This window comes from Mobula hypostoma, chromosome 1 (genome assembly GCF_963921235.1).
Source record: "Mobula hypostoma chromosome 1, sMobHyp1.1, whole genome shotgun sequence".
Taxonomy (NCBI): domain Eukaryota; kingdom Metazoa; phylum Chordata; class Chondrichthyes; order Myliobatiformes; family Myliobatidae; genus Mobula; species Mobula hypostoma.
This window is the reverse complement of record NC_086097.1, coordinates 96,603,049-96,891,406: the sequence shown is the minus strand read 5'-3', so window position 1 is coordinate 96,891,406 and position 288,358 is coordinate 96,603,049. Positions and strand designations below refer to the sequence as shown.

At 42.2% G+C, this 288,358-nt stretch overlaps 5 protein-coding genes and 1 pseudogene across 11 annotated transcripts; 3 read left to right on the top strand and 3 right to left on the bottom strand.

Annotated features, from left to right (window-relative positions):
* The first annotated feature begins 23,166 nt into the window (after positions 1–23,166).
* On the top strand, positions 23,167–44,959 carry LOC134336369 (uncharacterized). 2 transcript variants are annotated; one of them, XM_063030642.1, is made up of 9 exons: positions 23,167–23,256; positions 25,445–25,563; positions 27,998–28,117; positions 30,549–30,668; positions 33,103–33,222; positions 34,684–34,788; positions 36,443–36,562; positions 43,062–43,327; positions 44,774–44,959. In XM_063030642.1, the coding sequence occupies exons 2-9, from the start codon at positions 25,445–25,447 to the stop codon at positions 44,809–44,811; spliced, it is 1,008 nt and encodes a 335-aa protein (XP_062886712.1). In that variant the 5' UTR covers positions 23,167–23,256; the 3' UTR covers positions 44,812–44,959. The 2 variants fall into 2 exon arrangements, with proteins under 2 accessions (XP_062886712.1, XP_062886623.1); XM_063030553.1 differs by having other exon boundaries at positions 23,186–23,363.
* A 25,192-nt stretch (positions 44,960–70,151) lies between these two features.
* Positions 70,152–120,124, bottom strand: zfyve19 (zinc finger, FYVE domain containing 19). Its single transcript, XM_063053197.1, has 11 exons — positions 119,910–120,124; positions 112,290–112,411; positions 105,237–105,290; positions 102,342–102,505; positions 99,741–99,886; positions 98,700–98,808; positions 92,583–92,786; positions 81,287–81,369; positions 80,109–80,201; positions 79,469–79,611; positions 70,152–72,682 (listed from the first exon to the last, which is right to left on the bottom strand). The coding sequence occupies exons 1-11, from the start codon at positions 119,961–119,963 to the stop codon at positions 72,610–72,612; spliced, it is 1,245 nt and encodes a 414-aa protein (XP_062909267.1). The 5' UTR covers positions 119,964–120,124; the 3' UTR covers positions 70,152–72,609.
* On the top strand, positions 106,791–108,254 carry LOC134349213 (sin3 histone deacetylase corepressor complex component SDS3-like; annotated as a pseudogene).
* Positions 120,125–120,367: 243 nt separating the features above from the next.
* Positions 120,368–251,163, top strand: dnajc17 (DnaJ (Hsp40) homolog, subfamily C, member 17). Of its 2 annotated transcripts, XM_063053119.1 has the most exons (11): positions 120,372–120,542; positions 156,654–156,723; positions 169,672–169,730; positions 174,221–174,308; positions 176,521–176,597; positions 182,759–182,855; positions 184,609–184,658; positions 185,578–185,655; positions 187,743–187,823; positions 189,809–189,955; positions 251,028–251,163. In XM_063053119.1, exons 1-11 carry the CDS (start codon positions 120,468–120,470, stop codon positions 251,133–251,135), a joined length of 930 nt encoding a protein of 309 aa, XP_062909189.1. In that variant the 5' UTR covers positions 120,372–120,467; the 3' UTR covers positions 251,136–251,163. The 2 variants fall into 2 exon arrangements, with proteins under 2 accessions (XP_062909195.1, XP_062909189.1); XM_063053125.1 differs by lacking the exon at positions 187,743–187,823 and having other exon boundaries at positions 120,368–120,542.
* On the bottom strand, positions 201,101–228,925 carry LOC134349183 (cdc42 effector protein 2-like). Of its 5 annotated transcripts, XM_063053161.1 has the most exons (3): positions 228,520–228,538; positions 224,803–224,956; positions 201,101–209,489 (listed from the first exon to the last, which is right to left on the bottom strand). In XM_063053161.1, the coding sequence occupies exon 3, from the start codon at positions 209,389–209,391 to the stop codon at positions 208,792–208,794; it is 600 nt and encodes a 199-aa protein (XP_062909231.1). In that variant the 5' UTR covers positions 209,392–209,489; positions 224,803–224,956; positions 228,520–228,538; the 3' UTR covers positions 201,101–208,791. The 5 variants fall into 5 exon arrangements, with proteins under 5 accessions (XP_062909231.1, XP_062909213.1, XP_062909240.1 ...); XM_063053143.1 differs by lacking the exon at positions 224,803–224,956 and having other exon boundaries at positions 228,520–228,925; XM_063053170.1 differs by lacking the exon at positions 228,520–228,538 and having other exon boundaries at positions 224,803–225,008.
* A 2,766-nt stretch (positions 251,164–253,929) lies between the features above and the next one.
* Positions 253,930–280,763, bottom strand: gchfr (GTP cyclohydrolase I feedback regulator). Its single transcript, XM_063053183.1, has 3 exons — positions 280,421–280,763; positions 264,316–264,410; positions 253,930–254,066 (listed from the first exon to the last, which is right to left on the bottom strand). Exons 1-3 carry the CDS (start codon positions 280,454–280,456, stop codon positions 253,931–253,933), a joined length of 267 nt encoding a protein of 88 aa, XP_062909253.1. The 5' UTR covers positions 280,457–280,763; the 3' UTR covers position 253,930.
* Positions 280,764–288,358: the final 7,595 nt, after the last annotated feature.

Genomic DNA, 288,358 nt, shown 5'->3' with positions numbered 1-288,358 from the left:
TGATTAAGAAAGCCTCTAAACATAAACCAGGAAATTATAGGCCAGTGAGTCTGACATTAGTTGTGGGAAAGTTATTGGAAAGTATTCTCAGGGACCGGATATAGAAATATTTGGATAAACATGAACTGATTTAGCATAGTCTGCATGGCTTTGCGCGTGTTTGTTTGTGTCTAACCAACCTTATTGAGCTTTTCGAGGAAGTTACCAGGAAAGTGGATGAAGAAAGGGCGGTGGATGTTGTCTACATGAACGTTAGCAAGGCATTTGACAAGGTCCCACATGGAAGGTTGATCAAGAAGGTTCAGTCATTTGGCATTGAAGATGAGGTAGTAAATTGGATTAGACCTTGGCTTTGTGGGAGAAGCCAGAGAGGGGGTAGGAGGTGATTGCTTCTCTGACTGGAGGCCTATGAATAATAGTGTGCAGCAGGAATCGGTGCTGGGTCCGTTGTTGTTTGTCATCTACATCACTGATTGGATAATAATGTGCTCAACTGGATCAGCAAATTTATAGATGATACCAGGATTGGGGGTGTAGTGGACAGCGAGGAAGGCTATAATCTCCTGGAGAGAGATTTGCATCACCTGGAAAAATGGGCTGAAAAATGGCAGATGGAATTTAATGCAGAGAAGTGAGAGCTGTTACACTGCTAAATCACATCCATCAGACAAGGTCATGTTCTGAGACTCCTATATTACCATCCTCACTTTCAATTTCTTCAGTTAACATGATGGTCATTCTGATCCTGTCCTGAGGAAACTATGGACTCTCCAGTTGCATCACCCTCTACCTGGTGGCCATGGTAATGGCAGATCTGATTGTTATTTTCACTAACATGATACAATACACGGTTATTCCCTTTAATTTCCCAGGAATTTTCATGGACACCAGTCCTGCAATGTCTCTCACCCTCGTCCTACTTTCTGCAGCCACTGATATCTGTATCTGGTTCACTGTCACCTTCACCATTGATCGATTTGTTGCAATCTGTTGTCAGAAGGTGAGAACAAGATATTGCACTGTGGAAATAGCAAAAGTGGTTTGAACTTCTTGCAGATGAAGTCATCAGGAACAATCTGACATCCTACGGGAGGAACATTCCATTATACTGCCCTGCATCCCCGGTGCTCAAACTGTGCAATAAAATAGAAAGAAAAGAATTAACAGAAAAAGATCTACCTGCTGACATTGCCTCTTCTTGCTAAAGCTTCTATGAGAAAAAGCCTGAATTCTCCACTCTAACACTGACCCACTCACACAATGGCCACTCCCAAAATATCCACTCCATTTCAACCTAACTTAGTTTCATTGGTCCTTGCCAAGAACCAAATTATGCACAATTCTACATCTCCTCCAAATCTGTGGTGCACAGAATGGGAAGCATTAATTTTATATTTTTCTCTCAGACTTGCTGAGTATTTAAATTTTCCATTGTTTTATCAGAAAAAATAGTTGTGTTAACTCTTGTATTGGGTAGCATTGTCAAAAAGCATCTACATATAGTTATCATTTAATATTACATGGAAAGGGCGTAACAGAGGAACATATTCAAGAAAGACAAGCAATTGTCTTGGCGTATCATTAATATTGAAAAGTATTTTCCATGAATATCTTGTCTTGAGATTCTATATACTGTAACTAATGACAAATGATTCTATGGTGAATTCTATTTATATTTTCTGTGCAGCTTTGTTCTATGAAGCATAACTAGTATTAATAATGATGTAACTGAATAATCCCAAGGGAATTTTATTCTAAAATAAATGTACAGCTCCTCTGGTTGTGTCCTGTAATCAGACGGAGCCTTCCTTCTGTCACCGGTGGAATTACCTTCTACAGAAAATGCGTGAGGCAACAATACTCCATCAGCTAGAAGACATTTACTACCTGTTCTCGCGGCTGTGGGAATTCCTGGTAAGCCAACCTATTGTAGCCAAATACATTTTGTTGTATGTTTGGAAAATAAATCTTCAGCTCTTGAGCTGTCATCCTGTACAGGGGCATGTAACTCATTGTTGTGTTCTCTCAGCAGTGGCATGTTTTCACTCTACCCCTGAAAAATCCCCTCTGCTATTATTCCCTCTGCTTGCCCCCTTTAGAATTGCCCACCCTGTTTCAACCCTTCTCCTACCTTCCATAAAAAAGGCTATTCATAAATCTGCTGCCAGTGTTCAACCTCCAACCACTCCACTCCTATGATCACCAACTCATTGGCTCCCTGCGATGTTTTTCACCGGTTATATATGTCCGTACATTTATTTGTTCAGATAAAATCTCATCCGGTCTTTGAGACACACCACCCAGTAATCCCTCAGTTTAATTCTAGCCTAATGTAGGGACAATTTACAATGACCAGTTAACCTACCAGTCAGTACGTCTTTGAACAGTGGGAGGAAAGGGGAGAACCCGGAGGAAACTCACACAGTCACGGGGAGATTGCAGATTATCGGCAGCAGCGGGAATTGAACCCTGGTTACTGGATCTGTAAAACATTGTGTTAACCACCATGCTACCCTGTCACCCAGAATCTAATCATTCTTCACCATCATAACCCCCCAGATCCAACCCCACAATCCACCCAGTTATCTCCATGAAGCTAAACCAGAAAATGCTGGAAATATTCGGCAGGTCAGGCAGCGATCGTGAAGCAGGAATAGTAATACATGGTGATGATCATCCACCAAAAAAGGGGATAAATTAGAAACAAATGTGTTTTAAATTGTTCAGGAAGGAGAGAAAGGCAGAGAAAGGGCAAAGAAGAGCTCTGTGTGCTCATGTTGAAATAGCGTCAGGAATCAAAGGCAGAAAGTCCAGAGTGGGATAGAGAACGACAGGGTCATGGGACTGAAATGTTAACTGTGTGTCTGTTTGTACAGAAGTTACCTGAGTGGCTCAGTGTTTCCAATAACCTTTGCTTTTATTACAAGAGACATGTATGCTTGTCTGAATTTCAGGATTGAGTGGTGACACAAGGGTTGGGAGTATTACTGAAATCTGTGGGAAACACTGGTGAAAAACAGTGGGTTTGCCTGTGGAAGATGCCAGTGGAAGGAGATGAAGAAGAGATGAAATGACCAACTGAAGAAAATGCTTGGAATGAGAGATCGGGGTTAGAAAATAGGAGACTAGAGAGGCAGATCTGTTGAAATTGAAGCAACAGACACAAAATGCTGAAGGAACTCAGCAATTCGGGCAGTATCTATGTAAAAGAGTTAACAGTTGACGTTTCAAGCTGAGATCCTTCTTCAGGACTGGAGAAAAGGGTGAGAGGTCAGACTAAAAAGGTGGAGGGACGGGAGGAAGAACCACAAGGTGAAACAGGGAGTGGGGAGAGAGGGGTAGTACAGAGCTGGGAAGAGATACAGGGCTGGAGAAGGGAGAATCTTATTGCAGAGGACAGAAGGCCATGGAAGAAAGAATTGGTGAGGAACAGCAGAGGGAGCTGATAGGCATGTAAGGAGATAAGGTGACAGTGTGAAATGGGAATGGGGAATGGGGAATGGTGAATGGTGAATGAGGAATGGGGAATGGGGAATGGGGAATGGGGAACGGGGAATGGTGAATGGTGAATGGGGAATGGGGAATGGTGAATTAGGAATGGGGAATGGGGAATGGGGAATGGTGAATTAGGAATGGGGAATGGGGAATGGGGAATGATGAAGGTTTGGGGGAGAGTTGTGGCATAATTGGAAGTTTGAGTAATCAGTGTTCATGCCATCAAATTGGAAGCTATCAAGACGGAATATTAGTTGTTGTTCCTCCAACCAGAGTGTGGCCTCATCGTGGCAATAAAGAAGGCTATGGACTGACATGTTGGAATGGGAACGGGAATTGGAATTAAGATTGTTAACCACCAGGAAATCTTGCTTGTTATGAATGGAGCGAAGGTGCTCAACAAAGTAATCGCCCAGTTTACGTCAGGTCTCAGCAATGTACAGGAGGCCGCATCGGGAGCACCAGATACAGTAGACAAACCCAATGGACTTGCAGGTGAGGTGTTGCTTCACCTGGAAGGACTGTTTGGGGCCCTAAATGAAGGTGAGGGGGGAGGAAAGGTGGTAGAATTTATGGAAAATGACCCATTGAATGTGGTAGTGGAGGAAGGGAAATACAGGGTATGGTTACACTTAGACCGGGTGGCAGAGAGGGCGGGGTGCAATGTACGTAGTGGGTGAGGAGAGAAGCCTGTCGTCTTGGGAGAGGGCACACAATCGTGGAGGATGGGTGAAAATATCATAAAAACACTCGTGTGGGAGGTATCATCACCAGAACAGATACAAAAGAGACAACGGAGTAACTGGGAGGATGGAATGGAGCCTTTACAGGAAGCAGGCTGAGTGAGATATCGTTAAGGTAGCTCTAGGAGTCTACTGGACTGTAATGAGTATTGGTCTTTCCCCTGAGATGGAGAAAAGGAATGGTTAGGGATGCACCAAGTACAAGTGTGAGCAAGCTGGAAGTTGTCAGAAAATGAGATGGAACATAAACTTCCAGAGTGTGAGGTAATGTGACTCTGCAGAGTAGAGTCCTTCCCATTGATGCCCATTGACCTCAGGTCTACCACAGAACCTCAATATTACACTCAGTAAGATCAGGCCCGTCATCCATACTTCCCTTTGGAATGCAGAATATGTTTGGAACAAGGTCGGGAATGAGTGATCCAGGAGAAATCGAAAAAAAGTCAGAATCAGAATCAGAAACAGGTTTAATAACACCAGCACATGTCGTGAAATGTGTTCACTTTGTGGCAGCAGTACAATGCAATAATATATATATGTGAAATAGTTCAATACAATAAGTAGTGCAAAAAAATAGAGAATGCTTTGAGGAAGTGTTCACGGGTTCAGTTTCGATTCAGAAATTGGATGGCAGAGGAGAAGAAACTGTTCCTGAATCATTGAGAGTGTATCTTCAGGCTCCTGTCCCTCCTTGCTAATGGTAGTTATTGTTTCAGTTAACTTGATGGCCATTCTGATCCTGTCCCAAGGAAAGTGCGGACTCTCCCAGTGCATCACCTTCTACCTGGCGGCCATGGCGACAGCGGATCTGATGATTGTTTTCACCGATGTGTTACTGTACACGGTTATTCCCTTTCATTTTCCGGGAACTTACATGGACACCACTCCTGCAATGTCTCTCACCCTCGTCCTGCTCTCTGCAGCCACTGATATCTCTGTCTGGTTCACCGTCACCTTCACCTTTGATCGATTTGTTGCAATCTGTTGTCAGAAGCTGAGAACAAGATATTGCACTGTGAAAATGGCAACAGTGGTTTTAACAACAGTGAGCGTGATATTCAGCCTGAAGAGCATCCCTTGGTATTTCATATACGAACCAGAGTATATTGTTGACAATGTATCTTGGGGTGGGGTCGTGCCATCCACCTATTACACTGAAACCACCTGGCTGACTGTCTCTCTGTCATTTTAACCCTTTTTGTTCCATTCATCCTGATTCTACTACTCAACGCTCTGACAGTCAGACACATTATAGTGACGGGCAGAGTTCGGAGGAGGCTACAGCAATGCAGTGGTAATGAAGATCACATTGACCCAGAGATGGAGAAACGGAGGAAATCCATTGTTTTACTCTTCACCATAACGGGCAGCTTTATACTCCTATGGATGACAAACATTGGATTTTTTTTCTACTGGTGGATTGCTGGAGTTAATGATTTCACTGATGTCCACAACCCAAACTACATCACTGAACAAACTGGTTACATGCTGCAGCTTCTGAACTCCTGCACCAACACCTGTATTTATGTGATGACCCAGACAAAGTTCAGGGAGCAGCTGAAGAACATGCTCATGCGTCCATTCTCAGCACTTGCTGTATGGTTTAAATGAAGCCCTGATTGTACATGGGAGCCATCTTATCCCCTGTCTTCATTTGGCACCTCACTCTCTCCCACTCTGTGTGAATCCATATCCCAGCTCCATTCCCTTTTCCATCTTAACCTGGTAGGTCTCCAGCAACTTTAATGCTACAGGAGACCAACTCTTAGGGGAGCAATCCCATTAAATCCATTCCCCACTCTTTTTTCCTGTAACACTGTAACTGTCTCATCTCTACATATGCCTATCAACTCCCCCTTTGATTCATTCTTCCAGTAACAAGCAGCAGCCAGTTTATCAACCCACACGTCTTTGGGACGTAGAGGAGGGGTGGGTGGTGGGAGTGTGGTAAATTAGTGCACCTGGTGCAACCGGGCAACGTCCACTCTGTAGCACCGGTGACCAGGGTCCCTGCAGCTCTGTTTATGGTGCCACTGGGCAGCCTTGCCATTTCTTACCACTAATAATTGTCTCTTCATCACAGGAGTCCAATTCCTCCATTCACATCCTCAATTTACAACAGGGATTTGGGGAAAAATTCATCCAGGGTGTATTAAGTACCAGAAGTCTCAGCACAGTTCACGTTCTAAAACTGACACAAGCATCTGTTCTGAAGGTTGTTGATGCAACAATACCTGAAGGAACACTCACAACATGTTGGAGGAACTCAGCAGGTCAGGCAGCATCCGTGGAAAAGATTGGTCGACATTTCGAGCTGGAACCCTTCGTCGGGATGTACACTATTTTAGATATTTACAAATTAGGAATTTTTTACGTACTTTGCTTTCAAATTATCCCTCCGCTTATCCATCTAATATAATAGATACCCTCTTCCAGGTTAAACCACTCCAAAAAGGATTAATACCTACAATTTATAAATGGTTTTGTCATGGTCCAGTCCGTGAAGTCTGCTTTCTGGTTCACGGTCCAGTCCATCGACCCTTGCTCCAGGTTTTCCTGTCTACCCTGTTTCTGTTCCTGTTGAGTACTAATTGAGGCAGCTGATTCTCTTTGGGACCGGCTGCATAAATACCTCCAGAGACCAGGGCATGGCTGCTGGATTATTCTTGTCCTTACTCCTTGTATCCGTTCCCCTGCCTTCTGTTTCCTCGCCTGAAGCCCTGCCTTGTCTTGCCGGTAACTCTCGCCTCGCCTGAAGTTCTTGTCTCGCCTTGCATTGCCTGAAGCCTTGCCTTGTCTTGCTGGTAACTCTCGCCTCGTCTCGCCTGAAGTCTTGTCTTGGAGCCACCCTGTACCTAGCTCCCTTCCTGTCCCTTGTTTCTGTCAAGTAAGCCAGGCCAGATTGCCATTACCCTGCAGTGAGTCCTGTCCCTTCCTGTCCCTTCCCTCCGTCGGGTAAGCCAGGCCAGATTGCTGTTACCCTGTGGTGGGTTCTGTCCCTTCCTGTCCCTTGCCTCTGTTGGGTGGAGATCTGCGCCCTGCCCAGGAGGAGCTTCAGGTCTCAAGTCTCAAGCTTCGCCTCTGGTCTTGGGCCTTGCCGCAAGTCTCAAGACTCCAGCCTCATCCTGCCTGCCAGCTAAGTCATGTCCTTGCCTAGTTCTGGGGTCCGAGCCAGGGGCAAGACCCAGGTTCTGGGTCCTTGTCCAGTCTCTGGCTCGGAGTCTAAGCCCTGGCTCCTAGCTCTCTTGTCCTGTCCAGTTCCGAGTTCCTGGTTTTTGTGTCCATGTACTAGCCCTCACCCTGTACACTAGTCTCGTCCCTAGTACTTCAGTGTCTGTGTCTTGCACTTGGGTCCGTTCCCAGCCACCCCCTTATGACAGGTTATTGAATTTATGAATGATATCTAATGATAAAATTAAAGCTGCCTGGGAATTGGAATTTCAAGAGTTACTTTCAGATAGTCAATGGAGTAAAGTTTTTCATCTGGTAAATACTTCATCTATTTGTGCCCGTCATTCCTTTATACAGTTCAGGGTAGTGCATGGGGCACATATGTCAAAGGATAAATTAGCCTGTATTTTTCCCAATATTAATCCTATTTGTGATAGATGTAATACTCAGATGGCCACTTTAACTCACATGTTTTGGTCTTGCATAAAGTTGGAGAACTTTTGGAAAGATGTTTTTAAAATCTTATCAAAAGTGCTGGATCTGGATTTTCAACCAAATTTATTTACAGTTATTTTTGGTATTATTCCATTGGAAGCAGGATATACTCCTGCTTCCACTCAGTGGATGATAGCCTTTTCAACCTTATTGGCTGGGAAAGGTATTTTACTTATACGGAAGGACCCTAACTCTCCTACCGCCTTTTATTGGCTTTCCTCTATCATGTCCTGTTTAAGTCTAGAGAAAATAAGAAGTCGACATTGGATACATCCTTTAAACTTGAAGAAATCTGGTGACCTTTTATTCAATATTTTCATATGATCTGATTTTTGTACTGATTCTCTTCCAGCTATTTTTTCAGAACCTTGGATTTGATCAGAGTGTCTCTCTTCTCTTGGTTTTTCTCTCAGGATGGCCTGCCCAGCCCTTTTTTTCTGTTTAGAATAGTGGTTTTTTTAACATAAAAATTTCTAATAGTCTTTCCTTTCTTCATAAATTGGTAAGAGGAGAATGAATTACATTCTTTTTTCTGTATTATACATTCTATATCAAATTCATACTTTGAAGATCAACACTATGTGTGATTCTGATATTGTTTATTTTACCTTCTGTATGTACTGTTATTGACATATATACCAGAGATATTCTCCTCCTGTTTGTATACACACTTTAAAAAAAATCAATAAAAAGATTGAAAAAGGAAAGAAAAATAGAATGAGAAGAAATATATCTAAACAAAAGATATACAAATCTTTGTCTTACTCCCCCACCACACACACACAATGCCACTTTCAGCAGGAATTGCTCCCTCCATGATTCCCATATCCATTCACCCCTTCCCACCAATCGCCCTCTCAGCACTGATCCCTGCAAGTGGCCAAAGTACTACACCTGCACCTTCACCTCCACCCTCATCTCCATTATGTGCCCCAAAGGGTCCTTCCAGGTGAGGCAACACTTCACCTAAGTATCTGCTGGGGTTGGCTGCTACATCTGGTGCTCTCAATGTGGCCTCCTCTGCATTGGTGAGACACATCGAAAACTGGGGGAGCACTTCGTTGAGCACCTCTGCTCCATCTGCCAAAAGCAGAACTTCCCGATGGCCCAACATTTTAATTCCCATTCCTATTCCTTTTCCGACATGTATGTCCTCTTGTGCCAAGATGAGGCCACCCTCAGAGTGGAAGAGCAACACCTTACATTCCCTCTGGGTAGCCTCCAACCTGATGGCATGAACATTGGTTTCTCTTTCCGCTAAATATGGTCACTGTAATTGGTGGAGCAATGACAATACATGGTTGGAAATATGCAGTTGCAGAATCTGACATCTAACTTCAAAACAACTTTTATATTACAAGCAGACACCAACAGTAGAGATACTTGTACAGAATTGAATGCTCACTAAACCAAAGTTTCTGATGGGTTTTATACCATCTATACCCATTTCCTTCTCTTGTCTCTACAACACGTGATCAGTGATATAAGGAGCAAGGTAATTGATTTTCAGCATCAAGCTCCAATGCCAAGTTCACCATATGAGACAAGTATTTCTGAAGGATATCACAATCAGAGTCAGACTTCTTGTCACTGACATAGGCTGTGAAATCTGTTGTTTTGTGGCAGGAGTCCAGTGCAATTCATAAAAAATTACTGTAAGTTAAAATAAGAAGTATAAAAAAACAAATTAATAATGCACAAAATAGGGTAAAATGGTGACATTGTCTTCATTGGTTCATGCACCTTTCAAAAATCTAATGGCAGAGGGGAAGACGCTATTCCTAAAACATTGAGCGTGCATCCTCAGGCTCCTGAGCCTCCTTCCTGATGGCAGAATTGCTGGTTCAGGGATGGCTGTTAAATGGGATAGAAGCATACAGCAATGTGTGACGAAAGTACACATAGACTAAGATGTTGACTGTCCTGTGCTATCACCAGTAGGATCAACAGTTGATCTGCCACCTGTCTTCAGGAGAGAGATAAGTAAGACAATGGAGCAGCATTTGGAAACGTTAATGAAGAGACGAGAGAGATTAATGGAAGGAGACACCAGTCTGGGTATTGTCAAGACTGGTTTGCTTTGAACCTGAACTGTTTGAAGTGATGGACAGGCAATACCCCAACAGGGGGATAAAAAGGGACGGGTTCGCTAAGGCAACAGACAACACACGAGACACCACTCACGACACCACGAGGTATCGAGACCCTGGAAGCGGTGAGCCCCCACAAGTCGGTGGAAGTTTTGGAGGGCTGGTCACGGGACCAGCCATAGACGCACAGGGTGGAAAGATTCGGTTGGCGGGAACCTGGTGTGTGTCCACCCTTGCCTGGGTGCCGGGTTCACCGCAGAGGAACGATCGTATCTGAAAACGGAGGGGTCACAGTCGGTGACCTCAGAAGACATTACAAAGGGCTTGCCGGAAAGCTAACTGCGAGAAATATCAAAGGTCTGTTGAATCCAATTTTGAATATCAGCATTCGCTCTCTCTCTCTCTCTTCAACGGCACAACAACGATTGCTGCGAACTGAACTAAACTGAACTCTGTCACTTGTGATTGAATATTTTACCCCTAGACTGCGATAGAGCTTGATTGATCCTATTATCCTAGTTCTGTGTACATGTGTGTTTATTCAGTGCTAACCTGTTGCATTTATATCCTTACTATTAGAGTACTGTGTTGCTTATTTCTTTAATAAAACTTTCTTAGTTCCAGTAATCCAGACTCCAACTGAGTGATCCATTTCTGCTGGCTAGGCAACCCAGTTACAGGGTACGTAACAAATGATCGTACATCACTGGGGCCAGCAATGTGCGGTTGGATTTGTCTGAACAAGTTCCAGCTACCCATTTCTGATTGATCGTGTGGCACCTTTTTGGTCTCCTTAACCGAAACGATCAGATTAACTGACAAACATTAATATTAGAGTTCCTTTAAGATACTTCAATGCAAGTAGGATTGTAGGAAAGGTGGATATGCTCAGGGCATGGATCAACATCTGGAACTGTAGCCATGAGTGAGACTTGTTTGCAGGAGGGGGAAGGACTTGCAGCTGAATATTCCGGGTTTTCCGTTGTTTTAGATGTACGAGAACAGAAGGGATTAAAGGAGGAGGGGTGGCGTAACTGGTGAGGGAAATTGTCACATCAGGACAGACTGGAGAACTCATCTAGAGAGATGTGATGGGTGAAACTGAGAAATAAGAAAGGTACGACCATGTTAATGGGGCTGCATTACAGACCATCCCAACAGACCCAGGGACTTGGAGGAACAAATTTTTGGACTGATCACAGACAGTTGCAAGAAACATAACCTTGTGATAGTAGGTGATTTTAACTTTCCACATATAGACTGTGTGATGAAATCCTAAGGTTTACCCATTGTGGTGCCTTTAAGAACCTTGCCTATGGAAAAGAGAAAGCTGTACAGCACAAACAGCTTGTTACGGGGGGGGGGGGGCGAAGACTGCTTACAGTTTGTTTGGGATTTCTGCAAGGACACTGCCAGCTTCTGAGTTCCTACAGAGAGAGAAGGGAGGAGCTAATTGATGGACAGCTGGTGTTCAACAAAACAGTATTTAAAACAGCATAGTTGCTTGTTTCACAGGACACGCAGACACACTAAGGTGTGGCGAAATTACCACTACACTTTCAGATGCCCACGAGTGTGGGACTGAGGATTGATTAAGAGAAATTGATCTGTGATTATTAGTGCATGAAAGAGTGACCCTGTGCAGTCTACCAGTGTGTCTAACCTTTGCCTGGGTTGGTAGACTATCGCTTGAAGACGGTGCTCTTAAGTTGGTCAAATTCGGCTAATTTGGAAGTTTCAGAGGACAATGGGAAGAATCAACAGCGTCAGCTTATGTGGACAACAAACCACCTCTTTCTCACCTCAATTCTACTCAACTCAATAACACGAACTGACTGACTTCGTTTACCTACCATCACTTATCACCTAAGCTTGAAGAAGTTCGGGTTTTTATATTTCCACAACTATATATGCATAAACTTTGCTAACCTGTTTGATTTATCTGGTTATATATTACTGTATTGCATAGTTACTAATAAAAATAGTGTTTGTAAACAGCAAAACCAGACTCCAGGTGTATTCCATTTCTGCTGGCTCCTTAACCCGTTACAGGGTACATAGCAACTGGGAATCCCATACTGTCAAAGGATTAGATGGGATAGAGTTTTTCAAGTTGGTTCAGAAAAGTTCCCTTAATCAGTATGTAGAAGTCCCAGAGAGAGTGTGTGATACTGGATCTGCTGTTAGGGAATGAGACAGGTCAGGTGACGGAAGTTTGTGTAGGGGAACACTTTGCAACCAGTGACCACAATGGTATTAATTTCAATGTAAATATACAAAAAGATAGGTCTGGTATGAGGGTTGATAAAGATCGATTTTGATGATATCAGAATTGATCTGGCAAGTGTGGATTGGGACAGGCTTTTTTCTGGCAAAGGTGTACTTGGTAAGTGGGAGCCTTCAAAACTGAAATTTTGAGAGCACAATGTGTGAATGTGCCTGTCAGAATAAAAGGTAAAGATAACAGGTGTAAAAGTGAGTGAAAATAAATGAAACTGCTTGGAATGCCTGTGTCTAGAATCCTTATTTTTATCAGGTATAATCCAGCAAAACACGCTAAAGGAAGGGATTGTTTTGATTAGCCAAGCTAGTGATTGTTTTACTGTTGGGGTGTGTAAATGGTGATCCCCAAGAACTGCAGAACAGGAGGACAAAGTGCATGAACAACAGGGGAAATTGGACCAGGGGCAGAACAAGGAGGAGTGACTTAACCGGACAAAGGGGCAAGGTTAGCGGGTGAATTAGCTTTGCCAACCTGTTCTGTCACAGATTACAACCATGAGTTAAGGGTGAAAGGTGAAAAGTTTAAAGGGAATATGAGGGGAATCTTCTTCACTCAGAGGGCTGTGAGAGTGTGGAATGAGCTGCCAGCACAAGAGGTGCATGTGAGCTCGATTCCAGCATCTAAGAGGAATACAGATGGGTACATGGATGGTAGGGGTATGAAGAGCTACCGTCCTGGTGCAGGTTGCAGGGACTGTTTCTGTGCTGTACTTCTCTATGACTCTGTGACTCTATTCAGTTACATGAGCCTGTCGCCAGCACGAAGAACTGGCCGGCCTCCAAGGACAACACAGCAAACAGCCCAAATGAATGTTGCAGTGAGTTAGCCATTAGTGAAATTGTTATTTGCAGAACCACTAATGTATTCCCTAAGGCCAGCTGGTGGCGCAACGACATCGGCGCCGGACCTGGGAGCGGAGGTTCCCGAGTTCGAAACTAGTCGGGTCCGCCCCCAAGTACGCTTTCCATCCGTGCCAGGTTGAGTGTTGAGATCGCAACTCGACCTCGTAAAACAAAAGGAAAATACTGTGAAAATGTCTGTGTGTGAGGAATGGCACACCACACAGTCTCTCCCTCTTGCTCCGCGCCTTGTAAAAAACACCAAAAAAAAAACTGATGTATTCCCTTTGGAAAATGCTGGACTGCCGGAAATCAGACACCCTGGCACAGAATCCAATGACTTCCAGCAACACACAGGGATGATGTATGATGTCTTTGATCAAAAACAAAACATTACTTTGACTTTATGCAGATATTCTCCTGAGACTGTTGTTTAAACAACCTGATCCCTCAATGTAGAGGTAGCTTTTCAAAGCTCCAAGTGAATTTATTATCAACCAGTACTTATACTGGATGTCACCATATACTATCCTGAGATTCATTTACTTGCAGGCATTAGCAGTAGAACAAAGACATCCAATAGAATCAGTGAAAACCTATGCACAAAGACCAACAAGCAACCTATGAGCAAAAGAATATAAACTACACAAATACAAAAAAAGTAAATAAACAGGTAAATAATACCGAAAACATGAGTTGTAGAGTCCATGAGTTGTTGAGTTCAGATATCTGTTTAGTGTTGAGATGAGTTGTAGCACAGGTACACATTGGCAAGTATGATGTTGTGGGCATCACAGTTGTGCTTGTAAGATCACATCTGAGAGCTTAACATCCAAAGACATGCAAAGTCCTGAGAGGACAGGCAAATGGACAGAGTGGGTGGGTGGCTTTGTTGGAAAAAAAATTACATCAAATCCTTGGAAAAAATTGACATACAGTAGGATCAGAATCCTTATGGGTATATTTAGAAACTGCAAGGGTAAAAAGAACTCGTTGGGTGTAATATTCAGGACCTGTAACAGTAGATAGGGTGTGGGGTACCAATTACAATGGGAAATAGTAAGGGCATGTAAAAAGGCAATTTTGCAATGATCATGGGGGACCAAGTCAGTGCCTTTGTGGAGAGCCATTGCTGCTCTGCCGTCATCCCTGCCAGTGTTCTTTTCCAAACAATTCTAGCCAACTCTTCTCTCATGCCTCTGTAATTCCCTTCACTCCACTGTAATGCCGATATATCTGACTTTAGTTTTTCCTTCTCAAATTTTGGGGTCAATTCGATCATATTATGATCACTTTTCCCTAAGGGTTTCTTTACCTTAAGCTCTCTAATCAATTCCGATTCATTACACAACACCCAATCCAGAAAAGCTGATCCCCTAGTGGGTTCAACCATGGGCTGCTTTAAGAAGCTATCTCATAGGCATTCTAAAAAAATCCTCCTCTTAGAATCCCACACCAACCTAATTTTCCCAATCTATCTGCGTATTGAAATCCCTATGACTATTTTCATTTTTCATCTCCCATTTTATTTTGTAGACCACATCCTTACTTGTTCGTCCTTCGTAGTCGAAGATGACCATGGCTTCAAAGTCAAATGGGAGATTGGTGGCTGTGGGTCCGGAAGTGACTGATGAGGCCAATCCGGGCCCTGAAGGCTCGCCCACATATGGGACACAAGTGGGTGGGTGCTGTCGTGGCAGTGGATGCAGCTCGGGCCTTGCGCACAGCACGCTTTCGTTGCGCCTCGATGATGCGCCTGACTTCAGCTGCATGGGCTCCTGTGGTGATCTCGCTGCGCCAAGCTGGACGGTCGAGGGCAAGCGTCTCCCACGTGTTGATGTCGACACCCAGGCCTTTGAGGGACGCTTTAAGGCAGTCTTTGTAACGTTTCTTCTGCCCCCCGACTGAGCGCTTGCCCTGACACAGTTCTCCGTACAGCAGCTGCTTAGGCAATCGGCTGTCTGGCATTCTGACCACATGTCCAGCCCACCTGGCTTGGGCTTTCAGCAGGAGGGTGTAGACGCTGCACAGCCCAGCTCGTTCCAGGATTTCCGTGTCGGGGACTTTGTCCTGCCACCTGATGTGGAGGAGTCTGCGGAGACAGCTCAGGTGAAAGTGGTTGAGCTGTTTGGCGTGTCTGCTGTAGACAGTCCCCGTCTCACTGGCGTAAAGGAGGGTGGTAGGGACCACTGCACAGTGGACCTTCAGCTTGGTGGTAAGGCTGAGTCCTCTCCGCTCCCAGACATTCTCACGGAGTCTCCCAAAGGCGGCGCTGGCTTTGGCAATCCTGTTGTTGACCTCAGCGGCTATGTTCACTGCGTGAGAGAGTATGCTGCCCAGGTAGGTGAAGTTGTCGGCTGCCTGGAGGTTCTGGCCCTTCACCGTGATGCGCGGCTCCTGGTATGGCTTTCCTGGGGCAGGCTGGTACATAACTTCGGTCTTTTTGCTGCTGATAGTGAGTCCGAAGTTGTCGCAGGCTTTTGAGAAGCAGTCCATTTCACGCTGCATCTCCTGCTCTGTGCTGGCGTTGAGTGCGCAGTCATCAGCAAACAAGAAGTCTCTGATGACAGTCTCTCGCACCTTTGTAACTGCCTGCAGGCGCCTAAGGTTGAACAACCTGCCGTCAGTCCTGTATCTGACGTGGATTCCTTCTTCGTAGTTACGGAAGGCATCTGTCAGCATGGCAGAGAATACCATACTGAACAGAGTCGGGGCAAGAACGCAGCCTTGTCTGACGCCATTTGTCACTGGGAAGGCCTTCGACTTGTCGCCGTCATCCAGAACTTTCACCATCATACCGTCGTGGAACTGCCGGACGATTGTGATGAACTTGCTGGGGCAGCCAAACTTCTCCATGATCTTCCACAAACCTTCTCTGCTGACCGTATCGAAAGCCTTGGTTAGATCGACAAAGGTCACGAAGAGGTCGCTGTGTTGCTCCTGGCATTTTTCCTGGAGTTGGCGCGCAGCAAAAATCATGTCCGCGGTCCCACGTTCAGCATGGAAGCCACACTGGCTTTCTGGGAGCAGACCTTGCTCAAGATGTTGGAGAAGGCGGTTGAGCAGGACGCGGGCCAGAATCTTCCCCGCAATGGACAAGAGGGAGATGTCTCGGTGGTTGTCGCAAGACTGGCGGTTGTCTTTCCTCTTGTAGATGTGGACTATGCTGGCATCTTTCAGCTGTTGCGGGACCTGTCCCTTTTTCCACATGGACTGGAAGAGTACAGTCAGCTTTTGCATCATGACAGGGCCTCCTGCTTTGTATACCTCAGCAGGGATTGCATCGGGTCCTGGCGCTTTGCCACAGGAGAGTTGCTTCACTGCCTTCCTGACTTCATCTACTGTGGGGAGGGTGTCGAGGTTCTTGTTGATCTCTACCTGGGGCAGGCGGACAATGGCCTCGTCGTTGATGTCGGCAGGGCGGTTAAGGACGTTGTTAAAGTGCTCAGCCCACCGATCCAGAATCTGCTTCTTCTCTGCCAGCAGCTGCGTCTCATCTGCGTTGAGGAGGGGTGAGGAGCCGGAGGACTGGGGTCCGTATACAGCCTTAAGCGCATCGTAGAAGCGCTTTATGTCGTGGCTGTCTGCATAGCCCTGGATTTCATCGGCCTTCTTGCTGAACCAGCTGTCCGGCATCTCGCAAAGTTTTTTCTGCACCTTTCTTCTTGCGTTGGTAAAGGCATCTTTCTTGGCTAGCGACGTGGGGTCGTTCTGATGCGGTCTGTAATATTGATGTTTCTCCGTTAGTAGTGCCTGTATTTCTTCATCATTCTCATCGAACCAGTCTTGGTTTCTTCGGGTTGCTGGTCCGAGATGTTCGAGGGCGGTAGTGTAGACAGCGTCTCTGAAGGCCGCCCACTATTCCTCAACGCTGGTCCCGTCATCCTGTGGTGTGTCTGGCAGTCTGCCTTCAAGGTCATTGACGAATCCTTCTGCAACCCTGCTGCTTTTCAGCTTGGAGACAGTCAACCTCTTTGCAGTCTTCTGCCCTTGGGGTCTTCTCATGGGCAGAATGCGAAGCCTGAACTTGGACACAATGAGGCGGTGTTCAGTCCAGCAGTCGGCACCACACATGGCTCTCGTCACTCTGACATCCATCCTGTCCCTCTTCCTGGTGATGATGTAGTCAATCAGATGCCAGTGCTTCGAGCGTGGGTGCATCCATGACGTCTTCTTATGGGTGGGTAGGCGGAACAGGGTGTTGGTGATGACAAGGTCGTGTGTGGTACATGTCTTGAGGAGCAGAAGGCCGTTGTTGTTACACTTGCCAGTACCGTGTCTTCCAATGATCCCTTCCCAGGTTTGGTAGTCTGTCCCTACTCTGGCATTGAAGTCCCCGAGAACGATAAGCTTCTCTGACTGTGGGATTGCTGAGATGAGGGCGTCGAGTTCTTCATAGAAGATGACGTTTCTTTAACGTCATCTGGGTTGGTCATGGTGGGAGCGTAGGCACTAATCAGCGTAGCACTCTTCTTGTTTGCAAGTGGGAGCTGAAGTGTCATCAGGCGGTCGTTGATGCTCTCTGGGTGCTTGGTGAGTTTACGGGCGAGGTTAGAATTGATGGCAAATCCCACGCCTGCTTCTCGTCGTTCAGCGCTGCTGCGACCGCTCCAGAAGAACGTGTATCCACCACTACGTTCTGTCAGCTGGCCCTTGTCTGCTGGGAGCGTTTCGCTGAGAGCTGCTATGTCCACGTTGCAGCGAGCTAGCTCTCTTGCAACCAGTGCAGTTCTTCTCTCTGGTCTGTCTGCCTTGATGTTATCTCGCAGAGTTCTCACGTTCCATTTGCCAAGGTTGAGCACCATCACTTTCTTCTTCACTGTTGTAGGTCGACCGCTATGAGGGATCCCCACCAGCCGCGGTAAACTGGCCAGGGTGAGGTGAAGCAGACTATGTTTGAGGCACCTTTTCCAGCCCCTTCCTCCATGGAGGTGAGCACAGCGATCCTAAAGAGGGCTGCTCAGACACCCAGGGGGCTGCCAAACTCAACTGCTGCTTCAGTCCAGTAGAGAGCGACCCTATGCCCTGGGCCGCCTGTGTGCAGGTTTGTGACTACAGCTTCCAGTGTATCCGTACCTGTTGCTTCGCCACTCCCCCATCGCCACAGGACTTTAGGTTCCGCGTTGAGTTTGAAGTCATGACTTGCGCTTGACTTGGATTGAAGTGAGGGAGAGTTGCGCAGGTTGTCAGCCTCACTCTCTCTCCTATCTGGACCCAGTGGCAAGACATAGTCGAGACGGCTGGAGATAGGTCAGGATGCAGTGGATGGCCAGCAGTGTTCTGTGTGTCTCACTGTGCCCTCTTAGCGCTCCACGACACATTGCTGAGAATCGCCTTTCTGCCCGTTGAACCAGTGATGGTTTCTTCCGCGCAGTCCGCCGAATCCAGGCTTCACACGCTAGGTAGACAAGCCCTGAGTGTTGTGGGTCTACGGCAGTTCTTGCGGCGTGCTCGCAAGCCTCCCTACCCATTGTTGGGCATCCTCATCCGCCTTCGCAGCCGTTGGGAGATTCACCTTGGTTACTGGCCTATGGAAGTGGGCTCGCAGCTCGCCGCCGCGCCAGCCGCGACGAGCGGCAGGAGCGGCATCCTTACTACTGTTTGGGGGTCTGTATACAGCTCCCATCGAGGTCTTTTTACCCTTGCATTCCATAGGTCTATCCACAAGAATTCAACACCTACAGTATGTCACCTCTTTCTGATGATTTACTTTCATTTTTTTTACCAACAGAGCAATGCCATCCCCTCTGCCTTCCTGCCTGTTCCTTTGATACAAAATGTATCCTTGGACATTAAGGTCCCAGCTACAATCTTTTTTCAGCCATGATTCAGTGATGCCTACGACATTATGCATGCCAATCTGTAACTGTGCTACAAGTTCATCTACTTTATTCCGTATACTGCGTGCATTCAAATATAACCCCTTCAGTCCTGTATTCACCTGTTTCGATTTTATCCACATTTTACTTTGCAACTCATTCTGTTGATTGTAATTTTGCTCTATCATCAGCCTCCCCTCTCTATGCATTGCTCTGTTTGTACACCAGCTACCTCATCTTCAGCACTACCACTCCGGTTCCCATTAAACCTCCTGAACAACTCTAGGCAACCTGCCCCCAAGGATATTGGACCCTTCTGATTAAGGTGTAGACCATCCCTTTTGTACAGGTCATACCTTCCTCAGAAGAGATCCCAATGATCAATAGATCTACACCCCTGCCCCCTGCACCGGTTCCTCGGCAATGCATTTGTCTACCAAATCGTCCTATTCCTACCCTCACTGACACATGGCACAGGCAACCATCAAAGGATTACTACCCTGGAGGACCTGTTTCTCAGCATTCTACCTAACTCCCTAAACTCTCTCTTCAAGACTTCCTCACTTTGTCTACCTGTGTCATTGGTGCCAATATGTACCAAGACTTCTGGCTGTTCACTCTCATCATTGAGAATGCCGTTGACATGATCCAAGACATCCCTGATCCTGGCACCAGGGAGGCAACATACCATCCCGCTGCTCTACTCACTTTACACTTATGACTGTGGCTAAGAAACAACTCCAATGTCACATTCAAGTTTGCTGACAACATCACTGTCGTTAGCCGAATCAAAGTTGGTGATGAATCAGCATGTAGGAGGGAGATTGCAAATCATGCTGAGAGATGCCCAAATAACAACCACTCGCTCAATGTCACAAACACCAAGCACCTTATTATTGACTGCAGGAGAACGAATGAGAGGATCGGAGATGGAGAGTGTCAACAACTTTAAGTTCCTTGGTGTTATGATTTCAGAGGAACTGTCCTGGGCCATACATGGAAGTTCAATTATGAAGAAAGTACAACAGCACCTTTACTTCCTTAGGAGTTTGTAAAGATTCAGCAAGAAATCTAAAACTTTGACAAAATTCTATAGCTGTGTGATGGTGAATATGTTGACTGGATGCATCACAGCCTGGCATGGAAATACCAGTGCCATTAAACAGAAAATCCTACATGAGGTAGTGGATATGGCCCAGTTCATAATGGGTAAAGCCCTTCCCACCATTGAGCACATGTTCACAGAGCGCTGTTGCAGGAAAACTGCATCTATCACCAGGGATCCCCATCAGGCAGGTTATGATCTCTTCTTGATGCTGCCATCACGAAGAAGGATTCACACCACCAGGTTCGGAAACAATTATTACTCCTCCACCAGCAAGGTCTTGAACCTGAGGGAATAACTTCACTCAGCTTCACTCAGCTCCATTCACTGAAATGTTCCCACAACCTATGGATTCACTTTCAAGGTCCCTTCATCGCATGTTCTCGAAATTTATTTCATATTATTATTTTAAAAACGCAAACAACAGGAATTCTGCAGATGCTGGAAATTCAAGCAACACACATCAAAGTTGCTGGTGAACGCAGTTGGCCAGGCAGCATCTCTAGGAAGAGGTACAGTCAACGTTTCAGGCCAAGATCCTTCATCAGGACTAACTGAAGGAAGAGTTAGTAAGAGATTTGAAAGTGGGAGGGGGAGGGGGAGATCCAAAATGATAGGAGAAGACAGGAGGGGGAGGGATGGAGCCAAGAGCTGGACAGGTGATTGGCAAAGGGGATATGAGAGGATCATGGGACAGGAGGTTCGGGGAGAAAGACAAGGGGGGGGGACCCAGAGGATGGGCAATGGGTATAGTCTCACCCTGTCTCTTGCAAAAATACCATCCCCTTCTTGCAATTCCTCCGTCTCCGCCGCATCTGCTCTCAGGATGAGGCTTTTCATTCCAGGACGAGGGAGATGTCCTCCTTTTTTAAAGAAAGGGGCTTCCCTTCCTCCACTATCAACTCTGCTCTCCAACGCATCTCCCCAATTTCACATACATCTGCTCTCACTCCATCTTCCCGCCGCCCCACTAGGAATAGGGTTCCCCTGGTCCTCACCTACCACCCCACCAGCCTCTGGGTCCAACATATTATTCTCCGTAACTTCCGCCATCTCCAACGGGATCCCACCACTAAGCACACCTTTCCCTCCTCCCTCTCTTTGCTTTCTGCAGGGATCGCTCCCTACGCGACTCCCTTGTCCATTCGTCCCCCCATCCCTCCCCACTGATCTCCCTCCTGGCACTTATCCTTGTAAGCGGAACAAGTGCTACACATGCCCTTACACTTCCTCCCTTACCACCATTCAGGGCCCCAGACAGTCCTTCCAGGTGAGGCATCACTTCACCTGTGAGTCGACTGGGGTGATATACTGCGTCCGGTGCTCCCGATGTGGCCTTTTATATATTGGTGAGACCCGACGCAGACTGGGAGACCGCTTTGCTGAACATCTACGCTCTGTCCGCCAGAGAAAGCAGGATCTCCCAGTGGCCACACATTTTAATTCCACATCCCATTCCCATTCTGACATGTCTATCCACGGCCTCCTCTACTGTAAAGATGAAGCCACACTCAGGTTGGAGGAACAACACCTTATATTCCGTATGGGTAGCCTCCAACCTGATGGCATCAACATCGACTTCTCTAACTTCCGCTAGGCCCCACCTCCCCCTCGTACCCCATCTGTTACTCATTTTTATGCACACATTCTTTCTCTCACTCTCCTTTTTCTCCCTCTGTCCCTCTGAATATACCTCTTGCCCATCCTCTGGGTCACCCCCCCCCGTCTTTCTTCCCGGACCTCCTGTCCCATGATCCTCTCGTATCCCCTTCTGCCTATCACCTGTCCAGCTCTCGGCTCCATCCCTCCCCCTCCTGTCTTCTCCTATCATTTTGGATCTCCCCCTCCCCCTCCAGCTTTCAAATCCCTTACTCTCTCTTCCTTCAGTTAGTCCTGACGAAGGGTCTCGGCCTGAAACGTCGACTGCGCCTCTTCCTATAGATGCTGCTTGGCCTGCTGCGTTCACCAGCAACTTTGATGTATGTTACTTCACCTGTGAGTCGGCTGGGGTGATATACTGTGTCCGGTGCTCTCAATGTGGCCTTCTATATATTGGCGAGACCCGACGCAGACTGGGAGACTGCTTTGCTGAACACCTACGCTCTGTCCGCCAGAGAAAGCAGGATCTCCCAGTGGCCACACATTTTAATTCCACATCCCATTCCCATTCTGACATGTCTATCCACGGCCTCCTCTACTGTAAAGATGAAGCCACACTCAGGTTGGAGGAACAACACCTTATATTCCGTCTGGGTAGCCTCCAACCTGATGTCATGAACACTGACTTCTCTAACTTCCGCTAATGCCGCACCTCCCCCTCGTACCCCATCCATTATTTATTTTTATACACACATTCTTTCTCTCTCTCTTCTCCTTTTTCTCCCTCTGTCCCTCTGACTATACCCCTTGCCCATCCTCTTGGTTTCCCCCCCTGTCTTTCTTCCCAGACCTCTTGTCCCATGATCCTCTCATATCCCCTTTGCCAATCACCTGTCCAGCTCTTGGCTCCATCCCTCCCCCTCCTGTCTTCTCCTATCATTTTGCATCTCCCCCTCCCCCTCCCCCTCCAACTTTCAAATCTCTTACTAACTCTTCCTTCAGTTAGACCTGATGAAGGGTCTTGGTCTGAAACGTCGACTGTACCTCTTCCTAGAGATGCTGCCTGGCCTGCTGCGTTCACCAGCAACTTTGATGTGTGTTGCTAATATTATTATTTCTTTCTTTTAGTATTTGCAGTTTGTTGTCTTTTGAACACTGATGGAATGCCCAAGTTGGTGTGGTCTTTCATTGATTCTATTATGGTTATTATCCTATTACAGATTTATTGAGTATGCCTGGAAGAAAATTACTCTCAGGTTTGTATATGGTGACATATATGTACTTTTAATAGTACATTTACTTTTGAACATTTTTGAGGTTGTAGATCGTTCACTAACTGTTGGCTGGCAATTTTTTTAAAAATTCCATTCAAACTCAAAACTTCCTCAAAATATTATAAATGTGTCACTCCTCTCCATGTTTTCCCACTCTCCCATCATTTCACCCCTCAACTAGTTCCCCTCAATATTAAGAACAAGCAATTCGGAAAACGTAACACCCTGCGGCGTCAACGAGTCTATACGCATGCGCTACCTAACCGGATATAATTGCCAGCCACCGAAGCTGTTTTTCAGAAAACTAGTCTGCAACAAACATTAAATGAAGAATCATCAGAGGTAAATTCTAAAGTGTGTGCTGTGATTTGTAATCTGTACTTATTGAACAGATCATGAAGTTTTATTGGACTATATCAGCTTTGAAATATGAGATTTCATCAACTTCGGTGAGTGTGGACAATGGAGGAGGGTGGGGACGCAGTGATACACCACTCCATTAATTAAGATTTATCATTGACACTCTTGTTTAACTATGTGCCTCACAACAAGTGTAAAAGACTGTCCAATATCAGGATATTTCACGGTCCTCGGCAAGACAAGAAGCTACTAGCCCAACGACACCTTTCGCTATGTTTGAGAATAATATTAAATAGGGGTGGTAGTGTTGGTGTTCACAAATTAAAACAAAGTGAAGCGTTTTATGTTTAATGAAACCCGTAGTACATTTTATTGAACTCCAAAATCTGAACAGATAAACGTGCTAAAAATCCTTGCTTAACATGTCATTACATCACACTATCCTCTTGCAGCGAAACACTATGTTAGTGTTTCTGAATTATGTACATTTTTCCAAATTTCGTAACCCTACAGTAGAAGGAATAAATGAGAAAAGGCAATTTCCTGCTTTGTACGTAAACTATCTCAGGATAGCCTGTGTTTAACAAAATGGCTTGCGTTAAATTATGGTGTTTGCAGCGCCCTCCGCTACGTTATTTCAACCATAACAGGAGCATCGCTTTGAATTGTGGCGACCCACTTTCTAGCACCCACGCAAACAACAGGAATTCTGCAGATGCTGGAAATTCAAACAACACACATAAAAGTTGCTGGTGAACGCAGCAGGCCAGGCAGCATCTCTAGGAAGAGGTGCACCAGCAACTTTTATGTGTGTTTCTAGCACACACGAACCGGCGCACACCGGCAGAGAGGCCCGCCTCAAAAAGAGCGCCAGGCCATCTTCACCAGCAGGGGGAAAATCCCGCTCGCGGGAAGGGTCTGGGAATATGCATTCCCCACAGCAATCCCGCCCCAGGAAGGGCGGGAACGGGAAGGCTTAAAAGCAGGCCGCGAAGTTTGAATAAATCTCTTTATCGCAACTCCAACTCGCCGACTCCGTGTGGTTATTCTAGCGCTGTGTTTAGCACACCGCTACAGAATGCTATTCCCGTTACCACTTTTTCTACTAATCTGAATACTGAGGTATTGCAAACTTTGGCAGTTTGATAGATTTTTAAAATTTATGCAACACTTATGAATTGCTGGATGTTTTTGGTGCATGCATCCTAAAAAATAAATGTTATATGAATATTTAAAATAAACCAAATTATCCAAAGTTATAAAAGGAAAGAATTTTATATACCTTTAATATATTTGAATGAGCTCAAACAATAGAAAAACAAAATACTGCAGCATCTAACTCATCCTTCTGTTATTCTTGGTTCCTTTCTTAAGTATTTTCAGCAAATTTCACCAATTCCCATCAACTGAAGGCAGGTTAGTCACAAACATCTATGAAGTTAATGGACAGATTGCCAATTACGAGTCACTTTGTTCTGGATGATATTGCTGCTCCATCATCCCTGGGTCCTTAGAGTGTGTCTTTTCTGTTTGATTTCTGAGCTTTTACATCCTTCTACATTTAGTTAGACAATTGGACTAATGTGAAGAATTTTCTTAACTTAGAGGGAGGTGAACCTATGGAATTCTTTGCCACGCAGGGCTTTAGGTGGTCTTGCCAATAATATTCAGATCCTGTGAATGTAAAATAAAAAAGTATCCCTTGCTTTGACTCAGTTGGTGGGAATTCCAAAAACCTTATCATGATATTTAATTGAGTGAACTGATGAAATCACAAGGCATCACTGCTTTGGTTTTAGACCCCATTCAATACCCCACTCCACATTGTCACCTTCCCATCAACCAGCCTTTTGCAGAGCTTCACACTGCCCCTGTCCCCCGCCAATATCCGAATGATGCACCATCATCTAACTGGCAAGCAATGGCCATGTTCGTTATCACTGTTCATTCAGATGAGGATAACCAATTTAGTTTGAGTCAGTATTAGATCATTAGTATTTGAATTACGCTCCCCAGGTATCTCATTTTGAACAGCTTCATCCAATAAAGGTTTCTGCCCCTTCCAAACCAAATCCATGTCCAGGACCAAGACTGGACACTTAGTCCATCAACTTCTCTTTAAAACTGTTTTTGAATCACTGGTTCTTTATCATTCTTTTCACTTGAACAGATGTCTTCTTCAGATTTTACAAGTGGGGCAAATAATACATTGATTAAATCACTGGAGAATAAAGCATGCCTTATAAACATCGAATGTATGCGAATGATGCTGCATATACATGATCTAAGGTAAGGAATACGTGTAAAAGATTCTACACTGCATCTGCCACACACCAGGGCAGCAAAAATAAGGGAACAGTGCCTTCTGCACACACAAGGCTGATAGAAATGTGTTATTGTTCATTCATGTCACTGGATCCACACCCTGTAACTCGATTTATCTTTCCATCAACACTGTCCAATCGGCTGATCGATAGAATGAACTGTCTGGACGGCTTGCAAACAGAAGCATTTCAGTCCAACTTGCTACATGGGACAATAATAATCCAGTCAGTGTGGGAACTTATTCAGGACACAAATGGTTCTCTCCAGAGGGCAGTGATGCATCACCCAGGTGTGTGCCATTCAACAGGCTTTAACATTACTTTATTTTAAAATAACATTAAAGTTACAATCCTTGTGCCCATGGAATAACTTCCATTTATTTCCTGTCAACACACCCTTCATGACTTTGTAAGATTATTTGAAAGAATTGTTCAATCTTCTGCCCTTCATGGTGAAAATCCTGAGTTTCCATGGTTTATTGACTTCACTGACCCCTTAACCAAGTGTTCTTCAAAGTTTACATCCTTCCAAATTGCAATAACACACATGGGTGCTCCCAAGATTTCTGTATCTTAAGACACATTTATTAATTATTTATTTCTTTATTTTTTTTACCGTCTAAATCAAAATTCCAATGAATCTGTTCAGTTGCAAGAATTGATAGACATTCTTTCTTTCTGGGGAATTGTTCTTTAAATATCAACCATCAAACTGCAATGGAAGGTACAGTCATCTTATCTGCTCGTTTTTTAAAAACAATGAAACTGATGATTGAAAGGCTTGAGTGAATAAAAAGCGTAACTTTCACGTTGCAAGTCATTGGGAAATAAAGATGCACTCAGCAATTTGGGTGTCACTATAGACCAGTAATTAGAATCAAACAAACATTTTAAAACATCTACAGATGCTGGAAATCTGAATCAAACATACAGGTGCAGCGGGATGTAAAGGATACAAATGCTTGTTCTCATCTGAAAGAGATAGGAACAAGGACATCTTGCTACAATTATTCAGTGTATTGTCAGACCTATATCTGAGCACTGGGTGCAGCTATGGTCTCCTTCTCTAAGAAGGGACATACAGATTGAGTCCTACACCCTTCAAACCAAACTGATGCTGGACTGGAACAAATGCCCCAAGGACGCCCTGTAATGTATAAATAAATGCCTAACACATAGGCTTGCCAGCTCATTCTGCACATCCAGCATAAATGCCTTTCACTGTGAATGAGTATCAATAGAAGAGATTGCCTGGTCAGTTTCCAAAGCAAATCACTTCAGTGGCGTTCTGCTGTGAACCAGCAAGCTGCAGATGTGTCTTCAGTAAATTAATTCAGTCCTCTGTATATATTTTGCGTTTTGGTTTGAAACGTCAATTCCATAAGAGCAGATTTCTATTTCATTTCTCAAATGTTGCCAACACAGAAAAGTTTTGCTAATTTACATTGCTAATACAGCGACGCTGTAAGGCTATTCTGCAGAGTAATGGCACCAGTTTCAAGACATGCAGGACTACGAGAATTCTCGGTCCACAGAATGCTACTCTTAAGAGTTTCAAGCTGTACTTGCCAAAGAATGAAGAGACAGAATTTTACGAATCAGATTCCTGGCAGGACTGTTGTAAGAGGAGAGTTTGGTCAGGTATATCTGTATTCACCAAAGTCTATGAGAACGAGGGTATTTTATGGAACTGTTGAGATAGGACTCAACAGACTGGTGCAAGAAAGATGCTTTCCTGAAAATGAGGGCACCAGGGTTTGTCTGGGTTAAGAAGTCACAGTCTTGAAATATTTAGTTAGACAATTGGACTGAGGTGATGAAATTTCTTCACTCAGAGGGAGGTGAACCTATGGAATACTTTGCCACACAGGGCTTTAGATGGTCTCTCCAGTGGTATTCAGATCCTGTGACTGTAAAATAAAAAAGTGTCCCTTGCTTTGACTCAGCTGGTGGGAATTCCAAAACTCACCTTATCATGAAATTTAATTGAGTGAACTGATGAAATCACAAGGCATGATTGTTTCGGTTTTAGACCCCATTGAATTCCCCACTCCACATTGCCACCTTCCCATCAACCAGCCTTTTGTAAAGCCTCACAGTGTCCCTGTCCACCACATTCTGAATAATGCATCATAATTTAACTGGCAAGTAATAGCCAGGTTCTTTAGTGCTGTTTATTCAGATGAGGATATCCAATTTATTCTGAGTCAGTATTAGATCATTAGTATTTAATTTACACTCCCCAGGTATCTCGTTTTGAACAGCTTCATCCAATAAAGGTTTCTGCCTCTTCCAAACAAAATCCATGTCCAAACCAACACTGGACACTTAGTCCATCAACTTCTCTTTAAAACAGTTGTTAAATCACTGGTTCTTTATCATTCTTTTCACTTGAACAGATGTTCTTCTTCAGATTTTACAAGTGGGGCAAATAATAGATTGATTAAATCACTGGAGAATAAAGCATGCCTTATAAACATCGAATGTATGCGAATGATGCTGCATATACATGATACAAGGTAAGGAAAACGTGTTAAAGATTCTACACTGCATCTACCACACACCAGGGCAGCAAAAATAAGGGAACAGTGCCTTCTGCACACACAAGGCTGATGGAAATGTGTTATTGTTCATTCATGTCACTGAATCCACACCCTGTAACTCGATTTATCTTTCCATCAACACTGTCCAATCGGCTGATCGATAGAATGAACTGTCTGGACGGCTTGCAAACAGAAGCATTTCAGTCCAACTTGCTACATGGGACAAGAATAATCCAATCAGTGTGGGAACTTATTCAGGACACAAATGGTTCTCTCCAGAGGGCAGTGATGCATCCCCCAGGTGTGTGCCATTCAATAGGCTTTAACATTACTTTATTTTAAAATAACATTAAAGTTACAATCCTTGTGCCCATGGAATAACTTCCATTTATTTCCTGTCAACACACCCTTCATGACTTTGTAAGATTATTTGAAAGAATTGTTCAATCTTCTGCCCTTCATAGTGAAAATCCTGAGTTTCCATGGTTTATTGACCTCACTGACCCCTTAACCAAGTGTTCTTCAAAGTTTACATCCTTCCAAATTGCAATAACACACATGGGTGCTCCCAAGATATCTGTATCTTAAGACACATTTATTAATTATTTATTTCTTTTTTTTCTTTACCGTCTAAATCAAAATTCCAATGAATCAGATCAATTGCAAGAATTGATAGACATTCTTTCTTTCTGGGGAATTGTTCTTTAAATATCAACCATCAAACTGCAATGGAAGGTACAGTCATCTTATCTGCTCGTTTTTTAAAAACAATGAAACTGATGATTGAAAGGCTTGAGTGAATAAAAAGCGTAACTTTCACGTTGTAAGACATTGGGAAATAAAGATGCACTCAGCAGTTTGGGTGTCACTATAGACCAGTAATAAGATCAAACAAACATTTTAAAACATCTACAGATGCTGGAAATCTGAATCAAACATACGGGATGTAAAGGATACAAATGATTGTTTGTTCTCATCTAAAAGAGATAGGAACAAGGACATCTTGCTACAATTATTCAGTGTATTGTCAGACCTATAGCTAAAGCACTGGGTGCAGCAATGGTCTCCTCTAAGAAAGGACATACAAATCGAGTCCTACACCCTTCAAACCAAACTGATGCTGGAGTGGAACAAATGCCCCAAGGACACCCTGTAATGTATAAATAAATGCCTAACACATAGGCTTGCCAGCTCATACTGCATATCCTGCACAGTTGCCTTTGACTGTGAATCAGTATCAATAGAAGAGATTGCCTGGTCAGTTTCCAAAGCAAATCACTTAAGTGGCCTTCTGCTGTGAACCAGCAAGCTGCAGATGTGTCCTCAGTAAATTAATTCAGTCCTCTGTATATATTTTGTGTTTTGTATTGAAACATCAGTTCCATAAAAGCAGGTTCCTAGTTCATTTCTCAAATGTTGCCAACACAGAGAAGTTTTGCTAATTTACATTGCTAATACAGCGACCCTGTAAGGCTGTTCTGCAGAGTAATGGCACCAGTTTCTAGACATGCAGGACTACGAGTATTCTCGGTCCACAGAATGCTGTTCTTAAGAGTTTCAAGCTGTACTTGCCAAAGAATGAAGAGACAAAGTTTTACAAATCAGATTCCTGCCAGGACAGTTGTAAGAGGAGAGTTTGGTCAAGTATATCTGTATTCACCAAAGTCTATGAGAACGAGGGTATTTTATGGAACTGTTGAGATAGGACTCAACAGACTGGTGCAAGAAAGATGCTTTCCTGAAAATGAGGGCACCAGGGTTTGTCTGGGTTAAGAAGTCACATTCTTGAAATACTTAGTTAGACAATTGGACTGAGGTGATGAAATTTCTTCACTCAGAGGGAGGTGAACCTATGGAATACTTTGCCGCACAGGACTCTAGATGGTCTTGCCAGTAGTATTCCGATCCAGTGAATGTAGAATAAAAAAAAATCTCTTGTTTTGACTCAGCTGGTGGAAATTTCAAAACTCACCTTGTCATGAAATTTAACTGAGTGAACTGATGAAATCACAAGGCATAACTTCTTTGGTTTTAGACCCCATTCAATACACCCCTCCACATTGCCACCTTCCCATCAACCAGCCTTTTGTAAAGCCTCACACTGTCCCTGTCCGCCACCTAGTTCTGAATGATGCACCATAGCTTTAACTGGCAAGCAATAGCCAGGTTCTTTAGTGCTGTTCATTCAGATGAGGATATCCAATTTATTCTGAGTCAGTATTAGATCATTAGTATTTGAATTACACTCCCCAGGTATCTCGTTTTGAACACCTTCATCCAATAAAGGTTTCTGCCCCTTCCAAACCAAATCCATGTCCAGGACCAAGACTGGACACTTAGTCCATCACCTTCTCTTTAAAACTGTTTTTGAATCACTGGTTCTTTATCATTCTTTTCACTTGAACAGATGTTCTTCTTCAGATTTTACAAGTGGGGCAAATAATACATTGATTAAATCACTGGAGAATAAAGCATGCCTTATAAACATCGAATGTATGCAAATGATGCTGCATATACATGATCTAAGGTAAGGAATACGTGTATAAGATTCTACACTGCATCTGCCACACACCAGGGCAGCAAAAATAAGGGAACAGTGCCTTCTGCACACACAAGGCTGATAGAAATGTGTTATTGTTCATTCATGTCACTGGATCCACACCCTGTAACTCGATTTATCTTTCCATCAACACTGTCCAATCGGCTGATGGATAGAATGAACTGTCTGGACGCCTTGCAAACAGAAGCATTTCAGTCCAACTTGCTACATGGGACAAGAATAATCCAGTCAGTGTGGGAACTTATTCAGGACACAAATGGTTCTCTCCAGAGGGCAGTGATGCATCACCCAGGTGTGTGCCATTCAACAGGCTTTAACATTACTTTATTTTAAAATAACATTAAAGTTACAATCCTTGTGCCCATGGAATAACTTCCATTTATTTCCTGTCAACACACCCTTCATGACGTTGTAAGGTTATTTGAAAGAAGTGTTCAATCTTCTGCCCTTCATAGTGAAAATCCTGAGTTTCCACGGTTTATTGACTTCACTGACCCCTTAACCAAGTGTTCTTCAAAGTTTACATCCTTCCAAATTGCAATAACACACATTGGTGCTCCCAAGATTTCTGTATCTTAAGACACATTTATTAATTATTTGTTTTCTTTATTTCTTTACCGTCTAAGTCAAAATTCCAATGAATCAGTTCAATTGCAAGAATTGATAGACATTCTTTTTTTGGGGGAATTGTTCTTTAAATATCAACCATCAAACTGCAATGGAAGGTACAGTCATCTTATCTGCTCGTTTTTTAAGAACAATGAAACTGATGATCGAAAGGCTTGAGTGAATAAAAAGCGTAACTTTCACGTTGAAAGTCATTGGGAAATAAAGATGCACTCAGCAGTTTGGGAGTCACTGTAGACCAGTAATAAGATCAAACAAACATTTTAAAAAATCTACAGATGCTGGAAATCTGAATCAAACATACAGGTGCAGCGGGATGTAAAGGATTCAAATGATTGGTTGTTCTCATCTAAAAGAGATAGGAACAAGGATATCTTGCTACAATTATTCAGTGTATTGTCAGACCTATATCTGAGCACTGGGTGCAGCTATGGTCTCCTTCTCTAAGAAGGGACATACAGATTGAGTCCTACACCCTTCAAACCAAACTGATGCTGGACTGGAACAAATGCCCCAAGGACGCCCTGTAATGTATAAATAAATGCCTAACACATAGGCTTGCCAGCTCATTCTGCACATCCAGCATAAATGCCTTTCACTGTGAATGAGTATCAATAGAAGAGATTGCCTGGTCAGTTTCCAAAGCAAATCACTTCAGTGGCGTTCTGCTGTGAACCAGCAAGCTGCAGATGTGTCTTCAGTAAATTAATTCAGTCCTCTGTATATATTTTGCGTTTTGGTTTGAAACATCAATTCCATAAGAGCAGATTTCTATTTCATTTCTCAAATGTTGCCAACACAGAGAAGTTTTGCTAATTTACATTGCTAATACAGCGACCCTGTAAGGCTGTTCTGCAGAGTAATGGCACTAGTTTCAAGACATGCAGGACTACGAGTATTCTTGGTCCACAGAATGCTACTCCTAAGAGTTTCAAGCTGTACTTGCCAAAGAATGAAGAGACAAAGTTTTGTGAATCAGATTCCTGCCAGGACAGTTGTAAGAGGAGAGTTTGGTCAGGTATATCTGTATTCACCAAAGTCTATGAGAACGAGGGTATTTTATGGAACTGTTGAGATAGGACTCGACAGACTGGTGCAAGAAAAATGCTTTCCTGAAAATGAGTGCACCAGGGTTTGTCTGGAAGAAGTCACAGTCTTGAAATATTTAGTTAGACAATTGGGATGAGGTGATGAAATTTCTTCACTCAGAGGGAAGTGAACCTATGGAATACTTCGCCACACAGGACTCCAGATGGTCTCACCAGTAGTATTCAGATCCTGTGAATGCAAAATAAAAAAGTATCTCTTGCTTTGACTCAGCTGGTGGGAATTCCAAAACTCACCTTGCCATGAAATTTAATTGAGTGAACTGATGAAATCACAAAGCATAACTGCTTTGGTTTTAGACCCCATTCAATACCCACCTCCACATTGCCACCTCCCCATCAACCAGCCTTTTGCAGAGCCTCACACTGTCCCTGTCCGCCACGTTCTGAATGATGCATCATAATTTAACTGGCAAGCAATGCCCAGGTTCTTTAATGCTGTTCATTCAGATGAGGATAACCAATTTAGTCTGAGTCAGTATTAGATCATTAGTGTTTGAATTACACTCCCCAGGTATCTCGTTTTGAACAGCTTCATCCAATAAAGGTTTCTGCCCCTTCCAAACCAAATCCATGTCTAGGACCAAGGCTGGACACTTAGTCCATCACCTTCTCTCTTAAACTGTTGTTAAATCACTGGTTCTTTAACACTCTTTTCACTTGAACAGATGTTCTCCTCCATATTTTACAAGTCGGGCACCTTACTCATTGAGTATATTACTGGAGGAGAAAGCATCCCTTATAAACATTGATGGTATACAAATGATGCTGCATATACATGATCTAAGGTAAGGAATACATGTGAAAGATTCTACACTGCATCTACCACACACCAGGGCCGCAAAAATAAGGGAACAGTGCCTCCTGCACACACCAGCCTGACGGAAACGTGTTGTTTTTCATTCATGTCACTAGATCTAAACCCTGTAACGCTATTTATCTCTCCATCTACACTGTCCAATCTGCTGATCGATAGAATGAACTGTCCGGACGGCTTGCAAAGAGAAGCATTTCACTCCTACTTGCTACATGTGACGATTATATTCCAGTCAGTGTGGGAACTTATTCAGGATACAAATGGTGCTCTGCAGAAGGCAGTGTCGCCATTCAGTAGTTATTCAACAATGACTAGAATATGCTATCCGACTATCCGAGCTCCATTACTCTGACTATTGAACTCCAGTATACCAAATACCTCCTTTACCACTCTGTTCAGCTGTGATGCCACTTTCAGAGAACAATGTAGTACGCTCTGAGATATCTGTTATGGCCACTCCCTGTTTGACCCACTGCCGTCCAGCAAAAGGTTCAGGACACTAAAAGCCAGAACAAATAGACTGAGGAACAGCTTCTATCCCGGAGCTGTGGCCTCCATCGCACCACTCCCACAGAACAATGACTGAAACTGTGAGCAGACACAAGCACTCAAATACTTGCACTAACGGCACTTTGTGCATTACTGTGATATTCTGGTGCTGCTGCAACTTATTTTCTGTTACTTATCTATTTAATACTGTTTTTCTATTACTGTCTTGTTTTTATCTACCGCTTTATTTAATTGCCTGAGAGGAAGCCAAACAGAGTTTCATTGTACCTATGTATAATGACAATAAAGACCATTCAATTCAATTCAATACCATTCTCCGGCGATCAGCCACAACCTGTGCATCTTCTGCCTTGGTTTAACTTACCAAAGTGCAGCATCTCACACTTACCCAACTTAGGATCCATCTACTGTTCCTTGGCCAACTATCCCAGTTGATCTCGATCCTGTTTAAGCTTAGGTAACCTTCTTCACTGTCCAGTGTATCACCAGATTTGGAGTCACCTGAAACTTACTAACCATGTATACAGTGACATCTTCTGCTCACCATCCTCCTTGAAAACAGGCTGCAAACGTTCAGAGTCCTCCTTAATTCTGGCACTTCAGAAGCAACACACCACCCTAGAGGCATTAAAATCACTTTATTTTAAAATAACGTTAAAGTTACAATCTTTGTGCCAATAGAATAACTTCCATTTATTTCCATTCAACACGCCCTTCATGACTTTGTAGGAAGTATTCACTCTTCTGCCCTTCATGGTGAAAATCCTGAGTTTCCACGGTCTATTGACTTCACTGACCCCTTATCCAAGTGTTCTTCAAAGTTTACATCCTTCCAAATTGCAGTAACACACATCGGTGCTCCCAAGATTTCTGTATCTTAAGACACATTTATTAATTATTTCTTTTCTTTATTTCTTTATAGTCTAATTCAAAATTCCAATGAACCAGTTCAATTGCAGGAATTGGTAGACATTCTTTTTTCTGGGGAATTGTTCTTTAAACACCAAGCATCAAACTGCAATGGAAGGTACAGTCATCTTATCTGCTAGTTTTTTTAAAAATAATGAAACTGACTTGGTTGAAAGGGTTGAGTAAATGAAAAGCTTAACTTTCACATTTCAAGAGATTGGGAAATAGGGAGTTTGGGTGTCGCTATAGTCCAGTCATTAAAATCAAACAAATTTTTAAAAAAATCTACAGATGCTGGAAATCTGAACCAATCATACGGGTGCAAATGATTGTTTGTTCTTATCTGAAAGGGACAGGAACAAGGATATCTTGCTACAACTATTCAGTGTATTGTCAGACATATATCTGAGCACGGGGTGCAGCAATGGTCTCCTTATTTAAGAAAGGACATACAGATTGGGTCCTACACCCTTCAAAGCAAACTGATACTGGACTGGAACAAATGCCCCAAGGACATCCTGTCACGTATAAGTAAATGCCTAACACCTAGGCTTGCCAGCCCATACTGCATATCCTGCACAGTGGCCTTTCACTCTGAATCAGCATCAATAGAAGAGATTGCCTGGTCTGTTTCCAAAGCAAATCACTTATGTGGCCTTCTGCTGTGAACCAGCAAGCTGCAGACGCTGTCCTCAATAAATTAATTCAGTCCTCTGTATATATTTCGCATTTTGATTTGAAACATCAGTTCCATGAGAGCAGGTTCTCATTTCTCAAATGTTGCCAACACAGAAAAGTTTTGCTAATTCACAATGCTAATACAGCGACCCTGTAAGACTGTTGTGCAGAGTAATAGCACCAGTACCAAAAAATGCAGGACTGCGAGAATTCTCGGTCCACAGAATGCTATTGTTAAGAGTTTCAACCTGTACTTGCCAAAGAGTGAAGAGACAAAGTTTTACCAATCAGATTCCTGGCAGGACAGTTGTAAGAGGAGAGTTTGGTCAGGTATATCTGTATTCACCAAAGTCTTGGAGAATGAGGGTATTTTATGGACCTTTTGAGATAGGACTCAACAGGCTGGTGCAAGAAAGATTCTTTCCTGAAAATGAGGGCACCGGGGTTTGTCTGGAATCAGAAGTCACAGTCTTGAAATATTTAGTTAGACAATTGGACTGAGGTGATGAAATTTCTTCACTCAGAGGGAGGTGAACCTATGGAATACTTTGCCACACAGGGCTTTAGATGGTCTCACCAGTGGTATTCAGATCCTGTGAATGCAAAATAAAAAAAGTATCTCTTGCTTTGACTCAGCTGGTGGGAATTCCAAAACTCACCTTATCATGAAATTTAATTGAGTGAACTGATGAAATCACAAGGCATGACTGTTTTGGTTTTAGACCCCATTGAATTCCCCACTCCACATTGCCACCTTCCCATCAACCAGCCTTTTGTAAAGCCTCACACTGTCCCTGTCCGCCACATTCTGAATAATGCATCATAATTTAACTGGCAAGCAATAGCCAGGTTCTTTAGTGCTGTTTATTCAGATGAGGATATCCAATTTATTCTGAGTCAGTATTAGATCATTAGTATTTAATTTACACTCCCCAGGTATCTCGTTTTGAACAGCTTCATCCAATAAAGGTTTCTGCCCCTTCCAAACCAAATCCATGTCCAGGACCAAGACTGGACACTTAGACCATCACCTTCTCTCTTAAACTGTTGTTAAATCACTGGTTCTTTATCTATTATTCTTTTCACTTGAACAGATGTTTGCCACCAAATTTTACAAGTGGGGCACCTAATACATTGATTATATCACTGGAGAATAAAGCACGCCTCATAAACATCGATGGTATACAAATGATGCTGCATATACATGATTTAAGGTAAGGAATACATGTAAAAGATTCTACACTGCTGCTACCATGCACCAGGGCAGCAAAAATAAGGGAACAGTGCCTTCTGCACACACTAGCCTGATGGAAATGTGTTATTGTTCATTCATGGCACTGGATCGAAACCCTGTAACTCTATTTATCTCTCCATCTACACTGTCCAACCTGCTAAATATTCTTGGCATTTTCAGATGTTGTTTCAGGAGTCAGATACTCAGCCCCTCATGCCTAATGTGTCACAGCTAATGAAATCTTACTTCAACTTCACTTTCATGCCTGACCCCCACAACATTCAACCCCTCAACTGGTCAAAAATCTATTTTGTTGTTGAATACAGCCAGCATCTCTACAGGTCTCAGGGTATTCCAGAGTTTCAGAAAGACAAAAAAAAAAAAAATGCTTGTCACATCATTTTTAAATTGGCAACTCTTTACCCAGATGTGCTTCTCTGTTGTAGATGCTCCAATGAGAGGAAACTTCTGGCTAGCCATTCTGTTAAGCCCCTCAAAACCTTCTGCTTCTCCCATTCTTCTGAACACCAATAAGTTCAATAAGACCATAAAACTATGTATATCAATATGTATACACACAGTATTTTATTTTATGTGACTGTATATTTGCTTGCTATTTTGACTGTGTTGCGTACGTTTTTCATCTTGGTCCCAGAGGAACGCTCTGATATTCGGTTGTATCCATGTATGGTTGACTGAGAATTAAACTTGAACTTGAAGGCCATACGACATAGGAGTAGAATTAGGCCACCCTGCCCATTGTGTCTGCTCTGCCATCCGATCATAGCTGTTCCATTACTCTTTTCAAACCCATTCTCCTGCCTTCCTGTAATCTTTGGCGCCCTGACATCGGCTTTAAATATACACAATGACTTCTCCTATACACAATTGATTTGTGGCAATGAGTTCCACAGATTCACTACCCTCAGATAAAGAAATTCCTCTCATCCCTGTTCTAAATGGGTGCCTTTCTATTCTGAGGTTGTGCCCTCTGGTCCTAGACTTACCTACTATTGGAAATGTCCACTCCACATATACTCTATCTAAGCCTTTCAATATTTGATAGGTTTCAATAAAATTCCTGATCATTCTTCTAAACTCCAGCAAGTACAGGCCCAGAGCCATCAAATGCCCCTCATACATTAATCCTTCCATTCCTAGAATCACTCTTATTAACATTCGATGGACCCTCTCCAATACCAGCATAGAGAGCCCAAAACTGCTCACAATACTCCGTGTGGTCTGGCCGGTGCTTTATAAAGCCTCAGCATCACATCCTTGCTTTTATATTCTAGTCCTCTCAAAATGAATGCTAACATTGCATTTGCCTTCCTTAGGCAATATGCAAGTTAATCTTTAGTGAGTCCTGCAGTCCTGCACAAGGACTCCCTTGTCCCTTTGCACCTCTGATTTTGAATTTTCTCCATCTTTAGAAAATTGTCTACCCTTTTATTTCTTCTCCCGAAGTACATGATCATACACTTCCCTGCAATAAATTCCACCTGCCACTTCTTTGCCCATTCTCCCAATCTGTCTGTCCTTCTACAGACTCTCTGCTTCCTCAACACTACCTGTCCCTCTACCCATCTGCAAATTGTCTGTAAACTTGGCCAAAAAGCCAACAATTCTGTCATCCAAATCGTTGAGATATAACATGAAAAGAAGCATTCCTAATATCGACTCCTGTGGAACAACACTAATCACCAGCAGGCGACCGGAGAAGGCCCCTTACATTCCCACTCACTGCCACCATCAGCCATCCAACCACAAACACAAGAAAACCTGCAGATGCTGCATATCCAAAGCAACACACACAGAATGCTGGAACAACTCAGCAGGCCAGGCAGCATCGATGGAAAGAGTGAACAATTAATGTTTCAGGCCAAGATCCTTCATCAGGACTGGAAAGGAAGAGGAGAAGTCAGAGAAAAATGGTGGGGGGAGGAGAAGTACAAGGTGGGAGGTGATAGGTGAAACTGGGGTGGGATAAGTGAAGTAAAGAGCTGGCAAGTTGATTGAGATAGTGCTGGAGAAACATAAAAACATAGAAAATCAGTGCAGGAGTAGGCCATTCAGCCCTTCGAGCCTGCACCGCCATTCAGTATGATCATGGCTGATCATCCAACTCAGAATCCTGTACCAGCCTTCCCTCCATACCCCCTGATCCCTTTAGCCACAAGGGCCATATCTAACTCCCTTTTAAACATAGCCAATGAACTGGCCTCAACTGTTTCCTGTGGCAGAGAATTCCACAGATTCACCACTCTTTGTGTGAAGAAGTTTTTCCTCATCTCAGTCCTAAAAGGCTTTCCCTTTGTCCTTAAACTGTGACCCCTTGTTCTGGACCTCCCCAACATTGGGAACAGTCTTCCTACATCTAGCCTGTCCAATCCCTTTAGAATTTTATACATTTCATTAAGATCCCCCCTCAATCTTCTAAATTCCAGAGAGTATAAATCTAGTCGATCCAGTTTTTCATCATATGCAAGTCCTGCCATCCAAGGAATCAATCTGGTGAACCTTCTTTCTACTCCCTCTATGGCAAGAATGTCTTTCCTCAGATTAGGGGACCAAAACTGCACACAATACTCCAGGTGTGGTCTCACCAAGGCCTTGTACAACTGCAGTAGTACCTCCCTGCTCCTGTACTCGAATCCTCTCGCTATAAATGCCAGCATACCATTCGCCTTTTTCACCACCTGCTGTACCTGCATGCCCACTTTCAATGACTGGTGTATAATGACACCCAGGTCTCGTTGCACCTCCCCTTTTCCTAATCGGCCACCATTCAGATAATAATCTGTTTTCCTATTTTTGCCACCAAAGTGGATAACTTCACATTTATCCACATTAAATTGCATCTGCCATGAATTTGCCCACTCGCCCAACCTATCCAAGTCACCCTGCATCCTCTTAGCATCCTCCTCACAGCTAACACTGCCACCCAGCTTCGTATCATCCGCAAACTTGGAGATGCTGTATTTAATTCCCTCATCCAAGTCATTAATATATATTGTAAACAACTGGGGTCCCAGCACTGAGCCTTGCGGTACCCCACTAGTCACCGCCTGCCATTCTGAAAAGGTCCCGTTTATTCCCACTCTTTGCTTCCTGTCTGCCAACCAATTCTCTATCCACATCAATACCATACCCCCAATACCATGTGCTTTAAGTTTGCACACTAATCTCCTGCGTGGGACCTTGTCAAAAGCCTTTTGAAAATCCAAATATACTACATCCACTGGTTCTCCCCTATCCACTCTGCTAGTTACATCCTCAAAAAATTCTATGAGATTCGTCAGACATGATTTTCCTTTCACAAATCATGCTGACTTTGTCCGATGATTTCACCGCTTTCCAAATGTGCTGTTATCACATCTTTGATAACTGACTCTAGCATTTTCCCCACCACTGATGTCAGACTTACCGGTCTATAATTCCCCGGTTTCTCTCTCCCTCCTTTTTTAAAAAGCAGGGTTACATTAGCCACGCTCCAATCCTCAGGAATTAATCCAGAATCTAAAGAGTTTTGAAAAATTATCACTAATGCATCCACTATTTCTTGGGCTGCTTCCTTAAGCACTCTGGGCTGCAGACCATCTGGCCCTGGGGATTTATCTGCCTTCAATCCCTTCAATTTACCTAACACCACTTCCCTACTAACATGTATTTCCCTCAGTTCCTCCATCTCACTGGACCCTCTGTCCCCTACTATTTCCAGAAGATTATTTATGTCCTCCTTAGTGAAGACAGAACCAAAGTAATTATTCAAGCAACACACATCAAAGTTGCTGGTGAACGCAGCAGGCCAAGCAGCATCTATAGGAAGAGGCGCAGTCGACGTTTCAGGCCGAGACGCGGCCTGAAACGTCGACTGCGCCTCTTCCTATAGATGCTGCTTGGCCTGCTGCGTTCACCAGCAACTTTGATGTGTGTTGCTTGAATTTCCAGCATCTGCAGAATTCCTGTTGTTTGCAAAGTAATTATTCAATTGGTCTGCCATGTCCTTGTTCCCCACGATCAATTCACCTGTTTCTGACTGTAAGGGACCTACATTTGTCCTAACCAATCTTTTTCTTTTCACATATCTATAAAAGCTTATACAGTCAGTTTTTATGTTCACTGCCAGCTTTCTCTCATAATCTTTTTTCCCTTTCCTAATTAAGCCCTTTGTCCTCCTCTGCTGGACTCTGAATTTCTCCCAGTCCTCAGGTGAGCCACTTTCTCTGGCTAATTTGTACGTTTCTTCTTTGGAGTTGATACTATCCCTAACTTCCCTTGACAGCCACGGGTGCACTACCTTTCCTGGTTTATTCTTTTGCCAAACTGGGATGAACAATTGTTGTAGTTCATCCATGCGATCTTTAAATGCTTGCCATTGCATATCCACCGTCAACCCTTTAAGTATCATTTGCCAGTCTATCTTAGCTAATTCACATCTCATACCTTCAAAGTTACTCTTCTTTAAGTTCAGAACCTTTGTTTCTGAATTAACTCCATCTTAATGAAGAATTCCACCATACTATGGTCACTCTTACCCAAGGGGCCTCTCACAACAAGATTGCTAACTAACCCTTCCTCATTGCTCAATTCCCAGTCCAGAATGGCCTGGTCTCTAGTTGGTTCCTCGACATGTTGGTTCAGAAAAGCATCCCGCATACATTCCAAGAAATCCTTTTCCTCAGCACCCTTACCAATTTGGTTCACCCAATCTATATGTAGATTGAAGTCACCCATTATAACTGCTGTTCCTTTATTGCATACATTTCTAATTTCCTGTTTAATGCCATCCCCAAACTCACTACTACTGTTAGGTGGCCTGTACACAACTCCCACCAGCGTTTTCTGCCCCTTAGTGTTATGCAGCTCTACCCATATCGATTCCACATCCTCCCGGCTAATGTCCTTCCTTTCTATTGTGTTAATCTCCTCTCTAACCGGCAATGCCACCCCACCTCCTTTTCTTTCATGTCTATCCCTCCTGAATATTGATTATCCCTGAATGTTGAGCTCACATCCTTGGTCACCCTGGAGCCATGTCTCTGTGATCCCAACTATATCATATTTATTAATAACTGCACATTCAATTCATCCACCTTGTTATGAATGCTCCTTGCATTGACACACAAAGAAGGGGGGAATCTGATAGGAGAGGACAGAAGACCATGGAATAAAAGGAAAGAGGAGGAGCTAAAAGAAGATGTGATGGGCAGATAAGGAGATAAGGTGAGAGAGGGAAATAGGAATGGGGAATGGTGAAGGAGAGGCGGTGGGGGGCAATTACCAGGAGTTCGAGAAATCAGTGTTTATGCCATCAGCTTGAAGGCTACCCAACTGGAATATAAGGTGTTGCTCCAGCAAATTGGCATGTGGCCTCATCACAGCAGTAACAGTAAATGTCAACAGTTTACAAAATGATGGTGGAACGCAGCAGGCCAGACAGCATCCAGAGGGAAAAACACAGTCGACGTCTCGGCCCGAAACATCGACTGTGTTTTTCCCTATGGATGCTGTCTGGCCTGCTGTGTTCCACCAGCATTTTGTGTGTGTTGCTTGAATTTTCAGCATCTGCAGATTTCCTCGTGTTTGAATGTTGACAGTTTACTCTTTTCCGTAGGTGCTGTCTCCTCGACTGCTGTAATGTCAATGCCCTTCTGAAAATCCAAGTAAACTGCATCCACTAACTTTCCTTTATCTATCCTGCTTGTTATTTCCTCAAATAGTTCCAACAGATTTGTCAGGGCAAGATTTCTCAGCCAACTTTAATCATAAGCCTCCAAAATCACATTCTTAATAATGAACACCAATATCCTCCCAACCACTGCAGTCAGGCTAACTGGCCTATAATTTCCTCTCTTCTGTCTCCCTCCCTTCTTAAAAAGTAGAGTGACACTTACAATTTTCCAGTCCTCCAGAACCATTCCAGAATTTAATGATTCCTGAAATATCATTACTAATACATCCACAATCGCTTCAGCTATCTTTTTCAGAAAAATGTGGTGTAGTCCATCTAGTCCAGGTGACTTATCTAACTTCAGACCATTCAGCTTTCCAAGAACCTTCTCCTTAGCAACAGCAACTGCACTCACATCTGCACCGACGCCCCCAAATTTCTGATGAAAATAGCGCAAAGATCCCAATACTCATACAGAAATCCTTTACAGTCCTAATTAAGGAAACCAGTTTTTAAGAAATGTGCATTTATGGATTTTAGCAAAGGATCTCCATGATTTGTTTTTGGAAGAACAGATTCAATCTGTTTTATGGACATGCTACAGGTTATATATTTTCACTGTGGAATCAGATGGAAGTTTCCAAAGAATAGATAAGATAAAGTAATGGTTTCTATCCTGTTCAGAATATGCTCACTCAATGAAGTATGTATTTGGTTTATTTTAGTTTATAATTCAGAATCTAGTAATACTGTTTGTCATTTTAGCACTTTGAACTGAACTTTGTATCTTTTATGTTTTTGACAGTTACGAGTTAGAGTCAGTTCTATTGGATTCCCAGGATCTCGGGCACATGACCCGTTTGGTGAATACTGGTGAAGATTTCCGTCTAGATGATGGAGGCAAAAGAATTCTGTTAGATCGCGTAATATCAGCTGCTCAACTGAAATATAATTCAATCCCCATGGTAGTCTACAGGCTGGTTCCATCAGTCGATACCATGCAGCAAAATAATTCACTATCAGTATGGGATGGGATTCAAGAGAACAGAAACAAAAATGATAAAAACCGCGGTAATAATAATGAAAATATTAAGGATAATAATACTAGTAATAATAATTAGATTATTGGTTCCGAGTGGAAATCTCATTTGGGTGGATGCTGCACGATGTGTCCCCTCTTTCATATCAGTACCCTGAAATAACAAACAGTACACAATATGCGATTAAACGATTAAGCTTTATAACTCTTACTTTGACTATGTGGTTAGTAGAGAAACAAAATAAAATAGAAAAAGGGTGCCAATCTTATTAAACAGTCTGTGCACAATTGTTGGAGCTCACTCAGCAAGATCTTCTTTCCACCATTCGATCTCCGAGTGTCGCCAACCTCCAGACTCCCACTCAGAGTCCACCCTGTCGGGCAGCGTACCACTCCTCTCCATACGCGTCTTCTCTCTTCATCCCTCTCGCGACTTCTGGCAAAAGCCCACAAAACCAATAGCTTCCAGAAAGGGCAACAGAATCCTGATTGGCTAACATGCATAATTATATCCCAGCCATAACCTAAACATTTCTGCTACAGAGAAACCATTATCACAATTAACATTACAGAGAAGCCATTACATTAGCCTTAGCAGTGAAACATTACAAAGAAGCCATTACATTTAAAAATAAATAGTATAATAATCATGAATAATTAATAATAATATACCAATGTGCAGGTTATGGAGAAGATGTGCCTGATTTTCCAAAACTGATGTTTGTTTAGTGACGTCCTCTCCACCACTAACTCAAGAGTCTAGGTTGGAGCCAAGGAAGGATGCAGCCTTTTTGATGAGTTTATTTAGTCTTTTTGCATCACCAGCACCAATGCTGCTCCCATAACAGGAAGACTGCACTCGCTACAACAGACTTGTAAAAGATCTCCAACATCCTGCCACACATATTGAGGGATTTCAGCTTTCTTAGAAGATAGAATCTGCTTATCCTCTGCTCGTAAACAGGCTTGGTGTTGGATTTCCAGTCAAGTCTGTTGTTGACAAGTATTTATACTCCTCCACCTCCATAACTTCTTCTCCCAGAATGTATACATTACAGGACTCATCATCACATTCCTCTTCCTCCTAAAATCAATCACCATCTCCCTGGTTTTGGCCACATTCAGGAGCCGGAGATTCCTCCCGCACCACTCCACAAACTTGTCCACCAGTCCTCCATACTCTGACTCGGGCCCATCTCTGATACACCCAACCACCACAGAGTCATCAGAGAACGTCTGCACGTGACAGGACTCAGATTTGTACTGAATGTCTGTGGTGTCCAGTGTGAACAGAAACAGAGACAAGACAGTCCCTTGTGGTGCTCCAGTGCCACTCATCACCATCTCAGACTGAAGACTGGGGTCTATTTGTCAGGTAGTCAGTAATCCAGAAGATAGTGGATTTGTCTATGCCCATCCTTTGCAGCTTCTTGCTCAGACCTATTTCCATCTTTAATATCTCTATTTTTCCCTTTCAGGGTTTGTTAGAAGAACCTGGCCTGGAGTTACACGCTGACTACAGTTCTTTGCAGGAATGGGACCCACTCTCGGGGTTCCACAATCGGCTGCTATTCGGCATGCTAAAGTCTCAGCCTAAGATTTCGGCACAGATTCAGAGGCCTATGTCTTTGCTATTGCTTTGCTCGCGCTTGAGTGCTGGTAGCGGGTGCATTTTAGTTTTGTCAGTGGGGGGGGAGGGGAGATTGTTGCTTGCTGCCACTTACACATGGGAGGGAGGGAGCTGGGGGGGACTTTGGGGTTTTAACATTTAACTGTCATTCATTCTTTGGGGCACTTCTCCGTTTTCGTGGATGGTTGCGAAGAAAAAGCATTTCAGGATGCACATTGTATACATCTTTCTGACATTAAATCTACCTTTGAACCTTTTGAAGAAGTGGCTGGGTTGTTTTGAAGGCACTAGAGAAATCAAAAAACATGATTTTCACAGTGCCACCAACATCATCCAGGTGTGAGTGAGCTCTTTGCAACAGGTAGATGATGGCATCATCCACTCCCACACAAGGTTAGTAGGCAAACTGTGGAAGGTCCAATGAAGATCTCACCCGTGATCCAGGGTCAGTCAGAACTGGCCTCTCCAGCACTTACATCAAATAAGATGTGAGGGCAATTGGTCTGTAGTCATTATGCTCAGATGGAGTCACCTTCTGATCTCAGGCTGGCAACGGTGACATAGTGGTCAACACAATGCTTTGTAGCACAGGTGACCTGGGCTCAGTTCCCACTGCTGCAAGAGGTAGGTTAAGGTACCGGCTGGTTCAGATTGCTGCTAGAAGCAGCAGAACCTGATGTTCAGTCAGAGAGTTAAGTGCTGGGTCAGACTGACAAGGTCAGGGTGTCGTGGTCCGAGGCAAGGTGGGGCCGGTTCAGGTCGCTGCTCCACACATTTACTCGGCTCTGTGCTGCACTATGGGACTCTCTTGCGGGCTTCAGCTCAGAAACACTTGTGGTTACTACTTGCATGATTGTTTTTCATTACACATTGGGTGTTCGACAAACTTGAAATTGTGATCACTTGAAAAAGATATTGTTCAATTGGGCTGCACAATTGATATTTTTCTTCTAGTTTAACATTGATATTGTTCTCCAAGATAAGATCTTAAGATATAGGAGCAGAATTAAGCCATTTGGCCCATCGACTGTGCCATTTCCTGCAGCTGGAACAGTTTGTGGTTGGGATGACTTGGGTCCCCAATGATCCTTCGGGCAACTTATACACTCCTGTCTTTGTAAATGTCCTGAATAGTGGGAAGTTCACATCTACAGATGCGCTGGGCTGTCCGCACCACTCTGCAGAGTCCTGCGATTGAGAGGAATACAGTTCCCAACCAGGCAGTGAGGCAGCCAGTCATTGTGCCCCTGTAGAAAGTCCTTAGGATTTGGGGACTCATTCCAAATTTCTTCAACCATCTGAGGCGAAAGAGGCGCTTTGCGAAAGCCACACTGTGACTCTGACAGCAGGCCCAGATCCAGATGAGTGACCAGACGATTTAGCAGGACTCTTGCAAGGGTTTTTCCTGTGATGGAGAGCAGCGAGATTCCTCGGTGGTGGTCGCATACTTGTCGATTGCCCTTCCTCTTGTAGAGGTGTACGATGGATGCATCTTTAAGTTCCTGAGGAATAGATCCTTGCTTCCAAAAAGACTGGAACAACTCGGTGAGCTTCTGTATAAGTACAGGACCACCGGCTTTGCAGATCTCTGCGGGTATGGCGTCTGCCCCTGGGGCTTTGCCACTGGATAGCTGGCTGACAGCTTTCGAGACTTCGGCTACTACCGGTGGGTCATCCATGGTACTGTTGATGTCAACCTGGGGAATCCTGTCTATCACCTCATCGTCAATAGATGATGGTCAGTTGAGAACGGTTTCAAAGAGTTCAGCCCATCTCTGCAGGATCGGAACCTTCTCTGTAATGAGAGTTGTACCATCTATACTCAGGAGGGGGGAGCTCCCGAGAGATTGAGGTCGATAGAGAGTGTTGAGGGCTTTATAGAATCGTTTCCGTCAGCGTATCCCTGTATTTCATCTGCCTTGGCACTCAGCCAGGCATCTTGCATCTTACACAGTTTATTCTGAACTATCCTGTGAGCACTGGTAAAGGCGTTTTTCTTGGCAGCTGATGATGTGTCATTCTGATGGGCATGATGAAGGCGGTGCTTTTCAACAAGTAGACCCTGTATCTCCTCATCATTCTCATCGAACCAGTCATGCTGCTTGTGGGTAGAGAGCCCTAGCATCTTTAGTGTAGATGAATGGACAGCATCCCTGAAGCGATCCCAGTCGTCCACAGCGCTGCCTGCAAGGTGTGGGTCAGAAAGCTTGGTTTCTAAATCTTCAACCAGTGCTGAAGCAATGCTGGGGTTCTTCAGCCTGGCCACATTAATCCTTTTCATTGCCTTGCTTCCTTGTGGTCGCCTCTTGGGTCTGATGTGGAGCTTCATTTTGGAGACAGCGAGCCTGTGATCCGTCCAGCAGTCAGCGCCACACATGGCCTTGGTCACTCTGACATCCTGCCTGTCTTTTCTCCTGACAATGACATAGTTGATAAGATGCCAATTCTTAGAGCGGGGGTGCATCCAGGAGGTCTTCCTACGGGTAGGCAAGCGGAAAGTTGTGTTGGTGATGAGCAGGTCGTGTGCTGCACAGGTCTTTAGTAAGAGTGGGCCGTTACTGTTACATTTGCCCACTCCATGACTCCCAACAACTCCCTGCCAGGCTGCAGAATCGCACCCTACTCATGCATTGAAGTTGCCGAGCAAGATCAGCTTGTCGGTGCTGCTCACTACTAATAGTAGAGCGTCTAGTTCTTCATTGAACCTGTCTTTTGTCTCGTCCGGGTTGGTCATTGTGGGGGCATAGGTGCTGATCAGGGTGGCTTGACTTCTGTTCTGTAGCAGAAGCTGTAGTGTCATGAGCCGGTCGTTCACACCCTCGGGGAGACTAGCAAGTTTCCGAACAAGGTGACTCCTGACAGCGAATCCAACTCCAGCATCACGACGCTCATTGCTGCCACAATCACTTCAGAAAAAAGTGTATCCACCTCCAGTTTCAGTCAGCTGACCTTCGTTGGCAAGACGAGTCTCACTCAGGGCTGCAATGTCAAGCTCTCTGGCAACTAAGGTGCATTTGTAGACAACAGATCAACACGCACACATTGACAACAGATCAATACACCTGTGTAAACAACAGTTTATTCACGGTGCTGAGGAGAGTCATTGCTCAAGAAGAAATAGATCCATACATTACAAGGGGATTTCAATCAGGTCTACCACCCAAGTAAAAAAGGCAGCAGCAGGTCACTACAGGAAAAAAAGAGTTTTATCTAGAGGGAAGGCAGCGTTTGGGACTGATTAGCAAGAGCAAATTAAAGCGCAGGGTGAGAACAGCAGCCATCGTCGCAGTGGACATTGTCTAAGTGGACAGAGTCAGAGTGGTGATCTTGAGGTTTTAGCTCTTCATGGCTTCAGTCAGACAAAACAAAAGAAAAGCTCGAGTTTTTTTTCCTTTCTTTACATCTGCTCAGCTATTGTATCAAAAGGGCAGGCAGGAAGGTAGGGGGTGGCATTGCTTTGTTAGTAAAAACATGAAATCAAATTATTAGAAAGAGGTGACACAGAGTCAGAAAGTGTTGAATCATTGTGGATAGTGCTGAGCAACTGCAAAGTTAAAGCGACCATGATAGGAGTTGTATACAGACCCCCAAACTGTAGTAAGGATGTGCTCTACAAGCTACAACAGGAAAGAAGAAATGCATGTCAAGAAGGCAATGTTACAATAGTCACAGGGATTTCAATATGCAGGTAGATTGGGAACATCAGGTTGGTGCTGGATTCCAGGAGGGGGAGTTTCTAGAGTGCCTATGAGATGGTTTTTCAGAGCAGCTCATGGTTGAGCCCACTAGTGGATCAGCTATTCTGGATTGGGTGTTGTGCTCTGAACCGGAATTCATTAGAAAGTTTAAGGTAATCATAATATGACAGAAATCTCTCTGAATTTTGAGATGGAGAAGCTAAAGTCAGATGTATCAGTATTATAGTAAAATAAAATGAATTACAGAGGCATGAGAGAGGAGCTGGCCTAAATTGAAAGCACTGACAGATGATGGCAGAGCAGCAATGTTTGGGATTTCTGGAAGCAATGCAGAAGGCACAGGATATATACATCCCAAAGAGAAAGAAGTATTCTAAAGGGAAGATGACACAACCGTGGCTGACAAGAGAAGTCAAAGCCAACATAAAAAAAAACAAGAGAGGGCATATAATAGAGCAAAAATTAGTGGGAATTTAGAGGATTGGAAAGCTTTTAAAAACCACCAGAAGGCAACTAAAAAAGTCATTAAGAAAGTAAAGGTGGAATACTAAAGTAAGCTAGCCAATAATATTAAATAGGATAGCAAAGTTTCTTCAGATACATAAAGTGTAAAAGAGAGGTGAGAGTGGATATCAGACCACTGGAACACAATGCAGGGGAATCATAATGGGAGACAATGAAATGGTGAACGATCTGACTAAGTATTTTGCATCAGTCTTCCACTGTGGAAGACACTAGTAGTATGATGGAAGGTCCAGGTGTCAGAGGTCATAAAGTGTGTGAAGGTTCCTGAGAAACTGAAAGGACTTGAGGTAGATCAGTCACCTGGACCAGATGGTGTGCACCCCAAAGTTCTGATAGAGGTGGCTGAAGAGATTGTAGAGGCATTATTAATGATCTTTCAAGGATCACTAGATTTTGAAATGGTCCCAGAAGACTTGAAAATTGCAAATGTCACTCCATTCTTCAAGAAAGGAGAGAGGCAGATGAAAGGAAATTATAGTCCAGTCAGTCTGACCTCAGTGGTTAGGAAGATGTTGGAGTCGATTGTTAAGGATGAGGTCTCGGGGTACTTGGAGGCCCATGATAAAATAGGCCATAGTCAGCAAGGTTTCCTCAAAGCCAAATCCTTCTTGACAAATATTTTGCAATTCTTTAAAGAAATAACAAGCTGGTTAGACAAACGAGAATTGGTTTATGTTGTGAACTTGGATTTTTAGAAGGCCTTTGACAAGGTGCCACGTATGAGGCTTCTTGACAAGCTATGAGCCCATGGAATTACAGGAAAGATTCTTGCATGGATAAGGCAGTGGCTGATTGGCAGGAGGCAAAGAGAGCGAATAAAGGGAGCCTTTTCTGTTTGGCTGCCAGTGACTTGTGGTGTTCAACAGGGGTCTGTGAAAGGACCACTTCTTTATAAGTTATTTGTCAATGATTTGGATGATAGAATTGATGGCTTTGTTGCAAAGTTTGCAGATGATATAAAGGGAGGTAGATTTGAGGAAGTAGAGGGGCTACAGAAAGACCTAGACAGATTAGGAGAATGGACAAAGAAGTGGCAGATGGAATACAGAGTCTGGAAGCGTATGTTCGTGCACTTTAGTTGTAGGAATGAAAGCGTTGGCTGTTTTCTAAGTGGAGAGAAAATACCAAAATCTGAGGCACAAAGAGACTTGGGAGTCCTTGTGCAGGATTCCTGAAAGGTTATTTTGCATGTTGAGTCTGTGGTAAGGAAGACAAATGCATTGTTAGCACTTATTTCAAGAAGACTAGAATATAAAAAGCAAGAACGTAATGTTGGGACTTTATAAAGCACTGGTAAGGCCTCACTTGGAGTATTGTGAGCAAGTTTGGGCCCCTTATCTTAGAAGCATTCACTAAAACTGGAGAGTTCAAAGGATGTTCATGAAAATAATTCCAGGTTTGAATGGTTTGTCATATGAAGAGCATTTGATGGCAGTGGGCCTGTATTCACTGGAATTCAAAAGGATGAGGTGTGACCTCATTGAAGCCCATGGAATGGTGAAAGGCCTTGATAGTGTGGATGTGGAGAGGATGTTTCCTATGATGGGAAGTCTAAGACCAGAGGACAGTCTCAGAATAGAGGGGCATCCTTTTGGAACAGAGATGAGGAGGAATTTCTTTTGCCAGAGACTGGTGAATCTGTGGAATTCTTTGTGGAGACCAAGTGTTAAGGCAGTTGTTGATTGATTCTTGATTGGTCAGGATATGAAGGGATACCGGGAGAAGGTAGGAGATTGGAGTCGAAAGGAAAACTGGATTATCAGTTGTGAAATGGTGGAGCAGGCTCAATGTGTCACATGGCCTTATTCTGCTCTTGTATTTTATGGTCTGAAATGAGTACCGATTTTGCTAGGTGCATTGGGTATAAAGACATACTGTTTGCTTTGAATCAAAGCCACTGTTGATCCTGCGCAGAATGCTTTAGGTTTCAGAAACAGAATCAAAATGAAGAGGAGTCCTTTTTGGCAAATGTGGCTGAATTGAAGAGATTGAGCATTATTAATTCGGTATTAGGCTTAATTATATGCTAAGATATCATTTAGTTTGTGGAATCTTAAAGGAAAGCAATCAAAAATGGCTCCTAACCAATGTTCCCTCTAATTTTTAGTAGTCAGTGTGCGCAAAAATCTTAGGTTGTGCAAATTTTTTTCCTGTGACAAAAGATGTGCGCACTGAATGCACACATGGGACAGTTTATGTAGGTTTACAAATAGTCTGATATAAAACTGCACAGAATAACAACAAAATAACATACATACTTAAGTCACACTCACACAAAATGCTGGTGAACATAGGAGGCTAGGCAGCATCTATAAGAAGAGGTACAGTCGACATTTTGGGCTGAGACCCTTCGTCAGGACTAACTGAAAGAAGAGATAGTAAGAGATTTGAAAGTGGGATGGGGAGGGGGAGGGGGAGGGGGAGATCCGAAATGATAGGAGAAGACAGGAGGGGGAGGGATGGAGCCAAGAGCTGGAAAGTTGATTGGCAAAGGGGATACAGAGCTGGAGAAGGGGGAGGATCATGGGACGGGAAGCCTAGGGAGAAAGAAAGTGGGAGGGGAGCCCAGAGGAAGATGGAGAGCAGGCAAGAAGTGATTGTGAGAAGGACAGAGAGAGAGAGAAAAAAAAGGGGGGGGGAATAATAAATAAATAAATAAATAAATAAGAAATGGGATAAGGGGAGGAGGGGCATTAGCAGAAGTTAGAGAAATCCATTTTCATGCCATCAGGTTGGAGATATTTAATTTTTATCATATTTAAGTCACTCAGTTATTTTTTTCTCTCTCCTGTCTTTGGCATCTACTCATTCTTTGTAAACTCTATCTCGACTCATAGAACTTCTATCCCATTGATAGCTTTTGATTCTCATTAACATGTCCGAATGGCATTCACCTAAATGGTTTCTCAGCTTGTTTTTGAGTTGATTCATTAAGCTAAAACCTCAATCGCAGTCCGCACTAGACGCAAGAAAGGTTCCCCCAATGTCCATCAACTGTGCAAGGTTGCAAAACTATTCATTTTGAAGTACAAATGCCACCATTTGAGCAAAGCTTGAAATCGGTTTGGATTTAATTTTTTCTTGCACGGAAAATTTGAAATCATGGAACTGTCTAACTATTACAATATTTTCAGCTAGAAAATCATGATATTTTAGACATAAGGCATAAACTTGTTTATTGCCAAATGTGAAGTCACAATCTGCAATTGCGGAGAAATCAAAAGCTGACCATTCTTGTACCTCAATTTTGATCTCCTCTGGGTTTGATCATTTTTGCTCTCGCCCATTTGCACTCAATTGTAACATGTTCTCCTATAATGGGTAATGCGTAATGATGGGTTCTGTTGCCTGAGCTTTTGCACACTATCCAAATGCGACTTACTTGCCAAATGATGCTTCAAAAAGTCAAACTTCCAAATATCAACCCATTTCTTTCCACTAGCAAATTCTCCAGCAACTTTCTCATCACGACAATACAAACAGATAACTCCAGTTTCTGAATCATACATAAATATTTCTCGTAGCTGAACATTCATGACCTCATGAGCTTCCAGTGTAACAGTTTCTACTATTTTGTTAAGCCATTCAACTTCAAACAAATTTGCAGTTCTTTTGCACTTCACGCCCTTTGCTTCTTTTGAATTTGACATAGTGAATCAATATTTTTTCCAATAAAAACTTAGTAAGCTATCGAAAGGATTTGAAACAGATCTTTGTAAACTTTATGATATGAACACTGTCTGCCAAACATGGCTGCCGCCGTGATACAGCTGTACAAACCGGAACAGGATAGGTGAGGTTACGTTCATTAGTGACATGCATTGTGGTATTTGAAAAACCGACAAACCAGTTAACAGAAATAGTTATGTAAAAGATTATTTTCAATAAGTATAATTATTAACTACCACATTATTTTAGGTAACTAACCTCTTGTGCGCACATTAATTTCCTTTGTGCGCTGGTTGAAAAATGTGTGTGTGTGCACGCGCACAGCTTAGAGGGAACTATGCTCCTAACTGAAGCACAACTTGCATTTAAGAGAGCAGTTGAAATTGATGTTTCAATGGAAACTACATAAAGAGATAAAATTGAGTTGCAGTCAAGAATAAAAGTGAGTGTGAACAAAATTGCAGTGTCTAAACAGAAACCTGCCTGGCTGAACAAACTGTGTTACCATTGTAGCAGGGGCTCACATACACCAAACCAATGCAGATTTAAAGCAAAACTTGCAAGGAATGCAACAAAATAGTTCATATACAAAGAGCACGTCAGGCAGACAAAAGTCAATGGTCTGCACAGGAAGAAGAAAAAGATAATAAGTCATAGAAACATAGAAAATCTACAACACAATACAGGCCCTTCAGCCCACAATGCTGTGCTGAACATGTACTTACTTTAGAAATTACCGAGGGTTACCCAGAAACCTCTATTTTTCTAAGCTCCATGTACCGATCCGGGAGTCTCTTAAAAGACCCTATTGTATCTGCCTCCACTACCGTCACCGGCAACCCATTCCACGCACTCACTACTCTGTGTAAAAAAAAACTTACCCCTCACATCTCATCTGTACCTACTTCCAAGCACCTTAAAACTGTGCCCTCTCATGTTAGCCATTTCAGTTCTGGGAAAAAGCCTCTGACTATCCACGTGGTCAATGCCTCTCACCATCATATACACCTCTAACAGGTTAGTTCTCGTCCTCCATCGCTCTCAGGAGAAAAGGCCGAGTTCACTCAACTTATTCTCATAAGGCATGCTCTCCAACCCAGACAACATCCTTGTAAATCTCATATTGTAGTTTCAAAACCAGCACTAATCTGCATGCTACTGATGAAAAAAAACTGGTAAGGATGCAGTGACACAGGACTGTGTGGCCTTGAGATTTACTGTTTGAAAATTAGTAATAGGCAAGCAATATCGCTTACACCAGAAGTGAACAGCAAGTTAATTAAAATTGGACACTGACTCACAAACAAGAGAAAATCTGCAGGTGCTGGAATCCAAGCAACACAGATCTTGTGTTCCTTGCACACAGGCTCAGCTGTTTTAGTCATTCCACAAAATAGTTTGAATGTCATTTCAAAGATACCAAACTGAAGTCTGAAGATATTCAATTAAAAACATACTGGAGAAAAGATATCTCCTGTGGGAATGACATTCATAACTATGAAATAAAACAGCCAGCAAGCCACATTGAGCTTGTACGTGGTAAAAACAGAAGGACCAACATTGTGGAGCATGATTGGCTGAGACAACTGCAACTTGATTGGAGATCCATTCAATATGTTCATGCCACATCCCCTACAATAAAGTCAACTGAAAGTGAATTAAGTAAGGTACTGGATGAAGCCACAATAGTCTCCATGCCAAGCACCATGAACTGTTGCCCAACAGAAGACAAATAGGCATTGGTGCCAACCTCTTTGTTTCTGTTTGGAAAGCAGACGGGACAAAGAAAGGACTATATTGCTCAGAGGAAGCACAAAAATGATGAAAGCTGTAGGTAACATATCTGAGAAAGCCTCTGATATGTCAACTAGGCAGTTACACATGAAATGTGGTTTGGTTTGCAGCTGGAAGAGAGTTCAAGGAGTCTCAGAAAAGTTGCAAGCAATTGAATTTTGTGAGTATAAAGAACAGAATTTACCCTGTGTGCATTAAGGTTATTGGATGAAGTTCAACTGGGAGACAAAAAGCTGCTTGTAAAAGTAGATGCAAAGACAAAAACCAGCTGGATGAATGGAATGCCAAAAAAAGGAGTCAATGTAGATACAAAAACAGAGGATTCATTCGATGATGTTGTGGATGAGGAAAGCAGCAGGAAAAATCAGATCATAAATGGAGCAATAGAAGCATTCATGAGAATACTCCAGTGAACTAAATGTATCTTCCCAAGATCAAGATGCACAAACTAGAAGAAGAAATAAAGGGGGGGGGGTATGAGATGGAGAGAAAGAATGTGAATGGGAAACAGAAAAGGAATGGGAGAAAGAAAAAAAAGGAGGATTGAAGTAGGTCCGGAGAGAGTAAGGGAGGAGAAAGGTGTCCAGAGCTATCAGAACCACTTCCTACAGTCTCAGAGTCAACTCCGACAACCTCCATGGAGGAGGCCCCAGAACCAGATTGTTTCACAGCCACAAGTCTCTCCTGCCAAGTAGAGTGACCCCCTTGTCAGGAAAGATGTTATCCCAGAAGAGTAAGAAATCTTCCACAGCAATTAAATTTATATACCTGAATGTGACAATTTAAAATTTGCTATGCTGTGGATGTCTGTATATAGCAGTTGCATAATAGTATACAGTGTTTATAATTGAGGTACATTCTCTATGGAGTTTGACTATATACCTAAGCAGGGGGGAGTGCTGTGCATTTAATATTTCAATAATATTTTAGTATTCTTATATATTGGATGATTAAGTGTTCTTGTTTGTTTAAATAATTCATAATGAGGTATATGTACAAATACGTGTATGCATACATCATCACGTTACCACGTGATTCGTGCAGTGCCTCGCTTAAATGAAACTCAAAGTTAAATATGCATTTTAGACTCCTGTGTCTTCCTTTGAATTAGCTTAATGGTTTACAGTTACAAAACATAACAGTTATGCTTGCTTGTATTTTCATAGTATGACTTCTGTAGATGCAATTGTTCAGAGATTTTTTCAGTGGTTACAGTTGCCTCTGTATCGTTCTGGAAGCTTCTTGGTTTTAGTGGCGGGTGTCACATTACTTGAATCAGGCTATTTTAATGGTTGATGTTATCATTGGGATTTCAATTGAATTTTCTGTTATCGGTAGTCTGGTATAAGATGACCAAATTAGTCGGCAAGACTTAACCTCATACTGGCTGACTGATTTGCTGAGCATCTGTGCTCTGTTCGCAGTGGCCATCCTCAGCTCCCAGATGCATTCTACCCCAGCCCTCCTTCCCATTCCCACACAACCCCAGTCTTCTCCACTGCCAGAGTGAGGCCAGCACAAGAAAAGCAACACCTCATATTCTGCCTCGGTAATCGACAGTCCATGAACTTTTCCCAGCTTGCACCTTCTGGGGTCCCCACCCCCTCTCTCTTTTCTGATCCATCTACCATCCTCCCCTTCTCTCCTGTGTTTCCTCCCCACCGTCTCCCCTTCTGATCAGATCCCTCTCTGGCCCCCCACCACCCATTTTCATCCCACTCCCCTCTCATTCCATACACCTTCCCCCCTCTCATTCTCCTGCCTCAAGTGATTCCATTTTGCCCTTCACCTCTTTGCTACTGATTCCCATTTTCACCTTCCTTACTTGTCAGGTTCCAATACAGACACTGCTGATCTCCTGGGACTTCCACGCACAATAATCTCCAGAGTTTACAGAGAACGGTGCATGAAACAAAAACATCCAGTGAGCTGCAGTTCTGGGCTGAAAATAGCCTGCTAACGAGAGAAGTCAGGGGAGAATGGCCAAACTGGTTCAAGCTGACAGGAAGGCGACAGTAACTCAATTAAAGGTGTGTAACAACAGTGGTGTGCAGAAGATACTTTGATAGAAAAAAATCAAACTGTTGTAGAAGGCATCAAATGGAATGATCATATGATGATCATGAGAGTCTTTAACCTTCATATATTTAACAGAAAATAAGATTGGTGAAGGTAACTGGATGAAGATTTTGTGGGACGGTTTTTGAGATAGATTTGTTGAATTGGAACCAAACGGAAAACAGATCTGGTATTGTGTAATGAGGCAGGATTAATTCAAAGGTTTCAAAAGGTACGTTTTATGTCAGAGAAATGTATACAATATACCAGCTGACATGCGTTTTCTTCGCTCTTAATGCTCTTTCAACTTTAAGGCGGCAGCACGGTGGCACAGTCAGTACAAATGCCTCCCGGCAGCTCCAGCGAGCTGGGTTTAATCCTGACCTTCAGTGCTGTCTGAATGAAGTCTGCACGTTCTCCTTGTGACCAAGTATGGCTCCTGTTGCCGTTGGAGGGTGGGAGGTTAACCAGCTGCTGTGCATTACCCTTCATGTGGAAATGAGTGTGGAATCTGGACAGTAATTGATGAGAATATGGTGTGGAAATGGGTACTTTACAGGAGACTCAGAAGGGGTGAAAAGGCCTGTTATTTTTTTCACTCTTTCTTTCTTTCCATACGAGGTAGCAGCAACCATGATATGATTGATTTTTACACCCAGTCTGAGGAACAGAAGAATAAGTCTAGTTGTTTAAATTTAAATGAATTACTATGAGTCATGAGGTATAAACTGGACAAAGTCGATTGACGTAACATTATGGGGTGTGTCAGTTGTAACATGATGGCAGTTGTCAAAAGGGATTTTTCGAATTCACAGAACAGAAAAGATTGAATGAGAGAAGAAAATTCCATTCTTGTGCCGTACAAGAATTAAAAACTAGTATCAGGCTTAATAAAAATGCACATTATTGCATGAACTGGATAGAATAGAAAGACTTAGGATTAGTATTAGTATGAAAGGAAAAGGGAGAGTTTGAGACTAAGCTAGCCAGAAATTCCAAAACAATATATATTTCTAAAAGTATTGTGAGTTTGGGAAATTAAAAAGTGGAGGGATGGAGAGGAGAGAGAATGGGCCAGTAAAACAGGCAGGAGTAAAGTAATATATGTGATGGGACACATAGTGTGAGTTTGAAGTGTGTATTTTAAGGCTAGAGGATTTTCAGGGTGAGTGTGACAAACTTGGAGCATGGATCAGTACATGGAACTATGATGTGGTGGCCATTACAGAGACTTGATTTAGAGAGGGACGAGAATTAATGCTTACTGTCCTAGGGTTTCAATGTTTTAGAAAAGATAGAGAAGGAGGTAAAGGGTGGGGGAGAGTTGCTTTACAGTCAAGAACAATATCACAGCTGCACTATGGAGAGCTCATCCACTGAGCCTACTGTGTATGGGCTGAACTCAAAAGCAGAAAGGGTGCAATTACTCTGATGGGATTGTACCACCCCACCCCTCAGTAGCCACAGGGACATTGAGCAACAGATATGCAGTCAGACTAAGGAAAGCCGTAAAAACAATAAGATTGTTGTCACACAGCGCTCCAAATTCCCGAATATATACTGTGACTTCTGAGTGCTAGAGATTTAGATGCGACAGAGTATGTTAGGTGCATCCAGCAGGGTTTCTCAAATCAACATGTAGATAGTTCACACAAGAGGAGGGGCTGTACTGGACCTGGAGTTGCATAATGAGCCTGGCCAGGTGACCAACCTTCCAGATGATGAGCAGTTAGGGAATAATGATCACAACTTCTCATGTTTTAAGATAACTGTAGACAAGTATGGACTTTGTGGGGCAAATTATGACAACATTAGACAGGAACTGGAGAGAGTCAATTGGGAACAACTGTTTTGGGGCAAGTCCACATCTGACATGTGGAGGTTATTTAAAGAGCCTGCAGAAGAGCTTAGGCATATTCAGAGAATGGGCAAAGTGGCAGATGGAATATAGTGTTGGGAAGTGTATGCTCATACACTTCAGCAGAAATAATAAAGGCATAGCCTGTTTTTGAAATGGGGAGAAAATTCAGAAATCAGAGATTCAAAGAAACTTGAGAGTCCTAGTGCAAGATCCGCAAAGGCTAACTTGCAGGTTGAGTCTTGGCAAGAAAAGCAAATGCAATGTTAGCATTCATTTTGAGAGGATTAGAAAACTAAAGCAAAGATGATCTTTGGCAAGATCAGGCTTGGGTGAGACAAGTATCTGGTAAGTTGCTTCTTCCTCTTTATTTGTCATTCCTCTTCTGTTAGGGCACAGTTCGTGCAGTGGGAATGGCACCAAGAGCTGTGTTTTGTCCTGTGTGTGAGACGTGGGAATTCTTGGAGACCCCAAGCCTTTCAGACAATCACATCTGCACCAGGTGCACTGAGCTGCAGTTCCTCAGAGAAAGTATTAAGGAATGGGAGCTGCAGCTCGATGACCTTCTGTCATGGTCCGGTCCGCGAAGTCTGCATTCTGGTTCATGGTCGGGTCCATCAATCCTTGTTCCAGGTTTTTCTGTTTTCTCTCTTGTTCTGTTGGGCGCTTTATTTGAGGCACCTGATTCTCATTTCGGTCTGGCACATGAATACCTCTGCAAACAGTTTGCTGGACCGTTCCCTTCCCTTCCCATTTCCACCTGCAACGCTCGCCTGAATCTTCCGCAGGCAACCTTCGCCTGAAGCCTCGCCTGCAACCTTCGCCTGTGTCCCTGCCTGTAATGCCGTCAGGTTCAACCACCAGAGCAAGACCGGGGCCTTGCTGTGTCAAGGTAAGGAACAGTCTGCCATTGTTTGGAATTGTCTCTGTGTCCTCGCCTTTGCTGGGTAGGTCCGGCTGTTTGCCGCTACCTTGAGTTGGGAACTATCTCTGTGTCCTCGCCTCTGTCGGGTAGGTCCGGCCATTTTCCACTACCCTGAGTGGAGAACTGTCTCTTCGTGTTCAGTGTACTGTGTATAGAAAGAACATCGGCCCTTGGTCCTGTTCCCAAGGAGGGAGTCCTGGCTCTGTGTGCTGTGTACAAGTCCCGGCCCTATGTCCTGCTCCCAAGGAGGGGTCCCGGCTCTGTGTTCCATGTTCTTGTCTCCCAAGCCCAAGGCTCCGAGGTTCCTGTCTCCCAAGACCAAGTCAAGTCTTTGTGTTTTCGTTCTGTCCATGTGTCTTGTTCAGCCCAAGAGTACCTCACCCAGCCCTGTGATAGAGTTCCCTCATCCTGTCTAGGAGTCTCACATCCAGTCCTGTAGCCACGTCTTGTTCTGGGCTAAACACAGACTCCGGTTCCGAGCCAAGACCCAGGTTTCGGGTCCTTGTCCAGGTTCTAGTTCTGGAGTCCTGTGTCCCTAGTCCAGGCTCCTTGTTCCTAGTTCCTTGTCTGGGTTCCGTGTTACTTGTCTATGACCTAGCCCAGGCCCTGCATCCTAGTATCATCCAGGTCCTGTGTCAATATCCAGCGTCCTTTCTTCCCCACTTCTCTTGCTTTCTTGACACAGAGTCCTGTTCCTAGTACTTCAGTGTCTGTGTCTTGCATTTGGGCCCACCATCAATGTGCCCCCCCCCATGACACCTTCAGCTCATACAGGAGAATGAGGATATGATGGAAATGAGTTACAAGGAGGTAGGAGACAGGGAAGTGAGTAACTGTCAGGAGAAGGAAGGGAAATGGCAGCCAGTACAGAGTACCCTGTGGCTACTCCTCTCAATAATAAGAATACCACTTTGGATACTGTAGGGGGGAGCAACCTACCAGGGCTGTGCCACAGGGACCAGATCTCTGGCACTGTGGCTCAGGTAAGAAGAGCGCTAAAGAGGACTACAGTGGTGATAGGAGATTCCATTGTTAGCGCAATACAGATGAGATTCTGTGGACGCGATGGAGACACTTGGATGATATGTTGCCTCTCAGGAGCCAGGGTCAGGGATGTCTCGGATCAAGTCCACGGCATTCTAAATGGGGAGGTTAACAGCCAGAAGTCTTGGTACATGTTGGCACCAATGACATAGATTGGAAGGATGTGGAGTTCCTGAAGAGAGATTTTAGAAAGATTTTAGGGAGATAGGTAGAAAGCTGAAAAGCAGGACCTCCAGAGCTGTAATCTCTGGATTGTTGCCTGTACTGTGCACCAGTGAGGGTAAGAACAGGATGATATGATAGATGAATAAGTGGCTGAGAAAATGGTGAAAGGGGCAGGACTTCAGATTTCAGGATCATTGGGATCTCTTCTAGCGAAGGTACGACCTATACAAAATAAATGGGTTACACCAATATCCTTGTGGGCAGGTTTGCTGGAGCTGTTCGGGAAGGTTTAAACTAATTTGGCAGGGGGATGGAAACTGGAGTGATAGGGCTAAGGATGGGGTAGTTGGTTTACAAATAGAATCAATGTGTAGTGAGACTGCCAACAAGGACAGGCTGATGATAGGGTAAAATTGTAGTCATTGGGATGAGTTGCAAAATCAAAAAAGGTGAATACAGGTGCTATATTTGATTGTGTGCAGTATACAGAATAAGGTAAATGAACTTGTAGCACAGTTACAGATTGGCAGGTATGACGTTGTGGGCATCACTGAATTGTGGCTGAAAGAAGATTATAGCTGGGAACTTAACATCCAGGAATTTACATTGTATCAAAAGGACAGGCAGGAAGGCAGGGGGCAGCATTGCTCTGTTAGTAAAAAATGAAATCAAATCATTAGAAGGGGTGAAATAGGATCGGAAGGTGTAGAATTGTGGTAGAGCTAAGGATCTGGAAGAATAAAAAGGCCCTGATGGGAGTTAATATACAGACCTCCAAACAGTGGTAAGGATGTGGCCTACAAATGACAACAGGAGATAGAAAATGCATGCCAAAAGGGCAATGTTACAATAGCCATGGGGGATTTCAATATGCAGGTAGACTGGGAACATCGGGTTGATGCTGGACCCCAAATGGGGGAATTTGTAGAGTACCTTCGGGATGGCTTTTTAGAGCAGCTCATGGTTGAGCCCACCGGGGGATTAGCTATTCTGGATTGGGTGTTGTGCAGTGAACTGGAATTGACTAGAGAGCTTAAGGTAAACGAGCATTTAAGGGCCAGTGATCATACTATGACAGAATTCACCCTGCAATTTGAGAAGGAGAAGCTGAAGTGAGATGCATCAAAGGAGTAAAAGGAATCACAGAGGCATGAGAGAGGAGCTGGCCAAATTTGATTAGAAGATAACACTAGCAGGGATGACAGCAGAGCAACAATGGCTGGAATTTCTGAGAGTGATACGGAAGATGCAGGATAGACACATCCCAAAAAAGAAGAGAAGTCAAAGCCAATGTAAAAGCAAGAGAGAAGGCATACAATAGAGCAAAAATTAGAGGGAAGTTAGAGGATTGGAATGTTTGTAAAACCCAACAGAAGACAATTTTAAAAAGTCATAAGGAAGGAAAAATTAAAGAGGATACAAAAAGGTTCTTCAGATATATAAAATGTAATAGAGAATAGATATCGGACTGCTGGAAAACGATGTGAGGGAGGTAGTAATGGTGGATGACATAAGTATTTTGCATCAGTTTTCACAGTGGAAGACACTGGTAGTGTGCCAAAGGTTCAGAAACATCAGGGGGCAGAACTGTATCAAGTTGCCATTACTAGGGAGAAGGTGTTTGGGAAACCCAGTGGTCTGAAGTTAGATAAGTCACCTGGACCGGGTAGTCTACAAGGCAGGGTTCTAAAAGAGGTGGTTAAAGAGATTGTGGAGTCATTATTAATGATTTTTCAAGAATCAATAGGTTCTGGCATGGTTCTGGGGGACTGAAAAATCGCAAATGTCACTCCACTCTTCAAGATGGGAGAGAGATAGAAAGAAGGAAATTATAAACCAGTTAGTCTGAACTCAGAGGTTGGGAAGATGTTGGAGTTGACTGTTAAGGATGTGGTTTGGGGTACATGGAGACATGATAAAATAGGCCAAACTCAACATGGTTTCATAGAACACAGAAGAGTACATCAACAGGAACAGGCCATTTGGCCCACAATGTTGTGCCAAACCAGCTAAAAATCCAATCAAGAACACCCAAACACTAAACCCTACCACCTACAGTATGTCCATACCCTTCCATCTTCCTTACATCCATGTGCCTATCCAAACATCTCTTAAAAGCCTCTAATGTATTTGCTTCTACCACCATACCAGGCAGCGCATTCCAGGCACTCACAACTCTGAGTAAAAGCCTTACCCCTCATACCCACTTGAACCCACCCCCTCTCACCTTCAATGTGTGCCCTCTGGTATTGGACTCTTCAGCTCTGGGAAACAGATACTCTCTCTCCACTCTATCAATGCCTACCATAATCTTACAAACCTCGATCAGATCTCCCCTCAGCCTCTGGTGCTCCAGAGAAAACAATGTAAGTTTATCCAGCCTCTCAGGAAAGCAGCGTCCTGGTAAACATCTTCTGCACCCTCTCCAATACCCCAACATCTTTCCTATAGTGGGGTGACCAGAACTGTACGCAATACTCCAGATGTGGCCTAACTAGACTTTCATAAAATTGCAACATAACCTCTTGACTTTTGAACTCAATACCTTGACTAATAAAAGCAAGCACTCCATAAGCCTTCTTAACCACCCTATCGACCTGTGTAGCTACTTTCAAAGAGCTATGAACTTGGATCCCAAGATCTCTCTGCTCAGCAACACTTAACGATGTTGCCCTGAACAGTGTACTGTCTCCTTGTATTTGCCCTGCCAAGGTGAAACACCTCACATTTATCTGGGTTAAACTCCACCTGCCATTTGTCTGCCCATATCTGCAACATTGTGGGCCAAGTGGCCTGTTCCTGCATGTTTCCATGAGGGAAAATCTTGCCTGACAAATCAGTTGGAGTTTCTTGAAGAAATAATAAGCAGGATTGACAAAGGAGAATCAGTGGATGTTGTGTACTTGGATTTTCAGAAGGCCTTTGACAAGGTGCCACAAGTGAGACTGCTTAGCAAGACAAGAGCCCATGGTGTCACTACACTCCCTTCCGCAATGCTTACAAAGTTCTCCTTTGCCCAGCTTTTGCAAAATCAGATCACTCTTCAATCCCGCTTTTGCTGACATACAGGCAGAAGCTGAAATAAAAGGCGGCCATAGTTAAAACCGTCCACTCCATGCTGCAGGACCGCCTCGATGACATCGACTGGAATGTCTTCCATGATCAGGATGTCTCGGATTTCATTTCTGGAAGTGCATCGACGATGTTGTCCCTCAGAAGTCAGTAAGTCAGTTTCCTGAACCAGAAACCCTGGATCAATAGTTACGTGCAAGCAGCACTTACCGCGTTTCACATAGCTTACACTGCCAACAATCAGCAGCTCAAGAATTGCAGCTACAATCTGTGCATAGCTATCAAGACTGCGAAACAACAATACAGGGACAAGATTAAGTCAAGATTCAAAATGAATAGCACACTATGTGCAGGTCTGTAAAGGGTGACGGGTATATAGTAATCGAAAATGAGTGTTATGCATCAGGATTGTAGAGAGTAGTAAATGATTTGCCAGACAATCCTGAAGACGCCACTGTCTGGCACTCACCTAGAGACATCTGTGCATCTCCAAATGAACTTCATGCAATTACCCACATGTATGGGTTATAATTATTTACTTATATGTTTTCTTGCTGGATAGAAGTTCATCCGGCTGGTAGAAATAATGCTATAACAGTCGCTAAACTCTTATTAGGAGAATTTATTCCTAGGTTTGGAATCCCTGAAAAGATCTTGAGTGTGATTCTGCACGCCACACATCGCTAAGGGATGATTGATTTTGCATAGCGGGTGTCAGGCTTCAAAAGAAACGAGCGTGGAGAGTCGAGACATTCTGCACGCCACACGTCGCTAGGAGGCGTTGGATTATACGTAATTAGATATTGGCAAGGGCAAATAAAACGTTAGGATTAAGCGGAGTGGTCATTGTGGGAGCAGCCATTGTGAGTGAATCAGTAATACTGGAGGGACTCAGCAGGCCAAGAACATCTATGGAAAGCATAAACAGTCAGTGTTTCTTGATTGGTGAAAGAAATAGAGGGCTGGAGAAGGGCAAGTCTAATAGGAGAGGGTAGAAGACGATGGAAGAAAGGGGAGGGGGGAGGAGCACCAGGGCCAGGTGATGGGCAGATAATAAGATAAATTGAGGAAAAAAAATGGGAATGGGGAATGGTGAAGGAGAGGTGTGGAGGCAATTACCGGATGTTCGAGAAATTGAAGTTCATATGCCCCAAGAGGGGGTTTAAATTAGAGTTGTAGGGGAATGGGAACCAGAGTGCTAGGACAGATGGTGGAGTGATTGTGGGGAGAGATGTTGTTAGCCTACATACAATGTCAGGATTTGAAATGTTGAGCATGGTGAGACTTTTGTCCTGAGTTATGCATATTTCAATGCAACGAGTATTTTAGGAAAGGCGGACAAGCTTAGGGCATTGATCAGCACATGGAATTATGTTGTAGTCTTTAGGGGCAGGACTGGCAATTCAATGTTCCGGTGTTCTGTTGTTTTAGACGTGATAATGTGGGAGAGATTAAAGATGGAGGGAGGGATGACATTACTAGTCAGGAAAAGATTTCATGGCGGTGCTCAGCCAGGTCAGACTGGAGAGCTCACCTACTGATTCTATATGGGTGGAACTGAGGAATAAGAAAGGGATGATAATATTAATGGAAATATATTACATACCACCCAATAGTCAGCGGTATTTAAAAGATCAAATTTGTAGAGACCGCAGACGGTTGCAAGAAACATAAACAAGAGAAAATCTGTAGATGCTGGAAATCCAAGCAACACACACAAAATGCTGGAGGAACTCAGCAACAGGGCGGCATCTATTGAAAAGAGTCCACACAGCATTTCGGGCTTCTGAGTTCCTGTCATGCTGAGATCCCCCAGCATTTTGTGTGCGTTGCCAGAAACATAAGGTTGTTTTTAAAAACTTTCCACATATTGACTGGAACTCCTATACCGTTAAAGGGCTGGATGGGATAGAGTTTGTCAATGTGTTCAGAAAAGTTTCCTTAATCAATATGTAACAGGTCCCCAATAGAGAGAGTGTTATACTAGAACCCCAGTTAGGGAATGAGACAGGGCAGGTGACAGACACGTGTGTAGGGGAACACTTTGCATCTATAGATCATAGCGCCATTAGTTCCAAGATAATTATGGAGAAGTATAGATCTGGTCCTCGCGTTGAGATTCAAAATCGGAGCAAGACCAATTTTGATGGCATCAGAAAGGATTGGAAAGTGAGAATTGGGACAAGTTTTTTTTCTGGCAAAGATGCATTTGGTAAGTGGGAGGCCTTCAAGAGGGAAATTTGAGAGTGCAGAGCTTGTATGTTCCTGTCAAGAATAAAAGGCAAGGATAACAGGTTTAGGGAACCTTGGTTCTTGAGACCCTAGTTAAGAAGAAGGAGGTGTTTAGCAGGTACAGGCAGGAAGGAACAAATGAGATACTTGAGCATTATAAGAAATACAAAGGAACACTCCTTCTTAGGAAGGAAATCAGGTGGACTAAAAGAAGGCACAAGGTTGCAAAAGTAAGGAAGGCAAAGGCAATGTTAGCATTCGTTTTGTTTAGACTAGAATATAAAAGCATGGTTGTAATGCTGAGGCTTTATAAGGCATTAGTCAGACAGCACTTGGAGTACTGAGAGCAGTTTTGACCTCTTATCTAAGAAAGGATGTGCAGGCACTGGAGGGAGTCCAGAGGAGGTTCACAAGAATGATCCCAGGAGTGTAAGGGTTAACATTTGAGGAGTGTTTGATGGCTCTGGGCCTGTACTGACTGGAGCTTGGAAGAATGGGGGCGGTGGGGGGGGGGGAGATCTTGAAACCTACCCAATCTTGAAAGGCCTAGAGAGAGTGGATGTGGAAAGGCTATTTCCTATAATGGGAGAGCCTAGGACCAGAGGGCTCACAGCCTCGGAATAGAGCGATGTCCACTCAGAACAGAGATGAGAAGTAATTTCTTTAGCCACAGGGTGGTGACTTTGTGGAATTCATGACGGATGTGGAGTCAAAGTCATTGAGTATATTTAACGCAGAGGTTGAAAGGTTCTTGATTATTCAGGGTATCAAAGGTTATGGTGAGAAGGCAGAAAAATAGGGTTGAGAGGGATAATAAATCAGCCACAATCACACTATCAGTCCAATTAATAGTAATTACATCAATGAAACTTTGAATTTGTCACAAGACTGGTAGGGAGAAGCCTGAGATAGCCCAACTATTAAATAGTCTTGAGAAAGTTTTTTTTAAATAATCAAATAACCTTTAATGCAAATGGAGGGCAATATAAAGTAGAATAGCATCTCTTGTATTTAAACAACATGCTCATATTTTCCCAAGGAAAATTCCTACATCATTATGCTAAACGATTATCAACCTCTTTAAAAAGTACACTTACCATTCCAAGACTGTGTTTTGTCAGTAAATCTCAGCTTATAATCCACTTGAGAAAAAGCAAAGATGGCGTGATTCTCCCAACTCAGTCATCAGGCACAGAAATAAGCAAATGGCTCTGTGTTACTCTCCAACGTATTTTCTCCATCAGTGCCCTTTGACAACTTTCACTAATCCCATCAGCCTTCAATTTTCTGTTTTCAGAATTCACCTTTGATTGTTGTACTTCAGATGTGATTTAAGTACAGCATCTTAATAGCTAGTACGCTGTAGTCTGGAAATGTATAACACAAACATGGCATGCCTTTTGTGAAACAAGCTTCTGCAATTGGTTCATTAAAATCTTGGGCAATAAGAAATTCCAACACTCCACCAGTCATCCCTCAGAATTGAGATCAGGGTAAGTTTCGACTTGTATGTTTTAATTCCTCAAAGTTCAATCATTCAAAAATGACAGTTTAAACATGCAGGCAAAAACCTGTTAAGGCAGAACTGTTTGAATAATTTGGCTTTGTCACATCTTGTTTTAATGCCTTCTCCTATTTTGTTACGATATGACACTTAGAACTTTTCCTTCATGAGAATCTGTTCATGTTTCAGATTTTGTACAATAATGTGCAATTATGCCAGAATAGGAATAACTTAAAATTAGTCTCTGCTTCCCAAGAAGGGTCATTTTATCTAGAAACCATAGAAAAAACTACAGCACAGAAACAGGCCTTTTGGCCCTTCTTGGCTGTGCCAAACCATTTTCCGCCTAGTCCCACTGACCTTAGAAACCATAGAAAGTTAGAGCATTGTTGCTCTATTGATTTTTCAATAGCTTTTTCCATAACATACCAACAGAGAGATGCTGTTCACAGGAAGATGACTAGGTGCTTTGTAAAGGAGATCACCTGTTTGCTTTTGTTTGCTTATTACATATTCATCCATCAAGTTACAACCTGACTGTCCTGGTTCACTGCAGGTCAGTGAGCAGCAATAGTTAAAAATAACTTGGGTTAACTACTTGTTTTGAGTAAAATTTTCAACTGGATCACCCAAACCAAAATTCAGACATTTGGTGGGGCAGGGGGAGAGGGAGGAGGGAAATCAATTTAATTAACTACCTTAAAAGTAGTTCCTCCTCCCAAAAACCATGCAGCTGTACCTCCCACAAAATTTGCAAACTAATGAAAAAATCAAAGATGTTGAAATAGTTGGTGTCATCATAAAATTTGTAGGCTCGTAAACAAGCTTAAACTGAATTACATCAAAAAATAAGCACCAGTTCTGGGAATGTGTGCCGAAATATTTGATTAGAGCTGTGATTAGCACTGATTATCACTGGAGATGATGCTGAAAGATTCACCAGCATGTTGTGCGTTTCACTTATGAAGTGAGACCGGGTCTGTTTTCTCAGGAGCAGTAGAGATTAGGGGTACATAATCTAGGTGTGAGGGAAAATATGAAAATATGAGGGATATAGATAGCATAGACTTGAGGAAACATTTTCCCATATTAGAGATAGATAAAACTAGACGGCATAGGTTTAGAGTGAAGGAAAAGAGATACATGGGGGGGGCGCATATGAGGGGGATCCTTTTTCACGCAGTGGGTTTGAGTATACTGGTATGCACTGCCTGAAAGAGTGGTGGAAGCAGGGTCAGTGATAACATTTTGTAAGTCTTTAGCTGAGCATGGCAGGGTAATGGACCAAGTGCTGGAAGATGGCAATAATATGGATGGATGCCCCTTAGTTGGCATTGGCCATATAACCGTATGATTCTATGAGCTGATTAGAAGGAAGAAAATTACTCCTCATAGTTCTTGACCTATCCCATGTTAGGAATTCATGGTAGGGCCATGTTCTAGACCAACGTAACTTGACTTTATGCATTGGAGTTGGAATAGGTCGTGTATGTAGACAGATCGGATTGGACTAGTACAGTACTTCAGAGCTTTGAAATGTTTTTTTCCATGACAGCAAGCCTGGGTACAGTCAGTATATCTTGTGTGTTTATGCAGTTGTGATTCTATGGCCAATAGCATCAGAGCAGTTGATATAGTATGTGGGAACATATCATAATGCCCCTGGCTCAGGCTTGGTTCGGGTTAACAGTGGTTGGATTCAGTTCTGGTTTTATACTTGAGCAGAATTTCTATTTCATAATTACATTCTGGACTCATAATCTGGAGGTAGTGGATGACAAACTGAGATATATGTCATTTTTAGGCAATCACTAAGAGCACCAGTAACTACCATGCATTTCAAAAACATACTGACATGTTCACTGAAATAAAGTATGCTAAACTCATTTCCACTGGACCACCAACTTCTTGCATCATCCTGCTTTGGTCCCAGGTAAAGCTAGTCCTGAGATGGCACCACAGTTGTTGCCCAAATCAAAGGTAGTGATGAATCACCATGTAGGAGGAAGATTGAAAGTGTGGTTGAATGGTGCCCAAACAACCTCCTCTCACTCAATGTCAGCAAAACAAAAAGCTGATAATTGACCATCGGAGGAAGCTGGAGGTCCACCAGTCCGTTCATATCAGAGGATGTGGCCTGGGACCAGCACTAAAGTGTCATCACAAAGGCGGCATGATAGTGCCTCTAATTTCTTAGAACTTTACATAGATTTGGCATGTTATCTTAAACTTGGACAAACTTTATAGATGCACAGTGGAAAGTATCCTAACTGGTTGCATCATGGCCTGTTATGGAAACACCAATGCCAAGGAACAGAAAAGTATACAAGCTACAGACACACTTTTCTGTTTTTTGAGAAGACCAGAAGGCCCAGAAGGTTCAGATGAGATGTTCCTGTGACTAGTTAAATGATGCATCTGAGGTACTAGTAGTGACTACATGTGGAGGAATCAGTTGCTCTTGTAAAATAGGTTGGACAGAACTTAATCAAATAACTCACTGGTAAGCAAACAAATCCTATAGTTTTATGCAACAGCATAACTCTAGACCATTCAACCATGAAATAGAAAACTCTAAAGGACAATGGAGAAAGTTGGTAGATGGGGGAAAGCACAGCATTTTTGTGCATGAGAGTTTCAAGTTAGAGAGACGCTTATTGCACAAAAATAGTGTGCTGGCAGAGAGGCTCGTCCCTTAAACTTCCAGTTTTAATGGCATTACCATTACCCTGACTCAGTGTAAATAACCCAGGAACATCACTGACTAGAAACTTACTAGGACTAATCACAAACTCTGTGAAAACAGGAGCAGGTCAAAGCCTTTCCGATAACTATAAGGCACAAAGCAGGTTGTGATGGGATACTCTCAATCCATCTGGATTGGTGCTGTTCCAACTACATTAAGCAAGTTTGAAAGCATCAAGGCCAACAACTCATTTCAGATATCCTGCCACCACTGCACAAGATGTACCATATACAATATGTACTGCTTTGGCAGTTCTATTAGAACCTCACAAACTCCCCACCACAGTCAAGAGGCATGAGAACACTATCTCTGCACATTCTCCTCCAAGTCTCACACCATCCTAACATGGAAGTGTATGACCCTTCTGCCGCTGTTGCTAGGGTCTAAATCCTGGAATCCCCTCAGCACTATGAAAGCATCTTCACCAGAAAGACTGTTGCAGTTCCAGATGACTCACCGCCACCTTCTCACAATAAGCAGTGGGTAATAAATATTGATCTTGACAGGGACAACCATGACTCTTAAAATAATTAATGAAAACATGGAGCAAAATTTCAAGACTAAATTATGTTTAGCAAAAGAAATAAATTGAATACAGCAGATGCCAAGACAGAAACAACATTCCATTATCATCTAATACTTAATAGAGAAGCTACATTTAATTTAGAAATGTCTTGAAATAGTAGTTAGGGGTGTTTTTCTTTAATATGTGGTTTTACTGGGAACATTCTTTACTCAACAGTATCACAAGTTTGCCATGAGCAGTGACAAAACATATCATGGGTTTGGACCTGAACAATCAGCATTCAAAGAACATCTCCAGTTTCACAAAATATTCAATGAGAGGACAGAAGTTCATCCAAGTGATAGGATCAAGACTGGGGTGATCACACTGCTGATTTTTGCCACAACTGCGGGAAGGAGACATCGCCTGGGACTCAAACACATCCTCACAAGCCAGGCATCAAGGAAATCGGAGAGGCATCTTCTTGCTTACCTTGATAGTTGGTGATGACATTGATGCTGACAGAAGCTGAGAACTGACGGACACAGAGATCCCTAGGATGCTGTGATGATTTAAAAAAAAGGATCATAGCTTCAGGAAAAAAACACCCTAATCACTTATCAATATCAGGATATTGTTACAGTTTGTTTGGAAATACATTATAATCTGTTTCAATGGATGATACAATTGAAATCCCTTTTTACTGGGTGTCTCTGGAAATGCGACTCGTTAGCCCCTCGTTAACAGCCACTGGACTCTGCGGTGAGAAACCCACCTTCCTTGGACTTCGTACGTCAAGGGTATATACGACTTTGGTCCCGCCAAATCCGTGAGGTTGAGATGTCTCACTCACCCAAATCCCGGATTGTGTGAATGTTGTGTAATTTACTGGCCTGGCAATTGCCCATCGGCAAGAAATAACAGATCATACACTGCATAGATTTATAAAGAAGCATATTTAAGAATGTTAACGTAAGCAACCAGCTATTAAAGGAAATTTTGAAAAAACACAAAAGGGGCCCATTGTATTTAAACAGTCATAAATGCATGGTGGAGCTGAAATCTTCCAGAAGCCATTGTTTTCAATGTACACAATGCATCTTCCGAATGTCACTCGAAATCCATGTCAAACAAACGGGCTCTCCCACAGGAGTATTGGTCCTTCCTGTTTGAAGCATTTGTCTGCACAAAGCACCTTGTGCAACATGAACAGATTCCTCAGCCATCCTCCCTCTTGTCTGCTCCCAACTCCCGCCAACAAAGACCTCAACCCACACCAGTGTCCCTCACAAAAACTTCTGCTCAGCGTTCTCTACAACATTCTCCCAATTCCACCATCCTGACTGGCTGACAGCACATTCCGAAGATGAACAGCAGAGCTCCTTATCTCAGCTCAAACCAAAACAGTCTGAAAGCAGAACAAACTGCTCCTACAGAACTGCTGAAATGAAATACCGACAGCATAGCAGTAAAAATCTTAACACAAGTGAGATAAATAATAATTCAGAATAAACATCCAATTAAATATGAAATTAGAGGAAATAATAATTTACATCCCATTTTATAGACTTTTTATTTCTGTGTTAGACAAATTCAAAGTTAACTTGTAGTGTTTGAAAATGCAACTTCTCTAATCCCTTAATATGCAAAGTTTTTAAAGCAGGTGCTCCCTGCGGTGGATAATGTAGTGACCACACCTTATAATGCATAGGAGCTGCTGTTACAACACTGAACAGCCTTGTAATAACAGAAAGTCTTTGCATGAATGAGAATCAATATAGCTTTTCCTATAGCACTTGTTAATTAGATAAGAGTTCTGTGGAATTGCTGATGTCATGACCAATTTCCTTAGTGTCAGATTGTGAAAGGCTGTGTGTGTGGATCCCTTATTATTTCTTCTTCATTGGTTGACTGTACTTGGATGTTCTGTGTTCTTTCCGCTCAAACTTGTCATGTCCTTCCCTATGGGGGCAAATTAAAGAAAGAATTCTTTAGACATTTATTGTTTTTAAAGCCGAGGCAAGATCGACAAAGGTGTGAAAACAATCTGTTTTAGATGATAGGGTGCCTTATACAGACGATTCCCTTTATTCGGACACACTGGAACCAGTAAATTTTGGCCCAATTAAGTGGCTGCCCCAATAAGCCAAAGTTTCATGGAAATAGTTAAAAGGTATAAAAAAGACAAACTACTGTTTAACTGAGTAACAAATAATGTATTTAAGTAAATCACAGAACAAATTTAGGCACTCCCAATACCACTACAGTACTACAAAATTCTGTATTATTTCCTAATAGTTATCAATGGAGGAATTCATCTGCCATGTTCTTTTGATTGACTGTAAATGAACAAAATCAGGACAGACACTGAGTACAGATAATGGACAATCCTTCAGACAATTGCAAATCTTTCTTTTCATTTTAACATTCAAAAAGACACCTTCAAATTCTTCACAAGTTGCTGAAGTAGTAGAATCTATTCATTTTTACTCGCAGCTGTTTCTGGCATTTCTAAATGTAAATGCTTGAACCGTATTGAGCAAACCAGTTCCTAATGGTCTTTCTGCTTATTTCTCACCAACTATCAGAGACAAAAATCACTGTTTTTTTTTAAAAACACAAACACACGCAACTGACACCAACTGATTGCTGTAAGCACGTGTAGTGTCTAACATCCACGCAAGTGCACACGACTGATGCTAGTTAGAAACTATTCGGCAATAGTCTCCTGGCCCAATTAAGTGGCATGTGGTCTCAAATAAACAGCTGCCCCGATTAACCAGTGGCCCAATTAACCGGAATCCTCTGTATTAACATACTAAAGACTACTCAAAATGCACAACCCAGTTATCTTTCAAAGTCTGTGGAGTATAGCACTTCAATTTCAATACAGCCGTTAAAATATGAGTGAAGTTGTAAAGAATGGGATGCAAATTACAACATGAAACCAGTCTGTTCAGCCTCCAAATGATGAGTAGTTCTCATCCTATATCCTTTTATGCCCCCTCTCTATCATCTACCCAACCTGTCTTAAGAAAGTAGCATCCTAATACTTGCTGCAACCTTACAATGCAATTGTTGTTCCTTTCTCTGCCTTGTGGCGCATCGGGCAGCAATCTTGCCATTTCTTTAGCATTTTTGTCTGCTTTTTATGAGGCCGAGTTACTAGCTCGATGCTCAACACAGCACAGATAGAGAGCATGCAAGGAGCCAGTCGGATTCAAACCCAGGACTACTCGCCTCAAATTCCAGTGCGGCTGCCATTACACCAGCAGCCGGCTCAATACAAAGCTATGGAGAACAGTTTTCTTCTTTCTACTCTAAATCTATTAATCTACAGCATTTGCCATTTCATTCTATACCCTTCATTAAATGACACCAGTTTGTTTTGATCCATTCTATTGTCTCTCTTGATAATTTGAATTCTTTTTACTAAATTTCCTGTACCATTTTTGTTCAGATGAAAACATGCCAACTTTGACATATATCACTGTTCCTTCATAAGCACTGTGTCTATATGCTGGAACTCCCGACTCAACATCAAATCAGGCTGTAAATTTGCATTGCTTTGTAGAAATCAGATTCTTTGCAAATTTGCTTTGCAAACTCCTAATGTCTGAACATAGTTAAAGAATGAAGTGCAGACCACACACAGTGCCTTCGAGTGAAAACTTTCTACTGTTGTCACCACAAAATGTTTATCTTCATAACCACACCTTTTGCCAGTAAATTTTAGCTATTATAATTTTGCATGGTCTTTTTTTGTTTTTTTTAAAACATACTTAAGGTCCAGATAAGCCCACAGTAAAACAAAATGTAGTTAGTAATTGCTTTAAAGCAATGAACAATTTGGACTATCACCTGGTGAATGCATTAAATGTATTAAACTATGAATTAGTAACAGCTCTGTATCTACAGAAGTAACTCTTAAACTCCCTTGAATAGATAAACAAAAACAATAAAAAGTCACAATTGCAAGGCAAATTTAATTATTCAAGTAACCTAAGCACAACATGATTCAAAATAGTCTTCATGTTAAGGGTAATTTTGGGTGAAATCGTGACAAAACGGTTATCACTCTATCACATAGTCAGTGACACCGAGATACATCTTGGAAAACAAGCATTTTGATCTCAGACCATGCCAACCATCAACCATGTACAGTATTTATACTAACTCCATATTAATCCTTTGTCATTTATTCTCTCCACTTTCTCATCAACTCTACCACTCAGCTGCACCGTAGGATCAGTTTATAGTTGCCAATTAAGCTACTAAACCCCCATACCTTGAGATGTGCGAGGAAACTGGCACTCCCTGGTAGAGATCCATGCAGTCACAGGAAGAATGTGCACACTCCCAAGAGTACAGCATCTAAAATCAGCAATGAACCTAGGTGTCTGGTACTGTGAGGCAGCTGCTCTAATAACTGTGTTGATGTACTACCCCATAATGTTGTTTTCACCATCTCTGGTATTCCTATGCTTTTAATATTCATTGGCCTGATCCCCAATTCACCGCTTGCACACAGTAATTAATGTTATGGGCTCAATTTCAGCTTTGAAGTTCTTAATAGCTTAAAATGTGATCAGGTTATTTCGTAGTTGCTCCATCAGAACTAACCATTCCATAATTAAGCCTCATCTGCAATTCTGAACTAAGCTCATTTTGAACTGATTAGAAATGGTTGATTCAGATGGTTCTATTTAATATCAGAGAATGTATACAGTACCATCATCATCAGGGGCTGTGCCCAGTTTAAGCTTTGGCTGCCATGGCTCACACACTCCTGTTTCAGGTCAAGTGGATCAATTCATTGGTATTCTTTTCCAGTTCTTTAGCTGCTGTCTCCATCATCATGTCTTTGTCTTCCTCTTGCTTTCTTCCCTTCAACCTTTCCCATAATTACCGTGCATTCTAACTCCTCTTTCCTAATTACATGTCCAATGAAGTTACATTGCCTTTTCATGATCTCATACATTATTTCTCTTTTTGTGCTTGCTCTGCTCATGACATCCTTGTTAGATATTTGTTTTGTCCATGATATTCTTTGCATCCTCCTCAAAAACCACATCTCTACTGCTTCAATTCGTTTCCTTTATTGTCCAACATTCTGATCCATATAACATAACTGGATAAACATAACATTTCAGTACTCTGAGGCGGGTTGTCATGCCTAGTTTAGTGTTGGTCAGTATACTCTTCATTCTCATAAAGGTATCTTTTGCCATCCCTATTCTTCTTTTGATGTCCATGTCGCACCTGCCATCTGATGTCACCCAGCTTCCTAAGTAGCAAAAGTTCTGTACCTATTTTGTCTTCCCTGTTTATTCTCAGCCTGCAAATAGGATTCTCTTCTTTTTTGGATATCACCATACATTCTTTTTGCAGTTGATAGCTAGACCCATTTTTGCACTTTCTTCAATAACTATATCAATTAAGTTTTGTAGTTCTTCCTCCATACTTGCAATTAACACAGTGTCATCCGCATGTCTGAAATTATTAATGTTTTCACCACCAACTTTGATTCCCAAGATGTCTATTATTTTTTGTAATATTGTTTCACTGTATACAATAAATAAATCAGTGGAGAAAACACACCCTTGTCTAACACCTCTCTTGATTTTCATAAACTGACTCACTTCTCCATCTATTCCTACAGCGGCAGTTTATTCCCAGTACAGATTTCTGATTAGGCGGAGGTCTTTCGAATCTAGATCTACAGTTTCCTGTAATATTTCAAATAACTTATTGTGCTTCACTTTATCAATTGTTTTATACAGCATACAACCTGAAATTCCTACTTTCCACAGACATCCACAAAACCCCAAACATCAGGCCCCCATAGCCCTCCTCCCCCCTCCCATGTACAAGCTGCAGCAGAAGCATTAAAATTGCATGATGGCTGGATACTCATTAAGCCAGTCACTCCAACCAAAAAACAATCCACTGAGAATAAGTTCTATACTTGCCCCACCCCATTCTAAGCCAACTTCTAAAGTTTTGGTAAATTTTGCTCTAAAATTCTGAGATCCAGTGTTTTCTGAAAAATCAGGCAAGTTACATCTTTGGCTTTTCCAGCAAGCGCTTGGAACATAGAAAACCCACAGCACAACACAGGCCCTTCGGCCCACAATGTTGTATCAAACATGTACTTACTTCAGAAATTACCTCGGGTTACCCATAGCCCTCTATTTTTCTAAGCTCCATGTAGCTGTCCAGGATTCTCTCAAAAGACCCTATTGTATCCGCCTCAACCACCATTGTCGCCGGCAGCCCATTCCACGCACTCACCACTCTCAGCGTAAAAACTTACCCCTGACATTTCCTCTGTACCTACTTCCAAGCACCTTAAAACTGTGACCTCTCATGTTAGCCATTTCAGCCCTGGGAAAAAGCCTCTGACTATTCACACGATCAATGTCTCTCATCATCTTATACACCTCTATCAGGTCACCTCTCATCCTCCTTCACTCCAAGGAGAAAGAGCCAAGTTCACTCAACCTATTCCCATAAGGCATGCTCCCCAATCCAGGCAACATCCTTGTAAATCTCCTCTGCACCCTTTCTATAGTTTCCACATCCTTCCTGCAGTGAGGTGACCAGAACTGAACACAGTACTCCAAGTGGAGTCTGACCAGGGTCTTTTATGTAACGATACCTCTCAGCTCTTGAACTCAATCCCACGACTGATAAAGGCCAATACACCGTATGCCTTCTTAACCACAGAGTCAACCTGCGTAACAGCTTTGAGTGTCCTATGGACCCGGACCCCAAGATCCCTCTGATTCTTCACACTGCCAAGAGCCTTACTGTTAATACTATATTCTGCCATATTTGACCTACCAAAATGAACGACCTCACACTTATCTGGGTTGAACTCCATCTGCCACTTCTCAGCCCAGTTTTGCATCCTATTAATGTCCCTGCTGTAACCTCTGACAGCCCTCCACACTATCCACAACACCCCTAACCTTTGTGTCATCAGCAAACTTACTAACTTATCCCTCCACTTCCTCATCCAGGTCATTTATAAAAATCATGGAGAAGGGATCCCTGAAGCACACCACTGGTCACTGATCTCCATGCAAAATATGACCTGTCTACAACCACACTTTGCCTTTTGTGTGCAAGCCAATTATGGATCCACAAAGCAATGTCCCCTTGGATCCCAGGCCTCCTTACTTTCTCAATAAGCTGTGCATGCAGTATCTTATCAAATGCCTTGCTGAAATCTATATACACTACATCTACAGCTCTACCTTCATCAATGTGTTTAGTCACGTCCTCAAAAACTTCAATCAGGCTCGTAAGGCACGATCTGCCTTTGACAAATCCATGGGATGGTAATAACTTGGAATGTTATTTTCTTAGAAAAATCAAAGAGCAGATTACAGCAGATTTCTTTTCTAAAACTGAGTTGGTTGTCATACTATATTTTCATGTAGGCAGCCTTAAATGATTAATTATTTTACTTTATTAATTCCATTGGATTATGACCCATATTAAGTAACTTCTAAAATCCTCCTGGTGAGTGATGAAATCTTGAAGGAGTTGTTGAGAATGTGGAGAGAGAGAAGAAAAAACAGGATTTTGCAGGATGAATGTTAAAGGTGGTTGATAGCATAGACTTGGTGGGCTAAGGACCTGTTTCCATGTTGTCTGGATCCATGACTCAATAATAATATCAATACGATGGAGTCTGGTTAATTGGGACATAGCAGACATACGTTTTGGCCCAATTAACAAGTCTGCTCCAATTAGCCGAAGATTCATGGAAATAGTTAAAAAGGCAAAAAAACGACAAACTACCATTTAACTGAGTACCAAACTATGTATATAAATGGAAAACAAAACAAATTAGACCACTACCAATACCACTACAGTACTATAAAACCGTATTAGTTCCTAATAGTTATCAAAAGGGGAAAATTTATCCAGCATACGCCGCTATACTCTTTGATTGACTGTAAATGAACAAAACCAGCACAGACACCGAGTGCAGACAATAAACTGCCTTCATACAATGTTTTTGATGATTGTATACACCAAAACTTAATTTTCATTGTAATATTAAAGATGATTGTCGATACATTCAAATTCTTCGTAGTTTCTAACTTGCTGAAGTAGTGAAATCATTTCATTTTCATTCCTGGCCATTTCTAGCATCTCCAAGCCTCAATGCTTGAAATTGCAGTGAGCGAAACAGTTTTGAATTGTCTTACCACTTATTTCTTGCCAACTATCAGTAAGAAACGTCACTGCTTTTTGAACACAAACACAGAGAAATGACACATTTAAAAACCGTTTGCATGCAAAAGCACACGACTGACACTAGTTAGAAACTGTTTGGAAGCAATTTCCTATCCCAATTAAGCAACATAGTGTCCCAAATAAATGAAAGAAATTTAGCTATTTTCTCAATTTTGTTTTTGTTCTTTAAGAGTTGTCCCAAATAAGTGGCAGTCTAGATTAACCGATGACCCAATTAACCAGAATCTACTGTATGTACATTGGTGTAAAGTATCATGCACAGATTATGAAAGTTGAATGACATGTTCATCTGTGGAAAGTTTAGGATCATTCCGACCCCTGAAAATTCTTAAACCTGTTAAAGCATGAACTATTTATTACCATAAAATATTCGCAGTTACAAAGAGTTTGAGTAAAAGTGCCGCAAATCATTTATTCTTCTGAGCTGCTTTCAGCAACTGGACCTCAAAGCATGCAGTTACCAGCTGCACTTACCTAAAGCATCTGTGACAGTAGAGGTCCCCATCACAGTCATGGCAACGGAGGACAGCATCATTATTGCAGATGGAACACCAAGGCAGCTCATCATCACTGTCTGGTGTCTCAGTCATAGCTGGACTGGGCGAAACATGTCGTTGCTGGAGATACAATTAGAAATTTGCTTTTAGTCAATAATTTGAAAAAAAAAAGTTAATAAAGTTGTACATTAAAACTACCCCCAAGAAAAGACGATCAAAAGCTTACAACGGGTTGCAAGCTGCACTTCCAAGGAAGAGAGGAGAAAGGTACAGGCACATTCCTTTTTGAAAGTATAATCTTCCTTCAATACCACCTTTACCTCAATGTGTCTTGAGTGTGTTTATAAACCAATAAACTTCTGATATAAATAAATAAGTATGCTCCTACAGAGTCAAGGCTCTCTTTTAAGGAATGAGACAGTTGTTGGATTAATTTGTCTCTAAAGAAAACGGCGAAAGAGTTGAGAAAGAAGATCAATAAGGGGAGATAGAGAATCAAATACTGTTGCAGTACATAATTAAAACTACAGCCAGGTGAGCATTGTGAATCCTGGCAACATCTAAATGCTTATTCGCCACACAAGATGTTTAGTTTGATTTCCAATTGCAGACAGTACCTTTCTCCCAACAGGAATTGGCTGCACTGTCTTAGGTTGCTCTACAGGAATGTTGTAGCCACTTCTTTGATCTAGGGCAATTTCTTCATTTACCTGCATGTATAGATAATGAAATGAGAATATATTTTACCACTGCTGACAGTTTACCAACATTTAGACTATTGTTCCTATCCTCATATTATTACATTTCTGAACTAGTTGTGATTTTGCTGTTCAAAGGTTTCAAGCAGAAACTGAGCAAGAGCAACTACAAATTTGCTGATGCTAATTTAATCCAAATCAGTACTGCATGAAAGGTGAGAGGCTTCAGGGAGGTTGGAGATGGGACACAGGCTTCTAAGGGATTAGGAAACGAGAGTGTTTTCAAAATTTATACCAATATATTTACACTTCTCCATCTCAATTCTAACAAAGCATAACTTAATTCATATAGCCCCTTAAGTCATTTGAAAAAACTGCACAAGTGTGGTTGGAACATCATCACCATTGTGAGTTAAGAAACATTTCATTTAAATCTGTAAACAGCAAAATCCCCCAAACAATTAACAAGGTAAGTGACCAGAAGATCTGCTTCTTTTTGGAATTGAATGAGGGACAAATGTTAACCACAGAGTCCAGAAGAACTTCTCTGTTCTTCCATTGTGCCATGGATGCCTTCGTGTCTGCAGGGCTCCAGTTTATTAACTTATCTGAATGAGACCACATGCTCTCTCATTTCTGAATTACATTATGTGTTCTCGTATTGGAGTAGGGTTTGAACCCTCACGAATCTGGGTGAGCATTACAAGAGGCAAGACTCTGAAATTACTACATGTTACAAATTGGCCTGTCAGTCATTCTTAAATGAAGCCCAAATGTGAACATCTCAACATCTGTCAGCACAAAACAAGGGTTGGTTTTCTTTCTCAGGTCTTAGCAACTTTTGTGATATTTTGAGAGATTTCTTCAGAAACAAATTATTTTGTGATGGGATATATCAGGAAATTACTCCCTTTATTTTCCAGGAGCTAATAGGAATTGAGAAGAATGGGTCATCAATGACGTAGATTAAAAAAAAGAGTAAAACAGAGGATTAAAAAATCAATTTTGCATTCCATGGTCCTCCAGTCTAATTACCTTGAATTTATATAAAAAATTATGCCTACCTTGTGTTTAAAAAAAAAAGCTAACAATCAAACCTGTTTCAAAATTCGCTGGGTCAACATTTCTTCATTTTCTTCATCACTTTCCACCCCAGTATATTTCCAGTCATCCACTGGTACTGCAAGCCCCAAAAATAGAAAGTTTATATTGCTTCAACGGTTCAACCTATTAGTTTCAGTCACTCTCAACAATAACCTCATGTAATTGCGAATATTCACATTGGTGGTAGTATAGCCACTAACCTTTTGGATCAGAATACAGGTCACCCATTTCAGGACTAACCAATTCTTGTGATACACACTTTATCATGGCTTCTGAGCAAGCAATTAAATCATTCTAATGTAACCCATTATAGTTGGAATTCACTCCTCACTATTCATATTCTACATAAAGGATATCTGGAACCCTGACATTGGCAAACTGTGCCACAGCTTCTGGAGGTAATACTATTGCTAATGCTGGAAGAGTCAGCGTTTATTAGATTAATTCATGGACAAGCTCAATTAGATCATTGCAAAGGATCTGATCTACTCTGGCAATTGCTTATGTCAAAAATTAACACTCCTAAAATCTGTAATTGTAGAGTCATACAACACAGAAACATACATTTTAGCCCACACCAATTATCAAGCGTAATTTTATGCTATTTACATACTAATCCCATTCTCTTCTCCCCATGTTCCCTGCAAACTTTGCCCCTCCCCACCAGATTCTATCTACATACATGAGGTAATTTACAGAATCCAATTAACATAACCTGCAAATCTTTGATTTCTTGAACTTCCAGTAATTGTCCCCTCATTCACCACTCCAGTTTCCCTCTCTCACCAAGTCTCCTTACCTGCCCATCACCTTCCCCTTTCCTTTCTTCCATAGCCTTCTGTCCTCTCCTATCAGATTCTCCCTTCTCCAGCCCTTTATCTCTGTCATCAATCGATTTCCCAGCTCTTCAGATTTTCTCATGTTTGCAAATTTTTAAGTTGTGGGAGGAAACCAGAGCAACTGGAGGAATCCTGCCCATTCACAGAGAAAATATAAAAACCGAATGTACAGAACAATACTGGGAGACATATCCACATCATCTTTCTTTCCCAAAGGAACTGCTGGTAAAGCAGTCAAGAAAATAGTACTGCCACACCAATAGACTGTCTCCCAGGAACAATGAAGAGTCTTTGCCTACTTTTAAGTAAAAGAGAAGGCTGGATTCTAATGCCCCGAATTTCAGCCATTTACTTCAGGCGGCTGAATGATAGTTAACTTTTCTACTGATAAGATACTAAATTGGAAATCTGAAATAAATAAAACCGAAAAGTCAAATAAAGAGAAGGTCAGTTTGTATCACGAAGATACCATTGAACAGAATTTTTTTAATCCAAGTAACTTTGGCCTGATCTCCCAGTAAAAGTGTTGGTTGGGAATAGACAATAGACAATAGGTGCAGGAGTAGGCCATTTGGCCCTTCGAGCCAGTACCACCATTCACTGTGATCATGGCTGATCATCCACAATCAGTACCCTGTTCCTGCCTTCTCCCCATGTCCCTTGACTCCACTATCCTTAAGAGCTCTATCTCTTTCTTGAAAGCATCCAGAGAGTTGGCCTCCACTGCCTTCTGAGGCACAGCATACCACAGATCCATAACTCTCTGGGTGAAAAAGTTTTTCCTCAACTCTGTTTTAAATGGCCTACCCCTTATTCTTAAACTGTGGCCTTTGGTTCTGGACTCCCCCAACATCGGGAACATGTTTCCTGCCTCTAGCGTGCCCAATCTCTTAATAATCTTATATGTTTCAATCAGATCCCCTCTCATCCTTCTAAATTCCAGTGTATACAAGCTCAGTCGCTCCAATCTTTCAACATATCCCGGGAATTAACTTTGTGAACCTACGCTGCACTCCCTCAATAGCAAGAATGTCCTTCCTCAAATTTGGAGACCAAAACTGCACACAATACTCCAGGTGTGGTCGCACCAGGGCCCTGTACAACTGCAGAAGGATTTGTTTTCTCCTATACTCAACTCCCCTTGTTATGAAGGTCAACATGCCATTAGCTTTCTTCACTGCCTGCTGTACCTGTCAACATGAATGGAGGTTGGCATATCACTTATTGAAATATGGGCAATAATACAGTGTCAGAAAGCCCAAGAGGGAGCCAGCGATGTCCTATTATTTCTATTAATCTTTCTGCAAGGAGAGGGAGGTTTATCCTCTCATGAAGATGACCCAAAATCAGAAGAAGATGGTGGTCATGGATTATCATACGAGGAATGTTGGATTGCTCTGGGTCTGTACTCACTGGATAGATCATATAAATCAAACATAGTTTGCCCCTGGTTCATCACAAACTGTAAATCAAGTTTGTGAACAATGTATGATATGCATTTTACAAAATCCAGGAAAACAGATAAAGGTGGAAGGATCTCAAACACCACCCCCTGATAAATCGTGTGTGCATTTACAGATGGATTTTACAGTATTACTTTCATGTGAAGGATATAAATGTTTATTGGTCATTATTGATGTTCTTTCCTTCCATGGTGAGTTGAAGTATTTCCTTGTAAAAAGAGTGATACAGTTACAGTAGCTAAATGTTTATCGAAGGAAATCATCCCAAGGTTTGGGATCCCTTGGAAATTGTCTAGCAACAACTGTACCCTCTTTACTGCGAAGGTAATAAAAGAAACAAGTAAGGCCTTACAGATTGACCACCATGTCCATTGTAGCTACTACCCTCATTGTACTCTACACGCTGAGTAGAAAGAATGAATGGAACAATTAAAAATAAGCTTCGTAAAATGTGTTAGCAATTGAAAGTTAATGGGCAAATAAGGTCTACCTGTTTCCTCAATACCACCTGCCCCTCCACCAATCTTCATATCATCAGCAAACTTGGCAACAAACCCATCTATTCCATCTTCTAAATCATTGATATACAGCATAAAAAGAAGTGGCCCTAACACCAATCCCTGCGGAACACATTTAGTCACTGGCAGCCAAACAGAAAAGGATCCTTTATTCCCACTCACTGCCTCCTACCAATCAGACAATGCTCTAACCATGCGAATAACTTTCCTGGGAAGCCATGGGCCCTTAATTTGGTAAGCAGCCTCATGTGTGGCACCTTGTCGAAGGCCTTCTGAAACTCCAAATATACAACATCCACTGCATCTCCTTTATTTACCCGACGTGTAATCTCCTCAAAAAATTCCAAAAGGGTTATCAGGCAAGGTTTTCCCTTAAGGAAATCATGCTGATTTTGTCTTATCATGTCCTGTGTCACCAAGTACTCCAACATCTTCCCAGCCTCTGAGGTCAGGCAAACAGGTCTACAATTTCCTTTCTGCTGCTTGCCTCGTTTCTTAAAGAGTGGAGTGACATTTGCAATTTTCCAGTCCTCTGGCTCCAATGATTTCTGAAAGATCATTAGTAATGCTTACACAATCTACCTCTTTCAGAATCCTAAGGTGAAGTTCATCTGGTCCGGGTGACTTATGTACCCTTAGGTCTTTCAGCTTTTTCAGCATCTTCTCCCTTGTAATAATAACAGCACTCACTTCTCTTCCCTCACACCCTTCAACATCTGGCACACAGCTAGTGTCTTCCACAGTGAAGACTGATGCAAAATACTCATTTAGTTTATCTGCCATCAAAGCTCAAACTGAGCATGGCACCTGATGATGATAATGATGATGCCATCTCCTTGGCCCTCATTATTATTTCTCAGGCCATATTTTCTAGCAGTCCTATACACACTCTGATCTCTTACATATTTGAAAAAGCTTTTACCATCTACTTTGATATTGTTTGCTAGCCTGTTTTCATATTTCATCTTTTTCTTCCTAATGATTCTAGTTGCTCTAAGGTTTTAAAAGCTTCCCAATCCTCGGCCTTCCCACTAGTTTTTGCTTTGTTGTATGGCCTCCCTTTTGCTTTTACATTAGCTTTGATTTCCCTTGTCAGCCACAGTTATACTATTTTGCCATTTTTGAGTATTACTTTGTTTTCGGAATACATCTATCCTGCACCTTCCTCATTTTCCCCAGAAACTCACACCATTGCTGTTGTGCTGTCAATCCTGTCAGTATCTCCTTCCAATTCACTTTAGCCAACTCCTCTCTCATACCACTATAATTTCCTTTACTCCACTGAAATACCACTACATTAGAAGCAACACACATAAAAATTGCTGGTGAACTCAGCAGGCCAGGCAGCATCTATAGGAAGAGGTACAGTCGACGTTTCAGGCCAAGACCCTTCGTCAGGACCAACTGAAAGAAGAGATAGTAAAAGATATCCTGCAGATTTCCTCGTGTTTGTGTGCACCTCTACATTAGACTTTACTTTCTTCCTATCAAATTTCAAGTTGAACTCAATCACATTGTGATCACTGTCTCCTAAGGGTTCTATTACCTTAAGCTCCCTAATCATCTCTGGTGCATTACATAACACCCATCCAGTATAGCTGATCCCCTAGTAGGCTCAATGACAAACTACTCTAAAAAGCCATGGTGTGGGCATTCATCAAACTCACTCTCTTGAGATCCATTTCCAACCTGGTTTTCCCAACCAACCTGCATGTTGAAATCTCCCATGACTATCATATCATTGCCCTTTTGATTCGCCCTTTACCATTTCCCGTTGTAATCTGTGGTTCACATCCCAGCTACTGTTGGGAGACCTGTATATAACTGCCATCAGGGTCCTTTTACCCATGCAGTTTCGAAACTAAACCCACAATGATTCAACATCTTCCAAACCTATGTCACATCTTTCTGCTGATTTGATGCCATTTTTTACCAGCAGGTCCACACCAACCCTCTGCCTTCCTTCCTATCCCTCCGATACAACGTGTAACCTTGGACATTCAGCTCCCAGCTACAACCATCCTTCAGCCACGATTCAGTGATGGCCACAACATCATACCTGACAATCTGTAAAGTGCAACAAGATCCTCCACCTTATTTCTTATACTCCATGCACTGAGATGTAACACTTTGAGCGCTGTATTTGCTACCCTTTTTGATTCTGCATCCCTAATGCACTGATAATCATCCTGCTGGTTGCAAATTTGTCCTATCATCTGCCTGCCCTTCCTGACGGTCTGACTGCATGCCATCTTTGCTTTTTAACCATCCATCCTATCCTGAGTCCCTTCACTCTGGTTCCCATCCCCCTGCCCATTTGATGTTTAAGCCCTCCCCAACAGCTCTAACAAACCTGCCCGAAGGAATATTGGTTCCCTCTCGAGTTCAGGTGTAACCCGAAACTTCTGAACAGGTCATACCTTCCCCAGAAGAGATTCCAATGATCCAAGACTCTGAAGCCCCGCCCCCTGCACTGGCTTCTCGGCCACACATTAAATTGGCAATCATCTTGTTTCTACCGTCACTGGTGTGTGTCACAGGCAACAATCCAGAAATTACTACTCTGGAAGCCCTATTTCTCAGCTTTCTACCTAGCTCTCGAAATTCTCCTTTCAGGACCTCTTTGTTTTTCTTTCCTATGTCATTGATACCAATATGTACCAAGACATCTGGCTACTTCCCCCCCCCCACCCCCACAAAATGTTGTGGACACGATCCGAGACGTCCCTGACCCTAGCACCTGGGACGCAATACACCATCCGGGTTTCCCATTTATGCACACAGAACCTCCTGTCTGTTCCCCTGGCTACCGACTCCCCTAGCTCTACCAGTCCCTTCTTCTCCCTTTTTCCCCTCTGTACCACAGACCAATGCTCAGTGCCAGTAACCCGATCTCCGTGGTATTCCCCTGGGAGGTCATCCCCCACAACAGTACCCAAAACTGTATACCTATTATTGAGGGGAATGGCCACAGGGGAGATCTGCGCTAACTGCTTATTCACATTTCCATTTCTCCTGACAGTCACCTAGTAGTCACCTCCTGCAATTCCAAGGTGACTACTTCCCTGTAACTCTGATCAATTATCTCCTCATTCTCTCGTGCAAACCAAACATCATGCAACTACTGCTCCAGATCCCTGACATGGTCTTCAAAGAGTTGCAGCCAGATGCACTTCACACAGATGTAGTTACCTGGGAGACTCTGGGTCTCCAAGGACTCCAACATCTGGCATGAAGAATACACGTTAACAAGAAACACAAGATAGCAGTCTTAATTCAAGAACATGAAGACCAACTGTATCCTTTTGGTATTACTCTCCCAAAGATTTAATTCTATATACTGATGGCTCACATGCGACAATTGGTTGTCACAACCTCACCACCCTCTGGTCTGCTGGCACAGAAGTCTATAACAGAGGTCAAGAGATTCTGGACGATTGACTTTCCAGGATACGGGATTGCAAGGTTATCCTGGGAACTAATTAATATGGCATTGGCTTTGGAGAAAATAACAAAGGAAACCACATGTGCCTTTGATCAAACCCAACAAGCATCTACCAAGTTGTCAGCACAACTGGTGGCTGTTCGTGCAGTAGCATTACAGAACAGAATGGCTTTGGATTTTATTCTGTCAGAAAAAGAGGCACCTGGGTTGCTGTACCTGGCGAATCAGAAAATATAAGTAGGTTGGCAAAATCACATCTGAGAAGCTTCCAAAGAGATGAAGAAAGTAAGGGATCAATATCACAATTATTACACTCAGATGGATGGTGGCAACTATTCTGTGTTATGGTATGACTATTGGTATTACAATAATGGCTCTGAGTTAATTGTCGTCTGTCCAAGTCAGTGAAAAGTTGCCCGATAACAGCCTTTGTAAAAGGAAGGCCCATGACATTCTCACAATTTTGAGGGCCTAGTACAAGAGTTTGTTAGGCTACTTTTTTGGCTCCTCCTACTTTCTCCACACTATATAGACAATAGACAATAGGTGCAGGAGTAGGCCATTCGGCCCTTCGAGCCAGCACCGCCATTCACTGTGATCATGGCTGATCATCCACAATCAGTATCCAGTTCCTGCCTTATCCCCATAACCTTTGATTCGGCTATCTTTAAGAGCACTATCCATCTCTTTCTTGAAAGCATCCAGAGACTTGGCCTCCACAGCCTTCTGGGGCAGAGCATTCCATACATCCACCACTCTCTGGGTGAAAAAGTTTTTCCTCAACTCCATTCTAAATGGCCTACCCCTTATTCTTAAAGTGTGGCCTCTGGTTCTGGAATCACCCATCAGCAGGAACATGCTTCCTGCCTCCAGCGTGTCCAATCCCTTAATAATCTTATATGTTTCAATAAGATCCCCTCTCAGCCTTCTAAATTCCAGAGTACACAAGCCCAGTTGCTCCAATCTTTCGACATATGACAGTCCCGCCATCCCGGGAATTGACCTTGTAACCTACGCTGCATTCCCTCAATAGCAAGAATGTCCTTCCTCAAATTTGGAGACCAAAACTGCACACAGTACTCCAGGTATGGTCTCACCAGGGCCCTGTACAGCTGCAGAAGGACCTCTTTGCTCTTATACTCAATTTCCCTTGTTATGAAGGCCAGCACGCCATTAGCTTTCTTCACTGTCTGCTGTACTTGCATGCTTGCTTTCAGTGACTGATGTACAAGAACACCTAGATCTCGTTGTACTTCCCCTTTTCCTAAATTGACTCCATTTAGATAATAATCTGCCTTCCTGTTCTTACCACCAAAGTGGATAATCTCACATTTATCCACATTAAACTCATCTGCCCACTCACCCAGCCTGTCCAAGTCAGCCTGCATTCTCATAACATCCTCCTCACATTTCACACTGCCACCCAGCTTTGTGTCATAGGCAAATTTGCTAATGTCACTTTTAATTCCCTCATCTAAATCATTAATATATATTGTAAACAGCTGCGGTCCCAGCACTGAACCCTGTGGTACCCCACTGGTCACCGCCTGCGATTCTGAAAGGGTCCCGTTAATCGCTACTCTTTGTTTTCTGTCAGCCAGCTAATTTTCAATCCATGTCAGTACTCTGCCCCCAATACCATGTGCCCTAATTTTGCCCACTAAATCTCCTATGTAGGACTTTATCAAAGGCTTTCTGAAAGTCTAGGTACACTACATCCACTGGCTCTCCCTTGTCCATTTTCATAGTTACATCCTCAAAAAATTCCAGAAGATTAGTCAGGCACGATTTCCCCTTCGTAAATCCATGCTGACTCGGACCAATCCTGTTACTGCTATCCAGATGTGTCGTAATTTCATCTTTTATAATTGACTCCAGCATCTTTCCCACCACCAACGTCAGGCTAATCGGTCTATAATTCCCTGTTTTCTCTCTTCCTCCCTTCTTGAAGAGAGGGACAACATTAGCCACCCTCCAATCCACAGGAACTGATCCTGAATCTATAGAACATTGGAAAATAATTACCAATGCGTCCACGATTTCTAAAGCCACCTCCTTAAGTACCCTGGGATGCAGACCATCAGGTCCCGGGGACTTATCAGCCTTCAGACCCAACACCATTTCCTGCCCAATATAAATTTCCTTCAATTCATCCATTACCCTAGGTCCTTTGGCCACTATTACATCTGGGAGATTGTTTGTGTCTTCCATAGTGAAGACAGATCCAAAGTACCCATTCAACTCGTCTGCCATTTCCTTGTTCCCCATAATAAATTCACCCGCTTCTGTCTTCAAGGGCCCAATTTTGGTCTCAACTACTTTTTTCCTTTTCACCTACCTAAAGAAGCTATTACTATCCTCCTTTATATTCTTAGCTAGTTAACCTTCGTACCTCATTTTTTCTCCACGTATTGCCTTTTTAGTTACCTTCTGTTGCTCTTTAAAAATTTCCCAATCCTCTGGCTTCCCACTCATCTTTGCTATGTTATACTTCTCTTTTATTTTTATACTGTCCATTACTTCCCTTGTCAGCCACGGCCTCCCCTTACTCCCCTTAGGATCTTTCTTCCTCTTTGGAATGAACTGATCCTGCACCTTCCGCATTATTCCCAGAAACACTTGCCAAAGGTGTGGATCAATAAAGTATGACTAAAGGTGTAGCCATGGGCACTCACAATGGCCCAGCTGTGCCTGCCTTTTCATCAGTGACATGGAATAATCTATTGTCCAAGCTTACACTGGTAACGCTCCTCTGCTATGTCGATGACTGCATTGCTGCTGCCTCCTGCACCACTGCTGAGCTCGACAATATCATCAACTTTGCCTCCACTTCCACCCTGCCCTCAAATTAAGTTGGCCCACCTCTGACATTTCTCAACTTCTCTGGATACAGACAATCCACTGGTGTCTTTTACAAACCTAACGACTCTCACAGTTATCTTGAATATACCTCCTCCCACCCAATCACTTGTAAAATACCACTCCCTTTTCTCAGTTCCTCTGTCACCACTCTTTCTGTTCTCAGGGTGAGGCTTTCCATTCCAGAAGATCAGAGATGTCCTCTTTTTCCAAAGAATAGCGTTTCCCTTCAACCACTGTCGATGCTGCACTCACCTACATCTCCACCATTTCACGCACGTCTGCCGTCACCCCTTCCTCCCACCGTCATAACAGGGATTGAGTTCTCCTTGTCCTTATTTACAACCTCATGAGCCTCCACATCCAGCATTTATTCTCCGTAACATCCGCTGTCTTCAAATGGATCTTACCATTAAAGACATCATTTCCTCTCCTCCCCTCTCTGTTTTCTGCAGGGATCGCTCTATGTGACTTCCTTATCCACTGTCCCTCCCCACTGATCTCCCTCCTGCACTTTCATCTTCACCCTCACCACCATTCAGGGCCCCAACCAGTCCTTCCAGGTGAAGCAACACTTCATCTGTGAGCCTGTCGGGGGTCATCTACTGTATCCATAGTGATCCATAGTGCGCATGCGCCGGTCGTGCATGCAGCCTGGTACAGCTGTTCCGATCTATTCTTGCTTTCTTCTTCTTATTTTTTAATTTACATTATTTTTTGTATTTTTTGTCTCATGGTAACACGTCGAAGCTGCACCCTCTCTAACATGCTGGTAGAGAGAGTTTTATTTGGGTTTTTTTTAGCGCTGGAAATGGTTACATCCCGACATGCGGGACAGAAGCAAGGTTGCATTGTGTATTCCAGAAACCAGCTAATGCCAGCTGGTTTAGTGAGCAGAGCGGCGGACACTCCTGCTGAAATCCGGAGGAAAACACACAGAGGATGCAGAGGGGGATGACAAAGTCGAGAAAAGAGGACTGGGTTGAGACAACAGAGACTTATGGAAAAGAGGAGTTTGGTGGGTAATATCGTTCCGGCTGACCGGAAGTGCACTGAGAGCGGTAAGCATAAAGGAGTTGGGTGCTTACTGATCTGGTTAACAACAGATGGTGCAATCCGGGGCATATTACGATCGAGGAACGTGTTTGCAGACTGGATATCGAACTTCTTACTGTTGGACTTCGGCCACATTCCACCGTGATACAACACTTAGCGGCACAGGAGGTCGTTCCCGCCTGTGGCCATCGAACATGCAGCTCCTCCCTTAGAGGGTCAGACACCCTGATCCAATAGACTGGTCCTGGACTTATTTTCCATCTGACATAGTTTGCATTTTGTTGTTTGATTGTTGGTAGTTTTTGTATTGTTATATTTATGCTGTATTCTTGGTTGGTGCGGCTGTAACGAAACCAAATTTCCCTCAGGATTAATAAAGTATATCTATCTATCTAGTGCACCTGGTGTGTCCTACTGTATATCAGGGGACCGCTTCATTGAGCACCTTTGTTCTATCTGCCACAAAATGCAAGATCTCCGGGTGGCCACCCATTTCAATTCAACTTCCTATTCCCATTCTGACATGTCTGTCCATAGCCACCTCTACTGCCATGATGAGGCCAAACTCAGGATGCAGAAGCCACACCTTCTATTCCGTCTGGGTAGCCTCCAACATGATGGCATGAACATTGATTTCTCTAACATTCAGGAATTTCTCCCTGCTCTTTCTTCTCTTTTACCATTTTCCATTCCAGTTACCCTCTCACCCACTTCTCATCTGTCCATCACCTCTCTGGTGTCCCTCCTCCTTCCCTTTCTTCCATGGTCCACTGTCCTCTCCTCTGAGATTCTTTCTTCTTCAGCCCTTTTCCAATTCCACCTATCCTCTCATTCTCAGCATCTTACCTCTTCCTCTCCCCCTCACTGGGTCTCACCTAACACCACCAGCTTGTACTCCTTCCCCTCCCCCTGCCATCTCATGCTGGTTTCTGCCCCCTTCCTTTCAAGTCCTATACTGGGCACACCATTGCCTTACGAACCTCAAGAGCGGGAAGACAGCATACAGCATTCAAGAAGGGCAATATCAAGGATTACCTATACCATGAGATTAAACTTTTAAAAAATTCTAAAAACACATAGTGAAACTTTCCAAAATCACCTGCACTCACCCGTATTTGGATCTTCTCCTTTGAGTGCGGCAAGTCTCCTAGTAATCTTTAAGAAATGTTCCTGATGCAAGTTGTCCTGTTTCAGTTCAGCTGTTGCTTGGTCCAGAAGATAATTCTTCTCCTCCTCAAGATTGATGTTTTTGTTGGAGGGACAGTAGAAATTCTGTGGATCGATTCCTTTATTCAGGTCATTCATTTCATTATCTGTGTCGAACACAAGACATCACCCTCTGTTAAGTAATATTGAGGACACAAGAGGTACTGCAGATGCAGGAAAACTAGGGCAATACACACAATATGCTGGAGTTGCTCAGCAGGTCAGGCAGCATACATGGATGGGAATAAACAGTTGATGTTTCGGGCCAAGACCCTTAATCAGGTCTAGGAATGAAGGGGGAAGAAGTCAGAATAAGAAGATGGGGGGAGAGGAGGAAGTAGTACAAGGTGGCAGGTGATAGGTAAAATTGCGACGGGGAAGGGGGTGAAATAAAGAGCTGGGAAGTTGATTGGTGAAAGAGATAAAGGACTGGAGAAAGGGGAATCTAATAGAGGAGGACAAAAGACCACAGAAGAAAGGAAGGGGGAGAAGCACTGGAGCCAGGTGAATGGCAGGGAAGGAGAGACAGTGTGAGAGGGAAACAACAATGGGGAATGGTGAAGGAGAGGAGGTGGGAGCAATTACCGGAAGTTCGAAAAATCAAAGTTCATGTCATCAGGTTGGAGGATACCCAGGTGGAATACAAGGTGGCGCTCCTCCAAGCGAGGTGTGGCCTCGTCATGGCAGTAGAATAGGCTGTGGACTGACATGTCAGAATGGGAATGAGAATTGAAATGGGTGGCCACCAGCTAATTCTGGTTTTTGTGGCGGATGAAGTGGAGCAGCTCGATGAAGCGGTCTCCCAACCTACGTTGGGTATCCACGATATACAGGAGGCCATATGAGTAGCACTGCCACTTACCCTCGCAAGCACAAGTACCACATCTGCCCCTCACTACTACTCAGGGCCCAAAACAGCCCTGCCAAGTGAGACAACACTTCCCAGCTCTTTGCTTTACTTCCTCCCCACTCCCAGTTTCACCTATCACCTGCCATATGTACTACTTCCTCCACTCCCCCACCTTCTTATTCTGACTTCTTCCTCCTTCCTTTCCAGTCCTGATGAAGTGCCTCGACCCAAAACATCGACTGTTCATTCCCATCCATTGATGGTGCCTGGCTTGCTGACCTCCCCCAACACACTGTGAATATTTAGAGGAGCTGGGGATAATTGTGGCCTTATAATTTGCTTATGAGAAACTATGCACATGCAACAGAGCCACAAATGGCATTCAGGATGCAGACAGATGTTTCTAATGAGAAGTACACAAGACCTAATGTTGTAAAGGGGCTTGTGCACGAAGACCAGTTACATAGACAATAACTAATTATCAAACAAATCTGTTCAATGTTTAAAGATGTTTTCAAAATCCACAATCCCAAATGCACCTTGATTTACCTTGAACGCCTGAATAAATCAAATCAAATGCATTATTCTTAAACACCCCTTAAAATCAGTTACAAAATCTTACAAGTTAACTGTAAAATTATCAATTTCAGCTACTGGACAAATGGGACATAGAAATCAACAGCACATTACAGGCCCTTCGGCCCACAATGCTGTACTGACCATGTAACCTACTCGAGAAACTATCTAGAATTTCCCTAGTACATAGCCCTCTATCTTTCTAAGCTCCATGTAAGAGGCTCTGAAAAGACCCGAATGTATCTGCTTCCACTACCACTGCCGGCAGTGAGTTCCACACACCCACCACTCTCTGTGTGAAAAAATCTCTCACATCCCCTCGGTACCTGTTTCCTAGCACCTTAAAACTGTGCCCCTGGCGTTAGCCATTTCAGCCCTGACAAAAGCCTCTGGCAATCCACACAATCAATGCCCCTCATCACCTTGTACACCTCTATCAGGTCACCTCTCATCCTCCTTAGCTCCAAGAAGAAAAGGCCAAGTTCACTCAACCTATTCTCACAAGGTACGCCCTCCAATCCAGGCAACATCCTTGTAAATCTCCTCTGCACTCTCTATAGTATCCACATCCTTCCTGTAGTGAGGTGACCAGAAATAAACACAGTACTCCAAGTGGGGTCTGACCAAATTCTTATATAGCTGTCACATTATCCCACAGCTCTTGAAATCAGTCCCACGGTTGATGAATGCCACACGCCATATGCATTCTTAACAATGCTGTCAACCTGCGCAGCAGCTTTTAGTGTCCAATAGACTTGGATCCCAAGATCTCACTGATCCTCCACACTGCCAAGAGTCTTACCATTAATATTATATTCTGTCTTCAAATTTGACCTACCAAAATGAATCATTTCACAATTATCTGGCACTTCTCAGCCCAGTTCTAAATCCTATCAATGTCCCACTGTAACCTCTGGCAACCCTCCAAACTATCCACAACACCCTCAACCTTTGTGTCATCAGCAAAATTACTAACCCACGCTTCTACTTCCTCATCCAGGTCATTTATAAAAATCACAAAGAGGAGGGGTCCCAGAACAGGGATCTTATTGAATTTTTTGATGAGGTTACTAAGAAAGTTGACGAGGGTAAAACGGTGGATGTTGTCTATATGGACTTCAGTAAGGCCTTTGACAAGGTTCCACACGGAAGGTTAGTTAGGAAGGTTCAATTGTTAGGCATTAATATGGAAGTAGTAAAATGGATTCAGCAGTGGCTAGATGGGAGACGCCAGAAAGTAGTGGTGGATAACTGTTTGTCAGGTTGGAGGATGGTGTGTAGCAGTGTGCCTCAGGGATCTGTACTGGGTCCAATGTTGTTTGTCATATATATTAATGATCTAGATGATGGGGTGGTAAATTGGATTACTAAGTATGCAGATGATACTAAGATAGGTGGCATTGTGGATGATGAAGTAGGTTTTCAAAGCTTGCAGAGAGATTTAGGCCAGTTAGAAGAGTGGGCTGAAAGATGGCAGATGGAGTTTAATGCTGAAAAATGTGAGGTGCTACATTTTGGTAGGACTAATCAAAATAGGACAGACATGGTAAATGCTAGGGCATTGAAGAATGCTGTAGAACGGAGGGATCTAGGAATAATGGTGCATAGTTCCCTGAAGGTGGAATCTCATGTGGATAGGGTGGTGAAGAAAGCTTTTGGTATGCTGGCCTTTATTAATCAGAGCACTGAGTATAGGAGTTGGGATGTAATGTTGAAATTGTAGAAGGCATTGGTGAGGCCAAATTTGGAGTATTGTGTACAGTTCTGGTCACCGAATTATAGGAAAGATGTCAATAAAATTGAGAGAGTCCAGAGGAGGTTACCTAAAATGTTGCCTGGGTTTCATCTCCTAAATTACAGAGAAAGGTTGAACAAGTTGGGTCTTTATTCTTTGGAGTGTAGAAGGTTGAGGGGGGACTTGATAGAGGTGTTTAAAATTATGAGGGGGATTGGTACAGTTGACGTGGATAGGCTTTTTCCACTGAGAATGGGGGAGATTCAAACAAGAGGATATGAGTTGAGAGTTAAAGGGCAAAAGTTTAGGGGTAACATGGGGGGGGGGAACTTCTTTACTCAGAGAGTGGTAGCTGTGTGGAATGAGCTTCCAGCAGAAGAGGTTGAGGCAGGTTCGATGTCATTTAAAGTTGAATTGGATAGATATATGGACAGGAAGGGAATGGAGGGTTATGGGCTGAGTGCAGGTCGGTGGGACTAGTTCAGCACAGACTAGAAGGGCCGAGATGGCCTGTTTCCGTGCTGTAATTGTTATATGTTATATGGTTATAACAGGTCCCTGCGGAACACCACTGGTTACCGACCTCCATGCAGAATACGAACCATCTACAACCACCCTTTGCCTTCTGTGGGCATGGCAATTCTGGATCCACAAAGAAAAATCTACTTGGATCCCATGCTTCCTTACTTTCTGAAGGAGCCTTGCATGAGGAACCTTAACAAAGGCCTTACTGAAATTCATATACACTATATCCGCTGCTCTACCTTCATCAATGTGTTTTGAATTCTTTGAGGAAGTAACCATCAGGCTCGTAAGGCATGACCTGTCCTTGACAAAGCCATGCCAACTATCCCTAATCAGAATATGTCTCTCCAAATTCTCATAAATCCTGCCTCTCAGGATCTTCTCCAACAACTTACCCACCATTGAAGTCAGACTCACTGATCTATAATTTCCTGGATTATCTCTACTCCCTTCCTTGAACAAGGAACAATATTTGCAACCCTCCAGTTCTTTGGTACTTCTTCCATCCCCATTGATGATGCAAAGATCATCGCCAGAGGCTCAGCAATCTCCTCCCTTGCTTCCTACAGTACCCTGGGGTACATCTCATCCGGTCCCAGTGATTTATCTAACTTAATGCTTTTCAAAAGCTCCAGCACATCCTCTTTTTTAATATGCTCAAGCATTTCAGTCCGCTGTAAGTCATCCCCGCAATTGCCAAGGTCTTTTTCCCCTGGTGAATACTGAAGCAAAGTATTCATTAAGTACCTCCTCCGACTCCATGCACACATTTCCACTATCACACCTGATTGGTCCTATTCTCACATGGCACATCCTCTTGCTCTTCACATACTTGTAGAATGCCTTGGGGCTTCTCTTAATCCTGCTCACCAAGGCCTTCTCATGGCCCCTTCTGGCTCTCCTAATTTCATTCTTAAGCTCCTCCCTAGCAACCTTTTTTGCAAGTTTTTCTTTTCTTCTTAACTAGATTTTCTACATCCTTTGCACACCATGGTTCTTTAACTCTACCATCCTTTCCCTGCCTCAGTGGAACATATCCATGCAGAACTCCATGCAAATATTCCCCGAACATTTGCCACATTTCTGCCGTGCCTTTCCCTGAGAACATCTGCTTCCAATTTATGCTCCCAAGTTCCTGCCTAATAGCACCACATTTCCCCCTACCCCAATTAAGTATTTTCCCAAATTGTCTGCTCCTATCCCTCTCCAGCGCTATGGTAAAGGAGATAGAGTTGTGATCACTACCTCCAAAATGCTCTCCCACTGAGAGATCTGACACCGGATCAGGTTCATTTCCCAATACCAGATCAAGTACAGTCTCTCCTCTAGTTGGCTTATCTACATATTGCGTCAGGAAACCTTCCCGAACACACCTAACAAACTCCACCCCATCTAAACCCCTTGCACTAAGGAGATGCCAATCAATATTAGCAAAGTTAAAATCTCCCATCACAACAACCCTTTTATTATTGCATTCTTCAGGCTTGCTCTGCAACAGCCAACCATGGAGATATTGAGCTGAATGTTCTGACAACGTCAATGCTAATGCCTGGAGCTACCGTGTTTCTGCCAGAAGTTCCAGATTCTGGCACTGGCATGGACCCCGCTGTTGTGCTGAATCACTGCACTCCTCAGAATCCAAAAAGAGAACACTAACTCCCACAGGCTTCTAACTCCCGGACTGAGGAGAGCGTACCATTATACGGCACATAAAGATTTGACGAATGTGGAGATTACTGTGAATTTTCAGCACAGAGACGGGTAATGAACGAGCCTCCTCCCAGTGTACTACACCTAACGGTATCAGCATTCTCTGCCTCTCATTTCATTTTTTTTTGAAGCACACCCAAGCAATTCATTTTAATGACTCATGTATAGAAGCATGCTCCACATTCCAGCCATGGCCTGACTAATGAAAAGTGTCTTCTGAATTCTTAACCAGTTATTCATGACAGTCACATTTTCACCAAAAAGTCAAATATAGTATCTCAGGGTACTTAATGTCCCCTAATGTGCAAATGTCCTGTTCAATTAAATACCAAACCGCAAAAAAAACCCCCAAAATGTTTTAAAGTTTCATTTCTGGCTTTGCTCACTTACTTCTGCCAAGGGGACACTTCGGAGAGCGTAAATGAATATATCAACAGGACATGCCCTAACATAGATAAAAAATAAAACAGTCGAGCTTCCTAACGGTGAAAGCTATTCAATGCCAGCCATTGAAAAAGTGAACACAAGTTAATATCAGATATGCTTTTTCCCCTTGTGGGGAAGAAGCAGCAGACAATCACAGTGAATCTTAGATATTTAATAAAAATAAAAATAACACCTTACTTGTAACACCAGAGCTATATTTCGCATCTATAGCTGCCTCTTCTGACATCTGTTCGAGAAGGTCACTGACTTGTTCTGTTTCTGTCCTGTTATCAGGAGCTGGGTGATTCTAAAATAAAAGGCCAGAGAATTCAACTGAACTTTCTTGAATGCAAGGGATTTTGCAGACAAATTCCTGATTAGTTGGGCTTTATTTTCATTGCTGGTTATTTGATAGGCCGAGGAAGGGTCATTTTAGGAAAAGCATTTAGTTGTATCAGCCATGATCTTACAGAATGGCAGAGCTGGCTCAATGGGCCAAATGGCCTACTCCTGCCACTATTTATGTATTTAATAACAAAAATATTAATTTGAATGACCAAGCACCCAAGAACACTGATCATTCAGCACAGTAAAGGAAAAATGCTGTTACGGTGGAAAGAGAGCAGAGGAGATTTATGAGCATGTTGCCAGGATTCGAGGGCTCAGCCACATGGGGCATCTTTTACTGGAATGGCCGAGCAGACTGATGGGCTGAATAGCTAATTCTGCTCCTATGTCTGATGGGCCGAATGGTTAATTCTGCTCCTAATGTCTGATGGGTTGGATGGCTAATTCTGCTGCCATGTCTGATGGAATCTTAGTTTGTGTGGACCTGTTGTGCCAAAGGGCCTATTTCTTTGCAGTACGACTCTAATACCAGGTGGTTGCAAAGTTAATTCCTAGACTGCACTAAATTCAGCTAATGTCAGTCAGCACAGCAGTGGGCAGGGCCAGGTTTGGTCCTTGTACACAATGAGTCAAGCATCAGTTTTAAATTTGGCCATTTAGTGAAGAACTGATGCACCAGCAAGAAATAATATTCTGTATTGTGCCAAATCCACATGTTGAGACACAGGCAGAAGTATATAAAAGTGCACAACATTGAGCCAAATCTATCATAAATTTCTAAGCTACTTTTCATATTTTTGCAGCAAATTGAAGGCTCTATGAATTTTTAGGTCACATGAAAGTGTGGTAAGTATACTTTCAGCATGGTACAAAGATGTTAGACATTCTTACAGGTTTAGGGATCTGTGATGGTGGGGTCTGGCCCTTTAACAGGGCTAGCCTGTCCTCCATTTCCCTGGTGGAGGGTATGGGTCGCTGAGGTTCCTTCTTCAATGCAGCTAGCCGACACTCAATCTCTTTCTGAGAGGCTACATATTCTGCAATATACAAAAACATATTGATACAATACAGTACAGAGGAAATGCCTCACTTTGATTAATCCAGATTATTCAATTAAAATTTGCAGATTTGTTTTTACATTTCTGCTGAGGATTGCGCCAAAAAAAAATCTACTTGGTCCAAGTTTTGCCTGTTTTTGCTTCTCTGTGTTGGTATTGTTGAATCTTGCACTAATTGATGTCAGGAAAAGAAAAAAAACTTTTTCTGGAGAGGATCAATATTAAGCTGTCCCAGCTTCAGAATATCAGAGATGAATCTTTCAACATTGAAATGGACTTCCATTCACACTTTTTGTCTTCATAAGTACTTCACTGTATTCAGATGAATAAAAGGTGATGCATCTTATACACGGATGAGGGAATAGATACTGTTTTAATTACAGAATAAAGATTAAAGATCAGTTTATGTCTCTCATGTGAATCCGAACATACAACGAAATGCGCCATTCTGCATCACAAGGAGTATTGTGCTGGGGCTACATTCCTTGTGCCAACATAGCATGCCCACAACTCACTAACCCTAACCACACATCTTTGGAATGTGGAGGAAACTAGAGCACTTGGAGAAAATCCACACAGCCATGAGAACGTGTAAATTCCTTACAGACCACTAGTATTGAACCCCTCTCAGTAACTACTAGTACTGTAAAGCAACTGCACTAACTGCTATGGTACTGTACATCAGAACCTTGGAATTATTGAACAATGGTTTGGAAGCTTCAGATTGGATTAAATGGTATACCCACAAATTGTACCTTTTGATTACAACTCCAGTTCTGAGTAAAATCATAGCTTAAGGAACACAAGAATAGAAAGAACATGTTGAGGTAATATCTGAAAAGGGTTAAAAACATTGGCTCACAACATCAACAGGATAAGAATACCTTGGTGCGAACATTTACAAACCCATTTATAACAAGGATCATTATATTGCTTGCAGGTATTAAACTAAAATCCTGTTGGCCAATGAAATTTCTACGAAGAGCAGACAAAACCTTTTGCTATTGTCACCCAAGTGAACACATTTTCCCTTCTTTTTATTGTTTGGTCAAAATCCTGGAACACTTTACCTCACTGCAGGATTTCTTTCATCACAGGGACAACTGTGGTTCAAGGTGACACCTTACGACTAACCTTAAGTGCAAACAGGGATGAACAACAAATGCTGCTGTTGCAAGTTGTCACAGATATTTGAGTTGAATTGTATTTCTTATATCCTTCACATACATGAGGAGTAAAAACCTTTACGTCTCTGTCAAATGTGCAATCATAGTAATTTATAATAATTTATAATAAATAGAACAATGTAACATAAAAATACACTCAAATCAGCACGAGTTCATCAGTCTGATGGCCTGGTGAAAGAAACTGTCCCGGAGCCTGCTGGTCCTGGCTCTTATGCTGCGGTACCGTTTCCTGGATGTTAGCTGCTGGAATAGATTGTGGTTGGGGTGACTCGGGTCCCCAATGATCCTTTGGGCCCTTTTCTCACACCTGTCTTTGTAAATGTCCTGACTCATTGGAAGTTCACAATTGCAGATGTGCAGGGCTGTCCGCACCACTCGCTGCAGAATCCTGCGATTAAGGGAGGTACAGTTCCCATACCAGGCAGTGATGCAGCCAATCAGGATGCTCTCAATTGTGTGCCCCTGTAGAAAGTTCTTAGGATTTGGGGGCCCATACCAAACTTTCTCAACTGTCTGAGGTGAAAGAAGTGCTGTTGTGCCTTTTTCACCATACAGCTGGTGTGTAAAGACCATGTGAGGTCCTCAGTGATGTGGATACTGAGGAACTTAAAACTGTATACCCTCTCAACCCCAGATCCATTGATGTCAATAGGGGCTAGCCCATCTCCATTCCTCCAGTATTCCACAACCAGTTTTTTTGTTTTTGCGACATTGAGGGAGAGGTTGCTTTCTTGATACCGCTGTGTCAGAGGGATGACTTCTTCCCTGTAGGTCACTTTGTTATTGTTTGAGATTAGGCCAATCAATATAGTGTCATCGGCAAATGTAATTAGCATATTAGAGCTGTGGGTGGCGACACAGTCATGGGTATACAGGAAGTAAAGAAGGGGGCTTAGTACACAGCCCTGAGGGGCTCCTGTGTTGACAGTCAGATGGGTGGAGGTGAGGCCGCCTATTCTTACCACCTGCCGGCAATCTGACAGGAAGTCTAGGATCCAGCTGCACAAGGCAGGCTCAAGGCCAAGGTCTCTGAGCTTCCTGTCGAGCCTGAAGGGAGTTACGGTGTTGAATGTTGAACTGTAGTGCACGAACAGCATTCTCACATAAGCAGCCTTCTTCTCCAGATTTGCAAGGACAGTATGTAGAGCAGTGGCTATTGCGTCGTCTGTCAATTGGTTGTGTCAGTAGGCAATAATTAACAATGTAGTTATTAACAATGTAATCCAGTAATTAACAATGGAACTAACTTGGTTTGGTTTCTTCCTTCAGCTTCTCCAGTCGTTCAGCAATGGCTTGATCCTCTTTTGAAAGATCCCAGTGCTTAAACTTCATGCCAATGCTGGGCGCCTGACACCCTGCTTTCTGGACTGCAGTTTGACCTTGTTGTTTGGCTTCCAAAGCAGCTACTCGCCTACAGACCAGAAGATAGTTTTATTGGACGGGGATTATTAGAGGAATTAGCTATTACAGCTGCTCATTTCTTTCATTCTGTAAAACTCTCATGTTACAAAGAGTCGGAATTAGAGAAAATTTTTTAGGTTGAATCATCTAAACCATGTTCTGTCATCTTAGAAAAACTGTTCACTGCAGTAGAACTCCATTAATCAAGCATGTGCAGAACTTCAGCAATGCTGGACTGGCAGATTCTCCAGATCACTGGATGTTGTTAATCAGCAACACACTTTTTTTTAAAAGAAAAGGGGTTACACAGCAGAAGTGATAAATGTTCCAGCAAACCTTGTATGTTTGAGGGGAGCATCAGAACTAGGGCCTCACAGCATCACTAGGGAGTCTGGGAACGGGGTGAGCGACATCTGTGGGAGGAAAGGAATTGTAGATATTTTGGGTCAAAACCCTGCATCAGCACGTGCAGATTGTTTGTTTCTCCAGATTTTAGCGTCTGCAGTCTCTTGTGTCTCCAAACTTCAAAGGGAATTGGATACGTACTAAAACAAAAAGTAAATTTGAAGGATTAATGGAAAATAGTGGGGGAGTGGTAAATCAAAGGGGCAAAACTAAATATTACTTAAGTTTGCATGCAGAGTCATCCACTCTTTAACAGATATTTTCATCCTTATCTAGCACATTACTGAGGTTCTACAATGTCACTGAAGGCACACCAAGGGAAAATCAGGTGCATTCCAACAGAAAAAAAAGAGAGGAAGTATTGATGACAAATTTAGACACTGTACAGCTGTCTTGATGTCACTTTCAGAGCTGAATGACAGCACCTATCCAGCCTCAGTGTTAAAAATACTAATGGGAAGAAGACCAAGATTAAAGTTGAACTGAGAGCACAAAAAGTTACGAGTTTGCAGATTTCATTGTGGAAGATTCAGGAAATTATAATTAGGAAAAGAAAGAAAAAATTGTAGTTGGACTCTGGCTGGCTCACTCTCACTTTTCCAATATTTCTCAATCACCCTTCAATTTCTCCGTTTTTAAGTAGGCGTCCAATTCCCTTACTTGCTTTTTTTTTGTATCCTTCAGGGGAAGTGAAGTGAACTGCGAGTAGAACCTCAAAAAGTAGTGTATCAAGCGAGCAGATGATGGTTTTAAGGGTATTTGCACAGAACACAGTACTTTTCAAAAGATCACTTTGGAAATGGACACATGGGAGTCCCTTCTGATGCTACAGAAAAACGGGCAAAAAATGTTTAAAAGTGACTCAGAAAATAACAGAAGATCAGTGATCATAATAATTGCTTAGATGTTTGAGGGGAATTTAAAATTATCTCACATGCCAAAAGAAACTGCTTGTGCTGCTGATTTCAACAAACTCTGCACTAGTACTCCCAGGTCCATCTGTTCCACATCACCAGGTCTATCTCGTTTACAGTCCAAAATGCATCTCCTCACACTTACTGAATTTGAAAGCCATTTTTCGTTCCACAGCCCATTTGTTAACTGACAAAGGTCTCTTTATCATTCTTTGGTTTACTATCAACAAGACCCTTTAATTTAGAATAACAGAATGTTGAAAGGACTAGATAGGGTGGACGTGGAGAGGATGTTTCCTATGGTGGGGGCATCCAGAACCAGAGGGCATAACCTCAAAATTGATGGGCAACCTTTTCGAACAGAGGTAAGGAGGAATTTTTTTTATTAGCCAGAAAGTAGTGAATCTGTGGAATGCTCCGCCACAGTCTGTAGTGGAGGTCAAGTCCGTGGGTATATTTAAGGCGGAAGTTGATAGTTTCCTGACCGTCAGGGCTTCAAAGGATATGACAAAAAGACAGGTGTATGGGGTTGAGTGGGATCCGGGATCAGCCATGATGAATAGCGGAGGAGAATCAATGGGCTGAACAGCCTAATTATGCCCCTATGTCTTATGGTCAAGGTCTGATTTCAATTTGTAAAGACATTTCTCATCCAGAAGTAAAAAATATAGCTGGTAAATGGTAGTACTGTGTTGAAAATGTACTAATCACTCAAAGTTCAATTATTCACATTAGTGAGCTTCCATACCTCATCATCTCCACTTGAACTTTAGCAAGGATATAGCTCAAAGGCAGTTAGGAGATGGTCACAGTGCCCATGTCCATGAAGCCATTCAGTCATACAACAAAAAAAGAGGACCTTAAGCCCACTACATCTGTTCTAACCACCAATCACTAATCTACACATACTCATTTACTCAAATCATATTTCATAGTGACACAAGGGAAAACATTTAGCCTACTGAATGTCAACCCTCAAAGCATTCCCATGATATTAATTTGTCTCTTTATTTCCCTGTAAACTATTCTCTGTCGTAGTTCATCAACTCCCCTAATTTATCTGCCACTCACCTACAATACAGGCGACCTACACCAGTTAATTAACCCACCAGCAAGTCATAGCAATGTCGGAGGAAACAAGAGCACCCAGGGACAACGAGGAACTCAGCACACACGGGCTAGAATTGAACCCAGTTGCTGGAACACTAACTACTGATCCAATGAGTCATTTATACTGAATGAAGATTAACTCGTCTACTTAATTTCCCACATCTTTGCTAGCTTTCCATCGATACCATTCTGATCTAGCTATCCGAATTTTAAAGCAATAAAGTAATCCAAAGAAGTTGCAGTTTTATATTACATCGGCACTCTCTAATGTATGTTATAAATACAATCCACCAATCTGGAAGCAACCCTTACTTTTTGTAGTTCTCTGGTGGAGACCATCTTGCAGTATTGTCCTGTTTTTTGTTGCTGTTAAAGAACAAAAAAATATTCATTAAAATAATTTTCTCTCCCTCTTGCTCCACATTCACATACTATACTGTTAGCCTTGATCTTTCTCCCAGTGCTAATTGTTTTTGCATCCTTAAGCAAATATGACACCTTTAAAAATGGCAATTATGGATGTACCGTATGGCCTACAGTGTAATAAGGGACTACTTTATGTTGTAGGGACACGTCGTTGCATGCACTATTAGGCGTGTATTGATCTGTACATGTGTGTGCTGAGTTCGGATTCAGCCAGTAAAGAACCATGAAACTTAGCTCCCACCTCCGGTGTTTTCACTAACAGCATTACTGTGTAACCTGGCCACATACACAACACATTGGTGACGAGGTTAATGAACCTACATCTTATCGGAACGCCGTCTATTAGTTGATAACAGCACTCGCAGAAAGAGAGCAAGGAATAAGCCAAGGAGCGAGAGAAGGAGGCAGAGCGAGGCTGCGAATCTAAAAGGAAGTGGGAGCACAGCCAGGGTCGGGAATGTCGGGAGACCAAGAGACACAGATAGAGCTGCAGCACGTCCAGGCAAGACCACAGCCGGCGCTGACCCCCAGGGCTGAGGGTCTGCCTGCCCCAAAAGCAAGATAAAAAGAAGCGACACACAGATCTAGATGGAGTGCACTCATGGTTCTAGCAAAAAGGATAGGCGAGTCAAAAAGAAAACAAGGGGAAAACGGGGCTAAATTAACATAACAAAGATTGTGATGATTAGAACCATTACAGCATTTGATAGTGGCATTGAAGACTGGGCAACTTACAGTGAGAGAGTGGAGTTACATTGTGATGCTAATGATGGTAATGATGAAAAGAAAGCCAGTGACTTACTCAGTGTTATGGGAGCAAAAACATACGGCCTGCTACGGAGCTTGTTAACCCCTGAAAAGCCAGCTGACAAAACGTTCAAGCAAATAGTAGACACTCTCCAACAGCATTTAAACCCCAAACCACTGATCATTGCTGTAAAATTTATATTTCACAATCGGAATCAGAGCAAAAATGAAAGTATTTCTTAATATTGTGCTGAATTGCACAAATTATCCGAACATTGTCAATTTGGAGCTGGTCTATCGGATGCATTGAGGGACAGGTTAGTGTGTGGCACGCACTGTGAAACCACACAGAAGAAGCTCCTGGGTGAAAAAGACCTTACATTCGAGAAGGTGCTGAACATTGTAATATCAACGGAAACAGCAGCATGGGGTGCCTCACAGATACAACAAAAATCTCTGGAATATGCTACGAATAAAATGTCACTGAGCAGAAATGAAGGAAAGAAATGTTACTGCTGTGGGAACATGTCACATGGTTTAAAGACAGAGAACGCAGAAACTGTGACAAGCAGGGCCACATTGGCAGAGTATGCAAAGCTAGTAAACAATGTTACCATTGTGGGACCATACCACATAACCCTGATGATTGTTGGTTTAAAGACAAAGAATGCAGAAACTGTGGCAAACAGGGCCACACTGGCAGAGTATGCAAAGCTAGTAAACAGCAGAAAAAGGACAAAATACAGAGAAACAAGAAACCCCAGAAAGGAAAACACAACAATGTACACAAAATGAAAGAAAGCAGTTCTGATGAAAACGACTCAGACGAAAGTGAATTGTCTTGTCTGCAACTTCACAGCATGAAAGAGACAGATGATCAAAGAGTAATATGGATAACTCCACAAGTGGCGGGCGTGAGACTGAAAACGGAGTTGGACACAGGCTCAGCTTTAACAGTGATCTCTGTACATGATTACAAATGACTGTTTTCTCACATACCTCTGAAACAAACTAAACTACTGCTAAAGACTTACACAGGATGGAAAGTGCGTCCCAAAGGCAAAATTAAAGTGACAGTGACCTACGGAGACAAAACACAGCAGCTGAACCTCTATGTACTGAACAATGGAGTACCACCATTGCTGGGACGTGAATGGCTCAGGAAAGTCCAGTTGGATTGGAAGACCATCAAGGCACTAGATGTGTCAACAAAGGAGGGCAGCTTGGCAGGGAAGATGTCCGCAGCTCTCCTCTCACCCATTGTCGACTATTACAACGACGAAGAGGAGCTAGACAGCGTCGACGATGAGGACGAACACAGTATCCGTGGCCGTGACTCGGATAAAGATACAGAGGATGCAAGGGAGACAGATATTGCCAATAAGCAGGATGATGAAGACTACCTGGAAGTAAAAGAACAGATGTACCAGGAGAAATTGACATCTCTCAAAAGACAGCTACAGCAGTTACAGGAAGGCACTTTGCAGGAGTATCAGAAAAGGATAAAGAAACTAGATCAACAATACAAGGAAAGAATATGAAATGCAGAGCTCTTTCTGCAACTGGAGACAGAACAAGTGGAAAAGAATTACATTAAAGAGAAGAAAGCAACAGTGCAGGAATCTGAAGATAAAAAGATTGAGTTAGAAGAAAAGAAAAAGGTGATTGAGAACGAGAGGCTAACAATGGAATTCACAGGAGGTTCTATGGAGGTAGGAAACTAAGGAGGAGACCTTATGACCCTGTTCCAATTACCGACAAAAGACGAAAATCTGTACCTGCGCAGTTAAATTACTTGTTAACAGATAAACAGATAATGGAAGATCTGCGAACCCTTAATAAGCTTAAATCTCCGAAAAGACCAGCATCTCCGTCTTCTCCTGAGCACCTTCCCAGCACTCCTGCTGAATCACCAGCCCAAAGATATGAAGCACGAATAGAAGATGGAAAGTTATATTACGATAAGAGATGGTATCATAAAGGTTAGGCTATCTATTTGGAATTCAAGGAGAATACAAAGATTGGCTATGTAATTAGCTCAGTTGGGGAACAAATGAGATATGGGTAAGGAAGACAAGTGATAGCACAAAGATGTGTATATATCTAGGACAGCTGCACAGAGCAGTCTTCATTATACGGAGGCGATCTGCTGCCTAGAACTCTTAGCAAGTTGGAGGCGCACAAATTTTTAACTCCCTATGCTCAGGGGTCAACTTTTCATGACTTTTATATGGAAATCTGTATTAAAACAAACAAGTTTATTGACAGACGTTACCCGGAGAGGCAGAGAAGACCCCCCCCCCAGACTTGAGTTAGAAATGGGTCTTAGACCAAAAATCAAAAAAGCTCATTATAATTTGATATTATCATGTTACTTTGTTATAATTTGACATTATGTTACTTTGTTATGATTTGATATTAAGTTACTAAGTAAAACAAATGGTAGGCATTTGTATGTTAAGGGTAGACATATTTGTTTAGCATAGTGACCCAGTTAAAAAAAAGTTGATATACTATTAAAATAAAAGGGGAGGAGTGTACCGTATGGCTTATAGTATTATAAGGGACTACTTTATGTTGTAGGGACCCGTTGCTGCATGCGCTATTAGGCACGTATTGAGCATGCACTATTAGGCACGTATTGATCTGTACGTGTGTGTGGCAAGTTGGATTCTGCCAGTAAAGAATCATGAAACTTAGCTCCCATCTCCTGTGTTTTTATTAATAGCATTGTTGTGTAACCAGGCCACATACACAACAATGGATATTTAACACACAAATGAAAAATGTGTGGTCATAGTAGAGATTATGAACTGTCTGGGCCATATCTAGGGTGGTGGTGGGGTAGTACCATATTTTTGATTCAATATTTGATTCAGTTATTGGTTCAAAGATTATAAATGTCATTATAGTAATCCACTTGTTGTCCCCTTTTCTGCCCAGCTCATCGTCACTTCAAATTGTTCACCAAGCTTTAGTAAACTTTAATTTTGATTAACCAACATCACATCGCCCATTCTCCATAAACATTATCCAAGTCTACTTTGAGTCTTAATAGACATCATTTCATTCATACAGCCCTCAATGACCTACATTTGCAATGGTTAAACAATGCTTTTTAAAATTCTAATTTTCGCATTCAAATTACTCCATAGCGTCGTCCCTTCCAACCTAATAATCCATCAAGATATCATCCATTGTAATTTCTTCCACAGCTTCCATTTTGATCGTTCCTCTTCTGGTGGTCTTGCCTTCAGCTGCTGAAGTCCTTCACTCCCGACTTTCCTTCCTCTGGACCCCACTTTTACACAAACCCATTTTAATACCCTAGAGGCTTGCCATCAAATTTTGCTTGGTAGTACTCCATGAAACACCTTCAGACAATAAGTTGCTATATAAAAAACATTTTTCTCCATTTATTTATTTATTTATTAACAGTGAGAAATAAACTACTAATAGCAGAAATCCTATGCAAGTGACCCCAATTATGTTGTAGTCAGTTGTTCTATGTTACATAGCTGCCTTGTAAAAAATGGTAATATAAAATATTTACATTATTTCAATTGTTCTTCCTATGTAACACCATAAGCTCTGCTTTTGTGACATTATGAATAAAAATAACGAGAAGAAATTGAGGAAGCTGGAGGAACTCAGCAAGTGAGGCAGCACCTGTGTAGGAAAGGGGGTGGTTGATAACTCAGGTTAAGACTTTGCATTGAGACTGAGAGTGTAAAGACATAGATAACTGGAATAAAGAGGTGAAGTAGGTGGGGGCAATGATAGGTGGAACCAGGTAAGGAGGCATTGATAGGCAGATGCAGTCAGGTAGAGGAGGGGTAAAAAACTGGGCAACTTTCTCCTGCACCACCTGGTTCCTTCTGCCTAAAACAACACTGGGTCCTCAATGCACTACTCCCACTGTTCCCATCTGAAAACCATCCCTCCCTTATCTACAAACCCCATTTCCAGAAAAGTTGGGATACTTTCCAAAATGCAATAAAAGCAAAAATCTGTGATATGTTAATTCACGTGAACCTTTATTTAACTGACAAAAGTATGAAAAAAAAGATTTTCAATAGTTTTACTGACTAACGTAATTGTATTTTGTAAACACACACAAATATAGAATTTGATGGCTGCAAAACACTCAACAAAAGTTGGGACAGAGTTAAAATAAGATTGAGAAGTGCACAGAATATTCAAGTAACACCGGTTTGGAAGACTCCACATTAAGCAGGCTAATTGGTAGCAGGTGAGATATCATGACTGGGTGTAAAAGTAGCGTCCATCAAAGGCTCAGTCTTTGCAAGCAAGGATGGGTCGTGGCTCATCCCTTTGTGCCAAAATTCGTGAGAGAATTGTTAGTCAGTTCAAAAGGAACAATTCTCAACGCAAGGTTGCAGAGAATTTAGGTCTTTCAACATCTACAGTACATAATATTGTGAAAAGATTCAGAGAATAAAGAGACATCTCAGTGCGTAAAGGGCAAGGTCAGAAACCACTGTTGAATGCGCGTGATCTTCGAGCTCTCAGGCGGCACTGCCTAAGAAACCGTCATGCTACTGTGACAATTATAGCCACCTGGGATCGGGAGTACTTCGGAAAACCATTGTCACTCAACACAGTCCGTCACTGCATCCAGAAATACAACTTGAAACTGTATTACGCAAGGAGGAAGCCATCCATCAACTCTATGCAGAATCGCCGGCGAGTTCTCTGGGCCCGAGCTCATCTCAGATGGACCGAAAGACTGTGGAACCGTGTGCTGTGGTCAGATGAGTCCACATTTCAGCTAGTTTTTGGAAAAAACGGGCGTCGAGTTCTCCGTGCCAAAGATAAAAATGACCATCCAGATTGTTATCAGCGAAAGGTGCAAAAGCCAGCATCTGTGATGGTATAGGGCTGCATCAGTGCCCACGGCATGGGTGAGTTGCATGTATGTGAAGGTACCATTGACTCTGAGGTGTATATTAGGATTTTAGAGAGACATATGTTGCCATCAAGGCGACGTCTCTTCCCGGGACGTCCATGCTTATTTCAGCTGGTCAATGCCAGACCACATTCTGCACAGGCTACAACAGCGTGGCTTTGTAGACACAGAGTGCGTGTGCTCGACTGGCCTGCTGCCAGTCCAGATCTATCTCCTATTGGAAATGTATGGCACATCATGAAGAGGTGAATCAGACAACGGAGACCACGGACTGTTGAGCAGCTGAAGTCTTTTATCAAGCATGAATGGACAAAATTTCCAATTGCAAATCTACTACAATTAGTATCCTCAGTTCCAAAGCGAATTACGAAGTGTTATTAAAAGGAAAGGTGATATAACACAATGGTAAACATGCCTCTGTCCCAAATTTTGTTGAGTGTTTTGCAGCCATCAAATCCTAAATTTGTGTATGTTTACAAAATACAATTAAGTTGGTCAGTAAAACTATTGAAAATCTTTTCTTTGTACTTTTGTCAGTTAAATAAAGGTTCACGTGAATTAACATATTACAGATTTTTGTTTTTATTGCATTTTGGAAAATATCCCAACTTTTCTGGAAATGGGGTTTGTAATTGTACTCATCACCTTCCTTTCTGTTCAGATTCCACAATCTACAGGTCTCTTATATCTACCGATCACCTCCCGGCCTCTGTCGCTAACTCCACCCCTCCCTTCTCCATCTGCCCATCACTTCCTCCTCACTCTGCTCCATCTGCCCCACTCCTCCCCATGCGCCTCTTCATATAGCACTAAACCGTTGCTGGAAAACAACTTTCACGACAAGCAAGTCAGTGATAATAAACTTGATTCTGATTCTCCCCGTTCACACCCTCAATGCTGATGCAAGGTCTCGACTGAGAAAGCTGATCATCCCTTTCCTCCAAAGATGTTGCCCAACCCGCTGGGTTCCTTGAGCGACTTGTTTGGTTTACTCCAGATTCCAGCATCTTCAGTCTCTCATGTCTCTGTTAAAACAGAATACGCAGGAAACATTCTGTAGTAATACAACATATATGAAAAGAGGAAGAGTTACCGTTACAGGTAGAAAACACCCAGACAAATGCTGCATGACCAGCTGAATGTTTCCAGCAAATTCTGTTTTTATTTGAGATTTCTAATATCTGCACTTTAATGATATTTATTATAAACAAGAGATAATTCACTAGTTTTCTGGATTATGCTACTTTCATATCATCAGTTACCTTGTAAGTGCTCCATGGCATTGCCTGCAGACCTTTTGCTGTGTATGCCCACCACAGGGGACAAAGGCACTGTAACTGAGGCAAGATGAACAATACGCATAGCCACAGTTCTTGCATGCAAGCTGCAAAAATTTTTGAAACAATCGTGAGTTAAAGAATGTCAATTAATTTACAACTATTAGATACTTCTCCTCCCCCACCCATTGAGAGTTGCACTCTGTAAAACTGATAAAAGCAGAACAAAACACATAATACACATCTAAGACAATGGTTAAGTATGACAGAATATCAAAACCCTGTTCTGGAGCCTGTTGGGAAATTAGACAAATGCAAATATTGGTTGTGTACTGCAAATTGATGTCTGAGATTGGGGTGATCTTGGTTGGGCTGTGTACTGGCCAAGGTTGAATGGTTTCCCATACATCATGCATGCTTCTTTCATTCTAGGGGAACCTTGTTGGTGACAGAACAAAATATTGTAATGAAGGAGACTGAGAAGGGGCGTTCAATGGCAGATTCTCACTTCACCTCAGTTTGCATGGGTCTATGATAGACCAGTTAACATAATTTCTTAGATGTTCATACCTTCATTTAGCAGATGTAGAAAGATGAGCGTTTTGAGGACAGCACAATTTGAAGAGGAGCTCTACAAATCCCTATTAATAGAAGAGCTAATGTTTTTGCGCAGCTGAAAACATGCCACGTATAGTGAATACTGCTGTCCTCCAATATGCTCTGTGTGGTGAAGATCACACCCATTGTATCTCTTGAATGACAAAATCCATATTATGACTCTGAGAAACTCAAGACACACGAGACTGCAGATGCTGCAATCCAGACCAATAAACAATCTACTGCAGAAACTCAACAGGTTAAGCAAACATCCGTGTGGAGATGAAAGAATTGTTGAAGTTCCAGGCTGAAACGAGACTGAGACTGAGAATGGAGAGAGAAGGGAAGTATAAAGGGAAAGTGGAGAGGTGAGATACAAAGACAAAGTGATTGGTGAGGAGGGATGAAAGATGATGGGAAGGTTGCACCAGGGAGAGCAGAGGAAAGGGGATGGAAAACACTGCCCATTCAAAGAAAGTAGTTGAAAAGTACCCTTGAGATGATTTTCCCTATAGCAGTACCGACAGACCCTTCTACATTTACTACAAATGGACATGGCTTCCTTCTTTAAAATTGTCATATTTCTGGTCAGTCATAAAGAGAGTCATAGAGCACACCACGTTCAGGTTGACCATCAAGCACCAATCTTAGCAATCTCATTTCAACTCACTTGGTCCATAGTCTCTGTGACTTGACCATCCAAGCAATTGTCTAGATACTTCTTAAAAGTTGTGAGATTGTCTCCACCACTCCAACCACTCTCTAGATGAAAAGCCCTTCTTTACATGTCCTCTAAACATCCTATCCATTACTTCAAACCAATGCCCTTTGCTATGAGCAAAGTTTCTCACTATTCACTTTATCCATGCCCCTCATTATTTTGTATACAGTATATCTAACAGATTTTCTCTCAGCCTCTCCTACTCTTAGGAAAGCAGACCTAGCCTCTGCAGTCCCTAATGTGTTTTGTTCTTCTCAGATGTCATAAATTCACACCAGCACTTCTCTGCTGTGTTCCAGTACTTCAGCGAGGATTTTGTCCATTCTAGAAGCTTTGTTGGTGACTTTTTCATCCGGTTGCCATGTTGGGGATAGCATAGAAAATCTCGTGCATAGTGGACTAAAGGATGTCAATCAGGGTAGGTGCATCAAAGAGGGAGTGCTGGTTGAGGAGGGTCCTGGATGTCCTCTTCCAGTAGCTGCTATCCCTGATGTGCCTTTTCTATGTCATTACCTCTTCTCAGGATGGTGCTTGGCCATAAATAGTCTTGACAGCACTGACAAATCAAAGTAGCTGGATCTCTTGTGCTCCTTTCACTTACAATCCATTGTTAGGGCCTCCAATTTTTTTTTTTGTTGGACCTTGTTGTCTCTAGCTGCCAGGAAAATCATTTTGCATTCATTTTTTTTTAAACTCCCAGTCAATCTCACAAAAAACTGTCTCAGTGTTTTCTGGTAGAGAAGTCATGAGTGTCTTCACAAATGTTAACTATAGTGGACTCCAGGGCATTCCAGACACTGGATTCTCTGTGGCTCCTGTTGATTAAAAGTCATTCGTGAGGCATTAACAAGCTAGAGATTTCTTTGCAGGGTCTTTTGAGCCCTTCGATATTGATTTTTCTGCAGTGTTTCATGTCGCAATCAATATTTTGAGGCCAATTTTACAGCTATGACTGGAGTCAGTAAGCAGCTAGCATTCCATCAGTGATCCAGGTGGCAATTTGTTCCCTAGTATATGCCTAATGCTTGGATCAAGGGAGATACCATGAGGCCTTATACTTTTCTCTATGACAAGACAGTATGTTGATTATGATTATCTTTTCCCCCAAACATTATTGTCAGATGAAGACTATTTTAGAGTCCGCTTTCCCCAAGTTTAAATCCATTTCAACTCTGAATTGATGCTGTCAAGAAGGATTACTTAATGGGTGGGTTAGTAAATTTGCAGATGAGACGAAGATTAGCAGTGGTGTGGATTATGTCGAAGACTGACAAAGAATACAATAGGAGATAGATCAGTTACAGATAAGGGAGGAGAAATGGCAGATGGAGTTTAATCTGGCCAAGTGTGAAGCGTTGCAGCTTGGTAGGTCAAATGTAAAAGAGACAGTACAGGACAAGATTCTTAATAGTATTGATGAGCAGAGGCATCTTGGGGTCCAGTTCATAGCTCCCTGAATGTGGCTACACAGGGTGATGGGGTGATTAAGAAGGCATATGGTATGAGTTGAGACATTGGGTTCAAAAGTCAGGAAGTTATGTTGCAGCTTTATAAAACTCTAGCTATGCCGCATCTGGAATATTGCATGGAGTTCTGGTTGCCCCATTATAGGAAGGATATCAAGGTGCTGGAGAGGATGTAGAAGTTTACCACGATGTTACCTGGATTAGCGGGCATGTGCTATAAATGAGAGGTTGGACAAACTTGGGTTGTTTTCTCTGGAGCGGCACTGGCTGAGTGAAGATCTGATGAAGGTTTATAAAATTATGAAAGGCATAGAGTAGACAGACGGTATCTTTTTCCCCAGGGTTGAAATGTCTAGTACTAGAGGGCATGTATTTAAAATGAGAGTGGGTAAATTCTAAGGAGACGAGAGGGACAAATTTTTTTTCTGTTATACACGGAGTGGTGGGTACCTGGACTGCGCTGCTGAGACAGTGCATTCAGCCCATCCATCATGGCCGATTTATTATCTTTCTCAACCCCATTCTCCTGCCTTTTCCCCTTAACCTTGCATGCCCTGACTAATCAAGAACCTATCAACCTCCACTTTAAATATACTCAATGACTTGGCCTCCACAGTCCCCTGTGGCAATGAATTCCACAGATTCACTCCTGTCGAGCAAAAGAAATTCCTCCTTATCTCTGTTCTAAATGGATGATCCTCTATTCTGAGGCGGTGCCCTTTGGTCCCAAGCTCACCCCACTATAGGAAACATCCTCCCCAAATCCACTCTATCCAGACCTTTCAATATTCAACAGTTTTCAATGAGATTCCCCCCACTTCATTTTTCTAAACTCCAGTGAGCATAAGCCAGAGCCATCAAATACTTCTCAGATGTTAACCCTTTCATACCTGGCATCATTTGTGTGAACGTCTTCTGGACTCTCTCCAATGCCAACACATCTTTTTCTTTTAGATAAGAGGCCCAAAACTGCTCACAATACTCTAAGTGCAGTCTGACCAATGCCTTATAAAGCCTCAGCATTAGATCCTTGTTTTTATATTCTAGTCCTCTTGAAATGAATGTTAACATTGCATTTGCTTTCCTTACCACCAACTCAACCTGCAAGTTAACCTTTCGGGAATTCTGTATGAGGATTCCCAAGTCCCTTTGCACCTCAGATTTTTGCATTTTCTCCCCATTTAGAAAATAGTCCACACCTCTATTCCTTCTACCAAAGTGCATGACCATGTACTTCCCTGCACTATATTCCATGTGACATTTCCTTGCCCATTCCCCCAATCTGTCTTAGTCATTCTGCAGATGTCCTACTTCCTCAACGTTACCTGTCCCTCCATCTATTTTCATACCTTCCACAAACTTGGCCACAAAGCCGTTAATTTGATCATCCGAATCATTAAACATATAACGTGAAAAATAAGTGGACATAATACCAACCCCTTCAGGCAACGAAGGCAGAAACATTACAGACCTTTAAAAGGTGTTTAGATAGGCACATATATGTCATAGAGTCAGAGAAGTACAGCACAGAAACAGGCCATTTGGCCCATCTAATCCATGCTGAAACTATTGAAATGGCCTACTCCCAGTGACCTGCACCAGGACCATAGCGCTCCATACCCCTACTATTCCACGTACCTATCCGAACTTCTCTTAAATATTGGAATTGAGCTCTCATCTACCACCTGTGCTGGCAGCTTATTTCACATTCTCATGACCCTCTGAGTGAAGAAGTTTCCCCTCACGTTCCCTTAAACCTTCCACCTTTCACCCTTAACCTATAACCTCTGGTTATAGTCCCACCCAACCTCAGTGGAAAAAGCCTGCTTGCATTTACCCTATCTATACCCTTCATCATTTTGTATACCTCTCATAAATCTCCTCTCAATCTTCTATGTTCCAAGGAATACAGTTCTAACCTATTAAATCTTTCCCTATAACTCAGGTCCTTCAGACCCATCAACATCCTTAAAAAATTTTCTCTGTACTCTTATAAACCTATTTACATCTTTTGTGTAGGTAGGTGACAAAAACTGCACACAATACTCCAAATTAGGCTTCACCAATGTCTTATACAACTTCAAAATAATATCCCATCACCTGTACTCAATACATCGATTTATGAAGGCCAATGTGCCAAAAGTTTTCTTTACGACCCCATCTACCTGTGACACCACTATCAATGAATTATGGACCTGTATTCCTAGATCCCTTTGTCCTAACACACTCCTCAGTGCCCTACTGTTCACTGTGCAAGACCTACCCTAGTTGGTCCTATCCAATTGCAATACATCAGACTTCTCTGCATTAAATTCCATCTGCCATTTTTCAGCCCATTTTTTTCCCAGCTGTTTCAGATCCTTCTGCAAGTCATGATACCCTTCATCACCATCTACCACACCTCTAATCTTGGTGTCATCTGCAAATTTGCTGATCCAGTTAACCACATTATCATCCAGGTCATTGATATAGATGACAAACAATAAACGACCCAGCACCAATCCCTGCGGCACACCATTAGTCACAGGCACCCAGTCGGAAAAGCAACTATCTACTACCACTCTCTGGCTTCTCCCACAAAGACAATGTCTAATCCAGTTTACTACCTCATCCTGAATGCCAAGCGACTGGACCTTCTTGATCAACCTCTCACGAGGGACCTTGCCAAATGCCTTGTTAAAGTCTATGTAGACAACATCCACTGCCTTGTCTTCATCCACTTTCCTGGTAACTTCCTCGAAAAACTTCCCAAGTTTGGTTAGACATGATCTACTATGCACAAAACCATGCTGACAATCCTTAATCAGTCCATGGCTATCCAAAGTTATATATCCGGTCCCTTAGAATTATTTCCAATATCTTTCCCACAACTGATGTCAGGCTCACCAGTCTATAATTTCCTGGATTATGCTTAAAGCCTTTTTTAAACAGCATAACAACATTAGCTATACTCCAATCTTCTGGTACCTCTCCTGTCACTAAGGGTGTTTTAAATATCTCTGCTAGGGCTCCAGCAATTTCTGCACTTGCCTCCCATAGGGTCCAAGGGAACACCTTGTCAGGCCCCGGGGATTTATCTACTTGATTTGCCTCAGGATTGCAAACACCTCCTCCTCTGTAATCTGTACAGGGTCCATGAAGTTGAAGCCACTTTGCCTCACTTCTATATTCTGTGTCCATCTCCTAGTAAATACAGATGCAAAAAATGTATTTAAGATCTTCCCCATCTGGTTTGGTTCCACAGATGCATTACCATTCTGATCTTCCAGAAGACCAATTTTGACCCTTGCAATCTTTTTGTTCTTAACATATCTGTAGAATCCCTTGGGATTCTCCTTCACCTTGTCTGCTAGAGTAACCTCATATCTTCTTTTAGCTTTCCTGATTTCTTACTTAAGGAGTACAGAAATGCAAGAGAATACTTAAGCACCTCATTTGTTCCTACCTTCCCTCCCCCCCCCACAACCAGGGCCTCAATCTCTCTTGAAAACCAAGAGTCCCTTGTTATCTTTACCTTTTATTCTTCTGGGACATACAAGCTCTGTACTCTCAAAACTTCACTTTTGAAGGCCTCCCACTTACCAAGTTACACCTCTGCCAGAAAGCAGACTGTCCCAATCCACACTTGCCAGATCATTTCTAATACGATCAAGTTCAAAATTGGACTTTCTCCAATTTAGAATCTCAATCTGTGGATCAGACCTATCATTTTGCATATTTACTTTGAAACTAATGGCATTGTGATCGCTAGATGCAAAGTGTTCCCCTGCATAAACTTCTGTCACCTGCCCTGTCTCGTCCCCTAATGGCAGATCCAGTATCACATAAGGACATAAGAAATAAGAGCAGGAGTAGGCCGTCCACCCCTCGAGCCTGCCCCGCCATTCAATAAGATCATGGCTGATCTGTCTGTAAACTCAGCTCCATCTACCTGCCTTTTCCCCATAACCCTTAAATTCTTTACTATGTAAAAATCTATCTAATTGTATCTTAAATATATTTAATGAAGACGCCTCAACTGCTTTCCTGGGCAGTGAATTCCACAGATTCACCACTCTCTGGGAAAAACAATTTCTCCTCATCTCCGTCCTAAATCTTCTCCCCGAATCTTGAGGCAATGTCCCCTAGTTCTAGTCTCACCTACCAATGGATACAACTTTCCTACTTTTATCTTATCCATCCCTTTCAAAATTTTGAATGTTTCTATAAGATCCCCTCTCATTCTTCTGAACTCCAGAGAGTATAGTCCCAGGCGACTCAATCTCTCCTCACAGATTAACCCCTTCATCCCTGGAATCAACCTTGTGAATCTCCTGTGCACTGCCTCCAAAGCCAGTATATCCTTCCTCAAGTATGGAGACCAGAACTGCACACAGTACTCCAGGTGTGGCCTCACCAGTACCCTGTACAGTTGTAGTATGACCTCCCTGCTCTTGAATTCAATCCCTCTAGCAATGAAGGCCAACATTCTCCTCTAACTGTTCTGGCACTCTGGTTCCCATCCCCCTGCAACTCTAGTTTAAACCCCACCATGCAGCATTAGTACGCATTCCCACTAGGAATCTGAGGGAATGGAAAGAAATGGGCTTTGTACAGACAGAAGAGATTAGTTTAATTAGCCAATCGATTATTAATTTAATTGGCTTGGCTCATCATTATGGGCTGAAGGGCCTGTTCCTGAGCTGTCGTTCTATGTTCTAAGGATGTGAAAGAGGGCACCATTAAGAAGATATTCACAGTTATCGGTAACCTGACATTGAAGTTTGATAATGAAGTTCAGGCAAACAGAAAGAGGCCTGGGATTTATTTGCTTGAATTTACCTCTTTTTTCAGCAGAGTGAATTTAGCTGCGCAGCCGAAGCAACGTCCAGTCATCTCCAATCAGTGGTGAAATACACGTCCTAAAATTGTAAAAGGAAAATAATCTGGTAAACTTTGGCTGAATTTCCATCCACAACAACCTTTCGTCAGCTTATTAACCTCCGTTCCTCATCTCCAGGGCCACCTGGAGACGTCGATTGACTGCTCGACACCTGAAGCACCCTGGGTGATGTAGTTCTCATCTCTCAGAGCGGGCGTTGTAAACGGAACAGAAATAATAATTAGACTACAAACTCTTTGGGACATCATCATCAATCGCCGGCGCTCTCTTGATTGTCGATTTGACGATAGTCCCAGCATGCATTCTGATGCCTGCTGGGAATTGTAGTCCATCTATAATGAGATGCGAAGAAAGATGCGGGGTTGCTGCATTTGGTACTACAATCCCAAGAGTCATCGCGGTTTTCTTTTTGCGGGTCGGGTTGAAAGATCAAGTGTCGTAGTCGGTTTACAATCTGGTGGTCGGAATTTGCGTTACTCCTTAGTAAAACCGGCGAAATGGCAGCCAAAGAAATCCTGCAGTTAGATCTGTATTCGCTTCTAGGTGTTGGGGAGGACGCTACAGACAAAGAGGTGAGCAAATACTGGTCGCGGGTTTAAAATCTTCGTCAGCTGTGTCAGTGGTCTCCTTCTTCGTGTGCCTTGCGCGTTACGCGCTTGGGTGATCATGGCTTTCCTCATCGAACGATCCCTCGCAGCGTCAATGATATCTCGCACACTTAGGTCTGTTAGTTCTTTCACAGTGTCCTTCTTCTTTGCCTTCCTCTTCCGTGTTTCCCAGGCATACGGCCTTGTAATGTTAGGTATTCTATTTCTCCCTTTCTCATGACATGACCCAGGAATTTAAGTTTCCTCTCATTTAATGTTCTCATTAAAGATCTTTTTGTATGTGCACGTTGGAGTACTGTCTCAATAGTTACCCTATCTCTGTATGATATTTTCAGCGTTCTTCTAAGAAACCGCATAGTTCTGGTGTTATAGTCCATGTTTCGGAAGCATACAGCAAGATTGCCCAGATGTAGCATTTTAGTAGTCTAAGCCTTGTTGTCATAGAAATGTGTCTGTTGGTAAAAATGGGTTTCATTTTTTGGAAGTTGGTTTTGACAATGGCAATTCTTTTTATTTCTACTGTATTTCTAGCATCTTGTGATGTGAAGCTACCAAGGTAATTAAAGCTGGTCGTTTGTTCAGTCTCTTGGTTACCGATGTACAATTGGTAGTTGGGAGTATCCTGCTGTTTTGATATTACCATACATTTGTTTTTTCTTACAGTTGATGGTTAGACCAAAATCTGCACTTGCTTGTACTACTTTGTCTAGGACGATTTGTAGGTCTTCTGCAGCACTTGCTATTAGGGTGGTATCGTCTGCATACCTTATATTGTTGATGTTAACACCTCCAATTTTTATCCCATCTAGGTCTTCTATTTCTCTGAGAATCATTTAACTAACTATCTAGTATACTACTAAAATTCTCATGCTCTGTTTGTCTGTGACCTCCAATTAGCCCAAACGGTGCATTATAGCGGCACTTTCTTTTTGACTAGATCAACTTAAAATGCGCTAACTTACAGAATCCATGCAAAGTTCAGGGTTATATATTTGTATAAAATTGCTCACTCGTCAATCAACAGGCCATGGTTTCCACAACCCGAGCCGATTCCACCTTTCATGGAAACCGCAACGCAACACCACGACGCATGGGCACGGCCAACCTCAGCAGCGCCTCATGATGCTCACAGCAGCGACTCCAACGGCAGCAAAAGGGCAGGGCTATCATGTCCATTTAGGAGAGCGCCAACCACATCATCAAGAAAAATCAGCATCCTGGAGGCTTTGGTGTTACTGCTTCCTACCTTCTATCAAGCATTAGGGTAAAAAAATTATGGACAGCCTAATTATGCCTTGTGGAAAGGGAAGGGGGACATTATGGTCAAGAGATGACGCCAAATGTTGTCGGGAAGCGGCAAGGAGAGGGAGAGAACAACAATCGGATGAGGCCAGGGCCGCACAACTCCAGAATCAAAGGGTCAGGATAAAAAAGATGAGAGAAGAAGAGACAGAGGAGGAGAGGCATGCACATCTCCAAAATGACAACAATAGGCACAGAAGGAGGAGAGAACAAGAATTGGATCAGGCCAGGACCGCATGACTCCAGGATCAGAGAGAAAGAACAAATGGTAGAAGAGATGAAGAGACAAAGGATGAAAGGGCTGCACGTCTCCAGAATGACAAAAACAGGCAGAGGAGGAGGAGAGAGGAAGGGACAGAGGAGAAAAGGAAAGATCAACTTGAGGATATGCAGCAAAGAGTACCCTATTGAATAATGAGCAAAGAGAAGTATATGAATATGTGTGTGACTGCTTGGAAAGGAATCTCTCTTCAATGATTTTCATTGATGTACCAGGAGGAGCGGGCAACACATTTATCAGCTTGATCCTCGCTAAAGTTAGGGGAGATGGAGGTGTTGCTATTGCTGTAGCACCATCAGGTGTTGCAGCAACATTGATGCCTGGTGGTAGGACAGCACATTCAAGATTCAAAATACCCCTCAAAGTCAATGAGGATGCCCTTTGTAACATCAATAAAATACTGCAAATTTACTCCAAAATGTGAAGCTTATTGTCTGGGATGAGTGCCCCATGATTAGGAGGAAGAGCTTCGAAGCCATGGACAGGGCTCTTCATGATGTATGCGGCAAGAATGAGGCCTTCGTGGGTATGTTAACCATTTGCTGTGGCGATTTCCGTCAGCTTCTAGCAGTTGTGAAACGAGGAAATGATGCTGATGTGGGGAACTCATGCATAAAAAATCCTACTTATGGAGAAGCTTCAAGTTTCAATTGAAGAGAAGCATGCAATTAAATGAGGGAGAAGGACAGTATTCTCAGTTATTGGATGTTGGAGAAGACAAGATTGAGAAAAATGAAAACGATGAAATCGAATTACCTGAAGATATGATTCTGCCAGCAAAAACTATGGAAGAACGCTTTGATTTCATCTACCTGACATTAGACAATCCTGCAGAACAGTTCTCAAGGAATTCTATCTTGGTTCCTCTCAATGAAATGATGCAAAAAATAAACTTCACATGCACTAGACGCTTCTCTGGAATCATGAAAGAATACTGTTCCTTCAATGCCATAGGTGAAGGAGCTAATGCCACTCATTTTCCTACAGAATTCCTTGATTCGGTCGAACCCTCTGGATTGCCACCACATAAACTGGAATTGAGGAGGGGATCTCCCATCATTTCAATGAGGAACTTGGATCCACCAAGGCTTTGCAATGGAACGCGAATGATGGTGGAAGAACTGCACGACAATCTCATTGTAGCAAAGATAAACATTGGTGCATTCAAAAATGACATTGTCATGATCCCAAGAATTGCTCTCAGTTTATCAGAAGGGGAAGATGTCCCTCTTCAGCGGAGCCAGTTCCCAATACAGTCATGCTTTGCTATGACTATACATAAGGTGCAAGGCCAAACCATGGAGAATGTGTTGATTTATTTGGAGAAACCGGTATTCCCACGTGGTCAGCTGTATATGGCGTTAAGCTGGGGAAAAAGAAATGAAAACGTTAGGGTATTCTTGAAGGGTGGCAGATCAACCAGAAATGTTGTCATCAAAAGTGTCCTTTGTTAAACGAGGAGGAGCTATATTTGTCTTGCTACGTGTCTTTCTTCTTTAATAAACTGAGTTTTTCTTCTTTAATTTCCAAAGCACATCACATCAGACCACACTACCTTTCTCTCAAAGGGTGCCCCAACAGGTCACCCGTTGTCTAGTAGATATTAAATAATTCCAGTGAGGCAACGCATCCCTGTCTAACTCCTCTTTGAATTTTAGTCCAACTGCTTATATTATCATCAATTTTTACCGCCGCCGTTTGGTTCCAATATAAATTTCGAAGCAGTTGTTGGTCCCTTCCGTCAATGTTTAGTTTAGCGAGAATTTGAAATAATTTTTCACGTTGCACTTTGTCGAATGCTTTAATGATATCAATAAAACATAAAAAGACATCATTTTGATATTCAATTGCCCTTTCTGAAAGCATTCGTAGTATGAAAATTGTGTTCCTAGTTCCTCTATCCTCAATAAACCCATATTGCAGTTTAGAAGTTTCTGGTCTTAATTTGTTTTTAATTCGACTCGGAACAATTCTCAACAAAATCTTTATTATGTGACTCATAAGACTGATTGTTCTATAATTTTCGCAGTCAATAGTTCCAGGAATTATTGGCAGTGTTATAAATACTGATTTGAAGAGATCGTAAGGCAATACACCAGACTCACGTTTAAGCTGGGACTTAAACTGCCTATTTAGTAGGAAGGAGGGCATCATGAGGCACTGGATCTCATAAACCAGAATGAACCTGTCATTTCACCTAAACTGTGTGTATGGCATTAGTTATGGGGCCATTTCAGTACAGTATTGAGCTGTTCCTTTAAAACAGTTATCGGGATATTTCACTCCGATGGTGGTGGGTGAGTTTATCAGGTTCAGTTTATTATCATTCAACCATACACGTGTATATGGCCAAACGAAACAAGGCGCACAACACTGTGTGTGTGTCTGTCTGTCTCACACACACCAAATAGAATAATGTCATGACAAATCAATAATCAAATAAAACTATGCACATTCGCAATCCCTGTAAAAGATCTTCACATTAGTAAAAGGCAAATAGTTGAAGCTACGGGCTGGGGAAGTCCAGTTTGATTTCAACCAAGGTTCTTAAAAGAAATGGCAGGTAAGATAGTTGGTGTGTTTGGTTTTAATTTAACAAACGTCTTTTGATTTCATGGACTCCTTTCAACCCACCTCCCTCCTACTTTTCACTTCTCATCCCTCTGACCTCCACATGTAGCACATCCTTTGTCATTTACTCCAGCTGCAACAAGATCCCACTACAAGCCCCATCTCCTCCGCTCCGCATCCCTTTTCACCTTCCTCAGGGACCACTTCCTGGTCCGTTAATTCCCCTTCTCCCCATTTTTGCTGGCAACTGCAAGAGGTCACACTTGTTCTTGTAATTTCTCCCTCATCACCATCCTGGGTCCTACACTGCCCTTCCAGGTGAGGCAAAGATTCATGTTTACTTCCTCCAACCTCATCTACTGCATTTGATATTCCTGGTGTGGCCTCATTTATATTATAAGACCAAGCACAGATCAGGTCACTAATTTGCAATACATCAGCGGTCTGTATACATTGGCAATCCTGAGCTCCCAGATACATGCCATTTCAAATTCCCTTCCCTTTTCCACATCCTTGACCTCCATTGCCATGGTGAGGCCCAATACAAACTAGAGCAACACCACCAAATATTCTGCCTGTGAAGTCTGCAACCTTATGATTAGAATGCTGTATTTTCCATTTCAGATGCTCCCTCCCTCCTGTGTATTTTCACCCTCTCTCAACTTCTAATCATCCCATTTTTTTGTCCCCTTCCCCTTCAACCCTTCCCTTTGGCCCCATCATTAATCATTTTCCTCCCTCTCCTGTTCCATCCACCAACAACCCTGAACTTCCCCAAATGGATTACTCGGCAAACAAGGTCTGTAGGAAAGAGGAGAAAGGGCTGTGATGATATTGGATGTGCTATCGACGAAGCTCTGAATTCAAATGAAGATCTATCGGATATAAATAGCTATGAATATCTTCACGAAAGGGAGGTTATACTGCAGCTCCCTACTCTTCAAAGGCTAGATCACTTTATACTCTGCGGTGAGTTTAGCTGCCTATACCCACTATATGAATGGTGCTGCCCGCTCCCCATCCCGACCAAGGAGGAGATATTTCCAGCTAACAAAGTAGTTTAAAACATGCTTTATTTATTTTTAGTGATACGGGTCTAAGTTTAGAAAAAAATCTTTAAAAATATTTAAAACTCACACAAGTTTTCTATCTTATAAAATAGTTCCATATTAGAAAGGATTTCTGAAACACAGTTATAATTCTTATAAGCTGGAAAAAGGTACTAACAATTTTCAGATGAACAAGTCATCTGTCACAGAAATCAAAAGCAGAGGAATGGATTCTAGTTCACCCCGTCTTTCTGTAACTCTTCTTATCGACCCTTGACCCTAACCAGCCTGACTGTTGTCTTTCATTTATACTGTTCTTTTGCCACTTGGGTAACCCCACGTCACAGTCAATGTTCAAGCACATCTTCAATCTTTCACTCCAGTCAGTGGGTCAGCACAGTGTTGTTCAATACTTGGCCAGGTACACCTTTGGGACCTAATTCCCGTAAGCGTTCACTCTCTTGAAGGATGCTCTGACATTGGCCTCCAAGACAGAGATCACAGGATTGCTAGATGTTATGGGGATTCTCCCAGGCGTTGTTATTCCCCTTTTCAAAGTATGCATAGAAGGTGCTGAGCTCATCCGGGAGTGAACCATCACTTCCATTTATGCTGATAGATTTTGCTGTATAGCAAGTGGTGACATGCAAACCCAGCCATCCATGTCATGTACCCAATTTGTGTCTTTAGCTTTACATGGAATTTCCTTTTTGCTCTCACGAAGGCCTTCCATAAGCCGTGCCTGGATGTCTTGTTAAATTCTGAATTGCTAGTCTTGAAATGCCCTGGAAATATCCCTCAGCAGAACATGAACCTCGCAGTTCATCCCGAGCTTTTGGTTTGGGAAGATTTGATATGTTCTTGAATGCACACTCTCATCCACACAGCTGCAGCAGATTCATCCAGATCTGAAGATGAACCCCTGAATGTGGTCTATACCACCAGTTTCAAGCAGTCCCGAAAACTGCTTCCTTTGACCATACCTCTGTGGAATATTACTGAGGCTATATTGCCCACTACGGGAGATGGCTTTAGAGTGACCACCGCCTGTAATGAACAAAATAGCCTCTGTATTGCTTCAGAGACTTGCTGCTCTTCAAACGATCCTGGTCCCGCGCGGCATGCTGCAATGGATGAGAGGTGTCCAAAGGGAAAAGCCCTAAGAGGTGTCTCAGTTACTTGTCCATTATCTAAGAAAGTTATTTATTTTTTTCCTGTAGATTTTTAATTTGTTACCATGACAGAGCATAGAACATAGAACAATACAGCACAATCTGGCCCATAATGCATGCATTACTAAATGACAATAAAAGAGGACGATGTGTCTTCTTAATCATAATGTTGTACCAACTGATATAAACTTAATCCACAATCAATCTCACTCCTACAAAACCCTAAACCTCTATTTTTCTTACACCAATGTGCCTAGCTAAAAATCTTTTTAATCTCCCTATTGTATCAACCTCAACCAACACCCCTGCAGTGCATTCCAGTACTGTCTGTATGAGAGAGGAGAACTCGCCTCTAATTTCTCCCCTAAATTTTGCTCCACTCACCTTAAATGTGCATCCTCCAGCATTGGCCATTGGTGCCCTGGAGAAAATGTGTTGTTTGTCCACTCTCTATATATACTTCTCGTATTATACACCGATGACTGGTCACTCATCCTCCTTTGTGCCAAAGGGAAATAGCCCTACCTTGCTCACCCCTTCCTCATAAGACATGTTCTCTAATTCTGGTAAATCTTTCCACCATCTCCAAAGCTTCCACATCCTTCCTATAATGAAGCAAACAAGTTTAACACAATATTCCAGGTGTGGTCTGACCAGAGATTTATAGAGCTGTAACATTATCTCATGGCTCTTGAACTCCATCTACAGACATCATTTGTCTTCTTATCCATTGAGGGATTTATGGACTTGGACCCTAAGACATCTCTGTTCCTCCACACTGCTAAGAATCATGCTATTAACCTAGTATTCCTACTTCAAGTTCAATCTTCCAAAGAGTATGTGGATCAGGCACTTCTCAGCCCAGCTCTGTACTCTGTCTACATCCTGTTGTAACTTATGACAACCTTTGCACTATCCACAATATTACCAACATTCATGTTATCTGCAAACTTACTAACCTACCCTTCCACTTTCTCATCTAAGAGTAGTTGTCCCAAAACAGATTCCCTTAAGGATACTACTGGTCACCAACCTCCAGGCAGAATATAGTTCATTTGTTATGACCCACTGCCTTCAGTGGGCAAGCCCATTTCAAATCCACAGATCCAAGTTTCCATGAATCCTGTGCCTCTTGATATTCTGAATGAGTCTATCATCGGACACATTGTCAAAGATTTCACTAAAATCCATACATGACATACCATACCAATCCTCATAGAGGGATCAGAAGTAGAGAGAGTGAGCAGCTTTAAGTTCCTGGGTGTCAAGATCTCTGAGGATCTAACCTGGTCCCAACACATTGATATAGTCATAACGAAGGCAAAATAGAGGCTATACTTTATTAGGAGTTTGAAGCAATTTTGCATTTCAACAAATACACTCAAAAACTTCTATAGTTGTATCATTGAGAGCATTCTGACAGGCTGCATCACTGTCTGGTATGGAGGGGCTACTCCACAGGACCGAAAGAAGCTGTAGAAGGTTGTAAATCTAGACAGCTCCATCTTGGGCACTAGCCTACAAAGCACCCAGGACATCTTTAGGGAGTGGTGTCTCAGAAAGGCAGCGTCCATTATTAAGGACCTCCAGCACCCAGGGCCTGCCCTTTTCTCACTGTTATCATCAGGTAGGAGGTACAGAAGCCTGAAGGCACACACTCAGCAATTCAGGAACAGCTTTTACCCCTGTCCCATCCGATTCCTGAATGGACTTTGGAGCTTTGGACGCTACCTCACTTTTTTTAATATACAGTATTTCTGTTTTTGCTCATTTTTTAATAATCTATTCAATATATGTAATTTACTTGTTTATTATTATGTCATTTATTATTACTTTTTTCTCTCTCTCTCTGCAAGATTATGTGTTGCATTGAACTGCTGCTGCTAAGTTTAACAAATCTCACATCACATGCCGGTGATAATAAACCTGATTCTGATTCTGACCTTTATCAATTTTTTTTCACCTACTTGAAAAATTCAACAGGCTCACAAGGCACGGCCTACACCTCAGAAAGCTCTGCTGACTATTGCTAATAAAACTATGCATTTCTAATTGTTCATAATTCTGTCCTTAAGAATCCGGTCCAATAGTTTGCCCACCACTGACATAAGACTCATTGGTCTGCAATTCCCAGGGTTATCTCTATTACCTTTCTTGAACAAAGGACAATATTTATCATTCTCCAATCCTCTGGTAGCATTCTTATGACCTGGGAGGACACAAAGATCATTATCAATGCCCAAGCAATCTCTTCCGTTGCTTCCTGTTTGGCCCCAGGGACTTACCTATCCAAATGTTCTTCGGAAGCTCCAACATTGCCTCTTTCATAACCTGAACTCCTCAAGCAATTAGTCTGCTGTATGCTGATGTCACATTCATCAATCTCCCTCTCCTTTGTGAACATTGAAGCAAGGTATTCATTCATTAAGGGCCTCCCCTACCTTTTCCTTCTCCAAGGCATGTTTTCTTCTTTACCCTGAGTGGTCCTCCCCTCACTCGTCATCCTCTTTTTCGTATATGTGTAGCATGCTTTGAATGTTTCCTTAATCCTACTCACCAAGGCCTTCTCACATCCCTTCTTAAGCTCCTTCCTGGGTACCTTATAACTTTTGAGACTATGTCTGCCTTTGCCTCCTCAACATGAAGTATGCTTCCTTCTTCTTGACTGAATGTTCCACTTCTTGTCAACCATGGTTCCTTCACAGTACCTTTCTTTTCCTGCCTTAATGGGGCAAACCTATCCAAAACCCCATGCAAGTGCACCCTAAACAACCTCCACATTTCTGCTATGCATTTCCATGAAAACACCTGTTCCCAATTTACAGTCCCAAGTTCCTCGGCCTAATACCATTGTAATTAGCTCTCCCCCAATTAAATACTTTGCTATGTCGTCTGCTTCTGTCCTTGTTCGCGGCTATGCTAAAGGTCAGGGAGCTATTATCACTATATCCAAAATGCTTACCCACTGAGAGGTCTGTCACCTGACTAGGTTCATTGCCTGATGCAGTATTGTTTCTCCACTAGTTGGCCTGTTCAAGAGTCCTGCTAACAAATTCTGACCATCTAAACCTCTTGCTCTAAGGAGGTGCCAATCAATATTTGGGAAACTGAAGTCGCTCATGACAACAACCCTGTTAATTTTTGCACCTTTCCAAAATGTGCCTACTTATCAGCTCCTCAATGCCCCAGTTGCTATTGGGGGTCTATAGAGTACTCCAAATAGAGCGATTGCTCCCTTCCTGGTTCTGACTCAGTAGGCAATCCCTCCATGAGTTCCTTACTGCAATTGTGATATTATCCTTGATTAGCAAAGCCACTCATCCCTCCCAAAGCTCTTCCCCTGTCTCATTTGAAACAGCTAAGCCCCAGGCCATCGAAGCATCCAACCCTGACCTTGTAGCAGTCTTTTCTTTGTAATGGACACAACTTTGTAATCCCATGTACTGATGCATACTCTCCTCCTTATTCTTAATACTTCCTGCATCAATGTAAAGACATTTCGACCCATCCAGCTGACTGCATTTATGCCCTATCTACTGCCTACCCTTCCTCACAGTCTCTCTCCACATTGCATCTACCTTTACACCAACTGCTCCATCATCGAGAACATAAACAGGCCTTCAGCTCACAATGTTGAGATAAACCCATTAAATTAGTAATCAAATGGCCAACTAAGTTAATCCCTCCTGCCTACATAATGCCCATATCCTTCCATTTCCCTAACATTCATCTGCACATCTAAACACCTCTTAAACATATAGGGAAGTAGTTACACCCAAGGTGCAGGACACTGATGTCAGATCTCTGTAATTTTCGATCCCTGGGTTCTTTTAGGAGTTCAAGGAATGAGCAAGAATCATTGATTTTTCATAATTGTTTACTTTAAGGTTTAAACACAGACACAGAGGTTTTGAAATTAAGTGAGGAGCTGAGAAGCAAATCAGAGGTTAAAGAGATACAATAGATTTGATGAAAAGAAGAAGATGGCACCTTTGGAAATATCCATCACCTTTATACACGAAATAACAGACAATTCTTCAGATAACAGAACCTAATCAAAAGTTTATATAATTATAACACGTGTATAATGTGCTAATACTTAGCCAATTAAAAATGAAAAGAGATATGTAACTGCTATTTCACCTTCTGCCAGTAAGTGGAGACGAACCATCACGTACTATGAAAAGTACATGAGTTTGTTAAAATTACAAATTATGGTTTCATTTTACTGGCATGATTAAAACTACAATTTTAATCTTGAATTTGTTCAACTAATATAGAAAGTATACATTAAAAAAAGCAACGGATTCCAACACAAGTAATTGGGTGACTGTTAGGAAGGGTAAAGGGGATAGGCACCCTGTGGCCATTCCCCTCAACAAAAGGTGTACCGCTTAGAAAACTGCGTGGGGGGGGGGTGGTGGACGACCCAGTAGAGGAAAGGCACAGTGGTCAGATCTCTGGCTCTGTGGTTCTGAAGGGGAGGGGGGAGAAGAGGAGTGCAGCAGTCAAGGGAATTCTGTGGACCTGAAAGAGACACCCTGATAGTATGTTGCCTCCCAGGTGCCAGGGTTAGGGATGCCTCAGATTGTCTCAGCTTATAGAGGGGGAGAATGAGATGCCAGAAAAAGTGGTACATAATTAATTCCAACGACATAGGAAAAGGGAGGAGGTCATGAAGAGAGAAAATACAGTAGGAAGTTGGGTAGAAAGCTGAAAAGCAGAACTTCCAGGGTGGTAATCTCTGGACTGCTGCCTGTGCCTCATGCCGGTGAAGATTAGAATACGATCATTTGGCAGATGAATGTGTGGCAGGGCAATGAGTGCAGGGGCAATGATCATTGGGATCTTTTCTGAAGAAGAGATGACCAGTGCGAAAAGGTCAGGTTACAACTGAACCTGAGGAGGACCAATATACCTATGGGCAGGTTTGCTAGAGTTGTTGGGGAAGGTTTAAACTAATATGGCAAGGGGATGGGGACCGGGCTGTTGGTGTACAAGCAGATGCAGTGTGTGGTGAGACTGAGGAAGGGCAGGAAGATGATAGGACAAAATTTCAGTCAGTGGGATGAGTTGAGGTGTAACATGGGGACAAAATTGAAATGGGTGATGAATACAGGACTGAAGGTGTTATATATGAATGCACAGAGTATACAAATAAAGCAGTTGATCTTATCGTGCAGTTAGAGATTGGTAAGTATGATGTGGACATCACTGAGCCATGGCTAAATGAGGATCATGGATGGGAGCTTAACATTCAAAGATACACATTGTATTGAAAGGACAGGCAGGTAGGCAGAGGAGGTGGAGTGGCTCTGTCAGTTTAAAAAATGAAATTAAATCTTTAAAAAGAGGTGACATAGATGTAGATCCTTCTGGGTAGAATTAAGACACCGCAAGGATAAAGAGATCCTGATAATAGTTATAGAGAGGCCTCTGAACAGTAGCCTGAACGTGGGTACAAATTACAACAGGAGGTAGAAAAGGCATGTAAAATGGGCAATGTAATGAGAAGCATGGAGGATTTTAATATGCAGCTAGATTGGGAAAATCAGGTTAGTGCTGGATCCCAAGAGATGGTATTTGTAGAATGCCTACGAGATGGCTTTTTAAAACAACTTGTGGTTGAGCCCACTAGGGGAAAGGCAATTCTCAATTGGGTATTATGTAATGAATCAGATTTGATTAGGGAGCTTAAAGTAAAGAAACCGCTAGGAGATAGTGGTCATAATATGATAGAATTCACCCCGCAGTTTGAGAGGAAGATAAAGTCAGATGTATCAGTATTACAGTGGAGTATAGGGAATTATGAAGCCGCCCAGTGGTGTAGTGATCTCTGCAGTGAACTTTGGGGGAAGTGGTCCCATGTTCAGATCGGGCAGGCTCTTCCATGCTTTTCAATTGTGCTGGGTTGAGTGTTGAGCTAGCAACTTGGCCTCGTAAAACAGGCAAACGCTAAAGAAACAGCGCCAGTGAGGTGTGGGAGGATCAAAAAATTAGGGAATTACTGAGGCATGGGAGAGGAGATGGCCAAAGTTGATTGCAAGGGACACTAGCATGGATGATAGCAGAGTAGCAATTGCTGGAGTTTCTGAGAGCAATTCGGAAGTGCAGGATAGATGTATCTTAGAGATGGAAGTATTTTAAAGGGAGAATGAGGTGACCGTAGCTGACAAGAGAAGCCAAAAACAATGTAAAAGCAAAAGAGAACAAAAATTAGTGGGAAGTTAGAGGATTGGGAAACTTTTATAAAGACAACTTTTATGAAGACAACTTAAAAAACCATAAGCAGAGTAAAGATTAAATATGAAGGTAGGCTAGCCGGTAGTATAAATGAGGATACCAAATGTTTTTTCAGATGCATAAAGTGTAAAAGAGAGGCAAGAGTAGATATTGAACTGCTGGAAAATGATACTCGAGAGACAGTAATGATGGAGGAACTTAAAATATTTTGCATTGGTCTTCAATGTGTCAGGGTCTAGCAATATGCTAGAAATTCGAGTGTCAGAAGGCAGTGTAATTGCAAATACTAAGGAGAAGGTGCTTGGGACACTGAGAGGTCCAGAAGTACATAAGTCACCTGGACCAGTTCAACCACACCCCAGGGTTCTGAAAGAGATTGTGGAGGCATTGGTAGTGATCTTTCAAGAATTAGTAGATTCTGGAATGGTTCCGGAGGACTGGAAAATTGCAAATGTCACTTCACTCTTGAAGAAGGGAGGGAAGCAGAAGAAAGAAAATTATAAGCCAGTTAGCCTGACATCAGAGGTTGAAAATATGTTGAAGTCTATTGTTAAGGATGAGGATTCAGGGTACTTGCAGGCAAATGATAAAGTAGGCCAAAGTCAGCATGGTGTCCTTAAGGTGAAATCTTGCCTGACAAATCTGTTGGAATTCTCTAAAGGAATAGCAAGGTAGACAGTCGGTGGCTGTTGTTTACTTAGATTTTCAGAAGGCTTTTGGGATGGTGGGGTGGAGATACGTCTCTACTAAAGGAGGTTTAAGGCACTCCTTCCCTCTGCTAACCTTCAGGTCACCCTTGGACAAAGTGTAGCACCTTCTTAGCCCCCTAGTCAGGAGCAGGTGGCAGGTGAGTGTATGAGCAGTAGGTGCATATCACAAGTCCTGGTTATGTGGCCACTGACACCAGGCAAGAGCATTAGTAATGGCTGGGCAATGTAAAGACACTGCCCAGACAAAAGCAATGGTAAACCGCTTCTGTCGAAAAACTTTGCCAAGAAGAATCATGGTCAAAGACCATGATCGCCCATGTCATACGACATAGCACATCATGGCGATGATGATTAACTTATAGCAAGTAATTATGAAAAGGAATGGAATGTTATTTATTGAAATGAGAATAAGAATTATTTTGCAACATTATGGGGTGCTGACCACTGCTGGAATGCAGCATACAATTTTGGTCTCCATGTTTAAGGAAGGATGTACTTGTACTGGAAGCAATACAGAAAAGTTTTACTGGTTAATTGCTAGAAAAGTGAGATTGGTCTTATTAAAACACAAGATTCTGAGAGGTTTTGAGAGGGTGGATGCTGAGAGAACACTTGCATAGATGTCTAGAACTTGGGGCAAAGGCTCAAAATAGGGCTGCTCAGTTCTGATGGAAGTGAAGAGGAATTTCTTCTCTGAGCACTGTAAATTTTTGGAATTCTCTATGCTAGAGACCTGTGGTTATTGATTACATTCAAGTTGAATGCTGGCAGACATTTGAGCTTCAAGAGGTTTGGGGAGAGAATAGGAAAACTGAATCAGAATCAGGTTTACTATCACCATCATATGTCATGAAATGTGTTAACTTTGTGCCAGCAGTACAATGCAGCATGTGATAATATAGAGAAAAAATGTGAATTACAGTGTGTGTGTGTGTGTGTGTGTGCGCTCACGCACGCGCGTCTGTTCTTCCTATAGAGCAAAAATATAGGAATTTTTTTTTAAATGAGGTAGTGTTCATGGGTTCAATGTCCATTCAGAAATTGGATGGCAAAGGGGAAGAAGTTTTTCCCAAATTGTTGAGTGTGTGCCTTCAGGTTTATGTACCTCCTTCCTGATGGTAACAGTGAGAAGATGGCACGTGCTGGGTGGTGCAGGTCCTTAATGATAGACACTGCCTTTCTGATGCACCCGCTCCTTGAATTTGACCTGGATACTACCATGATGCAGCTGATTAATTTTACAACTCTCTGTAGCTTACTTTTATCCTGTGCCGTTGCCCCCCACCATACCAGACAGTGATGCAGCCATGTAGATACTCTCCATGGTACATCTGTAGAAATCTGCGAGTGTTTTTGGTGACATACCAAATCTCCTCAATGCCAAAGAAAAGTCATAATCTTATTCAAAAGCAGCTCAGGTGCTGCTTGGCGAACTCCTGCTTCCAACGAATAACAGAAATGATGGTGATGTTGGCTTAAAGAATGAAGTAAAGGCCTGTGAATGACACAGGGGGCTGTGTAGAGGGGTGTAGCTATAAATGGGAAAAGATTAATGAAATTTGAAAGTACTAGGCTGATTATCTCAATTTGTTCAATTCAACACTGTGATCTTACAATGTTCCCAAGATTCTGAAAGCAATCTAGATTATTGTAGAACCATAAAAATACTTATGCCTACTGAAGAAATGAGAGAGAGAAGGCAGACTGACTATAGTCGGTTTAGCCTAATGTCTGTTATTAAGAAGTGCTGGAATACATTATTATGAAAATCATAGCAGGACATCTAGGAAATCATAATACAGTTGAGCAGATTTATGTGAAAATTGTGTTTGACAAATTTATCATATTCTTTTGCGATTTAACAAAAGAGGAGAATAAAGGAGAGCCGATAGATGTAGCGTATTTAGATTTTCAGAAGACATTTGTTAAGGCACTACATAAAGTTACTGTAGAAAGTGATATTGGGGGTTATATATCAACAGAAAATAGCACATTGGGATAAGTGGGCCATTTTCAGTTTGGCAAGCTGAAGTAAGTGGATTGCCTGTGGGATCCGTGCCACTGCCTCAACTAGGTGCAATCTGTGTCACTGAGGTAGAGGAAAGGATCAATGTTGTTGTAGCCAATGTGCAGAATGCTTCAAAACAAAAGGCAGGAGATACAAACTGTCACGTATGGGGTCTGCCAAAGGGATATACGTAGGTACATTAAGTGAGTGTTCAAAAAAAGTTGGGAATTAGGGAAAATAGAAAAGCAAAAGGCCATTGACATGGAGAGAGATTCCAGAATGAAACCATAATGTTATTATGTACAGCAAGTAATTCAGAAAACAAATGGAATATTAGGCTTGATTGCAAGAGGAATAGAGCCTAAAGCCACTGCAACTATAGAAGTATTGTTGAGAGCACACTTGGGAGTACTGGGTAAAGTTTTGATCTCCTCATTTAAGAAGTATATTTGTATTGGAGAGTTCAACTGATTGACTCCTGGGGTGAGGAGATTATTTTGAGAAGGAAAAGTGTCGTAGGTTGAAACTATCCTAAATTTTAAATGACTGAGAGCTAATCTTAATGAAACCTAAGACTGAGGAAGCTCAACAGGGTAGATGCTGAGAGGATGTTTTCCCTCCATGGGGAGTCGAGAGCATAGATTCAAAGTAAGGGGTTGACTCTTTCAGATGGAAATGAGGAGGAATTTTTCACAGGCTTGCAAATATTTGGATTTCTACCTCCCCCACAGAGCCGTTAAGCTGAATCATTGACTATATTTGAGGTTAAAACAGACAGGTCGTTGTTCTACAGGGGTTATGGGAAACTGCAGGAATGTGGAGTTGAGTTCAAGATCAGGTCAGCTAGAATTTAATGAACACCAGACAAGGGTTTGGGGAGCCATGTGGTCTGCACCTGATACTATTTCTTAAGTTCTTAATGTAGTCTAGGTGGTAAACACTGGCCTTGTCAGTGACATCCATCCAAGTTAAATCAACATATTTTGACAGGTTCAACTCTGGCAATTAAAATGCGGTAGCATTCTAATGTGTCAGAATGGGAATGGAGATAGGGAAAAAATTGTTGGCCACCAGGGATACAGCATTTTTGCAGATGGAACATAGGTGCTCGACAGTGGGGGGGGTCTCAGTCAATGTCGGGTGTCATCAATGTAGAGGAGGCCGTTTCAGGAGCACCCGATGCGGTAGACAACCCCAAAAGATTCACAGGTGAAGTGTTTTGCTCACTTGGAAGGACTGTTTGGGGCCCTGAATGGAGGTGAGAGAGGAGGCGAATGGGCAGATGTTCTGTCATGTCAGTCCATGCTGTCCTCTTTTGCCACAATGAGGCCACTCTCAGGTTGGAGGAGCAACACTTTATATGGTATGAGCATCGATTTCTCCAACTTCCAGTATTGTTTTCCCCTACCGCTTCCATCTTCAATTCCCCACTCTGGCCTCTTATACCGCTTCTCCTCACCTGCCTATCACCTCCCCATGGTGCCCCTCCTTCTTCCCTTTCTCCCATGGTCCACTCTCCTTTCCTTCTTCTGCAGCCTTCTACATTTTACACCTATCACCTCCCAGCTTCTTACTTTATCCCAGCTCCCTCGCCCACCAGGCTTCACCTATCACTAGCTTGTTCTCCTTTCCCTCTGTCCATCTTCTTATTCTGACATTTATTCCCTTCCTTCCCAGTCCTGAAGAAGATCTCAGCCCAAAGCATCAACTATTTGCTTATTTCCACGTATGCTGCCAGACCTGCAGAGTTCCTCAAGCATCTTGTGTGTGTTGCTCTGGATTTCCAGCATCTTCAGAATCTCTTGTGTTTATAGCTGATAACAGCTAAGTTCTAACTCTCTGCTGCTTATTCATACAATGCTGTTTGACAGAGATGTACTGTATATCTACCTGAAATGTTAAAGCTATCCTTTCTGCTTTCTGTCAATGGAAATTGCTGCTCTCCATTTAATCTATTAAAACCCTCAAGGTCGAAGCCCTTCTAAATAATATCATTAACTTCCTTCCTGCTAGTTTCTGCATAAGATCAAATTCCTCCATGACTCTTGCCTATACTTCTCTCTGCCTCTGTAAAGCAGCCAGCAGAATCAAAGACCCCACCCATACCACATGTGCTCTCTTCTGCCCTCTTTCATTGGGGAGAAGATAAAAGCCTCAAAGCACATACCACCAGGCTCAAGGACAGCTTCTACCCCACTGTTGTAGACTATCGAATAGTTCCCTAGTATGATAAGACCTTGCAATCTACCTCATTATGATCTTACACCTTATTGTTTACCTGCATTGCGCTTACTCTGTAGCTGTTCACCTTCTTCTGCATTCTGTTATTGTTTTACCTTCTACCTCTGTGTGCTGTGTAATGATATGATCTGTATGAACAGAATACAAGACGCGCTTTTTACTGTGACGATAATAAACGAACTTTTGCAAACCTTGTAGCACACTTCAGACTATCTTCTGCAACCATCCAAAATACTTAATAACCTTCCAAGAGTATTGTGCCTGGAATTCAAAGCAATATTCTCGTTGAAACCAGGAAATTGTAAAAATTTAGTATGCTTTGATACTCAGTGCCTTTATATAGAAAGCTTTGGATCCAGTATGTTTTTTTTTAAAGTGTCAGTTTGATTCCAGAGCGCCGCCGCTCTCAAAGTGGGGAAGAATTTCCCCTGATCCTTTCCAACTCCACATCTTAAAACCTATGCCCTCTTGATTTAGTCATTTTCATTATGGGGGAATGTTTCTATTAGTTTCTCCTTCTCTGACCCACAGTTATTTATTTATTTTTATTTATTGAGAGACAGCACCGAATAGGCCCTTCAAGCCACACTACCCCCAATTCCTCAGTTTAACTCTAGCCTAATCACAGGATAATTTACAATGACCAAATAGCCTACCAACAAATGGGTCTTTGGACTGTGGGAGGAAACCAGAGCACCCAGAGGAAACCCATGCAGTCACGGTGTACAATCTCCTTATAGGCAGTAGTGGGAATTGATCCTGGGTCACCTGTACTGTAAAGCATTGTACTACGCTACCATGCCCCCTATTGTTTTGGGTATTTTTGTTGGGTTCCTCTCATTCTTAAATTCTCAGGAAAAGAAACCTAATGTACAGAGATGAGGCAACATTTTGGGAATTGAGCCTGGGAAAGTGACTTGAGTGCAAATCCCTGGCTTCTCTTGATGGAATTACAGTCCCCAGCATACCTGGTCACTTCATACAATATTGCTTAACTCAATGAAAAACTATATGGCTTCTGTCTAAAACCTTGCTTCCCAACCCCCTTTGCCTACAACTGCAGTCCAACATGGGTTTTCTGCAGATTCTTATAAACCAATCTTGTGGTCAGAGTGTACAAAAACTCAGTTCTACAACCTCACCCAGGCATTTTTCATTCTGCTCCAGTCCAGATAATATCCCATCACATTTTTTTTTAAATAAAGATTAGCTTTGTTTTCACATGTACATTGAAGCATACAGTGAAATGTGTCATTTTGCATCAACAACTGACAAAATCTGAGGATTGTGCTGTGACCAAACTGCAAATTCCACTATGCTTCTGGTGCCAAAATAATATGCCCACGACTTACTAACCCAAACTCATAACGGAATGTGAGCATCACACACAGAATGCTGGAGGAACTCAGCAGGCCAGGCAGCATCTATGGAAAAGAGAATAGTCCACATTTTGGGCTGAGACCCTTCAGCAGAACTCCAACATCTGCAGATTTTCTCTTGTTTCTAGTGGAATATAGGTAGAAATCGGAGCATCTAGAGGAAACCCATGCAGTCACAGGGAGAATGTGCAAAGTCCTTACAGACGGCAGCGGGAGCCAAACCCGGTGGGTGATCGCTGGCAATGTAAAGCAAATTACACTAACTGCTATGCTAAAGTGCCACCCTCCTTTGATTCCTTTGGCTCTGCACAGATATCGTTGCAGACTCAAAATCATAAGAGTTGAAGCTAGTCAATCTATGCCCAACCCTCTTCATTGACGACTGTACAAAACTTCAGCCTGCTTTTCGATATTCGTTAACCCTTGCCTGGCTGGAAACATATGCAACCAACCTGTTTGCTTGGGAATACATAATAATCCCTTGTGCAAATGTGGAATAGTCCAGACAATATGGAAGTTATTGATATTTGCTCACTGATTCAGCCAGAATCATTTGCCACAGAAATGAGTCCAGCAGGCCATCACATCCATACCAAACATCGAGTAATCCCATTTACCAGCAAATGATTTGTGACCTCGTATGCCCTGGCTGATTTAAGATACCTTGGAAACAAGCACTCTGACACCATTTTGCCACGTCTGGACCAGGATCAATGCATATTCTAATACACATTCTGCAATGTACTGACTTCTCTAATCTTGTCACGGTATTTGGGTACATGCCTATACAAAACTAGCATTGTCAAAAGTCAATTATTGGCATGTCTTAGTGAAGCTGAGAGTTCAATTTATCTTCTGCAGACATAATACGCAATAGTCTACGTTTGTGTTGCATTTCTAATGAACAGTATAAATTTCAAGATTAAAACCAAAACCTTTAAGATTGTGGATTGCAAGTCGAAGGAAGGACAATCTTGCTGCTTTAAATCTGGTCACATTGAAAGCAGATAAGCTCCATATCCAGCAGGTGGCACTGTAACTCTACAACCCACTTTTCCTCTCAGCTACGTGGGCGGGAGGTTTCACTTAAATGCAAATTCATTCAAAGGTTGTAACAGGACTTCAGGAAATTCAAACATAGATTAACTTTCATTTATTATAAATTAATGGCACCAATGTTACAGCTCATCAAGATAACTGCACTCCTTTCTATAAAATAAAGTGAGTCAAGTGGCAAAGGTTCATTAGTTCTCATACACAACTTCCCTCCACCCCCCAAATCCTTCTATTTCACTTTTCCCAGGGGGCCAGTTTGTAAATGGGCTACTCATCTTGGTAATAAACAATGCTGATCAATGGATTGACCTTGTCCATTTTTTGACAACCTGTCGTTAAAGCCTTTGGTTTGGAAGAACAAATGTCTGCTGAGTTTTGACCAAGGTCTGCCTCCTGTGCTCTCTGTGCACACATTCTCACCTCCCCCAAATAACCTGGTATTTGGTAGAGAAGAAGCAAGCCCACGGCGTGCGTGAGCTTGACCTTGGAGTAGTTCGAGCAGTTTTCTATGAAGTTAAAGCCACTAAAATAAACTATTCTGTTGCACCAAACTGATTCTCCCTCTAACAGTATCCACAGCACATTCTTTTTCTGAAGAGGGGAATATTATATACGTAAAAAGCATCACTGAAGTACTTGTCCCTATTATGAATTATGGATCAAGGTCCACTTTTGTATTTCATTAGACACCATTACAGGTATGGGGAGTCTTGACATCTTGCTTTTAATAAGCCACGTTGGCTTGTGTTTTCCTGTAACATAATGTGACCCAGGGCTTTAACAACAGAATAAACTCCCTTGCGCCTTGAATCTGACATATTGTCTTTGGCTTATGTCTACTTAATTTTTATTAAGATCTGACTGAACATTAAATGATGCAGCACTTAGTTTAAATTATCATGCTGCACAATACTCAGTAGTAGTTTAATCAGATTCATCAATATAAGCTTACTCCTTGTAATATGAAAACAATGTGCATGACATCCTACCCCACTTTATTCAGTCATTTTGCTTGTTTTAAATGAGCATTCTGCCTTTTTATTTGCTTTTTTCCCCTTAATTATCTGCAACTTCTCCTGAAAAAGCCAAAATATTTATAGGCTTAACATTTGGCTTTAACTCCAACTGTTTAGAATTAGAAAGAGATCCAGAAGGTTTGAATAAAGTGGGTGTATGAGTGTTTTAATCAATTATGAAGGATATTAGGCAATTGCTGCTTAAATGCTCTTTGAGCAAACAACATCAAGGCTAATTAATTTCTATTTCCAATTCACTTCCTTAGTATCTAACGGTTAAAGCAATTCTTTCCAATTCCCTTTTTGGAAATTGTTTAAAAAAATGTTCTGAAATAACTTCACATTTGGTTGGTTAGGTTTAATGAAGTGCTGTACGGACAAGATCAAAAGCTTAGTTTTGTTACATGTGCTCATTTCACTCTATGTTTCAATGTACATGTGATAAATCTGAATCTGATCTCACACATACTGTTGCTCTGAGGTTTACAGAACACGGATGCAGCCTTTCTGCCCACCAAGTCTGTACTGACCATTAGCCACCCATTTGTACTAAGCAAAGAAAAAAAAACTGCTGGGAATCCCTGGATTGAGTAGCATCTGCAAGGGCTTCGTCGAGTGTCTTCACTCTGTCTGCTCCAGGAGAAAGGCTCTCCAAGTGGCCAGGCATTTCAATTTGACTTCCTATTCCCATATTAACATTTTTGTCCATGGCCTACTGTACTTCCACAATGAGGCCAAACATGGGTGAAATGAGCAACACCTCATATTCTGTTTAGGTAGCCTCAAATCTGATTACATGAGTATCAGTTTCTCTATCATTAGGTAATTTCCTCTCTTCCCCCTTCCCCTTCCTCTTTTTCTATTCCATATTCTGGTTACTTTCTCACCCCTACTCTTCTCATCACCTCCCTCCTGTTCCACCCCCTTCTTCCCTTTATTCCTTGGTCTAATGTCTGCTGTTAGATTCCTTCCTCTTCAGCCCTTTACTTCTTCCACCTATCACCTCCCAGCTTCTTAGATTATCTCCCGTCACTTAGACCACAAGAGTCAGTTCTGCCATTCAATCATGGGCTGATCCAATTCTTTCAGTAATGCCCACTCCCCTGCTTTCACCCCACACCCTTTGATGCCCTGGCTAATCAAGAACCTATCTATCTCTGCCTTAAATACACCCAATGACTTGCCCTCCACAGCTGCTCGTGGCAACAACTTCCACAGATTTATCACCCTTTGACTAAAGTAATTTCTCCGCATCTCAGTTCTAAAAGGACGTCCTCTCACATCACCTGCCAGCTTGTACTCTTACTTTCCCCCCCACCACCACCACCACCACCACCACCACCACCACCACCACCACCACCACCACCACCACCACCACTCCATCACCACCACCACCACTCCATCACCTTATTCTGGTTTCTTGGCCCCTTCCTTTCCAGATCTGATGCTAGGTCTTAGCTTAAAACGTTGACTGTTTATTCCTTCCATAGATACTGCCTGACCTGCTGAAGTTCCTCCAGCCATTTGTTTCTTTTAATGCTTTAGCATCCAGCATCTGCTGACTCTTGTGGCCCCCATGTACAGGAATCTTATACAGCTGTGTCCTAGAGTTTAAATTACCAGCAGTCAAGGTTGTTCTTTTAATATTAACACTTTTTCACCTTTTGTCCTTGCCCCATAAAATACATTCCCTTCCTCACATACTGCCTAGCCTCTTCTCTGCCTGTGCCTGATCTCCAGTCACCCCTGTCTTTAATGCTACCTTTGGGAGTTGTACAATAAATTTACTTCACTGAGGGAGCTCATTTGCTTCTTGAGGAAGCAGTAAACAATGCAGGCTCTATATCTCAGGCCAATTTGTAGCCAACTCTAAGTGATCTGCGATTGGAGTTCCAGATGTAGGTACTGTGTGCAGCCACGGTAATTGGTTTCATATGCCTGCACTTCAGTTAACCCAAGCAATCTGCCATGTGTGATGACAGCTGATTAGGTTTTTATTATCGGGTGAATTACAGCTTGATTTTGAGTATTTGTGCAACCTGCTCTTGTCACGTGTTAGAACCAAGTAGTTAAAGTCAATGCAAGTTTAGCCACCTCTGTCACGAAATATCAATTTTCCCAATGATTTTTTTACTTCCCTTTGACCTTTCATTTTTGATTGTGTAAATACCCACAATATCTTGTTCAAGTGGCTGTTCAACCTCAGCAAGACCAAAGAGATGATTATTGACTTAAGGAGAAGGAAACCGAGATCCATGAGCCAGTCTTCACTGGAGAGGATCAGAGATGGAGAGCATCAGCAACTTTAAATTCTTCGGCGTTGTCATTTCAGGGGATCTGCCCTGGGTCCAGCACATAACTACCGTTATGAAGAAGGCCAAGCAGCAGCTCTACTTCCTTGAACTTTGTGAAGATTCAGCATGTCATCCGAAACTTTGACAAACTCCTATAGATGTGTGGTGGAGGGTATGTTGAATTGGTTGCATCATGACCTGATATGAAAACACCAATGCCATGAATGCAAAATCCTACATAAAGTAGTGGATACTGCCCAGTCCATCACGAGTAAAGCTTTCCCTGCCATTGAGCACATCTGCATGGAACACTTTGGCAGGAAAGCAGCATCCATCAATAAGGAATCCCGCCATACAGGGCATGCTCTCTTCTCACTGCTGCCATCAGGAAGGAGGTACAGGAGCCTCAGGACCACACCACCAGCTTCAGGAACAGTTTTTACCCCTCAACCATCAGGCTCTTGAACCAGGGAGGATAACTTCACTCGCTCCATCACTGAACTGTTCCCACAACCTGTGGACTCTTTCAGGGACTTTTCATCTCATGTCATCGATAGTTATTGATTATTTATTTATTATTACGGTGCATTCAGGTTAATTGGGTCAGCCATTTATTCGAGACAACTCATAAAGAACAAAATCTAAATCAAGAAAGTAGGGATTCCCTTTGATTATTTTGGACACTATGCTGCCTAATTGGGGCAGGAGACTTCCTAACTGGTGTTAGTCATGTGCACTTGCGTGGCCGTTAGACACTACTCCATGCTTAATATGATCAGTTTTTAATTAGCATCAGTTGTGTATGTTTGTATTCAAAAAGCAGTGATTTTTGTCTCTGATTGTTGATGAAGAATAAGCAGTAAAACGATTTGAAACTGCTTCCTCACCACGGTTTCAAGTATTTAGGCTTGGAGATAACAGAAACAGCCGGGAGTGAAAATGAAATGATTTCATTACTTCAAGTTAGGAATTGCAAAGGTATTGACAATTATCTTGAATGCCACATTGAAACTAAAGATTTGGAGAATGCAGTCGCCAAAAGCATTGCATGAAGGCAGTCTGTTATCTGCTGTAGGTGTTGCACTGATTTTGTTCATTTACAGTCAATCAAAAGTATTCTAATTTGTTTTGCATGTCATTTAAATAAAATTTTACTCGGTTGTACAGTAGTTTCTTATCATTTTAACTATTTTCTTGAAATTTTGGCTAATTGGGGCAACTGCTTAAATTATTTTGTATCAGAGTTTGTTGACTTTTGCACATTGGTTGTTTGTCCATTCTGTTGGGCATGGTCTTTCATTGATTCTGTTGTGTTTCTTGGATTTACTCTGTATGCCCACAAGAAAATGAATCGCCGGGTTGTATATTGTGACATCTGTAAGTTTACTCTGAACTCTATTCTTCCAGTGTCAGATTAGCCTTGCACCATGTTGTATTGTGTTGCACTGTGTTGCACCATGTTGCACTGTGATCTGTTTGGATTTTATGTCTGTCCATAGACTTCTGTTTGCTCAGTGATTCCCAGATTACAGTCAACAAATTCTAGCTGAGAGTTCCACCATCTCAGTACCACAAAATCTTGATTGTTGAAATACATTTCATATTTTGGATGTTGTGACCCATAGACCATAGAGTCATAGAAATAGTTCCACAGTAATGCAGAGTATAAATTTTTACTGGGGTAAGTATGAAGAGTGAGGAGTCGACTTCACAGTCAGAATGCTCAGTCTGGCTATTATGGCCAGTGGGTAATGACAGATTAGGGGTGATTGATCTCAATATAATGATCACTGAACAAGATTGAGAAGCTAACAGTGATAGCTCATTCGGCTAGTGGGCTGGGTCAGAGATTGATTATGGTCAGTCTGATTATAATGGTTGGTGGGGAGGGTCAGAGATTGTTGACAATTGGTCTGATTGTAATGGTTAGAGGGCAGAGTAAGAGACTGTGATGGTCAGTCTGACGACAATGGCTGGTGGAAAGGGTCAGTGATTGATGGTCTGTCTACCGACAAAGGTTTGTGAAAATCCAGTCTGACTGATATTTATGGATAACAGTCAGTGGCGTGCAATGGTCATATGTTCTGTGGGCAAGGTCAACAAATAACTATTAACTGTTACACCCAGGGTGACAATGGCAAGGTCAGAAACAGGTGTTGTCTGTATCGGTTAGTGGGCAGGGTCTAAGACTGACGATGGTGAAAGTAACTGTCCTTTAACTTGTGTATTTTAAGATAACAGCAAATGCAAGATTTTGAGCTAGCTATCAACTCTGGATGAGATCACAATGACCATCCATTCCTTTGGAAACACATTTACAGAAGTGATGGCTCGTGGATCAAGTTTACTTGGGTTTGTGTCATTGGATTGGCCTGGAGCTGCTGGAAGTGTGGAGCACTGTGTCTGCAAGCCATTGGTATGGAAGAGAGTTACTATCACCCTTGTATATAAATTAGAAGAAATTTGCAATCATTTTTGTTGCTTTATTGTGATTAACAAATGCTGTAAAGACATTGTCCTTGAGTTGTCTCCTCTGGCACTGGTGATTTGACAAGAGCAGACCTGTGCAATACCTGGCAACTCATCTCTGATAACAGTTCCCTGTTCAGGGAACAGGGCAGGAGGAAGGGCATAGACTTGGACAAGAACACCTTTGATGCATGTCACACATGTTTGTAATTTAGGGAGCAAATCTTGAATTGCTCATCAGATCTGTCAGTAGGAGGCAAACTGAAAGCCTCCTGCTCAAGTCTTGGGGGAGAATATAAGCATAAAAGGGGTTGACACTCCCATTAGGTGCTGGTGCTCAAATCAAACCCTACATTAATATGAACAATGTCACCATCTTCTGCTTGGATCCACTGTTAGTTCACAGTTGGATAAGCATCTGTGACCAATTGCAACTACCCGAACTTAATTGCAAGAAAGCAATACCCAAATGCTAATACAGCTGGACCTTTCTCCACCCTCATGTCCCATTACTTGATACAGCTTGGGGATGTGGTTAGGAGGCACTGGCCAATGCACGAAGAACAGGGTTAAGCAGACACTGGTATGGGAGCACCAATCTCTGAACTGTGGAAAGGAACTGGTCATGATGTGCAAGATAATTTTGTGTTGCTATATACTGTATACTGCAGGAATGGTCCACCTGCAGTCACTTGCATTAGCTTCTATATTTTTCCTAGAACAGAGGAGGCTGTGTGAACGTAAATTTGCCGGATCAAATAACCACAGCACAAAAAGATCGTAACTTATCTTTTCACCAGTTTTCTTCTATCTCAGCCGGCGAGTGAACTTGGTCCCAACACCAGGGGAGAAGCGTTCTCATCCCTCCGGCGGTTCAACAAGTTCACTGCCTGACATCAGGATTGTTACAAGTTATAAGCCCACCGATACAGGTTGATACAAAAGAACAATCAGTTCGATAGACATCCCGGCTACTCAAATAGAGCAAAACTTAGGGTACGTCCACACTACGCCGGATAATTTTGAAAACGAAGCTTTTTCTCTTCGTTTTGCCCTCCCGACCACACTGAGCCGGTGTTTTCAGCCCCCGAAAACGGAGATTTTCGAAAACACTCTCCAGAGTGAATAAATCTGAAAACGCTTAATATCCGGCGTAGTGTGTACAGGGTAAACGGAGAGATTTTAAAACGTTGTCATGACAACACCACAACAACAATGCTTATTTCTGCTTCTGCTGGGTACTGCGCAAGCTGTTATAATGCACAGTCAGTGTGAACGGCGTGAGAGTTAAATTGTAAAGTGAGCTTTTTTGAGTATTTAAAAACGCTGTCATGACGTGCCGGAACAGATGTTCGTTGTTTTAACAACGAAGTGAAGAAGTGAATAAGTATACTCACTTTGCCCTGTTTTCTGTCCTTGCTTGTATGAAGGTGGTTTACCTATTTATGCAAGTACTTCTCTGACAATAGATGTGTAACAGCCTAATGTAACATTGTATGGAAATACAAGATAACACTGATGCAGACGTTTTATACATTTAACAAGGTGCTTTATTAATGCAACAGAGTTAGTCAGTTTTTCAATGTTCGTCGTCAGCTGGGTCATACTGTCCGTGAACTCCCTGTCGGTTGCCTCCATACGCTCCAGTATTTAAACGCAAACAACAGGAATTCTGCAGATGCTGGAAATTCAAGCAACATACATCAAAGTTGCTGGTGAACGCAGCAGGCCAAGCAGCATCTATAGGAAGAGGCGCAGTCGACGTTTCAGGCCGAGACCCTTCAGCTGATGCGAGGAGTTTTATCAATTTGGTGCAAGGCAAACTTGAGTATGCCTATAATTGTTTGTCTTCCACTGCAAGGATGTATTTCCTTTACAGTGGCTTCCTCTCCACTATAGTTGACAGAGCTTTTTTCTGCACCCTTGCTCTTACCTATCCTCTTTGCTAAAGAAATAATTGGATTTCCACGGCCTTTACACTAACATCCCACCCTCCCTGTTTATTGGATCATTCTTTGCAACTTCAGCCTCTTTGAACACGATTCTACCATCAGGTAATTTTCCCCACCCTTTTCCTCATTGAACTCTAAAGGAACCTTTCTCTTCACTTGATTATTCTTCTATCTGCTTTCTAGCCTACGTGTGATTTCAGGTCCTGCACCAACATGGCTGCAATTTGCTTTGTATGGTCCTACAAGGTCAGAGCCTGGATATACTTAGGATGATGGCAGCCCACTCAAGTGCTAACACCTGCTTACCTAAACTCTTCCCATTGACTGCAAGGCGCAAGAAAGAAACTCAGGTTCAACACCAAGACGAAATTACCAGTTGTGTATGGGATTGCTGTCTGAGATATCTAACACAGCAGCAGCAACAACAACAACAATGAAGAAGCGAGTGAAGCCAGGGCTGAGCCGAGGGTCAAAGCGTGCGGGTGCGAAGTGAAGTCGGAGCGAGGACGAGGCATGCTTGAGATGCAGTCGGACCAAGGTCAAGGCAGAACGAGGTTGAGGCATGTTCGAAAGATGGAGTTGGAGCATAGGAGAGGTAAATTGGGGGCCCATCCATCGAAGCCAAGAGCGAAGTTTGATCGATGTAAGCACCAGGCCGATTTGGAAAGGTCGGCCATGGGCCGAAATATGGCGGCAGGGTCTGGGCCCAGAGTATATCAATGTGACACGTTAAACACCGGGCCAGATGGATTGAAAAGGCACCGTATCGGAACCAGAAGTGACGGTCGGGCCGGTTCTGCTCACTGCTCCGCAACAGTTACTCTGCTCTGCTCTGCGCTAAGGCTGTGGGCCTCCTCTGGCTGCTCCAGGCTCAGTGACATTTACCCCCCTACGTGCTGAAGTGAAGCTCCAGGCTTTGTGCCTGAGGACTGACCTTCGTTCTAAACGCTATTTGCTTACTTTTATCATTTACACAATGTGCTTTATTTTCTCTCTCTGCACATTGGGTGTTTGCTGGTCTTTTTTTAATGGGTTCTTTTGGATTTCTTGTTTTGTAAGGAGACAAATCTCAGGATTGTATAATATAAAATAATATATATTGTTGATAATAAGTGTACTTTGAACTTCTGGTAGATTCTTTAGTGAAGCTGACTAGCAGGAGTTTTAGGAATAAAAACAAAATGATCCATAGGGATACCAATTACTTTTAAGTTCTTCAGGACTAACACAAGCCAATATCTGATATTTCATTGTTGTATGGTCAAAATCCTAGAACTGTCTGCTTAACAATATTGTGGAGCACTGACATCACATAAATTGGTTCAGGAAAGCCCACCATCATGTTATCAGAGTTATTAGAGATGGTCATCTTTACCAGTTCCCTTGCTGAAAAGACATTAATTAGGTAGTATTTTACTTTAGTACAATCCAGTAGTTCCACATCTTTCCCTCCCCCCTCTCTCTGCATTCTGCAGGGATCGCTCCCTACACAACTCCCTTGTCCATTCGTCCCCCCCATCCCTGCCCACTGAGCTCCCTCCTGGCACTTATCCATGTAAGCAGAACAAGTGCTACACATGCCCTTACACTTCCTCCTTTACCACCATTCAGGGCCCCAAACAGTCCTTCCAGGTGAGGCAACACTTCACCTGTGAGTCGACTGGGGTGATATACTGCGTCCGGTGCTCCGGATGTGGCCTTTTATATATTGGCGAGACCCGACGCAGACTGGGAGACCGCTTTGCTGAACATCTACGCTCTGTCCGCCAGAGAAAGCAGGATCTCCCAGTGGCCACATATTTTAATTCCACATCCCATTCCCATTCTGACATGTCTATCCACGGCCTCCTCTACTGTAAAGATGAAGCCACACTCAGGTTGGAGGAACAACACCTTATATTCCGTCTGGGTAGCCTCCAACCTGATGGCATGAACATCGACTTCTCTAACTTCCGCTAAGGCCCCACCTCCCCCTCGTACCCCATCTTTTTATGCACACATTCTTTCTCTCACTCTCCTTTTTCTCCCTCTGTCCCTCTGAATATACCTCTTGCCCATCCTCTGGGTCCCCCCCCCTTGTCTTTCTTCCTGGACCTCCTGTCCCATGATCCTCTCGTATCCCCTTTTGCCAATCACCTGTCCAGCTCTTGGCTCTATCCCTCCCCCTCCTGTCTTCTCCTATCATTTTGGATCTCCCCCTTCCCCTCCAACTTTCAAATCCCTTACTCACTCTTCCTTCAGTTAATCCTGACGAAGGGTCTCGGCCTGAAATGTCGACTGTACCTCTTCCTACAGATGCTGCTTGGCCTGCTGCGTTCACCAGCAACTTTGATGTGTGTTGCTTGAATTTCCAGCATCTGCAGAATTCCTGTTGTTTCCAGTAGTTTCATGGTCACTTTTACTGATATGGGCATCTAAAAGCTCAATCCGCCAGTGTTTGTTGCCAATGCAGGATATGTGCAAATATAAAAATTGATTTTCTCATTTCAATCCATCATTTGCAATAACACAGAATTAACCAGACATAAAATGCACTATATTATATTTCAGCATTCCAAGTATGCAGTATACTTTTCAAATAGCCTCTGTTATAACTCTCTGGCCAGGTGCCAGAGCTGTGCGTGTGAGCCTTAGTACAGGAAGTGTCTGAGTGGCATACTGCAGTGTTATGTGCTGCACCCTGTATTTCTGTATATTGTATCTGGGACATGAACTTATTATTCTCATAACAGGAGCACTAACACATTTAACCCTATCAATCCTTCGTTACACTCACTTGTCATATGCATGTCATATTTAGTCATCTGGTTTATTTAGGAGTTTCAGGTTAACTCTATGGGAAGGGGTAAACCTTTGCTCTTTTGTTGATAACACAGCTGATACTGCTGGATAGGTAAGAGGCAGGGTGCAAGTGTACTCTTTCCTCCTGGCTGTTTGAAGAGTGAAAACTCAAAATAATCTGCAGATGCTGTGATCAAAGCAACACTTTTAGTGCACTGGATGAACTCAGCAGGTCAGGCAGCATCAGTTAGAAACGATGAGTCGACGTTTCAGGCCAGAACCCTTCGTCAGGACTGAAGAATGAAAGATGGGGAAGGATTTGAAGAATGCTTGTAGCTTCAGTTGAAAGACCAGTAATTTGAAAGACAAAGGGGTGGGGGAGGGGAAGCATTGACGTCATAGCCCTGAAAACAGTGGGTGGTAGAAGAAGGAGGCGGAACCATGAGGGAGCTGGGGGAGGGGCAGAGTGAAATAGGGATAGAGGAAGGGAGGGGGAGGGAATTACCGGAAATTGGAGAATTCTATGTTCATACCAAGGGGCTGGAGATTACCTAGATGGTATATGAGGTGTTGCTCCTCCAACCTGAGTTTAGCCTCATCATGGCAATAGAGGAGGCCATGTATGGACATGTCTGAATGGGAATGGGAAGCAGAGTTGAAGTGGGTGGCTACCGGGAGATCCTGTCTATTGTGACGGATGGAGTGGAGGTGCTCGACGAAGTGGTCCCCCAATCTGTGTAGGGTTTCACCGATGTAGAGGAGGCCGCACCGGGAGCACCGGATGCAATAGATGACCCCAGCAGACTCACAAGTGAAGTGTTGCCTCACCTGGAAGGACTGTTTGGGGCCCTGAATGGTTGCAAGAGATGATGTGTAGGGACAGGTGTAGCACTTACGCTTACAGGGATAAGTGCCGGGTGGGAGATCAATGGGGATGGACGTGTGGATAAGGGAGTCACGGAGGGACCGATCCCTGCGGAAAGTGGAGAGTGGTGGAGAGGGAAAGATGTGCATAGTGGTGGGGTCCTGTTGGAGGTGGCGGAAGTTGCGGAGGATAAGGTGCTGGATCCGGAGGCTGGTGGGGTGGTTGGTAAGGACAAGGGGAACTCTGTCCCTGTTGTGGTTGAAGAGTGGAACCCAAGTCCCTACACACCCATACACTTCAACCTGGTTATTATTGGGACTTTGACTAGCTGATTTGACATGGATCCCACCTTGCGTTAGCTATTACAGACAAAGCGTGTGTATATCTACAGGTATGGAGAGGTACCTTGTTAACGTTTTAAATTCTACTGAGACCTGATGAAGGATCTTGGCCCGAAACATCAACTGTCAGGCCTGACCTGCTAAAGTCCTGAATTTTGTTCAGTGTGTGTTACTCTGGATTTCCAGCATCTGCAGAATCTCTTGTGTTTACATTCTGCTCTGTGTTTTGTAAGTTGGCATCATCTTGTCGTAAAATTGCTCAAGTGAGTTCTTCAAGCTGACACTTGGCTCCTATGAAATAACTTTCCGGTTTTAACTTTGTTGAGAAGATGGCTTGGCACTATTTCTGTAAGAATATTTATTGCCATTTTGAAATATGTGATTTAAGTGGACTGTAATGCTTTGCTCTTTGGCTTAAGTAATGAAGGGTTATTTTTCATTTAATTCAGTAGTTATTAAGACCCTACCTAAGGTTAATAAACTCCATCTGGAATTGCACTGTGTTTAGCACTGAATTGGCATTTTGAGTGGGGAAGACTCCAGTGATGACTACAGGAAAGAGAAGTTTAAAGATTAGCTTTATTTGTCACACACATCAAAACACAGCGAAAATGATGATTTTCATCAACAGCCAACAGAATCTGAGGTTATACTGGGGGCATCCCCCCATGCTTCCAGCACCAATGTAGCATGTCCACAACATGCTAACTGTTTGGCGTGTGGGATGGAAGTGGAGCACCCAGAGGAAACCCACACAGTCACAGAGAGAATAAACGAACTCCTAACAGACAGCGGTAGGAATTGAACCTCGATCATTGGAGTTACACTAGTCGCGACACTACTGTCCTTATGTCATTAATATGTCTAAGAAATAGTTATAAACAGTGGTTTTAAAAAATCACTTCATTATAATGTATGAAAAAGTAGGGAATCAAATAACTGGGGCTGTGGATAGGGCTTTAAACTAATAGTATGGGGGTGCTTTCAACATCTTGGAAAAGTATGGGTAAAGTAAAAGGGAAGGAGAGTGCAGAGAGGTCACTGAAGCCCCCAAAATACAGACAGAAAGTTTAGAAATGGTTAGAATTTAACTTCAGGCAACATGGAAGCAATTGAAAAGAAGGCTGGTGAATACAGGACAGAAGGTGTTGCATTTGAATGCATGTGGTATACAAAATAAGGTAGGTGATCTTGGAACACAGTTAAAAATTATTAGGTATGCAGTTGTGGCATTACAGAGTCTTGGTTGAAAGAATATTACAGCTGGGAGCTTAACATCCAAGGATAAATAGCATATTGAAAGGTCAGGCAGGGGGTCGGGGTGGCTCTGGTGGTAAAAGATAAAATCAAATCCTTGGAAGGGTGACGTAGGATCACAAGATGTAGAATACTTGAGGGTAGAGTTAAGAAACTACAAGGTAAAAAGATTACGATAGGAGTTATATACAGGCCTCCTGAAGGTAGCTGATATGCTGAAGGGAAAGCCTAGTTGTTGGCAATATTGTGTAACTTTTTGCCCAATTTATGGTTGACTTTGAATTGAATGGCATGAAGATTATTATTAATTTGAAGTTACTTTATCTGTTTGAAATCTCACTTGAGGCCTGTGCTCCATTAAATTTGTGTATATTTCATTAATGACAAAATTAACAGTTGCAAACTGAGTTTGAATAAAGTATTCAGAGACTGCTTGGTTTTTAAACATTTATATTTGGTGTATCAGCTGGCATAGTGTGTTACACCGACTGATATGGTGTCTTGATTAGACTGCAGTTGGAGTGGCATCTTTTCTTTGTGCCTTGAATTTATATGACTCAAAGTGGGGCTGAAGATTGTGGTCTGAAAAGAGATTTACAAGGGGGATACCAGTTAAAGGTTCTACTTGTCAGGAAGCTGACATGAGGTTCGTTTGCCCAGAAAAGTGAGGATGAAGAGTATATTGATAAAGGTCTTTTAAACTATAGACAAAGCTCACGTTTCCCCTTGAGCTAGAGAGCATTTAAGAATCGATCATAATTGTAGTGAAGAGTTGACACAGAGAACAATTAGAATTAGAAACTCACTACTGCAGCATCTGACCATAGAGGAATCTGATCCATTTAAGAGGAAACGTAAGTACATGAGGAATGAAGGTATTAAAGAATACAGTGATGGGGTGTCAGGTGGCATTATTGAACAAAGACCAGTGGAACTAAATGTTCTTCAATAAATTCTTTCTGTGTTCCCTTTCATAATATACAATCTTTTGGCCCATTTTCACTTTGTTTATTCACCAGGCCCATCATTCCCAAGACAAGATGGTAAGTGTGATCCAGGGCTGACAGACTTCCAGCAGTCTTGCCTTTAGGCCAATTAAGAGTCATGCAAGAACAGTTCATGGAGATTTATAATTCCAGCATTTTCCGTGTTAGTCTCAATCTTCAGATTCTCTCATTCCCGGCCTGCACCCCGATTGAAGAATGGCGTGAGAACATTTGAACTGCATCCCATGGTGTGCTTGAGACTAAGGCTTGTATTTTGATTTTGTTTCTTTTTCTAGCAGTGGTTGGCTAATGGCTGAGAATATGGAAACAACTGGATATTGAAAGCTATCCAGCCTCTCCAGTTCCTCTTTGGCCTTATTGTGAAACAGGATTATTTTCTTTCTCTATTCAAGAGTGAGGTATACAGGGACCAGCCAGTCCCATCTGCCACACGGCCTAGAGAGCAGTTCCTGTCCAGTTCAGAATGAGCAAGGATAATACACAAATAGGACTGGCCTCGTTATTGGATTGCTGTCATTTCCTTTTTAAAGTACGCATTTTAATTATTCGTGGAAAAGGACCAGTCACTCTTGACTTTCTGAAGGTCAGACCTCAAACTTCTCAGAGCAAAATTACTGTAAATGTTATTAAGTGGATTTAACTACTTACTAGCCAGGTTAGTACACACGGAGTTTAGGACGGAGATGAGGAGGAACTGCTTTTCCCAAAGAGTAGTGAATCTGTGGAATTCTCTGCCCAATGAAGCAGTGGAGGCTACCTTAGTAAATATATTTAAGACAAGGTTGGATAGGTTTTTGCATAGTACGGGAATTGAGGGTTATGGGGAAAAGGCAGAGAGGTGGAGATGAATCCACGGTCAGATCAGTTATGATCTTATTGAATGGCAGAGCAGGCTTGACGAGTCAGATGGCCGACTCCTGCTCCTAGTTCTTATGTTCTTATGTTACTGTATTTAAGATTCTATCTTGAACATGAATAAGCCCTATGATCTAGCCTCTGGGTCCGTGGAGCTAGAGTATGATGAATTCCTATGTATGGCAGTATGTTGTCAGCAATGAGTTCACTCCATTGCTTACTCAGTGTTTCCTGACTCAGTAGTGACAGTATAAAACATGTAACCAGATTCAATTTTTTTTTGCATTTTAGTGTGGAATCTTGCCATTGCCATAGTATTCATTTAATTGTCATTCAACCATACATGAATACCCATAAATACAGCCAAAAGTCAGCATTACTCTGGGGCCAAGGTACCGCAAAGCTCAGTACCATCAGTCACACACAGCATAAGGCACATATATGTGCTTGCTATCTTGTATGTGCTATATGATATCAGTAAGATACAGCCACACAAAAAAAGTATAGTCCAATTCCCTGAGTCCATGAAAGTTGCAGCAGTCTGCAATTGAACACAAATACAGTTGTCTTCTGCTGAGCAAATACTGGGGAGAGCACCACTTAAAGCTTGGACGCCATGCCACATGACCTCTGGTGGAACATACCAACTCCTCTTTCCTGGGCGGCTGTAAACAGGCAACACCACAGCTTGAGGTTTAGTCCTTGCTACAACTGAGGCCACGCAGCTCCCCCATCGTCCGCCAACAGATCAGTGAATCGGACTTGCAGCATTCCACATTAGCAGTGTCCAACAGGGTCTTGAAATTGAAACAATCACTTGCTGTTAGACTACACACTGCCTTCGTGCATCAACACCTCTGACGCATGTAGCAGCACAATCTGCTCCTTCAGCTTCTCCACCAATGAGCAACTCACTAATGGGTAGACCTGCAGTACCTTAATGTTCAGCAGGGTCTTGCAGTCATAACAAATACGTTTTTAAAAAAAAGACAGTAACACCCTTGGTTGACCCCATAGAAGCCTCTGTGATCGACGTGCTGCTATCTTACTGGAAGGTAAGTTTATTGCTTAAACTCTGTTGCTTTTTGATTTGGTTTTACTTTTGTTATTCACAACTCAACTTTGTTGTTTTGTTTAGCTGACACTTCCCAAGTTCATTGTTGTAAATTAACTCAGTTTGTAGATTTTGTTCCTGATTATTTTGTATTTTTCCCCATGTTTTCACAGATAAAGAAAGCATACAGACAAAAGGCTTTGAAGTGTCATCCTGACAAGAACCCAGATAACCCCAAAGCAGGTTAGTCAAGGAAGAAGTTTGGGTTGCAGCTTTTATTTTTATTATAAATGGTTAAAGATCATCCTTGTTCGCTTCTTGGAGCAGTTCAGATCAAAATTTGCACTAGAGATTAGATGCATGAGTAAACTTAAAATTGTAAGCAACACACATAAAAGTTGCTGGTGAACGCAGCAGGCCAGGCAGCATCACAAGGAAGAGGTGCAGTCGACGTTTCAGGCCGAGACCCTTCGTCAGGACTAACTGAAGGAAGAGTTAGTAAGAGATTTGAAAGTGGGAGAGGGAGGGGGAGATCTAAAATGATAGGAGAAGACAGGAGGGGGAGGGATGGAGCCAAGAGCTGGACAGGTGATTGGCAAAAGGGATAAGAGAGGATCATGGGGCAGGAGGTCTGGGGAGAAAGACGGGGGGGGGACCCAGAGGATGGGCAAGGGGTATATTCAGAGGGACAGAGGGAGAAAAAGGAGAGTGAGAGAAAGAATGTGTGTATAAAAATGAGTAACAGATGGGGTATGAGGGGGAGGTGGGGCATTAGTGGAAGTTAGAGAAGTCGATGTTCATGCCATCAGGTTGGAGGCTACCCAGACGGAATATAAGGTGTTGTTCCTCCAACCTGAGTGTGGCTTCATCTTTACAGTAGAGGAGGCCGTGGATAGACATGTCAGAATGGGAATGGGATGTGGAATTGAAATGTGTGGCCACTGGGAGATCCTGCTTTCTCTGGCGGACAGAGCGTAGATGTTCAGCAAAGCAGTCTCCCAGTCTGTGTCGCGTCTCGCCAATATATAAAAGGTTTGCCTTTTGCCTATCACCTGTCCAGCTCTTGGCTCCATCCCTCCCCCTCCTGTCTTCTCCTATCATTTTGGATCTCCCCCTCCCCCTCTAACTTTCAAATCCCTTACTCACTCTTCCTTCAGTTAGTCCTGACGAAGGGTCTCGGCCTGAAACGTCGACTGCACCTCTTCCTAGAGATGCTGCCTGGCCTGCTGCGTTCACCAGCAACTTTTATGTGTGTTGTTTGAATTTCCATCATCTGCTGAATTCCTGTTGTTTGCGTTAAAATTGTAATGTCAGGTCTGCTGTCACATGTGATTTCCACTGAGCTACTTCTGATGATTCTTGAGAAATTAGCAGATCAGATCAGAAGGAACAGGAAGGGACGAAGAGGGTTTGTTTTCTATGTTGAACATATGTTTAAAATAAAAGGAGTGAAACTGTTTCTTAAAACCTTTAAAAACTGAGTATTTGGGTAACTGGTTTATTATTGTGACATGTAGTGCAATACAGTGAAAAACTCTTACTTACAAGCTAATCAGGGAGATCATTCCACCATGAGTACATCTAGGTAGTCAAGTCAAGTTTATTGTCATTTAACTATATACATGTATATAATGTATATAACCATATAATGTACATTTGCAAGAATCAGTTTGTGAACACTCTGCAATTACTTGGTTTTCTGCATTAATTACACATAAAATATGGTCTGGTCTTCATCAAAATCACATTAATAGACAAACACAATCTGCCTAAACTAATAACACACAAACAATTGTACTACTTCTTGTCAATGCTGAGTACACTATTTAAACAATCACAGTCTAGGTTCAAAAAAGTATGTAAACCTCTGGGGTCATGCCTTCTACAAAAGCTATTTGGAATCAGGTGCTCATAGTCATAGTCATACTTTATTAATCCCGGGGGAAATTGGTTTTCGTTCCAATCAATGAGCTGAAGGAGGTGAAAATGAACCCAAGTGGTAACAACAAAAACCAGCAGAGATCTCTAGAACTTGCTGAAGTCCCTGTTCATGTGTCCACTATAACAAAAACACTGAACACGAATGGTGTTCATGAAAAGACAAGATAAGGTACCCCATGCAAGGCTTATTGAGAAAGTAAGAAGGCATGGGATCCAAGGGGACCTTGCTTTGTGGATCCAGAACTGGCTTGCCCACAGAGGGCAAAGAGTGGTTGTAGGCTGGTTGTATTCTGGATGGAGGTCGGTGACCAGTGGTGTGCCTCAGAGATCTGTTCTGGGACCCCTTCTCTTTGTGATTTTTACAAATGACCTGCATGAGGAAGTGGAGGGATGGGTTAGTAAGTTTGCTGATGACACAAAGGTTGGGGGTGTTGTGGATAGTGTGGAGGGTTGTCAGAGGTTACAGCGAGACATCGATAGGATGCAAAAATGGGCTGAGAAGTGGCAGATGAAGTTCAACCCAGATAAGTGTGAGGTGGTTCATTTTGGTAGGTCAAATATGATGGCAGAATATAGTATTAATGGTAAGACTCTTGGCAGTGTGGAGGATCAGAGGGACCTTGGGGTCTGAATCCATAGGACACTAAAAGCTGCTGCACAGGTTGTGTGGTTAAGAAGGCGTACGGTGTATTGGCCTTCATCAACCATGGGACTTAGTTCAAGAGCTGAGAGGTAATGTTACAGCTATATACGATCCTGGTCAGACCCCACTTGGAGTGCTGTGCTCAGTTCTGGTCGCCTCACTACAGGAAGGATGTGAAAACTATAGAAAGGGTGCAGAGGAGATTTACAAGGATGTTGCCTGGATTGGGGAGCATGCCTTATCAGAACAGGTTGAGTGAACTCGGCCTTTTCTCCTTGGAGTGACGGAGGATGAGAGGTGACCTGATAGAGGTGTACAAGATGATGAGAGGCATTGATCATGTGGATAGTCAGAGGCTTTTTCCCAGGGCTGAAATGACTAACACGAGGGGGCGCAGTTTTAAGATGCTTGGAAGTAGGTACAGAGGAGATGTCAGGGATAAGTTTTTTACACAGAGAGTGGTGAGCGTGGAATGGGCTGCTGGCGATGGTGGTGGAGACGGATACAATCGGGTCTTTTAAGAGACTCTGGATAAGTACATGGAGCTTAGAAAAATTGAGAGCTATCGATAATCGTAGGTAATTTCTAAAGTAAGTACATGTTCGGCACAGCATTGTGGGCCGAAGGGCCTGTATTATGCTGTAAGTTTTCTATGTTTCTAGAAAACAACACCGTCCAAAAAAACAAATAAGGCTGCACATTTCAAGTTTGCAAAAGACTAACTGTGTGTTCCACAATGCCTCTGGGACAATGATCTGTGGACAGATGGGACAAATATTGAACTCCTTGGCAGAACTGCACACCATTATATTGGGAGGAAAAAGGGCACTGCACACCAACACCAAAACCTCATGCCAACTGTGAAGCATGGGGGAAGGTACATTATGGTTTGGGGCTGGTTTGCTGCCTCAGGACCTGTACAGCTTGCAATCTTTGCAGGAACAATGAATTCAAAACTGTATCAAAACATTTTACAGGAGAATGTCAGGGTAGCAGTCTGTCACCTAAAGCTTAATAGAAGTTGGATGATGTACGAGACAATGATCCAAAACACGAGTAAATCAACAACAGAATGGTTTAAAAAGAAGAAAATTTGTGTTTTGGAACGGCTGAGGCAGAGTCCAAACCTTAACCCAATTGAGATGCTGTGGCATGACCTGAAGAGGGCTTTTCATGCAAGGTATCCCAGACATATTGATGAACTGAAACAGTTTTGTATGGAGGAATGGTCTCAATTTTCTCCTCACCATTGAGCAAGTCTGATCAACAGCTACAGGAAAGTTTGGTGGAGGTTATTACTGCAAAAGGAGGTTCTACCAATTATTAAATACAAGGGTTCACATACTTTTTCCATCCTAGACTGTGAATGATTAAACAATATGTTCAATAAAGACATGAAAAGTACAATTGTTTGTGTGTTATTGGTTTAGGCAGATTGTGTTTGTCTATTGTTGTGACTTAGATGAAGATCAGACCACATTTTATGAGTAACTAATATAGAAAACCAAGGTTCACAAACTTTTTCTTGCAACTGAATATAGAAATGAGGCAAATTTTCTCTGAGCCAGGGTTTAAAGCACATAACTTATAAAGGTAAGAATAAAATGTACAGATGAATCCCACATAAATAACAACCTAAAGTACATTAATATTGAATATTGTAAGGTAGGGAACAGATTAACCAGTGACACTTTGAATACGATTTGGGTGGGAATTCAGAAGCCTGATGGCCTGGGGGGAAGAAACTGTTTCTCATCCTGACCATTTTAGTTTTTGTGTATCATAGTCTCCTTCCTGATGGTAGATAGTCAAAGAGGATGCTGGATAGATGGGTGGGATCCTTCATAATACTAAGGGCCTTGCCTATACAACACCAAACTGAAGTTTATAAACAGCAGTCTGGCACATGTGACCCATTTTCTTGGTGGGACAGGACAGAGCGGAGGGCAGAGGCTATTGCATCATCAGTGGATTGATTTCCGTGATAAGCGAACTGCAAAGGGTCCGGTGTAGCCAGCAGAAAGGCTTTAATGTGCTCCATGACCAGCCGCTCAAAACATTTCAGAATGGTTCATCTAAATAGCATATAAGGGGGAAAACACAATGCAGAATATAGTGTAGCAGTTACAGAAAGTGCAGTGCCTGTAGGCCATGATAAAGAAGATTGAGAGAATAATCTTTATCAAATAAGAGGTCCATTCAGCAGCCTTATTGCAGTCAGGTTGAAGCTATCCTTGAGACTGATGGTACATGTTCTGAAAGCTTTTGTGTCTTCTACCTGATGAAAGGGGACAACAAGCAGAATGACTTGGGTGGGAGGGGTCCTTGATTCTGTCAGCTGCTCACCCAAAGCAACCGGAAATGTGTACAGCCTCACTGGAGAGGAGGCTGGTTTGCGTGATGGACTGGGCTGCATTCGCCTCAATTTCTTGTGTTCTTGGGCACAGCAGTTGCCATACCAAGTTGTGATGCATCTAGGTTTGGTGCATCTGTATTAAATGACAAACATGTAGAATCCTGTTCTGAAAAATGACTGGAATGATTACTATGGATCAAGATAAGATTTTTGATGCTGCAGATGAATCGATGCATTAAATATATCACCAAAAGATTACCATAACTCTAACTTAGAGTGCAATCCGTGACATTTTTCTATTCCTCACACCTGGGTGGATAAATGGGTATTTTTACAGTACATGTACAGGTAGGGAACAGAGCAGATAAAATTTAGCAGGTGTAGACATGCAAAAGGAATTTGGTAAGGTGTGGCTCAAAAGATTACTGCACAAAATAAGGGCTCTTGGAATGAAGTAACACTGGAATTGTTTTATTATTGTCACAGGTACTAAAATAGAGCGAAAAGCTTGCCTTGCATACTGCTCATACAGATCAAATCATTACACAGTGCATTACATAATGTATCTGAGTTTGCTGCTGAGAAAATGATAGGAAAAGTATGCTGCAAGGGTATACGTAGTTTCACGTTATGTGTCAATGATTTTGATGGCTTTGTGGCCAAGTTTGCAGATGATATAAAAATAGATGGAGGGGCAGGTAATGTTGAGGAAATGGGTACTCTGCAGAAGGACTTGGGTAAATTAGAATGGACAAGAAAGTGGCTGATGTAATACAGTGTACTCTCTCTGCATTCCGCAGAGATCGCTCCCTACACAATTCCGTTGTCCATTCGTCCCCCCCATCCCTCCCCACTGATCTCCCTCCTGGCACTTATCCGTGTAAGCGGAACAAGTGCTACACATGCCCTTACACTTCCTCCCTTACCACCATTCAGGGCCCCAAACAGTCCTTCCAGGTGAGGCAACACTTCACCTGTGAGTCGACTGGGGTGATAAACTGCGTCCGGTGCTCCCGATGTGGCCTTTTATATATTGGCGAGACCCGACGCAGACTGGGAGACCACCTTGCTGAACATCTACGCTCTGTCCGCCAGAGAAAGCAGGATCTCCCAGTGGCCACATATTTTAATTCCACATCCCATTCCCATTCTGACATGTCTATCCACGGCCTCCTCTACTGTAAAGATGAAGCCACACTCAGGTTGGAGGAACAACACCTTATATTCCGTCTGGGTAGCCTCCAACCTGATGGCATGAACATCGACTTCTCTAACTTCCACTAATGCCCCACCTCCCCCTCATACCTCATCTGTTACTCATTTTAATGACACATTCTTTCTCTCACTCTCCTTTTTCTCCCTCTGTCCCTCTGAATATACCTCTTGCCCATCCTCTGGGTCCCCCCCCCTTGTCTTTCTTCCCGGACCTCCTGTCCCATGATCCTCTCGTATCCCCTTTTGCCAATCAACTGTCCAGCTCTTGGCTCCATCCCTCCCCCTCCTGTCTTCTCCTATTATTTTGGATCTCCCCCTCCCCCTCCAACTTTCAAATCCCTTAATCACTCTTCCTTCAGTTAGTCCTGACGAAGGGTCTCGGCCTGAAACGTCGACTGCACCTCTTCCTACAGATGCTGCCTGGCCTGCTGTGTTCACCAGCAACTTTGATGTGTGTTGCTTGAATTTCCAGCATCTGCAGAATTCCTGTTGTTTGCGTTTAATACAGTGTGGGGTAGTATATGGTCATGCACTTTGGTAGAAGGAATAAAGGTGTGGACTATTTTCTAAACAGGGACCAAATTCACAAATCAGGTGCAAAGGGTCTTGGGAGTCCTTGTGCAGAATTCCTGAAAGGTTAGTTTTCAGATTGAGTCGGTTATAAGGAAGTCAAGTGCAATGTTAGCATCTGTTTCAAGGGGAATCAGAATCAGGTTTAATATCACTTGAAATACGTCATGAAATTTGTTAACTTAGCGGCAGCAGTACAATGATATTATAAGTAAATATAGAAAAAAAACACTGAGTTACATCAAGTGTGTGTGTGTGTATAGTTAAAATAGTTAAGTAGTGCAAAGAAAGAAAAATTTAAAAGAAAAAGTAGTGGAGTGGTGTTCACAGGTTCAATATCCATTTAGAAATCGGATGGCAGAGGGGAAGAAGCTGTTCTTGAATTGCTGAGTGTGTGCCTTCAGGCTTTTTAACTCTTTCCTGATGGTAACTGTGTGAAGAGGGCACGTCCTGGGTGGTCCTTAATGATGGATGCCGCCTTCCTAAGGCACTGCTCCATGAAGATGTCTTGGATGCTATGAAGGCTGATACCCATAATAGAGCTTACAAGTTTCTGCAACTTATTTCGATCTTGTGCAGTAGCACCCCCCCCCCCACCTTCACCCCATACCAGACAGTGATGCAGCTTGTCAGAATGCTCTCCATGGTACATTTGTAGAATTTTTCAAGTGTTTTAGTTGACAAATCTAATCTCCTCAAACTCCTGATGAAATTTCATCACTGTCTTGCCTTCTTTATAGTTGCATCAATATGTTATGTCCAGATTTGGTCCTCAGAGATATTGACACCCAGGAACTTGAAATTGCTCACTCTCTCCACTTCTGATCCCTCTGTGAGGATTGGTTTGTGTTCCCTCATCTTACCCTTCCTGAAGTCCACAATCAGCTCTTTGGTTGAGTGCAAGGTTGTTGCTGTGACACCACTCAACTTGCTGTTGTATGCCCTTTCATCACCATCTGAAGCAAATTTATAGATGCTGTTTGAGCTATGCCGAGCCACACAAGACTAGGATGTAATCAAGGATATAATGCTGAGACTTTGTAATGCATTGGTCAGTCCACACTTGGAGTATCATGAGCAGTTTAACATATTCATAACCTTGCCATTGCAAATCAGCTTAAACAAGGAAATTGACAGCAGGATATCCGTGAAAGGTCATTTGCCTCTGGCATGCAAGTATGTTACAAGCAAAAGATACTCATTGCAGATTGGAAATTCTGAGCCAAAGGAAGCTACTTTGTGTTAAAATGGGAAAATAAATGCCTTTGGAGTTCAGACTATTATTTTTCTTCATGGATCTGACTCGTCCACCATGTCAAATTAAAGTAAATTCTGTAAATGCACCTTTCACCCCAAATAACATCAGACACTATAGATATGTTAGACTGTAATCAGTACAATATAATGGGGTGTTTTGGCAAGCAACCTACACAATAGAAAATGAGTGAACTCATTTCCTTACAATAAAAGCCATTTCTCACTTTGCCTTCCTAAAAGGTTATCTTGCCTTTTGAAAGGCATTGGTGAAGTTTTGAGTAAGTGCAGCAGAAAGATTGTGGAATTCAAGAATTGGAAGGGGAGATACACAATGTTAAAACTTTGTTTTCTTTGGAGGAGAGATGATTGGGTGGGTGACTCAATCCAGGTATTTAAAATGCTAAGGGCAGAGATTATGTAGATACAGGGTATTTGTTTGGTTTGGACTATGAAGACAAAGCCAGCGCATAAACTTCAAAATTAGCAAACCTCAAGCAGAGCTGGAATTTTTACCCCACCCCCACCCCCACCCCACAGGGTAGTGGTTATATGGAACAGACCATGTTGCCTTGATTAACTGTTTGAAAAAGAATTGGAGACCTACCTAGGAAAGGAGTGGAAGTTTTTAAGGAAACTGCGGGCTTGTGTGATTTTTTAAAAATATTCCACAGTACTTATAACTTCTTCAACTTTGGGCTTGATTATCTCTCCATTAATTTCTGAACTTTAGTTTGGGATAGTCAGGATCATTGTGGGTGAAGAGGTGTTATTCCCTCTGAGAATCAAATGCTTTACAGAATGGATTATACTAGTCTGTCAAGGATGTAATTGGGGGAATACTGTTTATTTAATTTATTTTATTTATTGATACCTTGGATGCCAGCAAAGCCAACTTTTGTTGTCCCCGAATGTGCTGGAGAACTGCTGCAGTCCAGCTGTTTCATTGTAGTGGTTGAGAGAGACTTGCTAAGCTTCTTCAAAATTAGCGAAGAGTCAACTACATGACTGTAGGCTTGGGGTCACACACAGGCCCAAGAGAACAAGGACAACACACTCCCTCCCATGAAGGGCATTAATGAGCTAGATATGTTTTTTGTAACAATCATAAGTATTTTTATATTCCAGATTGTTAATTAAAATTAAATTCTACAGCTGTCTTGCATTTCTGCCTTCTATTTCTTTTCTGATCCAGGCTTCAGTTGCTGGCCTGGTAACATTTACTGTTTCAGAACTGTAAACTCACCTAAAGAATTAAAAAAGGGTTTAAAATATTACAATGTAAATTAATTCATGTGAAGATGGTGATTCTGCTCCACTTTCCCATGACCTCGCTTGACTTCTCCAAGATCTGTGTATTGACAGCCTGCTAGTCTCACTCCTAGATGAATCATACTTTCTTCTAATCAAAGAGTGAGAAGGTGAGTTTCTCCAGTTTCTCTCTCAAGCTCTGTTTCCTTCTTCATTCCAGTCCATGGTGAACCAAACTGTAAAGGAACAGAGGAACAGTGATTTATTTATTCTGGTATAATTTAAATATTTTCCAAATTTCTGTTTTCATATCCGGATAATTCTCACGCTGGTTTTCAAGCAAAGGAACAGTGGGGTCCTATTTTTCTTCAGGCTGAGCTGAACCCATAAACCTGTGCATCATAAAGACCTCCTGCTTCCACCTCTGTCACGTGACTTCATCCATGTCTCAACCTATCTTGCTGCTAAAATCCTCATTCATGCTTTAGTTTTTGTTTCATCCTTGCCTACCTCTGCACTTTACTCTCACTCATAAATCATCCTTCCTCTGAACTTGGCCTCTGGTTCCTTCTCTTTCCTCACCGCACCATTTTGAACTTCCCAGGGAGTTACTCTAGCTTTCCACTTCTACCTTCTCCTTTGTGATCCTCCTTAAAACCTGAAGACTTGGGCATACTTCCTGTACTGGTCTTTGAAGATTTTGTCTAATAGTTCTATTTATGAAATGCCCTGGGCTTTTTACCTGTGTAGAAACTGCTATTAAATTATTCTTAATCTCATTCTGTTTTCAGTGAGTTTATTGGAGATGGTTGAGGAACCAATCTGTAAGGATTATAATCCTTGGTGCATCTAAGTCGCTCATTACAATATTGAAACCGAATTCCAGTTTAGTAACTTTAAAATTGTAGCAGAATGAATATTTTAATATAAAGTTTTTCCAAATTTCAGTTTTCTTCTGTCAATTCTCGTGTTGTTTTTCAGTCAAAGTTGTGAACTCTTTGCTGCTCAGTGGGACAGAAAAGAATGGTATGTTCCCTTTCTGGAACATGATAGGTTTCCATACACCTAATCCCAGAGGTTTGACTGTCTTTTTCTGGTATTATGCCACAGAGTGCTTGATATATTGAGTCCGCTTTCGCAATTCCTTCTTTCTTTTACTTCCATCTGGCTGTGATCCTACTGCTAGTGTACAGGCAGAGGCTAAAAACCGCAGCCCCAGTGGTGAGGACCAAGGAGGCAGAGGAGTGCTTACAGAACTGCTGTGAGTCAGTGGACTGGACAGTATTTGAGTCTGAATGAATAGGCCACAGTTGTCACCGACTTCATCAAAACCTTTGTGGATGAGCGTGTACCTTCAGTAATGTACTAGGCACACCCAAATCAAAAGCTGTGGATGAAACAGGAGATTTGTCATCTGCTGAGAGCTAGGTCTGTGGCATTCCAGACCAGTGATCCAGTACTATACAAGAAGTCCAGGTATGATTTATGGAAGGTTATTTTAAGAGTGAAAAAACAATTCCAATTAAGATTAGAGATGGAATTGGATACACGTCAGCTCTGGCAGGGTTTGCGGGCCATTACTTCCTACAAAGTGAAGCCTAACATGAATGCCTGTGATGCTTCCTGCCCAGATGAGCTCAGTGCTTCATATGCACACTTTATGAAAGGGAGAATAAAGCACACCTGCACAAATCCCTGCAGCGTCTGATGACTATGTGATCTCTGTCTCAGAGGCCGATGTCAGAAACCTTGCCTTTCAAGAGGGTGAACTGTTGCATGGCATCAGGCCCTGATAGAGTCCTTCCAGGTACACTGAAAACCTGTGCTAACCAACTGGCAGAAGTGTTGAAGGGCATCTTCAATCTTTCAGTGCTGCAGTCAGAGGTTCCCACCTGCTTCCAAAGGGTGACAATCATTCCAGTGCTCAAGAGCTGGGTGAGCTGCCTTGATTACTGTCGCCCAATGCCGCTCACATCCATTGTGATGAAGTATTTTGAGAGGTTGGTCGTGGCTAGAATCAACTCCTGCCTAAGCAAGGACCTGGTCCTGCTGCAATTTGCCTATCATCACGATAAGTGTACAGCGGGTATAACCTCACTGGCTCTCAACTAAACCTTGGATCACCTGGACAATAGTAATACGTATGTCAGACTGCTGTTTATTGATTACAGCTCCACCGTTCAACATAATCATACCCTCAGTTACAATCAACAAGCACCAATACCTGGGCCTCTCTACCTCCCTCTGCAACTGGATCCTTGACTTCCTCACCAGAGACCATAGTCTGTGTGGTTCAGAAATAACATCTCCTCCTTGCTGGCAATCAACACTGGTGCACCTCAAGGATGTAAGCTTACCCCACTGCTAAACTCTTCTATGCCCATGACTGTATGGCTAGGTACAGTTCAAACGGCATCTGTAAGTTTGCTGACGACACAACTATTAGCAGAATTTCAGATGTGACGAGAAGGTGTACAGGATTGAGATAGATCAGTTAGATGAGTGGTGTTGCAGCAATAACCTTTCACTCAGCCTCAGTAACACTGAGGAATTGATTGTGGACTTCAGGAAAAATGTAAGTCAAAGGAACACACCAATCCTCATAGGTGGATCAAAAGTGGAAAGAAAGAGCAGTTTCAAGTTCCTAGCTGTCAACATCTCTAAGGACCTATCCTGGGCTGAACTTATTTATGCAATTACAAAGAAGGCATGACAATGACTATATTTCATTAGGAGTTTGAGGAGTATTGGTATACCACCAACAGATGTACCATGCAGAGCGTTCTAACTAGTGCATTACCATTAGCATCACTATTGCATCGCTGCCTGGTATGGAGGAACCACTGTGTAGGATGGGAAAAAGATGCTGAAAGGTGGCATCTATCATTAAGGAGCTCCATCACCCAGGGCATGCTATTTTTTTTATTGCTCCCTTCAAGGAGGAGGTACACGAACCTGAAGAGAGACACTCAATATTTCAGAAACAGCTTCTTCCCCTCCGCCATCAGATTTCTCAATAGATAATGAACCCACGAAGACTTTCTCAGTACCTTTTTCCCTCTCTTTTTGCGCTAATTTAATTTATTTTTTATATGTTCTTATTGTAATGTATAGTTTTTATTACTATATATTGCAATGTTCTGCTGCTGAAAGACAACTAATTTCATGACATATGCCGGTGATATTAAACCTGATTCTGATTCTGATTCAATTTGCTAACAATGGATCTGAGCTCAATAAATGGATTGCAATTAAGACTAAGTTACTATTCTCAAGAAAAACTTCTGTGCATTCGATGAGGTTTAGAGAAAGTTTAGGAAGTATTTAGGTGTGTTCTTGAAATGCTGTGGCAGAGAAGGCTATGGGCTCAGTGTTGGAGATGGAATTAGCATAAATAGGACCTTGTTTGCGGGTGTGCAAAGAGTAGACCAAATGGTCGGTTTCTGTGCTATTTGACTCTAATTCCCAAACAGAGAATGGGCAAACTTTAGAAACGTATAGGTGGCCTGATTGAAACACAAGATCAAAAGGGTTCTTGGCAGAATGGAAGTGGAAAGGATGAATCCTTCAAGGAAAATCTAGAACTAGGACCTATCTTGAGAAATAAGTGACCCAATTTAGACAATTTTTTTCTCTCTTTGAGTCATGAGCCTTTGAATCTGTCTTCCTCAAAGGATGATCTTTCAATGAATTCTTAATAAGCAAGGTGGTAAAGGACTACAGAGGGCTGACAGGAGTGCGGAGTTGAAATTGTAGTGTGATGGTCTTACTAAATGCCAGAGCCAGTTTGATGAACTAAGTGCTCCTGATTCATATGTTAATATTAACAATCCTTGTTTGATACCTCTCAACATTCTATGCAATTTTGTTAATCTTAGAAGTTTCAATTCACTCTGGGTTCAACCTTTTACATATCTACAAAAGATTACCCTTTTAATCAATATTGCTTTTTAATTTGCAGCGGAATTGTTCCATCAGTTATCACAGGCTCTGGAAGTCCTCACAACTGCAGCAGCAAAGGTAAGATGCTGAAAGAAAGAAATTAAACCTTGAATTTGTATAGTACTTTTCATGGTCTCAACATCATATACTGTCCTGATGAAGGTTCTCGGCCTGAAGAATCAACTCTTTATTCCTCTCCATAGGTGCTGCCTGACCTTCTGTGTTCCTCCAGCATGTCATCTGGGTTGCATCATATATTACTTTATTACCAATGAAGTCTCTGCTTTAAATATGGAGTATTGTAGTCAATTCAAACTCAGCCTGCTCCCAGAGTAATGACTAGATTCTCTACCTTAGTGATGTTGATTCAGAAATACTGTTGCATAAAGAATTTGGAATAACTCTCCTCTCTTTGAACTGGTGCCATGTGATTTTATTTTGGCAACTTGATAACCTCCATGAAACTTGAAACCATTGCCTTCAAATTCAGGCCCACGTGCCATAAACTGAGCTATGGTGGGTATATATTTGTATGCTGACACCACCTAGGATGTATTTGTGGTTTAGCAAGTTTTGAAAACAAGATTTTCAGAGTTGGTTGATTCACTCAACCCTAACCCTAATGCAGCTCATTTTCAGTAGCTCCCTTTTCTCCCATCCCTGCCTGTGTACATCTCCAGCAATTGAAGGTAGCAGAAGCAGCAGCAAATACTGTGAATTTTGTTATGAAAGTGACAAGTGGCAGTTAGTAATCTTGAGGAACTCACCTAGTTGAAAACTCCTTGTACAACATGGATTGGATGTATTAAAGTTCCAACTATATTGAATTCTCTCTATACCTATTCAGAAGATGTTGTTTACTAGGTCAGTATTAGTTAGTATTAAGTTTCCTTTGTGTACCCCATGAGTCTTAGCCATGTATGGTTAAGATTGTTTGACTACAGGGAAAAGAATCTGAATCAGATTTGTTATCACTGATTTACATGATGTTAAATTTGTTTTTTTTTTCACAGTAGCAAAGTATAGTGAAAAGATATAAAATTACAAAAATAAATTAATAGTTTAAAAAAAGGTATGGCAAGCTAGTGTTCTTAGATTGTTCATAAATCTAATGGCGAAGGGGAAGAAGCTGTTTCTGAATCACTAAATGTAAGTCTCAAGACTCCTTTACCTCTTCCACTGTGGCAGTGACAAGAAGAAGGCATGTCCCAGATGTTGAGGGTCCTCAGTATGAATGCTGCCTTCATCCAGCACGGCCTTGAAGATGATCTTGATGGTTGGGAGTGTCATGCCCATGATGGAGCTGGCTGAGTCTACAATCCTTTGCAGCCTCTTGCAATCTTGTGCATTGAAGCCTCCATAGCAGCTTGTGATGCAGCCAGTCAAAATGCTCTCCACTATGAGAGGTTGCCTGTTATGCCACTGGCGTTTAGGGCTACAATGGGGGTCCTCCATCCCTGTCTGTCCTCAGCTATCAAAACCACATTGGCCTTGGTCTCTGGCAGTGTTCAGCGCTTCCTTCGTCATGCCAATAGCTTCCTCTCGATTTTCACTACTGTCAGTCATGCAAGTTCGGGGTGAAGACTGAGGAATACCGTTGCACACAGATATAGAAGGATTCTTCATTGCTGTTGACGCAGCATTTTTGGTTGTTAGCCCTGAGCTGAACCTCCGAACCTGGAGGACTGGTGGACCGCTCTTATTCTGGCCTCTATTCTTTGACCTGTTTAGCATGAGTCAAAGCACAAGGCCCGTACACCAGCCAATATTGCTTGAGGCGCATAACCCTTCAAACCCTATGATGAGGTTGTAGTCCTCTTGGCGGGCTCTCTACCATACATCTATAGAAATTGTAGAAGTCTTTGGTTACAAAGACTGTTGTAACCAAATCTTCTCAAGCTCCTAATGAAGTAAAACTGTTGGGAAACCATGTTAGATTGCATCAGTCAGGGTAGAGAACTCTCTGCCCCACCCAATTTTCAAAGTGCTTTCTACTAGACTAGTATGAGGGGTGATTGATAAGTTCGTGGTCTAAGGGAGAAGGAGTCAGTTTTAGAAAACCTAGCACATTTATTTTTCCTACATTTACACACTTAGTCCAGCGGTCGTGGAGCATACGGATCCTTTCTTTGTAGAAGTCGGCATCTTGGACCTCCAGAAGTGGTCCACAGCAGGGGTGGTTGGTAAGTTCGTGTCCTAAGGTAGAAGGAGATGAGGAGAAACTTCAAACTTTCTGCATTTTCACTCAAAGAGTTGAACTGCACGTACATGTAACGAGAGCTGTATAACTCATCTCCTTCTACCTTAGGCCATAAACTTATCAATCACCCCTGATGTGGACCACTTCTACAAGGAAGGGATCCGTATGCTCCACGACCACTGAACTAAGTGTGTACATGTAGGAGGGGACGATGTTGAAAAATAAATGTGCTAGGTTTTCTAAAATTGACTCCTTCTACCTTAGGCCACAAACTTATTAATCACCCCTCGTCTGTCTTGTTTCCATTTGCTACAACGAACAGCTGCTAGTCTTTGAATGAGAGTTCCAATTTTGTTTCTTTTTTCATTCTAGTCTTGAGGCAGATGATGTCAACATATATTAGTGTAGATATTGAGATTTTCTTCTGTTTTTCATGAGTTTCTCAGTCATTACTTGCAGCTTATTACTTGCAGAAGGTCATTGCAGCTTCTGCCGCTGTAGGAACCACAATTCATCAGTAAAAGTGGACTGTAATTTATACCAGATGATGGTTACAAGGATGTTTACAAATGGTTGCCAGCTTTCCTGGTGTAAAAGATTTAAAATGTTTTCAACAGATGATTAGTTGCAGGTTCACTAAAGCTTTTCCCAAAAGACTGCTTTCACTTTATCTTAATTTATGTTTCTTCTCAGAACAACCCCATCTATACAATGCCCATTTCTTACTTGCTCATGTTGAAGGTAAGGGATTGCTGTCATTAGATTCAACCAAGAGAACAGAAACAGCCTTTCAGACTACTTGCTAGAAAAGTTTGGATCTTTAATCCCTGGCTACTTGTTGAATAAAAGCACAATGTCTTATAGTGCCAGGTTGTGTAGACCAGAAGATCCAAGTTCGATCCTTGGCCAATGCTGAATTAGCTGGCTTCACCCATGGCAGAAGACATAAATGAGAAGATTGCAATTGGCTTTGTAGAAACGGAAGTAAGCATTAAACAGATAAATAATTTTTGATCTGGAAACTGCACAGGAAGATCATGGTTGAGCTGCTTTGCCCATTGGAAAAATCAGGCACTGAGTTTTGTAGGCTCATTGATGCTCCAGAATAGAGGCTGGATCTGATGGTTGAAGGTTGTGCTTCACAACTTGCAGACCTTTCAGACAGGGTAACTTTTCTTGTTCAAACATACTCAACTAAAGAGTATTAGTTTCATTAGTTATTTGTTGCATTTAATATAGTCTTTGTAGAATGACATCTCAAACTCTCACTTGGAAGAGATTCCTGAAGTTGAAAAGTACTCTTATTCTATGTTCATCTCAAAGGTTATTTAAAGTGAACCTTAGCAGAATATGTTCCATGTATGCCCTGAATCTAGCATAGCTCTTTTTTCATCTGCTGGGCATTAGGCTACTCATTCAACAAAGTCTAGCAGTACAACAGGAGTAGAAGATTTCCGTTTAACCAGCCGTCTCCTGGGTATTGAGATTACAGCCATTAATCTAACCTGTAAGCATTTATCCCTTCCAACACAACCACATTGTTCCTGCAGTGTGTGCTTTTTACAAAATCTACTGTAGTTAACTTGGAAGGCTTCTTTGAATCTCCTACATGATGGGAAAGTCAGCAAGAACAAGTTTGTTTTCTGAGTTATCCGTTTGTTTGGAAAATGCATCAACATCTGTAAATATGCCTTAATTTTAGAATTCTTACCCAATGCCACTAAGGGAGTACCTTCACAGGTGGTGCTATAGCAGTTTACCATTTGACTTCAAAGGACATGAGGATGGATTTAAATGCTAACCTTGCAGCAATGCCTACATCCCATAATTTACTGGAAAACAATTAACAGGTATCACCCCACCCCAAACATTGTACACTGTTTTTATTTATGTTATGAATCTACTTTTCCCTTGGTCCCTTGAGTGCTGATATTTTCCCCTCAACTATTAGAGCTCTTCACAAAAAGCAGAGGTATTGTTCTTAATACTTGCATTTCAAAGGAAAGGTATGACAATGCTCTGCTATATATTTCTGCAATCAGAGAACAACTTTGGTGTCAAGATGCAGCATTACGAATGCCATTTTCGTTGCTGTTTTATTCAGTGTTCGTTTTTGGAAGGTATGTGAATGGGAGTGTTTATTAAGGACCACTGCTGAAATTTCTTGGGAACCATAAAGGAAACTGTATTCGGGATATTTGGAGAGAGGTATATAGAAATGGCTCCTTGTATTATTGGTTGCTGGCAACAAAGCATGTACTTTGTATATGGATATCAACTGCAGGTTATTCTGGTTAAACCAGTTTGGCTTAAATTTTGAATAGAGAAATATGATAAGCATGCTAACTTGATTTTCTTCCTCTTCAAGGCAGCCTATGATCAAATTAGGAAAGCCAAAAAAAGGGCAGCAGAAAGGAACCAGAAACTCGACAGCAAAAGGAAGAAGGTTAAGCTTGGTATGTGAGATATTAATAAGAATTTTAAGCAATTTAGGAAAATATAAATTTTACTTCTCATCACAAATAAGGCACCAGAGGACTGAACATGAAAAAATATTGGGATATCCGTGAGCAAGTTGTATGATATTGGATCCATGATTAAAACCAGAAAAGATAACGATAGTGAAAGCAATTAAATCTATATTGAAGCTTTTCTGTGGCTAACTTTGAAGCCTTTGACCAGGCAGAGCAAAGGCAGTATTCCGTTAACGGACAAGACAAAATCTGCGGACACTGGAAATTCAAGCAATACACATAAAATGCTGGAGGAACTCAGCAGGCCAGGTAGCTTCTATGGAAAAGAGTATAGTCGACGTTTCGGGCTGAGACCCTTCATCAGCACTGGAGAACAAAAGGTGGAGGAGTCAGTGTAAGAAAGTGGGGGGAGGGGAGGTAGAACCACAGGTGAAGGGGGGAGGGGTGAAGTAAAGAGCTGGGATGTTGATTAGTGAAAGAGATACAGGGCAGAAGAAAATCTGTGTCCCTCCCCACTGATCTCCCTCCTGGCACTTATCCATGCAAGCGGAACAAGTACTACACCTACCCTTGCATCTCCTCCCTCACTACCATTTAGGGTCCCAAACAGTCCTTCCAGGTGAGGCGACACTTCAGTTGTGAGTCTGTTGGGGTCATCTACTGTATCCCGTACTCCGGGTGTGCCCTCCTGTATATCGGAGTCCAAATGTAGATTGGGAGACCGTTTCGCCGGGCACCTATGTTCTGTATGTCAGAAAAAGTGGGGTCTCCCAGTGGCCACCCATTTTAATTCCACTTACTGTTCCCATTCTGACTTGTCAGTCCATGGCCTCCTCTACTGTTGCGATGAGGCCACACTCAGGTTGGAGGAGCAACACCCTTTGTTCATCTGGATAGCTTCCAACCTGATAGCATGAGCATCGATTTCTCAAACTTGTGGTAATACCGCCCCCCGCAACCCTTCACCATTCCCCATTCCCATTTTCCTCTCTCACCTATCTCCTTACCTACCCATCACCTCACTCTGGTGCACCCCCTTTTCTTTCTTCCATGGCCTTCTATCAGATTGACCCTTCTCCAGCCCTGTATCTCTTTCACCATTTAACTCCCCAGCTCTTTACTTCACCCCCCGCCAGTTTCACCTATCAACATGTACTTCTTCCTCTTCCCCCCACACCCCACTTTCTTACTCTAACTTCTCATTTTTTTTTCTCCAGTCCTGATGAAGGGTCTCGGCCCGAAACATTGTCTGTACTTTTTTTTCCATAGATGCTGCCTGGCCTGCTGAGTTCCTCCAGCATTTTGTGTATGTTCCTTTAACTATCTGCCATGGAGCATGAAATTGATAGTAGTAGCTACATAAAATTAAGCATGTGCTCCTGTGGAACGTAAACTAAAAGTCCACACTGTCACAATTACATTGTCTCTTCACTTCAAGGACAATGAAGAGAAACAATATGTGCTGACATTTGCCCCACAGTATATCTGTGAATGAACAAGTAACTGCTGTCCTTTCATCTTAGATGACATGTCCTTCTTTCATTGCCCTTTCTGGATGTGTGTTGTTGGCTCATCTGAGAATCAGTACCATTTTCCCTCTGCTTGCCCTGTCCAGTAATACTTATTTTATATCAGATAGATAGCTGGATTGATCATGTGAAGAATCTTTGCACTTCCTTTAAGGTGTTGCAGTGGCACTGGGGAATCCTTAGAACTGATTTGCAGCCAGATCTGCTTGCAATATTTGAATTTGGACTGGAGTGAGAAGTTTGCTTGGCTGCTGTCAGTTAAACAGAGAGAATTCATTTTTGACATCTTGACAGCTTGTTAATACCACAATCTTCTTAATTCAATACTTTTGGGAAACTATAGTGGCAAATCTTATCATGATTTTAGACAGGAAATGCATCAGTTTTTAAGAGTAGGAGGTGCTCTTCTGATTGAGCCAAAGTGCAGTCAACTTTGCTCGCATTCAGCTATACCTGTATAGAATCAATTCTTTTAAAATCCTCTTTAAAAAATGAGCATCCTTCCCTTCTGAGAAAATTTCAGCTGAATTGTGTAAACAAAGTATCTCTTTTGAGCATCAGAGAAGTTGTGCTACAGTTGATTTTTATCTCCTTTTGCCTATTGTCAGAATGGGTAACTATCACATGGAAGCCTTGTTACATGTAACATTGTAGTTTAATTACAGACTTAGAGGCCCGAGAGCGAGAAGCCCAGCTCAATGAAGATGAAGAAGTTAAGATTACAAAGAATTTAGATGAAGTGGTAAGTGCAAAAGCAGGTCAAACTGCTGAAAGCTATTAAATTCATATCACTTGGTTTCCTGCCTAAAATTTAGAATTTGCACGTAAGTGCAGTTGTTACGTTTAACTGTGACCATATGGTTTTCTCCTGGGTGCTCTTGTTTCCTCCCACATCCCAAAGATGTGAGTTGGTAGGTTAATTGCCCATGGTAAATTGCACTTTAAAATGCATGTGGGTGATGGGAATGTGTGGAAAGTAGTTTGAGGGAATCATGGGGAATGCAATTGTAAGGAAATTAGTCACTTTGAGGTACATTTAGGCTGACATTTCAAATGAAACTGGGTGACATTTCAAAAAGACAAATAAAATCCAGTTAACTCAATGGTATTCATAATGTAGTGTTTTGAATGTTAATCTGAGCAAGAATGTTTGAGCATTTATTTAGTCAGTAATAATCAGGGCATTCGAGGATGGGACAATTAAGTACTAGCTCAGGCTGTGAAGCCCATGTATCTTGTATGAATAATATTCCTGAAGTGGAGCCAGGCCAATCTTTGGACTGCAGCACCAAGGAATAGATAGCACTGGGGCAAGGTCAGCAAATGATTCTTCCTAGAAAGTAAGTGCAAATGTTAGATGGAAACACAAGATCAGTCTGGGTTATATTGTCACTGGCTTTATAACTGAACAGCCTTTCAACATCTGTCTGTCATTAAGGTCCCCTGAAACCCCTATGCCAACCTTGTCAGCACCTGTGAGAGAGGAGGGTAGAAAGTACCCTTATAAAAAGATTTGCTGCACTCGACTTTGAACTGCATCCAACTGTGTTTAATTTACTTTTGAGGCATTTCCTTACCTTTACTTTGTATAGTAAGAGACTTCAGCATTCACCTCCTTGACGTGCATAATTTGACTTAATTCTCAGGCAAAGGTTTGGTCTCCCCATTCTTTTTATAATCATATCCTTGCATTTTGGAGTATGTGGTGTTCCACGACTTGAAGATATCCAGAGATATACAGCGCAGAGAACAGTATCTATTAAATGGTGGTAGTTGAGTATGTTAAAATCTTGCATCTTGGCTCAAGTCTGGACACAAGATTCTGCAGATGCTGGAAATCCAGAGCAACACACATAAAATGCTGCAGGAGCTCAGAACGTCAGCTAGCATCTATGCGGAGGAATAAACAGTTGACATTTTGGTCTGAGACCCTTCATCAGCACTGGGGAAGGGGGGAAAGCTAGAATAAGAAAGTGAGGGAGGAGCAGGTGTTGGGTGAAACCAGGTGAGGGAAAGGAGGGATGAAGTAAGAAGCTGGGAGATGACGGGTAGAAGAGGTAAAGGGCTTAAGAAGAAGGAATCTGATGAGAGAGGACAGTGGACCATGGGAGAAAGGGAAGGGGGTCTCTGGAGAAAAGTGAGGAGAAGGTTTTAGGGGAGCCAGAATGGGAAATGGAAAAAGAGAGGAGGAAGAAATTACTAGAAGTTAGAGAAATCATTGTTCATGCCATGAGATGGAAGACTACCCAGATGGAATATGAGGTATTGCTCTTCTAACCTGAGAGTGCATCGTTGTGACTGCAGAGGAGGCCATGGGCTGGCGTGCTGGAATGAGAATGTGTGGTAGAATTTTTAAAAGTGCCACCGGGAAATCTCACCTTTTTGTCATGGGTGGGGCAAAAGTGCTCGATGAAGTGGTCCATCATTCTACGTTAGGTCTTCCCATTGTAGAGGAGGCTGCACTGGGTGCATCAGATACAATAGATGACCCCAGCAGACTTGCAGGTGAAGTGTCGCCTCTCCTGCTAAAATTGTTCTGGTGATGAAAGAGGAGGTGTAGGGCAAGTGTAGCACTTTTCCTGCTTGCAGGGATAAGTACCGGGAAGGACAAGTGAACAAGTGAGTCATGCAGAGAGTGATCCCTGGAGAGAGTAGCGGATGGGGAAGGGAAAGATGTGTTTTGTGGTAAGATCCTGTTGAAGATTGCAGGTTACAGAGAGTGATGTGCTGAGTGCGGAGGCTCATGGGGTGGTATGTAAGGATGAAGAAAACTGTATCACTGTTTTCCTTTCCCTCAGTGACCAGCTTCACACAAATCTGGTCCAAGAGACAACCCATTGGCTTGAGGGTAGAAATAGATCCACAGACTTTCAATTTTCTGAATCTCTTTCGTGGTATGTGAACTGGTAACTGGCTTCACACATCAAAGTTGCTGGTGAACGCAGCAGGCCAGGCAGCATCTCTAGGAAGAGGTACAGTCGACGTTTCAGGCCGAGACCCTTCGTCAGGACTAACTGGCTTATGTGCTTCTGATGTATGGATTCAGTTTTCATTGTTATCCTAATGCTGCTCTGTTTTGAGTGGTCACAGACCCCAGAGATTGTCACACTTCTTCAAGGAACCTTTGAGAACTGTCTTGAATTTTTTTTGTCTGTCTGGTAATCTCTTCCCTTAGTAGAGCTCAGGATAGGAAATGGGAGTTTGTTATCAGGCTTGCAAACAAAGTGGCCAGTCCATCAGAACTGAATGAGTCCAGCTGGGGAGGATAGCCCGGGAGAAGACAGTGACATAGGTTCACTTTGCTGAAACAGTGGATTTAGAGGATCTGTTAACGGCTGTATTGGTTGTACTTCTCTAGTGTATTGAGGTACCTGCTCTAGGTAGACTGTCTAAAACAGGGGTTCACAACTTGTTTTATTCCATTGAGCATTACCAGTAACCGAGGGGGTCTGTGAATCTCAGGCTGGGAACCCCCAGTCTAAGAAGTGTGCAGGAGGGCAGTGATCATTGTATGACTGGTTAAAACAAAATGGAAAGGCGTACTAAGTTTGCTCTAGTGTGGCTTGCTTCTCTGGTGATATCACAAATGGGCAGTGAAATGCCCAATTTGTAAGATCACAAAATTTTAAATCAGCTGGAAGGGCTGGAAAGGCCTAAATGAATGAAGTCGCTCTGCATCCTCCTGACAGCCAACATTGCCACCCAGTTTTATATCATTATGATTTTGGATACGTCATAATTAGTTCCTTCAAGGCATCAAGGAGGTTGTGAACAACCAGAAATCATCTCGCAAGTCACAGCTTGAAAATGACCCTGTGTGGTCCATTTACATGAAAAAGCACTTAAAGGTCCTAGAGTACAGCCATGAAGTGTTTTTGAAGTCTGCTGTTAGCAGTTTGGCACGAAGTTCAGACACATTAAGATTCCACAAAGGAGCCCAACAGGAAGAAAATGACTTTGTTTTGCAAACCTGATATTGGTGGCAGGTCAAGTGGTAAATTTTAAGCAGAATTCTGTGAATGATGGTCTCCTCAGATTGGGACATGGGATTAATTTTATCCATCTTAATAAGGTTTTAGTATACTGAATTGTTTGAAGGACAATATCTCTGTCCCTGCCAGGTTCCCTTGAAGGTAATGTGCCTGGATTGAGTACTCAATCTACTGATTTGCTCCTTGCCACTTTCCTGCAGAAGCAAGAGCAGCAATTGTGATTTCCCTGGAGTCTTTCACACAGGGCAGAGGTGTGATGGAGGGAGAGAATGTTGACACTTTGGGGCTATGTTTTGTTGCTGGCTTCATTATAATTTTTTAATGTTTCTGACATTTGGAACAGAGACAGCATGAAGTCCAATGACAGTGTGGTAACAGACGCAGCAGATCTGTCAATCATTAAATTTCTGACTGACTTCTGTCCAAATGACGCCACCCTTCAGAACTGATGGTCATGGACAAAATTCAGCCCATTGTTTTTCAGTGGAACAGTCCTTAGTTCATGTTTTGAAACTAACTAATTGAATCCAGGCTTTTATCCCTTCAAGTAACTTAAAGTCAGAAATGGTAAAGCTAAAAATTAGATAGCAAAAGATAGCTGCTGTGGAACAAGTAAAGATGTAGGGGGAAAGAGGAAAGGTGTGCCAGAAGGGTACATGGTAGAACACTCATTCCTCTTTAGGCTGCTAACTCTGTCTCATGGATAGACTGTGGGACTGTCCATGCTTGTTTTCACACAACACACTCAAAATGTTGGAGGAGCTCAACATATCAGGCAGCATCTCTGGAGGGGAATAAACAGGAGACATTTCAGGCCAATATCTTTTATCAAGACTGGAAGGAAAATCCTTTTTTTTTTGGAAAAAAGGGACATCTTGATATCATTGGATAGAAATTCTCATTCTGAGAACAGATGCAGCAGAGGGAGAGGACCTGAGAAAAGGGAATAGCAAGTGACAGAGTGGGAAGAGGTATCATCAAGATAACTGAGAGACTCAGTGGGTTTGTCAAAAAAATGTCGTCAGGTATTATGTCTCTGGAGATGGAGACCGAGAGAGGTCAAGGGGTGAAAAGAGTCAGAGGTAGACCAAGTACTGAGATGTCCTTTATTTCAGAAGTCAGCATTCCACTGTTGATGCTGCCTTCATCTGTATCTCCTCCATTTCCCATACTCTCCTCCATTTCCCATACTCTCCTCCCGCCCCCAACATAACAAGGATCTTTATCCTCATCTACCTCCCCACCAGCCTCTACTTCCAAAACATTATTCTCCACAACTCCTGCCATCTCCATTGGGAGCCCATCACAAGGCACATCTGTTCCCCTCCCCCCCCCCACCCCAACTCCACTTTCCACAGGGATTGCCTTCTCTGTGACCTGGTCATTTGTCCCCACTGATCTCCCGACTGGCACATCACTGCAAATGCGGCAGGTGCTACAGCTGCCCCTACACCACCTCCCTTACCACCATTCAGGGCCCTAAACAGTCTGCTAGGGTCATTTATTGTATCTGGTGCTCCCGGTGCAGACTACTCTACATCGGTGAGACCTGACGCAAATTTGGGGACTGTTTCATCAAGCACTTTCACGTTGTCTGCCACAATAGCCAAGATCTCCCAGTGGCCACCCATTTCAATTCCACTTCATATTTCTGCACCAACATACCTGTCCAGAATTCCTCTGCTACGTTATATTCTGTCTGGGTAGCGTCCTCCAACCTGATGGCATGAACATCGATTTCTCTATCTTCTGGTAATTATCCCCTCTGTTCTCTCCCCCCCCCCCATCTTTGGTGGCTCACTCACCCCTTTCCTTTCAGTCCTTCACCCTCATGACCTGCCCATCACCTCCCTCTCGTTCTGCACCTCCTACCCTTTTCCCCATGGTCCACAGTCCTATCAGATTGTACCAGCTTCAGTTCTTTACCTCTTCCACCTATCACCTCCCAGCTTCTCATATCATTCCCTTTCATCTGCTTTCCACTCCCCTCACCTAATCTCCTGCCACCTTGTACTCCTCCACTGCCCCCATCTACTTATTCTCACTTCTGTCCCCTTCCTCTCCAACAATGATGAAGGGTCTCAGCCTGAAACATCCACTATTCCCCTCCATGGATACTGCCTGACCTGCTGTGCTCCTCCAGCACTGGGTATGTATTGTTTGAGATTTCCAGTATCTGCAGAATCTCATATGTCTCTCATTTTCACACAGATAGTTTTATTTTTGCTGTCCTTGGTTTGAAGCAATAATCTGCCTTATCACCCTTGAGGTCAACCACAGTTGAATTTTTACGTGATGTGCTGTTACTACTGATCCCAATTTAGAGAGGTTGATCCTTTGCTCAAAGCAAAGGTTTGCAAGTTCATTCTTGCCAGGTCAGGTCAGATGGCCAAGCAATATTAAGAAAAATTCCAGGTGGATTTAACTGAATTTTGTAGAGTTGAGTGAGGAAGTTTAATCCTTCACAACATTTCTTCGCCCTCTAAAGCCCCTCTGTTCATTCACAAGTTCTGAAAGATTGTATGATCTTGGAAGAATTAGAAGCAGCCACAGCTTCTGCCGCCATGGACTCCCTACCAGAAAGGAGCGTGTCAATGGTGAATGGACCCCATTATATTTCTTTGTTTGAAATATCTGCTGATGTTTATGTACAAGGAACTGTGTTTTGATCAGGAGCCAGTAGACAAAGTAACCTCTGCTCCCCATAAAAATTGATGCCAAAAGAGGAAGAGAGGTAGATAATTGGAAACACGAACAACTAAATCGTATGGTTTAATATAAGCAAGAGTCATAGTTGTTTTTGTTGGATTGTCATGCTAGCTATAATTTTGCTTCTGTCTTGTTCACTGTCATTCATAGTATTGATTAATTCCTCAGATGTAATACTTGCTTGGCTCTTGTCTTCCTACAGATTGCCAAGCTGAGGGAGGAGGGCTCCAGAAATTTACTGAAGCAGCAGAGGCTCATCGAAGAACAGATAATACTGGAAAGAGAGCAGAGGTTGCGAGGTAAGTTTGCACCTGTGATATTGTAGGTAAAGACACCTGCCATGGATGAATGTTTATTGATTACAACTCCAGCTTCAATACTATAATTCCAAGTAAATTCATCTCCAAACTCCTGGGACTCAACCCCTTCTTTTGCAACTGGATCCTTGACTTCCTGACCAATAGACAGCAATCAGTAAAGGTAGACAGCAACACCTCTGCCAAGGCTATCCTCAGCATTGGTGCCTCACAAGGCTGCGACTTCAGCCCACTACTTTACTCCCTATGCACTTGTGGCTGTGCAGCCATATTCTACTTTAACTTTATCCACGAGTTTTCAGGTGACCATCTCTTAAATAACAACGTCAGAATACAGAAAAGAGATAGAGAGCCCTGTGACATGGTGTCATGACAACAACCTTTCCCTCAATGGCAGCGAAACAAAGGAACTGTTCAATAGGAATGGGGAGAGTGCACATTCCAACTTTTACAGGCTAAAGAAATTGGCATGTGCCCTTGGACTCTCACCAATTTTTATCAGTGCAGCATAGGAAGTATTCTATCTGGGTACATTGCTGCTCGATATGACAAATGCTGTGCCTGAGACCACCAAGAAACTGCAAAGTTGTGGATACAGCTCTACGCATCAGAAGCCAGCATCCTCTCCATAGACACTGTCTCCACTTCTCGCTGCCTCAGTAAAGCAGCCAACATAAATCAAAGACCCTCCCCACACAAGGCATTCTCTCTTCTCCCTCCTATCAGGCAGAAGACACAAAAGGCTGAAGGCATGTACCACCAGGCTACAGGACAGCTTTTATCGCACTGTCATAAAGCTACTGCTCAATTCCCTAGTACAACATGATGGACTCTTGATTTCATAATCTACCGTGTTATATAGTGTCGCGCCTTATTGTCTGTCTGTCTGCCTGCACTGCAATTTCTCTGTAACTGTAACACTTCCTTCTGCCTTCTGCTATTGTTTTACTTTGCACTACCTCCGTGTACTGATAAGATGAGATGATCAGTATGGATAGCATGCATAGCAAAGTTTTTCACTGTACATGTGACATGACGATTTAACAATTTATTCAGCGGTATGCTTGGATTCATTGGAAGCTCGTGGGCATGTGAAATTTAACGTTTTGCAAGGAAATGCAGAGTAAATAGCAACTTATGGAGGAATTGTTGAACATTTACAAGTGTTGTGATGGGTTGACTGGTGCTTTATTTTATAAATCGCACTCTATGGGGAGGGCTAGTCTTGCAAATAGGTACTAATATGGCCAAATGTTAGCATGTCGTCCAGTTCTGGAGACTTTATTTGCAGGCCAGGGAGTGAAAACAGTGTCAAAAGAACTGTAAGTTATAAGGAAATGAATAAAGGACAGGAGAGTATATGTATGTATGCTTGGCATTAAATTATAGTTGTGGAATGCTTTATAGGATGTAGTATTGGTGAGGAATGGCAAAGGTAAGAGGACTTCAGGGAAGAGCAATATGGAGACAAAGGAGGTGAGGGGTTAATGGGAGAACCAAGGAGAGTACTCTGGGGTGGAAGGTGAATAGAGTTTCAGGGAAGAACAGAAGGGCAAGTTACAGATGAATGTGAGGGGAAAGTAGCAGCAATATTCACTTGGCATTGTACATGACAATTACAGCAGCAATTTGAAATTAATTATTTAAATTTTTTTTGATATGGTGAAATTCTGTATTAATGAATCTGCTTCCTATGTCAATGAAAATTTGGTAATATGGTTTCTTTTCCTTCCAGGTTTTGCTGTCCAAACAGACTCCAAAAACAAACCAACCCCCAAGCTGAAAGTAAGTCTAGTTCTCATGCTGACTTTTGTTAATGTCTTGTGAAATTGATTTCCTGCAAGGTTCAGAGTTACTGTGAGCTATGGAAGGTTTGGGAAACTCGTAATGCAATCCCCACTGTAGCGGCTACTTTAAAACAACTGAAAACCTCTCAGAGGCTAAGCACGGGGGTGTTGACTCTGTATGACGTACTTTCCATCAATAATAAAGTTCTAAAGTCAAAGAAAGTACGTTTGATCTTTATTGCGAAACCAGCAAAGACAATCTATCTTGTAATGATAAAACTAACAATATAATGAAATAAACAATCTAAGCGTATTCAAATGTACTTAAGCTAAGCGTTCTTAAACTTAGTTAAACAATAAATGAAGCATAACTAAGCAAAGCAGTGGACAATAAAAATGCCATTCTGGGTGCCTTTAACCACTAACCAGACTAAAAACTAACCTAAAGAGAAAGCATGAATACGTAACTATACTCTTCACTTCTACCATGCATCAATCTACGTGACTAATTACCCAAAATAAACACTCAATGCAAAATGCAGACAAACAGAAAGTAGGTACATGGCTCCTACACCTTAGAAGATATGAAGTATACTTATTTCACTAATTGCTTTCCCTTTGATTTCTGGTTTTTAACTATTTTCATAATTTCTTTTGGTTTGCCTTTTAAGTTGTCAGCATTTTTCCTTAATTCCTTAGAAATCATGAAAATATTTTATCTTTGCCCACACCTTCCCCCCTTCTTCCCCTTCTTCCCCCCTTCCCCCCTTCTTCCCCCTTCTTCCCCCTTCCTCCCCCTTCCTCCCCCTTCCTCCCCCCTTCCTCTTCCTCTTCCCCCCTCCCCTTCCCCCCTCCCACCTTCCCCCTCCCACCTTCCCCAACCCCCGTCCCTTTCCACCCTCCCTGGCAATATATAGCTCAGATGGAAGTGTAACAAGGACGATGAATCAAATGGTGGTTATTCTCATGAATTTCTCCTATCAATCTTGCGAAAGGTAAGTTCTTCTGCAGTGGAGCCATCAAATGAAGAGTACTTCCCATGCTTCTACCAATTGGTATATATCCAAGTGTGTCAGTTATGATGGGAAATACTTAGGGAAGTGAGATTATTTTGAAATTACATTACTCATCTGCAGTTACAAAATACCTACAGACTATTAAGCCCTTGTTCCATCCCCTTCCCCCCAATCTTGCTCATACAAATTCTCATCATTCAGCCCCATCAGCCTACCTTTCTAAATGATACTGTGATGTAGATTTAGCTGGTGTCTTTTCTGCATTAAAAAATACTAATCATTTTTTCTTTCTTTTTGAATAACGTGGCATGCTAAGTGCTATTTTTCTTGATGCCAAATCGTGGACAATTAGTTAATTCAATTGGATATTGCAACTTGCCCAGATTTGAGATCATAACTTCTGGATTCCTCATCCATGTCAGTGACCGTTCTGCCATTTTAGGTCAGCATTATAGCACAGATTCCTGTTGACTGAGCAAAGCAGGTTTTGAAACAGATTTAAGGGGAAAATTAAGACTCTTTTAATCTTGTATTGGCATAGTCCAGCAGTTGTCAGATTCATTGTTTTTACGCATCGCACCAGATCGTAAAGGTTAGGGTGTCAGGGTGGAGGTGAGGGATCAACCAATTCAGCTCACTACTCTGTGAGGTTTACTTGTCTCTGCGTTGAACTAGCGGGCTCCTGGATTGGCTGCAGTGATGACTGGCTTCGTGGCTGTGAACTCACTTTTGTGAACTTCAGTTCTGAATGTTATTTGCTTACTTTTATTGTTTGCACAATTTTTTTTCTGCACATTGAGGGTATGTTGTTCTTTGTTTTTTTTAATGTGTCCTATTGGGTTTCTTTGTTTTGTGGCTGACTAAGGAGACGAATCTCAATGTTGTACAGTATGTAGTATACATACTTTATACAATTTTTGACAATAAATGTACTTAGAACTTTGTTTTTGTCAGCTTCCTGCTGACAAAGATCCTTTCCTTCCTCTTCAAACAAGAGAGCACCAGAGTAAAATCACATTGTAGGAGTTACCCGCAAGTAGAAGCCAATTCACGTCTCTGAAATGTACGGTATGTTCCTGTAGATTTATAGTTGCCCATGTCAAATAAGACAACAGCTGTTACTCGTCTTAAGGAACTGATCACGGAAGAGAGGAAGATGGCAACAAGCTGAAAAGCAAGCAGGGGAGGTAGAGGGAGATTGGGAGTAAGATGCAAAGTATATCAATCTAACCCAAAGTAGCTTGACTCTTCTCATCTGGAAGTTGCTTGTAAGTGAAAAATGTGGATAATCATTTCATATACCCAAGTTTATCAGCTTCCTGTTAGCAAATCATAGTTTTTCCACCATTTGTTTCTGTAAAAGATGTAAATATTTTGGGGTGTTTATCGGTCTCGGGAGAAATGGTTGCATACTCAAGATGAGAATGAAAGAGAGAGATACTGAGCATGAGGATAGTAATTTAACAGATCAAAAACTGATAAGTTAATTGACCAACACAGTTCACACTACCCAACACTGCCCTTCCCCCAGCTCCACCTCCCCCTCCTGTCTTCTCCTATCACTTCGGATCTCCCCCTCCCCCTCCCACTTTCAAATCTCTTTCTATCTCTTCACTCAGTTAGTCCTGACGAAGGGTCTCAGCCCGAAACGTCGACTGTACTACTTCCTATAAGATGCTGCCTGGCCTGCTGCGTTCCACCAGCATTTTGTGTGTGTTACCTAAAGTTCTGTTTTTTTGTTTTTGTAAGAGAAACTGTTGTGCAGAGGAGGGTAAATAAATGACAGCAGAAAGTAGAGAGAAATGTAGATCAACATAAATTTAACATGATAGCATGCATGCTTTAGTTAAAAACATCAATCCAAATCCGTCATACTGTTGGGCATTGAAACTGCTATATAAAGACGCTCAGCTGGTTAGCATGCATCCTTTCTCCAGTGGCTTAGCATTTTGTAGTGAAGGTTAAATACTGTAAATCCCTGAAGTGGAAGAAGCTGATGTTCTATGCTCAAGTTAACCTTGTTAGTTAACCTTGTTAACAGATACTGAAGCTGCTTCTTCTTACAGTATGGGGAAGTTTTGAACCTGCTCATATCCAGTAAAAAGAAAGGTAGTGCTATAGTGGAATTTTCCTCAACCAGGACCGCTGTGAGTATTGCACACTTCATTTTTCCTTTTGAAAGTGATTGACAGTTGCTTTTCTAATATTTTCTGTAAGAGTTGTAACTTCTGTGGGTTTTCTGTAACCTTATCACTCCTGAACACTCGCCAGAGGCTTCAGCAGAACTGTTTGGAAGAAAAGATAAAAGCTCCCAACCCCTTTCCTACCAATTCCTGTGTGTCCCAAGCTTCTCATACTAACAGGTCAGGGTGTTCTGATCCACTCTTCGCCTACCAGCACAATAATAACTCCAGATCTCCAGTGCACAGAAGTTTTCAAGCTGGATTAAGCCACACAGAATGTAAAAGCACACAGGAGACTGAATTTTCTGGGTTCAAGTTGCCAGGTAGAGTTTTCATGCCCTGCATGGACTGTGTTTTTTAAACACACTCCACCAAATAATGAGGATATTCTTACCTTGAAATTCGATGCATTTGTGCGTGTTTTTCTCTAGCCATTGAGTACGTTCTTAAAAACGGTTTTGTTTGTGTTAGATTTCACCAGAAATTGTTTGAAGGCTGATTAGAATCCATTGTGAAATTGACCCTGACGTTTCTAGCCATCTTTTCACCTTTGCATGTCACCTTTAGCCTGGCATCAGATGCCACTATTATGACATCATCAGGTGTTCATTGCCGTTCCTGCATTAACCAATAGAAAGTGGGTGTTTATAGACCATCTGCATTTTTGCACAGTAAAGCAAGCTGCAACCCTTCGGCAAGTCCAGAATGAAGTACAGACACACAGAGCCATCGATGTTTTGTCCTTGACCTTTGCCATTTTTCTTCATCAGCAACATTAATAAAGGTAATAACACCACTAATGTGATAATATATCATAGTAACTGGCCCCTTGGAGATCTTCCACCTCACTGCTCCTCAGGTATCAGACCAGTGCAGTAGACCATTTCCACTCTCCTCCCCAACCATCTGTTTTCAATCACATTCATGGCACCTTGCAGCTACTGTGTTCTAAATGTCGTAAAAGGTTCTTTTAAGGTCTGACTTATTTTGACATTGACAATGGCTATTAAAGAACCAAAAAATAGCTGAAAATTTCTTGCCATCCCTGTGTTACACCCAGCCTCCTCCTATATGCTATGAGATTTGCTGGCCCAAAGGTGGAATGCTTTTCAAACTCATCCTAAGTGTGAAGTAATGTGTGAGCTGTCTGTGGACTGGTGAAAATAGTATGGTCCATGTTCACCTTGGCTGCGCTTATGAATTGCTGTCAGTTAAAAGCATCAGCTACAACTGGTTAGATTGATAAGCACATGGCAGTATGACTCATCTCTCAAACAGAGCATTGGGACAAATCCCTTATTGTCATTTAAAATCTATTGACGATATTGGTTGTGTTACATAATATAGATGACTTTATGTAAAATGAATGAATACATTGTTCTGTAAAAGCATGTTGGGGTGTGTCATTTTAATGAGTTATGTGTCTACCTCATTTATGGTATCAGCCACGGTGACTTGCTAATTTTGTGCAAGACATCTTGCTGAGGAAAATGGAGATGGAACAATGAAGACCTGACAGTGCTTCACTTGTTCAGTTGATTTGTGATACGAAGTAGGAATTGGCAATCAGGACGTAACACTGTATAAAGTGGAGACACTTGATTCTTACCAAATATGATAAGGATACTCACTATGATTATCAGTGCCAAATGACTCCTGGACCAGCTTCACTTGCTTCAGCGCTGAACTGACTCCACAGCCTGTAGACTTGTACTTGGGGACTCTGCAACTCACACTCTGTATTATTTGTCTTTTTTATTATTTGCACAATTTGTCCTCTTTTGCATGTTGGAAGATTGTTGTATGTGGTTTTCGTTGTTTCTATTGTCTTTCTTTTGTTTTGTGGATTCCTGCAAGAAGATGAATTTCAAGGTTGTATATGGTATACATAATTTGATAACAAATTTACTTTGAACTTTGGCCTTTGACTCGCTCTTCATTTTGACTAGGAGCTGGCCCTCAAGAATGAGACTGGCTTAATAAGTAACCCCTTGAAGATTTCCTGGCTGGAAGGACAACCCCCTGTAAACACCAAGAACAACACACCAAATGTCTCATCAGCTTCTGTGGAGACGGGCACACACAGTTTGTTACAGGTAGGATGCTTTGAATACATCTGTGGGTTTTATAGTGTCATTGCAACACTCCAGTTCAATTTGGGCATAGGCATCTCTGGTATCAAATACGTATTTCATACTGGTACCTCTCACATCAGACAGCAAAGCAAGGACAAATGGTGGCCATCAGGCTTTTAGACATCCTAATGATTGAACTCTTCACCCAGGAGAGTTCTATTTAAGTAACTGGAGCTTAGACTTGGGATATTCTTTGTGTTCAACTAATTGATCTTGGTTATTTTGACATTGGGTCCTGTTGTTTGATCTGAGGTATCAGTCACAGGTTCTGGTCCTAAATGCTATACAGTCACTCTGACAGGAAAGTATCTGCGGGCATTGTAAGCACTGGATTTGGTCACAGCTGTCTGGTGATGGATTTGATGAGGTGTTTTGGTCTGATATTTAAGAGCGGTTGCAAACTACACCTCAGCCATCGGAATGTTTGCAAGTCATGACAAGAATGTGGACTTTTTCTCCTCCCTACACAAAGGTAATATTATGTTCTGGTCATAAGTGTATTACTCAGATTAATGATATTGTCTGAAAATGCAACCCATGGCCATTCTAATCACGGACTTCTAATAAACTAACAATACTCCAGTAAAATTCCTTTAGGACCGTCTAGTACCAGTGAGTCAGCAGGTTGCTTCTTTACTTCACTCCAGTGTTTAGAACATAGCTAACTGACAAGTTAGATAAGATGTTAAACCCAGGTCTTCTTTCCATTTTTGAAAAGCAATGTTTTTGTACTCTAGTATACCTCCAAATGTATGCGCATAGAAGCCCTATCCAACTGATCTATGTATTAATGTGGTGCATCCAGTTTACCTACAATCTCATAATTCATGTTTGCGTACTTTATGTATAGTAGAGCAAGAACCCACTTCTGGAAGATCACCTGGTCATAACTTTACAATAGTGAGGTTTCATAGTCTGTAAAAGGTAGCCAAGTGCAACCTATATAACATGGTGTTCTTAATTTACTAAAGATGATAAATTAAAAACCAACATTTCCTCATCAAAATGCCATTCATCTCCAATTTATCCTCTGTCCTGTTCGCACAATGTGCTGGCAGAATGAGAAGAACTTTTAGAGATTAAAGCAAAGTAGCTGTGAGATATGTCAGCCATGTTGCAGACCACAGTTTATCTGGAAGAAGTACAGCTTGACTTTTTTAAGTACAAGGTTTAAAACATCTGCAACTGAAAAACTGAGAGTTATTAATAAAGGATGTGCAATTCTTCCTATAAGCTGATTCTAATTAATTTGTGGAAAATATTTTGAATTCATTATCAAAGTTAATTTGGCATGGAGAGTTATTGAGAAATGGATGTACAGTGGATTCCGGTCAATTAATCTAGCAAATAATCGGGATTCCCTTTGTTTATTTGGGACATTATGCCGCTTAATTGTGACAAGAGACTGTTGCCGAACAGTTTCTAATTAGTGTCAGATGTGTGCACTTGTGTGCCCCATTAGACACTGCACCATGCTTAGAGCAAATAGTTTTTAAATTGTTGCCTGTGCTGGTGTTCAAAAACCAGTGACTTTTGTCATTGATAATTGGTGAGAAATAAGCAGTAAGACAATTCAGAACTGTTTTGTTCTCTGCGGTTTCAAGCATTGAAACTTGGAAATGCCAGAAACAGCTGGAAGTGAAAATGAAATGATTTCACTACTTCAACAAGTTAGGACCTATGAAGAATTTGAAGGTATTGACAATCATCTTAAATATAATGTATTTGAAGATTTGGAGGATGCAATCATTTAAAATTGTATGAAGGCAGTCCATTACACTGGACAACAGTTTTTTTGAAAGTGTCGCTTCAGTCAGTAATTTTGTTATGTTTATGATAGACTGCTTGAAGCTGAACCCAAATATAATTTCAGATTACTTGTATCATGCAGAAATTTGGAGAAACAAGAAGTTAACTTTAGTTGAATATAATGTGTTTAATTGCATAATAATGCTGACAATTTGTAATTGTTCAGCTAAGCTAAACATGTTTTGTTGATGAGTGTCTAAGGCTCCTCGCTTAAGTGGCTACAATAATCAGCCAGCATTAACAAAGGAAAGTCTACGGATGCCGGAAATCCAAGCAACACACACGTTTTGTGTCTGCTGAGTTCCTCCAGCATGTTGTGTGTGTTGATCTGCCAACATTAATGGATTCCAGTTGCCCTGATACCGTTTCCCCATGATCTCAATATTCTAGTGAAACCTTTCATCATGCTCGTCACTGAGAGTGCCAAGATTTACAGGAGAAAAATCTAAATGGAAATGCAGAAAATGAATCTTTAGTGGCATGTTGCATTTCATGGTTTTGTATGCTTGAAGCATGTTGTCAACCAGCTGCAAGTAGTTTGGTGCTCTGTAATTGCCAAGAAAATTTTCAACAACATGCGATTTTTCTCAGGTCCTACGAGAGATTCTTCAAATTGCCTGCCATTGATGACCTGTTTGATTTGTGGACCAGCAAGAATGCCTTCCTTAATCTTGGCATTAGCTATTCTGACTTGAATTGCAAATTGAAATAAAAATTATAGGCGATTTCAAAAAAATGATGCATGATAGGGAAATTTCATGGTGATTTTCATAAATCCATAAAATAGACCCAAAAGTACTCAGGAAACCAAATCTTTGTTGTCCAGTGTGATCTACATGAGGTATCTGCACTAATTTCGTTCATTTACAGTCAGTAAAAAGAACAAGACAGCATACACTGGATGAATGCCTCTATTGATATCTATTAGGAACATGTACACAGTTTTATAGTACTGTAGTAGTATTGGTAATGTTCTAATTTATTCTGTATTTCATTTAAATAGATAATTTGTCACTCAGTTAAATGGTAGTTTGTCTTTTTTATACTTTTTAACTATTTCCGTGAAACTTCGGCTAATTGGGGTAGCCACTTGATTGGACCAAAGTGTGCTGGTCCCAGTGAGTCCCAATTAACTGGAGTCCACGGTATTTTGAAAAGTTGTAATCTTTAATTACTAATTACTTGGAATAATATGCCATAGTCTGGCATGGACTTGAAGTTCTAGTTACCTTATTCTGTATATAGCAATAGTGTTTGCTTCAGTGAATCTCTTTCAGATTCTGGTTTTCTTTAGGTAACCTGCTTATTTCACTGGTGTCAGTTAGTCCTGTAAATGAACCTGAGGATTTTTTATAGAATTTGACTCCGACTACCCTTTATTTACTTGTAATAAGCAGAATCCTAGAATCCAATATGATATCCCTCCCTCAGGTACTTACATATTTTACATGTCATTATACTCTGACCCACCAGAGTATAAAGGAGTTTGTACATTTTCCCCATGACCGGGTGGGTTTCGTACAGGTACTGCAGTTTCCTCCCACAGTCCAAAAGGCATACTGATTGTTGGGTTAATTGGTCATTGTAAATTGTCCTGTGACTAACCTAAGGTTGCTGGGTAGCTGGAAGGACCTATTCCATGCAGTATCTCAATAATTTAAAAACATCTGCCAAGTTGGCCTTAATTGATGGGCATAGTTAAGTTGCTTTACTTTACATCACATTTCCACACTTGGTCTGCTGTCTTGCATCAAATGTTCTCCAGTATCTCTCTCCTCAGCTAAAGTCCTTGCTATTTTTCCCCCTACTGCCTGCCTCTTAGCTCAAACATTTTTTTAAACACTTCTGAGTTTTAATAAAAACCAAACATGCTAAAAACACGCAGCAGCTAAAGTGACCTCTGTGGAAAGAGTAACAGGGTTAACATTTCTGGTCAAAGGCCCTTGTTTCTCTTTCTACAGAATATTGAGTACTTCCAGCGTGTTCCATATGTATTTCAGATTTCCAGCATCTCTGGATCCTCTTTAACTTTCTCTTTATATTTATTTTGCCCCGTACTGCTATGTGGGTGAAATTAATTTCTGACTTAGTGGTTATGATGTGCTTCTTAAGTTTTAAGATGCTCTTTGCATGTGTTGCTAACCTGGTAAATAATTTATTACTTAATCTCTGAGATAAAATACTTTTTACCAGAATGCATGAACACTACTTGACTACTTTTTTTTCTCTATTATCATGTATTGCATCGTACTGCAGCTGCAAAGTTAACAAATTTCACGACCTATGCCGGTGATATTAAACCTGATTCTGATTCTGAGTATGTACTAATTTTCCTGCAGTGTAATATTGAAAGTAACTCATTATTTCAATCCTTTGTGTGAGGTAAAAGAAATTCTCAAAACCCTGAAATACAACTACTCTTATTCTAATTTATTTAGATTAAAGACCCTCTTGTGATTAAGCACCATTATTGTCTTATGTTAGTGGTAACTGCAAGCATTGTTGCAACTAATCCGTGTCATTTTCTGAAGGTTCCTGTACCCTCAGCTGAGACCAAATGCTGAGTGCAATATGAAGTGTTGCTGCCAGAAATTTAATCTCTGGGGTTTGATTTGTTCTTAATACTAGAAACTCCAGCCATTGCTGCCAAAGTGTTACTGACAAATTTACTAAACGTTTCCAGCTGTAGGTTTGCATGCCAAAGGGGGGAAAAATGCAGTGGCCATCAGTAACATGCTGCCTTCTCAAAGCAACTTTATCGCGAGCCACTTTTAAATATTTCCCATGCTAGTCTATGAGTGGAGATTTGTACTGGTGATTTTGTTTCTACATACATTGAATAATAACTGAAGCTTGCACCAAAATAAAAATTGTCACTGATGGATTTTGGAGAATAAATTACTCACAGCTGAGGTAAAAAAACATTCTGTTAAATGTGGGAAGAGCTGTATCTTAATTCAATCTTCATTTTAAAATCTTAAATACACTCCTGTAAAGTATAGGGTAAGTCAAAGGCATCCTGATAGGTACAATATGTGCATGTCTCTTTTTAGTGCCACTTGTACAAGGGGAGCTTTCTTTCCTTCTTGTGCATTTATTTCAAGATATAAAATCTGGTATATTTTTCATGGCAAAGAAATAACATTTCTGCCAGAAATCTAAAGTGCAGTCAAGTTAGAAGATTGCTCCAGCTGAATCTGAATATTAGCAAATAGCCGTTCTGCCTTTCATCAAGCTGTGCCATGGTCTGTTGCAAAAGTGGTCCCTTTACCTTTGCATAAGGGAACATGGGGACCACAGGAGAGTGTGGAATCCTTCAGTCACTTGTAGAGAGGTCTTAATCTGAATGCAATGTATTCTTTATCTTCCAGAGAAAATGCTTCCTCTTCCTTTCTCTCTCTTAACTCCCTGCCCTCCTTGCTACCCACCCCTACAATCAATTAAAATGGAAACAGCATTTGAAGAAAGGTATTCTCTACTTACTAAGATCCCTTGTTTGTAGCCCTCAGCACCACACTCAAATACCTTGCAGCCAGAATGATGGGAAGACTTCCAAGGCCAGAAATAATGACAGAGAGGTTGCCTGATAAACCTGCCATTTCCCACAAACCAATTATAACTCCTTTACGGCATCTTTGCTGTGGAACTTAATTTTTGCTTGAAGTCCAGATCCTGCCAACAATTATTCAACAAACGTCAATAAAAGAGTATATCTTAAGAGGAAGTAACAGTGTCCATAGTGATCTCATAGATAGAAGCTCAGTGAGAAGTTGAGATGATCCTGTGTTCATTGTGATAAATGGGTTAACCAGTATCATCAATCCTACCAGCTTCTGAGATGCTGCAGTTGACTTTGCCTCCCTTTGACAAGGTGTAATTTTTTTTGGTTTGCTTGTGCATGACCCCCTAGGAGCTAGTCTTGGATGCTGTTAACATGCTACCGATGAGTAATTGTTGGGTTCTTCCAGTGCCGAATTGCACATGGGGTGCATCGTTGAACCAAAGTAGAGCAACTCCCACTTCCCATAGGATTGAGCCCACCCTCTGCTGGAGTGGGGACCAGGGAAAAGATGTGCACACATCAGTAACCTGACTGGTCCAGGTTATTTGGAAAGCATTGCTGAGAACACTTAAGCTCACACGCAGTAGTTCACACACAGCCATTGCAAAAGAATGAGGGGAAGATGATTACTGGAAAAATAAAGGGAAAATTCCACAGCAACCAGAACTGGACAGAAAGCAACAAAAACTTGAGCTGAGCTGGCAGAATATGATAGAATTGCTCCCCTGTGAGTTACTTGTCCATCCATTTAAAAAAAATTCTGAAGAAATCAGTTCAACAATAAATATTGATTTTTCTTTTTTTGTTTATTATTTTTGAAGTTGATGAATTGTGGGAATGAGGCAGTTTCACAGTGGGAACTGGAAATTCAGATCTTGGTGTGTTTTTCTTTCGCAAGTATCCTCTGTGCAGGATATCTTATCTTTTCAGCAGTCTTTTGATTTATATGTTAAAAAAATGATTCCTGAACTGGGGCAAAAGACACAGAGGTTTTCATTGAATTTTACAGCTGGTCTCTGAATGCTTCTGTTCCTTTTCAACTAAGCCTCTACAGTTCATGCTCAATCTCAATTCAATGCCAAATGAGGTGATATCAGCAAAGGATCGGACCATTGCTTTCAGCATCTCTGGGTTAAGGCTGGTTCAAGGGGATGAATCACTGTCAAGATTTGCCCCCCCCCCCTTCAGTGCAAGGGCATATCCAGAACACAGGCATGTTCACTAGTTAAATATGTAAAACTAGTTAATGGTCTAAATGTATTTTTCAGGTGATGTGTGATTGGAGGCAGAGAAATAATGAGGATAATGAGGATAATGAAGCCCGCATGTTACCAGTTCTCATTTTAAAACCACATCTTAGTCAATAGTTGAAGCATAGATGTGCTGCATTATCAGAAATGCTAACATACCAACTATTAAAGTGTCATTTCTCACAGATGTGGAATGTTCCTAAAGTGGAAAATTCCAAAGAGTTAAAGAGTTCTTAAACATCTCAGTTGGAACCACAAAAAAAAGCTTAGCTGCTGACTTCTCTCACTGTGAGACCTAACTGGACTAATTTTCCCTAAATAATGTATATATGAAGTACTTATAGGCTAGTTTGGTTTGGAATCTTATCACCTTGCGTAAAATTCAGGAAACTTCATAAACCTGTCTCATTTATGTTAGCTCTTAGAGTCAGAGTTATACAGCGTAAGAACAGGCTCCCTCCATGCCCAAATTGAACTATGCACCCATCTATATTAATTGCTATTATGTCTTATAAATAATTCTGCTAAAAGAATATAGTTAGGGCAGCATGGTAGTGTAGTGGTTAACTTAACACTATTATAGCCCCAGCTATCAGTGACCGGTGTGCAATTCCCATTGCCATCTGTAAGGAGCTTGTATGTTCTCCCCGTGACTGTGTTGTTTTCCTCCAGGTACTCCGGTTTCCTCCCACATTCCAAAAACATGTGGAAGGGCTAGTAAATTGGGGGCATACTAGGTAGCACCGGAAGCATGACAACATGTACTGGCTGCTGCCAGCATGTATTCAGACTTTATTGGTCATTGACGCAAATGGCGCATTTCACTGTATGTGTCAATGTACGATGGATAAATAGAGCTAATCCTGTTCCTTAGAAATTTAATAGAAAGATGTGCCATAACGCAACAGATTGTAGATGCCTTCAGAGCACAAGTTAGTCCATTTGTGTTTGTGCTATAACCAATTCAGCCTGCTCAATACAAATAGTGTTCCCTAATCCATCAATCACATCACAATCAACTTCTGTTATGAAAAAAGATAGTATTGAGATCAGTGCATAGTGAATGGATTGCTATACATTTCGAGGGGGTGAGGTTACAGTGGGTGAGGGGAGTCCTGATAGCAAGGTTTTGACCCAAAACATCATGTACTCCCCCGCCACCCTATTGCTTTATTATACTATATTGTATTTCCCCACATTACATTCATAACCATCTGTGCTTTGGCAATTAGTGTGCTTATCTATGTGTTTCTTAAATGTTGAGAGATCTGTTTCCATTACATCATTATGCAGTGCATTCCAGATTCCAAGCTCTGTGTGAAAATAATTCTTCCTCATATCCCCTCTAAACCTCTACTGCTTATCTTAAGCATATGCTGTCTTTAACACTTTCAGTGTAAGTAAAAGATTCTTTGTTGCCCGTCTGTTCCTTGCATAAACTTGTATCCCTCTATCACATCGCCATCAGTTTCTTTCTCAACACTCAACCGATCTCTCCTTATAACTGAAATGTTCCGATCCAGACAACACCCTGGTCAATTTCTTACACAACCTAATTTTTTCAAAAAATATTTATCCTGAGATCTTAAAATATCTCTTAATGTTAAAGTTATTAATTTTTGATCATTTAAAATATTTTTTATTATTAATAACTATTACTGATATGGTTAGCAGGTTGGTCATGTTCAGAGAGATTAAGTAGTCTAGATTTGTACTCCAGAGTTCAGCAATTCTGAGATATAAATCCAGAGAGGGGATTTCACTGAAACAGAGCTTGATAGGGTAAATGTGGAGTTGATACTTCCCCAAACAACAGGAATTCTGCAGATGCTGGAAATTCAAGCAACGTACATCAAAGTTGCTGGTGAACGCAGCAAGCCAAGCAGCATCTATAGGAAGAGGCACAGTCGACGTTTCAGGCCGAGACCCTTCTTCCTGACGAAGGGTCTCGGCCTGAAACGTCGACTGCGCCTCTTCCTATAGATGCTGCTTGGCCTGCTGCGTTCACCAGCAACTTTGATGTATGTTGATACTTCCCCGATGGGAATATCTAGAAGTAGAAGTCTCAAAATAGTGGTTTAGACTTCGAGGGTAGAAATGAGAAAAAAATTGTTCCCCTACACCTAGATGATACAATTCTTGTACTATTTTTGCCTAAAGCCTCATTCAGGTCACAGATCAACAGATTTTAGATATTGGGAGATATGAGTTTCGTGCAGCAAAGTGGCATGGAGGTAAATCAGCCATCATGTGGTGATTCCTCAATACCGAACTGGAATGTTAAGCTAAATTATGTGTTCAAGAGTAAGGCTGAAATTAGAACCCACAACTTTGACCTAGAGTCAAGAGTATTTCCAACTATGCAACAACTGACCCCCAAAGTAGACCATTTGCATCTCGTAATAATTAGTTTTTTTAAGTGACTTTCTGTCACAACCCACTTCAGTTGCTAATGTAAAAATGTTTGATCCAATTTCCCCAAAGCTTCTACCACATCTGAACCCACAAGAACATACATAATTCCTTATACCTCCTTGTGCAATTGGATCCTCGATTTCTTCACTTGCAAACCTTAGTCGGTTCAGATTGGTAGCAACATCTCCTCCACAATCACCATCAGCCCAGGTGAACTGCAAGGCTGTGAGCTTAACACCCTGCTCTACTTGTTTTATAGATATGACTGTGTGGCTAAGTATAGGTCCAATGCCATATTTACGTTTGCTAGCGACACTGCTGTTGAAGGCTGAATCAAAGATGGTGATGAATCAGCGCGTAGGATGATGTAAATTTATTACACACTGAATAGTGCCACAACAACTTCTCACTCAATTTCAGCAAAACCAAAGAGCTGATTATTGACTATAGGAAGAGGAAACTGGAAATCCATGAGCCTGTCCTCATCAGGGGATCAGAGCTGGAGAGAGTCAGCAAATTCAAATTCTTCGATGTTATCAAAAACCAAATTTCATGACACATGTGAGTGATAAACTTGTTTTTGATTTGAGTCTCTATTGTGGACTGAGAGTGGGAAAGGGGGAGGGAGCAGGAAGCACCAGAGAGACATTCTGCAATGATCAATAAACCAATCGTTTGGAATCAAATGACCTTGCTGGTGTCTCGGGGCTGGGTGTGCCTGCACCCACACCACTCCTCACCCCTGCCACTCCTCTGTCACCTGTCCTACTCCCCTCCCACGGCATCCACCCTTGCCATTCCCAATATCCTTTGCTCCTGCCAGATTTATAAACTCACACTCAGCTGCACGTTGACAAATACAGTACTATCCAAAAGTCTTAGACTTTTGCATAGTACTGTATAATAAAAATAATAAATATTGCTTATTTATGTTGTTCTTTTTATACTTGCACAGTTTGATGTCTTTTGCACGTTGATTTTTTTTACCCATCTTGTTCTGTATGGTGTTTCATTGATTCTATTGTGCTTCTTTGTATTTACTGTGAATGCCTGCAGGAAGATGAATCTCAGGGTAGTATATGGTGACATGCATGTACTTTGATAATATATTTACTTTGAATTTTGAATTCAACTTATGAATACATCAAGTACGGGTACAGAGGCATGGAGGTTACGTTTTTGGACTGGCATCATTAGTCCTGGACCATTGATCCAAAGATGAGCTCAAATCACACCACAACATCTGGGGAATTTAAATCCAATTAATTAAACAAATCTGGTCTTCAAAGAACAGGCTAGTTTCAGTGATGTTCACCATGGAATTAACAGATCGTTGTTTTAAAAAAAATTAACTAATTCAATCTCCTTCAGAGAATGAAGTCCACCACCTTACACAATGTGGTGCATATGTGACTGGGCCTACTGCCATGGTTAACTGCCTCAGCTCGAGAACTGTTGTGAAAGGGCAATAAACATAATCTTTTCCTTGTCTCTCCATCCCTGTGTGTAGTGCTTCTGGTTTCTTCTATAGTATCAAGAAGGTTGGTTTAATTTTGGTGTGTTCTGTATTTCCCCATAAAATGCAGGCAGCATGACAGGAATACAACACAAAGTCAAGAACATTAAACCACGAGAAAGTAGGAGTAAGCCTCTATGAGGTCACTGAAGCCTGCTCTATCATTCAGTATGGCCTCAATGCCCCTCTGCTCATCTGTGCCAGTTCACTATAGCTCTCAACTCCTCAGTCTTTCAAATATTTATCTAACCCCATCTTAAACATATCCAATGATCTTGTCTCCACCACTCTTGGGAGGGAGAATTCCAGAGATTCTTTGCCCTCGGAGAGAGATGAGAATAGGAGAAACCAGCTGAGTGAAAGCCTTCCCTCACACAAAGAATTCAGCTGACCTGTGCACGAATAGTAGTCTTGTTATTTTAATAATCTATGAATGAAATATGTTTTCTGAAGAAGGATGAAACCTGATGGTGATCAGCAATATAAAACATCTTAATCTAGAGTTGCTGAAATCAGTTTCCTATGAGAGATGCTATCAGTTAGAAAGAAAGGATCTTATTATAATAGGACCTGGTCACTGTGTACAAAAACATAGAATGTAGTAATGTCTTGGGCAGGGCAAAATAGTGGTCAGTTTACACATATGATCCAACTAAAGTTAGAATTACCGTGCCTGCTGTTTGTATGTGGGTTGTTAAGGAAGGAAGTTTGACTAAGACTTCGGAAGAATCAGAATCAGGTTTAATATCACTAGCATATATCGTGAAATTTGTTAACTTTTGTGGCAGCAGTACAATGCAGAAATAAAGAAGTAATGAGGTAGGGTTCATGGGTTTAATGTCCATTCAGAAATTGGATGGCAGAGAGGAAGAAGCTGTTCCTGAATTGTTGAGTGTGTGCCTTCCGGCTTCTGTACATCCTTCCTGTTGGTAGCAATGAGAAGAAGGCATGACCTGGATGATTGGGGTCTTTAATGATGGATGCTGCCTTTTTGAGGCATTGTTCCTTGCAGGTGTCCTGGATACCACGGAAGCTAGTGCCCATGATGGAGCTGTCTAATTTTGCAATGCTCTGCAACTTAGTTCAATCCTGCAGAACTCACTACTGTTCTTGGGATGTTTGAGGCAAATATCTGATCTTAAATTCATGCTTCATCCATGAGACAGTATCTCCAGAAATTTTTCAATATTACATTGGATAGCAGGCTGAGGCCTTGCTGGCTGGAGGCTGTGACTTGAACCAAGCTGAAGAAGAGATGCTTTTGTTGCAGGAAATTTAAGAGTTGTTGAGAAATAATATTTAGCTTAAAGAAGCAAGTGAAAGAGAAAACCATCACAGGATCATAGCAGCAGTAAATGATAAAGCGCTCATTAACATGTTAAATAAGAACAGCCAGAGAATGAAGATAATGGAGATTTGGCTGAGAGTTAAGTCTTGACTACAAAAATAATCTGCCAATCTGATTTGATGGTGTTTGATTTTGGCTGTCTAATGTTTATGCCCAGAAGCAATCTCATTGCTTCCTCTTCCACCCCCTAATCTGATTAGCAGTAAGTAAAGACAGGCCAGGAGAAGGATAGGCCATACCCCTACAAGTGAGACAGGAAAACTCATAATGGAGGTAGTGGTGTTGCCAAGTTATTATTGTCTGCCTCCCAATCGTTAGCCAAGGTGGGGGGTGGAACTGCTGTGTTCTGCAAGTTGAGTAGGTTCGAGTAAGTAACACAACATCACCAACTAAAATATAAGCAACCAGAACAGTTGAGGTAAATGCTTCTCATCCTGTTTTTGTTCCACTCATACTGTGTGATTGCATTTGGAGTTACTTAAGTTTTCAGTGAGGCCTACAAATCCATTACTCAAAACAGACCTTGTATTTCCCATGTGCTGGTATAAAGCCTTTAGAGAGTAATTGAAAGCTGGAAGTGATTACAGGGCAGTCATTTTGCCTGGAGTTTCTGGTTACATTGTGAACTGCAAGGGAGAAACTCAGGTTGCTGTACAGCTGTCATGCTAATCTCTATGTGAGCTTACAGTTATGCCGTTACACTTAACCATCAATCATTTTTCATTATGCTTATGAACTACCTGGGAGCTATTTACTGGCATGCCTTCCAGTAGTGTATTTCTGCAGTTGATCAATGGTGGTAAGCAACTTCAAGTATATGGTATAAGCACGATAATCTCGATTTTTTTTTAAAGTCAACATTGCTGTTTTTAAATTCACCCCCCCCCCCGATGTTGCCATATTTACACAAAAAGGATGGATATGCTGCTTGGTGCCAATACAATTGGTTAGTCAGCCGCTCAAGGCAAAATTAAATCCAATGATTCAGGAGGGATGCAAGGAGTTAAGTTGGTTTACTCCTTACAGTCACTGACTAACGCACATCGAACCTACGGTATTCCCTGGGGTTTGTTCTTTGGTTTGGGAAGGAAATACTCCAGTAATTAAGCATACAGTGTGTGGGACTGGTGGTTTAGGAGACAGCAAGATGCAGGATGCAGAATGGGATTAGATTGGCTTTCTTACTTGGGATTTGAAATAACTTATTTCAGAGAACATGCCTGCCGGCTGAAGTTGATATGTCAGGCTGCCAGACTGAGCAATCAGCTCATCTTGTATTGATGAGCCAGCATTATTTCAGGAATTTGTTTCTGTAAGTGGTTAAATTTAGTCCATCGGGTTTTTTTTTAAGAATTTCTCAGCCCAGTCATTACAGAATCTTCACAAAGATGTAAGGGGTACACTGTGACATGGAAACAATTTCCAAAATAATTCTTTCCATGGTGCCTTTCAAGGATACTTGGCCAAGAAATAAAACAGTATCTGTCAGTCTTGCTTAAAAGTATAGACTATGCATGTCAAGTGAGAAGTGTGCACTTATAACGATCAGCTCATATAACCAGTGAACCAGATCACTTCCTATTCACTTCAGTTCATAATTTCATTGGTTACATCTTTCCAAATATCTCCTTAAATGACATCCTGCTGGTCAAAATATCTTGCCATTTATTCTTTCAAACAATTTCAGAAGAGGCCAATTTACCTGTATTGTTATAAAATTGCTTCTCAAAACAAAAGCTTGACAGTGTCTTTCGTGATCTCAGAATGCCTGTGCTGAATAATTCTGAAGATTAGTCAGTGTTACTATACATGGAACTTGAGTATCCATTTGCTTACAGCAAGGCCTTTCATAAAGTGACCATATAACTCAATAGTTGAGGAATAACTGATGTTCAGGATACCAGGTAGGATTACTTCAGACTCTGGAGTGCTTGACAATTTGGAAAATGGGATATGGCTTTTGCTGTGACAAGGTTTGAGTATAAAAGGCAACGATGAGATTACATCTCAAACTATACACTAGTCTGTTCTACTTATACGTGCTTGAAATAGGAATGTAGCAAAGCTTCACCAGATTGACCCCTGGGCTGGCAGGTTTTTCATATGAGAAGAGATTAACTCGTCTAAATTTATATTAGCAAAATGAGAGGGGATCTCATTACAGTAGACTGTTCTTACTAGAGCCTGATAAGGTAGATGCGGAGTTGCTGTTTCCCCTGACTGGAATGTCTAAAAAATAAGGATCTCAGATTCAGAGTAAGTGGTAGGCCTTGGAGAGGACCAGATCCTTGCAATTCTGTACCCTGGAGGCTCAGTTCTCTATATCCAAAACACAGATCAACTGATTTTTAGATATTGGGAGATCTGGAAAAGTGACACTGAAGTAAAACAGACATGATGTAATTTCTCAATACTGAACTGGAATGTCGCCTAAATGATGTGTTTTGGAGTAAGACTGGAACTAGAACAGCCTTTGACCCAGAGTCATGTCCTACCAACTATGCAACCACTGAACTTTGAGGTATATAATTTGCATCTCTCAGACTTCCCTGATGGCAGCTGAGTTTTTCCAGTGGGTTCGCAGGGGACGCAAAGAAGATGACTCCAGGTTTGAGTTCCAACCTGCAACAATATTTCACAACGTCCTGAGTTTGGGAATGAAAAAAATCAGTTATTATTCCCACTGCTGATGCTTCTCTGCGGACATCTATTAGAATTGTGCAGACAGGGAAGTCGTGTGAGATTCATCTGTGAAGCATTCAGCAGTTAATCAGTGTGCCAACATTACAGTGAAGCACATACTTGAATTGTAATCACTTGGAGCTTTGCCTGCAACTATTATTAATCTCCTGAACCCAGACTTTAGCTTGCATCATCCATCTTCACTGAGGCCACCATGGGATGATGCTCCCTGAAATGTTATTGCCCTTCTCTTGCCTTGCCTATTCACCTCAGGTGCATTACTCCAGAACCAGTGATGGAATGTTTGGAGGAGCATGCAATCTGCTCTGGTAGAATTTAATGCTTGAGCACCATAAGATGTTGCAGTATTCTGAAATGAAAAGCTCTTAGTAAATTTTATTATTGAAGTACATATGTCACCATATATCATTTTCTTGTGGGCATACTCAACAAATCTAGAGAATAATAAATATAATAGAAACAATGCAAGACCACCCAGCTAGGACATTTAACCAAAGTGCAAAAGACGACAAACTGTTCAAATGCAAAAGAAGAAACAATAATATAAATAAATAAGCAATAAATACCACGAGCATGAGATAAAGAGTCCTTGAAAGTGAGTCCATTAGTTGTGGGAACATTTCAGTGATGAGGCAAGTGAAGTTGAATGAAGTTATCGCCTTTGGTTCAGGGGCCTCGTGGTGTGAGTCCAGAGGCTGGTGTACCACCTTCCTGATGGCAGCAGCAAGAAGAGAGCATGTCCATAGTGGTGAGGGTCCCTGATGATGGATGTTGCTTTAGTGCAACAGCGATCATGTAGATGTGCTCAACGGTTAGGAGGGATTTACCTGTGATGAACTGAGTCAAACCCACTGCATTTTGTAGGATTTTCCGTTCAAGTGCCCCCGTGTTTCCAAAGCAGGCTGTGATGTAACCAGTAATATTCTATACTACACATCTATAGAAGTTTGTCAAAGTTTTAGATAATGTGCTGAATCTCTGCAAACTCCAAAGAAAGCTTCCGTGCTTTCTTCATAATTGCACTTGCCTGCTTGGTCCGGGACAGATCCTCCAAAATAATAACACCTAGGAATTTAAAGTTGCTAATCCTCTCCACCTCTGATCCTCGGATAAGAACTGGCTTATAGACCTCTGGTTTCCCTCTCCTGAAGTTTATAATCAGTTCCTTGGTCTTGCTGACATTGAGTGAGAGGTGGTTGTTATAATATCATTGTCTCTCTCCTATATGCTGATTCATCACCACCTTTGATTTGGCTCACAACAGTGGTGTCATCAGCAAACCTGAATTTGGCATTGTAGTTGTGTTTAGCCACATAGTGCGTAGAGCAGGGGATTAAGCTCATAGGTTTATGGTACACCTGTACTGATGGAAGTCGTGCAGGAGTTGTTGTTGCCAGTCCAAACTGACTGGGATCTGCAAGTGAGGAAAGCGAGGATCCAATTGCACAATTGGGTATTGAGATCAAGGTCTTGAAGCTTGTTGATTAGTTTTGTGGGAATGATGTTATTGAATGCTGAGCTGCAGTGGATAAGAGCATTCTGATGTATGCATTTTGATGTCTTTATAGTTGAGCTAAGGTTGTTCACCCAGTGAGCTTGTAGTCTTGTTATTGCTACGGGGGCTGTGAATTGTTAGCTGAAGTACTGGTTCTTGATATGTGGTCAACACACAAAAAACACTGGAGGAACTCAGCCTTGGCTAGGCAGCATCAATAGAAAAGAGTACAGTCGACATTTCAGGCTGGGACTCTTTGGCAGGACGTGTGGTGTTGATATGTGGAATTTAGTGAGCAATTAAGGTCTGGAATACACCAGTTCACCAACACCAGGGCAAACATCCTGAGCCACAAAGTAACTGATGGATATTTCAGGCTGTTATACAATTAGATTCTGATTTGAAAACTCTCAGAATGCTCCTCATTTACTTCTGGCCTATAAAAAGGAGGAAAACTTTGTAAGGATCTACATGCACCTGAATATCTGAGAAGTGCTTTAGTAACATAGACTTGGTGCCTGATATCACAGCAAATTCAGTGGATTAAGAGGAACAGAAAATTTCACAATTAGTTCAAGGGTAGAATTCCTCATCAATATGATAAAGGCTGCATCTCCAGTAGTACTGTTGGTTCATCATAGTCATAGTCACAGTCATACTTTATTGATCCCGGGGGAAATTGGTTTTCGTTACAGTTGCACCATAAATAGTTAAATAGTAATATGTAAATTATGCCAGGAAATAAGTCCAGGACCAGCCTATTGGCTCAGGGTGTCTGACCCTCCAAGGGAGGAGTTGTAAAGTTTGATGGCCACAGGCAGGAATGACTTCCTATGACGCTCTGTGTTGCATCTCGGTGGAATGAGTCTCTGGCTGAATTCATACTGTATGCATGAGGCACACTGAAATTGTATGTGCTGTATACAGTATACCTGAGCTTGGTGCAGAAGGAAAATTTGTGCTTCAGGTCAAGGGGACCACAGATTCAATGTCGACAAGTCGGTCTGAAGGTTGTGGACTCAAAGTTTCAAGACTTCTGCAATTGAACAGGGCTAGGAAAGTGTAGCATTGTTAGAAGAGCTTTGGATCCAACATTTTGATTAAGCATTGTTAATTCAGAGAACACATGGTATCCTGTATTTCTAGACTAATAACCTCAACTTTGTCATCACCATATCATCACCTGCATCTCCCTTGCCTCTGTCGACTTTGGTGTGGAAAAATAATTGACTTTGCACGATAAAAGCTTGAATTTTTTTACGTTTATTTGAATCACCATTTTTACATAGTATTATAGTGATATTTAATACAGATTCAAATCTTTAAATTAACCTCTGAAAAATGTAATAATAAATAATGTGAGAAGAGGAGGGAGTTTGTGCATGTCTTGAGGACAGAGTTGGAATGAGAAACAATGCAGGACTGAGCTATCTGCTACCATGACAGCTCTTCTACCACTAGAGGTCCTGTGTGCGCTATAGAAAGGATCAGGGTCCCCAGGGTACTAGGCAGGTGCTTTGGTAGGCAGTGTATCTAAATCTATAACTGGACATGTGGAGCAAGGTGTGGACTAGTTTTAATTTCACCATCAGTTCTACAATATTTCAGCAGCAAACTTTGCAATATTTGAGAAAATATTTATTTATTATGACACAGATCCATGTCAGCTACCAATAGAACAATTCTATCAGTCTCATTCCCATTCCCTCATTTCCTTGTAACACTGCAATTTATTCCTCTCACCTGCTCATTAAGTGTTTTTATTCTGCTACTGCCTGTGTTAATAGGTAACTTACAGTAGCCCATTAACTCATTGGCACCCTTTTGTTACTGGTGCAGCTCTTATCATTAGTACTTAAATATATTAAAAGTACATCTTTTGTGTGCCTTTTCTGAAGTGAGTATCATTATTTTCTGAATCCTGGTGTTCCTGTTGTTTTCCCTTTTGCCTTTGGAGCATTGGTTTAATGGAATATTAACTTTTTTTTAAAGGGAAGTATGGTATAAGCCACATTGTTATTTACGCAACTTTGAGGGGGGCTATAATTGGCTCTGGAATATAGGAACTGGAGGCCTTTCAACCTATTTCACCAAACTATTAGAACAGGACTGAAATAATGTTAAGTAATATGAAGGAAAACAGAGGAATTTGAGCACTATTTAATTATGGCAGGTGTGATGACATCAGTAAGCAATACGCTTCGAATATAGAAGGTAAAGTTTTCTCTGCACTGTGCTAACTCCATGGCTGAACCTAATTTTTTGAAGTGCTTTGTATGCAATTCCAATTTGGCATGTCTTTTTCCCTACTCTATTTCATCTTTGAATGAAACTGTGGATTTAAGTCTTTCTGTTGGTTAGACTTTATTTAGAAGATGAAAAAAAATTCTGTTGAAGTGTTTTACTTCTGTGTCTCTGTTGCTATGTCACCATACTTCCAGCTACTTTAATGAAGACGATAACTGGAGGAGGAATCAAAGTGTGCTCAGTATACAATGCTGAAATCCTGCTTTGCAAATCTCATTGCAGATGAGTCTAAGGAGTCAATCATATCTATATATTTAATCAGAATTTCAATCACTATTTATTAATTTGTTCTCCTTGGATAGGTTTGGTTGCCTAAGGCAAATTGTTGCTATTGTGTTCAATATCCGAAGACTTTTAATTCACCATCTTAAAGTCAAGCAGTCAGTGTAGCGTTACTGCTGCGATGTTATGGATTTGTGATTATCCATTATTTTGAGAACATCTTCCAGTATCGAAGGCCCCAAATCCAATTCAAATTGAAACATATATTCAGAAGGGCTTGAATGAGAGTCATCCATTCCTCTCTGAGCTGAGCACTCCCATCCTCCTTCACCTTCAGTTCGTTGCTGGTCTTTGTCATCTATCTGCTTGTCATCTGGTGGGGCTTCCTCAGATGCCTCCAGCAGGTGGTATTGTACGGAGGGTGAGTAAAGAGTTGGTGGTTGGTTATCTGGAGACTCAGAGGTTGCCTGTGTAGAATTGACAGCAGTTGTGTCATTGGGCTCTCCTAGGTGTAGTCGAGGGGGTTTAGGGGGTGCCACGTCCCTTGGATCTTTCGATGTACTCATGGAGGACAGAAGGTCATCCTGGCCTTGTAGGAAGGACAGATCTCCAAACGTATCACCCTCTCCTCTCCTGCCAATGTGCAATTTGTGGTGAAAATCTCCCAGAGGTGGGCTGATCATGTCTGCTGATAGGACTTCACGCAGTTTTGGCTTCTTGCCCTTTTTAGTCAACACAGTTTTGAGATAGATGGGCGATTTGACAGACATTTTGTAACGACCAGTAGGTTTCAAAAGTTTAATTATTACGAAGGGTCTTGAAAAAGATAATGAATATCCTGGAGAAGTTGTGGTCTGGTAACCCGATCCTATGGAAATAGAAATTTTACAGTAAGTGAATTGGTGGTGATAAAGCTTGCTGATTAATAAGTAAAAGCATATTCAGTATCAGGTGGGGGCAAATAAACCAAACTGCTGGAAGGCCTTAGGTCATGCAGCTAAAGAGATGATGGTTGATGCCTTCCACCAGGACCTGCACCAGTTCTGAATCAGGACCTTGACCTGAAACACTGACTGTCCCTTTACTTCTGTAGCCCCCTAGTAAGCCTTAGACTCGCTCAACTCGCTTTCGTCTAGGGGGAGCAGCCTTTGGCCCCACCAGAATGGGTAATCAAGTTTGTGTGGGTGCTGTGCGATTGTACCCCACCCCGCCGAATAACAGACAATACACCATATGCGATTAAATGATTACACTTTATAGATCTTACTGGAACTGTGTAATTAATAGAGATAAAATATAAAAGGAAAATAAAAGGCGCTAGACTTATCAAAGTTCAACCACTTGTGCACAACAGTCGGAGCTCGATTAATGGAGTCGTCTTTCCACCATTCGATCCCCTCCGACCCCCTCGACCCGCCACCTGGGACCAGCCACGGTGGTTGACCAGACGCTCCACACGAGTCTGTCTTCGTCTCTTCTCCTCGCCGAAGACCCTGGGTCTCGGACTCCCGCTCAGGGTCGGTCCCGCCGCCCAGGGTCACAGCATCACATCTCCTCTCTCTGTCCCCATTGCGCTTTCTGCCTCAAAAATAGCTTACAGACACACAAGAAAGAATAACATCTATCCCAATTGGTTCGTTCTCTCTCTTATCAATAATATAACCCAAACAAGCAGAGAGAGAGAGAGAGAGAACTCCTTACATCGCAGTTATTATTACAGAAAAGCCATTTTAGTTATAACATAACAAAGAAGCAATTTTGTTAACCTTCGCAGTAACATGAAAGAAGAAACCCCTTACACCTCTATAAAGTCTGCCTGACCTGATGAGTTCTTCCAGCAGTTTGGAGTTAGTTGCTTCAAATTCTTGTATCCATAATCCTTTCTATCTCAATCAGGTGGCAGATTTCTATCCTGTCTGCCCTCCCTTTGAACAATGTACAGTTCAGTGGGTTCTGGTTCACCTTCTGCTCCAAGCAGCCACCCCTGATGTGTTGGCATGAACAATGAGTATCAACAGGTTCTTAAACTGTAAAGAAGTTATAGCCAAGTATAGTGCTGCTTCGGGGATAGAATGAAGAGCCCTGTGCCAACAACACGAGGGTCACCACCCAAAGCATTTACGATCTGAATGTATCAGTCACATATCAAGCTATGAGTTTGTCAATTCAGCTTTCAGGAGAGGCATTGAGATATTACTCTGTCATCACTTTAGATCATGAACATGAGAAATTCTGCAGATGCTAGAAACCCAAAGCAACACAGAAAATCCCACAGAAATTCAGCAGGTCAGGTAGCATCTATGAAACTGAATTCAATGTTTTGGGCCAAGACTCTTTTTCGGAACTGGAAAGGAAGGGAGCCATCATCAGTACGCTGTTAATTGTGTGTCGTCCAAATGCTTGGCCATTATATACTTGTCATTCGGCTGATTGGTCGTCTTTTCGGAAACTCAGTTGCGATGTGAAGATCGAGAGAGGCTCAAATTCAACCAGGCATCAGTTAAAGTCATGGTGCAAGTAAATGTACAGCATGCAAGAGAATTCCTAGAAGCGTAGTTTTCCACGAACAATTCTGTAAACAAACATGTTGACTTGGCTTCTACTTATGAGCCAATGCAGGCATAATTCCAGACAACAATGCACCAAGTTTGTCACGCAACTAATCAGCAACAAGATTTCCTCCCGACATCACAACTGGATGCATATCATAAAAGGGAGCTCCTGATACAAAACTCCACTAAAGCCCACCACAAACTAAAATCCCTACCCACACAGTGAATTTTCAATCCAGCTTGCCAGTTTAATTTGAAGACTGCATGACTGAAATATTCAAGCAAGTAATGAGATAGATGGATGAAAAAATAGCAAAGCATGTCATAAAATTTAACATACAGGCTGATCAGAAAAGTAGAAACCCAGGCCCAAGTGATTCAATTGAAAGTGAATATTTTCCTACCTCTGGTTCACATTAATGATGTATCACTGCTGCTTTATTAGCATTATCCAATAAATCCCAGTAGCCTTATCTTTTTCCATAATCCTGTATATTTTTCCTTCCATGTATTACCCAAATCCCTCATTTATTGAATCTACTTCCACCATCCTTTCCAAGCACTAAATCCCAAAATTTTTTCAAAGCCTTTCTACAATAACTAATTTTCCTTCTGACAATGCATAGTTTCACGTTGTGTGCTCTCTTATCAAATCCTTTGCTGATCTTTGAATATCTCAATTACATTTAATCCCTTTGCTTTTAGGAGAACAATCACAGTTCAGTCATAGTTTGTAACAAGGGGCACTAGATTTGTACTCTGCAATTCATCTGGGTGGGTTTCCTTTCAAAATCAGGTTTAATATGACTGGCATACATAATTATGTTAACTTTGTGGCAGCAGTACAATGCAATACCTAATAATAGAGCAAAAAACTGAATTACAGTATACATACATCTCAAATAGTTAAATAATTAGTGCCAAAAATAGAAATAATGAAGTAGTGAGGTAGTGTTCATGGGTTGAATGTCCATTCAGAAATCAGATGGCAGAGTGGAAGAAGCTGTTCCTACCTTTGGCTTGAATTGTTTGCTGATTACTCATTAATTTAGTGTTGTAATCGCTCCCTAGTGTCTGTATGTCATTATGTATACTGCTTTCATCATGTTTGAACTGTGTATCTTATCCCCATGGTAGCTGACTTCTGAAGGTCAGTAGACTGAACCTTATCAGTCACTGGCTTCAAAGTATTAAATGAGTGCTGCAGGCAACCTGGCTTATTTCTAGCCAGTTCTTCCAGAGAATTATTCCGGTTATCTCACCCTATCAAACTCCAAATCCTCCAAGTGTGTTTATCCAAATTCTCTGTGTAAATTATTTTTAAAATGCTTCCACCACCTATCCAGCCAGTCCTTTCTGATACAGCAGCTCATTACATAAAAATAATCTCATCTTGCCTTTGTATTTTGCCAATTACCTTCAATCTATGACTTTGTTCCTTATTCTTAAATGTGTTATGATTTTAAATAATTCTTTTGTGTTCCATTACTGCTTTAAGAAGAACCCCAACTTTCTGTTCACAATCCTAAATCCTGTTTCCTGCAATTCCTCATGTCATTAATTCTTTTCTCCACTCACTGTAAAACCCTAATATCTTTCTGTACTATGGTATTTTTCTTTATGAATGAAATGTGGGCATTGTTGACAAGACCAGCATCTACTGCCCAACTCACTCTCCTTGAACTTCAGTCACTTGAGCCTGCCATTGGTTAGACCCAATTTCAAGCCAAGATATGGACAAAATGATGGTGTAGCAGTAGCAATAAATTTCCATCAGGATAGTGTACGGTTTCTAGCATATTTGCAGATAGTGATGTCTTTGCATCCTTTGCCCATGGTAGAGATTTCAGCTTTTGGGCTGTGCTCTGTTAACAACCTTGGTGAGTTGTTACTTTCATTTTCATGATGATACCTATGGCAGCCGTATCAAATGGGCAGTGGAAAGCATCTGTATTTAGAATGGTAGATGAAGTGCCAGTTGGTTGGAAGTGGGCAGCTAGTTAATCCATTCAGAGTGGACTGTATATTAATAACATCACCTTCATTAACTCTAAAGGCTTGTGATACCAAGAAGAGACAACAATCATCTTTTTCCTCAGCTAGGTTGTTGGGTATTTTGGCAAGAAATGAGGCTTGAGGTGGATGCAAGAACTGGTAACCAAAGCCTGCTTTGGACACTGAATTTCAGCTGAATGTCTGGCTCCAAAAGCAATTCACATTCTTAGCTTGGGCAGTCAGCAGTTGGTGATGTAACCTGTACACAGCCTGATAATGGCTTAGCAGTGTAGAAATAGCTGCAAACTCAGCAGTCTACCCGTTGTGGCCACAACAAAGTAGTAAGTGGGGGGCAAATGTTCAGTCAGATGTTCAGGCTCACTACTCATGGTGATTGAGCCAGTATTTTATCAAAGGCCCTTGATTTTATCAAAATTGCTTGCTATTATGTTCTGTGCTCTTATTTATAAAGCCCAGAATCTTGAACTGTTTTCTTAACCTGCCCTGCCAACAAAAGTATAAATTGGGTGGGGTGGGGGGGGGATTGGTCATTGTGGATCCGTGGGCTGAGAGGTTTGTTTCTATTCTGTTGTTCTGTATCTCTCTATGATTCTATACACCTTTTGTTCTCTCTATGTTAGGCATGCAACTTTGATGATGTAGCAAGAACCTTGTTTGAAACTCCTGTGCCCCTTAATATTGTGAGTTAACCTACAGCAGTATCCCAACATCGTCTTTGAGTACATTGCAGTTGACCACGACACCTCAAAGTGGAATTGGCATGACAAAAATGGGTTAAAAATATCAGCCTGGGGTGTTTTTACCTCAAGGATTTTGAAAGATCTGTAACTGCAACACGTGTTGGAGAAGGGACCTAACATTGAATCTCCCAAGTGCAGGCTCAGTAAGTCAATTTTTGTGGATGGAAATGGGGAGAACTACAAACTACAGGCAGCTACTTCTGAAACTGAATCATAGCGCTGTACAGTGAAGAAACAGGACCTTATCCAAAGTGACCTTTTTGCCCATTTCTAGTATCCATAACCTTATATGCCTTGTCTAATTAAGTACCAACTCAGCTATCTGTAGGTACATGGTGATTATAGCAGCCTCCGCTGGCAGTGACTTCCGGATATCAATCACTCTGATTTGTTTTTTTTAAATACAAAAACCTTTTCCTCTAATCCCCTTTGAAATACTTTCCCCTTACTTTAAACCTCTGCCCTCTTGTCTTTAATACTCCAGCCATGGGAGGGAGAAAAACATGTCTATCCATCCACCCTATCCTCCTCTGATAATTTTATATAGAAGTCTTCCTTTGCTTCAGACATATCCATTTCTGCTCATAACTAAAGTCCTTCAATTCAGGCAATATCGTGGTGAATTTCCTCTGCATTCTCTTCAGCATAATCACATCTTTCCTGTAGTGTGGCGAGCAGAACTATGTACAACACTACAAGTGAGTCTAACTGGTGTTTTGACAAATTGCAACAAAACATCTCAGTATATCCTGTGTCCCAGCCTATGACGGAAAGCATGCCCTATGCCTCCTTCACTACCCTATTGACCTGCATTGACACTTGAAGTGACAGTGGACTGGAATCCAAAAGTCCTTGGATTCAACAGCATTCCTTACCATCCTACTATGTATTGTCTATATTCTACCCCCGTTTGACTTGTCAAAATGTATTGCCTTATGACTGTTCTTGAACTCGGTGGTGTGGGTCCTGAAGAAGGCTCTTGGCCCGAAATGTCGATTGTTCATTCATTTCTATAGATGCTGCCTGACCTTCTGAGTTCCTCCAGCATTTTGTATGTTTTGCTTGGATTTCCAACATCTGCAGATTTTCCTCTTGTTTGTCCACGGACTTGGATTGGATTAAGCCAGGTGGATACTTTACAAATAAATGCACCAGCTCGGTATTCTGGAACCTGATCAGGCCTGCCTGACCACAATTTGCTGGGAGAGTGCAGGTAACATAAGAAGTGGTTCCTACTAAAGACCATAAAATATCAGAGCAGATTTAAGTCATTTGGCCCATTGGTTCTTCTCTGCCATTCAATCATGGCAGTTGCTGATTTTTTTTTAATCAACTCCATTCTCCCACCTCTATCCCTTAACTCACTTACCAATCAACCTTGCCTTAAATACACCCAATGACTTGACCTCCACAGCCCTCTATGGAAATAAAATCCACAGATTCACCACCCTCTGGCTGAAGAAATTCCTCTTCTCTGCTTGAAATGGATGTCTCTTTATTCTAAGGCTATGCTCTCAAATCCAGGACTCTCCTATTAATAGGACATTTTGTCCATGTCAATTCTATCCCAGCCTATAGGTATCAGAGATTTCCTCTCATTCTCTGACCTATATTGAGTATAGGTCCACGGACCTCAACCACTCCTCATAGTTTCAGCCCAAAATTGCTCGGTATGTTTCCAGATGCGGTCTGAACAACGACTTGCAAAGCCTCACAATTACATTCGTGCTTTATGTTCTAGTCCTTTTGAAATGAGTGCTAACATTGCATTTGCCTTCCTTACTACTGAATTCTGATTATTTGGCTCCACACTATATCCTGCGTTAAGTAATTATCATCTAGGCATCAGCTTCTCACTGCTTCCACCTTCAGCTTTAATTTATTTAAAATGCGTCAGGGTTGCCAAGAAAGTACTGGGGGAGGGAGCAGAAACAACTCATGACCATGTGATTGTAAGAAGTATTTGTCAAATGTGCTCTAACTCCACAGTTCACAGTGAACAGGTCAAAGTACTATACAACTGCTGTCAAAAATTAACCACTACATTTCTTTTGACGTAGAGATTGATATGCATTAGATGGAATTGTCTGGAAATTAAAAGGATTATATTGGATTCTTTTGAAAGAACTAGTATTCCAAAATACTAAGTAGACTGATAAAATGACTGGGAGAATTTCAAAGGTTTTTGAATTAGGGCAATAATGCTTAAGGAAACTCAGTGGGTCAGGCAGCATCTGTGGAGTGAAATGGACAATTGACATTTTGATGTAAGACCCTTCAGTGGAATGAGAACTGATTTCCAATGATTCACAGCAACAAATAACAGTCTACACTGATTTTTCCTGAAATAATAAAACAAGTTGGACTCTGATCTATAAATAGTAGATACCACGCTCTTTTGGAATCAATTCCAAGTGCCAAGCTTGACTACCCAGTCTGAGCCAACTGAGCCATTCAAATGAATCTCTGTCAGCTTTTGATTGTCTCCTCGTACTTGTTGCCTGCTTTGAATGGACTGAATGAAGACATACGTTGGAATCAGAATGAAGTGTGGAGATGGATCCTTGCTACCTATGTCAGGTTGTTTATTAATTAGAGCTCAAATTCCAACACCTTCATCCACCATCAGTGCTAATCAACAAGCTTCAAAACCTGGGCCTCTGTACCTCCCCCTGCAACGGGATCCTTGATTTTCCTCATCAGGAGACCACAGTAAGTGTGGATCGGAAATAACGTTCTCTCCTCACTGACGGTTAATATAGGAAGACCTCAAGGAGGTGTGCTTAGCCTACTACGCTACTCTCTCTGCACTCATGACTGTGTGCTAGGCACAGCACAAACACCATCTATAAATTCAGCAGCAACACAACTATTGACAAAATCTCAGATGGTGACGAGGAGGCATAGAGGAGTGAGATAGACAGGTTGGTTCAGTGGTGTCACAATAACAACCTTGTCTCAATGTTATTAATACCAAGGAACTGATTGGAAGAACACAGACGAGTCTTCGTTGTCAGGTCAGCAGTGGAAAGAGGGAGCCACTTTAAGTTTCTGAAGATCTATTATGGGCTCATCATATTGCTGCAGAATGAAGAAAGCACGCCAGTGGCTATATTTCATTAGGATTTTGAGGAGATTTGGTATGTCACCAAAGACTCTAGCAAGTTTCTGTAGATGTACTGTGGAGACCATTTTGAATGGTTGCATCACCTTCTGGCATGGAGACAACAATGTATAGGATCAGAAACATTTGTAGAGGATTATAAACTTAGCCAGCCCCATCTTGGGCACAATCCTCCCCATCATCGAGGATATCTTCGAAAGGCGGTGCCTCAAGAAGTTGGAGTCCATCATTAAGGACCTTCTGCATCCAGGACATGCTCTTTTTTCATTGTTACCTTCAAGGAACAGTTATAGGAGCCTGAAGACACCCTCTTTTTTTTTTAGGAACAGCTTCGTCCCCTCTGCCATCAGATTTCTGAATGGACAATGAAAACTACCTCACTTTTTGCACTACTTTTTAATATATTTTACTGTAAGTATGTAAGGATACTGTTTATTGCTTATAGCTTGGTCTTCAGTCCCATCATCACTAAGCTTCTAAACCTGGGCAACTGTACTACCTCCTGAAACCAGGTCCTCAGCTTCCTCATCAGGAGACCAGAGTTAGTAGGAATCAATGATAATATTTCCTCCTCACTGATATCGACAAGATGCAACTCAAGGATGTGTGCTTAAGCCACAGCTCTACTCTCTCTACACTCATGACTTTATGGTTAAGCACACCTCAAGCACCATCTATAAATTTGCAGATGATACTACTGCTATCTGTAAAATTTCAGATAGTAATGAGGAGGCGTACAGCAATGAGATAAAGTGGTTGGTTGAGTAGGGTCACATCAACAACCTCACACTCAACATCAGCAAGCCCAAGGAATTAATTGTGGGCTCGAGAAAGGGGAACTCAGGGGAATATGCACTGGTCCTCATTAAGGGTCAGTGATGGAAATGGTGAGTGTCTTCAAATTCCTAGCTGTCAATATCTCAGAGGATCTATCTTGAGCCCAACACATTGATGCAATCATGAAGAAGGCACACCAGCAGTTTAACTTCATTAAGAGTTGAAGAGATTTGCTGTGTCACCAAAGACTCTTGCAAATTACTATAGATATAAAGTGGCGAGCATTCTGATTGTTTGCATTGCAGAGGCTCCAGTGTACAGGATTGCATTGACTGGCTGCAGAGGGTTGTAGATTTGGCCTGCTACGTCACAGACACAAACTTCCCCACCACCAAGGACATCTTCCAGAGATGGTTCCTGGAGAAGATGGCATCCATCATTAGTGACCCTCACCATTGAGACATGCCCCTCTTCTCATTACTACCATCAGGGAGGAGGTACAGGAGCCTCAAGACCAGCAATCAATGATTCAAAAACTGCTTCTTCCCATCCATCTCATGAACCCTTTTCTTTTGCACTATTTATTCTGTAATTTATAGTAATATTATGTACTTATGCTACAAAACTTATGCTTAGAAAAATAGAGGGCTATGGGTAACCCTAGGTAATTTCTAAAGTAAGCACATGTTCAACACAGCATTGTGGGCTGAAGGGCCTGTATTGTAGTTTTTCTATGTTTCTCAAACAAATTTTGTGTTGTCATAGGACATCATCAGGTGTGTACATATATTTTATAGACACCATTTGGCACAAGTTCTTGGCTGTCAATGTGGAATTAAATAAACACTCTTGTCTGAGCTCCTATATTTTATAACAGATACTCTGAGTAGAACACACACTGCAATTGCATGTTTTTCTTGTTTTTCTTAAAATACATTTACTGGGCAAACATTCCAGAGTAGTGTAATGTGCATTGACCCAGGGGGAAATGGTGCACTGACAGGATATTCAGGTTCTGTCATTTGTCTGTATTTACAGGTGTCTCTCAGAATTTCCATCCATAGCTGTTACTCTGTGAAAATCACTTAGGGACAGGCTGTGTATTTTAAATATTAATATTTATCCTGTTGATTATTGTTCGGTCTTATACTCAGGTATCTCATTACTATGTCATTAAACATTTCTTTGACTTTCCCATAAGAATGATAAAAATGGATTGAACAACATGAGCCTTCTTTAATTAGCCTCTTTCCTTACAATACCCAATACATCAAAACTAAAGTGCTGTGGTTCGCATAAAGAACAAAGTGCTACCTCCCTCCCCCATTGCAATCATAAGCACTACAATATGTCAACTCACACAAATCAAATGTGATTTAAAAAGTACAAACATCCAGATCCCACAGAGCAAGCTGCGCCAGCATTTTCCTAGGTAGTGCAGAATGTTCTAACAATTCTAGAAAGAAAATAGCCATACTAACCACCGCACAAAACTCAGAAAATCCAGAGCCGCACACCACAGAAACGCAGCCGACTTGCAAAGGAGCAGATGCAGTGTGTACCCTGGAACTGGTGCTGACTCCTCAAACTAAAGCTCTGCAGCGCTGGTGATGTAGATTGCACGTTATTGCTACTCGAATTTAATGAGCATTGTCATCAGAACAGTCATGAGGTCAGAGGCATGCTGCCACACAAAATCCAGACTCTCTCAGCGTCCCTTTCTAGAATGTGATGTCGGAGGAGAGCCGCAAGTTGGTGAATATTCCAATAGCTGAGTATTTAATGGGATATTTTCCCCTGTCTTTTCACCATTGCCCTGCAGGTTGTCCCTTCACTCTCTACAGAAACTCAGTGCTGGGCTTCTGTCCCCATCACTCGGAGCCCAGTATATGAGCGAAGGAGCTATGTTTTTCATTCTTCGGTTCGCTTTGTTTCTCATTCCCTCCCTTCCTGCATTAACCAATTTGAGATTATCTGCTTTTAAACAGCGTAAGTTGGCTGCTCTTGTTAATATGGAAGGTATCTATTGTGATGAGGGCAAAATGTGCTTTAGCTGTTCCCATTTAGCATGGAAGAGCAGGTAATTACTGCTCTAGGAATGAAATACCAGACCCTGTCTTATCATTCTCCAATGCAGGACTTGCTCTACAATAGTGGAATGATGGAGCTAATCTAAAAACACTACCATAGCAGGTATATTACAGGTTAGGTGGAAGCCTATGTTTGCTCCACATTTCTAGTTAGAAATGTCCATAAAATGACACCGAACAATCCCATAGCTCAAAAGAATTATGAATTTTGGGAATGGTTTCATGGCGAATTATAACATTTCAAACCTATATTTTCCAGCTAACCAAAAATCGCTCCTTCTGGAGAGTTGGTCATATCCCAGCTTGCAAATGTGAATATTCTCCAATTGCACTTGTTTGTGGTCTTGACACTTAGACCAGATTTTCAAATGCAGCAGAAATCAAAGTTGTCTTTCTAGTTTTCCATGTATGCTTAGACGCAGAAGGAGTCAATGCCAGATCACAGGGCAATTCCACTCCCCATTGATTTTACCCATAGTCAACCTCTTATCTCCACCCCACAATTTCTTCCACTCATCCACACACTAAGAACATTTGCACTGGACAACTAATCTACTATTGACCCACATATATTTGGGACATGGGAGGAAACTCACATTCCTTCAGTGGGAACATGCAAACTCTACACAGGAGATTGGGGCAGGGAGGAAGATTGGATCAGCTATGATGAAATAGTGGAGCAGATGCGATGGGCCAAATGGCCTAATCCTGCTACTAAATCTTGTGGTCTTGAATCCACATACATAAGACCATAAGATATAGGAGCTGATGTAGATCAGGCTAACAGGTCTATAGTTTCCTTTCTGCTGCCTCCCACCCTTCTTAAATAGTGGAGTAACATTTGGAATTTTCCAGTCATCTGGTACAATGCCAGAATCTTATTGATTCTTGGAAGATCATCATTAATGCGTCTGCAGTCTCTTCAGCTACTTCCTTCAGGACCCAAGGGTGCATTCCGTCAGGTCCAGGAGATTTGTCTGAGCACCTTCTCAGTCGTAATTTTCACTGCACAAACTTCACTTCCCTGACACTCTTGAATGTCCGGTATACTGCAGATGTCTTCTATTGTGAAGACTGATGCAAAATACGCATTCAGTTCATCTGCCGTCTCTGCATCTCTCATTACAGTATCGCCAGCGTCATTTTGTATTGGTCCTATATCTACCCTCAACTCTCTTTTACCCTTAATATACTTAAAAAAGCTTTTAGTATCTTCTTTGATATTAGCTGCCAGCTGCCTCTCATAGTTCATTTTTTCTTTCTGAATGACTCTCTTAGTTTCCTTCTGTAAGTTTTTAAAAGCTCTCCAATCCTCTATCTTGCCACTAGCTCTGGGTTCCCTTGTATGCCCTCTCTTTTGCTTTTACTTTGGCTCTGACTTCACTTGTCAGCCATGGTGGTGTCCTTCTTCCCTTTGAAAATTCTTCTTATTTGGAATATATTTGTCTTGCACTTCCCTCATTTCTCACATCCATTGCTGCTCTGCCGTCTTTCCTGCAAATGTCCCTTTCCAGTCAACTTCGGCCCGTTTCCCTCTCATGCCATTGTAATTTCCTTTATCCTACCGAAATACCAACACATTGGATTTTACTTTTTCCCTCTCAAATATCAATGTGAACTCAATCATAACACTGTTCCCTAAGGGTTCTTTAACATTAAGCTCTTGTATCACCTCCAGATCATTGCACAACACCCAATCCAGCACAGCCGATCCCTTTGTGGGCTCAACAACAAGCTGTTCTAAAAAGCCATCCCTTAGACATTCTACATATTCTCTCTCTTGAGGTCCAGTACTGACCTGGTTTTCCCAATCATGTTAAAGTTCCCAACGATTATCATGACATTGCCTTTCTGCCATGCTTTTTCTATCTGCTGCTGTAATTTGTAATCCACGTCCCGCCTGCTGTTTGGAGGCCAGTATACAACTGTCACTAGGGTCCTTTTACCCTTGCCATTTCTTAACTCAACCCATAGAGACTCTACACCTTCCAATCCTATGTCATCTCTTTCCAATGATTTAATATTATTTTTTATACACAGAGCCACACCACGTCCTCTGCCTACTAACCTATCTTTCCGATATACCGTAAATCATTGCACATTCAGCTCCCAATGGCAGCCATCCTTTAGCCAAGTTTCAGAGATGGCCACAACTTCTTATTTGCCAATTTGTAGCTGAATTTCAAGACATAACAATGTCCAAGCATTTTTAGTTTTTTGAGTATGTGGTTCACTGCACTGAAGCCTCTTTCAACAAGGTAGGAGCAATGAGGAGCAGTCTGGCTCTTCTCCCAAGTCTAGCAAACTTTGTATAACAGTGTAGCCACATACCACAGGAGCCAACATTTTTGAAAAGCAGTTTTGCATCTTCATCATTCTGAATTTCATAATTTCTTCTTGCAAGCCCTCTTCCTGTTCTTTCACCTTACAGAGAAGTAGGTTAAATACCCAGTCCAGAATTTCCAGGTTGTTCAAATCCTTGAATCTATTTGAAAATCCTTCTTCAGTGACTGCAGGTGTAAGTAGTACTCTTGGAAATCACCATCTGTGAAAGAGAGTGCCATACTTACCATGCAGGGAAACAGAACATTCTTCTCCCGATGTTTTGCTTATATATTTCCAGTTTTCTATTAAAGTGGACACTGTACTTTTTGCCTGGAGTAAATTGCAATTTTCACCCTCCAGTTTCATATTTAGTATGTTCATTTTTTTTTGTCATACAGATCTTCTAGGTATGCCACATCTCCACATAGAAGTTCAATCTTGTTTCCCAAGCTCTTGTCGACTTTGAGCAAAAGTTCAACCGCAATGTCAAAAAGATCAAAGAAACATTTTAAGCAGCAGCCTTTTGACAGCCAGCCTCTCCATCATTATCTTAGCATAACTGGCGAAATATTCCGCTTTTTAATGGATGAGCTTTAATTTTGTTAATAGCAGATTTTACAAGTCATGCTTGAAAAAATTCACTGCCTGAGGTTTTTGGCTGTGATATGTTGATGGTGAATTACACTACACAATGGATTGCAAACAGATTTGGAATTTCTTTTTTCATAAATGCCACTAAAGCAGCATGGCACCAGTCGGAAACGGTGCTCCAATCCTTAATATTCATTTTGAGTTTGTAGATTGATTCTTCGTTGATGTTTGTTTTCAACTTTTTACAAAGAGAATCTCTTCATGAACTTTTCCATTTTTGATAAACCTTACATTAGCAATGCCCCATTGTCTCACACGGTTGATTCCCAAATTGTATCCCAAGATCTATTTTTTGTAGCTTTGCATAGATGATACTCGGTGTCTTCACTCATTTCGTCAATACAATGAGCTGAAGAGTTATTACTTGGAGGAATTGATTATAAGGTACTGGTATCCAATTCGAGAACAATGGTGAGCACTTCTGATACAGCAGGCATTATTAATATTTCACCAATTGTATGAGATTTTCCACACTTTGCTATCATTTTAGGAATGTTATCAGAAGCAATGAGACCACTATCAAGGTTATTTTCAGCTTTCTTGGCAAATGACTCGAGTGTGCAACACTTTTCAAATGCTTCTTTCATCTTCTGGAACTGAGTAATACCTTAAGTAGCCTTTTCAGGTATTACAGTACGGTATTACAAATAACACACATGGGGCATTGCTGATCTGACGGGGAACGGAATAAAACTATACTCAAAGTATGTAGCATTGTATTAATGCACTTTCTATAGTTTCTGTTTCTTGGCAGGATTAGAATTCAAGGCTTCACCACCTTCAGCTTCATGAAGATTGCATCATACATATTTATCCATCATTAATGGGGCTAAATTAAAATTTAAAAAAACACAAACCGGGAATGCCTGTTGATGATGGCAGTGAGTTGACACGTCTGTCAGGTCTCGTGCCTCAAATTAGGGTGCTACTTACCGCCCACCCTCTAAGAATCTTGAACAGCTCTCGACAACTTCTATTTCTGCTAAAGTTCTCTTAAGACACGGAATGTCTTTCCTGAAGACATGAGGATCTCACTTTTTTTCCTTGCATTCCTCTACAGCTTTATTCAGAGGCTTGATGGCGTATCCCGTGTTCATGTTGATAACTGGTAGATTTGCCTCACCATTTCAGCTCTAGCTTCCAGTCGGCTGTGAAGCCTGCCACCTTCAGCTCTGGCTCCAACTTCAGCCCCAGCCACCTCCAGGCTAAGACCTTTCTCACTATTGCTGGGTCCTACGGCTCCCCTTCTTCCACCACTATTCCCCACCAGCCCCAGGTCTCTCAGGCTCCCATCTACTCCTCATCCACCCTTCCTCTGAGCCCCCATCTCCCCCACTTTACCTGAATAGCTCAATCCTCCCATCCCCTCTGACCTACCCCTCTCCAAGGCAATATGTTCTGTCCTCAGTAAGGGCCTCACTTTTGCCCCCTGCACCCCCACTCAGTGAATTCGACGACCATCATGACACTGAACTCTTCTGATGCCTCCATCTCTGCACCTATTTTTAGACAAGGATTCCCCACCCACCACCAATAATCTCTTCTCGCAGCTTCAACCCTCCCCCTGGACATCCCACTTTGGTCTCCTGCCCGCCCTGGATCTTTTTATCTCTAACTACCGACGAGACATCTGTTGTCTCAGTTCAGCAGTCCTCTCTCCAATTTGAACACCCTGTTAGAATACATTGCCTTCCACACTGTCTGCATCAATCCCAACTTCACCATCAAACCTGCAGACAAGAATGGTATTGTTATAATCTGGTGGACTGACCTTTACCTTGCTGAGGCAGGACAACCTCTTTTTACTTTCCCCTTGTAAAGGTGCACACTAAGCAGCATCAAACCATTGTTTCCTGCACCATCTCCAACCTCATCGACTGAAGATCTCCCATTCATTGCCACTAACCTCATAGATCCTGGACCTGACGGCTGATTTCTACCTCCTTCCCAAGGTTTACAAATCTGACCCGGTAAGCCACAAACGAGAGAAAATCTACAGATCCTGGAAACCCAAGCAACACACACAAAATGCTGGAGGAACTCAGCAGGCCAGGCAGCATCTATGGAAAAAAAAGTACAGTCAACATTTTGGGCTGCAACCCTTCAGCAGGACTGGAGAAAAGAAGCTGAGGAATAGATTTAAAAGGTGGGGGGAGGGGAGAGGGAACTACCAGGATATATGTGAAACCTGGAGGAGGAGGGCTGAAATAAAGAGCTGGGAAGTTGATTGATGAGAGGGATGAAAGGGGATGAGAAATGGAGAAGTGGGTAGGGGGGTGCAGGTTGGAGGGCATTACCGGAAGTTTGAGAAATTGGTGTTCATGCCATCAGGTTGGAGGCTACCCAAATAGAATACAAGGTATTGTTCCTCCAACCTAAGTGTGGCCTCATCACGAAGTAGAGGAGGCCATGGATGGACATATTGGAATGGAAATGGGAAGTGGAATTAAAATGGGTGGCTACTGAGAGATCCTGCTTGTTCTGGTGGACAGACTATAGATGCTCAGTAAAGAAGTTTCCCAGTCTACGTTGGGTCTCACCAATGTACAGAAGGACAAACCAGGAGCAGCAAACACAGTAAATGACCCCAACAGACTTACAGGTGAAGTGTCGCCCCACTTGGAAGGATTGTTTAGGGCCCTGGATGGTAGTGGGGGAGGTGGTGTTGGGGTAGGTGTAGCACTTGTTCTGCTTGCAAGAATGGATAAGTGCCTGGAGGGAGATCAGTGGGGAGGGACGAATGGACAAAGGAGCCGCATAGGGAGCGATCCCTTGTCCAGTCGTCCATCCCCACTGATCATCTCCCCCCCCCACTTTCTGCTTTCCACAGAGATCGCTCCCTACTCGACTCCCTTGTCCATTTGTCCCTCCCACTGATTCTCTTCCATTTCACACACGTCTACTCTTACCCCATCCTCCCGCCACCCTACCAGGGATAGGGTTCCTTTTGTCCTCACCTACCACCTCTCCAGTCTCCGCGTCCAGCATGTAATTCTCCAAAACTTCCACCACCTCCAACGGGAACCCACCACCAAGCACATCTTTCCCTCCCCCCACTTTCTGCTTTCCGCAGCGATTGACTACTTTTTTCCATAGATATTGCCTGGCCCGCTGATTTCCTTCAGCATTTTGTATGTGTTGTTCCAGTAGACCCATTGTTTCTGCCTGCTCCTGCCCCACTAAACTTGTGTCAGCATACTCAACTCCATTTTGTTCCCCTTAATTCTGTCCTTATCCACCTACTTCCATGACACTTCACATGCTCTTCATCACTTTAAGTTGCCTGGCTCTGATCACCTCATTTTCACTATGGACGTACAGTCCCTATACACATCTATCCCCCTATCAGGAAGGCCTTAAAGCTGTCTGTTTCTTTCTGGACAAGAGACGTAACCAGTTCCTAATCACCACCACCCTCCTTATGGTAGAACTGGTTCTCACTCAAAACAATTCTTCTTTCGGCTCCTCCCACTTTCTCTGAACCCAAGCTGTAGTCTTGAGCGTGGGCACAAGCTATACCTGCCTTTTTGTCTGTTCCACGTAGCCGACTACATTCTAAGCCTACACTGGTAACACTCCCCAGCTTCTCTGCATACGTGCTGATCTCATCGAATCAACAGCTTTGCCTCCAACGTCCACCCTGCCCTCAAAGTTACTTTATAAACCACTGACACACACAGCTATCTTGACTATGCCTCCTCGCACTCTGTCACTCGTAAAAATGCTATTCTCATTTTTCAGTTCCTCTATCTCTACTGCATCTGTTCCCAGGATGAGGGTTTCCAATCTAGAATATTCAGAGACCTCCTTCTTCAAAGACCGGAGTTTCCCTTCCAACACCATTGATGCTGCCCTCACCTACATCTCCATTTCCGCACATCTGTCCCCACCCATCCTCCATCACCATAACAGAGGTAGGGTTCCCCTCTTCCATACCTACTACCCACAAGCTTCCATATCTAACATATCATTCTCCATAACTTCCGCCATCTACAATGGGATCCTATACTAAACACACCTTTCCTTCCTCTAACTCTCCGCTTTCCATTGGTATTGCTGTCTATATAACTCCCATGTCTACTTGTTCTTCCCCTCCCTCCCTCCACTGATCCCCCTCCTAGCACCTATCCCTGCAAACGGGACAGGTGTTATACCTGGCCCGACACCTCCTGCCATCATTCAGGGCCCCAAACAGTCCTGCCAGGTGAGGTAACACTTCACCTGCATGTCTGTCAGGATCATCGACCGTATCCGGTGCTGCTGGTGTGGCCTTCACATCAGAGACCCAACGTAGATTAGGGGATAGATTCTTCAAGCACCTTTGCTCTGTCTGCTACAAAAGGCAGGATGTCCCAGTAGCCACCCATTTCAATTTCACTTTATATTATTCCGACAAGTCTGTCCATGGCCTCTTCTACTGCCACAATAAGGACATATTCAGGTTGGAGGAGCATCACCTCATATTCCATCTGATAGCATGAATCAATTTCTTCTAACTTATAATAATTTCAACCCCCCTCCCCCTTCTGTCATTTTCCATTCCCCATTCTGGTTCCCTTCTTTTCTCATAACCTGCCCATCTGCTCTCTCTGGTTGCCCCTCCTCCTTCCCTTTCTTCCATGGTCTACTGTCTTCTCCTAGCAAATTCCTTTTCTCTTCAGCCTTTTACCTCTTCCCCATATTACTTACTTCAATCTCCTCCCCAGTCCCCCACCTCCCCCCTCACCTGTTTCACCTATTACCTGTCAGGCTGTACTCCTTCCCCTCCCCCACCTTATTCTGACTTCTGACTCCTTCCTTTCCAGTCCTGAGGATGGATCTCGCCCTGAACTGTCGGTCATTTACTCTCATCCATAGATGCCGCCTGTACTTGCTGAGTTTCTCCAGCAGTTTGTGAGTGTTGCTCAAGATATCAGAATTTTAGAGTGTTGCAGAATCTCTTGTGATGTCAGAAACTATCCATTTCCACCCCAAAGAAATGCCTTGGGTTGTTTTCATAAATTAAATATATTCTACTACCAAAAATGATTTTTTTTTTGCTGTATTGACATCACCTAACATCTGCTGTATTTACGTTCTGTACAAGCAGTTACTTGCCTTACAGATCATTCTTCCTGTGTTTCTCTTGGATCACTAAATAGTGCATTTGTGAGGAAGATCTGACCTAGAGTGTTGATGTTATTCCAGCATAATGAAGAGAAAACAATAATGTGTGCTGCTTCAGATTCACTTAAAACTATAACTACTTGCACCTCCACTACAACTGTGTCTTCATTTTATGCAGGCACAAGTTTCGAAGAACAAATTTGTACTGCTTGCTGCTTTCATAGCTTTTATTTTGTAAGTAATTCACTCATCTGGTGTTTACGGAAATCATCATTTCATTATTGAGCTTTTGACTTTTTTGGTCCTTCTCCACCTAACTGGTATTTGGGGCTACAAGTTTAAGAGCAACTGATCGGTTCTATTCAGTACAAACAAAGTCCTGAATTGGTCTGAAAGTTGCTGAGCAAGTCTGTCATCTTGGCAGCATTTTGCTTCAAGTTAATACGTATTCACTGAGTAATATGGCAAAACACTACCAAACTAGTATAAAAGTATTGAACGCACCAAAATCACAAACCTGTTTTTGGCGTTGTTACAGTGTTCGGTATCTTGCCTTTAATAAACTCGTGTTTCAGAGTTTCCACGTCGCTCTGCTTAAGTGAATTGCTCACTGTTCCTCTGTCATTTCTTGCCTATGCTTCACTCTGACTAAAGATTCAGCTCCAACTCTCCGAGGCGTTGTTTTGCTTTGAAGGAGGTGTCACTCTTGCGCAAAATCTGTGGCAGTCGCTGTTTCGTGTCTGGAGCAACACAAAGCAGGCAAACCAGCATGATGAGAACAGGTTTTGTACTCCAATCCGTGTCTAAATTAGGAAGTTTCCCAGACATGTGAATATCATATGTGACCCACCCAGAATTGACTGGAATTCTGCAGACAATAATGTCGTCAGAAGTCCAGGCACATCCTCTGAGAGCACATCATCAAGAAACTATGGTACGGTAAGAGGCCCATACTTCTACAATTGTGCAGAATAGTGTCAATGCAAGAAATAGTGTTTATTTTTAATGGTTTTGCATTAGCAAGTGGCAAATTTTATCAATTCTTTTATTTTGGTGACTGCATGTTTGGCTCCAGAGTTGAATAAAACAGTGTCGCACCACTCATGTTGGATTGGCCTGCATGCAACTCTGTAAAGAAGATGTGAGATAAATCACTAAAACGTGGCCTGCTAATTACTAAAAATAGTTCTCTGTAAAATTAAGCTTTCTGCTTTTATAAAATATCTCCAGCACCAATAGACCTTTGCATTTTTGTAGTAAGGCAATGCAATTTGGGGATGCCTTTCTACAACATTGTCTGCAGCAGTATAGGTACAAACACAGACAGTCTTCAGAGAGGTTTAGATACAAACCCTAGATAATCAGGGCGTATTCAAGGGGCTGCGAGAATGAGATGGCACCAGCAGGAGTATGATGTCTGGGTCCCTTCCCAATAATCATTAAGAATATATGCATTATGTATGTTTAATTTACTACTTTAAAGTCAGTTATATTGAAATCCCAGTATAGGTCTTGCTATATGTTCAGATGTTGGGAACCACTCGCAGTGGCACAAATACAAACAAAGGCAATCACTTGAACTCAGACAAGTATTTGAAAGGAATCCTATTGAGTATGTGAGAGAAAGCAACAGAAGCAATGACTGATGAGGTTAGGAGTGGTTGAAACTGATATGGAAGGGGGATTGGGACCAGTATTGTAGAGCTGAGGATGAGCCAGCAGGTTTACAGGTAGATTATGTCATATGTAATATGAATGTACGGAAGGACAAGCCAGTGATTGGGTACAACTACAGACAGAGCAAAGAGTTAAGATGTACCACAGAGGCAAAATTCATATGGGCAAACAATGCAGGACTGAAGGTGCTGTATTTAAATGTGCGTAGCATTTAGAATAAGGTGGACGAATTCATGGCATAATTATAGATTGTTTGGTATGACTTTGTGGGTGTCACTGAACTGTGGCTGAAAGAAGGCCATAGTTGGGAGTTTAACATTAAAGGCAGTGATGTGCTCTATTAGTAGGAGATGGAATTACATCTTTAGTAAGAGGTGACATAGGGTCAGAGAATGTCAAATCTTTGCAGGTGGAGTTAAGAGACTGCAAGGATTTTTTTAAAAAACGTTATGAGAATCATATATAGGCCTCCAAATAGTAGCCAAAATGTGGGTTTGGGATTGCAAAGAGAGCTGCAAAGAGCATGTAATAGGGTAATGTCACAATTGTAATGGGGGACTTCAATATGCAAGGAGATTGGGCATATTAGAGTGGTGTCAGATTGCAAGAGAGGGTATTTGTTGAATGCCTATAAGATGACTTTTTAGAGCAGCTTGTGCTTGAGCCTACTCAGGGAAAGGCCATCTTAGATTTTCTGTAATAATCCAGATCTTATTAGTCAGCTTAATGTAAAGGAACCCTTAGGGGATAGTGATCATAATATGATTGAATTCATACTGCAGTTTGAGAGGGAGTAGCATAAGTTACGTGTACCAGTATCACAATGAAATAAAGGGAATTACAGAGGCATGAGAGAGGAGCTTCCCATGTGGATTGGAGGATACTGATGGGGATGATGGGAGAGCAGAGATGGCTGAAGTTTCTGGGATTAGTTCACATGGCGCAGGATACTTATGCCCCACATAAGTTCTCAAATGGCAGGGCTAGGCAACTGTGTTTGACGAGGGAAGTTAAGAACTGCATAAAAGCCAAGGAAAGGGCATATAAGGTAACAAAAGTGGGTGGGTAGTTGGATGATTAGAAAGCTTTTAAAATCCAACAAAAGACAACTAAAAAAGGTATAAGAAGAGAAAAGAGAAAAGCCAGCTGATAATATAAAGCAGGATACTAATTTTTTTTCAGTTATATAAAGAATAAAAGGGAGGTGAGAGTTGATGAGACCACTGGAAAATGATGCTGGTGAGATAGTAATGGGGGACAAAGAAATGGCAGATGAACTTAATAAGTACTTTGATTCAGTCTTTACTGTGGAAGACACGAGATATATGCCAGAGGTCTGTGAGTGTCAGGGAGCAGGAGTAAGTGCCATTGCTATTATAAATGAAAAAGTGTTAAGCAAACTCAAAGGTCTTAAGGTGGATAAGTTACCTGGACCAGATGGACTAGCTCCCAGAGTCCTGAGAGAGGGTGCTGAAGAGATAACAGATGCACTGGTCATGATCTTTTAAGGATCACTTCATTCTGGCATGGTCCTGGAGGACTGGAAGATTGCAAATGCCACTCCACTCTTTAACAAGGGAGGAAGACAAAAGAGAGGAAATTATAGGCCAGTTAAGCTAACCTCAGTGGTTGGGAAAGTGTTGGAGTCCATTATTAAGGACAAGATTTCAGGGTACTTGGAGACTAGTGCTAAAATAAGTCAAAGTCAGCATGGTTTCTGTAAAGGGAAGTCTTGCCTGACAAATATGTTATAATTCTTCGAGGAAGTAACAAGCAAAGTGGACAAAGGAGAGGTAGTGGATGTCATTTATTTAGATTTTCAGAAGGCATGTGATAAAGTGTCTCACATGCTGAGCAAGATAAAATCCTGTGGTGTTACAGGAAACATACTGGCATGGATAGAGGAATGGCTGACAGGTGGAGGTAGTGTGTGATAATAAAAGGGGCCTTTTCTGGTTAGCTGCTACTGACTAGTGGTGTTCCTTGGGGGTCAGTATTAGGACCACTACTTTTCACATTGTTGTCAATGATTTGGATAATGGAATTGATGGCTTTGTGGTAAAGTTTGCAGATGTTATGAAGATAGGTGGAGGGATAGGTAGTGCTGAGGAAGCAATGTGATTGCAACAGGACTTAGACAAATTGAAAGAATGGGCAAAAAAGTGGCAGATGGAATACAGTGTTGGGAAATGTATGACAATGCATTTTGGTAAAAGGAACAGTAATGCAGACTATTATCTAAATGGGGAGAAAATTCAAACATCAGAGTGCAAAGGGACTTAAGGCTGATTTATACGTGCATACGGGCTACGCTGTAGGCTACGCAAGTGGCCTACGCCGTTGTGAGCATTTATACTTGTGCATTGGTATGTCTGCGTTGCTCTGCAATTCACCACCAAAACGCTAGTTGACGGTGGGATTTCTATGCCACTGTGTTGAGTTTCTTCCTGTACTTCAAACAATGGCGATTGAAACTGAGTGCATCATGTTGGAGTTGGAGCTAATAAATGTTGAACAAGAGTTTCTTCTCTCTCAATTTTGAAATAGCGAAGAAGAAGCAGCAGCCGGAAATGCGATGCTACCAAGTGGACCAATCACAGTTGTTGCGGTCTGCGTCACCGCGACGCGTGGTTTCATTTTGGGAGAGGTGCGCGTTAGGCTACGGCATAGGGTTTGGTGTACAGTACAGAGTAGGGTACGCGGCTACGCCATACCTACAGCATACATTTGACGCAGAAGTATAAATTGGGCTTTAGGAGTCCACATGCAAGACTCCCAGAAGGTTAATTCATAGGTTATGCAGTGTTGCCATTTATTTCAAGGGGAATAGAATATTGTTAGAGTGGATTTCTTTTTGGGTAGATGATTTGTTTACACTTAAATGACTTTGGCCACCAGATTTCTATTTTAACTGTTTGACAAAGGACTGTGGATTAGGTCCACCACAATGGGCTTCCTAAAAGGTGTGAATACCAGATACTTCTGGTAGTTTGACCTGATATCGTAGTTTCGAAGGCAGTATCACCTATACATTATAAATATTAATTGTATTAATTGTCTTCAATGTTAGCACGGGAAATGCCAAATAAATGTATCGTAGATTTAACTTACATTCCTAAAGGCTGTAGATACCAACCCAGACATGTTGGCGTCGGGAGGAAAGGATGGTGTGAGATTTTGTATGTAGCTTCAATAGGAAGCATTGTCTGTGCATTGTCTGTAACTTTTTAAGTAGCGATTGCCTTTGTGTTTAGCATATAAATATCGAGCCCACATTTAGCTAGCAGACCTTTCTGCAGAAAGTGTCTCCATCCTTAAGATGCCTACTGTACTTTGTGTCGAATAAAGAAGCTGCTTTGTATCTACCAGTGACTGTCTCTCCGGTAATTTCATCCACACTACAACAGTGTAGGGTACGCAGCTATGCCGTACCTACAGCGTACATTTGACGCAGAAGTATAAATTGGGCTTTAGGAGTCCACATGCAAGACTCCCAGAAGGTTAATTCACAGGTTATGCAGTGTTGCCATTTATTTCAAGGGGAATAGAATATAAAAGCAAGAAGATAATGCTAAGCCTTTATAAGACACTAGTCAGGCTGCAGTTGGAGTATTGTCAATAGTTTTAGGGCCCTTATCTCAGAAAGGATGTATTGTTGTAGGAGACAGTCCAGAGGAGGTTCATGAGTCTCAGAGGCTGCCCCCAGAACATCTTTCAAGAGGGTGAACCCTCGCAAGGCATCAGGTCCCAGTGGTATACCTGGCAGAATACTGCAAACCTGTGCCAAACAACTAGGTAGAGTGTTCAGGGACATCTTCAATCTCTCACTGCTGCAGTCAAAGTGCCTACCTGCTTCAAAGGGGCAGCGATGATATCGGAGCCCAAAAAGAACAGAGTGAACTGCCTCAATGACCATAGCCCCTCAATGACTGTAGCCCTTCAATGACTGTAGCCTAGTAGCACTCACATCTACTGTGATGAAATTCTTTGAGAGATTAGTTGTGGCTAGAATCACTTCTACATAATCAAGGACCTGGACCCATTCCAATTTTCCTACCACCATAATAGGCAAATACCAGATGCAGTTTCAGTGGCTCTCCACTTGGTCTTGGACCAATGAGACAATAGCAGTATCTATGTCAGGCTGTTTATTAATTAGAGCTCAGATTTCAACACCATCATCCACCATCAGTGTTAATCAACAAGCTTCAAAACCTGGGGCTTCTGTACCTCCCCCTGCAACTCGATCCCTGACTTTCCTCATCAGGAGACCACAGTAAGTGGTATCACTGACGGTCAATATAGGAGGACCTCAAGGATGCTGCTTAGCCTACTGGATCTCTGCACTGATGACTGTGTGGCTAGACACAGCACAAACACATCTATAAATTCCGCAGTAACACAACTATTAAGAAAATCTCAGATGGCGACGAGGAGGCATAGAGGAGTGAGATAGATTGGCTGGTTCAGTGGTGTCACAACAACAACCTTGATTCAGTGTTGTTAATACCAAGGAACTGATTAGGAAGGGGAAGTTGGAAGAACACAGACGAGTCTTCGTTGTGAGGTCAGCAGTGGAAAGAGGGAGCCACTTTATGTTTCTGAAGATCTATTATGGGCTCATCATATTGCTGCAGAATGAAGAAAGCACGCCAGTGGCTATATTTCATTAGGATTTTGAGGAGATTTGGTATGTCACCAAAGACTCTAGCAAATTTCTGTAGATGTACTGTGGAGACCATTTTGAATGGTTGCATAACCTTCTGGCATGGAGACAACAATGTATAGGATCAGAAAAATTTGTAGAGGATTATAAACTTAGCCAGCCCCATCTTGGGCACAATCCTCCCCATCATCGAGGATATCTTCAAAAGGCGGTGCCTCAAGAAGGTGGAGTCCATCATTAAGGACCTTCTGCATCCAGGACATGCTCTTTTCTCATTGTTACCTTCTGGGAACAGTTATAGGAGCCTGAAGACACCCTCTTTTTTTTAGGAACAGCTTCGTCCCCTCTGCCATCAGATTTCTGAATGGACAATGAAAATTACCTCACTTTTTGCACTACTTTTTAATATTTTTTACTGTAACTTAAAATATTTTTGTTATACATATAAACCTGATTCTGAATCTCATACAGAGTCATCCATTGTTCGAGTTGCAAAATACTTGTTCCAGGCATGGGAACCATGGTTAAAGAAGCTGAACTGACTGAGGAAGTACTCACAGATTGAACCTGCAACTACTTGCTGTAATTGTGAAATGTTTACGGATTTTCTTCCTGTGAAGTCAAAGTAGTATGATATATGTAAGGATACTGTTTATTGCTTATAGCTTGGTCTTCAGTCCCATCATCACTAAGCTTCTAAACCTGGGCAACTGTACCACCTCCTGAAACCAGGTCCTCAGCTTCCTCATCAGGAGACCAGAGTTAGTAGGAATCAATGATAATATTTCCTCCTCACTGATATCGACAAGATGCAACACAAGGATGTGTGCTTAAGCCACAGCTCTACTCTCTCTACACTCATGACTTTATGGTTAAGCACACCTCAAGTACCATCTATAAATTTGCAGATGATACTACTGCTATCTGTAAAATTTCAGATAGTAATGAGGAGGCATACAGCAATGAGATAAAGTGGTTGGTTGAGTAGGGTCACATCAACAACCTCACACTCAACATCAGCAAGCCCAAGGAATTAATTGTGGGCTCGAGAAAGGGGAACTCAGGGCAATATGCACTGGTCCTCATTAAGGGTCAGTGATGGAAATGGTGAGTGTCTTCAAATTCCTAGCTGTCAATATCTCAGAGGATCTATCCTGAGCCCAACACATTGATGCAATCATGAAGAAGGCACACCAGCAGTTTAACTTCATTAAGAGTTGAAGAGATTTGCTGTGTCACCAAAGACTCTTGCAAATTACTATAGATATAAAGTGGCGAGCATTCTGATTGCTTGCATTGTGGAGGCTCCAGTGTACAGGATTGCATTGACTGGCTGCAGAGGGTTGTAGATTTGGCCTGCTACGTCACAGACACAAACTTCCCCACCACCAAGGACATCTTCCAGAGATGGTGCCTGGAGAAAATGGCATCCATCATTAGTGACCCTCACCATTGAGACATGCCCCTCTTCTCATTACTACCATCAGGGAGGAGGTACAGGAGCCTCAAGAACAGCAATCAATGATTCAAAAACTGCTTCTTCCCGTCCATCTCATGAACCCAAGCAACACACATCAAAGTTGCTGGTGAACGCAGCAGGCCAGGCAGCATCTCTAGGAAGAGGTACAGTCAACGTTTCAGGCCGAGACCCTTCGTCAGGACGGTCTCGGCCTGAAACGTCGACTGTACCTCTTCCTAGAGATGCTGCCTGGCCTGCTGCATTCACCAGCAACTTTGATGTGTGTTGCTTGAATTTCCAGCATCTGCAGAATTCCTGTTGTTGCATCTCATGAACCCTTTCCTTTTGCACTATTTATTCTGTAATTTATAGTAATATTATGTACTTAATGCTACAAAACTTATGTTTAGAAAAATAGAGGGCTATTGGTAACCCTAGGTAATTTCTAAAGTAAGTACATGTTCGACATAGCATTGTGGGCTGAAGGGCCTGTATTGTGCTGTAGTTTTTCCATGTTTCTAAAATGAGGACGATTCTGGGAATGAAGGGGTTAACATACGAGGAGCATTTGGCAGCTTTGGGCCTGCACTGACTGGAATTTAGAAGAATGCATGAGGATCTCATTGAAACCTACCGAATGTTGAAAGGACTAGATAAGGTGAATGTAGAGAGTATGTGCATTCTGGTGGGGGTATCCAGAACTAGAGGGCATAGCCTCAAAATTGAGAGGTGACTTTTAGAACAGAAGTAAGAAGGAATTTTTTTGTTTTAGCCAAAGAGTGGTGAATCTGTGGAATGCTCTGCCATAGACTCTGGTGGAGGCCAATTTCGTGGGTATATATAAAGCAGAAGTTGATAGATTCCTCATTGGTCAGGGCATCAAGGGTATATGGTGAGAGGGCAGGTGTACTGGGTTGAATGGGTTCTGGGATCAGTCATAATGAAATGGCCGAGCAGACTGGATGGGCTGACTGGCCTAATCATGCTCCTATGTCTTATGGTCTTGTAGTCTTGTGTAGCAGGATGGGAAGAGGTTCATGTGCAGCATAAACACTGGCATGGTCAAGGTGGGCAGAATGGCCTGTTTTTCATCTTGGTCTCTGTTTAATTCTAACTAACATGAATCTATACATTCTACTTCATGACTGATAACAGTGTATGCTGATTAGGGGAAAACTCTATACACAGGTAACTTCTTCAGTCACTTCAACTCAAAAGCGTAGTGAATATATTGGCTTTCTTTCCACTGTCACTACTAGATATAATCTACATAGTCTCATTTCCTCATCCAGCAAATGTGATAGTGCATTTGCAACAGTGCAGCGGAGGGTTTAATCATACTTAAATGATTGAAACTCTCTCAGGCTTCTCTTGCAGTCATCAGAAGAGAACTGTAAAGTGTAGCCAAGCCACAGCCATGGGTCATGAGTTTGTACCCCCTTGTGCGTTCCTAATAGTGGCCATGCTGTCCTCACCTGCCGAGTGCTGGAGCACAGTGGTCATGTTGGGAATTGGACAAGCTCACTCTGCTCTGCTGACCAAGGTTACCATTACACTGCCACCAAGGTACAATTCAGCCATAAACATGATTGGGAGAAACATTGAAAGCACTGTTTAGGAGAGGCGATGATATCACATACGAGAATGCTACTGCTCACCAAAAGCAACTGAAACTCTTCACCCTTTCAGTTCTGTCTAGCTGGAAAACAGTTAATGACATACTGTTTCATATCAGCTTTATTGAATTATGCAGAGCTTCTTTGACAGTGAAATAAATTACCCTTTCCTTTGCTCCTTCACCATGTTTGTCTACCGTGCTTTCACACTTTGTCTCCTCCCTTCCTTGTTTTCTTCCCACACTTTTCTCATTCATTTCTGCTCTCTCTTGCACATTCACGTGTTCTTGTGGAACTCCATAACCCAATGGAATTTCTACAGTGACACTGACTAAGTTAGTTTGGTACTTTTAAACTTGGTGCTGATATTTATAGATTAGAGGCATTATTTTTTGTCAGGAATTAAAAACTCTGGGTGCACATCAGGAAATGAACGGATTAGAGGAGTGCCTAAACAACAAAGCGTACTGCAGTTCGTCTCCCTCATAAAATAACCTTATGATTCGAGAGGTAATGATAGATTTTTCTTTGTAGGTAACTAGCTGTGTACAGCAGAGCTTTGCCAGTTCCATATTTGCACATTCCAGAGTAGATTCAACACAAAGTCTCTGTAAGGTTCCTTGAAAAGCATTTCATGTTTCATGGTTTTGGACATTTCTATTGGCTCTATTATGGGCAGATGGCTTTTGAAAGATTGGTAGAAATAAAGGATTTTTAACTGTTAACCTCTGGCCCAGAGCCAAGCCATGTATGAACTGGGACTATCACTGTTTCACCTTGATTTATCTGGTTCACCAAACTTTTTCTTGCAACTCTACATTCTCTCTCATTCTTTCTTGCTAGTTTATTCGTATGCACTGGCACAAGGAATCTCAGTCTACTTTCACGTTTTCATAGAAACATAGAAAATAGGAGCAAGAGCAGGCTATTCAGTCCTTTGAGCCTGGTCTGTCTTTCAGTTCAATCATGGATGATCCTCTGTTTAGATCCATACTGCCAATCTTTCCTCATGCCTCCTGAAGACTTTTGTGTCAAAAAAAAAATCTGCTTACCACATTAAACATATTCATCAGCTTGGTCTCCACAGACTTCTACCACCCTCTGACTGAAGAAATTTTATCTCATTTGAGCGCTCAGTTTCTCACCCCCATATCCTGAGATTGTGATCATGTACTTTCCCCATCCACAAAACCCCCTAGCCATGGGAATTGTCATCCCAGCATCCAACCTAAAGAGCCTTGCTGGAAATTTGTACATCCTGATAAGATTCCTTTTTATCCTAAATTCTATTAAGTACATGCAAGTGAACCCAGTTGTTTCTCATACAACTGCTCTGGCATCTTCGTAATAAATATATTGAACCTTTGCTGCACTCCCTCTGTAGTAGGATAGATAGGCCAAAACTGCACACAGTACCCAAGGTTGTATACAACTGAAGCAAGACATCCTTGCTCCTGTACTCAAAACCTCTTGCAGTGAAGATCGACATACCCATTTACCACCTTAACTACTTGGTGAGTGCTGTGACACCCAGATCCTTGGTAAGCATTTATTTTCATAGCAAAGTGGAAAACTCCACATTGATACGTGTTATTCTGCATCTGCCATGTATGTGCGCAGTTCTTCATATTACCTAAATCTCACTGCATCCTCCACACAATCTTACCCAATTTCAAGTCATTGGCAGCTTAGAAATTTTACATTTGGTTTCCTCAAATAAATTCCTGATACATATTTTTCAAATGCCTGAGTGTGAGCATTCATCTCTTCAATATCCCACCGATAATCTTAGGATTTTCTCATTTATTTCTGTTGTTTGTTTTCCCTAGCTACTAATCAATTTTCCCCATGCCCCCACCCCCGCTGTGTGCTTTAATTTTGCATACTAATTACTTGTGTGTAACTTTATCAAAGGAGATTTGAAATCCAAGTTCCACACCAACAGGTTCTCTTTAATTTTGTCTACCAGTTACATCTTCAAAAAAAATCCACTATCAGCATTTAATGTGTCTCTTCAACTGAAACCTTCCCCTTTGCTTTCATTCCTAAAGATACAATTGATTAGCTGAACCATGATAGTTAGGGGCATGGATTAAAATCAATACAAATTATTAGTACAAATTGTCATGTTAGGCAAAGATCGCAAGATCCTACATCTACGGACTCCAGAGCCTGCTGGCCATGAAACTAGCAGGCATGAACCTCAGATTGCCTCTGCCATTGATCTCGCCGGCTCCAACACCTCAGGGCATATTCAAAACCCGGACTCCAGCAACGAGCATGGACACATTCAAAGTGATTGCGCAACCATCAACTGCGACTCCAGCCTTGAACTCCAGGCCGGGTCTTTATGTGCTGCTGTTGTGACTCCCGTCTCCCCTTCCCCCACCAATACTCTGCAATCCCATCTCCTTCAGATCCCATCATCAGCTCCTGGGTCCTCAGAGGCTCCATCTTTCTCTCACCCCAACCCTCCACTCTCCATTGACAGCCCCAGCCTGCCTCCTCCCCCCTCTGATCCCAGCTCTCATCCGTGCCGGGTCTTTACCATCCCCTCCGACCTTCAACTGTCTGAGGCAGAGCGCTCTGTCCTCAGTAAGGGCCTCACCTTTGTCCCCCTTCGCCCACACCTCAGTGAGTTCCGCATTCGCCATGATGCGGAACTCTTCTTCCGCCGTCTCCGAGCCTGCTTCTTCGGCAAGGACTCTTCCACCCCCACCGATGACCCCTTCTCCCGTCTTCAACCCTCCTCTTCTTCATGGACACCCCGCTCTGGTCTTCTGCCTGCTCTGGATCTCTTTATCGCTAACTGCCGACGGGACATCAACCGTCTCGACTTCACCGCACCTTGTCCCCATCCCAACCTCACTCCTTCAGAACGCTCTGCTCTCCACTCCCTCCGCACTAATCCTAACCTTATTATTAAACCCGCCGATAAGGGGGGTGCTGTTGTAGTCTGGCGCATTGACCTCTACCTTGCCGAGGCATAGCGACAACTCGCGGATACCTCCTCTTATTTACCCCTCGATCGTGACCCCACTAAGGAGCACCAGGCCATTGTCTCCCACACCATCACCGACTTTATCCACTCAGGGGATCTCCCATCCACTGCTACCAACCTTATAGTTCCCACACCTCGCACTTCCCGTTTCTACCTCCTACCCAAGATCCACAAACCTGCCTGTCCTGGCAGACGTATTGTCTCAGCTTGCTCCTGCCCCACCGAACTCGTTTCTGCATACCTCGACACTGTTTTATCCCCCCTTGTTCAATCCCTTCCTACCTATGTTCGTGACACTTCTCACGCTCTTAAACTTCTCGATGATTTTAAGTTCCCTGGCCCCCACCGCTTTATTTTCACCATGGATGTCCAGTCCCTATATACTTCCGTCCCGCATCAGGAAGGTCTCAAAGCTCTCCGCTTCTTTTTGGATTTCAGACCTAATCAGTTCCCCTCTACCACCACTCTGCTCCGTCTAGCGGAATTAGCCCTTACTCTTAATAATTTCTCCTTTGGCTCCTCCCACTTCCTCCAAACTAAAGGTGTAGCTATGGGCACCCGTATGGGTCCTAGCTATGCCTGCCTTTTTGTTGGGTTTGTGGAACAATCTATGTTCCGTGCCTATTCTGGTATCTGTCCCCCACTTTTCCTTCGCTACTTCAGCGACTGCATTGGCGCTGCTTCCTGCACGCATGCAGAGCTCGTTGACTTTATTAACTTTGCCTCCAACTTTCACCCTGCCCTCAAGTTTACCTGGTCCATTTCCGACACCTCCCTCCCCTTTCTCGATCTTTCTGTCTCTGTCTCTGGAGATAGCTTATCCACTGATGTCTACTATAAGCCTACTGACTCTCACAGCTATCTAGACACTTCTCACCCTGTCTCTTGCAAAAACGCCATCCCCTTCTCGCAATTCCTCCGTCTCCGCCGCATCTGCTCTCAGGATGAGGCTTATCATTCTAGGACGAGGGAGATGTCTTCTTTTTTTAAAGAAAGGGGCTTCCCTTCCTCCACTATCAACTCTGCTCTTAAACGCATCTCCCCCATTTCACATACATCTGCTCTCACTCCATCCTCCTGCCACCCCACTAGGAATAGGGTTCCCCTGGTCCTCTCCTACCACCCCACCAGCCTCTGGGTCCAACATATTATTCTCCGTAACTTCCGCCACCTCCAACGGGATTCACCACTAAGCACATCTTTCCCTCCCCCCGCCCCCCCCTGCATTCCGCAGGGATCGCTCCCTACGCAACTCCCTTGTCCATTCGTCCCCCCCCCATCCCTCCCCACTGATGTCCCTCCTGGCACTTATCCGTGTAAGCGGAACAAGTGCTACACATGCCCTTACACTTCCTCCCTTACCACCATTCAGGGCCCCAAACAGTCCTTCCAGGTGAGGCAACACTTCACCTGTGAGTCGGCTGGGGTGATATACTGCGTCCGGTGCTCCCGATGTGGCCTTTTATATATTGGCGAGACCCGACGCAGACTTGGAGACCACTTTGCTGAACACCTACGCTCTGTCCGCCAGAGAAAGCAGGATCTCCCAGTGGCCACACATTTTAATTCCACATCCCATTCCCATTCTGACATGTCTATCCACGGCCTCCTCTACTGTAAAGATGAAGCCACACTCAAGTTGGAGGAACAACACCTTATATTCCGTCTGGGTAGCTTCCAACCTGATGGCATGAACATCGACTTCTCTAACTTCCGCTAATGCCCCACCTCCCCCTCGTACCCCATCTGTTACTCATTTTTATGCACACATTCTTTCTCTCACTCTCCTTTTTCTCCCTCTGTCCCTCTGAATATACCCCTTGCCCATCCTCTGGGCCCCCCCCCCGCCCTGTCTTTCTTCCTGGACCTCCTGTCCCATAATTCTCTCGTATCCCTTTTGCCTATCACCTGTCCAGCTCTTGGCTCCATCCCTCCCCCTCCTGTCTTCTCCTATCATTTTGGATCTCCCCCTCCCCCTCCAATTTTCAAATCCCTTACTCACTCTTCCTTCAGTTAGTCCTGACGAAGGGTCTCGGCCTGAAATGTCGACTGCACCTCTTCCTAGAGATGCTGCCTGGCCTGCTGCGTTCACCAGCAACTTTGATGTGTGTTGCTTGAATTTCCAGCATCTGCAGAATTCCTGTTGTTTACAAATTATTAGCATAGTTTTACTGCATTGTCAAGTCATTTCTGAGCACTGACTGGAGCTATGGTTTAGCCCAAGTATATAGAATTGCATAAGTAATTTAGCAGGTTAGCCCCTATGTTTTTGATGCTCTATACTCTTCAACATTCCCTCTAATTTTTCTTTAACAACTGCACGGACCAACCAACCATTGCTCTCAGCAGAAAATTTTTACACGGGCTGAAAATTGTGCAACATTTTAAAAGTTCTCTTTTGTGATGTGTATAATATGAATATTTAGAATGGAAATTGAAAAAACACATACTTTTGATTTTATTTATTAATAAAGGGTATAATGAAATACAGTATAAGGAAAATCGTCATATTTTTAAACTTAGTGGGCTGGCATTTATTAACAATGAGCCACTGACTTGTATTCTGTGTTTATTGTTACAATTTTGTAACAATGTTGTAACTTAAAACACTAACAATGTTCATGCAATGAAGCTCTAAAATTTTTCGAAGAAAAGTTTGTGCTACATTTATCATTTGGAAAATATGAATTATGACCACAAACACCTAATTAATTACGAGGTACTTCACAATTATATTAACATAGATTTCAAATTTATAGTCGCATCATTTGAAAAGTATATCAACATTATATAAAAGAAAATCCCAGCTGCACAGCAACAAAAGCCACGTGCATTGGAGCTTTCCAGTTACTATGTGGCGCAGCTTAGAGAGAACAATGATGCTCCTAAAATGATACGATAAAAAGGGAAAGGTACGTTATATCCGGAGTTTCTCCAGTTAGCGGACGATTTCCCTCCACACCTCTCTGACGTAGTGGGGAACCGCGTACGAGGCAAGTTACAGCAGTAGTTTATAGAACATAGAATAGTACAGCACAGTACAGGCCCTTCGGCCCACAGTGTTGTGCCGACTCTCAAACCCTGCCTCCCATATAACCCCCACCTTAAATTCCTCCTGTTACGTACCCCGTAACTGGGTTGCCAAACCAGCAGAAATGGATCACTCAGTTGGAGTCTGGATTACTAGAACTAAGAAAGTTTTATTAAAGAAACAAGCAACACAGTAATCGAAAGGATAATAGATGCAACAGTTCAGCAATGATAAACACACATGTGCACAGAATTAAGATAACAGCATCAATCAAGCTCTATCGTTGTCTAGGGGTAAATGACCAAATTTCAAAGTGACCCAAGAGTTCAGTCCAATTTAGTTCAGTTCGCAGTAATCGTTGCCATGGCGATGGACAACGTGGGGGGAGAGAGAGAGAGAGAACGGGAACGACTGATCATTCAGAAACGGCTTCACTCACAGACCGGCGAGATTGCTCGCAAGCAACTTTTGGGCAGGTCCTTGGTGATGTCACCTGAGGTCACCGACTGTGACCCCTCCTCCAGATGCGGTCGATCCTCTGCAGTGAACCCGGCACCCAGGCAAGGGCGGACACACACCGGGTTCCCGCTGATCGTACCTTTCCACCCTGTGCGTTGTCCGGTACTCCCACTGACTCGTGAGAGGCGCACCGCTTCCAGGGTCTCGTTACCTCGGGTGGCGTGTGTGTCCTGCCTTAGCGAACCTGTCCCTTTTTATCCCCCTGCTGGGGTATCGCCTGTCCATCACTTCAAACAGTTCAGGGTTCAAAGGGGGAGCCGCTCCAGACAGCTCTCTACACATCCCCAGGTGCTGTTTCATTGTGTCCCTTATCTCTCTCTTGAAGACAGGTGGCAGACCCACTGCTGATCACACAGGACAGCTAACATCTTATCTATGTGTATTCTCGTCACACTTCCCCCCTCCGCCCCTTTTAAGGATTTTTACCGGGAGGTAAAAATTACAAACATGAATACATTATTTGATACACGCACAAATATACATCTTTATCAGCTATTTGGCTAACACAGCGAGTTTGAAGTTGTCAACACCTTGACAGACAGTCATCGCATTTTCTGTTCCTTTTACATGTGTTATTAATAATCCCTTAGACCAGGCTCTAACTCAGCAAACTTCATAGTGGCCAAAAACACTGATGAATTTCGATCAATGTAACCTCTCATTTGGTTTTGTCCCGGACCACAATAACAAGGGTCGTCCCATTCCGACTCAGTTTTCTCTCGCAAGGGCTTAGTAGGAGGGGGGAGGGATATTGACCGCAGAGTTATTGCAAAACTTCCTACAGTACCCCACCATCTCCAAGAGCCTTCTGAGGGCCCTCTTGTCTGTCGATGTTGGGAGGTCAGCGATAGCCTGCACTGTAGTTTGCATCGCTGCCAGCTGCCCCTGTGTCACCACAATTCCCAGGTAAGTGACCCTCGTGTGGCCGAATTCATTTTTTTCAAGGTTCACTATCAAGCTGGCTTCAGACAGCCGTATTAAATTGCCAATACACACCTCTGTGTTCATCAGCCCTTTAGTCACTGAATTACTCATTATATATGGATGTTGTTTGCTAGGCTGGCCTATTGTAACAGACATCACCCAACGTCCCAGTTCTTTGCATTGCCTCGGGACAATCAAACACACGGGTGCGAGTCGTTTAATTACTTCTTCTAAAGATTCGCTTTGTTCGGGAATTAAGGGAGAGACCTTATCAGTAGACCTGGCCAAAACAATAGCCTTCTCCCATCTGATCGATCCCATACTAATCTTTTCAAAATGGTTTCTTCCTCTTATCAGGGGGCCCCGAGCTTCATTGATTTCCATGCTAACACCGACTAGGTTTGTTAGCGTATCAAAAGCCGGTGACCGTCTCAGTTCGCATCGGTCATGATCAATAACATTCTTCCCCCTGGGCAGCCAGTAAACCTCTTTCATGATTCCACCAACTGTTTCCTCCAGCACCGCAAAATGTCCACCGGGGGGTACCTCGTGGGCCATGTTAAGAACCTCATCCCCATAACTCTTTTGCACCACCCCCCACTCCTCATCTGCGGGTACTGTACTTGATTTCCCTTTTTCCCGTAGCAATTCGTCCTCCACACAATAGCCTACTAGTTCCCTTGTTAAAGCTGTGTCAGAGAGAGCTGTCTCTGCCGAAATCATCAGCCCCTCGTCTCGCTCCTGCGTCTGCACAAATTCTTTCCTGGCTACTGCTACATCTGTCCCAGCTCCCTCACTGCCTCTTGTTTCATTTCGTTCCGTCTTTTCACTTTCTATTTCCCCCCCCCGTACAGGGTGGGCAGAAACGTTTCAGCTAACTTTATGTCGGCCTCTGCAGCTTTTCTCGCCATCCGCCGAGTTACTGCGCAAACGGGATAAACCTGCGAGTCCACGGGCGGGGCCTCCATGCTGGCAGGCTGACTTGTCAGCCTCACGGCGGGGAACACAATTCCTCCCGCGAGGTCATTTCCGAGCAAGACTTCCACGTCTTTCATCGTTAACTCGGACCTCACCCCGATCGTGACTAGTCCAGAGACCAGGTTGCTTTGTAGGTGTATCTGGTGCAAAGGGACTGACTCTGTCCCTTCCCCAACACCTTTGACCTCTACCTTCCCGGTCTGGGTCTCTGAGCTAAACTCTAATACACTCTTCAGTATTAGTGACTGACACGTTCCCGTGTCTCTCCAGATCCGCACTGGAACTGGTTTTAACCCCTCCTTCACTGACACCAATCCGGCCGAGATAAACCTCTCGCGCCCTTCCTGGACTTTTTCCAGACCTGTCCTTCCCTAGCGGTTCGCTTAACAGATCGATACAGCCATCAAAATCGCTGTTCTTCCTTTTCCCGTCTCCTTCTTTGGGGCAAAGCACCTGGACGCAAAGTGTCCGGCTTTCCCACAATTATAACAGATGACCCCAGGAGACTTCCTACCAGACTGCTCCCGGTCTACCTTATCCTTTTCACTCGTCCCCGGCTTACTTTCTGACTTTTCCGGCGGACTCTCCCCGCCGTCCTGACTACCCTTCTGATAGCCTTTACTCGGGGCAAACTTCATTTTATGCGTCAACGCATACTCATCCGCTAACTTAGCAGTTGCGGCTAACGTGGCTGCCTCTTTCTCATCGAGGTAGGGTCTCATACCCTCAGGGACACAACCCTTAAACTGCTCAATCAGGATCAGCTGTAGCAGTCTGTCATAATCCCCCTCTACCCCCTTCGAGGCGCACCAACGCTCACAATCTGTCTGCTTCTCACGGGCAAACTCCAAATACGTGCGGTCCCACTGCTTCCTCGCATTCCGGAACCTCTGCCGGTATGCCTCCAGGACCAACTCATAAATCCTGAGGATGGCCTCTTTCACCACCTCATACCTCTGGGCATCTTCCGCGGACAAAGCGGAGTAAGCTTCTTGGGCTTTCCCTTTCAGTACACTCTGAAGTAACACAGCCCACTTATCCCTCGGCCATTCCTGACTTATAGCCACTTTTTCGAAGTGGAGAAAGTACCGATCCACGTCGGTATCGTCAGATGGGGGAACCAGCCTAACCTCCTGGGTCGCCCGGAACCCTCCACCTTGGTTCGGCACGAGCCCCTGCTCGGCCCTTATCTTTAACTTCTCCAGCTCAAATTCCCTTTCCCTCTGTTTCTCCTCTCTCTCCAACTGTCTGTCCCTCTCTTTCTCTTCTCTCTCCAACTGTCTTTCTCTTTCTTGCCTTTCTAACTCTCTCTCCTTCTCTTCGTGTTCTAACTGCCGTACCCGGAACTCGTGCTCGAGTCTCAGTTTTTCAAGCTGTACCTGTACCGCGTCTCCAGCAGGTTTTTCAATAGACACCACCCCCAGCTCACCTTGGGGAAACACACCTTTAGATACATAGTGCTCTACAATAGCTCTGTGTATCTCCTCTCTCCTCATTGTCGACTTCACCTTAGCAAGATTCAACCGTTTGGCCACAGCTATCTATTCCGATTTCCTGGCATCCTCTAATGCCTCCAAGGTCGGCGCCTTTATAAATTCCTCAGCCTCCATTTCTGCTGTTTGTCTTTTCTTTCTTTCGGGCATTCAAAATCGCGGACAAGAACCCCACTTATGTTACGTACCCCGTAACTGGGTTGCCAAACCAGCAGAAATGGATCACTCAGTTGGAGTCTGGATTACTAGAACTAAGAAAGTTTTATTAAAGAAACAAGCAACACAGTAATCGAAAGGATAATAGATGCAACAGTTCAGCAATGATAAACACACATGTGCACAGAATTAAGATAACAGCATCAATCAAGCTCTATCATTGTCTAGGGGTAAATGATCAAATTTCAAAGTGACCCAAGAGTTCAGTCCAATTTAGTTCAGTTCGCAGTAATCGTTGCCATGGATGGACAACGTGGGGGAAGAGAGAGATAGAACAGGAACAACTGATCATTCAGAACGGCTTCACTCACAGACCGACGATAATTGCTCACAAGCAACTTTTGGGCGGGTCCTTGGTGATGTCACCTGAGGTCACCGACTGTGACCCCTCCTCCAGATGCGGTCGATCCTCTGCAGTGAACCCGGCACCCAGGCAAGGGCGGACACACACCGGGTTCCCGCTGATCGTACCTTTCCACCCTGTGCGTTGTCTGGTACTTCCCACCGACTCGTGAGAGGCGCACCGCTTCCAGAGTCTCGTTACCTCGGGTGGCGTGTGTGTCCTGCCTTAGCGAACCGGCCCCTTTTTATCCCCCTGCTGGGGTATCACCTGTCCATCACTTCAAACAGTTCAGGGTTCAAAGGGGGAGCCGCTCCAGACAGCTCTCTACACATTTCCAGGTGCTGTTTCATTGTGTCCCTTACCTCTCTCTTGAAGACAGGTGGCAGACCCACTGCTGATCACACAGGACAGCTAACATCTTATCTATGTGTATTCTCGTCACACTCCATATACCTGTCTAGTAGTCTCTTAAATTTCACTAGTGTATCTGCCTCCACCGCTGACTCAGGCAGTGCACTCCACGCACCAACCACTCTCTGAGTAAAACACCTTCCTCTAATATCCCCCTTGAACTTCCCACCCCTTACCTTAAAGCCATGTCCTTTTGTATTGAGCAGTGGTGCCCTGGGGAAGAGGCTCTGGCTGTCCACTCTATCTATACTTCATAATATCGTGTATACCTATCCATTCTATCTATTCCCCTTAATATCTTGTATTGCCATTGCCTTCTGCCGGGTGAGTTTCCAAAGAGATCACCAGCTTGTAACCCAGCACGGATGGAATTGATGCAAAGGAGCTGACTGGATTTGAACTCAGGACCTTTCATCCCGAAGTCCGGCACTGATGCCACTACGCCACCAGCTGGGTCACTTCAGCTCATGGATGGTTTGATAGAGCGGTGTTTATTATTATTTTAACTGTTGTATATCAGAGAAAACATTATTCAGAGTGGTCAAGGTAATTACTATTGGTCATATCTGACAGGACAGATATCAAGCACATCTGGTGTTAAATGTAATATACTTACGTGGTTGTAAATAAACAGTATTATCTAATTAGAATGCTGTTAATGAAGGTACTTTGTGAATCAGCTTGATGTGAAGATTATTATCATGTATTTGACTAGAGCAGCTTAGAAACAACACTGTTTAGTAAATATGCAAGGATCTAATATTTTGGTTTATACCAGTTGGAAAATACATCACTGCAGAACGTTAGTCAGTCCATTTAGCTGCCGTGCGTAGATCTAAGTATGGTTGTTTATTTTGTAATGGGCCCAAAGTAAGGACCTAAATTGAAATTGTTCTGATCCCCAATTTACTGCATGGAGCTTTTTACAGATTTCTATATTTTAACCTTTTACAAAGAATATAGATATTCAACAGGGCAAGAGGACAGAATCCAGTCCTGCTGAAGGGTCTCAACCAGAAACATCAACTGTGTATTTCTCTCTACAAATGCTTCCTGACCCACTGATTTCCTCCAGCAGTTTCTTGCTATTTTTATTGGTAGTTGAAGTTGCTACTTAATGTAGGATTAGGTTCAGTCAGGTAAAGGAGGGTTGTGGTGATGGGCACCTCTTGGTCCTCCGCTCAAGGAAGAAGCAAATGACCCTAAGGCCATCCTGGTGTGGGATTGTTCTGTAGAAGGCTTATACCTCCATGATGAAAAGCTGGAACGGTGGAATATTGTTGGTGGGGGGTGTGGTTGTTGGGAGACCTGCCACAGTGATGGAAGAAGAGGCTATGGGTAGAGTCAAGATGGGAATAATCAAGCTGTATAGGACAAACCAGGTGAAAAAATGTATTTACCAGAAGACAGGTAGAATTGGGTGGTGTGTTGTTGGGGACTTTGGAGGCCAGATCTCATCACCAAATGAAGTCAGTGACTGTGGTAGACCGGTGTCCTGTGGTGTGATCGTGGTCCAAAAGGGGAAAGAGGAGGTGTCTGAGCTGAGGTATAAGTCACCTCGCTAAACAAGTGTCACCTCCATCAGCAGCTTTGATCTCCGTGTTGATTAATTGAGTAAAGTGCTGTTAGTTCACAGGGAAGTGGGTTAGTGTAGATAACTTTTGATGCCATGTGTAAGTACAGAGGGGGTAGGCAACCAGAGGGAGGGGTCCAGTTGGAAATTCCGGAGATGAGGAAAATGTTTTGCCAGAGACCTCAACCCATGCAGTGAACGGGATGGGCCTCAAAGATGGCAGAAGAAGAGCTCATTGTCATGTTGGGCTTGGAATTCACTGAAATGAGGGCACAGAGGAATGAAGCTGAGGACTGAACGTAGAGGGAGAGATCGGGGGTGATAGTGGAGGGACAAAAGAGAAATGAAAGGAAATTAATCAAGTGAGAAAGAATTCTATTTTGTGATCCTCTTTTTACAATTAAGGATCAATAACAAGATTAAGTTGGCAACTGAAAAAATATAAGATTAACTTACTGAAGTAGGACTTCATAAATACAAGAAATTATGCAGATACTGGAAATCCAAAGCAACACACACAAAATGCTGGAGAAACTCAGCAAGTCAGGCCCATTTAAGCAAATGAACAGTCGACATTTCGGGCCGAGTCCTGAAGAAGTGCCTTGGCCTGAAATGTCAACTGTTTATTTATTTCTATGGATGCTGCCTGACCTGCTGAGTTCCTGCAGTATTTTGTGTGTGTTGAAGTAGGACTTGTTGCGCAGCAGGTCATGTGGCAAACATCGGCAGAGGGGAGAAAAAAAAGTGTTAATGTTACAGGTTGATAACCTTGTGTTAAACTGGCCAGGTCTGATCTGAAATTGTTGCATTCAGTATTATGTCCTGAAGGCAAGCAAATGCTTAGCTGGAAGACAAAATATTGTTCCTCAGCCTTACGACAGGTTTGTTGAAACTGTTTAAAAGACGAAAGCAGAGTATTAATGTGAGAAGCAATTGGAAGTTTAAAGTCATCCTTACAAATTAAAAGTGGCACTCTGTAATCACCTAATCTCTTGGTTTCTCCAAAATAGAGAGCACCATATTGTTAGCACTGAATGCAACTAAACTAAATTGGCAGAATAGCACCATACTAATAGTGATTATACTCTTGGTACTGACAATATTTTTCTTTTACCCAGAACACTGCGCGGACAGAACGGGATTACGAGAGTCTTGTGATGATGCGGATGCGACAGGCAGCAGAAAGACAGCGTCTCATTGAAGAGCTTCAGAAAGATGATGACTGAACATGTCGTGGGACTGTATTTGCACTTTTTATTTTCACCATGCTGGAATAAACTGCTCTTTTTTTTTCTTTGGTCTTGACTTAGCATGTGTTAATGTTAGGGGGAAAAGATCATGTGTGCAGCTAGACAGTGTTCGGAGGAGATTGTAGGCCTCTGATTTCTCGTGCACAATTATTGCGCTCAGATCTAACCCCTCCGCAGCAAATTGCCCTTGTTTAACCTCCCTGATTGCTACCCATGTGGTTTTAAGCCAACCAAGAAATTTTAAATTTAAAAGGCAATAAGTGAAAAAGCACAAACACGAGAAAGTCTGCAGATGCTGGAAATCCAAAGCAACTTCCACAAAAGCATATTTAGTGTTACGGAAGTAATGGTCTCAGTAGTAATGTACTCAATACATTCACTGACACCACAGATAATAGATACTGCATATTGACCATCAAAATGGTATTATGGCTACCAGCTATAGATCATCATATATTTCAAATGACATTTTCAATATTAATTCCTTCACATTCTGTGAAACAAGGGGATTGGAGCACAAGTTTTGAGAGATTTCAGGGTTTTAGTGAGATCTTGTATGGAACAGTATTAGTTGTGTCTCTATTTCTGAAGATGTACTTGAATCTGTGCAGTGTGGGCTGATTCTAGAGGTAAGGAGACTGAGTAAGATGGCCACTATTGACTGGAGTACAGAAGAAGGGGAAGTGATCTCATTGGGAGGTAAAAAATTCTGAGAGGAATTGACAAAATGGACACCAAGAAGTTGTCTTCATCTTGAGTATCCAGAACCGGTGACAGGATAAAGCTTTCACTATTTCAGAATCAGAATCTGGTTCATTATCACTGGCATCTCGTGAGATTGTTGTTTTGCAGTAGCAGTACAAAAATTACTACAAGTTGTAAAAATAAATAGTGCAAAGGATGAATAATGAGATGGTGTTTGAGGCTCATTCAAAAATCTGATCACAGAGAGGAAGAAGCTGTTCTTAGACCATTGAACATTGGTCCTCAGACTCCCATACCTCCTCCCTGGCTGTAGTAATATGAAGGGGGCATGTCTGAAATGGTGAGGGTCTTCGATGCTGGGGTGAATTGTACCCATGATGGAGCTGGCTGACTATTCAACCCACTGCAGCTTCTTGAGATCCTGGTCATCAGAGGCTCCACACCAGGCTGTGATGCCACCAGTCAGAATGCTCGCCACCATGTACCTGTAGAAATGTGCAAGAGTCTTTGGTAACGGCCCAAATCTCCTCCATCTCCTAATGAAGTAAAGCTGCTGGCTATATGTGTGATCCCCACAGGACTGCGATGAGGTGAAATTTCTTTAAACATCAGTTGTAATGTAAAACCTAGGAATCCTATTTCCAAGGGCTGGATCAAGACACGAAGGAAATAGCTGGATATCGGGATCAGATAGGAAAGTAGACAAATTATGATGTTATTGACTTGGTTACTGGTGGAGCAGGCGTTGTCTAAACTCTTATCTACTTAAAGCCATCCATATTTTCCAACATGAGTGACAAAGAGAAACTGCTGTTACTGACTCTACTCTACAATAACTTCCAACTGGTGTACCAGTAAGATCAAACATGACACAAACCTGACCTTGGCAAACAGTTTTCACATCACTATTGACTTCATCTTTGCGCCTCTATGGAAATTAGTATGAGCTTTATTTAAGCATGTCATTATTTTGCCCCCTTTTATATGAAATTTGAATTGGGCTTGTAGATCTGATTTGTAGATGCTTAGATCAAATGACAAAAGGATGGACGACACAGGTAGGTAAATCATTTATTAGACAATCACTTAAGTGCCATTATTCCAATGTGAAATTGGACAGTGAAGGTCAGTAGAAAAGCAAAAACACAACTCTCGTTATCACATTTGAAAATGTCTCAAGTAATTATTTTGAAATGCATTGGTTATTACTTACATTGTATTTAAGGAATTAAAGGCATCAGCATAATCTGTTCCTCTCCCACACTCCATCACTTACTACATTCCCACTGTGGCTTGTGAGTAGGTGTGGAAACTTTTGTATTTTTTTGCTGTCCATGTCAGAGAGCAAGGTACTGAGTCACAGTACCAATTGTCCTTCTCTCTAGTGAGCCACTGGCAAATAAAATCAATGTAAGACTGGTCAGAGACTAGGCTTTGTTAATGAACTAAACATCACATTCCAATAGTATGGTTGAATGTTAGGGTGCAATTATTACTGTACCACAATTTTCAAAATAAATAGTCCCCTGCACAATGGTGTGGTGCAGGTATGTTAATTGTGCCTTTCAGTGCATTAAGAACTAATGAGATGCCTTGTCCTGAGTTAGCTGATCTACCATTGATTGTGTTCAGAAGGGTGAGGGTGCAGGGAAAGAAATCAACCCCAAGCTCTGCTCCCACTCACAAACCAGTGTTCCATATGCAGGTGTATTGGAGGATGAGGAGGCAGTGCTGATTCTTCTCAATATGTCATCAAGAATCACTGCTGAGGTTTGGGGAAGGGTAAGATTGCTCCCCCCACCCAATAGGACAGAACAACTGACAGTTAGGAGGGGAGAAATAAAAACAATGGATTTAGAGCAGGCGTTCCCAACGTGGGGTCCACAGACCCCCCTCAGTTAACACTAGAGGTCCATGGTATAAAAAAGGTAGGGAACCCCTGATCTGAATATTTCTAACAAAATGTTTCTGAATGCGCTGAACAGCAAAAGTGAGAGTTCAGCTCCTCTCCTTGATAGGCAGACAATCCATCTCTGATATTAGGCAAAGCATTCAGTTCTATTTGTTTAAGGGCCATGTTGAGCTTTGTGTAGACACCAGACTAGGGTCTGTCCCAAGCCTGTCATGCTGATTACATGGTAGCCAAGAACCTCCAGTTTATCCAGCACCACTCGTGGGGGGTATTTAACCCGATATTCTGAGCTGTGGATAAAAACACAAATTAATCAACCTTATCAAAATATGAAATATACTTTGGCTGATATGTGGATAGTCTTTTCTTGGCTGACTGCTCAGCATCCTATTGAATTCCTTAATAAAGGCCCATTGAAGAGTGGCAGACTCTGCTCCAACAGCAAATTTGTCCCTGGAAGCCCTAGCTAATAACAACAATATAACTTATTTATAGAGTGCTTTTTGAGAGGATAAAGTGCAAATACAAATGTTCGTATAAAAATAGATGACAACAAGGTGTTCGTTTGTAGTGAGGTTAAATAAATAGGTTTTGGACTGGTGTTTACAAGTGTCAACTGAGAGCATCCCTCACAGTCTAAGGTATTGAATTCCAGTTCAGGAGTGTAGTTCAAAAAAGCTGATCTGCCAATTATCTTTTGTGGAAGGTTGTTTAGATTTACAACTAGCACAAGAAGACCTGAGAGCTTGAGGATTATAAAACAAAACAATGCTGTAATTTGGATATTGAACTTTTTACTGTTGGACTCCGGCCATATTATTTGCCAAGGGAAATCTTGCATGCAATTGTGGTTGTTGTGTACATCCCTCCCTCTGCCAACCCAACGTCATCGTGTAACATCATTTACACCGTCATAGCCAGATTACAAACCCAGCACCTGAGTGCCCTCATTACCATCTCGGGTGACTTCAACCAGGTTACCATGGCTAGAACACTGCCCAACTTCACGCAGTATGTGAGCTGTACAACCAGAGGGGAGAGGACTCTGGATTTGATGTATGCTAACTTTAAGGATGCATACAGCTCCTCTCCTCTCCTCTCCCCCCCCCCACTGGGAAGGTCAGATCACAACCTGGTGCATCTAAAACCCTGCTATGTGCCTCTGGTGAAGAGTAAACCTGCAACCTCGAGGACAGTGAGAAAATGGTTGGAGGAGGCTTATGAGGCGCTCCAGGGTTGTTTTGAGGTGACAGACTGGCAGGCACATGGAGAGGATATTGATGGGCTCACAGAGTGCATCACTGATTACATCAACTTCTGTGTGAACTGCAATGTTCTGACAAGAACTGTCCTTTGTTATTCAAATAACAAGCCATGGGTGACAAAGGATATTAAGGACATCCTGAATGCTAAAAAGAGGGTGTTTAGAGATGGAAATAGGGAGGAGCTGAGGGCAATACAGAGGGACCTGAAAGCCAGGATCAGGGAGGCTAAAGACAGGTACAGGAGGAAGCTTGAGTGGAAACTCCAGCAGAACAACATGAGAGAGGTCCGGAGGGGGATGAGGATCATCACTGTGTTCCGGCAAACCAGCAACAGAGGAGCTGAAGGCAGTATGAACAGGGCCAATGAACTTAACCAGTTCTTTAACAGATTTGACATTGTGGCCCCTGCCCATCCCCCACATGAGCCATCTGTTGTTGGCCCCCAACCAACACATATTCCACTCTCCCCTCCTACCCCTCCTCACAGTCCCCCACCCTGCTCTCTTGACTATACCCCTTCCCCACACGAAACCACCACAGTGGGCTTCACAGCTGAACAGGTGAGAAGACAGATGAAACATCTCAATCCAAGCAAGGCTGCAGGACTGGGTGCCGTCAGTACCAGGGTGCTCAAAGCCTGTGCCCCTCAGCTATGTGGAGTACTTCACCATGTATTCAACTTGAGCCTGAGGCTCCGGAGGGTTCCTGTGCTGTGGAAGACGTCCTGCCTCATCCCTATGCCGAAGATGCCACGCCCTAGCGGCCTCAATGACTACAGACCGGTGGCATTGACCTCCCACATCATGAAGACCCTGGAAAGACTTGTTCTGGAGCTGCTCCTGCCTATGGTCAGGCCACATTTAGATCCCCTCCAGTTCGCCTACCAGCCCCGACTAGGAGTTGAGGATGCCATTGTCTTCCTGCTGAACCGTATCTACGCCCACCTGGACAAGCCAGCGAGCACTGTGAGGGTCATGTTTTTTGACTTCTCCAGTGCGTTCAACACTATCCGCCCTGCTCTGCTGGGGGAGAAGCTGACAGCGATGCTGGTGGATGCTTCCCTGGTATCATGGATTCTTGATTACCTGACTGGCAGACCACAGTACGTGTGCTTGCAACACTGTGTGTCCGACAGAGTGATCAGCAGCACTGGGGCTCCACAGGGGACTGTCTTGTCTCCCTTTCTCTTCACCATTTACACCTCGGACTTCAACTACTGCACAGAGTCTTGTCATCTTCAGAAGTTTTCGGATGACTCTGCCACAGTTGGATGCATCAGCAAAGGAGATGAGGCTGAGTATAGGGCTATGGTAGGAAACTTTGTCACATGGTGTGAGCAGAATTATCTGCAGCTTAATGTGAAAAAGACTAAGGAGCTGGTGGTAGACCTGAGGAGAACTAGGGTATCGGTGATCCCTGTTTCCGTCCAGGGGGTCAGTGTGGACGTGGTGGAGGATTACAGGTACCTGGAGATACGAATTGACAATAAACTGGAACTGGTCAAAGAACACTGAGGCTGTCTACAAGAAGGGTCAGAGCCATCTCTATTTCCTGAGGAGACTGAGGTCTTTTAACATCTGCCGGACGATGCTGCGGATGTTCTGCGAAGCTGTGGTGGCCAGTGCTACCATGTTTGCTGTTGTGTGCTGGGGCAGCAGGCTGAGGGTAGCAGGCACCAACAGAATCAACAAACTCATTTGTAAGGCCAGTGATGTTGTGGGGATGGAACTGGACTCTCTGACGGTGGTGTCTGAAAAGAGGATGCTGTCTAAGTTGCATGCCATCTTGGTCAATGTCTCCCATCCACTACATAATGTACTGGGTGGGCACAGGAGTACATTCAGCCAGAGACTCATTCCACCGAGATGCAGCACAGAACGTCATAGGAAGTCATTCCTGCCTGTGGCCATCAAACTTTACAACTCCTCCCTTGGAGGGTCAGACACCCTGAGCCAATAGGCTGGTCCTGGACTTATTTCATAATTTACTGGCATAATTTACATGTTACTATTTAACTATTTATGGTTCTATTACTATTTATTATTTATGGTGCAACTGTAACGAAAACCAATTTCCCCGGGATCAATAAAGTATGACTATGACTATTTATCCTGGCCCCAGACCTTTGAGAGCTTAAAAAACAAGGAGGAGAATTTTAAAATCAATTCTAAAAGATACAGGAAGTCAAAGCAGAGTAGCTAGGACAAGAGTGATATGCTCCCTTGTCCTGGTTTTAGTTAAAAGTTTAGCGGTGGCATTCCAAATGAGTTGCACTTTGTCAAGATTGCTTTGGAAGGCCAGTAAAAAGTGCACTGGTAATCTGGTCTATCCTACACAAAGGCGTGAATTAGTTTTACAGCATCATTACGTGACAGAAGCTGACGTACCTTTGCAATATTTCTTAGGTGTAGAAATACTTCTCTGGTCAGTTTATTTATGTTTTAATTTAATTTCATAATTCTTTAGTCATTTCTAGCATCAACTATTACAGTACTCTCCTGCAAGCCTCCTAGCCTCAATCTTCAGAAACCTCAGCAAACGCAGAAAGCATGAGTTTACATCTCGTCGTATTGATACCTCTTAAATATCATACACCTGCCCTCAGCCAATCTCATCTCTAAACCTGCAATGCTGTAACCTGCAAACTTGAGGTGTCCACCTCCCAACCTTTGGCCTTCTGTGCATCTCTCCTACTTTTGCTCTATCCTTGGTGAGGAGTCTTCAGCCAGGGAAAGCGTGTGCTAGAAATTTTAAAAAAGCTACACCTTCTTTAACTGTGTAATTACTGGAAACATTCAGCGAGGCAGGCAGCACTTGAGGAATGAAATAGGATTGATGCTTCAGGTTAAAAACAGTTCATTTTGGCATTTGACCAGTTCATGACCATGTGATAGTTTTTAACATGAAGGAATTCTGCAATGTCTTCTGTCTAGGAAAAGACATGGAATTCAGCTCTTTCCCATTCTATGCTACAGTATCCTATTGCCATTCCAATGTCAGGTTACAGAGAAGCATAGAAAATAGGTGGAGTAGGCCATTCGGCCCTTCGAGCCTGCACCGCCATTCAGTGTGATCATGGCTGATCATCCAATTCAGAGCCCTGTACCAGCCTTCCCTCCATACCCCCTGATCCCTTTAGCCACAAGGGCCATATCTAACTCCCTCTTAAATATAGCCAATGAACTGGCCTCAATTGTTTCCTGTGGCAGAGAATTCCACAGATTCACCACTCTCTGTGTGAAGAAGTTTTTCCTAATCTCGATCCTAAAAGGCCTGCCCTTTATCCTCAAACTGTGACCCCTCGTTCTGGACTTCCCCAACATCGGGAACAATCTTCCTGCATCTAGCCTGTCCAATCCCTTTAGGATTTTATACGTTTCAATAAGATCCCCCCTCAATCTTCTAAATTCCAACGAGTATAAGCCTAGTCGATCCAGTCTTTCATCATATGAAAGTCCTGCCGTCCCAGGAATCAATCTGGTGAACCTTCTTTGTACTCCCTCTATGGCAAGAATGTCTTTCCTCAGATTAGGGGACCAAAACTGCGTATTTAGAATTTAGAATTGGCTCATTTCCCTCAGATTCAAGTAGAACAGCATAAAAAGCTGGAACTAAATATCTAAAAATGTTTCCAAACAATGCAAATGAGAGGACTCAATTCTGGGATTATTTCAAACATGGATGACATGATATGGTTGAGGAAGCATTCTGTAGGAACATAAATGAAACAAAAATTCAATGGTCAGAATCCATAGAACAAACTCAGCAGGTATCACCAGAAATACAAATCCTTAAAATGACAGGCCAGTGAGTTATAATGGGACACATCCCAAAATGATTAATTCAGCTAAAAATAGAAACATCTCACCCCTCCATACATCATATTATAGTATAGGGAGACGGGGGAAATTCACTGGATAACTTTGTGTACTTAAGAATGGTTTATACATAGGACCCAGCTTAATTGCAGCCTAATTTCCTCATGTTGCAGTTCCCATTTGCCAGCCAATTGGTGACTAGAAAATTAAGAAGAGCTTCATTCCATTACTTCAGAGCGCCCAGAATTTCATCAGAACTTGTTGGTTTCTATGTTTTTAAGCTGCCACCACGTTAGGCAGGAATCATGCAGGACAAATTAAATTAAATAAATGACACTGTTAACAGAAGGTATCTACCAGGACTGTAGCACTTGTGTTGCAGCAAAGAACTACTCTTCCTGGTTTCCATTTTTATCATGTTTCTAAACAAACCTTTCAGAGTCATGGGGTAAAACATATCCTCACAGATTTATATTTGTTCTAGCACTATATGCTCAAAATCCTTCAGGTTGAGACCATAAGATATAGGAGCAGAAGTTGGCCATTCAGCCCATTGAGTCTGCTCCACCATTTAATCATGTGCTGATCTAATTCTTCCAGTCAGCCCCACTCCCCTGTGTTCACCCCATACCCTTTGATGCCCTGGCTAATCAAGAACCTATCTATCTCTGCCTTAAATACACCCAATGACTTGGCCTCCACAGCCGCTCGTGGTAACAAGTTCCACAGATTTACTACCCTCTGACTAAAGTAATTTCTCCACATCTCAGTTCTAAAAGGACGTCCTTCAATCCTGAAGTCGTGCCTTCTTGTCCTAGAATCCCCTACCACGGGAAATAACTATGCCATATCTAATCTGTTCAGGCCTTTTAACATTCGGAATGTTTCTATGAGATCCCCCCTCCTTCTCCTGAACTCCATGGATTACAGCCCAAGAGCTGCCAGATATTCCTCATACGGTAAGCCTTTCATTCCTGAAATCATTCTCGTGAATCTTCTCTGAACCCTCTCCAATGTCAGTATATCCTTTCCAAAATAAGGACCCGACCCCAAACCTGCACACAATACTCGAAGTGTGGTCTCATGAGTGCCTTATCGAGCCTCAACATCACATCTCTGCTCTTATATTCTATACTTCTAGAAATGAATGCCAACATTGTGTTTGCTTTCTGCACCACCGACTCAACCTGGAGGCTAACCATTGGGGTATCCTGCACAAGGTCTCCCAAGTCCCTTTGCATCTCTGCATTTTGAATTCTCTCCCCATCTAAATAATAGTCTGCCTGTTTATTTCTTCCACCAAAGTGCAAAACTGTACACTTTCCAGCATTGTATTTCATTTACCACTTCTTTGCCCATTCCCCTAAACTAAGTCTCTCTGCAGGCTCTCTGTTTCCTCAACACTACCCGCTCCTCCACCTATCTTTATATCATCAACAAATTTAGCCACAAATCCATTAATCCCATAGTCCAAATCATTGACATACATCATAAAAAGTAGTGGTCCCAACATCTGACCCCCGTGGAACTCCACTGGTAACTGGCAACCAGCCAGAATAGGATCCCTTTATTCCCACTCTCTGTTTTCTGCCAACCAGCCAATGCTCCACACATGCTAGTAACTTCCCTGTAATTCCATAGGCTCTTATCTTGCTAAACAGCCTCATGTGCGGCACCTTGTCGAAGGCCTTCTGAAAATCCAAGTACACCACATCTACTACATCTCCTTTGTCTACCCTGCTTGTAATTTCCTCAAAGAATTGCAGCAGGTTTGTCAGGAAGGATTATCCTTTCAGGAAACCATGCTGGCTTTGGCCTATCTTGTTATGTGCCTCCAAATGGCCTAATTCTGCTCCTATATCTTATGGTCTGAAGTAAGGAAACAGGGGAAACCAAGAGCCATCCATCCTTGGTAAACTATTAGAACATACAAAAGTGCATGATAACCTGATTTTTGTTAATTATAATTGATCAGCTACCAGAGAAATGCAAGGGTAAGTAACATTCTTAAACTTCTGGATAAACCTGGCTCCCCGTGTAAAATCAGAAGTAGCAAGCCTGGATATTATTCCTGATCCAGATTTGAATTTTAAATCCCTCATAAAGAAAGTGACCAGAGAAATATTGCAAAGGTACATCGGTTTCTGTCACGTAATGAGGATGTAAAACTAATTCACACCTTCATGTGGAATAGACCAAATTACCAGAGCACTTTTTACTGACCTTCCAAAGCATTCTATTGGCAAGCTTTAACTCATTCAGAACGCCACTGCTAATCTTTTAACTAAAACCTGGATGAGGAAACATATCACTCCCATTACTCTCTCTATTACTACTCTGCATTAGCTTCCTGTATCTTTTAGAATTCATTTTAAAGTTCTCTTACTTGTGTTTAAAGCTCTCAAAGGTCTGGGACCAGAGTATCAGAGAACTGCTGCCTCAGAAGAAAGTTGGTAGGTCAACTTTTTTGAACTGTACTCCTAAACTATGGAATTACAAACCTAAAACTATAAGGGGATGCAGTCTCACTTGACGCTTTTAAATGCCAACTCAAAACCTATTTATTCAACTTTGCTTGTAATTAACATTTTTGTCTTTTATTTTCAAGTTTGCACTTCATCCCATTGTTGGGAACGTCGACTCAGACCATGAGAGGCCTGCGTCGGGCATTTTCATGCCTTACAAAAGGCAGATTGGAAGTCTATGTGGGGCACCACTCCTTGCACAGACTAGAGCAATGTGTGATTAAGTGCCTTACTCAAGGGCACAAACACGCTGCCACAGCTGAGGCTCAAACTAGCGACCTTGAGGTAACTAGACGAACGCCTTGACCACTTGGCTTCATCCCATTGTAAAGCACATTGAACTACATCGTTTGTATGAAAAGTGCTGTTAATAAGTTACTAAAGGAATGCAAAAGATTGTTTTGAAAAAGACAATTAATCAGAATCAGATTTATTATCATTGACTTCTGTTGTGAAATTTGTTGTTTTAATACAACAGTACAATGTGACAAAATTACGTTCCAAAAATAACTAGTGCAAGAAGAATAACAGCAGATCTATAGCAACACATCATGCATGGTGTTGGATATACTGAACAGGTCAGACTGCACCTGTGAGAAGAGAAACATGACATTCCAAATCAAAAACCCTTTGTCAGAATTGCACAGAGATAAAAGAAGCTTAAGTTCCAGGGAGAATTGGGTAAAAGAATCTTTGAAACCAAGGAGTGGCTCAGGAAGGCTCTGGGCCTGTGCCCACTGGAATTTAGAAGAATGAAGGGCTATCTCATTTAAACCTACCAAATACTGAAGATCTTGGGTAGAGTGGACATGGAGAGGATGTCTGGAGAGTCTAGGATCAAAGGGCACAGCCACAGAATTCAAGGATGTCCCTTTAAAACAAAGAAGAGGGGAATCTCTTTCGTCAGAGGGTGGAATTCATTGCCACAGGCAGCTGTGAGACCAAGTCATTGGGTACATTTAAAGTTAAGGTTGGTGGGTTCTGGAGTAATAAAGGTGTCAACGGTAATGGGGACAAACCAATGTCTTATTTATTTCTCACTCAGCCTTCTCCTTTGTTATTTACTGCACACAATAGGCTTGAAGGGATTCTAGTGCACATTTAACAGTATGATAACCCTCAGATATAAAGTTTGAGGAGAGGTTATACAAACTATAGTTATGGTTTCTAGAAGGTGGAAGATGAAGGGATGATTTAATTGAAATGGAATTGATTGCCAATAGTGTTTATTTTACACATGAGAAAGATAGATTTTTGTCAGCCAAAGCTGTTGAATGATGTGGGGTAAAAGTGGGCAAGCAGGGTTAGGTTACAGATCAACCAACAGTAATGAAGAAATTAAGTGGCCTAGTCATGTCCTAAATATCTTCTTTCATTTGCTCTTCAGTTGTGAATATTTCTCTTAACTAATTATTTCCTTCAATTATTTTTGCCATTATATCTGTTTTGATGCCAGAATCTTCTGTTATACAGTACTGTGCAAAAGTCTTATCCACATATACGTAGCTAGGGTGGCTAAGACTTTTGCACAGTACTGTAGTAATTTTACATATTGCACTGTACTACTGCCACAAAAAAAACAAATTTCATATGAGTGATGATAAACCTGATTCTGACATGGGTCTCTATTGTTGCCTGAGAGTGGGACCAGGGCTGGGAGAGGGGAATCATGGCTGGGTAAAGGGGAAGGGAGAGGGGAGGGAACAGGAAGCACCAGAGATACATTCTGTAATGATCAATAAACCAATTGTTTGGAATTAAATGACCTTGACTGGTGTCTCAGGGCTGGGTGAGTCTGCACTTGTACTAGCCCCCACCCCGGCACCCCTAACCCACCCCCCTCCCACGGCGCTCCACCCTCACCATTCCCAACATCCTTTGCTCCTGGCAGATTTACAAACTTGATATCCGCTCCATGTTGATAAATACAGTACTGCGCCAAAATCTAGACTGCTCTGGCTATATACATGTGCCTAAAACTTCTGAACAGTACTATATAGTCTCTCAGATTAAGCAGGTGTAATTTATGCGTGAGTGAGCTGAAGTAAATTGGGAGTGGAAGGAGCCATTTGTGCAGAAAAGACAGCTTAATCATAATGGTTTACCTCAGCTGGGGCTCCTCACCACTTATGCTCAATTTCTCAGCAGGAATGAAGAGATCATAGCATTAGGATTTCCATTGGGATTTTCTTTAATAATAATGATAAGCACTTTATTGATCCCCAATGGGAAATTCTTTCATTACAGCAGCAATGTTTAAAAACACACTCAGCGGTGTGCAGACTTAACTAATAATAACACACACAATATTAATGTGCGAAATAATAAAGCAGGGGATATTGTACCGTGATGTGTACTCTCCTGTCGCACAGAGAGAACTGTGTGTCAGAGTCTCTCAGTGTAGGTAGACAGTAAGAGAATCTGGATGGACCGAGTAACATTTGAGAAAATGGGTTACATGGAAATAAGTGCAGGAAATTAGACTGGGGGATTAACCTGAGAGCCAGATAATAAGGAATTAATCTCTATAACTCCAAATATTACTATGCTGCTGGCCATTTGCAAGGGACAAAGGCACATCTCTGAAAAATAAAAAGAATTGAAGGCAGTGCCTCAGGTCTGCAGAGGGTGGCAGGGGATTGCTAATGAACTAAATTCTGAAGCGATCTGTATCAGAGATATTGTAATTTACTTCGAAAATCAGAAACTCATCGAGATTTAAATAGGAAAGGTACTAATTGTCGAGTTCAGTCATTCCCGCTAAAATTCTCTCTGACTCATTCCGTACTAAGGTGAGCAGCTGGTATAAATCTGGTAAGAGCCAATTCCAGGCTGCAGAATACAAAGAGCCAAGTAGATCGACAATGAATTGTTAAAAATCACTAGACGTCAGATGCCCTACTTTGAGGTGTTTTGACATGTATTACTCACAAATTATTTCCCAATACAGTGGTTTTCTCAGCTCCAAGGTAGTTCATAAGATTCACATCTGAGTTCTCATCTCCAACAATCGTGGGTCCAGTTTCCTGAAAAAGTAAAATTTCCTGTTATGACAATTTATATGTCTTATACTTTATTCATTCTCCTGTCCTGCCCAAAACCCCTGGCGTGTTGCTGATAGCAGGGCTGTTGCACATGTCCAGATGGTCAAGTAAAACTAATGGAGAGAGAAAAACTGAACCAATATCTTGGATGGATGACTTAAAGCAGAGGTGTCCAGTTCTGATAACTCACCGATAATGTAAGTTATCTGAAGTAGGAGAACTTGATACAGAGTCCATATGCAGTAACGTGCCCAGACCGAAGGCAAGTTGTTTTGAAGGTGATGCAAAAGGATCACAAAAACAGCTGCGAAGGGAGAACAAGCTGGTAAAGGGAGCGTGGCCACCAGCTGGCTTCTCAGAGTTAAGTGAGAGAGTCTGCTCAGTTCAACCCAGCCCATAACTGTTTCAGCACAGGGGTGGGGGAAGGGAAGGCATGCAGAGATGCCCCATTTCCACCACTACCCCCACATCCATCCTGCCACACTCCCAGATTCATGATGCATGCCATGTATTGGCTGTCTATATATTGAGCATTTGTAACTCATGCTGAACCTGTATTCCGTTGGATTTTTGGTACCAACTTGGGTTTTATTTTTAGCAAGCTGCACACTTGTTACCAATCTCTCAACTCGAAAGAGATGGTAGGCAACCAACAAGCAAAGGCTGACACATATCGTGTTATTTTAGCTTAGAAATGGACTTCAATATATCTCAACTAGAATGGTAAACTGGGATACTGTATAGACTTCAAACTAGAGTTTTACAGAGGCCCCTTGAGATATGACCAAAAATCATTCATTACCCAATATTTATTGATTCACATCGTTCTGCAATCTTAATTCAAAGCCACATTATTTATGTATCACCCTAGATCACAAGTGCCAGCAGGTCTGGCATGATCTGGCTGTAAATGTGCTGTTTCATTCTGACTTACAACAAAATAAACTTTCATCCACCAGATAGCAGGGTGACACGAGTCAGTTCTGAGGGTGTGCTTCTGCTTGGTACTGCGCAAGCACTGCCGGACGGCTGTTATAACGAACGCACAGTCGGTGTGCTTCCTCCTTCAGGGAGCAGTCTATTCCTCAACAAGTCAATAATCCCGAAGTTCCTCATCTACAAAAGCATACAACTTCACAATCACAACCATTGACAACCCCCAAAGTAAAAACATCTCTTCCCATCTCCTCTATAGGTCTTTAGTCAATAATTTTGAACATATGAACACTAGTTGTCTACTCATCACCACAGTTTTCTCTTCCTGCTCTGTCATACCTATAATTTCCACAAGAAACAAGCTGCAGGAAGAAATCAGCACGCCAATAAACATCCATGGAGACAAAGATATAGTTGACATTTTGGACCAAGACCCTGCAACAGGACTAAGAATGTACTAGGAAGATGGTCAGTATAATGAGGTGAGTGGAAGGCTGGTGGTAGGTGGAACTATGTGAGGTGGGGGATGATGTGCTGATGGAGCCAAATGGGGGAAGGTTAAGGTACAGAAAGAGGCTGGAAAACTGGATAAGGAGGAGGATGAGCTTTATGTCTACCTCTTTATTCTCTCATACTCTGAAGCAGGGACTTGATCTGAAACATCAACCATTTCTTTGCCTCCATTGATGCTGTTGAACATGCAAGCAGTAGTCTTTTTGCTCCAGATTCAAATATCCATGTCTCCAAACCTAGAATTATTTTGAAAGCTTGGTAGGTAATAGCTTGACATTGTTTGTTACAAGGAGAAAGGCAATAATTGTCCATTGAGCTGCTAATTCCCTGCTAAATTTGTCTGTACTTTTTCTTGAAATATGTCTTCCAGGACTGTAACACTTCATCTGAGGACTAAATTAGATTTTAAAGTTCCACTATGATCTACACACTTTTATACTCTAAAAAAATTAGATTTATAAAATTTAAAGCATTAAACACTTCATGCTAGAAGCACCCAAAGTATCAGTGGAGAAGATAAATGAAGATGCTTGCTTTGTGCTATGGATTATTATTCAGAACAAAAAAGGAGAGAAGACAAGCATGTTTTAAATTGAAGAGATATGGCAGCATGGAAAGATTAGAGGGGATATCTGTGACAGGATGCAGGCAAACGTTATCCATGTAACGGTTAATTAAAAAGCAGTTCGTGAGACAAAAAAAAATTGAAATGGAAGTAAAACCAAAGACACAGCCACATCTGTACAGAGAGAAACACATTAAATTCAATATTAATTTCCAGTGGCTGTAACACACCCACACACAGCCCTTTCTTCACTACAGTGATGCAGCTACTTCCAATAGTCATATTGGACTCAAACTTCTTTACCTTTGCTGCCAGTTTCCATCCTGCTCTCACATTCACAGAGTCCATATCTGACCTTCTTCACCTCTCCATTTGCCAGTGTCTACCAACTCCCACAACCATCTCAGCAACACGTCGTCCCATCCAGCAAGAATTCCATTCCATACTCCCAATTTCTCCACCATATCTATGGTGTTGATATGACTTCAAACATGAGTGCCTTTAAAATATCTTCCTTTTCCCTTCATTGAAACTTCTCCTCTACTATAGGTAACAGGGTTTTCAGCCATGTCTCCTTTATTTCTCATACTTCTGTTCTCATCAACTCTCTTGCCAGCCAGTACTAGGAAAGCATTTGCCTTGACCTCAGTTTCCATCCCACCAGCCTCCATGTTCAGTAGATTGTCCTCTATAATTTCTACCTGCCTAATGGGATTCCATCAGCAGATATTTCGTCAGCTTCTCACACTCCTTCCAGCATTCTAAAGAGGTGATTCTATTGGACATGGAGGCTGGTTGCATGGAAAATGAGGTCATAGCAAACTTCTTCCTCAACCAACCAATCCCCTTCTCACACATTTTCCCATGCATCCATAGATTCAACACCTGCACTTTCATCTTTTCCCACATAGCATCCCAGGATCCAAACAGTTCTTCCAGTTATAGCAACAACTTGTGCACTTCCACTTTAGTGCCTTGCATCAGTCACAAATGGTGTTTGTATTTTACATTTGCTTTCTACATTGGACAAATCAAATATAAATGGTATGGCTGTTTTTATAGAACAGTTCCATACAGTTTGCAAGGGATACCCTGAATTTCCACAGTCCTATCTCTTCAAATCTCCATCTCCTTCTCACTTTGACCTCTCTTCAGCCTCCTACAATCTTCCAATGATACCTAGTATTGGTTCGAGGAATAACAGCCCTTCCTCTTTCTAGGTATAGTACAGCTATTGTGGCTTAATTGGTTAAACTTGATTTTTCAGGTAAACCCTAAACTGCGCCCCCCCCCAACATCCCACCCCTGTGATCTGGATACTTCTTCCCCATTCAACTTCATTGTCTGTTGCCAGCTGCCTATGCCCACCCGCAACCCTCCAGTGATGCTGGGACAATCTTGTTATCCTATCGTAGCCATTCCGCCATCATCCCACTCTCTTAGCAAGCATGTATTATAATGAAGGAACAAGCATGTGTTATAATGAAGAAATAGCGACTCAGTTTCTTTCACTACCAGTGCTGTGTGATCCGTTTCCAGGGTCTTGTCTGGAATACTTTCAATATTTTTGTCGTAGAGGGGCAAAGCAAAATCAAGATGGCGCTAAATGGTGTCTCCTTTACTCGCATCTTCGGGAACAGCTCTATTTCTATCTTTGATATCTCTTTTTTTCCCCTTTTCAAGCTTCTTTTGAATACTCTGACCTGCAGTTACACTCTGACTTCGGTTCTTTGTGGAAATGGAACCCGCTCTCGGGGCCTCATTACCAGCTGTTTTTTGATATCCCAAGGACACGGCCTAGAAAGTGAGCACACCTTCAGGGATTCTGGATTTTTATGGCTCTGAAGACATGCTGACTAGGCTGGAGCCCCTGACTGAAGTGTCACAGGAAAATATGGAACATCGGGGGGCAGCAGGTTAGCTGCCGAGGGTTGTGTGCCCAGAGAGCTGCGCCTTTTTGGTGCCAACTCTCCAGGTACAGAGCTCGGAAAAAGCAACACAATAGACTTTTAACATGGTAAATCAGCAAGTTGTTTGTTATGTCTCCCCTCTCGCTGTGAAATGGAGACACCTCTTTTTCCCTTATTAGGGAGAGAGAGAGCCTGTGCTTTGTTGAATACCAGGTGAATGAGTAGTCTTTGGGGTACTGCAAGTCTATGTCTTTATCGATGCTTTGCTGCACACTTGCGTGCCATTGGAGGGTGCTGATGCTTTATTTGCTGGTGGGGGTGGGGGGTGGGATCATTGCCTTGCTGCTGCTTGTGTGTGGGAGGGGGGAACGGGAGGGCTTTGGGGTTCTAATGTTTTAACTGTCATTCATTCTTTGGGACACTTCTCTGTTGCCATGGATGTTTGCGAGAAAAAAGAATTTCAGGGTGTATATTGTATATATTTCTCTGACATTAAATGTACCTATTGAAACCTATTGATGTTTCAGAATTACACCATTTATATTTTTGCTCCAGTTTTGTATAAATTATCTTCTAATTTCAAAGACTGTTTTTAGATACTGTTGCCCCAGTTCAACTAATTTTCAAAGTTTAAAGTAAATTTATTATCAAAGTGCATATATGTCACCATGTACAACACTGAGATCCATTTTCTTGTGGGCAATCACAGTAAGTACAAACAAAAAACACAACAGAATCAACAAAACACTGCACCCAAAAGGGTGGACAACAACCAATGTGCAAACAAAACAAAATAAACTGCAAATACAAAAAGAAAGATAAAACAATAATAATAAATAGAAAAGTAATAAATAGAGACCAAGAGATGACGAGTCCTTGGAAGCGAGTCCAATTCAATGGGAACAATTCAGTGATGGGCAAGTGAAGTTATCTCCCCTGATTCTGGAGCCTAATGGTAGAGGGGTAATAACTGTTCCTGAACCTGGTGGTGCAGCTCCTGTACCTTCTTTCTGAAGGCAGCAATGAGAAGAGAGCATGGCTTGGATGGTGGGGGTCCTTGATGATGGATGCTGCTTTCCTGCAACAGCACTCCATGTAGTTGTACTCAGTGATATGGGGAAGGCTTTACCCACAATGGGCTGGGCTGTATCCACTTCTTTTTCTGGGATATTCCATCAAGGGCATTGGAGTTTCCAAAGTAGGCCGTGATGCAACCAGTCAGTATACCCTCCACCACAGACATACAGAAGTTTGTCAGGGTTTTAGATGACATACTGAATCTTTGCAAACTGGAAATTTTCAGATTGCCTTTTATACCACACTTACCACAAATTTTCAAGTTGCCTTAGGGGAGGGAATGTCGATTCAGACCATGATGTTAAGGGAAGATCACACAGGGTAAATATATCAAGGATGAAGGATACAAAAGTAAATGGCAGAAAAATCAGCTGAAGGATAATTTTTCTGCATTGCAGGGCTTGGGGATGGTCATTACCAGAAAGGCAGTTGGCAGGGAAAGGGCAGATAGAAAAGCCAGGTAGGTAATATGTTTGAAGTGGTTGCATGTGAAGTGGGTCTGAAGAACTTGATCGGGATCCACTAAGTACGTGGAATTCAAGCCAAACTGTGAAAGTCGGATTCTGCTAGAATAGCTGCAGACTGCAGACTGTGAATGCATCCAGATATAGGTGGGTCCTCCACATTTTGATATATTGATACACCAACAACTGCTGGATAGCACTTGGTGTATCAATATATCAAAATGTGGAGGACCCAAAAAAGGGAGAAGAGCAGGAAGAATCTATTTTATGTAATTGAAGGCAAGTCCAGCTTTTATACAGCGGATTCTGGTTAACTAGGCCATCAGTTAGTCGGGACAGCTGCCTATTTGGGACAACTCTTAAAGAACAAAAAACAGTTGAGAAAATAGCCTGGATGCCTTTAGTTTACTTGGGACCCTATGCCACTTAATTGGGACAAGAGACTGTTGCCGAACAGTTTCTAACTAGGGTCAGTCATGTGTACATGCATGGTCGCTAGACACTACACTGTGCTTAGAGTGAACAGCTTTCAAATAGCATTAGTTGCAAGTGTTTGTGTTCAAAAAGCAGTGATTCTTGTCACTGATAGTTGGCGAGAAATAAGCAGCAAGACAAGTTAGAACTGTTTTGCTCACTGTGGTTTCAAGCATCCAGGCTTGGAGATGTCAGAAACAGCTGGGAGTGAAAATGAAACAATTTCACTACAAGTTAGAAACTACAAAGAATTTGAAGGTGTAGATAACCATCTTGAATGTTACAATGAAAATACAAATTTGGAGGATGTAATCATCAAACACATAGTATGAGGCAGACCACTATATGTCTGTGCTGATTTTGTTCATTTACATTCAATCAAAAGAACAAGGCAGTAAACACATCAATAACTAATTTCATCTTTCATTGAATTTATAAGGTATAGAGCATTAAAAGATCTTACTTCCAGGCAAGCAGTCCTATAAACCCATAAGACAGGCTACTGAGTCTGCTCTGTCATTCCATTATGGCTGATTTATTATCCCTCCCAATCCCATTTTCCTGTCTTCTCCCCATAACTTTTGATACACTTGCTAAATGACCTCCACTTTAAATGTATCCAATGACTTGGCCTCCACAACAGTCTGTGGCAATGACCTCCACAGATTCATCACCCTCTGGCTAAAGAAATTCCTCTTCATCTCTGTTCTAAATAGACGTCTCTCTATTCTGAGGCCATGCCCTCTGGTCCTAGACTCTCCCACTATAGGGAAAATATTCTCCACATCCACTCTATGGAGGCCTTTCAGTATTGGATAGGTTTCATTAAGATATCCCTCATTCTTCTAAACTCCAGCGAGTGCAGCCCCAGAGCCCATCAATTGCTTCTCACACCTTAAACATTTCATTCCCGTGAACAACTTCTGAACCCTCTCCGAGGCCAGGACATCTTTTCTTACATATGGGGCCCAATACTGCTCACAATACTCCAAGTATGGTACCACCGATGCCTTCTTAAGCCTCAGGGATTAGTTCATTCAGAGTGCATCATTTTAAATATTGAGCAAGCTTCTGCCATCCCCTGTCTCCCATCTTAGAAACATAGAAAACCTTCAGCACAACACAGGCCCTTTGGCCCACAAAGTTGTGCCAAACATGTCCCTACCTTAGAAATTACTAGGCTTACCCATAGCCCTCTATTTTTCTAAGCTCCATGTACCTATCCAGGAGTCTCTTAAAAGACCCCATCATATCCGCCTCCACCACCATTGCCGGCAGCCCATTCCACTCACTCACCACTCTCTGTGTAAAAAACTTAACCCTCACATCTCCTCTGTACCTACTCCCCAGCACCTTAAACCTGTGTCCTCTTGTGGTAACCATTTCAGCCCTGGGAAAAAGCCTCTGACTATCCACACGATCAGTGCTCTCATCATCTTATACACCTCTATCAGGTCAGCTCTCATCCTATGTCACTCCAAGGAGAAAAGGCTGAGTTCACTCAATCTATTCTCATAAGGCATGCTCCCCAGTCCAGGCAGCATCCTTGTAAATCTCCTCTGCACCCTTTCTATGGCTTCCACGTCCTTCCTGTAGTGAGGCAACCAGAATTGAGCACAGTACTCCAAGTGGTGTCTGACCAGGGTCCTACATAGCTGCAACATTACCTCTCTGCTCCTAAATTCAGTTCCACGATTCTTTCTTTCTTTTTAAATCTTTTTATTGAGTAAGTATACAAAAAAGGTAAGCCATATAAACATTAATACAATGTTAAAGTATAATAAAATTCCAAAAGATAACAATACCAAAAAGAAAATACTACAAACAATGTAATTTAAGCATAAGAAACCAAGATAACATAATAGTATACTAAATTCTATATATATCAATGGAAAAAAAGAAAAAAAAAACCCCCAAAAAAAACCCACCGTGCAGCTAACTAAAAGCAAGGCAAAGCAATGGGCTAACTTGAAACCAAACAGAGTTAAACTTAAAATCACGTCCTCAATCCCGACCTCCATTAAAACAGTGAAAAAAAAACAAGAAGGGTAAATATTACATTAAATGAAAATATCGAATAAAAGGTCCCCAAATCTGTTCAAATTTAAATGAAGAATCATGAAGGTTACTTCTAATTTTCTCCAAATTCAAACATAAAATCGTCTGAGAAAACCAAAAAAAGGTAGTTGGAGCATTAAGCTCTTTCCAATGTTGTAAAATACATCTTTTCGCCATTAAAGTAAGAAATGCAATCATTCTACGGGCTGAAGGGGAAAGATTACTAGAAATTTTAGGTAGTCCAAAGATAGCAGTAATAGGGTGAGGAGAGATATCTATATTTAATACCTTAGAAATAATATTAAAAATATCTCTCCAAAAAGTTTCCAAAGTAGGGCAAGACCAAAACATATGAGTTAAAGAGGCTATCTGCCCCGAACATCTATCACAGAAAGGATTAATATGCGAGTAAAAACGCGCTAACTTATCTTTGGACATAAGTGCTCTATGAACCACTTTAAATTGAATTAGGGAATGTTTAGCACAAATAGAGGAAGTATTAACTAATTGTAAAATCTGCCCCCAATCATCCACAGAAATGGTAAGCCCCAATTCCTGTTCCCAATCTACCCTAATCTTATCAAATGGAGCTTTCCTAAGTTTCATAATAATATTATAAATCATAGCCGATGCACCTTTCTGACATGGATTAAGGTTAATTATCGAATCTAAAATATATATAGGAGGAAGCATTGGAAAGGAAGAAAGTATAGTACTTAGGAAATTTCTAACTTGTAAATATCTAAAAAAATGTATTCTTGATAAGTTATATTTATTAGATAATTGTTCAAAAGACATAAGGGAACCATCTAAAAATAAATCCAAAAACCGTAAAATACCCTTAGTCTTCCAAGTTTGAAAAGCGCGATCCGTAAAAGAGGGAGGAAAAAATATGTTACCTAAAATAGGAATCGCTAACCCGAATTGATTAAGATCAAAAAATTTTCTGAATTGAAACCAAATGCGCAAAGCATATTTAACTATCGGGTTAGAGACCTGCTTAAGGCGTTTCGAATCAAAAGGAAGAGAGGAACCTAAAATAGAACCAAGTGTATAACCCTGAACAGATTGTAATTCCAATGCTACCCATTTAGGAATAGATAGTATGTCCCGGTCAAGTAACCAAAATTTCATATGTCGAATATTAATAGCCCAATAATAAAATCTAAAGTTAGGTAATGCTAAACCTCCATCTCTCTTAGCTTTCTGTAAATGTATTTTACCCAGTCTCGGATTCTTATTCTGCCAAATAAATGAAGAAATTTTAGAGTCAACTTTATCAAAAAAAGATTTAGGAACGAAAATTGGTAATGCCTGAAACACATATAAAAATTTTGGCAAAAAAAACATCTTAACTGCATTAATACGACCAATCAAAGTTAAATATAAGGGAAACCATTTAGATGAAAGTTGAGTAATATGGTCTATTAATGGTAAAAAGTTAGTCTTAAATAAATCTTTATGTTTACAAGTAATTTTAATCCCAAGATATGAAAAGTAATTATTAATCAATTTAAATGGAAATTTATAATATAAGGGAAGATGTTTATTAATCGGAAAAAGTTCACTCTTACTAAGATTTAATTTATAACCTGAGAAAAGACCAAATTGTGCTAATAACTCTAAAACAGCAGGAATGGATCTCTCAGGATTAGAAATATATAAAAGTAAATCATCAGCATAGAGTGATAATTTATGGGACTTTAATCCCCGAGTTATCCCAGTAATATTTGAAGATTCTCGAATAGCAATTGCAAGAGGTTCTAATGCAATATCAAATAATAGGGGACTAAGAGGACAGCCTTGTCGAGTACCACGAAAGAGAGGAAAAAAAGGTGAGTTTAAAGAGTTAGTATGAACCGAGGCTACAGGGGAGTGATATAACAGTTTAATCCAGGATATAAATTTCAAGCTAAAATTAAACATTTCAAGCACCTTAAATAAATAAGGCCATTCTACTCTATCAAAAGCTTTCTCGGCATCTAAAGAAATAACACACTCAGGAACATTTTGTGAGGGAGTATAAACGATATTTAACAATGTACGAATATTATAAAAAGAGTAACGACCTTTAATAAAACCCGTTTGGTCTTCCGAATTAATAGAAGGAAGTACTTTTTCTAGTCTATTTGCTAATAACTTAGAAAAAACTTTAGAATCAACATTTAATAAAGATATTGGTCTATAAGATGCACATTGAGCAGGGTCTTTATCCTTCTTTAGTATTAAAGAAATTGATGCTCTATTAAAAGATTCCGGAAGTTTACCAAGTTTCAAAGAAGCCTCAAAAACCTTATAGAGCCAAGGAATCAATAAAGAAGCAAAACATTTATAAAATTCAACGGTAAACCCATCAGGGCCAGGAGCTTTCCCCAGATTCATAGAAAAAATAACATTCTTAATCTCATCCATTGTAATGGAAGTATCTAATAAAGAAGACATATCCTGTGAAATCTGAGGGAAGTCTAACTTATCTAAAAAATCATTCATATATTTAGAATCTCGAGGAGACTCTGATTGATATAAAGAAGAATAAAAATCACAAAAGGTTTGATTAATCCCCACATGATCCAATATCAATCGATCATTTTGGTTATAAATCTGATTGATTTGAGATTTAACATAATTAGATTTCAATTGATTAGCCAGCAGCTTGCCAATTTTATCACTGTGAACATAAAAATCACTTCTTGTTTTCTTTAATTGGTTTACAATCGAGGACGAGAGTAGTAAACTGTGTTCCATTTGAAGTTCAGTTCTTTGTTTGTATAGCTCCTCAGAAGGAGCCATAACATATTTCTTATCAATTTCTTTAATCTTGTCCACAATTGCCATCTCCTCCTGCTTCTGTTTCTTCCTCAAAGCAACGGAATACGAAATAATCTGACCCCGAATATAGGCTTTAAAAGTGTCCCAAAGAGTGTTAACCGAAATATCTTCTGTATGGTTAATTGTAAAAAAAAGCTCAATCTGTTCATTCATAAAATTAACAAAGTCCGAGTCCTGAAGCAACAGCGAATTAAAACGCCATTGTCTATTGTTTGGTATATTGGCCATAATTTTAATAGAAAGCTTAAGTGGAGCATGATCCGAAATGGTTATAGAATCATAATCACATTTAATCACTGAAGGAATGAGACGAGAATCAATGAAAAAATAATCAATTCTTGAATAGGAATGATGAACATGTGAAAAGAAGGAAAAATCTTTTTCCTGAGGATGCAGAAAACGCCAAATGTCCGTCGACCCAGAATCAGAAAGGAAAAAATTAATCAAATTTGCAGATTTATTAGGTAAAGTCCGTAAAGGAGCCGAACAGTCCAAAGCTGGAGATAAACAGGTATTAAGATCTCCGCCCCAAATCAATGAAAACTCGTTCAAATTCGGAAACTGATCAAACAATGATTTATAAAATTCCGGACAATCCATATTAGGAGCATAAACATTAACCAAAACTACTTTTTTATTAAATAGTAAACCACTAACCAATAAAAATCTACCATTCGGATCAGAGATAATATCCTGTTGTATAAAAGTAACTGAGGAATCTATAAAAATAGAGACGCCTCGAATCTTAGCATTGGAGTTCGAATGAAATTGTTGGCCCTTCCAGAATTTGAAAAAACGTAGTCTGTCCCCCCTCCGTACATGGGTCTCTTGTAAAAATAAAATTTGTGCTTTAAGTCTCCGGAACACTTTAAAAACTTTTTTCCTTTTAATAGGATGATTAAGACCATTAGTATTCCAGGAGACAAAATTAATAATAGACTCCATAAATCCTAAAGTCAACCCACAACAAGGAGGATTGACAATAGGCGCGACCCACAAACCCGGAGAGGAAACAGAACATACAAAAGATACCGGGGAAAAGGACGCAACCAGTACTTCAATAATGTATATAGCCCAAAGAGAAACAAACTAAAACGTGAAGCCCCTCCCACCACCCCCCACCCCAAGACCCCAAGGCAAAATCTAAAGCAGACCCGCCAGAAAGAAGCAAGCGCTAAAACTACCCCCATGACTTCCGGTATACGCTCCCTAAAAAAAAGGTATAAATATGAAAAGGATCAGCTAATTGTAAAACAGTAAAAAAATAAGTAAAAAAAAGTTAGCTCAATTAAAATACACACAGAACAGAACAAAAGCCGGAAAATATATATTAAAAAAAAAACCACAATAAACCTCAAACTCATGAATAGACACAGCAACAAAAAAAATAGGATTATTAACATAAAGTGATTATAAAAAGCAAAACAGAATAAAATTTTAAAAAAAACTACAAAATTTAAGGCCGCACAGGAAATACGTAAGATGACAAAAGGGAAGTAACCACCCAGAATCCCCTGGGAAAAGAAAGAAATGACGCAGTTAAAAAGAAAGTTTAGCAGCCATATTAAGAAATCAAAAGTAAACTTTTCTGCCCAAATAGGGCACAGAAAAGTTAAAACCAACCAATTCACAGCCTCCGATCAACGGAGATAATTAAAAAAAGGCAATTAAGATGTTGAAGATGAAAGTTGATCCAGATAACTCTGGGCATCCGATGGAGAATCAAAAAAATGAAGGGCTCCATCTAACATGCGAATCCTTAGACGTGCAGGGTACAGCAGCGCTGGTCTTAAATCCATCTTATAGAATTCCGACATCACGGATCTGTAACGGACCCGTTGGTCCCAGATTGGTTTACTGAAATCTTCCACGAATCGGAACTTAAGATCCGAAAAATCAATGAAACTTTTAGATCGAGCGAATCGAAACAGTCTCTCCTTGTCTTGAAAATAATGAAAACGTAAAATAACATGCCTAGGTCTATCTGACCTAGACGAGTATGATGGGATTCTGTGAACACGATCCAGTAGCGGTGGTTGGTCAGGAAATACAGTAGGGAATGCATCTTTTAAAAGTTGAGAGAAATATTTCATGGGGTTGTTGGCTTCAACAGCTTCCCTCACGCCAATCATTCGTAAATTCTGCCGTCGCATTCTAGATTCCAAGTCAGAGTTTTTAAAAGTCAAAAAGTCAAGTTTCTTCTTCATTACATTAATTATGGTTAACTAGGCCATCAGTTAGTCGGGACAGCTGCCTATTTGGGACAACTCTTAAAGAACAAAAAACAGTTGAGAAAATAGCCTGGATGCCTTTAGTTTACTTGGGACCCTATGCCACTTAATTGGGACAAGAGACTGTTGCCGAACAGTTTCTAACTAGGGTCAGTCATGTGTACATGCATGGTCGCTAGACACTACACTGTGCTTAGAGTGAACAGCTTTCAAATAGCATTAGTTGCAAGTGTTTGTGTTCAAAAAGCAGTGATTTTTGTCACTGATAGTTGGCGAGAAATAAGCAGCAAGACAAGTTAGAACTGTTTTGCTCACTGTGGTTTCAAGCATCCAGGCTTGGAGATGTCAGAAACAGCTGGGAGTGAAAATGAAACAATTTCACTACAAGTTAGAAACTACAAAGAATTTGAAGGTGTAGATAACCATCTTGAATGTTACAATGAAAATACAAATTTGGAGGATGTAATCATCAAACACATAGTATGAGGCAGACCACTATATGTCTGTGCTGATTTTGTTCATTTACATTCAATCAAAAGAACAAGGCAGTAAACACGTCAATAACTAATTTCATCTTTCATTGAATTTATAAGGTATAGAGCATTAAAAGATCTTACTTCCAGGCAAGCAGTCCTATAAACCCATAAGACAGGCTACTGAGTCTGCTCTGTCATTCCATTATGGCTGATTTATTATCCCTCCCAATCCCATTTTCCTGTCTTCTCCCCATAACTTTTGATACACTTGCTAAATGACCTCCACTTTAAATGTATCCAATGACTTGGCCTCCACAACAGTCTGTGGCAATGACCTCCACAGATTCATCACCCTCTGGCTAAAGAAATTCCTCTTCATCTCTGTTCTAAATAGACGTCCCTCTATTCTGAGGCCATGCCCTCTGGTCCTAGACTCTCCCACTATAGGGAAAATATTCTCCACATCCACTCTATGGAGGCCTTTCAGTATTGGATAGGTTTCATTAAGATATCCCTCATTCTTCTAAACTCCAGCGAGTGCAGCCCCAGAGCCCATCAATTGCTTCTCACACCTTAAACATTTCATTCCCGTGAACAACTTCTGAACCCTCTCCGAGGCCAGGACATCTTTTCTTACATATGGGGCCCAATACTGCTCACAATACTCCAAGTATGGTACCACCGATGCCTTCTTAAGCCTCAGGGATTAGTTCATTCAGAGTGCATCATTTTAAATATTGAGCAAGCTTCTGCCATCCCCTGTCTCCCATCTTAGAAACATAGAAAACCTTCAGCACAACACAGGCCCTTTGGCCCACAAAGTTGTGCCAAACATGTCCCTACCTTAGAAATTACTAGGCTTACCCATAGCCCTCTATTTTTCTAAGCTCCATGTACCTATCCAGGAGTCTCTTAAAAGACCCCATCATATCTGCCTCCACCACCATTGCCGGCAGCCCATTCCACTCACTCACCACTCTCTGTGTAAAAAACTTAACCCTCACATCTCCTCTGTACCTACTCCCCAGCACCTTAAACCTGTGTCCTCTTGTGGTAACCATTTCAGCCCTGGGAAAAAGCCTCTGACTATCCACACGATCAGTGCTCTCATCATCTTATACACCTCTATCAGGTCAGCTCTCATCCTATGTCACTCCAAGGAGAAAAGGCTGAGTTCACTCAATCTATTCTCATAAGGCATGCTCCCCAGTCCAGGCAGCATCCTTGTAAATCTCCTCTGCACCCTTTCTATGGCTTCCACGTCCTTCCTGTAGTGAGGCAACCAGAATTGAGCACAGTACTCCAAGTGGTGTCTGACCAGGGTCCTACATAGCTGCAACATTACCTCTCTGCTCCTAAATTCAGTTCCACGATTGATGAAGGCCAATACACCATATGCCTTCTTAACCACAGTGTCAACCTGCGCAGTTGCTTTGAGTGTTCTATGGATTCGGACCCCAAGATCCCTCCGATCCTCCACACTGCCAAGAGTCTTGCCATTAATGTTATATTCTGCCATCATATTTGACCTGCCAAAATGAACCACCTCACACTTATCCGGGTTGAACTCCACCTGCCACTTCTCAGCCCAGTTTTGCATCCTAACGATGTCCCGCTGTAACCTCTGACAGCCATCCACACTATCCACAACACCTCCAACCTTTGTGTCATCAGCAAACTTACTAACCTATCCCTCCACTTCCTCATACAGGTCATTTATAAAAATCACAAGGAGTACGGGTTCCATCTATAAGCGTCTACAACCACTCTTTGCCTTCTGTGGGCAAGCCAGTTCTGGATCCACAAAGCAATGTCCACCCTGAAGCTGCCCCTCACACCAGGTTTTTTTTACAAAAGACAATCAAAACCCTTTATGGAGCACGGTGACGTTCTGGAAGATTTCAGTGTATAAACAATCTCCTCGTTCACCCTTGGCCACCTGTTTCCCTATACCGAGCCTAATTTGTAACTGCCTTTTCACTTGCAATTATAATTTCACAGCAAGGAATACTGGCTCAGCTACTGTTAAGACAAAAGCGGTAGTAGGAGGGACGAAGGCGCAGCCTGTCTCTCCAGGCGGGCTCCTGGTATTCATCCACTTTGTGGAGTCATTACCAGGTGGTGGGAATCATTCCTCCCCACAAGTCATCACAACATGAATGAACCTGAACAAAATTTCTCAGATCAGATCAACTTCGCGTATCCAACCAGTGGTCAAGAAGATACTTTCTCTTTCGGTATAACTAAACTGCTGTAACTCAAGGAGACGCTTCCGCCAGATCCCCCGCTATTCAGTAAATAAGGACGTTTACTTTGGACAAGGAGTCACGGTAATCTCAGTAGTTAAATGGCGCTGGAGGCGGCGAACAGATTATATTCTGTAGGTTGTTAACAGGCACGAGTGGGATTCGCCCATGACCCTGCTTCTAGGCACAAACGCTTTGGTGATGTTTACTCACCAGCCGGATCTGGGTACTAATAAGAACGTAAGGCATTTTCACAGCTCTTCCTCCAGTATTTCACCCTGTTCCGACAGCCACGATCGCAACAGCTCAGGACTGATGGTGTAATTTCCTCCCTAAACCTCTCTACAGCGAATAATTCCCTGCCGGAGATCACGTAATTGCTCTTAAAGAGCCAGCTGCCGCCTCTGGAATATCCGCGCAGTGGTTCTATGTGGGAATGTGTCCACTTTACTGTAATTTTGTGCCAGCCAGAGCATCAAGCGTTTTCTTTAAAAAGAACATAATATTTAATCTCGTGGTGAAAGGGTTCGTTTTGCACCAAACGTTCAAATTTGTGCTTCATTCCTTAATCTCTGGCGTGATTCAGGTGTAGGCGCTCGGCAGCTGCCTATAAACGATCTAACCAATGGGCAGCGAGGTGGCCAAACCCGAATGCCGGACTGTAACACTTCGAGGACTACCTACAGGGGGTGTCAATAGTTCAAAGAATAGTTCTCGAGAATAGTTCAAAGAAATTTCACAAGATTGATTCATAGGATTAAAGATGGTGTGTTGTGAGGAGAGTTTGACTAGGTAGGGCCAATGTTCTCTGGAGTTTAAAAGAACAGCAATTGATGGTATTGAAGCAGAATATTATGAGAATGCATGACAGACAAATGCTGTGAGGATGTTTCCTCTAACTAAGCCCGGGATAAACACCAGATATTGGAGAAGGAGCAAGTTTCCTGGCCCATCAGGTCTGCCCTATTATTCGATATGGTCACAGCTGATATGCCGCAGACCTCAATGTCTCTTCTGTGCCAGTACCACCTAGCCCTCAATTCCCCTCTCTTTCACTTCCTGTTTACCTATTTTCTATAATATTGCTTCCACAACTCTCTTCCAGCAGGTAATTGTAGAGATTACAAAACAGAATAAAGAAGCTTCATTTCTTGTCTCTTGAAAATTATAACACATCCATTTTCAGAGGGGAGTAAGAAGACACTGTATGAGACTATAGATGCTAGAACCTCCTGCTGGAGGAATCCAACGGGTCAGGCCTCATCTGGGGAGGGGGGAGGGAGGAGGGAGGAAGGGTGAACTGAATTGTGGAAGTTTGCACCAAAACTCTGCAGCAAAGAAATGAATTTAAGGGAATTACATAGAACATGCAGCAGTTCAGCACAGTATAGACTCACAATGTTGCACCAACCTATATAAATCTACTCCACAATCAATCTCACCCCTCCCTCTGACACAGCCCATAACCCTTCATTTTTCATATGCCTGTCTAAAAGACTCTTAAATGTCCGTAACATATTTGCCTCAGCCATGACCCCAGGCAGTGCATTCCAGGCACCCACCACTCTCTGTAAAAAACATACCTCTGACATCTCTCCTAAATTTTCTTCCACTGAGCTTAAAAAACGTCCCCTGGCCGTACCCATTGCTGCCCTGGCACCTTATCTATGCCTTTTACAATCTTATACAAATCTATCAAGTCACCTCTCATCCTCCTTAGCTCATTCAATCTCTCCTATAAGACACATTCTTTAATCCAGTCAGCATCCTGGTAGATGAACTCTGCATTCTCTCTAAAGTTTCCACATGCTTTCTTTAATGGAGGCAATGAGAATTGAACATGATATGCTGTGCTCTAAGAGCAGCAACATTACCTCGTGATTCTCAAACTCAATCTCCTGATTAATGAAGGTCAACACACCTTACACCTTCTTAAGCAGCCTATCAACTTACACAGCAACATTGAGGATTTATGCACATGGACCTCAAGATCCCTCTGTTCCTCCACACAGCTAAGAAACCTGCCATTAACCATGTACTCTTCCTTCAAGTTCGACCTTCTGAAGTGTATCGCTTCATGCTTTTGAACATATCAGCCGAGCTCTGCATCCTGCCTATGCCCTTTTGTAACCAAAGACAACCCTACTGGCCCATCTTTCAAATTCCACATGTAAGTGATTTATAAAAATCACAAAAAGCAGGGGTTCCAGAACAGATCAGTGCAGAACACCAGTAGTCACTAAACTCCTGGCAGAATACACTCCATTAACTACTACCCTTTTCCTTCTGTGGGCAAGCCAGTTCTGAATCCATGCAACCAAGTTTCCATGGAGCCCATGCCTCATGACGTTCTGGATGAGCCTTCTATGGGTAAACTTGACAAACGACTTGTTACACCATTCTACCTTCATCAAATTGTACTGACGCTTCCTCAAAAAAGTCTATGAGGTTCGTGAAGCATGACATATCCCTCACAAAACCATGGTGATTATCCCAAATCAGACGATGCTTTTCCAAATGTTTGTAAATCCTGTCTCTGAGAATCCTCTCTGATAGTTTGCCCACTGCTGATGTAAAACTCACTGGCCTATAATTCCCAGGATTATCCCTATCATCCTTTTTGAACAAAGCTACAACATTTGCCAACCTCCAATCCTCAGGTGCTGGCCCTGTGACTAGTGATGGCATAAAGATCACTGTCAACGCTCCAGTAATCTCTTTCCTCACTTCCCATAGTAACCTGGCCCCAGAGAAATTTCTATCCTAACATCTTTCAAAAGCTCTAACACTGTCTCTTCCTTAACCTGAAAATGCTTCAGCATATTAGCCTTTCTAAGCTGACCTCACATTTGTCAAGGTTCCTCTCACTGGTGAACACTAAGCAAAGTATTCATTAAGGACCTCCCCTACCTCCTCCAGCTCCAGGCATGTCTCCTCTTTTTATCCCAACCCTCACACTAGTCATCCTCCTGATTTTTTCACGCACATGTAAAATACTTCAGAGTTTCCCTTAATCTTACTCATCAAGACCTTCTCATGACCCCTTCTAGCCTTCCTATGTCCCTTCCTAAGCTCCTTTTTGGCTACCTTATAACTCTCAAGACCCCAGTCTGTTATTTGCTTTCTATACCCTAAATGTGCTTCCTTCTTCCTCTTGACTAAAGGTACCTTCCTTTCCTACCATCCTACTATCCTTTCATCCTTCCTACCACCCTTTCCCTGCCTCAATGGGACAAATCTATCCAGAACCCCATGCAAGTTCTTCATAAAGAACCTCTATATTCCTGCTGTTCCCTGAGAACATCTCCTCCCAAGTTCCTTCCTCATATCTTTGTAATTATCCCTCCCCCAATTAAATACTCTCCTTTACCATCTGCTCCACTCCTTGTCCATGGCTATGCTGAAGATCAGGGGATTTGTCTCAGAGGATTGTGAGTCTTAGAAATTCTTTACCTTAAAGAGCTGTGGAAGCTGTCAACATTTATTTGAGACCAAGATAGAAAGCTTTTTAAACTAAAGAGTTGTTAAACTAAACTCAAGGATTATGGGATGGGATGTGGGGGTGGGGATGGTGTGGTTTAGGCAGAAAAATAGAGTGGAATCAGTGATCATCTCAGCTATAATTTTGCCAAGTGGGCTTATCGACCTACTCCTTTTTATGTCTAGTCACACTTAGGAGGGAGGCCAAAAATCCATTCGTTTTGGTGATCAATTTTTATACATGCAAAAAGTTCCTGTGATTTGTATACCAAGATACCAACACCCCTTTGCTTCACATATTGTAATCCCTCTGCCATTTAGAAAAATATCCTGCATTGTCTTTGAATCCGAAGTGGATGAGCACACACGTCTCCATTTTGACATATTGTGGCTTTCTGCTACTTTTTGTACAACTTGCTGTATACTTTCACTTCCTGGTTCAGAAGTTTGTGAACTTAAATCTTGCTCCTGAAGCCTAAAACAAATATCTTGGCTGACACTCCAGAACATATTGAGACTGCTGCGGTCTGAGATGTGACATTTTAGGTGAAACTGCAAACTGGGGCAATATTTTTCCTCTCAACTGATGTAACAGCTGGCATAGTATAATTATAGAGTCATAGAGTACAACAGCAAAGTAGCAGGTTTTTCAGCTCAACTGGTCCATGCTGACCTGATCTTCTACCTATTCTCATCTACCTGCATCCTGACTATATCCCTCCAAGCCCTTATTTTAGAAGAATTTTATTTATTTACTTATTCATTGAGACACAGCATGGAATAGGCCTTTCTGGCCTTTCGAGCCACACTGCCCAATCCCAGGACAATTTACAATTAACCTATGAACCAATGTGCCTTTGGGAGGAAACTGGAGCACCTGGAGGAAGCTCACGTGGTCACAGGGAGGACACACAAACTCTGTACAGGCAGCAGCAAGAGCTGAACCCCAGTCGCCTGTACTGTAAAGTGTTGTGCTAACCATTATGCCACCGTGCCACCCCACAGTCCCCTTAAATATTTCACCCTTCACCCTAAACCTATGACATCTAGTTCTAGTCTCGATAAACCTGAAGGGAAAGTGTCCACATGCATTCACCCTATCTATACCCCTCATGATTTTGTATACGTCGTTAAGATCTCCCCTCATCCTCTTGTACTCCAAGCAATAAAGTCCTAGCCTACTTAGCCTTTTCCTATAACGCAGGCCCTCAAGTTCTCGCAACATTCTTGAAATTTTTTTTCTGTCCTCTTTCAAGTTTATTAATATATTTCTAGTAGGCAGGTGACCAGATTTGCACACAATACTGTCTCACTGATGTTTCAAAGGTACATTTAATGTCAGAGAAATGTATACAATATACATCCTGAAATGCTTTTCCTTCGCAACCATCCAGGAAAACACAGTGCCCCAAAGAATGAATGACAGTTAAATGTTAGAACCCCAAAGTCCCCCCCAGCTCCCCTCCCCACACCCCCCCGCACATAAGTGGCAGCAAGCAACGATCCCCCATCAGCAAAAAGCGTCAGCACCTGCCACTGAGCACTCAAGCGTGCAGCAAAGCAACAGCAAAGACACAGACTTGCAGTACCCCAAAGACTATCCGTTCACCCAGTACTTGACATACCACAGGGAGAAAGAGATGTCTCTGTTTCACAGCGAGAGGGGAGACATAACAAACAACTCACTGATTTATGATGTTAAAAGTCCATTGTGTCGCTTTTTCCAAGCTCTGTGCCCAAAGATCTCAGGTCTCTGGGCACACAGCCAAAGATCCTCTGACTCCTAAGACACACCAGTCTATCGGGACACCGAACTTCCATCTGCTGTTTCCAGAGCCCCGAGATCTTAGGCCTCCAAAGGCAAGCTGAGCTCTCAGACTGCGCCCTTGGCATGTCAGAATATGGCCAGTTCTGAAACCCCAAGAGCAGGAACCAAAGTCAGCATGTAACTCCAGGTCAGGGTCTTCAGAAGAACCGTGAAAGGGAAAAATAGAGATATTAAAGATGGAAATAGAGCTGTTTCCAAAGATGCAAGCAAATGATTCACCGTTTAGTGCCATCTTAATGTCTTGTAAACTTTAACATAACATACCGGCTCGTGTGTCCAATACATTGATTTATGAAGGTTAATGTGCTGAAAGCTCTCTTTATAAACATATCTATCTGTGATAAGGAATTATTATTCTCTTTTCCCAATTTCATTTGCTTTACTGCACACTTCATTGTGTAAGTCTTACACCGGTTTATCCTTCCAAAGCACAAAACCTCACACTGTCTGCAGTAAATTCCACCTGCCAGTTTTAGCCTATTTTCCTAACAGATTAGATTAGATTATGAGGACACTCAGACCTCGTTTATTGTCATTTAGAAATGCATGCATGCATTAAGAAATGATACAATGTTCCTCCGGAGTGATATCACAAAAAAAACCCAGGACAAACCAAAGACTAACACTGACAAGACCACATAATTATAACATGTAGTTACAGCAGTGCATAACAATACCATAATTTGATGAAGAGCAGACCATGGGAACAGTAAAAAAAAGTCTCAAAGTTCTGATCCACTCCCGATAGTCCCGATAGCAGGTGGCAGAAGAGAGAACTCTCTCTGCTATAAACCTCCAGGCACCGACAACTGTCGATGCATTGGAAGCACCCGACCACAGCCAACAGTGAGTCCATCCGAAAACTTTGAGCCTCCGACCAGCCCTTCGACACCGAGCACCATCTCTGCCGAGCGCTTTGACTCCGTCCCGGCCGCCAACCAACAAGCAAAGCCGAGGACTTGGGACCTTCCCCTCCGGAGATTCAGGATCACACAGTAACAGCGGCAGTGAAAAAGGCATTTCAGAAGTTTCTCTAGATGTTCCTCCATTCTCTCACCTCTGTTTCCATCAAATCAGGATTGTGCACGGCACCCTACTTGACGATACTGCAAGATTTGATAGTTTGCCTCATTGTCCAGTACACCCTCAATCTTGAAGTCATCTTCAAATACGCTTAGTGGCCACTTTATTAGTTACACCTGTACATCTGCTTGTTAATACAAATATCTAATCAGCCAATCATGTGGCAGCAACTCAATGTACAAAAGCATGCCTACATGGTTAAGAGGTTCAGTTGTTGTTCAGACCAAACTTCAGAATGGGGAAGAAAAGTGATTTTGAATGTGGAATGATTGTTGGCAGTGTTGGTTGTGTTGTGATGGGTGGAAAAAGCTAGACAAGTCAAAGTGTTGATATGCTCAGGTTCATCCTCAGTTCTAGCAAGTTTAAGGTCTTTTCACTCAAACAGTTGGCAAGATGTACTTTATTGAATCCTTCAGTCAGTCACAAGAATTGCACATCAGGGACGTCAGATAAATTTCTATGAGTTCCAGCACATGTAGGGGTGAAGGGGAATGAGAAGGTGAATGAGTTGGCAAAGAGGGCATTAAAGAAAGAAAGTATAGAAATGCACATTAGTATCAGTAAAGCAGAGGTTAAGTGTGTAATCTGGGAAAAAAATCAACCAAATATGGCAAGAAAGATGGGACAGGGAGGGGAAAGAGAGGCATTTATATCAAATACAAAAGAGTGTTGCAGGTACTAGGATAGGTAGTGGATACAGAAGAGAGGAAACTGTGTGGACTTGGTTAAGGCTGGGGCACTGTACGTTAAACAAAACATTGAAAATGATAGGGAAACACCAGACAGGATTGTGTGAGGAATGTCAGGAAGGGGAGTCAGTAGAACATGTAGTTCTGAGTTGCAGGAAGTATGGGATACAGAGAGAGATGATGAGAATTAATCTAAGGGAACTGGGGGTGCAGGAATTCACATTAAAAGGGTTGCTGGACATGAGTGAGAGCACATAGGTCAGAGTATTTTTAGCTTTCTTAAGTGATACGGGGTTTTATTTAGAGGATATGATGGATAAGCAGGAATAGGGTACTAGGATGGCCAAAGATGGTTAGGGTGTGTGTGTGTGTGTGTGTGTGTGTGTGTGTGTGTGTGTGTGTGTGTGTGTGAGAGAGAGAGAGAGAGAGAGATTGGGTGAAGGGATTTAGAATGTAAGTCTATTGCACACTCCAGAGCAGAAGTTGACGGTAAAGCACCATTAAGCTGGGTGCCAACCACTGTAAAACAAGACGGAGAAGAAGAAGAAGAAGAAGGAATGATTGTTGGTGCCAGACAGGATGGCTTGAGAATCTTTGAATCTGCTGATCTCCTGGGATTTTCATGCACAACAGTCTCTAGAGTTTACAGAGAATGATGTGAAAAAGAGAAAACATTTTCTTTTATATTATTGGCTAACGTATCTTTGTATTTCACACTTTCTCTCATTATTGCCATTTTAGTTGCCTTCTGTTGTTTTTAAAAGATTTCCATTCTCCTAGCTTCCTCCTGATTTTTGTCATTTTGTATGCTTTTAAGCTGTCTTTGCTTCCTTTGTCAGCCATGGTCGTGCTATCCTCCCCTTAGAATGTCCTTTCTTCTTTGGGATGAACTGATCCTGTGTCTTCCAAATTACTCCCTGAAACTCTAGCCATTGCAGCTCTGACATCATCCCTGAGAGTGTCCCCTTCTCAAACTTCTTCTCTCTCAAGCTGCAGGGTGAATTTTATCATATTATGATCACGGCCTCCTAAGGGTTATACTCAAGTCAATATTAAGGTAATGCATTTTGA

What these genes read in the sequence shown, in the direction of transcription:
- gchfr (XM_063053183.1), bottom strand. Translation starts at nt 280,456, where the DNA reads ATGCCTTACGTTCTTATTAGTACCCAGATCCGGCTG. An exon ending in TTAGTACCCAGATCCGGCTG is followed by an intron (nt 264,411 to 280,420) that starts GTGAGTAAACAT and finishes TTACTTTTTCAG; the next exon opens with GAAACTGGACCCACGATTGT. An exon ending in ACTGTATTGGGAAATAATTT is followed by an intron (nt 254,067 to 264,315) that starts GTGAGTAATACA and finishes TTTTATCCACAG; the next exon opens with CTCAGAATATCGGGTTAAAT.
- LOC134336369 (XM_063030553.1), top strand. Translation starts at nt 23,310, where the DNA reads ATGAAGTTTTATTGGACTATATCAGCTTTGAAATATGAGATTTCATCA. An exon ending in CTGCATATACATGATACAAG is followed by an intron (nt 28,118 to 30,548) that starts GTAAGGAAAACG and finishes TCACTTGAACAG; the next exon opens with ATGTTCTTCTTCAGATTTTA. An exon ending in CTGCATATACATGATCTAAG is followed by an intron (nt 33,223 to 34,683) that starts GTAAGGAATACA and finishes ATTTCTTTATAG; the next exon opens with TCTAATTCAAAATTCCAATG.
- LOC134349183 (XM_063053143.1), bottom strand. Translation starts at nt 209,391, where the DNA reads ATGTCTGTCAAATCGCCCATCTATCTCAAAACTGTGTTGACTAAAAAG.
- dnajc17 (XM_063053119.1), top strand. Translation starts at nt 120,468, where the DNA reads ATGGCAGCCAAAGAAATCCTGCAGTTAGATCTGTATTCGCTTCTAGGT. An exon ending in CCCAGATAACCCCAAAGCAG is followed by an intron (nt 156,724 to 169,671) that starts GTTAGTCAAGGA and finishes TTTAATTTGCAG; the next exon opens with CGGAATTGTTCCATCAGTTA. An exon ending in AAGAGAGCAGAGGTTGCGAG is followed by an intron (nt 182,856 to 184,608) that starts GTAAGTTTGCAC and finishes TTTTCCTTCCAG; the next exon opens with GTTTTGCTGTCCAAACAGAC.
- zfyve19 (XM_063053197.1), bottom strand. Translation starts at nt 119,963, where the DNA reads ATGACTGGACGTTGCTTCGGCTGCGCAGCTAAATTCACTCTGCTGAAA. An exon ending in TCACTCTGCTGAAAAAAGAG is followed by an intron (nt 112,412 to 119,909) that starts GTAAATTCAAGC and finishes AAATTTTTGCAG; the next exon opens with CTTGCATGCAAGAACTGTGG. An exon ending in CAATTCCTGTTGGGAGAAAG is followed by an intron (nt 79,612 to 80,108) that starts GTACTGTCTGCA and finishes TTGTATCTCCAG; the next exon opens with CAACGACATGTTTCGCCCAG.